The 288,358-nt window shown below is 38.8% G+C and overlaps 1 protein-coding gene and 1 long non-coding RNA gene across 2 annotated transcripts; both read right to left on the bottom strand.

The window, feature by feature from the left end:
• Nucleotides 1–80,879: 80,879 nt before the first annotated feature.
• On the bottom strand, nt 80,880–204,013 carry LOC127452733 (uncharacterized). Its single transcript, XR_007899305.1, has 5 exons — nt 203,897–204,013; nt 202,106–202,297; nt 135,953–136,027; nt 82,521–82,562; nt 80,880–81,653 (listed from the first exon to the last, which is right to left on the bottom strand). It is a non-coding gene; the product is annotated as an uncharacterized LOC127452733 (long non-coding RNA).
• A 4,483-nt stretch (nt 204,014–208,496) lies between these two features.
• LOC127452732 (transcription factor SOX-4-like) lies at nt 208,497–212,015 on the bottom strand. Its single transcript, XM_051718388.1, has one exon. The coding sequence runs from the start codon at nt 211,562–211,564 to the stop codon at nt 210,446–210,448; it is 1,119 nt and encodes a 372-aa protein (XP_051574348.1). The 5' UTR covers nt 211,565–212,015; the 3' UTR covers nt 208,497–210,445.
• Nucleotides 212,016–288,358: the final 76,343 nt, after the last annotated feature.

The raw sequence follows: 288,358 nt of genomic DNA, 5'->3' as shown, positions 1-288,358 counted from the left end.
CCTGGTTCCTGTGCATGCCACCAGTGGCTCCACTCACACACACATGCACAAGGCCTGGGCTCTCTCCAGATGGTAGTCTGTGATCATTTATTAATGAGGAAGTTCAGAGAGTTACTGCCAGCTGCTGCTCTATGGGCCACCCACCACACACACACATGCACTCTCACATCCAGGTTCATGCCCCCATGGTATGGACATATAGAGAATTTGCAAGTAATTTGTCGAAAAAATGAAATAGCTAAATACTTTCTACATAAATATATTGCACAGTCACAAGAGGTCATCTGTCATTGCTTGTTTTTGAGCTTTGTTATTTAAAAGGGCAGGATATTCTATAAAGATATCCCTTTTGTGTTCCACAGAGAAAAGAAAGTCATACAGGTTTGGAATGACATGAAAATGAGTAGTTGATGACAGAATTAACATTTTTGGGTGAACGATTCTTTTAATCTTACTCAGGGACTATCTGTGAAAATGTCTGCTCTGTCCACATGTGGCCACAATCTTAGAGTCAAACTTGAGCTCTTTATAACTTGGGATGACATCATCTTAGAAAGAGCTTTATGTGACAGCACTGTGAAGTTGTCTGTAAGCATATCAAAACACCAATTGCCTCTCTCTCTAGTTGCTATAAAGAAGTGGCCTGCATTACAGCAGTGAATGTAGACTCCACCAAAATTAGACCGGGCAGAAGGTTATACAAGTAATTTTGCAAGAGAGGAATTTGTATAATTGTTCAACATTCTGTTCAAAATACATTAAAAAATGACTTGTTTGACAGTTTGATGTTGTCCAAAATAAGAGAAAGAACAGAATAACTTTCATTATTACAGGGGTCTCTGGAATACTCAAGTCTGATTGGTCAGTGGTGTCATCTATCGGTCTGATATTTCAGAGTAACAACCACTCATCTGGGGATTAAGACATATCAGACTGGTCATGGAGATTGCACAGTGATCTGAGAAGCAGGAGAGATGGCTTGCAGAACCCGGATGAGCGGTCTGATACGTCTAAATCCCCAGATGTGCGGTTGTTACAGAGCAATATCTGACTGCTGGGTGGAGCCATTGACCAATCAGAATTGAGTATTCCAGAGAGCTGTGTAATAATGAAAAACAAACCCCTTCAGGATGATACAAGACCCCACTTTGAGTCAGGGTCCTGATATCTCTGTTAGGGTTTATTTTGTGATAACAACCGCAAAAGATTGTCTTAGAGCTTTCAAGCTACATCCACCAAACTTTGCACAGACCTTCAGACTGTTCTTACTCGGGTTGGTATGACTTTTCTAACTGATCAGAATTACAGTTTTTCGCCCAGTGGACAATCAAAATTCCCCAAAATCCTATAGATTAAAATTTGGAATGTTCAAACAACGCACTTTTCTATTCAAACTCTAACTGTCTAAAAATTGTGCAGTTTACTTTTACGATGGAAAGAGCATAAGGTTTTATGTACCTTTTGTTACAAAAACATTTAATAAAAGCTGCTTGTTTTTCCTGTAAATTTTAATTGCGCAGTCATATCCTTTGGGTGGAAAATGTGCGGCTGATATTTTTTGCACTTCATTGAGAAAGTTTTATGATTTTCTGAATTATAGCTTCTAAATTTTAAAAAGTGAAAACATGCAGTTGTAACGCTGAGGATCTGTTTCTTCCTTATCTGACCCTTAAAATCACTGTCAATGGTGTAACCTAATGCAGGTTGATGCAGTCATATTAAATAATCCTAATTTAGATTTTACCACAATTTGTGTAAGGTTCCATTGCAAAACATGTTTTTGACAGCTTATTCAGTATTAGCAAACATGGATTTTACGTGTATTATATATTCATAATTTTATTGTACAATATTTAGCAATCAGTGAAGGTCTTTCATGGCTTAGTTCTGCTTCTTGAACTTGAATAAAACCAGTTACCACATGAAGCACATTTTAGGTTACCTGACAAAACATTTGTACAGTTTAAGAAAGTGACAATAGATCTTTTCACTCAGGGCCTAACAGGGCACATACCTATCAAAAAAGTGCCACTTGAAAAAGCAATGTGTGTGTGTGTGAGAGAGAGAGAGAGAGAGAGAGAGAGAGAGAGAGAGATGTGTGTGTCCTGTGTTTTGCCAGATGTGGTGCAATGAAATGTTCCCTTTTGGGAGGGGATTAATATACAGTTTCCATGGCTGGTTCAGTAATCCTGTGTGTTCTGTTTTCCTGCACTTTGTGTAATACCCAGGTTCCCTGACCCCTTGTGACCTTTGCAAGGATTGTCATAACTGAACATACTGGCACATAAATATGTCTGACAAACTGCATGTTTTATGTAACAGTGTTTGGATGAACATCATATAACCATTTACACAGAAGAAGAAGAAGAAGAAGAAGAAGAAGAAGAAGAAAGAAGAAAAAGAAAGCTTCATAAATTGTGTCCTTTAGCTTTTAAAATTGAAAGTCTGGATAAAACGGAAGTTCAGGATGGTAAAAGCACCAAAGCCGCTCCTTATTCCATCCCAACTCTGGCTATATAAAATAAACATGCCATAAGATTTTAACAAGCTAGTGGCAGAGGATACACTCATAAACACCTGGGGGAGGCCCATTAATCTGAGCACAGTTTCACATGAGTGTCTAAACCACTTCAAATGCTTGCCTGTGTTTACTTCTGTGGGCAGAGCTTTCTCTCACCATGTCTGGCATGGTAGTGAAGCCCACCGTGATTTAACTAGTACTGAAGAGTAAATTATGGTATGAGACATCTAAGTCAATTTGAAATCTTTGTAGGTCATTAAAAGTGTACATCATCATAGTGTCATATCAGACACGCTTTTTTGGGAGTAAATATTATTTACTCACCTTCTTATCATTTCAAACCTGTATGTTTTTCTTTCTTTTGTTAAACTCAAAAGTTAAACATTTGAAGAATGTTCTGAAGAATACAGCCACTATTTTCTATGTAATGAAAGTGAATGGTGTCTGGGCCTATCAGACTCCAAAGATGACAAAAAGGCAACATTAAAGTTTCTAAAAGTAATGTGTCATACTCATAAGTCATATATTTTAGCTTTTTGTGAGGAACAAATCAAAATCCATTTAATTCATTCCTTCAAAAGGCATTATACACTGAGTGGTAACATCTAAATGAACTGGTTTTATTCAAGTCAACAATATGATTAAATATCACTGAATCAACCTGAATTCATTAGGGTAGACTCACAAAACTAATTTCAAGAGTAAGATAAGGTAGAAATAGCTCCTTAGGTAACAATTGTAGGTTAACAATTGGTATTTTGATAGATATATTTGTATATATACAGTAATTATATGCAGTAATCGTGTAGTTGCAGTTTAGAATATGTTAAGATGTAGATTTGTCTTCACTGGAATTAACGGGCATGTGACACATGACCCAGTAAGGACTTTTTCCGCCTTTGTCAGGCAAAAATACAAAATGGTGCCAGCATGCACTCTTGATGTGATGCTGATGGTATTTAGATGGTTTTCTCCTAAGAACTGAGTAACTATGAGAGAAAGAGACATGCAGGTAGGGACTCATATGAAAAGCCTGCACTCAGTGTGACTCAAACTAGATGTGTGGGTATCTTTTCACACACAAGAACAACCTGCAAAAACATGATACGACTGTATTTTGTCTTGTGGAATGACTTCATTTCCAATACACAATGTAATATGTACTAGATTCTTCAAAAAAGCAACTTGAAAAAGAACTGAACATAAGGTTAATGGCTGCCTTGTCCTAATTGATAAGATTATTATTTTTATTATTATTTCTAGCAGACATGTAGTGAGCTAATTGTTAATAAATTGCATTGTGCTGTCTCAAACTAAATTAATATCTTTTTATAAGTCTATATGTTGGTATATATTCATGCCTGTAGAAAGGTTACAGGGTTGATTGTAACAGGGTTGACAGTTTATGTTTACATTACAAGCCATTGTTGTAAAACTACAAGCTGCTTTTTAGATAATTTAATTCTATTTAATAATATTCTCTAAGCTGCTTAGAGACTTTTTAATGAAATTTTGTCAACTGAAATGAAAAAAAGTGGAGAGATAATAAAGACCAATGAATGAAGAATGAAAATGGTAGCTGTTATCTCCATTTATTTATTTATTTTCAAAATATTTACTCATAAACACAGGGGTGATAACAAGCCAAATATATATATATATATATATATATATATATATATATATATATATATATATATATATATATATATATTATCCTTATGTTGAAAAAAGGAAAAATGTCTATATTAAATACAAATAATAGTTGGTATCAGCTTTTCATTGTTAAAGTAATGAAACAAACAAATGATGCTAGTCCTTTACACAGAACTAACTTCACTTTTTTGCATTGCTTGATATTTTTTGTAATGCAAAGACATTCATGTATTTTTAAGTGTATCTTAAGTGTCTAGTTTTTGGGGCCACTGTTTGTATATAAGGGACATTTTATAAATTGACCTTCAAACTGCACTTGCAGGTACAGGGATCATTACACCCAAGTAACACCAATTAAATAGGTAAATGTGAACTTTAATTTAAAATGGGAAATCTAAGTTCACCAACATGCCTGCATTTTTATGAGGAAATAAAACAGGTTGAGGGAACATGGAGAAACACCCGGAGGTTCAAAGTAAGATCTGCTAAAACACTTCTTGTCTGGAGTTTCCCCCTCTAGCATGTTCATAAAACATCATTATAGTCGGCCTCAATCACAGGAATATGTTTCTTTGAAGCCCAGACGAGCTAACTAACCAGATATGCATGCTTGTAAGAACTGCCAGCTTGTTTGATAAGCACCTTTTCAGGATCATTCTGATACTGTTTAAACCTTCTAAAAGCGAATAACTGACATGGGATTTTCTGCCGACAATTTAAAAAGTGTGAAGTTATTTATTAGGGTCAGTATTGGGGAGTTATTTTTCAGCATAATTCAGCAGTTTTAAATACAGTGTAGCTTTTTCATTAAAAAGGTACTTTTTTTCAATCAGTAGTGGTGTAGCATGACAAAATGCTACATAGCTGCTTATTTATATACACCGATCAGCCACAACATTTAAACCACCTGCCTAATATTGTGTAGGTCCCCCTCGTGCCGCCAAAGCAGCGTATAATTGTGTAGCATTCTGAATAGCATTCTGAGATTATATTCTTCTCACCACAATTGTACAGAGCGGTTATCTGAGTTACCGTAGACTTTGTCAGGTCGAACCAGTCTGGCCATTCTCTGCTGACCTCTCTCATCAACAAGGCATTTCCGTCCATAGAACTGCCGCTCACTGGATTTTTGTTTTGTTTTGGCACCATTCTGAGTAAATTCTAGAGACTGTTGTGTGTTAAAATCCCCGGAGATCAGCAGTTACAGAATTATTCAAACCAGCCCGTCAGGCACCAACAATCATCCATTCGATATCTAATCAGCCAATTGTGTGGCAGCAGTGCAGTGCATAAAATCATGCAGATACTGGTCAAGAGCTTCAGTTAATGTTCACATCAACCATCAGAATGGGGAAAAAATGTGATCTCAATGATTTGGACCATGGCATGATTGTTGGTGCCAGATGGGCTGGTTTGAGTATTTCTGTAGCTGCTGATCTCCTGGGATTTTCACACACAACAGTCTCTAGAATTTACTCAGAATGGTGCCAAAAACAAAAAACATCCAGCGAGGGGCAGTTCTGCAGATGGAAATGCCTTGTTGATGAGAGAGGTCAACAGAGAAAGGCCAGACTGGTTCGAACTGACAAAGTCTACGGTAACTCAGATAACCGCTCTGTACAATTGTGGTGAAAAGAATATAATCTCAGAATGCTATTCTGAGATGCGGGTTGGCGCTGTTTTGGCAGCTCGAGGGGGACCTACACAATATTAGGCAGGTGGTTTTAATGTTGTGGCTGATCGGATATATATATATATCTACACAGTATATAGGTGTTTTTTAAACTTTAGGCAATTTTATGTCTCAGGGGTTGATTTTTATTAAAACTTTTAAATTTTTTTATAAATTGTGTTTGTTTCTTCTGAGGCAGTCATTTTAAAACCCCACTAATTAAAAGAGGAATTCAAGGCCTATAACTTATTTTCACTGCAAAGGACAATTTAAATCATGGCAATTCAGCATGGAAATGAATTATGTGAACACAGTTAACAACCAGAATATTTTTTTAAGATTCCAAACACAGTTTGCTTTTTAAAAAAATAAAGAAAATGTTTAGGCCAGTGATTCTGAACATTCACTTTCAAGTTTAAAGGTGATGTGTGTAATTTCTATGTTAAAATACTCTCTAATATTCCAGCTTTACATACTGACACATCCATAATTTAGACATTTGTAGTTTGAATAGCCTAAAAAGACGTAAACGCTTTGGCTCTGTAATAATATTCTGGCTCTCAATAATATTGTTCTGTTTGTTTGAGCATCCTGACCAGCCCAACATCGCGACATTGGCTCAACCAATAGCATGAGTTTGGGGTGGGACTATCAGTTTGGAAGCTGAGGAGAGAATTCGTGAAAATAAAAAAACTCCATATTTTTGTAGTTTTGTTTGGTGACTCTAGTGCCAATCTAGTGATTTAAAAATCCCAGCTATCATAAATACACTCAGCACAGATATACAGTAATATGTTTAGTTGTTGTCCAAAAAAGAAAAAAAGAAAAAACCCTGAGTATCAGTTTACATTCATTTAAACTCAGATTAACTTAGATTCAAGTTTACAAGGTTGTCTTTCAAGGGTAAGGTAAATGCTTAACTGAAAGCAGTAAACACTCATAAATGTTCTTTAAGTTTATGCATCATTTCATAATTTCATAATTTCATCTGATCACAGCATTTGAAGGACATTTGCCGTGCATGTAGGTCTGCACTGAAAGCCTCTTTTCCTTTGACGGTATTCCCACTGAATCAAGCCAGTGTTTACTAATTCTCCTAGCATTGTTTCAGAGCCCATGGAGGGCAGCAGATAGAGTCATTGCGGGTGTTGGTAAGCTAAGACTAGGGGGAGTACAAATCCCTCAAAGAACTTAAGGCTGGCTGTAGTCCTCCGCTAGGCTGTGGTGGGAACCGAATCAAAGGAAAAGGTGTCTGTAAGGCAGATCAGCCTAGAGCTCAAATTGATTTACACACAGAAAAACACACACATCCAAGAGTAAGTGAGAAAGAGAGAGAGAGAGAGAGAAAAAAAAAGGATTTGGGGCAGTAAAATGGTGATGTACAGAAGTGAACATTTAGCATTGTTCATTAAAATGATAATTAGAGGAAGTGAAGTGTTTTCTGACTGAATGGAAAATGTTTATGTTTAGCCTAAGCACTGTTTAAAACATTCCAGCATTGCATATTTTGTGTTTTGGATGCTGGTCTCCAAAATGAGATGCTTGTGTGCTGCTGTCCCCTCTAGGCTACTTATAAAGATAGCTCACCCAAAAATGAAAATACTGCCCCCCAACACCACTTTCACCAGTTACGTTTTACCAGGTAGACCAGCACCAAACCAGTACTAATCAGCATGAAAATTCATGCTGATCTAAGCTGGTCTTTTCATCAAGGGTTTTAAAATAATTCTTAATCCTCTGGGTCTTCCTGGCTTTGAAAGTTTCCAGAGATACTCATTGTTTTTTAGATACTGGACCTTATCACCTAAAACTCTTAATCAATACAAGAAAAAAAAAAAAAAAGAAAAGAAAAAAAAGAAAGAAAACAAAGTACATTCTCTACAAACTATTTGAATAAACGATTTGGACATTTATATAAAAATAAAAAAAAGACAAACCAAACTACACTTTAGCCAACATCTGTATTGTTAGCTGTGGACTTCTCGATGTCTAAAGCCAAATTTCTTGACTTCCATCTTTGCATTGTGTCTTTGCTCTCTGCACACACTGAGAAATCGCCCCAGACCATGTTCCACATCAAAGAAAACAGCAGAAGAAGAGCGCTTCACCTGCTCCCCTCTCTGCACGTCGAGATTCACAGCGAATCGCTGAGCCACAAGAGGGATCAGAGATCACCTTTGAAAATAAGGCCAGGGGTCAGAGTTCACCTTGGCTCAACACCCTGTGGCAACTGGAATTGTAATAGAGTTGCTGGGTTTCAGCCCTGGCTGGTGCAAAGACTTCCTGTGTGGAGAGGGCTATTGTTTATGGGCCTCTAGGGTTGGACAGGAGCGGAGAGGCAATGAGACTCCTCTGGCTTCTCTTTGCTGATGCTGGAGTTCTTTGGCTCCTCTTCAGGAGTTCAGTTTTCATTTCGGTGTGAACTTTGGCTGTTTGCAGTTTCTCGCTGTGTCCTGCCCACCAATGATGAATGTTCATTGTGAGCCAAGCGCCAAAAAGCAGTTTCTGAGGGAAGAAAACAAAGTGGAAAATCGGATGAATTCATTTGCAATACATCTTACAGAACTCATAGAAAATAAAAAAAAAAACTGGAAATGAAAAAAGATACACATTAAAAACTCGGGCTGTCAATTGAAATATATATTTTTTCAAATGAATTACATAATTAATGAATCAAATTAATCCCAATTAAATAAAGATGATTAAACACATAATAATCAAAATAATTATAAATATAATTAATATGACAATTTAGATCATCCAAATACATTACATTATTGTGGCAGACAAGTAATGCATTGCGTAGACAATACAAATGCAATCCATTTTACAATTGATTTAATCAGTCTGATCAAGGTAGACTTAAAAGATGTTCTCACAGGACAGTTCTTGTATTCGGTCTGTACACATGTGTCAGACGGATGCTTTTGGAGTATCTTACTATGGCAGCACCATGTTTCACTCGTTTTTGGCGTCTCTAGCCAGCTTTTAGGAAGCTGTGTCAATTTACATGTAGTTTTAAACTTTAAAACAATGCTTCTTGATACCCCTGCACTCTGCTCTGCCCAGCTGTCTTTGAACAGCTGTCGGGTTGTTGTCTGTACAGCTGCACATTGCCCGTACAGCTGTAGTTGTGCTTACTGCTGACAGAGACTCGCAAAAACATGGAGGTGGTACTTCAAGCTTAAATTGCTCTGTTGGAAGGAAAATTCCTTATTATGGTGGCATGCATGGTGCAAATTACGGGGGGTCTAAGGGGGTCTCAAAATCATGCGATAAATTAAATACGTTGTTATTAACAAAGTTTATATAACATAGTTTTTAAAACAAAGATATTTTTTAATGGTATAGTAAGCAAATTCACATATTTAATTTGAAATCATAATGTTTCATTCTGTTAAGTGCAATCTTCTAAAAATGTATTGGCATCAGAGCTGAACAGAGCTGCAGCGCTGCTCCCTGCCTCACCCTTGGTCTCTCTCGCTCTCTCTCTCTCTCTCTCTCTCTCTCTCTCTCTGAGTGCATGCTGGGAGCGAGTGGGTGGAGTTGTCATGTGAGTACTGCGGTATGAGTGAGTTTTTCATCCTGTACATCTTCAAGCTGTGTTTACTGTAAGTATTTGGACTTAAGTTTTTCTTAGAGCTATATTACTTGGGTAAAAGAAGACTTAGAAGTGAGTCTTTAAATTAAGTGACGCAGACAGCCAGTGGTTGGCAAATGAGTTTCGAGGGACTTTCACATAGGCACGGTATTAAGATCGCACCTGTAATGAAATGCTCGGTAGAGGAATGTAGTTTGGCAGTTGGAAAGTCTGTCGGATATGACAGCATAATATCAGCTTCTATAATGTACAGTGCTGTTGTGATCTTTCTAGACAGTATAGAAAAAGTAAACAGTGTTGTGGAAAGTGGAGTAGTAATTCAAAAACATTCACTCCGGTAATGCCCTTGGTTCAACCGGCCAGAAAGATCACATTGTAAAACATTCCACCTTTCATTAAAGTTGCCCTGTTGATTAGATGGCTCAATCTGGCTTAATGTCAATTATCTTTAATCTTTCATTAAAGATGCCCTGTTGATTTGATGGCTCAAGATGGCGCCGAGTATGGCTGGTGCGCTGCGAGCACCGACCCAGTGTTGCAGTTTTTTGTTTGTTTTGTCAACAATTCTTATGTTTTTCATCTTGGATGTTGTCTGCCTTATTGTCTACAATAGACAAACACTTTTGGGAATTGGTTCTTCAATCACACACTGAAAACCGAACTTTAAATTCCTCAATGCCAACCCACTGTTTTCAAACACGACAGCGGAGCCCTTTGTCTGGGCTGCCTGGCCGCGTAAGCATAGCCGGAAAAGGGGAAGGATAGCTGCCGTTCTCGTCAGACTAAGACGTAGTGCAAATCGACCCCCACTACCCAGCATTCTACTAGCAAATGTTCAGTCTCTGGACAACAAGCTCTGTGAGCTGAGAGCACGGATCTCTTTCCAACAAGAAACGAGGGACTGCTGCATTAACTGCCTTACAGATACTTGGATGTCTGTGGAGGTTTTAGGCTCAGCCATCGAACCATGGGGTTCTCAGTGCACCGAGCGGACAGAGAGAAAGACCTCTCAGGTAAAAGCAGAGGAGGTGGTGTATGTTTTATGATCAACAAATCCTGGTGTGATCAGAGGAACGTACATACTATCAAGTCTTTCTGCTCTCCTGATCTGGAATTTCTCATGTTTCTGTGTCAGCCATTCTGGCTACCGAGGGAATTCACAGCGGTCATTATCACAGCTGTGCACATCCCCCACAAGCTGACACAGACCGGGCACTCAAGGAACTGTATGGGAGTATAAGTATGCAGGAAACCTAAGGCCACATTCATTGTGACCGGGGACTTTAACAAAGCCAACTTCAAGTCAGTCACACTAAAATACTTCCAACACATCAGATGCTACACAAGAGGGGACCGGGTTTTAGACCATTGCTACTCTCCCTTCCGGGATGGCTACAAATCCCTCCCCCGCCCACCATTTGGCAAATCAGACCACTCTTCCGTTCTGCTTCTGCCTGCTTGCAGGCAGAAATTGAAACAGGAAGCACTCACCCTCAGAACGATCCAGTGTTGGTCGGACCAATCAGATTCTATGCTACAAGACTTTTGTAGCATAGAATGATCACGTGGACTGGGAGATGTTCCAGTCCGCCTCTGATGATGACATCGAGGTCCACGCAGATACTGTAACGTGCTTCATCAGGAAGTGCATAGATGATGTATTGCCGACCAAAACAATACGGATCTACCCTAACCAAAAACCACAGATTAATAGTGATGTTCATGCGGCACTTAATGCGCGGACCTCCGCTTTTAATTCCGGGAATGCGGAGGAGCATAAACAAGCCAGTTATGCCCTATGCAAAACTATCAGAGCAGCCAAATGGCAGTACAGGGACAAAATTGAAGGACAGCTCAACACCACTGACTCAAGAAGTATGTGGCATGGAATTAATATCATCACGGACTTCAAAGGGAATAAAAACTCCACTGTGAACACCGCTGCCTCTCACCTGGATGAGCTTAATACATTTTATGCTCATTTCAAGGGAAATCAGAATCAGAATCAGCTTTATTGCCAAGTATGCTTACACATACAAGGAATTTGTCTTGGTGACAGGAGCTTCCAGTGTACAACAATACAAAAACAATACAAAAACAGCAGCAAGACATAGATAATAATAAAAAATAAAACTAATTATACACATACGTACAGGCACACAGATACACACATACACATGGGTAGTGCAAATCTAATACAATCTGTTATGTACAGTGCAAATACAAATCTGTTATGTACAGTGCAAATGTTTTTTTTTTTTTTTCAGAGGAATGAAATGGCAGAAGAGGTTGGATGTGTTGGATAAATATAAAAAAGACTAAACTGTGTATTGCACATAGTTATTGCTCAATGGGGCAGTTTAACTGTTCATGAGATGGATAGCCTGAGGGAAAAAAACTGTTCCTGTGCCTGATGGTTCTGGTGCTCAGAGCTCTGAAGTGTTGGCCAGAAGGCAACAGTTCAAAAAGGTAGTGGGCAGGGTGAGTGGGGTCCAGAGTGATTTTTCCAGCCTTTTTCCTCACTCTGGATGTGTATAGTTCTTGAAGGGGGGGGGGGGGGGGCAACCAATAATCCTCTCAGCAGTCCGAACTGTCCTTTGTAGTCTTCTGATGTCTGATTTCGTAGCTGAACCAAACCAGACAGTTACTGAAGTACAGAGGACAGACTCAATGACTGCTGAGTAAAACTGTATCAGCAGCGCCTGTGGCAGGTTGAATTTCCTCAACTGGTGAAGGAAGTACAACCTCTGCTGGGCCTTTTTCACAATGGAGTCAATGTGGGTCTCCCACTTCAGGTCCTGTGAGATGGTAGTGCCCAGGAACCTGAATGACTCCACTGCTGCCACAGTGCTGTTTGGAATGGTGAGGGGGGGTCAGTGTTGGGGTGTTTCTCCTAAAGTCCACAATGATCTCCTTCATTTTGAGTGTGTTCAGCTCAAGGTTGTTTTGACTGCACCAGACAGCCAGCTGTTTAACCTCCCTTCTGTATGCAGACTCATCGTCATCTCGGATGAGGTCGATGACAGTGGTGTCGTCTGCAAACTTCAGGAGCTTGACAGAGGGGTCCTTGGCGATGCAGTCATTGGTGTAGAGGGAGAAGAGTAGTGGGGAGAGCACACATCCCTGGGGGGCACCAGTGCTGATTGTACAGGTGCTAGAAGTGAGTTTCCCCTGTCTCACAAGCTGCTGCCTTTCCGTCAGAAAGCTGGTAATCCACTGACAGATAGACATGGGAACACAGACTTGGTGTCATTTATTCTGGAGTATAGCTGGGATGATGGTGTTGAAAGCTGAACTGAAGTCAACCAAAAAGGATTCTTGCATATGTCCCTGATCTGTCCAAATGTTGTAGGATATGATGCAATCCCATGTTGACTGCATCATCCACATACCTGTTTGCTCGATAAGCAAATTGAAGGGGATCTAGAAAGGGTCCAGTGACGTTCTTCAGGTGGGCCAACACCAGTCTCTCAAATGACTTCATGACCACAGACATCAGGGCGACAGGTCTGTAGTCATTAAGTCCTGTGATTTTTGGTTTCTTTGGGACAGGAATAATGATTGAGCATTTGAAGCAGCATGGGACTTCAGACTGCTCCAGTTATCTATTGAAGATCTGTGTGAAGATGGGGGCAAGCTGGTTAGCACAGGATCGAAGACACGCTGGTGAGATGCCATCTGGGCCTGAAGCCTTCCTTGTCTTTTGTTTCCAAACGGCACGGCTCACATCATCTTCACAGATCTTAAGTGCAGGTTGAGTAGCAGGAGGGGGGAGGAGGGGGGTTGCAGGAGGTGTTGGTGTTTGTGTGAAGTGAAGGTCATAAATGAAGGAAATAACACAGCCCTCGTGGTGAGAGCTCTCACGGCCAAAGCTACAAAGGTTAGTTCACTCTCTGTCTCTGTAGCGAACATAACCCGATCCTTCCGACGGGTGAATATCCATAAAGTCATAGGTCCAGATGTCATCAGAGCGTGCGTGAACCAAAGGGAAAATGGAAAATGGAAAATGTTTTTACAGACATTTTCAAGCTTTGTCTGTGGTCCCCACATGTTTCAAAACGTCCACCATTGTGCCTGTACCGAAGCAATCCAAAATCACTTGCTTAAATGACTGGCTTCCTGTTGCTCTGACCCCCATCATCAGCAAATGCTTTGAGAGGCTAATCAGAGATTACATCTGCTCTGTGCTGCCTGCCTCACTGGACCCACTGCAGTTTGCTTACCGCAGAAACCGCTCCACTGATAATGCCATTGCATTTACACTACACACTGCTCTCTCCCACCTGGAAAAAAGGAACACATGTGAGAATGCTGTTCGTAGACTACAGCTCAGCATTCAACACCATAGTGCCCTCCAAGCTTGATGTGAAACTCCATGCTCTGGGCTTAAACAGCTCGCTGTGCAGCTGGATCCTGGACTTCCTGTCAGGCAGATGCCAGGTGGTCGGAATGGGCAGCAACATCTCATCATTGACCCTCATCACTGGATCCCCTCCTGTACTCCCTCTACACACATGACTGTGTGGTAAAACACAGCTCCAATGCCATCATCAAGTTCGCTGATGATACGACGGTGGTAGGCCTGATCACTTCTTCATGTTGTGCTCTCACTGCTACCAGTAGGCAGGCGGTATCACAGCATCAGAACCTGTACCAGCCGACTTCATTACAGCTTCTTCCCACAAACAATCAGACTTTTGGACTCTCACATTTTATAGTTCTCATAATAACACACTGGCAACTGACTATCAACCGACAGCCGAATGTCAACACAACACTTGTATATTTATTTCCAACTGATTACATGATTTGATCAATTACTGAATTGTCCAGGCATAGGAAAATAGCGTCGAAAATGAAAAAGTTCCCATTGAAACACAAGTCACCATTACTCAACCATGTTGATTGTTTTAGAAGACAAATTCAAATGATAAGGACGAATTGAATGTGGCTTTCAAATTTAGAATTGATGGCTTTGATTATGTGGTTTTTGCAACTTCTGAAACAATGAAGTGCTTTGGGTGTGGACAGGAGGGGCACATCAGACGTTCCTGCCCCGAGATGTTTCCGATGCTGAGCTGATGGAAAGTGAACGAGCGTGTGATAGTGATGCAGCAGGGGTTAATGGCAGTGATTTAGTGGCAGATGTACAGGAACAGACTGAGGATGGTAGCAGTACAGACCAGGTTGAAGGTGTGGGGGAGAGTGTACAGGAAAACGTTAGTTATGCAGAGCAGAGGAGTGCAGAAAGTGAGAAAGACAAAAAGGAGTCTAATGAAGCTGCCGCTGTGGCACAGTCTATTCTGGAAGATGAGGGGATGGAGTCTGAGCATGTGAATGATGAAATGCTTTTTTAAAATGGCCTCTATTAACAGGAAATTATCTTAGAAAACTACAGAGAAAGTGATAGCTGTCTGGGTGACAGAAACAACAGAAAAAGTAAAACGTAAACTACACTGAACACAGTGCAGCTGTCGACTCTGATAGTAGTGTAACAGACTCTAGAAGCAGATGAAATCGATGGAGTGCATATACTGTACTTTTGAGAAAATCAGATTGTTCTTGCAAAAATATGAAAAATGTGCAGGTTGAGGATTATTTTCCTGATCACCGAAGGTTTATTGATTCAGTTGTAGCGTTTAGGAGAGAGGGGGAGGAACAGTTCACAGCTCAAGAAACATACAGATTAAAGAAGCTTGTTACTAAATTGAAGCTTGAATTAAAAACTGAAAATGGATTTGAAACCACATAATTTCTTTTTTTCTTGCTATTGTTCACTGTTTGTCAGCTCATAAAATATACCTTTATGGGTGTGGTGAGAGTGGGCTAAATTTGTATGGAGCATGTGAAATACATAAGAGAGCTTTGTTGTTTGAATTCATTAAACAGAAGAACACTGGTGTAATGTTTGTTCAAGAAACACACAGTGACTATTTTAATGAAATAGAATGAAAGAAGGAATGGGAGCTGATGCTCAGTCACATGAGTTATACTAGAGGTGGGGTGGCAGTCCTCTTTTCTAAAAGGATAGAGGATAAGGTGTTGTCGGGCAGCTTTTATGAAGGTCTGCCGAATGTCTCAGAGGATTTAAAGGCAGAGCTGGAGAGGCCTCTGTCTGAGCAGGAGCTTCTCACTGCTTTGCAGGGCATGGAGGTTGGAAAAGCACCTGGTATCCACCTGTGTAGTTTTACAGAGCTTTTTGGGCAGTGCTGGGCAAGGACCTGTTGGTCATTCTCAATGAGAGTTTGGCTCATGGTTCGTTTCCCCTAAGTTGCAGGAGAGCTGTGATTACCTTACGGCCAAAAAAGTTGATTTGCAGGACATTAAGAACTGGCGACCTGTGTGCTTGTTATGTTCTGACCTCAAGATCCTCTCTAAGACTCTGGCCAACAGACTGAGAAAGGTGATGGGGCAAGTCACTCATTGGATCAGACTTATTGTGTGCCTGGCAGGTCTATTTTAGTTAATGTGAGTCTTATACAGGATATTTAAGATGTTTCTGGTCTTATCTCCATTGATCAAGAAAAACACCAGTATCTGTGGAATACTCTTGAAGCTTTTGGGTTTGGTTAAGATTTTATTAATATGATAAAAGTTATGTATCGAGATATTGAAAGTGTATTGAAAATCAATGGTGGTTTGAGCACCCCTTTTAAAGTTTATAGAGGAATTAGACAAGGCTGTGCCCTTTCTGGAATGTTATATTCTGTAGCCATTGAACCTATGCTTAATAATTTATGCTCCAAAAATTGAAGGGTTGACATTGCACCATAATGACATACAACACCAAGTGTCAGCCTATGCAGATGATGTCATGATTCTAATCAGTGGGCAATGAGATATTAATAGCTTGGTATCTGTTGTAAAAGACTTTGGATTTATATCAGCTGCAAAAGTGAACTGGCAAAAGAGTGATGCTCTTGCTGTGGGAAAATGGCAGGAAGGCCTACCCACATTACCTGGTGGGATGTCCTGGAAAAGAGGAGGACTCAAATACTTGGGGATCCATCTTGGCGATGCAGCTGCACAACAGAAAAACAGGGAAGGCATATGGTCAGTAGACTGTAGACTGGCTAAATGGAAATGATTCACTCGCAATTGTCATTCAGAGGGCGTGTTTTAATAATAAATAACTTGGTAGCATCAACACTTTGGCATAGACTGTCTTGTGTGGATCCACCTGTTGGACTGCTGACCGACTGCAAGCCATTTTGGTGGACTCTTTCTGGGACAGTTTTCACTGGGTTCCTCAAAGTGGGCTCTTTCTGCCTAAAGAGGAAGGTGGTCAAGGCTTAATTCATCTGCCAAGTAGACTGGCAACATTTCGTCTACAGTTTATTAAAAAGTTTTTAACTGGGACTGAAGGTGAGGTATGGAGGAGTGTGGCTAAAGCCATTTTGCAGAGAGTGGATGGACTCAGACTAAATACTGCTTTATTCCTTATGGACTGTATGAAACTACGTCTAAATGGATTGGCTATTTTTCATCGTGGGCTTTTCAATCTTAGTAGGAAAGAGAAATCTGAGTCTTTGTTCTGGCTACTGGAAGACCCCAAATCAAAGGAGCTCGTCTAGACATCACAGCTGATGTGCCAGGCCTTACTCAGATGCTGTGTGATACAAAGACTGTAAAATTAAAGCACATAGTTGATGTGTGGCTGGGCCTGAGCTGAGTAACATATCAGCATTTTCCACATTGCTGGGTCTAAGGTCATCTCGTCATACTAGGACAATAGTGGAAAAGTGGAAGGAAAAATTGGCAGAGGAGGATTTGATATTATTAATAGAGTATGTGAATGGACTTGTGGTTCCAAATACAAGGGATTCCTTTCCAAAGCTGTGGATTATTCAAGATTTGAAGGGCATGTCAGGTCCTTTGTTGGATTGTAATGAACTGCCGGACCTGGACACAGCAGAAGGAAAAATAATGTATATATGTTTTGTTAAAGTGTTGAACAAAACTTCATTAAACGGTAGGGTTGACACTGTGTGGAGAGATAAGCTAGGATTGGGAAATGAGATAAAACCAGTATGGAGAGTGTTTTACAAACCACCATTGAAAAAGCAATCTGGTGACCTTCAATGGAGAATTTTACATGGGGCTGTGGCTGTAAATGCATTTGTGTCTGTTATTAATCTAAACTCTGATGACAAGTGTGTAATCTGTGGACTCAATTTTTCATTGTTTTTTGTTGTTGTTTTTTGTTTTTTTGTTTTGTTTTGTTTTTTTCAGAATGCGCAAGGCTTAAATCACTCTTTGTTCTATTGTGTCAATTGTTTTTGAATTTTGGTGAAAAGTGTGCATTAAATTATTTTATTTTGGGGGAAGGGCACAATCAGAAACAAAGGATTAAATGGCTGTTAATTAATTTTACTGTTGGTCAAGCAAAACTTACACTTCAAGAAAGAATAGAATAGAGAACAGGCATGGTCAAGACCTAATACCTGTTTAAATCATATATTAAATAAATAATTGTTGTTGAATTTAGATATTACAAAGCAATGCATGATCTGGAAACATTAAATTTGCAGGGGTGCTATAACAATGTTTTTTGTACTGTTGTGGATGGATTTATTTTTGCTTTTTTGTGGGTTTGAGGTTGATTTAATTGAATATTGTTTTGAGGAAGTAATCTGATATACAGTATTTGTTATGCTGATTTTATTGAATGAAGCATGTTTTTAAAATAAAAAAAAATCTCTCTCTCTTGTTCACTCACGTGCGCACATGTGCAAGTAACGGGAAATGTAAAGTAATTCGCAAACTGGTTGGTCTTCTGCAATCTGTAGCATCTACAGTTTAGACATAAGTTACTTTGGCTGTAAAATGGTAGCGCAGACAGATGCAGCGGCTACTCCGGTTCCAAAAAACAGTGTTTCTATGTCTTTTAGTCTCTTCCCTTCATCATCAAACTGCTTTCCTTCAGTGCTCAAATATCAGTAAACCACTTTACAACATGTCTACGGTCGCCAGTGCCTTCTAGAAATCGTTAGTGCATGTAATTATAACCCTTCGTCGGTGACTACAGAGAAGCTACGGAGCTTTGCCAACTGTGGAAGCCAGACCCTGAGACAGCGGCCTTGCCCACTGGTGCTGCCCGCACAAGGAGGCATCGCAAGCGGTGTGAGAGAGGATGGAAACGCAGCAACCATGGAGGTATACAAGCTAAGCTAAAGGCTAACCCCACCAGACCGGCTCTTCCATCACTCCTGCTCTCAAATGTATGCTCACTGGACAATAAACTGGACGATATTCGACTCCGTTGATCAACACTATGTGAGATGAGGGATTGCTGTGTGTTCATTTTCACCAAAACGTGGCTAAACAACAACATCCCGACTCTGTCATTCAGCTGCACAGGCTAACCTGCTACTGAGCAGACAGGGACACAACGCTGTCTGGTAAGACTCATGGAGGTGGCCTGTGTGTAATGGTGTAACAATGCTGTGGTAGTCTCCAAACACTGTACATCGCTGGTGGTGTTCATGTTTGTGAAGTGTCGCCCCTTCTATCTACCGAGGGAGTTCACAGCCATTATTATTGTGGCTGTGTATATTCCCCCTTGTGTCAATGCCTGGGATGCTCTTTGCAAACTGTACAGCTCTATCAGTGAGCAACAAACAAACAACCCTGATGGCTTTTTCATTGTATCTGCTGACTTCAACCATGCACATTTAAAGACAGTCTTGTCGAAGTTCTACCAACATGTGAACTTTGCAACAAGGGAAAACAACACACTGGACTTGGTTTACACAACTGGAAAAAATGCATACAAGGCTGTCCCCCGCCCCCACCTCGGGCACTCAGATCATATCTCTGTTTTGCTAATCCCAGCATACAGACCACTTCTGAAACTCACCAAACCAGTTCAAAAACGGATCACAGTATGGCCAGAGGATGCTACCTCAACACTCCAGGACTGCTTCCAGGACACAGACTGGAACATGTTCAGATGGCAGCCACCTACAATTATCACACAGACCTGCAAGAGTACACTGAAACAGTGACTGCCTACATCAGAAAGTGCATTTATGATGTGACAATCACCAAGACCATCACCACACGTGCCAACCAGAAGCCATGGCTGACAGCAGAGGTCCGTGGGCTGCTAAAGACCCGGAATGATGCATTCAGATCAGGAGATAAAGCAGCCCTCAGTACAGTGAGAGCCAATCTAACCCGTGGCATCAAGAAGGCAAAACAGTTGCATGCACAAAAAATCTACAACCACTTCACAGACAGCAGAGACACACGGAGCCTCTGGCAAGCCTTTCAGACCATCACTGACTACAAGCCCCTGCCACAGGCCTATGATGACGCATCCCTCCCCAAAGCACTCAACCACTTCTATGCATGGTTTGAAATGCAGAATGGCACACCTGCACAGAAAATACTCACACCTCCCAATGACCAGGTGCTTTGCCTCTCTGCAGCCGACGTGAGGAAAACCCTATCTAGGATTAACCCACGCAAGGCCGCGAGTCCCGACAACATACCTGGCCGTGTACTGAGAAATTGTGCTGAACAGCTGACAGATGTCCTAACAGACATCTTTAACACCTCGCTGATCCAGGCAGTCATCCCCACGTGTCTCAAGTCCACCACCATCATACCGGTACTGAAAAAGTCATCTGTGACCTGCCTGAATGACTACCGCCCCATTGCACTGACACCAATCATGATGAAGTGCTTTGAGAGGTTAGTCATGCATCACATTAGGTCCAGTATCCCTAACACACTCGACCCATTCCAGTTTGCATACTATCCAAAATGCTCTACAGACGATGCAATATCCTTCTCCCTCCACTTGGCCCTGAATTACCTAGAACACAAAGACTCATATGTAAGAATTCTGTTTATTGACTTCAGCTTGGCATTCAGTATAATAATCCCACAACAGCAATAAGCTGAACTTGCTGGGCCTCAACACCTCCCTCTGTAATTGGATCCTGGACTTTTTAACAAAAAGATCTCAGTCATTCCGGGTCGGCCGCAACACCTCCAGCACTACCACACTGAGCACAGGTGCCCCCCAAGGCTGTGTGCTCAGTCCGCTGCTCTTCACGCTGCTGACACATACTGCACTGCCAAGTTCAGCTCAAACCACATCATCAAGTTTGCGGATGACACAACTGTGGTAGGCCTCATCAGCAACAATGATGAAACACTCTACAGAGAGGAAGTGGCACAACTACTTGAATGGTGTGGTGCTAACAACCTGTCCCTCCATGTGGGGAAGACAAAGGAGGTTGTGATGGACATTAGGAGAAACTCTGTTGACCACCTCCCACTGACCATCAATGGTGCGACCGTGGAGAGAGTCAGCAGCACTAAATTCCTGGGGGTACACATCACAGAGGATCTCTCCTGGACCACCAACACAATATCAGTATCCCAGAGCACCCAGCAGCGCCTCCACTTCCTGCGCCATCTGAAAAAAGTGAGTCTCCCTCCACCCATCCTCATCACATTCTACAGGGGCACCATTGAGAGTGTGTTGACCAACTGCATCACTGTCTGGTATGGGAACTGCAGCACCGCAGACCGCAAAACACTACAGCGAACCGTAAATACAGCCGCAAAGATCACCGGTGTCCCTCTCCACTCTATCATGGACATTTTCCTTGCACGGTGTTTCAGCAAAGCCACCAGTATTGTGAAGGACACCACCCATCCCTCCCACAGTCTCTTCCAGCTCCTACCATCAGGAAGACGGTACCAGAGCATTCGAGCCCGCTCTACCAGACTGCTCAATAGCTTCTTCCCCCAGGCTGTGAGAACCCTCAACCCCAAACGCCCCTTCCCCCTCTGACCCCCCCACCACCTCCTGAATCAGAAACATTTCAACACCCCCCCTCCCACCTAAATAGACACGTAACCTCTTGCTGCTATTCTACAATGTCTGTTCCTTTAAGAACTGTTTACAATTCTTATGTGCAATACTGTGAGGGTGTTCTCTTCTCTCTCTCTCAGTTTTATACACACTGGTCTGATTAACATCTTCGCTGCTACCCAGACTCACCAGGGAAACACTTATGTTTACACCTATATACATTTCCTGTGTATATTAGTATTAACGTCCTCATGCCCTTAATGTCTTGTACTGTTTGCCCTGAATGTTTTCTTTGCACTGTTGCACTATGTGTGTTAATTGTCTGTAAAGTATATGTTGAAAGTATATGTAAAGTATATGTATAGTATATAAGCTAGATGGGTCTATGTGTAATGTCTATATATGTAGCACCGTGGTCCTGCAAGGCACGATATTTCATCCCCTTGTACGTCTCTACATATAGAGGAATGACAATAAAGCTCACTGGACTTGACTTGACTTGAAGTCAGTTGCACATTTGTGTATGCACAAGACAAACTGTGTGTCCCAAAATTTATAAAAATTCCTTTTTTATCAAAATGTCTCGAATGTAAATGTGCCTTTAATGTGAAAGTTTGCAAACACTACAGAGGTGTAAGTGCAAAACAGTAGAAAAACAAGTAGTTTTAATGTTTTAGGTGCTATCATAAAGGGGAGAACAAGATGACAGAGGTCTTTCCTGACATCTTTTTTCTCCCCCTAGCATTGTTTGTACTTCATTCACAAGTTGTGCCTATGGAAAATACTTGAAAAATATATTACATATTTACATGTAGGTAATGTATAATGACTAATACATTTATAATAATATATAATTATAAATATATTGTTGCCTGTGTTTCCAACATCAGCAATCACCCCTGAAATTCAATATGTAACTCCAATGTGTGGCTCCATACATGTGTGTGTGTGTCCATGTTTGTTTATGTTGTTTTAAGTTGAGTTTTACATTAAACCTTTATGTTGACTTTTCATCCAGTTCCCACCTCCTCCTTGCCCATCCTTTAACTGTTACAGTGGTCCTGAAACCCAGAAGGGAGGAGGGATGTGCTGTCATGGAGTCCTCACCACTGCCATCCACCAGAGGAGAAGGCCATCTGCCTGGGGACGGAGGGGTCGCTGCCGTCTGCCGAGAGCCAGAGGAACCACTGCCGTCCGCCAAGAAGGGGAGGAGCAGTTCCATCCGCCAGGGGTCGGAGGGCTCACTGCCGTCTTCCAGGGGAGGCACGAGCTGTTGTCCGCCAGAGGGCGGAGGAGCGGTTGAGGACCGGGCAACAGCGTGCATGGGGACTGGTGAGCAAGGTTTTCTCTCTCTCTCCTCTCTCTCTCTCTCTCTCTCTCTCTGAGTGTCTCCCGTTCGCCCTTTCCCTCTCCCCATGCCTCCCCTTGTCTCTCCCCCAGGTTCCAGGCTGACAGAATGGCCAGAAGGGCAGTGTCTCCCCTCCATAGATGGGGTGGCGGGGGGGGGGGGGGGGGGGGTGGAGTAAGTCAGTCCGGTGGCACCCCAGCCTGAATCGGGCAGAACCCATACTTCCAAAAATATGTGCATGCACATTCTTGAGTAAACAGACAGCCAATGTATATATCCAGAAGGTGATAGGTTCTTTTAACTGTAAGGTGGGATGTTTAGCATCACGATTTTTCCCATTCATAGGCATATGAGTGACCCATCTCACCCTGTACTGTCTCTGACTGCAACCAGAAGTAATACAGTATCAGCCAGAAATTGTCATATCTACTTTGACTCATTATTTAATTGTGCTCTTAAATGAAGCCTTTTTTTTTTTTTTTACAAAAAATTTGATTAAGATAGCAGAACAACCATTGTTTTATTTCCAAGATGATAACTGGATGCCACTTGCTGAATTAAATGAGCAAAATGATGAGGTCATGTGACAAGTGTACTACTGTTTGAATTGTTTATCATTCCATAATGCATTCGATTTATACAGCAGTACACAGTATATATTGCACAGCATTTAGTAAGTAGTAAGCTAGTATGCTTCCAAACATAGCCTCACTCTTTGCAAATTGGCTTGCAATCCTTATGCATAAACAACAACGTTTTAGAGTTCCACAAACTGTGGTGTCATTACTTTGTGGTCTAGCGAACCTTTGTGAGTTTGACACATGTATAAGCTCAGAAAACCAATGGTTACATCATCACAATTAGCTGGCCACAACAAGGGGGCATGTGACTCTGTGTTCCACACAGTCACCATGTTCTCAGAGCAACCAGTGCCAAAATTTAATCTAAACCACCTCATTGTGGTGCCACATATGTACACAATAAATTACAGTGTGCTGTAATAATTGCTCAAGTCTGCATGAGTAAAGGTGGAGATAGGGTCTTTCAGTGTGGGAGCACTCAGCAGAGACAAGCCAAATTAGTCACTTGGTACTGCAGTGTATAGACTGAGAGGAGACTGTGGTTAAATCGCTGGGGGTCTGTTTCACTTCAATGGATTTGGTAGGACTCTCCCATTATGTTTTACTATCAAACAGACTTCTGCTGTTCCCTCCACAGAGGATGCCTAGGGGAGAACCATCACGCAAAAATAAATTGTCACTTCCCTGACAGGTGCAAGGCCCTAAACATGGGCACAAACCATTTGTGACTTATATTGTAAAATTAACTATAAATAAAAGATGAAATCCAAGATGTACCCTTTATCATATTCTAAACTCCTTATTAGGCATTCAAGCCAAGTCTCATTTCCTCTCCAAATGCAATTAAGTGTGAGCCTTTAACCCTCAGGGGTCGACGGACACGCCAGCATATCCTGCTGGATTTTTCCTCATAACAGCGGAAACAACTTAAAATACTCAGTCATTTTTGGGCATACAGATAAGTGTAAGACATCATTAGAAACCATAAAGGGTCTACTTTTATTTGTGTACACTCACAATAACAACCTTGTGCTTTTGTAAAATAAAGAAAATAAACAGGGTGCGCTTTCAGCTGTCTCTGTCTCCGAGAGCATCTTTCTGAAACACGTTACAAAAATGAACTGAAACTCAGCGAATACTTATCAGACAAACATGAAACATATGTCTAAAGAAAGCTTAAATTCTCATGCAATGTAATCTGTATGAAACAAAGAGATGTACAGTTTCTCCTGGCTCAGCTAATTATCGCTAATGTGATCACACCCACGTGCAGAGGGCACTATTCATATGGTAATGTATTGAGGCGATCAATGCAAATGGTAAACGCCCCCAACAATGCCTTAAAAAACATGAAGTTCATAATCAGATTCATTCACTTTCCTGCGCCTTTGGAAGATGGCACACTACACAGGTGAGGAAGCTCTACAGATGGTCCTGGATAGTGATGAAGAGTTCACATTTTCCTCAGAAGAAGAGCGGGACTCCGACAATGAACGTTTGCATTTTGAAGAGTGACTTGATCCAGCCGAGGATACAATTTCAGATGAGTAAGTCTTTACATACATTAGTTGACATGCTATTTTATATAAACATGTGCATAATTTACTAGTTAGACTATTTCCAGACTTGCCAGCCAGTATTCAGGGTACTGAAATTTGAAATATGTCCTAATAGGCAAGTTTTAGTTACATTTAAATGTTGTTTCAGCTAAAGCAGGTATTATAAATATGATATAAATATGATATGTAATATGATATAAAAATAATATGAATGTTTAGATTATATTTTAACTAGTGTTTATGCTGCCTCATTATCATCAACGAAGCTTGTTCTTGCAAATATCTGTTCGGGTGTAAATGTGTAAAATGTGCTGTAAATATGCCCATATTAGAAAATCAGCATATTAGAATGATTTCTGAAGGATCATGTGAGACTGAAGACTGCAGTAATGATATCGAAAATTCAGCTTTGATCACAGGAATAAATAGCATTTTACAATATATTCAAATAGAAAATAGTTATTTTAAATTGTAAAAATATTTCACAATATCACTGTTTTTGCTGTATTTTGGATCAAATAAATGCAGCCTTGGTGAGCAGAAGAGACTTCTTTTAAAAACATGAAAAAATCTTACCGATCTAAAACTTTTAAACGGTAGTGTAGGTCTAAAGTTTTTAAGTAAAGTCTTTATGTAAAGAAAATGTATAGTAAGATTAATTCTTTTAACTTAAACTTGATTTTGTGAATAAGCTACAAACAATACATTCAATCATTAAGTCTCCTCACATTCATTCTCTCTCAGTCACATTTCTCATTGATAGGCCCAGGGGAGGGGTCTTTGTCTCCTCATGTGTGAATCACATCAATATTCATGATCACCCACACCTCCTCGCATATGGCCTTTCTAACACTAAAAGTGTCTTACAAAAGTTAAATGACTATATTGTTTTGTATGAATGAGTGATCAGGATCAAAACTCTAGGCTACAAGATCCAGTTCTCAAAAGTCTTGTGAACAAATGTTTAGTATGTGTTATATGGCCTTATTTCAGTGACATAAATGTTATTTTCTCAAAGATACAAACATGTACATACATGTTGCTCACATATTATTGTAGCCCAGTTTGTGCTGAATACAGTGTTATCAGACTTTAGCCATTAATATGTTTTTAAGCAACTGAAAAAAGCACAAATGTCAAGGCATGTCAAAACTTCTCCAGGGCCCAAAACACCCTCAGACCCCAGAGGGTTAAGGATAAAGTAAGCTTGTTAATAAGTTCACAGAGTAATGAAAAACAGCCTTTTCTTTATTGCTGAAGTGAGAATATAGAATCTAATAACAGGGCTGCGAAACATCAGCGCCTCTGAGCTGTGCACTTGCCAACTTCTTGGGGTTAAATATGGAGCTGTTTGTTTTTCTCATTACCCATGCAAACTTCAGCTCCAACATCTGGGATCTCAACGATAGATCTCAAACAGACATGATTAAATATCATAGCAATGTTGACTTATAATGGCTGTTCATGCACAGTTTAAGCACTGGAGAAGGTTAGAGGAATGTCCTTGCATTGAGAAGGAAGATAAAAAGTTGTTCCAGAAATTTCAAGTTGTCAAGTCGTTTTGCAGATGCAAGTCAAAGATGGGTGTGGATCATAACAACATTTTGACGTATATCTTAGGAACACAATGTCCAAATTTAATTAAACTTGGTGAACATGGAAACAAAGACAATCTGAGGATGCACACCAAATTTGAAATAATTACACCCCTTGTTCACTAATCACCTGCAAATCCAGTTCATCCAGGTCCTAAATGCACTGAAATAGCGCTACAGAGTGAGTAAATTAAGTCAATTGTCATTATTTTCCATGCAAACACCCACTGATGCATATTATAATTTGTACCTTATTCACAAAACTCAGAGCTATTTGCAAGTAACATTGCACTATTATAACTGTAAAAAGAATTAGAAATGTGTGTACATATTCTATCCATTAACTTAAGGAAACCAGTTTTATCCAGATTATAGGGTAGCTGAGCACACTTTTGGCATTTACAGTAAAAGAGCCAATTCAGGTAACTGGATCACAGTGGTGGAGTGATGAAGTATGCTATAGTACATCCTCCACAACTTAGCACTCATAACTGGCCTCCAAGATGGGGGAAATGTGCCACACAAAATGTGTTCAGTACAGATTTTTAAGGCATGTTTTTGCCATTACCTTCTTTGTATAATTCCTTCAGTGAATTGGCCGCTAAATCAATGCGGACAGCAAGTGCAAATAAACAATGCTATCAGTGAGTGCAATTAATTCTTGGTGAATACTCCCTAAAGTATGTAAATCCCCTAAAAATAAATAAATAAATAAACTGCATTCACATGCTATACATGTGGCATATGTAACACACAACATTAATAAAGATTACGCTTGCAGTGTTGCTTTGGGAACTCATGGGTGAGGAAGAAAATGGTGGACACAACATGAAAATGGCAGTGGAAACAATTTCCTCAGCCATGCCTCAGGCCAGTGATGAAAAAGTGTCAATTATAAATGTCAGTCTCACTTACAGTGAGGAGTGTTTATGCATGAGGCTATCAGGGAGATTGAGTGGACAGCACTGGATCATTTCAACATTGCCAACAGCCTTTGCTCTCTGCCACTGTCCACCACTGGATATGACCAGATGTGACAGCCGACACATAATGAACTGTATTTGCCAAAAACAACAGCTAGATTCAATAGCCTTATTTATTTACCTTGCAGCTTACACTAAACCTGTGCCAACCATCCCTTTGGCAAAATCACAGGAAATATGTCTGTACACTCTACTGAAAATACCAGTTTCAAAAGACCAGCATGAATTTTCAGGTTTTACCTGGTTTATGCCAGTTAGTGCTGGTTTGGTGTCGGTCTAGCCTGAACCAGCACAGCCAGGTTGTTTACCAGCAAAAATTGCTGGTCAGCTAGCATGGTCTTTCTGATGAAGCTAGTTGACCAAGGCTCACTGGTTAAGCTAGTAATGAAGCCTGGTAGGGACAGCATTCAATGCTGTTCTTTTCAACAGCGTAACCTGACAATTTCCAAATGTGCTCAGCTTTTGAATAAATGCTGCTGAAAAGAGTATTTTAGACCAACATTAACTTCCATGCTAGTCCAAGCTGGTTTATGCTGGTTATTACTGGTCTACCTGTTGGACTAGCACAGCCAGGTTGTTCACCTGCAAAAAATGCTGGTTAACCAGCATGGTCTTTCTGATAAAGGTGGTTGACCAAGGGAGACTCATTGGTTAATCTAATTAAGAAGTCTGGTAGGGACACTAGCAAACCAGCATCCAACACCAGCAAAACACAACTTATGCTGGTGAACAGGGCAACCTGACAGTTTCCACATTTGTTCAGCTTTTTCTTTTGATGAAGTAAAATGTCTTATTTGTTGAGTTTGTGTTAAAACTTTGACAAAATGCTCAACTTTGACTTCAAGGGTTTTTGTTTATGGTTGGACGGGGACCATTTTCATCAAATCCATATGCATAAAGTGGGCTTATTTTGCAACTGACATGTTGCTTTGAATATCTGGCCCCCCCATGAATCCAGATGTCAGTAGAAAAGAATGCATGCACCCTGTGAAGGTCTTCTATCTCTGTCCCAGAAAACCTGAGAGGGAAGAGAATCCCCGCTGAGCAGAGGCATGGATCATGGTAATTGCTAGCGGTACCTTGGGGCCAGAGCGATGAGCTCATTATTTTTCCCAAAACCCTTAAGTCTCGCAAAACAACAGCCGGCCGACCGTGGCTCTTGGTTGCGAGGTGGGAGTCGTGGGCGTGTGTTTGTTTGTGTGTCTGTGTTGTCTTACAGTCATCCACTTTTATAAAGTGTCTGGCAGATATTATTGTTTTCATGATAACAAGAAATTCAAATATAGCTTGTTACAAAATAAAAAATAAAAAAACATTTCTCACTCTGCCTCACTTCCCCTCACTTGAAAAGCAATGCATTCTCTTTGAATATCTTATTTCATTTAAATTGCATGCCTCTGTAAAGGAAAACAGACTTACTTCCACCGTATGTATGTATGTCTCTATCTATCTATCAATCTAATCTGTCTGTCTGTCTGTCCGTCCATCCGTCTGTCCGTCCATCCATATTCTCAGAAAAGATGAACTGCATTAATACCAGGTTATCATTAAAAGTCGGTTGTCATAAACTGTATGCAGAGGAGCTATGTCCAGAGAGATGTATGATTCACCAGCTGACATTAATAGGCACACTGAATGAGTGAAGTGACAGTGGGTCTGTGCTGCAGTAATTATAGCAGTTGACAGCATGGCAGAGTTGCCCTGGAGGTCCCTGTCCAGTGCTGAGTGGTCAGCAGGAATAAAGGACCATAGCTGGCATCTGTCAGTGCCGCTTCTCCCTGATACTCACCTGCAGCATCAAGCAGAGCTAATGCCACTGTGCCAAACAGAGCTGACACAGTTTGGGGATATAAACGAACAGAGGGCATAGAGGCCTCTTTGAAACCAATGCAGCTTAACATATTCTGAGCAGGTTAATTACCAACATAGTCTCATGACAACAATCATTTGTACGAGATGGCAAAATCATATGACTTAGCTACTTTTACCTATCAACAAACTGAATTTCAAATTGTTTCAATCTTCAAACTCTAGCAAGCCTTCTATATGAGACAAATTTGGTTACTCGTTCAATATTAATTTATGCAATACAAATCACTGATGTATGTGAATAATCTGTAATATGCTTCCCTCATCTCATTATAAACCCACATTTTTCTTTCTTTGATTGTACAAAAGTTATTTTCCTATTAAAATCATGGTTAGGTCTAGGTTTTGAGTAAGGGGTTAGACTTTATGGTTAGGTTTAGCTCTGGGTTAGGCAGCCTGATCTCATGAAATTTATGTGACCATGGCAACATTTTTGCAAAACGAAATTATGTTTCATTACACATTTCGCTGCAGTTTACCTATGAAATGTCCAGTGAGGGGCACCAAAATGGAGTGAATTGTTGTAGTAATCAGATGAGATTAGATCGAGGGTTTTAATGAGAAAACATACCTCTCTAACCTAAAACTTTAACCTAAACCTAACCAATAGTGTCCTGAATGCAAATGAGAGGTGAACAAAACCAGTGGCGGGCCGTGCATTTACAGTCTAGGCCTTCAGTATGATTCATGCCATTAAGAAAACACAGTTTCACAATGAATAAGACACCCTATGCCTTTGGGCATCATACATTATGTCGCAGCTAACTAGTAATACCAACTGACATTTTAAAAACACGTCCACGCACGAAAGCCAGAACTTGAAATGACACTTAATGCTCAAGCAAGCCTAATTTTAACTGCAGCATGACTGTCTTCCAAACAGACATTCAAAAATCATAATTTTTCATATGAATCTACCAAGGAGGTCTATAATACCTGGAAAAATCAATCTAAAAATATTTTAGATTTAAATGTTGCTTGCAATAAATTTTGTTTCGTCAGGGTACACGGTTATGCTGCGTTCCATTCAGGTTGGATGTGGGATATTCCTGTTTGATATCTCCTACCATCAGTGCATTCCATTCCCCGTTATTTGGAAGATGACGTTTAAAGAAACAAAACTGCAATGCACCCGTTAGCTTAGCAGTGGTTTGACTCTCATTAGAGATGTCTCCTACCAACCCAACTGATAAACAATGCTGCAGCGCTAACATTTGTGCTTCATGTTTACGATTATCAAAAGAGATTATAACATTTTTACACCTGTTTATGCAGGCATTTGTTAAACAAGCTTTAATATCATGTAATGTGGAAACGAACTTATTTATCGATATCACTTACTTTGTATATCTCCCTGAGTGTCGACATGTTTGTGTGACATCATGCCCCTGCATCGCGGCGAAATCGGAGTTGAGAATTTCTGCATGAGCCTACAAGTTGTAATTCTGACTTTAAGATGCATTCCATTGCACTTTTCCTAGTAGGAATTTGTAAAATCCAACTTTCCGAGTTGAATGGAACACAGCACTACTTTTCAAAACTTGATCCGACACTGAATGCTCCAGCAGCCTAATTTCCACTTAGAAAACGCCTGATGTTGCTATAACAATGCCAAAAGCACTTACCAATTTACTTGAAGTGAAAATCAGCCCTCCTTTCCTGTTTAATAAATTAAGCAATCACACGGTCATGCAGAACATCTCGTGTTTTTAAATCCATAAGGATCTCTTTCTCAGTGGTGATGAGGCAGTGATGACAGCCGACTAGTCAGACAGCTTGATCTTAAGCTTTTCGCTCTTGAATTACGTACATTACTTAAAGTGTGATTGCATCACTCAAGGCCAGCTAGAAGGCCTCAACCGGGACATATCCTAAAGATCACACCCACCAAGAACAAATAAATCAATCTGATTGGCTGATGAATCTGATAATCTGACTTTAGTTGCTCATTCATTTGCACTGTTGAGGGATTCTGCAGAAATTCTGAAGGCCTGACGGGGTGGAGCTCAGACTCATGCGCTGCTTCGGGCATGCGATTTGTGAAACAGTTGTCACACTTTGCTTGTAAGCCTCAAGGAATAAATTATGACTGGATAAACTTTTTGTTTTTCTCTATTTGTTTGTAGATTAATTAAGATTGGAAAGCGATTAAAAATACATAGGAAAAAGGTGATTGAGGATGAAAGGATGAAAAATATTTATTTATTTGGCATGTTAGGCCAGCAGAGAAGGCTTTGCTGGCCCTGAGAAATCGCCACTGAACAAAACAGGCATCCTTACCCTAAACTAACACCTAAATGCAAAATGAAATAGCATAATTTCATGTGGCTTCTATGACACTTTCGTCTCAAATGTCAGCTTGTGTGCTTGGCTGGTCTTGAACTGCTGTCTTCTGAATTCAAAGTCCAACACTCTATCAGGTGAGCAACCATGCAAACTAATCACATTGGAAGAAGTGTGTAGATGTTGGAGAGTCTGTAATACAAGCATTAAAATTGATAGTTTTTCAAATGATGCATTTGAGTAAAAGTGTTTTAATATCACAGCATTTCAGCGTGAGTAATAGTATGGAAAATAAGTGTTTGTACAGTCAAAATCAGCCGTTGTACCTGTGATTTGTGTAAAAGTAAATAAAACACAGTTGCTGTAGTGCCACTAGTGTTAATTTCACCATGAAACTGCGGCGACTCGTAAATCGTGGTACATAAAACTTTTAAAATTTTAATTTGATTATAAATCACTCATTCTATATGACTAGGTGGGGGTTAGGAGTTAAACTTATGAAAAAAATAATATTGTTTGTTGGTTTGTTAATTTGATTCTATGGTAGTAAAAGTTGTAGTTTTTTGTCTGAGCCACATCAAACAATTTCTTACGATATCGCCATCTCATTCGTATTATTAAGACGTCATGAGACTGGGTTAGTTTGCCTAGATCCCTCCACTGAGGAGAAGTGTATCTGTTTTAGTCTTTTCTGTCCTTTTTGGAACTTGACAGATGTGATCTCAATGAACTGTCATTGTATAGAAAGAGCTGTTTACATTTTTTTATTTTTTATTTTTTTTTTTATCATTTCTTGTCTCTTGTAAAAAATAAAAGCATATGAGTTTGGAATAAAAAGAAGGTTAACAAATAATGACAGTATTTTCATTTTTGAGTGAACCATGTCTTTAAGATTTTTGATTTCTTTCTTGTTCACATGCATGTTTAGTTTGATCTACTTTCTGTAATTCCCCACAGCCCTTTTAATTTCCTTTTTCCTCAAACCCCCAGCACACACACACCCTGTTTCTCTCTCTCACTCTCTTTGCTTCCCATGCCCTGCCAACCCCAAAACAGCTGTTTTGGATCCATTCAACAGATCAAGCATTTCAGTGAGCAGAATTTTGTTCCTGTATGTAGGAAAGTTTAGGACGTGATCACATGGATATAGGATATGTGATGCATATGTCAAGTCAAACCCATGTCCCTTTTATTCAGGTAGAGGATTATATTTGAGATAACTAAGAATAGTTTGTGGCCATCACTCATGAGGAACTAGTCACATTTACCTAGACCATAGTGGTCTGGGCATCTGTTGTTGTCCTATTTGCTATAAAGAGGACAATTAGAGGCCTACTTCAGTCCAATATAATACAAAAAACAGGATTTAATCCCTAAGATTGACAAAGGACTGAATTTTGTATAACCTGGTCTTTCCTTCACTATCAAATCTAAATTAAATTGCAGATTTCAAGTACTGTCCTTTGTTTGGGAGAATTTCTTTTTGCTTCATGTCTTCAATATTAAATGCTTTTTGTAAGTGCAGAACCATCATGGTGTGTTTCTATATTTCCCCCAAAATGGATCGACAAAAGGTGTACTTACCGTACATCTCCATTAATCCACTCAAAGATAAATGCATGCCAAGTACTTTTTCCTGATATTAGAGGAGTCTTTGTATCTCTGCAACTGCATTTTGCACATTTGCAAAACAGGCAGATGAGTCAGTGGCTTACAATTTGTCTGACAATAACTGTATGTAATCAAACTCTGGTTTTGGATATTTTGGATATATTTTATTTATTTTTGCTTTAGCAGAAAACTTTGCTGGTCTGCTTAATTTGTCAGATAAAAATCTATCACAGAAATGCTGCATACTTCTGCAACAGCATTACCATGACCATGATCAGAAGTAATACTTCTTTGACAAAAATTACACTAGCAATAGAAACATACTGTAAATGTATCATTGACTCGGAAATGGAACACGTAAAATAGGACATTTTATTAATCAAATATTCATTTATTAATCAACCATATATCCATATTGCATTTTCTTTTTTTTAAATCTAGCCTTCTATTAAAATAGACAGTTTTGAACAGAGTCCTGTTGACATAGTTATATGGTGTCTAAAATGACTAAATCAACATAATTCTGCCTGTTTTTAAACAGTTTTTTCTTGGTTAGGTGTTCTTTAGATTAATGTAAGCCTTGTTGTAGAATTCACCACATTTCAACTTTCATATCGTGCCGCACTGCTCAGCTTGTTTCCCCAGGTGGGACATTTGGAATTCAGCAACCTAATCTGACTTAAATGAACTACCTACTTTTTTTTTTACATGACTTCTACAGGACTGTCAGAGTACTTGGCAAGAAGCCCCAAAATGCATGAATTCACAGACTGCCCAGATCAGAACCACCAAACTCAAACTTTATGAAAACTCCTGGTATTCATTTCTATAGTGAGTGCACACTAGCATACCCAGAAAACAACAATCTTCCTCTTTTGGCTTGCTCTACTGTTGGCTATGATGTTGTAGGTGTAACACTAATACAGTAGAATCAGAAAATCTACAGATTTAGGTGATGCTTTGCAGATAATTGTAGCTACACAAACCTCTAAGGCAGAAAGAGGTTTGGGAGTCCAAAGTTTAAAACCACCTAAACTTTAGACCACCCACCGAAATCAGTTTGCTAGCTTATAAAATTACTATCATATCAGATTCAAACCCCCATTACATTCTCCAGTCCTTGGCGGGGATCTGCATTAGCCCCAGCATACATCTGAAACAAATACAGTAGGCAGCTCTTCAGTCTTAAAAAGGTCAGCTGCAATCACATATCTTTGACAAGGGTGCCAGAGCAAAGTTCATAATATATATAAGCTGAGAACTTTTCTTAGGAAAGAAATATTAGAAATTAGATCTCAATTGTTTCTCCTAGACAGCCCGGAGACCCCAGTAATCTCATGTATGTCACCTCAAGAGTTTCTGAAGAGATCTGAAAAATGTCTCAAACTATGGTCAGATTTGCCAAGATTGCAAATTCTGCATTCAAAAGTTTGTCAATATGAACACTGAACTCATCAAATTTTTCCAAACCAAATAATTGGAGCTATGCTATACACATAAAATTCCATAGCTCTATACTCTTACTTTATATCAATAATTGTCTGTTTTGTGTGTATTTTTAATACTCAGGAGAAAATTTAGGAAAAACATTAGGGACAAAGTTGACATTTAAAACTGAAACGTGTAATTTCTGTCCTTCAAGTGGCATCAAATGGAATTGCAAAAATAATTACGTGTCAAACAGGTTTCCCAAACACAACATATCTTCCATTGGTTGGACAAACAGATATCCCACCCCAAACTCAAGGCATTGATTAAGTCAATGTTCCTGTGTCAGGCTGGTCAGGATGCACTGCATATTGGACTAAAAATCGTTCAGTCTATTTATAAAATTAATGCATTTCAGTTGTGATAAATTTTTAATCTCTTGAATTTTAAAGTAATCTACATTATTATATGTTAATCATAAATGTAAAGTATTTAAGTTTACTTACGTATTCACAATATGCTTAATTCATAATACAGTATGTACATATTGTTAAAGATTACTCAATTCAGTTGAATTCGGTTTGAAAATGTGTAAATCTTAAAATAGACACTGTTGTTTTTTGAGTGATAAGCTGGCATAGGAGAAAGAATTAAATAAAAATAAAAATAAAAAAGAAATAAAAAAATCAAGTTTCATCTTTTAACTAAAAATGTATAAGAACTTCAGACTGCTGAGCTATGAAAAAGCAATCCCCGAGAAATAATTCCTCTGGGTTTTGACAGCCATATGCAGGTTCCTCAATGAGAAAACGTCTGCCGCACCATACCCAGAACGCTGGTTATGAAATAAATAATTTCAATAATTACAGGATGGTAAATCTGCAGGATTGTGCCATGTGTGATATTTTAACCTACTGAATGAGATCCATAGTAATTATCTTCTGTTTTCAATGTCAATGACAGGAAAAGAGATCAGTGCAGTGGCTATAATTAATTGTGTGGAGATTAAGGCAGCAGAGCTCTATTTAAAGGCCTTGGTGTGGGGAGAGAGTGAGTGAAAGTCATACAGGGAAATTTAGCAGCATGACACAACGGCCAGCGCTGGGGTGGAGGACGAAAGGGAGATGTCATCAGCTGGAAGCAGCAGAAGCTAGGGCCTAATTCCCGCCGCCTGCTTCCTGCTTCCTGCTCGCACATGAAAGACCGGGGGTCCGAGGCTGCTGCTACCCTGGACAGTGGGTGTTCAGAGAGGTTACTGGGGTTAGGTCTGGCCGAGAGATTGAGGGAGATAGAAAGAGAGAGGCAGGGGTTTGGGGACCTTTCTCAGTACCTTCCTACTCTTATGCTGAGTATATTTGAGTATATCAGGGCCGTTTTTGAGCATATGGGGGCCATAAATGAAATCCAACTTGGGGCCCCCCCACAATACAACCAGGATCATTACATTTTCCCTTCCCTATCGGGCCACAAGGGGGCCCCCTAAACCTGTCTAATTGAGCCATAACGGAAGCCTGAGTCTTACTCTTAGCTTTAAGTATATACTGTATGTGTGTGTGTGTGTATATATATATATATATATATATATATATATATATATATATATATATATATATATATATATATAGGACTGTGCAAAAGTCTTAGGCACATAAGATGCTTCACAAATCATTTGTCTTAAGATGGTTATTTATATTTTCAGCTTTAGTTTGTCAATAGGAAATATACATTTTAGACTCCCAAACATTTCTTTGCAACTTGAATAGAATAGAATAGAATAGAAGAACAGGGAGCCCTGCAACAGATGGCATGGTCCCCACAGAGCCCCCCACTGAATATTGAGTCAGTCTGGGATTACAAGAAGAGACAGAAGCAATTGAGACAGCCGAAATAGATAGAAGAACTGTGGCAAATTCTCCAAGAAGCTTGAACCATCCTATCTGCCAACAACCAAGAAAAACTGTATCCAGGTGTTCCTAGGAGAACTGGTGCTGTTTTGAAGGCAAAGGTAGTCACACCGAATATTGATTTAGCTTTTTTATGTTTACTGGACTTTGTATGACATTAACTGATAAATGAAAACTATTTATGTCATTAATGCCTAAAACTTTTGCACAGTACTGATATATATATATATATATATATATATATATATATATATATATATATATATATATATATATATATATATAGATAGATAGATAGATAGATAGATAGATAGATACACACACACACACACACACACACACATATGCTGGCAGCCAAAAGTTTGGAATAATGTACAGATTTTGCTGTTTCGGAAGGAAATTGGTACTTTAATTCACCAAACTGGCATTCAGCTGATCACAAAGTATAGTCAGGACATTACTGATATAAAAAACAGCACCATCACTATTATCAAATCTAGACAGGTCCCATTTCCAGCAGCCATCACTCCAGCACCTTATCCTTGAGTAATCATGCTAAATTGCTAATTTGGTACTAGAAAATCACTTGCCATTATATCAGACACAGTTGAAAGCTATTTGATTTGTTAAATGAAGCTTAACATTGTCTTTGTGTTTATTTTTGAGTTACCACAGTATGCAATAGACTGGCATGTCTTAAGGTCAATATTAGGTCAAAAATGGCAAAAAAAGAAACAGCTTTCTCTAGAAACTCATCAGTCAATCATTGTTTTGAGGAATGAAGGCTACTCAATGCTTGAAATTGCCAACAAACTGAAGATTTCATACAAAGGTTTACACTACAGTCTTCAAAGACAAAGGACAACTGGCTCTAACAAGGACAGAAAGAGATGTGGAAGGTCAGATGTACAACTAAACAAGAGGATAAGTACATCAGAGTCTCTAGTTTGAGAAATAGACGCCTCACATGTCCTCAGCTGACAGCTTCATTGAATTCTACCCGCTCAACACCAGTTTCATGTACAACAGTAAAGAGAAGACTCAGGGGTGCAGGCCTTATGGGAAGAATTGCAAATAAAAAGCCACTTTTGAAACAGAAAAACAAAAAGAAAATGTTAGAGTGGGCAAAGAAACACAGACATTGGACAACATAATTAGAAAAGAGTGTTATGGATCTTAACCCCATTGAGCTTTTGTGTGATCAGCTAGACTGTAAGGCACGTGAGAAGTGCCTGACAAGACAGCCACATCTATGGCAAGTGCTACAGGAAGCGTGGGGTGAAATGTCACCTGAGTATCTGGACAAACTGACAGCTAGAATGCCAAGGATCTGCAAAGCTGTCATTGCTGCACATGGAGTATTTTTTTATGAGAACTCTTTGAAGTAGTTTAAGAAGTTCTGATTTTTTTATTTATTTATTTTTTTTTTTAAATTGTAATAGTAATTTTTCATGTTATTAATGTCCTGACTATACATTGTGATTAGTTGAATGCCACTTTGGTGAATAAAAGTACCAATTTCTTTCCATAAGAGCAAAATCTGTACATTATTCCAAACTTTTGGCTGCCAGTGTGTGTATATATATATATATATATATATATATATATATGTATATAAACACCTTGCTTTGTGGGGCCCCCTGGTGGCTCGGGTCCCTAAACGGCTGCTTATATCACTTATCAATAGATACGGCCCTGGAGTGTATTGTTTGTCAATTTAAATTCTAATGCTGGCAATAAACATTCTGTCATCATAATAGTAATTATTATTTACCCTCATGCCGTTTCAAAGCCTAATGCTTTTACTTTCCATGGGATATAAGAGTAAACATTTTCGAAGAATCTTTACATAGCTCTTAGTTCTTAGTGATCATGTCTTTCAAGATCCAACAATTACACCCAAAAAGCACCATAAAAGTAGCAGAAAAGTAGTTAAACAATTAAAACAAACTATATCTAAAATCTAAACCTAAAATCTAAATCTAAGAAGCACAAAAAAAACAACAAAAAAAAAACATAATTTTCAGAACTGCAACCCATTCTCATAACAATGTCATAATAATAGTACTAGATGGCGAAATTATAAGAAATCATATGGGTCTTACAAAACTTTGAGCTCCCATAGAAAAAAAAAAAAAGAAAAAAAAATGAACCTACAAACTATTTTATTATGATTTTTAACTTCTAACCCAATGAAGTTTAACCCCTTTCCAAAACCCTAAACTTAACCATGATTTTAAAAGAAAAATCAGTTACTGACATACATCATTCGTTCAGACTGTATAAATAAATATGGAATGAGTTATCAAATTTGGTTCCACTTTATATTAGGTGTCTTTAACTATTATGTACTCAACCATTTGATACAAGGTACTTATAATGTACATGCGTGTTGTTGCATTGAACTTACATTTAAAGTACCTGCATTTCATTAAATTTGTAGTTACACTGTTAACCTTACCCCTAACCCTAACCCCAACCCTACCCTTCGCTTAAAACCTACCAGTACCTCAATCACAGTAGCAGCAAATGTGAATCTTTTGAGAATTTTGGAGAACAAAGTTACACAATAAATACACTGCATTGTATGTATTTGTATTTTTTAATTTATTTTCTCCCCTTTTCTCCCCAATTTGGAATGCCCAATTCCCAATGCGCTTTAAGTCCTCGTGGTGGCATAGTGACTCGCCTCAATATGGGTGGCAGAGGACGAATCTCAGTTGCCTCTGAGTCTGAGACCGTCAATCCGCCCATCTTATCACATTGTTGAGCACGTTACTGCGGAGACTTAGCGCGTGTGGAGGCTTCACGCTATTCTCCGCGGCATCCACGCACAACTCATCATGCGCCCCACCGAGAGCGAGAACCACATTATGGCGACCACGAGGAGGTTAACCCAGCATGACTCTACCCACCCTAGAAACTGGGCCAGTTGGTTGCTTAGGAAGCCTGACTGGAGTCATTCAGCACGTCCTGGATTCGAACTTGCGATTCCAGATGTGGTAGTCAGTGTCTTTACTTGCTGAGCTACCCAGGCCCCCTGCATTGTATATATTTTAATGTTAGTACATTGCAGTTAATGACAACTAATATACAGTCTGACCCCAATTTTTGTTTACAGACTTTTTTTTTCCTTCTTAAAATAGTGTTAAAAAAACTAACAGCATATGGATTTGGCACAACATGAACTATTCCTTTAAAATGGATTTTTGCATGATGTAAAACTGTTAGTCAAAGCCACAAAGATGCGCTGTTCCTTTATGCAGCAGACTATGCAGATGGGCAACACAGCCAATGGGAGGGTTTTAATCCTTTAGTGTGTTGGGTTAGACAAGACAGGCACAGTCTGAGATGCGTCAGCATCTGCAGCACCTCCGCTCCGTGCCAGCGATTTCCTGCTTGCTTGTGTTTACCCACAAATCATAATAATGATTGTTTGGCTGTTTACATTCCAAGAGCACAGAAGCGTCAGTATTTTTCCTCCCCGCGATAGAGCAGATAAGGGGAGCAGGAACTGACATCTCCAGCAAATAGAATTTTTTTAGAAAGTGCTCTCTGCCATGGGGAGGAGACACATGGGAAGGGCGAGTTGATGTTTGAGTGGTCACATGACCAAACAGGAGCCAATGGTGTGAAGGGAATTCAGGTTCATTTCAAAGTTTACTGGGTCAAGCCAAGCTGTGGACAGAGGCAATCAACGAGACTGAGCTCAGCACAGCTAGAATGTACGATACACAGCAGAACTCCAGACAGTGTGCATGTGTTAGTCTTGAGTGAAACGAGGCGCATGAAAGAGAGAGAAAATGATGTAGAAAACAGCAATGATAGTGGTATGAGTATGTGAGTGATGCAAAGATTCAGTTAGAGAAACATTTCGGAAAATTAAATCAAGACACTCTTTAAGCTCAATCAACTGCATTTGTGGCATAGTGGTGATAACCACAAAAAATAATTTTGACTTGTCCCTCCTTTTTTTTTTTTTTAAAGAAAAAATTTGGGCAACAATGAGGCACTTACAATGGAAGTCAATGGGGCCAATCTGTAAACGTTAAAATACTCACTGTTTCAAAAGTATAGCTAAAATAAATAAATAAAAAAAAAATGGCTTGCTTACCTTTACTGTGTAAAGTTATGTTGAATTTTACAACTTTGCCATGATGAATGCTGTAAACCTTAAACCCCTAAAATAACTGTAAAAATAACGATAGAACTTTATATCTCAAATAATACACACATTTTAACAGAATAATTAATGTAAGTGCTTTTATAAAATTATAAGCTTCACATTTCTGCCTTTAAACCCACAAAATTGTCCCCATTCACTTCCATTGCAAGTGCCTCAATGTAACCCAAATTTTTGCTTTTTGTTTAAAGGTATTTTTTTATTTTTTTATTTTTTTTGTAATCAACATAATGCCACAAATGCTGTTGATTAAGCTTAACTTGACTTAAAACCTGGAATATTTATTTAAAAATTAATGAATATTTGCTATTAATAACAAAATATCAAACCAAATGGCATTTATTTATCATGACAAAAAAATTTAACCAAAAGAAGTTTGATAGGTTTCAAATGATGTACAAAAGATACATTGTTAAAAATTTTAACAAAAATATATATACACTTTCTGGTTGTAAAATGTAGGTAATTAACGTGTCCATAGTTAACTCTGCTTGGAAACCTGTGTAAACATGAGGAAAAAATTATTTCATAAACTAAAAATAATCTCATTGGTTAAAAATAACTGCAAAAAGTGCTTAGAAAAGTGACCATAGATAAAAAAAAAAAAAAAATGTTCTAGCATCATTTGTTAGCAGATGCCACTTGATCTGATATTGTATCTAATGTAATGGCATGCAGAGCGATCTAGGTATCCAAAAGTGTCCAAATACCTTTTTGGGTCCCTGCATGTGTACTTATTTTAGCATACATTTAATACAATCCACATAAATAAATAATAAATATATATATTTATTTATTTATTTTTTTATTTTTTTTTTAAACGTTAAGTTGGGACAGTATGAAAAATGCTAATTTAAAAAAATAAATAAATAAATAAATTGTGATTTGTTAATTATATTCACCCTTTGCTATACAGTTACAGCACACAGTTTACCCTGTGAATTTCATTTTTTATTTTATTTTTTTAATGTACAGTAATTTCAAATCAGATGACTGCAACACACTCCAAAAAAGTTGAGACGGTCGAGTGTTTACCACTGTGAAACATCATAATTTCTTCTAATATCACTTAAGCATTTGGGCACTGAAGACACAAGTTTGTTAAGTTTAGAAAGTGGAATTTTCCCCCATTCATCCATTATGGAGGTCTTTAGCTGCACAATTGTATGGGGTATTCATTGCCATATGGTATGCTTCATAATACATCACACATTCTCAATTGAAGACAGGTCAGGACTTCAGGCAGGCCATTCTAGCACCCACACTCTCTGCTTACACAGCCATGCACTTGAAATCCGGGCAGTATGTGATTTGAAGTTGTCCTGCTGGAAAATGCAGGAACGTTCCTGAAAAAGAGGGTGCTGCATGGCAGTATATGTTGCTCCAAAATTTTTACATATCTGTCTGCATTCATGGTGTTCTCACAGAGTTACCCATGCCATGGCACTGACACACCCCTGGCCCATACAGACACTGGCTTTTGGACCTGATGCTGATAACAGCTTGGATGGCCCTTTTCCTCTTTGGCCCAGATAACATGACGGCCTTGTTCTAAGATGAGACCAAGACCAGAGAAGTCGGCAGCGCTTCTGGACAGTGTTGAAATAGGGCTTCTGCTTTGCATAGTAAAGTTTTAACTTGCATCTGTGGATGCAGCGGCGAATGGTGTTGACTAACAAAGGTGTACTAAAGTAATCGCAAGCCCATGTTCATGATACCCATTACAGATGAATGACGCTTTTTAAGACAGTGATGTCTGAGGGATCAGAGATCACGCGCATTCAGAAGTGGTTTTCGTCTTGCCCTTTACGCACCGAGATTTGACCATATTCCTTGAATCTTTTAACTATATTGTGCACTGTAGAGGGTGAAATGCCCAAAATCCTTTCAATTTGTTTTGGGGAACATTGTTCTCAAAGTGCTGGATTATCTGCTGAAGCATCTGTTGGCAAATTGACAAGTCTTGAATGATCCTTGCTCTTGAAGGACTAGGCTGTTTTTGGAGGCTCCTTAAACAGTATTATGACACGATTGCCTCACCTGTTTAACATCTGTTTCACATTGCCTTATTTCAACTCGTCAAATTGTTATTAGTCTTAAATTGCCCCTGTCTCAATGTTTTTGGAGTGTGTTGCAATCATCTGATTTGAAATTACTGTACATTTAAAAAAACAAATGAAGTTCACATGGTAAAACATCATATAATGTGTAGTTGTTGTGCTTTCAATATAGCAAAGGGTGATTATAATTTACAAATCACTACTTTTTGTTTTTGTTCGCATTTTTCAAAAGCTCAGACAAACAGAAACATGACATTATTTTCTGACAACAATCCCTATAATTTCCATTGATATCAGATAATTAATGCAATCATCCAAAAACCTTGTTTCCCCACCCTTGCAATGGATGGAAATCTTAGCTGTATAAAAGCTCAGTTCGATAGAAAACGACCTATCACAACATACAGGAAGCAGACATAGTGCAATCCAAATCTTACTACAAATCTTTTATTATGAAGGTGAATTATTCACACTTTTTGTTATGAAACATCAGGGATTCAGACACTGAATGGAGTTAAATGTAAAATAAATATATATAAAAAAGCATGAATAATATATTCTGTTTATACAATAGAGGGGTTATTTCATTTCATTCTCAGAATGAATGCAAACACAGGATTGTTTTTTTTTCTTTTTTTTTTTTTCTCTTCTCAACAACAGTAGTGGAATATGAGAGTAGTACAGCAGGTGTCAGAGTTCTACAACAGATCTGTGGCCACAAGGTGTTACACACACATACACACACACACACACACACACACACACACACACACACAGAGAGAGAGAGAGAGAGAGCGCTTATATAGTGAAGAGAAGTGTTGTCAAATAAGGGTGAAGGGTACTGCATATTAAGGGCAGTTTGAGTCAATTGTGTCTTTTCTGAGAACAAAATAATTAAATGAATAAATTAATTAATTAATCGTTGTGATATACTATCTAATAAAATGATTATACTGGAAATACCTTATAAAAATACATGTTTGTACTGACTAAATCAGCACTGGTCATCATGGGAGTGTAACATCAACAATTTATTACACTTATCCTAACTGTCTAATACCAACATGCTAACACAGTAAATCGACATGCAGCATGCTTCCAAATGTTCATGTACCCTGAAATTGACTTGATTCTGCCGAATTACAAGCACCATCACCATCAGATGTTTTTGTATCAATTCAAAAAATGTATTTACCTTTCCATGTGACACAGCCTCAGAGAAACAAGTTCAGGTTCCTTGGGAAACCATAGTAATTGCATTCATTTATAAATGGCGAGTGCGATTCTGAGGTTGCATTTTAACTTTAAAATGAAAGTTTTACCCCACTGATGGTTAGGTTTAGGGTTGGGGTTAGGGTGTAGAGTTAATAAAATATGCATTCTTGTCAACTCTATTACATTGTTTACAACTTTATATACAACTCGGTTTTGGCGCCCCCTGTGGACATTTCACCTCAACAACACATCCAGCTTCTGCCATAGGGGGCAGTAGTTCAGTAAGCACAGATCGATTTGACCAGTGTTGATTTCACAGTGTGATCAGTCTGCTGATGCATATTGCACACAAAACTAGAAAGTACATTCTCGATTAGGCAAGCTCTAATCTAATTGGTGGAATTTGTACAACTTCTGAGAGTAAGGAAACATAGGGTCTATATATACACTGTGTATATATATAGGCCTATACTGTATAAGTCTGTCTGGAAAAGAAAGTTGTGTTTATGAGGTTTACCGTGTAGATATAACGAGTGAATTTAGTCTGATATGCTTAAACTAGAACTTTATATTCTCCTTTGTTTTCTAATTTATATCTAATTTATTTCTGAGTTATATCTAATTACTTAGTAATTACTTTTGGATGGGCAGATAGTTAAACGCATTTACACAATTTTTCTGCTGTTTCCTTGTTTACTGTGGTTGGTCACTTTGCATGTCAGTCAGAAAGACTCTTCCTGTCTATATACAGCATAACGTCCACTTTGTCTATTTAAACTGCACCTATTACTTAGATAGAGAATGGCACCATTAATTGTATATGTAGGGGTTTTAGTAATTACAAATACCATTTAAAATGTGACCCAATTCAGGATAGGAGATATCCATTTGCAACACAGCACCATTCCTCCTAAAATCATTACATAGTTCGTCACACAGAGACCTATAAACCCCCTCAGGTCCAAGAAATGTCCGACACACCATGAATTTTTGAAATTAATCTTCTTTTTTGGCTGCTGCTTTTAAGACGGGAATGATCTCTGGAGATTGTTATGAGGAAAGACATGTTTGGTACTTGTGGCCGCATTAGCCTTCAGTTCAGAGGACAACAGCACCAGAGGCTGTGCAGACAGCGAGAGAGAAACACTCCTTACAAGCCTTCAAATGTCAAAGTGGCTTCCTGCTGAGTGGCAAATCAATGCTGACCTGTGACCCTGCCACTATGCGGCAGCATTTACGTTCGGTTGTTCAGAGGTCAGATGTCACAAAATTAGCCAGAGGATGAGAGAAAGAAAGAGCAGGAAAGAGAGTGAGAGGGACAAACTGAGGAAGAAGCTATACTTAGATTAATTAAAATGATTTAATTAAAATGAGAGAAAATGGGGACTTTAGAAGACAATTTAGAGTTCCAAACTCTGAATGCTTCTTTTGACAGTTTAGGCAAGCTTGAATTTCCATGCTGGTCCAGTATTGTTATATCTGGTTAATGGCTGGTCTGGTAGTTGGAGAAGTCATATGGTTCACCAGCAAAACATATACCGTTTAAAAGTTTGGAAACACTGTTAATTTTGTTTGCTTGTGAAAGAAAATGACAATTTTATTCTCCAAAGATGCTTTAAATGGATTTAATTAAAGAATATAAAGTAATAGATAATTATTTATAATGTTATAAATGACTATTTCTATTTAAATAAATGATATATTCTTGACCGTTCATCCAAGAATCCTCTGCTTACAGCAATGGCACCTTAGGTATTTTAACTGTCGGTTTATTCTAGATCTTCAGGTAAAGTTTCATCTCATGCTTTCTGCAGCACTTCCCACCAATTTTCCAACCAATTTAACAGTCCATAATACTCATTTCTAATAATTTATTATTCAACCTTTTATCATTTAAGTTATTTTATCCATTCTACAATTTGCTTCTTATTTTCCAGTTTCAGATGTGGCTTTTTCTTTGAAATGTTGTCTTCTCTTCACTGTGCAGATGAAACTGGTGTACTGGTCATTGAAGCTGCCAGTTTAGGACCTGTGATGAGTTTGTTTCTCAAACTAGAGAATCTGGTGTTTTTGTGTTCTTGTTGTTTTGCATCTGAGCCGATCAATTCCATCTCTATCCTGGCTATATCCAGTTTGATTTCCTCTTTCCAGACAGCAGTGCATGTAATAACCCTAATCTCTCAAAAAACAATAGACTAACGAATCTCTAGAGAGATTTGTTTCTTTTTGGCCATTTTTAAAACAAATTTTGACTTGCAAGGGTAAAGTGACTTGTAAAAAATGCAAATGTACTCAATACTTCTGAAGCAAAAATAAAAACAAAAAACGGTATTGTGATGTTCCACTTTTACAACCATTTTCAACTGTTCTAACAATAATAAATGTTTCTTTAATATCAAATTATCACATTAGAATAATTTCTTAAGGAGAATAAGAAACAATTTTCTTAGTAGACTGGAATAATGACTGCTGGAAATGGGACTTTGACATGACAGGTAAAAAATTGACGGGTAAAAATAGTTTGCAGCGTTACCAATATATAAGGTAGCACTTTTAATCAATTTAATTCATCCGAGGTCAAGAGAAGCATCTATCTTTGTGTTTCCACACTTTTGAACGGCAGTGTACATTTACATTACATTTATTCATTTAGCAGACACTGTTTTCCAAAGTGACTTACAAATAGAGGAGAAACACAAGCAATTTATCATAAAAGGAACAAACAATATTAGCAGTGCTGAAACACTGAATTTCAGTAGTAAACTAAAATAGTACCCAACTAGGGAAGTGAAATTGCAGAACAGAAAAGGAAAGAGACAAAAAAGTGTTTTGTTATAGCTGGTGAAGCTGGTAAAAAAACATGGTATTTCTTTTCAAGCTGGTTGACAAATGACTGCTGGTTAGGAATCCTAGTGGGGAAATCATAACAGCATACCACCAAAAAAAAAAAAAAAGGGTCTAAGGTGGTTTGCTGGTCAAGCTGATCAACCAAACTGGTCAGGTTGGTTTTCAGCCCAAGCTGGTATACATTAGCTGATCGGTCAGCCTGACCAGCTGACAAGGATCCAAAACCACTGTAAATCTAGCAAGAGAGACGAACAACCAGCTTGGCAAGGCTTGGATACCAGTTAACCATGCTGAGGCCCAGACCCAAAATGCAACAAACTGGCGATTAGCAACACTAGTTACTGCTGAATTTATTCCATAACATTTCCTTCTAATATCAAAGAAAACAAATTATATAAATAATTGGAATGCAAAGATGATCACCAAATATTTATGAATGTACACTGTACATCAGGCTCTCAGAAAGTGTTCAAAACTAGAACCCAATGCATATAATTGTTGTATTGGAAATTAAATCGAGGTGCATGTTTACCTTGCTCTAATTCACACAGATTTGCCCGGAAAAAGATAGCAGAGTATGAGTCATCAACCTCTGTTTAGGGTTGTGAGTGCTGACCACTACCACTGAGTTACGTAATGACCGTCTCTCTGGCTCGTAAATTCATTCTGGACATCTGGGAGGCCCTGCAGGACTCCGAGGCTAAATCTAATTCCGACATCCAGCAAAGTCCACGGGGGAGTCTTGTGTTGTACAGCAGTGCTGCCTGAATGCACACATTCTGCACGGATGGATGCTGCAGAGCTTTCTGTGAATTGCATCAGCCAGGGTGGTCTATTTTTATTGTTTATTTGAAAGGTGTTCTTTTTTTCCACAAACATGTGGGAAGCTTTTAAGCAGAAAATGTATGGGAAATGAGGGCGTATTGATCCTTGGAGGCTTGGTTTAGAATTTTAGTTGGTTGACTTAGTGTCAAGACCAAAACATTGATTGTTTTCTATCATAAATCAAACAAACAAAGCCATTTAAACTAAATACTCCAAACTATCACTCAAAAACTATTTTCGGGCAATCTGAAAATGGTAGACAATGGTACTGTCAATCAATTAAACATTTTATTTGAAGTAATTACATTCTATGCCAAATAAATAATCAAATTAATCACATATATCAACATTTACTAAGACTTCTGTATGGTGGCCCAGAGGTGCAAAACACAACGAAATTTACAAAGCAAACAAAAGTTAACAACACAAAGAAATCAAGCTACAACACAAAGAAATTCAGCCACAACACAATACAATTAACTCACAACACAACAAAGTTAACTCACAACACAAATAAATTAAGCCCCAACACAAATAAATTAAGCCACAACACAAATAAATAAAGCACAACACAAATAAATAAATTAAACCACAACACAAATAAATAAAGCCACAACACAACTAAATTAAGCCACAACACAACAAAATTAAGCCACAACACAACTAAATTAAGCCACAACACAACAAAATTAAGCCCCAACACAAATAAATTAAGCCACAACACAAATAAATTAAGCCACAACACAAATAAATAAATTAAAGCACAACACAAATAAATAAATTAAACCACAACACAAATAAATAAAGCCACAACACAACAAAATTAAGCCACGACACAACTAAATTAAGCCACAACACAACAAAATTAAGCCACAACACAACTAAATTAAGCCACAACACAACAAAATTAAGCCCCAACACAAATAAATTAAGCCACAGCACAAATAAATTAAGCCACAACACAAATAAATAAATTAAAGCACAACACAAATAAATAAATTAAACCACAACACAAATAAATAAAGCCACAACACAACAAAATTAAGCCACAACACAACTAAATTAAGCCACAACACAACTAAATTAAGCCACAACACAAATAAATTAAGCCACAACACAAATAAATTAAGCCACAGCACAAATAAATTAAGCCACAACACAAATAAATAAATTAAAGCACAACACAAATAAATAAATTAAACCACAACACAAATAAATAAAGCCACAACACAACTAAATTAAGCCACAACACAAATAAATTAAGCCACAACACAAATAAATAAAGCCACAACACAACTGAATTAAGCCACAACACAAATGAATTATGCCACAACACAAATAAATAAAGCCACAACACAAATAAATTAAACCACAACACAGCTAAATTAAGCCACAACACAACTAAATTAAGCCACAACACAAATGAATTAAGCCAAAACACAAATAAATAAAGCAACAACACAAATAAATTAAACCACAACACAACGAAATTAAGCCACAACACAAATAAATTAAGCCACAAATTTTTTTTTTTTTTTTTGGCAGTATTACATGCTGACATGAGGAGGACAAGACACAATAAGACATTCCCAATGTGAGTAAAGTAGATTAATGTTTTGATTAGGTTATGATTTTAATTTAACTAAATATATTTTGGCAAAGACATTTGTGCATGTGAAGCTGTGTATTGTAATTACTGTAACTCTGTATGGTATGGTGTTGCAACATAACAAACTTTGGCTTGCTGTGTCAAATAAATAAATAAATAAACATCCCAATCATGATTTCTTTCTTAATCTTTGTGTTGTAGCTTAATTTGTTTGTGTTGTGGCTTGATTTCTTTGTGTTGTGTACTTTTGTTTGCTTTTCAAATAATGTTGTGTTGTGCACTTCTGGGCCACTGTACTTTTAAAATACTTTATTGTGGCATGCGAGTAAATCATTAAATTACAAAAAGATGCTTTAGAAGTCAATAGTATGCTATTAGTGCATATCATTGAACATAGTTTTATCACTGGCCTACCAAAAAAGTTTTTTTATGTATTTATTTATTCAATGTGTCCAAGGAAGAGTCAGGGGCTGTTCACACAGGGTATGTTTTCGCATTCCATCTGTGCTATTTTGCAATTTGTTGTTCTATGTACACATGCGTCAGACTTGCATATTTTGGCCATTGCCAACTGTCCTGTATTTGCTGGGACGTTCTGTATTTTGGGTGAAATGAAGACATCCTGTATTGGACACTTATTGTCCCATATTTAAGCGCAAAATGGATGGACAGATGGCGAAACACTCACTGGACGGCAAAACGTCCCGTATTAAGCCAGCAAAATATTTAAGGGTCCTGAAATGACTTGCCACAAAGTTGCCAACCCTACTTGAAACTCCTGCATGAATTGCTCTGATAGTAGGAAAATTTATTATTATGAAATTAACATTCAGTTCAGGGGTCTTAATTAATTGTGTTATTTTTTTCAGGCTTATATATATATATATATATATATATATATATATATATATATATATATATATATATATATATATATATATATATATAATTTATCACCCTAAATTAACACGTTAAAATGACAGCCCTAGAAGAAATATAATTTTCCCACTCAGTGGCTTGAATAGCTAAAGATAATCACAAAAAGTGACATGAACCAGACTCAGACACGGTTATAAAGATCACGGACACCTGCGTTATATTAATGAAGCCATGTTGACTCTTCAGGTGTCTTTTTATGGTCTGCAGACAGTCAGCAACATACCGGTGAGTTTCTGAAGCACATCTCCTCCACAGGCCTCTTCTCCTCAAACTACACCTGTTGCTGGCACATTGGCCCCAATGATACAAGACTTTGAAGTGCCGTACAGGATTTACTTTCCTTTGTGATGCCTGTTAATGAAAGGCATGCTTCAAAAGGCAAACGTAAGTGGCACCTCGCAGGGAGAGACGAGAATGTGGCGCAGACTGTCAGGCCGCCGATGAACTTTCACACCTCTTTTTGCAATGCCAGAATTTATGCACTCCAGATACAAGGAGGCAGAGTGTGTCTTCATGTCATTGTCTTGAAAAGACAATAAATGCCATAAACAGACATATCAGTGTGAACAATTATCAGAGAGTAATATATCAGTTTGGACTGAAGGTGGTACCAGGTAGTGTAAATCTTTCATCACTTGCAGTCAGTAGTGCAAAGAAGGAATGAAAGCCTGTCTCAGATTACAGATGCACTGAAATTCTGAAAATATTCATAGGCTTTGTTCAGACAGACAGACAAACTCTAAACATCAAACTCAGATCTGTTTAGTTGTTTCTAAGGCTGCCGATTTTAAGCGTTAATTTAGTGCAATACATTTTATGAAAAATATAGTGTACAAAAAATGTACACATTTAATCATGCCCTCAACCAAAACGTATAATGTAATAAGGAATGTTTCTACCATCAGAGCAATTCAAGCTTGATGAATCCCCTTATATTTTTTGCAAATCTGTGGATGTAGGGGGCAGTCAGGGCACCTCCAGCTGTACAGACAACATACCTCGTCAAACCAAGGAGATCAGGCAGCAGAGCCCTCCACAGATGATGCGCTTGAAGATCAAACACAACTGAATGCAGGGATCTCAAAAAGTGTTTTTTTAAAGTTTCAAACTATGTTTAACTTGACGCAGCATCGTAAAACATCGCATTTATGACTAGAGATGCTGAAAACTAGTGAGACACAACACAACCAATGTGAGACGCTCCAAAAGCGTCCATCTGACAAACAAGTATATAATCAAAAATAGTGCAAATGAAAGTAGGCCAATAATAGTGTTATGTACAGTGATATGAAAATAAAACAAACAATATTTTGGCTCCTAAAGCCACTTTTAGTATTTTGTAAATGCTTTACTTGTCTGCTGTCACAATATATGATGTAATGTGTTTGAATTATAAGAATTATATTATAAATGATTGTAACAAAAGGTTCGTTGTTGGGCAGACAAAGGAGAAAGCGGGAGATGGTTTCCACGTTCCAAGTGAGTCAGCTTTTATTAAAATAAACAGCAGTTGCTTTCCAGCGCAAATTGAAACAAGGTTCAGCTTTTCAGCAATAACAACACAAAATACTGCTTTTCAGCCAGCATAAAACAACATTCTGTTAGTAGCCACGCAGTCTCAGTGTGTGTGCATCAGCCTCTCTTCCTGTGGACTGACCGTCTTTTATCTCCCCTGACTCTCACCATGAACATAGTGATGGTAATTAGTCACAATTCATCTTGGGTGGATGTCCTTACCGCTTTCTCTCTCCCCAGACGGCCGTTCGACCACGCCCTCACCTCCACAATGATATATATTTTTTTATTAGTATATACTAAATTAACTTTTTTAAGGACCTTTCTCAGTAGGCCTAAATCTGATATACTGTATGCGATTTATTGTGATTAATTTGATTATTTAATTGGCACATCATTTAATTAATTCCATAAAAAATTTTAATCGATTGACAGCCCTAGCTGATTCTAGTTTGAACAGCTGTCTCAACAAACAGATCTGACTTCATCGCTTGCATTACTGTGCAACCAGTCAAGTCAAAATCGAATTCGAAAAACAAACCAGTATTGTGTGCAGTGTGAAGAAAGCCTCGGTCACTTGAATGTGAAGTGTGTAATTTCTGGACCATTAGCGACACCAAAAGGAATTGTAAATATAACAGGTTTCCCCAAACACTTCTTCAGTCTGCCAATGGTTGAACAGATAGTCCCGTCCCAAAACACTATTGGTTGAGCCAATGTTGCTATGTAGAGCTGGTCTGTGGCCTGTACCATGAAGCTCGTTGAATAAACTCAGGGTTACAGGATTGGTTTCGAGTTGACGAAACCAAACCAATCCAATCAGGCTTAATTGGTACCATGATGCTGCTTTGATCCTGAGTTTAAGATTAATTCACGTGATTTACACAGCACAAGGGATCACTGTTCAACTATGAAAAAATTAAAGACATTTACATAACAAAAAGAAACATCCCAGCTGTTGCGAGTGCTCAAGAGGACAGCTGGAAACAAATTCTGAATGTGATAAAAATATAAATCAGCTGATATATCAATGCATATGTGAATTCAGATAGGTCCACAATAAGAACACACATGCTTATTAATTTTGAAAGTTTAAAAACTATATTTAAAATATAAAAGCTTTTATATTCATTTAAATTAAAAGCTTAATATTATTTAATACTATTACAAATTAATATAGGCTATTGAATAATAATAAAAACTGTATGCAATAATTAGTATGCGATACTATAAAATACAGTCCTTGTTTTGTTTTTTTGTTTTTTTAAGTATTTTTTTTACAGCTTATATTGAATTTCATATGAAATACTGTTCATGAATAAATGTTCATCTATTCCATTAAACAAAAGAGTTTGGGATGCATTCATCCCTTTTGATAGCCATCTTGAAGAGTGATTAAGCTTTAAATATTTTAAAATCGATCATAATTGGCTGGCATTATATTAATCCATCTTACTAGCTCTTTTATAGAAAGCCTAGTATTATCTATATTTATATTTCCATATCAATTTTCCTGGTGAGTAGGTAAATGAAAAACCATTATAGTGTATTTAAATAAATTAAAAGACTGCTGTAAATCCATATTTAGACTCTAAAATAAATAATTTATTTTGAATTTGATGATTTTATTTTTGTTTTGTTTTTTCTGCAAAGTGCGCTTTAAAGGAATAGAAATGGTTTCAATATTAGACAGACTAGATTTTCAGCCATTTTGAATTTTCAGAAAAACCTACTTTTTTAAACTCGTCCTAGGCCGTATGTCTGATTTTGCATGAGAATTGCTGTGCGTCATCTGGAGACACTCAGGACAAAAATTTATTAAAAAATGATAGACCAAACCGTTTTTGAATGGCGCTTCAACAAATTCAATGAAGAACGCATTAAATTGGATCTGAGGCTTTATCTCCAGAATGCTTTGACGGATTGTGACGAAACTCGGTATATGTCATAGCCATGATGCCTTGAGGTTACCTGAGCAATTTCGGCACAGCGCCCCCTACTAGTTATGAGATGTAAAACAACTGTGATTTTTACTTATAACTTCTGAATGGTTTGTCTTAAAATCACAAATCTGGACTCTTTAGGTTCTGTGGGGCATACCATGTCAAATGATTCCAATTTTCCCTATGTCGGCCATTTTGGTGTATTTTACAAATACATTGGTGTATCATTACGAAACTCAGCATGTGTCATCGACACAATGCCCTGAAGGTGCTCAACAAGTTTCAGGACAGCGCCACCTTGTGGTAAAAAAAATATAACAAAATATATAAATATTATAATAACCTTTTGATCATTTTAGCCAATTGTTATTACACTGTTCCTGATAGATTCCTTGGGTCAAGCCGAGTTCAGTGATACCACATTTGTCACGGTCAGCCAAACTTCCTGTCGGCCATTATTAATTAAATTGAAAACCTACTTTTATGAAACTCCTCCTACAGCGATAATCGAATTTTCACCAAATTTTGCTCAGATCATCTTCAGACCATGCTAATCATGCTAATCATTTTTGTGAGCTTGCAGTCTAAACTGAATGTAACAACACCCAAAAAAACATGTACCACCAAATAATACCAAAAACATTTAATTCTTGTTGTAATTTTTACTCTATTGCATCAAGTCTTTAAATGATTCACTCTTACTCACAAACATGCATGTTGATTCAGTCTGATAAATCGTTCAACTGAAAGAATGGAATCACTCAGGGCTGTGTTAACCAAAAGCATTGTTAGCCTATGTTGCTCGTAAAGACCATTAGTGCCTACGATCAACATACACTAACGGTGCTTTTGGGAAACACAGCCCAGAACAGTTAATAAATGAACATCTGACTTACTGCACTGCATTTCTTTACTCTTCATCTCTGACTTCAAAATAACGTCATGTTTACTTGTGTAACCTCCATTCCCTGATGGAGGTAATGAGACATTGTGTCGATGTAGTGACACTAGGGGTCACTCTTAGGAGCCCGAGACACCTCTGGTCTTTGATAAAAGGCCAATTAAAATTGGCGAGTGGTATTTGCAGGCCACTCCCCCGGACACACGGGTATAAAAGGAGCTGGTATGCAACCACTCATTCATGTTTTATGCTGAGGAGCCGATATAAGCTCCGGCCATTTCAGCAGGTAGTTCAGCATTGTGGCAGGAGGGACACAAAGTCTCGTTCCCTCCATCAGGGAACGGAGGTTACACAAGTATTCATGACGTTCCCTATCTGTCTCTCCTCGACGTTGTGTCGATGTAGTGACACTAGGGGTCCCTATACGAAACGCCACAACTGGCTGAACTGTGTTACGTGAACTGGCGGTGTGTGGTGGGCAGACTACTGTGTGCCTCATAGCCAGCACACCAGGTCAACACGTGACCTCCCCCAACATATTTATGAGTGTCAAATGGCCCTTTTTGGGGACAAGTCGACTACCCAAAAGATAGAGACAGGCTTAACCCAGTCGTGGCCTCTTTTCCCCTTCTTTTTTTCCACTCTCTAAAAAAGAAGGGGGATTATCCGACTGGGCCACCATGTCTAGTCGAGGGGTGTCCCTCCCAAGGGGAAGACACCATGGAGACCACACCTCGCCCAAAGATAGGGGGTGATATTTAAGTGGAAAAATACGTCACATGGTCTTTCCAACCATGTGGGGAGTCTTCAAGGTAGATCCTGCCCAATGGGGGAGGAGTTACTACAAACATGGAGACTGGGGCAGAGGGGCTCTGCCCAAGGAAGATGCAGTTTGCCAACAGGGAAACGAATTAGCGGAAGATATAGATCGCATGGGGTTAGCCTTACAGGGAACTGCCACATGTGGAGCACCTACCCCAGAACAGGGCTCTTAGTTAGCGCGTGTACTGGGCCGGCAGCGAGTCTCTCCGAAAACTCGACTGCCACAGGGCTCGAAGGAAGTCAACCAGAAAACAAAGTTTGTGAACACTACTGGGAATTAAATGGCGCACGTCTTCAGCTCCAAGGGAGGTGGAAAGCGCTATGTGCAAGCGATACACCCAGCCAGCTATCCTGGGCTTATCCGCTTGTGTTGCGTGCCACTACCTGGGACGAAACTGGTTCCACCCGGAGGTTGTAGAACCTTGCACAGGTGTTGGGTGTTGCCCAGCCCGCAGCTCTGCAAATGTCTGTTAGAGAGGCACCCCTGGCCAGGGCCCAGGGAGCCACTACACCCCTGGTAGAATGAGCTTGTAGTCCTACCGGGGGTGGCATTTCCTAGGTGACATATGCCATAGTTATGGCGTCAATGAGCCAGTGAGTGATCCTCTGCTTGGAGACAGCGCTTTCTTTCCGCTGTGCACCAAAGCAGACAAAGAGCTGCTCAGAGATTCTAAAGCTCTGCATGTGATCCAAATAGATGCGTAAGGGCCGCAACCCAGGGCCGCAACGAGCATGCTGGGGAATGGGAGGTCCGCGGGGGGATACCCGGCGGAGGCGGTCCCACTGGGGTCCCCAAATCGCCCCCAGTGCTAGCCGCGCTGGCCTCATACCCGTGGGTAAAAGGACCGAGGCGGGGAGCCTCTGGGGTTGCTTGCTTTCTTACGAAGGCGAGCCGCGACCGCAACGTTGCCATGGACATATCCTCACAATGAGAACATGACCATCCATGAACGCTGTCTCCACGTGAGCAGTGCCCAGACACGAAAGACAGTGATCGTGACCGTCAGGAGGCGAGAGATAACGAGCGCAACCAGGAATAACACACAATCGGAAAAGCATCTTTAGAAAGACGCGTCTTTAAAAAGACGTTCCGTGTGTGCTGCTCTTTTAGAGAAATATACTCTTTTAGAGAAATATACTCTTTTATTTCTGCCGAAGTGCCCAGGGGCATTCTCTGCAGTGCACCAGTGCAGATGGGGGAGAAGCCACTGAAATGCGCCATCAGATCCAGCAGAGGTGAATGAACAGTAGTATTCAGCTCAGTAAGCATGGCCGTTCGGCTCCGAAGAGAAGATCTGAATGAGTGGTTGCATACCAGCTCCTTTAATACCCGTATGTCCGGGGGAGTGGCATGCAAATACCACTTGCCAATTTTCATTGGCCTTTTATCAAAGACCAGAGGTGTCTCGGGCTCCCAAGAGTGACCCCTAGTGTCACTACATCGACACAACGTCGAGTGAGTGACAGATAGGGAACAAATGTTTGGTATTCTATCCCCTTAACTGGCACTGGCACCTTTTTTTAGCATTTACCAGAAAATTATATTTCAACTTTAAATGGTTGTTACTTCTGAATGCTTGGGACTAGAGACATAATTTTGGTAAAGTAAAATAAGCTATAAAATGCCAAATTACTAAGAATGATTGTAGATGCATACCAAATGTGGCCACAAGATGACATCAAAGCAGTGACATACTCAGATTTAAATGCCTGTCATTCTGAAATGCCTGGGTCTACAGACCTAATTATGAACTCTTTTTAATGAAGACACATGGGAGGGGCCTGGGTAGCTCAGCGAGTAAAGAAGCTGACTACAACACCTGGAGTCACAAGTTCGGATCCAGGGCATGCTGAGTGACTCCAGTCAGGCTTCCTAAGCAACCAATTGGCCCGGTTACTAGGATGGGTAGAATCACACTGTGTTAACCTCCTCGTGGATGCTATAATGCGGTTCTCGCTCTCGGTGGGGCGCATGGTGAGTTATATGTGGAAGCCACGGAGAATAGCTTGAAGCCTCCACGTGCGCTATGTCTCCGTGGTAATGTGCTCAACAACCCATGTGATAAGATGCATGGATTGACTGTCTCAGACACGGAGGCAACTGAAATTCATCCTCCGCCACCCGGATTGAGGCGAGTCACTACGCCATCACGAGGACCTAGAGTGCATTGGGAATTGGGCATTCCAAATTGGGGAGAAAGGGGGATTAAAAAAAAGAAGACACTTGGGAGATTATTGTGCAAGTGAAATCAGTTAAGTTATTTTTATAAAAATGTATAGAAGTTTAAGTTTATTGAAATTAAAATGCAATGAAATAAACTTTTATTTCATTTATTAAGAATATATAAAAATATATGTTGCACCCAATAAAATTACAGAAAATTAAAGCCATACATCAAGTATTCAAGTAAATAAATTATAGAATATTATTATCAAACATTTACTAGGCTCAGTACCAAAAGTGGCCACAGGATGAATTGGTGCAAGAGTGAATAAAAGTAATTTCTGTAATTTTTTGAAAAACTAATTTCAGAAACACCACTCAAACCACATATGAGGACACACTATTTTATTGCAAAACATTATATAAAATTAATTACAGATTATAATGATTATAATTATATTTATAATGCATGGTTACAGTGTAAGTACTGCAAGGCCAACCTTTGTAACCATAGAAACGTCATACCAATGGCTACATAACCTTTCAATCAAACCTTGACTAGCAATATATTGGCTGGATCTATTCACTGAAACAGCCAATGTGCATTTTGGAGAGGCCATGGAACCTTTGATCTGGTTTGATTGACAGCTCTGCCTGTGAATCACAGAGAGACTCGTGGGTGGGCTCAAACAATGTGGAAGTTTCACCAGAATAGCAGAGACCTCAAGACCTCAATGCTGATTCATAAAATAAGTTTTATAATCAATATTTTATTGATAATAGACATTTTAATTTATGTGATGACACAAGCAAATATGATCAGTCGTTTTTTCCCAAAATTTTCGCTGTTTTGGATAAAATGGTAAAGTCTACTTTCAATCATTGACATTTTCCATGGATTGTATGCTTGAATTTCCTGTCATCGTCCGATCAGATCAAAACCAGAAGATATAAAAGATAAGTAAAACCACTCACATGTTGCATGTTTTAAGATCCACTCTTTCAGTATTTTAATGCATTACTGTAATAACATCATTCAGATCACAAAACATGCATATTTTGAAGCTAGAAACTTGTAGCTTTCAAACGATATAAGGTTTGTCAAGATTAAAGTCAGATATGAAGATAATATTGTCCAATAAACATAAAAAATGCTACAAAAGCATATATGGGATGATGCCAGTTAACAGGCTAAACTAGCTCTTCAGTATACTTACTGTCTGATTGTTCAAATGACAAATAAAGAAGAAAACATTTGCAACATTTTGTAAGGAATTTATTTCAATTTTAATTAATTGTATTTAAATGTTTTATTAATTTTATTATAAAATGAAAAATGTAATGACATACATAATGATGTTTCTAAAAATGCTAATAACGTTTGATAATTTTAGTCTATTGTCTTTGATAGACTCCTTGGCTGATGCCAAGAACAATTTAAATTACATTACAAGTGATTCTATTAACTGCTTTTCGAGCAGTTTGCCTAAAATCTTCACAAAAATGCTGTTTTCACTCATTTGAGCTCTGATAATTGCTGCTTGCAGCTATATTTATTATTATTATTATTATTATTATTATTAGGGCCCAAGCACTGAAAGTACGGAGACCCATTGTTCTTCTAAGGATTATTACTATTATTATTACTATTAGGGCCCAAGCACTGAAAGTGCAGTGACCCATTGTTCTTCTAAGGATTATTATTGTTATTATTAGGGCCCAAGCACTGAAAGTGTGGAGGCCCTATTGTTCTTCTAAGGATTATTATTAGGGCCCAAGCACTGAAAGTGCAGAGGCCCTATTGTTCTTCTAAGGATTATTAGGGCCCAAGCACTGAAAGTACAGAGGTCCTATTGTTCTTCTAAGGATTATTATTAGGGCCCAAGCACTGAAAGTGCGGAGGGGGGGCTCTGTAGCACCACCTAGAAGATGGGCATGTTCGGGGGACTCTGTAGTAGAGGTGTAAATCGGATGTTTCATCACAATAAGATCTTATATAGCGATTCTCTTGACCTAAGATCCGATATTTGCAGATAATTCAAATATCCGATATTTGCAGATAAGTCTGCCTTGATACAATTTTGATTTGATTCGATTCAGGGCCCTGCAATCGATATTCCGATATTATGTGCCTTTTTAACACAATCAATTAAAAAATGTTTGCCCTCAAATGCAACCAAAATATAATTTGAATATTTTATTGAGCTCTCTGAAAAGTGCAAATTTGGTATCCACATTGGGACATCCACAACAAAATAAGGGACTTCAGATGTTGAAAAAAATTATACAGATAATAATATAAAAATAACGTCACACACAAGTGATAATCAATTGTTTGATTACAGCTTATTTTTCAGTTTAATTAAATTGAAAATACTTACATACCCATTACTTGTTTCCATCTATCCCTGCTATCCACTGTTTTCTAGGCTACAACTTCCACAGTTGTAATGACAAATTCTGTTATGGATAAATGTTAGTAAAGTGTTGATGTATAGATGTGTAAAGTCTTATAAATGATGCTAGTGCTGGGCAGGTGATTTCTCTTTCTCTCATTAGCACTGTTCAGAATGACGGCATTGTCAAGACGTTTCACGTGATGGTTGAACTGCTACATGGTACTTTAAAATAGCAAATTCTCATGTAAAATTCAAATGGGTCGCATGCGCAATGATATCGATGGAAGCCTGAATTAATCGTGCATGTGAGCCACTCTGTGTTTGTCATGAGAGCTCACATTTTAAGGAGCGCCCGGTTGACATGCTCACACTGATCCTGTCACTGGAGCTCACATTTGCGGGAAGCCTGTTTGACACGCGCGCATGGATAGCAGAGCGCAATTTGGCTTCAAAGACCCCACGCACATCCTTGTCCCACATGAAAAGCGTATTTAGCACTCATAGAGTGAAATTAATGTAATAAGGTTGCTTCATCGCCTGACAGAAATGTGTACGGACGTGGCTGACATAAGAGTAATAAAATAAAGGTACATCTTAAAAAAAAAATTGATAGCGATATTTACACATTGTATTGATAACATTGGATTGTTGGTTATTGGATCGATGCATCGATCCAGATCGAGGAATCTTTACACCCTTACTCTGTAGCACATCCCTTTTGAGCTAACATCACCAAACTTTGTACACATATAGATCTCATCAAGCCAGACAACTTTTGCGCTAACAATCATAAACTCTGCCCAACAGGAAGTTGGCCATTTTGGATTGTTTGAAAAATGCATGCTCTGGAATTTGAAATACTCCCCCTAGGGATTTCATGTTACAGGTATCAATTATGGGCGACATCAAGGTTCAAACATGGGTGTGTAGGGGGGGCTCTGTAGCGCCTCCCTTAAAATGTCCATATAAGACGGCCTATGTAGCACTCCCATTTTCAACTACAGTCACCAAAGTTGGTACTTATATAGTTCTCATCAAGCTGGACAACTTTCATAATTATAGTTTTTAGCTCTGCCCAACAGGAAGTTGGCCATTTTGGATTTTTTGAATATTGCAGTATGTAACACTTCTCAGTGGAAGGAAGAGGCGAGAAGCAGCTTTCCTGGTTCAGGTAAGCATTTTTTATTTTCCTCAGTGCAGCACAAACACACTCTCAGGGCTTTACGTTGTTGGCAAACAGTCTAAAAACATCCACAAACTAGCTTACAAAATAAACTTTCAAATTTGTAATCATCAAAACTTCTGGCTTCATAGTCCGTGCCCAGGCTCTCTCTCTCCTCTAACTGCTGTGTGGCTCTATTTATGCCGCTCTCCCCATGCTCACTGAAATTAGAGACAGGTGTTAGACATAATTTAACTCAGGTGTAAGCGCCCTTACTGCTTTCTCTCTCTCCGGAGAGATGCTTGACCACGCCCCCGCTGCCACACAGTAACTTTTAAAATACTTTAAAATACTCCTCCTAGGGGATTCATGAGACTGTCACCACATCTAGACAATATTATGCCAAGACACTGAAGATGCTACATTATCTAACGGTGTTGCCATGGCGAGGCATTAAATTAATGGTAAAAAATGGGAAACAGGAAGTGTCTTATATCTTCTGTGTGATAGCATTTAGATCAAAATAGAGATGTATGTTTAGTCTTGGGGGCTAATCACATGGATGTGACTATTTTGGGTCATGGTCATAGAGCCAACACCTGGCAGCAGGAAGTGTGGCTCTTACAACAGATTTTAAGTCCTCTTATATTTACCCAAATTGCTTCAAAATTGTTTTGAATAATGTCAAATGCCAAATGCATGTGTCCACCATGCATTGTTTTCCGAAAGCCACCGGCTGAAAATGGACCCATGGTGCTTGGACCCGTCATCGCTGCTTGCAGCTATATTTTCTCTTTAGATTTCAAAGTGCAACCTCTTGAACAGATACGATACCCACACAAAGCCCATGCTGTTTCAGTTTAGCAGCAGATTTCTCAACCACAGCAGGCAGAGTAAACATCTTAATTTACTGAACAAAGTCTTCTGCAGGTGACTAACAGAGCGCTACATCTCTGATTTCAAACATCCTGTCTGAGCAGATCTTTGTGCCACCCAGTCAGGGCTCCCTCTTCCTCAGGAAGAGGCGCAGTTATCTGTGCCGGTGATCAGCTCAGCTGCTGGTCTGAAGTCAGTTTCATGCTTTTTTGAGTGGTTGTGGAATAAGAATTGAGGTCTGAAGAGGTTGGTCTTGGATCAGTGTTGTAAAGTTAGACACAGAGCGTGGGCTGTAAGCTAACTGTCACCAGATCACAACACAACAGCAAAGCGCTTCTGTTTCTCTTGATTAGCCATATGTACTAAAACATACAAGAGGCCTGAAAACAACTTTAACCGCTGGCCTGAGATGTTTCCTGTCTGAAAAAAGATATGGCAAATTCTAATAATAATCAATGTGTTTTAGACTGAGAGATTATTTAATCTTGACATCTAAACATTAAAGCAGCACATTAATTAGCTTCTGTTAGTGCAGTATGTCTGCAATACTCTCAATTTAAAATTTTGGCAAAATAGTGACTATAAAATGTTTAGATTTTCTACCATATCACAACTTGTTAAAAATACCATAACATGCTACCTGTAGACTTATCACATTGCAGCTGGCCTGCCAGGTGCTATCAGTGTAAACAAGCATTTCGCTAAATTTGCATACTATCCATCTTAGATACAGTATAATATGTAAGATTAGACATAGTTCATTCCAACTCATAGTACATAAAAGTAAGCCAAAAGTAAGCCAAAGTAAGCTAAAGGTTTTCTGAAGGTCTATATATATATATATATATATATATATATATATATATATATATATATATATATATATATATATAGTACTGTGCAAAAGTTTGAAAAACTTTCAAAGTGAGGATTTCTTAAAAAAAAAAAAGAAAAAAAGAAAAAAAACAAACAAACAAAAAAAAAAACATTAATCAATTAACATCATACAAAGTCCAGTAAACAGAAAAAGAGCTAAATCAATATTTGGTGTGAACACTTTTGCCTTCAAAACCAATTAGCCTACTTACACCTGGACACAGTTTTTCTTGGTTGTTGGCAGATAGGATGTTCCAAGCTTCTTGGAGAATTCGCCACAGTTCTTTTATTTATTTAGGCTGTCTCAATTACTTCTGTTTCTTCGTGTAATCCCAGACTGACCCGATGTTCAGTGGGGGGCTCTGTGAAGGCCATGCCATCTGTTGCAGGGCTCCCTGTTCTTCTATTCTATTCTAATCTATTTGCAAAAGGAATGTTTGGGAGTATAAAATGTATATTTCCTATTGACACACTAAAGTAACAGATATAAATAACCATCTTAAGACAAATGTTTTTGTGAAATATCTTTTGATGTTGACTTTTGAACAGTACTGTATATATATATATACAGTGCATCTGGAAAGTATTCACAGCACTTCACTTTTTCCACATTTTGTTATGTTACAGCCTTATTCCAAAATGGATTAAATTCATTATTTTCCTCAAAATTCTACAAACAATACCCCATAATGACAACGTGAAAGAAGTTTGTTTGAAATCTTTGCAAATTTATTAAAAATAAAAAAATAAATCACATGTACATAAGTATTCATAGCCTTTGCTCAATACTTTGTTGAAGCACCTTTGGCACCAATTACAGCCTCAAGTCTTTTTGAGTATGATGCTACAAGCGTGGCACACCTATTTTTGGGCAGTTTCTCCCATTCTTCTTTCAGGACCTCTCAAGCTCCATCAGGTTGGATGGGGAGCGTTGGTGCACAGCCATTTTCAGATCTTTCCAGAGATGTTCAATCGGGTTCAAGTCTGGGCTCTGGCTGGGCCACTCAAGGACATTCACAGAGTTGTCCCGGAGCCACTCCTTTGTTATCTTGGCTGTGTGCTTAGGGTCATTGTCCTGTTGGAAGATGAACCTTCGCCCCAGTCTGAGGTCCAGAGCGCTGTGGAGCAGGTTTTCATCAAGGATGTCTCTGTACATTGCTGCATTCATCTCTCCCTCAATCCTGACTAGTCTCCCAGTTCCTGTGCTGAAAAACATCCCCACAGCATGATGCTGCCACCACCATGCTTCACTGTAGGGATGGTATTGGCCAGGTGATGAGCAGTGCCTGGTTTCCTCCAGATATGACGCTTGCCATTCAGGCCATCTCCCCCGATTGCTCAGTTTGGCCAGGCGGCCAGCTCTAGGAAGAGTCCTAGTGGTTCCAAACTTCTTCCATTTATGGATGTTGGAGGCCACTGTGCTCATTGGGACCTTCAATGCTGCAGAAATTTTTCTGTACCCTTCCCCAGATCTGTGCCTCAATACAATCCTGTCTCGGAGGTCTACAGACAATTCCTTGGACTTCATGGCTTGGTTTGTGCTCTGATATGCACTGTTAACTGTGGGACCTTATATAGACAGGTGTGTGCCTTTCCAAATCATGTCCAATCAACTGAATTTACCACAGGTGGACTCCAATCAAGTTGTAGAAACATCTCAAGGATGATCAGCGGAAACAGGATGCACCTGAGCTCAATTTTGAGTGTCATGGCAAAGGCTTTGAATACTTATGTACATGTGATTTTTTTTCATTTTCTATTTTTAATAAATTTGCAAAGATTTCAAACAAACTTCTTTCAAGTTGTCATTATGGGGTATTGTTTGTAGAATTTTGAGGAAAATAATGAATTTAATCAATTTTGGAATAAGGCTGTAACATAACAAAATGTGGAAAAAGTGAAGCGCTGTGAATACTTTCCGGATGCACTGTATATATATATATATACACACACCCTACACTGTGGTGCAGTTTGTCTTTATGTCTGTGTATCCACCAGACTATTGGATATATATGTGTATATGTTTTTAACCACTCCACAGATTTCATATTGGTGAACTATAGTTCTGGCAAATCATTTAGGACAGTGGTTCCCAACCCTGTTCCTGGAAGCCCCCCAACACTACACATCTCCCTAATCAAACACACCTGATTCAACTCATCCGCTCGTTAGTGGAGACTCCAAGACCTGAAATGGGTGTGTGAGATAAGGGAGATATACAAAATGTGCAGTGTTGGGGGGCCTCCAGGAACAGGGTTGGGAACCACTGGTTTAGGACATGTCATTTTTCCAACAATTGTTTACAGACAGATTGTTTCACTTTTAATTGACTATATCACAATTCCGGTGGGTCAGAAGTTTACATACACCAAGTTACCTGTGCCTTTAAGCAGCTTGGAAAATTCCAGAAAATGATGGCAAGCCTTTAGGCAATTAGCCAATTAGATTCTTGTAGGCTAATTGGCTAATTGGAGTAAATTGGAGGTGTACCTGTGGATGTATTTTAAGGCCTACCTTCAAACCCAGTGCCTCTTTGCTCGACATCATGGGAAAATCAAAAGAAATCAGCAAAGACCTCAGAAAAAAATTGTTGACCTCCACAATTCTGGTTCATCCTTGGGAGCAATTTCCAAATGCCTGAAGGTACCTTGTTCATCTGTACAAACATTAGTATGCAAGTATAAACACCATGAGACCAAGCAGCCTAAGGAAGGAGACGCATTCTGTCTTCTAGAGATGAATGTCGTTTGGTTCGAAAAGTGCAAATGTATCCCAGACCAACAGCAAAGAACCTTGTGAAGATGCTGGAGGAAACAGGTAGACAATTATCTATATCCACAGTAAAAACAAGTCCTATATCGACATAACCTGAAAGGCTGCTCAGCAAGGAAGTACCACTGCTCGAAAACTGCCATAAAAAAGCCAGACTACAGTTTGCAAGTGCACATGGGGACAAAGATCTTACTTTTTGGAGAAATTTCTTCTGGTCTGATGAAACAAAAAATTGAACTGTTTGGCCATAATGACCATTGTTGTGTTTGGAGGGTGAGGCTTACAAGCTGAAGAACACCATCTTAACCGTGAAGCATGGGAGTGGCAGCATCATGTTGTGGGGGTGCTTTGCTGCAGGAGGTACTGGTGTACTTCAAAAAATACATGGCATCATGAGGAAGGAAAATTATGTGGTTATATTAAAGCAACATCTCAAGACATCAGCCAGGAAGTTAAAGCTCGGTCGCAAATGGGACTTCCAAATGGACAATGACCCCAGGTGAAGGGCTTTACTGGTTGTTTAGATCAGTGTTACTATCAGAAATAATTAATAATTATTTCTTTAGTTATTAATTAATATTTAAATTAATTAATTGAATCTAACTCATTAAAACCTCATATGGGCTCCAGTAAATGTAGTGCGCTACGTTTAGGAGTGGATTTGGTTATTAGCAATAATTAATAATTATCAAAGATAATTATTAATTATTAAAATCAATAGAACATTGATGAGAATCAATGTTATCTTTTTTAATCCTTTAAATCAACAATTATCAAAGATAATCACCAATCATTAACATCTATGATACATTAATTAAAATTAACACTAGCTTGTTGATCCTTCAAAATCAACAATTGTCAAAGGTAATTATAAATGATCAAAAATCAATAGAATATTAATAAGGATTAACATTGACGGGGCACCACCCTGGAATCAGGGACTAATAGCCAGATAGTATAACAGTCTCAACATTAGATTGTTTTCTTAAGAAAATCGACATCTGAAGAATATCGATTTTCGGGAAAAAAACAATGAATGAAGGCTTGAATCTGAGCACTGAGATCCCGTCAGCATGACACAGGTGTATGCAAAACAAACCAAAACACTTCTCTTTGTAATATAACAAAGTTTATTTATGCAGTAATGTCAATTAATAATCAATACAATGCAGTCAATAAACTTCCGACTTTCAACTACAAACTAAACAGTGATATGATTAGATATGGAAATCAAAATAATCCTATAACACATGAGGGTGTGTGTGTGTGTGTGTGTGTGTGTGTGTGTGTGTGTGTGTGTGTGTGTGTGTTAGTACGAGAGAGAGAGAGAATTAAGTGATGGCCCCAAAGCCGATTTCGCGATCGTGGGAGAGAAAGCAGCTGTTAGTTTATCACTCAGAGACGCGGTGGACGGCTCGTAAACCGTCCCGCGGTCTTTGATTCTTTAATGGATAAACTCAGTTTGCCGGTCTCACCCGCGATGGTCCAATGTGGTTGGACTACAATACAGCAAATCAAATTCGTGATAATTAATACCCTGAGTATTAATAATGAGCGGACATGGTGGTCCATAAACTGTACAAGCAATAACCTTGATACACAAGAATAACACACTATAATATTCTATCTCTGCCCAGACGTAAACCTCTTACTTGAATCGCATGAGGATGCAGAATGTGTGTTCATCCGTCCTTTAACTCCGACTCGGTTCCTCGAGGCTCGAGTGATGACGGGAGGCCGCTTCCTCGCTCTGTTGGTGGGCGGTACGGCTGCTGATTCTCGGCGGGCTGGCGGAGAAATCAGCGACGTTGACTTGATTGAAGATGGAAGAGAAATCTTTTCTCGCTTCACTTCTGCAGACAAATGGATGAAGATGCAGATTGTTCGCCGGTCTCCTTCGGATCCGTTAAAGAGTGTTCAACTCGTCCAGCGAGATGGAGATTGTATGGCCACAGTTTCAAGTCAGACGTTACTTCTTTGTGCCACAAGGCTGCACCTGAGAGCAGCGATGAGCTGCGTCTACGCACGGCGAGCAAAGTTGCTGGAAGCAAATTTCAGAGGTAGTTCTCTGCATTTCAGAGGTATTTCTACTCCTGATGATGTCATGGTTGAGGTGCGTTCTGTCGTGTGCCTCATCCAATAGGAGTTGAGAGTTCGCTCCTTTAGTGAGCAAGGCTTCATGGGATTTGTAGTCTGTTTTGGACTCCCTTTGTTTGATTTTGGCATGGTTTTTATCAGAAAGATTTATGACTTATGTGGGGGCCTGAGTTAGGTTTTACGACTGTGTTAGGCCTGCCTTTGTCTTCTATCTGAATACATGAGGCCCAACACAAGTATACCTCCAAAGATGTGGTAAAATGGCTTAAGGACAACAAAGTCAAGGTATTGGAGTGGCCATCATAAAGCCGTGACCTCAATCCAATAGAAAATTTGTGGGCAAAAAGCATGTGTGAGCAAGGAGGTCTACAAACCTGACTCAGTTACACCAGTTCTGTCTGGAGGAATGGGCCAAAATTCCAGTAATTTATTGTGAGAAGCTTGTGGAAGGCTACCCAAAACGTTTGACTTATGTTAAACAATTTAAAGGCAATGCTACAAAATACTAACCAAGTGCATGTAAACTTCTGACCCACTGGGAATGTGATGAAAGAAATAAAAGCTGAAATAAATCATTCTTTCTACTATTATTCTGATATTTCACATTCTTAAAATAAAGTAGTGATCCTAACTGACCTAAGACAGGGAATGTTTTCTACGATTAAATGTCAGGAATTGTGAAAAACTCAGTGTAAAAGTATCTGGCTAAGGTGTATGTAAATTTCTAACTTCAACTGTATATATACAGTTGTGCTCAAAAGTTTGCTTACCCTGGCAGAAATTGTGAAATTTTGGCATTGATTTTGAAAATATGACTGATCATCTTTTATTTAAGGATAGTGATCATATGAAGCCATTTATTATTACATAGTTGTCTGGCTCCTTTTTAAATCATAATGATAACAGAAATCACCCAAATGGCCCTGATCAAAAGTTTACATACATAGTCAATGAGTTTGTTTGCTCTCACGTGGATGCACTGAGCAGGCTAGATACTGAGCCATGGGGAGCAGAAAAGAACTGTCAAAAGACCTGTGTAACAAGGTAATGGAACTTTATAAAGATGGAAAAGGATATAAAAAGATATCCAAAGCCTGGAAAATGCCAGTCAGTACTGTTCAATCACTTATTAAGACGTGGAGAATTCGGGGATCTCTTGATACCAAGCCAAGGTCAGGTAGACAAAGAAAGATTTCAGCCACAACTGCCAGAAGAATTGTTCAGGATACAAAGAAAAAACCACAGGTAAACTCAGGAGAAATACAGGCTGCTCTGGAAAAAGACGGTGTGGTTGTTTCAAGGAGCACAATACGACGAACAAAAATGAGCTGCATGGTCAAGTTGCTAGAAAGAAGCATTTACTGTGCCAATGCCACAAAAAATCCCGGTTACAATATGCCCGACAACACCTTGACAAGCCTCAAAGCATCTGGCACACTGTAATTTGGAGTGACGAGACCAAAATAGAGCTTTATGGTCACAACCATAAGCGCTATGTTTGGAGAGGAATCAACAAGGCCTATAGTGAAAAGAATACCATCCCAACTGTGAAGCATGGTGGTGGCTCACTGATGTTTTGGGGGTGTGTGAGCTCTAAAGGCACGGGGAATCTTGTGAAAATTGATGGCAAGATGAATGCAGCATGTTATCAGAAAATACTGGTAGACAATTTGCATTCTTCTGCACGAAAGTTGAGCATAGGACACTCTCGGACTTTCCAGCATGATAATGACCCTAAGCACAAGGCCAAGTTGACCCTCCAGTGGTTACAGCAGAAAAAGGTGAAGGTTCTGGAGTGGCCATCACAGTCTCCTGCCCTTAATATCATCGAGCAATTCTGGGGAGATCTCAAACGTGCGGTTCATGCAAGACGACCAAAGATTTTGCATGACCTGGAGGCATTTTGCCAATACGAATGGGCAACTTTACCACCTGCAAGAATTTGGGGCCTCATAGACAACTATTACAAAAGACTACACGCTGTCATTGATGCTAAAGGGGGCAATACACAGTATTAAGAACTAAGGGTATGCAGACTTTTGAACAGGGGTTATTTCATTTTTTTCTTTGTTGCCATGTTTTGTTTTATGATTGTGCCATTCTCTTATATTCTACAGTTGAATATGAATCCCATAAGAAATAAAAGAAATGTGTTTTGCCTGCTCACTCTTGTTTACTTTAAAAATGGTACATATATTACCAATTCTCCAAGGGTATGCAAAATTTGAGCACAACTGTATGTATATGTATATATATATATATATATATATATATATATATATATATATATATATATATATATATATATATACACTACCGGTCAAAAGTTTTGAAATACTTGACTGAAATGTTTCTCGTGATCTTAAAAAACTTTGATCTGAAGGCATATGCTTAAATGTTTGAAATTAGTTTTGTAGACAAAAATATAATTGTGCCACCATATAAATCTATTTCATTATAAAATGAAAGTTTTATTAAAAAAAAAAAAAGGTTTTGAAATTGATGACTTGGACCAAATAATAAAGAAAAGCAGCCAATAAGTGCCCAACATAGATGGGAACTCCTTCAATACTGTTTAAAAATCATCCCAGGGTAATACCTCAAGAAGTTGGTTGAGAAAATGTCAAGAGTACATGTCTGCAAATTCTAGGCAAAGGGTGACTACTTTGAAGATGCTAAAATATAACACAGTTTTGATTTATTTTGGAGTTTGTTTAGTCACAACATAATTCCCATAGTTCCATTTACTGTATGTTATTCCATAGTTTTGATGACTTTACTATTATTCTAAAATGTGAGAAAAAAAAAAAAAAAAAAAAAAAAAAAAATATATATATATATATATATATATATATATATATATATATATATATATATATATATATATATATATAATAAAGAATGAGTGTGTTTAAAAACTTTTGACCGGTAGTGTGTGTGTGTGTATATATATCACCTTCGCTTACGCTGCTGGATTTTACGGTGCATATCAGCAGTCACCCTCGCACGGTCCAGTGTTGTGCTTGGGTACAGTCTATGGGTGCTAAAAGAGTATATTCAAAAAAGTACATTTCCTTCTAAAAGAGCTCACGCAAACGCTTGCCATTTTTTTAAAGATGTCCTTCCGCATTTGCGCTGCTGGATGTGGCCATTATCTCTCCCCTCCAGACAGCCATGAAATCTGTCTCGAGTGCTTGGGGCGCCAGCACGCCAAGGCAGCCTTTGTGGAAGGGTCATGTTCTCATTGGTTTCTGGCCTCGAAGCGTTACTCACGGCCGTGCCCCACCCTGGTGCCTTTCTTCACGGAAGTGTACGAGGAGCTAACGAAGTCGTGGAAGGCACTGAAAGATCTGCACGAGGGTAGGACTGACCCGGGGATGATGCAGGAACTGCGTACTGCGACCGACCTTGCCTTACATGCGACGAAGGTCACGCCGCGTGCCCTGGGCCGGACGATGTCCACTATTGTGGCCCAAGAGCGGCACCTGTGGCTCAACCTTGCAGAGATGCGTTACGGCGAGAAAGTCCGCTTTCTCGACGCGCCCATCTCCCAAGGGGGGCTTTTTGGTGATATCGTCGAGGATTTCACCCAACAATCCTCGACGGTGAGGAAGCAGACTGAGGCGATTAAGCACATCCTGCCACGGCACGACTCGGCCTCCTTCAGGCCTCCGAAGTCCTGCACCCCGTCTGCTTCTCGCCAGAGCTGTTCCTCTGCGGTGCCGGCCCCGGCTCCTATACCATCAGAGCCCGTAAGCCGGCTTCAGAGAAAGAGATCCTCCCACGGGAAGTCGGCTCCACCTGCCCGTCAGCCGGCCTCCAAGAACCCCAGATGGGCTTCGAGGCAGTCCTGATACGGGCAGCCCAGGGATGAGGCAACAACTTTTGACCAGTCTGGCCCTCCTGGTGGCACTCACTTCCATCAATCTCTGTCACCAGCGAATGCCTGGAGTTCAGGCCGGCACACTCTCACATGATCTTGAGACCCCGGCCCGGTTACATGCCCAAAGTCCCCACCACTCCCTTTTGGGACCAGGTGGTGAAACTGCAAGTGCTCCCTTCAGAGGACCTGGCCTTATCATTGCTGTGTCCAGTTTCTATCTGGACCGCATGCAGAGCTTTAGATGCTCGGAGCAGCTCTTTGTTAGAGGCTGGCCCATTGGATTGTGGATGCCATTTTCCTCACATACCAATCACAGGACTTGCCGTGCCCCTTGGGAGTCCGGGCACACTCCACTAGAGGTGTTGCATCCTCCTGGGCACTGGCAAGGAGGGCCTCTCTAGCAGACATATGCAGAGCTGCGGGTTGGGCTACACCCAATACCTTCACAAGGTTTTACAACCTACGCATAGAGCCGGTTTCTACCCGAGTGTTATGCTGTAATAGCAGGTAGTCCAGACGGCCGGTTGGGTGCACCGCTTGCATTGCGCCTTTCCTCTTTTTCAAAGGTGATAATGTGCGCCTTTTGTCCACAACAGTTCTTCATATCAGGTGAACCCCCGGACACCTCTTTAATTCTTAAACACTGTTCGGTGACGAACTCAGTGGAGGAGTTATGGCACCAGGCCCAGTACTCGTGGTTTGCCCCTTTTCAGGTGAGCCCATGTGCTCAGGCTCAGTGCTCCATACGTGGTGATTCCCCTTGGTAATCCCGTATGATGAGTTTCCACTGTTCGGTTTCCCCGTAGGTGAACCCTGTGTTTCCCTTTGCCAGAGCTTTCTCTGCCTCGGCCACTGTTGCTGCATACCCTCTCTGTAGATTGGGTCCTCCGTTGGTATCATTCCATATGTGAACTTCCCCGTTGGTAAGTCCATGTGAGGTATTCTCCACATGTTAACCTCCCTCCAGTAGGATGTTGTCTCCGTAGTGCCCTCCCTCCTGGAGAGGGAAGAGCACTTCCCAGCGCTATTCTAGAAAGCACTCGGCAGAAATTGCTTAACAGCAATCAGGTAAGGCTCCGCCAGTAGCCTCCTTGGGTAATTGCCTCCTCTCCCCTTAACGGGACTAGGGAGATGCCTTACCTAACTCGCTGGAAGGTCACAACGTGGTTGAGCGCTCGCTGCGAGGCACACAGCAGCTTGCCCGTGTCCACTCTTCCATACCTTGTTACATGGTTCAGCGCCTGCACCGTTTCCTAGAGGAAGCCCTAGTGTCACTACATCGACACAACATTGAGTGAGTGACAGACAGGGAACGTCTTGGTTACTGATGTAACCTCTGTTCCCTGATGGAGGGAACGAGGCGTTGTGTCCCTCCTGCTGTGGTGCTGAACCGGCCGCTGACATGGCCAGGACTCTCTATGTCCGGGGCCGAGAGTGGCATGCAAATTCCACTCACCAGTTCTCACTGGCCTTTTCTATTTTAAGCAAAGGTGATTGGGGCTCTCAAGATTGAAACCCTAGTGTCACTACATCGACACAATGTCTCGTTCCCTCCATCAGGGAACAGAGGTTACATCAGTAACCAAGACGATTTTGCTCTTATGGAAAGAAATTGGTACTTTTATTCACCAAAGTGGCATTCAGCTGATCACAATGTATAGTCAGGACATTAATAATGTGCAAAATTACTATAGCAATTTGAAAAAAATATTCAGAATTTCTTAAACTATTTCAAAGAGTTCTCATCAAAAAATCCTCCACATGCAGCAATGAGAGCTTTGCAGATCCTTGGCATTCTAGCTGTCAGTTTGTCCAGATACTCAGGTGACATTTCACCCCACGCTTCCTGTAGCACGTGCCATAGGTGTGGCTGTCTTGTTGGGCACTTCTCACGCACCATACAGTCTAGCTATTCCCACAAAAGCTCTATGAGGTTAAGATCCATAACACTCTTTTCAAATTATCTGTTGTCCAATGTCTGTGTTTCTTTGCCCACTCTAATCTTTTCTTTTTGTTTTTCTGTTTCAAAAGTGGCTTTTTCTTTGCAATTCTTCCCATAAGGCCTGCACCCCTGAGTCTTCTCTTTACTGTTGTACATGAAACTGGTGTTGAGCAGGTAGAATTCAATGAATCTGTCAGCTGAGGACATGTGAGGCGTCTATTTCTCAAACTAGAGACTCTGATGTACTTATCCTCTTGTTTAGTTGTACATCTGGCCTTCCACATTTCTTTCTGTCCTTGTTAGAGCCAGTTGTCCTTTGTCTTTGAAGACTGTAGTATACACTTTTGTATGAAATCTTCAGTTTTTTGGCAATTTCAAGCATTGTATAGCCTTAATTCCTCAAAACAATGATTGTCTGAAGAGTTTCTAGAGAAAGCTGTTTCTTCTTTTTTTTTACCTAATATTGACCTTAAGGCATGCCAATCTATTGCATACTGTGGCAAGTCAAAAACAAACATAAAGACAATGTAAAGCTTAATTTAACGAACCAAATAGCTTTCAAATGTGTTTGATATAATGGCAAGTGATTTTCTAGTACCAAATTAGCAATTTAGCATGATTACTCAAGGATAAGGTGTTGAAGTGATGGCTGCTGGAAATGGGGACTGTCTAGATTTGATCAAAAATAACTTTTTTTCAAATAGTGATGGTGCTGTTTTTTACTTCAGTAATGTCCTGACTATACTTTGTGATCAGCTGAATGACACTTTGGTGAATTAAAGTACCAATTTCCTCCTGAAACAGCAAAATCTATACATTATTCCAAATTTCTGGCCGCCAGTGTGTGTGTGTGTGTGTGTATATATATATATATATATATATATATATATATATATATATATATATATATATATATATATATATATATATTAAAGGTTGATTGCCCCACAGTGATTTGGTCATGGTGAAGTTTGGGGAGTTGAGAGAAAGGTCTGATCCAGGTAAAATTAACTGTAATATTGTAGTAACCATGTTTTTTTTGATGAAAGCCATTGTTGTAATGCAATTAACCATGGTGTTACTATAGTAATATGGTGTTAATACTTAAACATGTTTTAATTTTGTGGTTACTATGATTTTGCTACAAAATACCATGGTGATACTATGGTTACTCTAATAAAACCATGGTTATTTTTTGTAAGGGACAGTTAGGGTTAGGTTTAGGGATAGGAGTTGGTTTAGGGTGTCTGTTGGACTATAGATAAACACAATAAACAGTAAAGACACTGCTATTTAATTTGTAGTGCAAATAGTATCTGCCACTATTTGCACCTAGAAGATGCTTTTTGTTGCTATTTACACTTAGTTGTCTAATTATAATGTGTGTGTGTGGGGGGGTTGGGGCAATGGAACATTTTTAGGCAGAGGCTATTTACACTAAGTGCAAATAGCAACAAAAGCATCTTCTTTGCACAAAGTACAAATAGTGTTAGATGCTATTTGTACCCATAATTAAACACTAACATTACTGCAGCATGTTTATTGTGTTTATTTATAGTCCCACAGACACCTTACACCAATCCCTACCCCTAAAACTATCCCTAACCTTACCTTACAAAACAACCATGGTTTTACTACAGTTACCATAGTATCACCATAATATTTTTTAATAAAATCATAGGAACCACAAAATTAAACATGGTTTCTATATTAACACCATAGTAACCACATGGTTGACTGCATTTTGGTCTTTCACCAAAAACATGGTTACTACAATGTTACTATAGTAAAACCATGGATCGTACATTGATCCCCGCACATTAAAAGATGCTGGCTAATGCATGTTTTAACTGAGCTTGTTGAGAGAACAAACTCCATGAGAGTGTACTGCCATGCAGAACAAGACAAACTGACCCATTCGTTGGGAGAGCATTAGAGGTAAACCAGAGAGGATGTTGATACTTAGTCCAGGTCAAAGGTCAGCTTCTTTAACATAGTCTTGACTTTATTTATTTAAAAGAAACAGCAAAATCCATTCATGAAACTAAAGTGCAGTTTGTGTTCCATTAATACCAACACATTAACAACAGTGAGTCAGTATCCCTCGAAATATTTAAAAGTTCTGCTTGGTCATACATCTGAGACAGTAAATCGAATTACAATGACCTTTATGAAAGCAGATAAAATAAATCACACACATGTGGCTGTTTTATAACCCCTACAACCAAACAACAAACAAAAGTCCATTGTGTGTTTCCTGGTAAGAAGACTATAGACATGAACTGAACCACACTGTACTACACTGTGTTTAATCAACTATAGATTCTCATTGTCTACACAAGCGTAGACAGACAGAGGCCTAATAGAGAGATCCAGGTTTGTTAATAAGGAAGAGCAGGGTTGGTGAATGATATTTAACAGGCTTTGTGTAGAGGGGAGCATCTCCGTGCTGTTCCACTTCCTGTCCTGGCACAGCTTGGATGTGGGTCTGTGAGGTCTCAGCCACACACACACACACACACACACACACACACACACACACACACACACACACACGCATACACGCACACACATACACACACATACACCTTGTCAACACCCAGCACGCTACCCGATGCACACCTCCTCAATCCCCGACCTTCACACACAACTATGGAGTCTCCAACAACTAAGAACCCCAATGACCTGACAGACTGGACCTGCTGGCTATGTATTCCTGCACACAAAACACACACACACACACACACACACACTAAATTTTTCAGTAGTGTGACAGTAGCTCCGGTATTTTCACACATAGTGTGACTTTTCCAGTTACAAGCTACTTTTTCCAACAAGTAGTGGTCTAGAGTCACGAAACAATATATTTGTCACGAGCAGTGAAAGAGCTGAGGGAGTGATCAAACACTCATACCTAAACTGTCCTCTCTTGTAGCATAGGGAAGTCCAAATCATTTAAGTGAATTGGTTCATTCAGAGAGTTCATGTAAATTAATTGGTTAAAAAATGATCCACAAATTCACTTATAAGCAGCATTGTGAAAATTTTTTTAGTGAATCAATTCGTTCAGACGGTTCATGTAAATGAACTAGTTTAAATAAATGATTCCCCGATTCACTTGAGCCTATGCACAGAAGTCATTTTGTTCTTTTTTAAGCAAAATTTTCATTTAATTGCTGAATTTTATCACTGTGCAGTCGTCTCAGTTATATAAAATAATGTGGTTTCAAGTTTTTTTTTTGTGTTAAGTTTTAATTAAAATGTCCAATTTAATGTTGTCACCCTAATTGAGATATACCTTGTTTTTGTACCACACGATACTGTTCTGAATCTCAAGAGTATATATTTGATATAAAAGCAAAAATTATTTTTTAAATATATAAGCATATCAAATATTATATTATTAATATAAATGTCACAAGTTCAGCCATGAAACTCTATGTGGCACAAGCAGATGTTTTGAGTTCTTGAGCTTATCACTTAGCCAATCGGCTCGCATGGTGTAAGCTGATTGGTCCTTTGACATGTAATCGGGTAGCCAATCCTCTTGTGCCTATCTCTTGTGAAAGACTTAAATGGCTCAGTTTTGCAGACAAGCCTGTTTCACTGCAGTGCACAGCAGACTTTTTTTTCTTCTCTGAATCCCACCTCCACCCCAGCTCCACTGTCTAGATCTGCTACATTGGACTGTTTGTCATGTCTATTTGTGCAGCAGCATGTTCATAAATGCTCGATGCAGCATGTCTTGCATTTTGTCTACATGTGCAGCAACAGCAGCATGTCCACATGCTAACTCAGTATGACTGCGTATTTTCTATCAGTAGCAAGACCTACTTGCTTTGCAGCAGCAGCAGCAACAAAGAAGATCTTGTCCGCTAAGACCGATATCCTATCAATATGTCACACCCACATTAACATGCTAAATCCTTCTGAAAGTTGTCATGACTGAACAATATTTATAAGCCCTCTACTTGCATAAACGGCAAAATGTTGTGCTATGCAACTAAAATATGTCTGTTATTAGGCACTGGCTACTATTAAATATTAAGATTTTACTCGTTCCGTGTATTCTGTGTCCAAAGACAAGATCCACGCACCCCACTTTCAGTTCATGTCTCTTTTAATATAATTTCTGTTATTTACAGTCAGCTGGTGATCTAAAAATAAACATGAATTCTAATAACACACTTCAAGGATGAGGTAAAAACAACTTCATATTCTATCTTGTTAATGCACGATGCGCTCATTCAACGCGGAGCAGCCGTTCACTTAAAGAGACAGTACCATTTTAGTGCTTGTTAAACACATCAATGTAAACTCAATGTAAATCGCACAAGTGCATATAAAAACATTCAACAAAATGTAGTAATGTAGTAAGTGTAATAAATGTGTAAATACATGAATAAAGACACAACTTCAGAAAACACTGTAAATATTAAAGAAACTAAAGTGTCTCATCCAACCTGGTCTCATGAAATTTACATGAACATGACAAAAAATTTAGCAATTCAAAATTTACGTGCTGTATATCACATTTGGCTGCAGGTTTCCAGTGAAATTCAGAAGAATTCAGAAACCAATATTTGGTGGAAAAACCCTGATTTTCAATCACAGCTTTCGTGCGTCTTGGCATGCTCTCCACCAGTCTTTCACATTGCTATTGGGTGACTTTATGCCACTCCTGGTGCAAAAATTCAAGCAGCTCGGTTTTGATTGTGTCAGAGTTCTTTGCTTTAATGTTATATTTTGGCCACTAGAGGCCCTCATTGTGTTTCATTTCAGTTTCCCGCCATTTTATCATGTGTTATTGTTTTCACCTGTGCCTCGTTCTGGGCTGTGTATTTAAGTTGATCACTTCCTTTTGTTTCTTTGCTTGGTTATTGATGTTCCTAGCCAGTTGCTGCCGTAAGTCTGCTCTAGTTCTAAGTACTAAACTTTGAAAGCCTTTTGGATTGTTTTTTACCCTGTGTTTATTTTTGCTGTTTTTTGGGTGTCTTTTTCCTGAGTTCTTTGGAGATTATTTTTTCCTCCTTTTGGATCCTTTTTTGACTAAAGATTTTTCTGTTTTGTGGTTGTCAATAAGAAATTGCTTTTTGTACCCTTTTCCCTATTTTTGTTAAACTCTTCGGAGTTCATTTAAGATTGTGTCTGACTATTGGGTTCAACTCCCTTCTGTGGCTCAGTGGTTGAAATTAAGACTCTTGCACCAGAGACCCAAGTTCAAATCCTGGCTCTGACAGTTTGATGGCTTGTGGCCATCCATCTTCCTCTTGATCACATTCCAGAGGTTTTCAATGGGGTTCAGGTCTGGAGATTGGGCTGGCCATGACAGGGACTTGATCTGGTGGTCCTCCATCCACACCTTGATTGATCTGGCTGTGTGGCATGGAGCATTGTCCTGCTGGAAAAACCAATCCTCAGAGTTGGGGAACATTATCAGATCAGAAGGAAGCAAGTTTTCTTCCAGGATAACCTTGTACGTGGCTTGATGCATTTCCTTCACAAAGACGAATCTGCCAAATTCCAGCCTTGCTGAAGCACCCCCATATCATCACCGATCCTCCACCGAATTTCAGAGTGGGTGCGAGACACTGTGGCTTGAAGGACTCTCCAGGTCTCCTAACCATTAGATGACCATTTGGAGGATCGGTGATGACCAGTTGTCATTTTCTGCAAATAAATGCTCTAAATGACAACGTTTACTTGGAATTTGGGAGAAATGTTGTTAGTACTTAATAGAATAAAACAAATGTTCATTTTACTCAAACACATACCTATAAATAGTAAATCCAGAGAAACTGATAATTTTGCAGTTGTCTCATTTCTTTTTCCAGAGCTGTATAAATATACAGGTGCATCTCAATAAATTAGAATGTCGTGGAAAAGTTCATTTTTTCAGTAATTCAACTCAAATTGTGAAACTCGTGTATTAAATAAATTCAGTGCACACAGACTGAAGTAGTTTAAGTCTTTGGTTCTTTTAATTGTGATGATTTTGGCTCACATTTAACAAAAACCCACCAATTCACTATCTCAAAAAATTAGAATACATCATAAGACCAATAAAAAAAACATTTTTAGTGAATTGTTGGCCTTCTGGAAAGTATGTTCATTTACTGTATATGTACTCAATACTTGGTAGGGGCTCCTTTTGCTTTAATTACTGCCTCAATTCGGCGTGGCATGGAGGTGATCAGTTTGTGGCACTGCTGAGGTGGTATGGAAGCCCAGGTTTCTTTGACAGTGGCCTTCAGCTCATCTGCATTTTTTGGTCTCTCGTTTCTCATTTTCCTCTTGACAATACCCCATAGATTCTCTATGGGGTTCAGGTCTGGTGAGTTTGCTGGCCAGTCAAGCACACCAACACCATGGTCATTTAACCAACTTTTGGTGCTTTTGGCAGTGTGGGCAGGTGCCAAATCCTGCTGGAAAATGAAATCAGCATCTTTAAAAAGCTGGTCAGCAGAAGGAAGCATGAAGTGCTCCAAAAATTCTTGGTAAATGGGTGCAGTGACTTTGGTTTTCAAAAAACACAATGGACCAACACCAGCAGATGACATTGCACCCCAAATCATCACAGACTGTGGAAACTTAACAGTGGACTTCAAGCAACTTGGGCTATGAGCTTCTCCACCCTTCCTCCAGACTCTAGGACCTTGGTTTCCAAATGAAATACAAAACTTGCTCTCATCTGAAAAGAGGACTTTGGACCACTGGGCAACAGTCCAGTTCTTCTTCTCCTTAGCCCAGGTAAGACGCCTCTGACGTTGTCTGTGGTTCAGGAGTGGCTTAACAAGAGGAATACGACAACTGTAGCCAAATTCCTTGACACATCTGTGTGTGGTGGCTCTTGATGCCTTGACCCCAGCCTCAGTCCATTCCTTGTGAAGTTCACCCAAATTCTTGAATCGATTTTGCTTGACAATCCTCATAAGGCTGCGGTTCCCTCGGTTGGTTGTGCATCTTTTTCTTCCACAATTTTCCTTCCACTCAACTTTCTGTTAACATGCTTGGATACAGCACTCTGTGAACAGCCAGCTTCTTTGGCAATGAATGTTTGTGGCTTACCCTCCTTGTGAAGTGTGTCAATGATTGTCTTCTGGACAACTGTCAGATCAGCAGTCTTCCCCATGATTGTGTAGCCTAGTGAACCAAACTGAGAGACCATTTTGAAGGCTCAGGAAACCTTTGCAGGTGTTTTGAGTTGATTAGCTGATTGGCATGTCACCATATTCTAATTTTTTGAGATAGTGAATTAGTGGGTTTTTGTTAAATGTGAGCCAAAATCATCACAATTAAAAGAACCAAAGACTTAAACTACTTCAGTCTGTGTGCACTGAATTTATTTAATACATGAGTTTCACAATTTGAGTTGAATTACTGAAATAAATGAACTTTTCCACGACATTCTAATTTATTGAGATGCACCTGTATATGAATACTATAGATATGTGAAGATGCCCCCTTCTCGATTTTCTTAATATTTTAAGTATTCAGTTTCATTATGCTTGCATGTTGTCAAAAGTCTGGCGAGTAAAAACAAAAATGTACTAGCCAATGGCGATTCTCTCTACAACGTGTCCATAGAGAGTTGTTTATACTTCATATAACTATATATTTACATGGACTAAATAACATTATTTAATTCCAACTGCTTTTATTTTCAGCAGACTTAACATGTGTAAATATTTGTATGAACATAAGTTTCAACAGCTAAGACATAAACTGAAGTTTCACAGACATGTGACTAACAGAAATGGAATAATGAGTCACTGAACAAAGTGGGGGTCAAAATCAAAAGTAACAGTCAGTATCTGGTGTGGCCACCAGCTGCATTAAGTACTGCAGTGCATCTCCTCATCGACTGCACCAGATTTGCCAGTTCTTGCTGTGAGATCCAGTGAAGAGCACTTTCTGCCAGTCCTGTCTGGTCCAGCGAAGGTGGGTTTGTGCCCATAGGTAGTGTTGTTGCCGATGATGTCTGGTAAGGACCTGCCTTACAACAGGCCTACAAGCCCTCAGTCCAGCCTCTCTCAGCCCATTGCAGACAGTCTGAACACTGATGGAGGGATTGTGCGTCCCTGGTGTAACTCGGGCAGTTGTTGTTGCCATCCTGTACCTGTCCAGCAGGTGTGATATTCGGATGTACCAATCCTGTGCAGGTGTTGTAGAACTGGGGCTGTTTTAAAGGCAAAGGTGGTCACACCGAATATTAATTTAGCTTTTTAATGTTTACTGGACTTTGTATGACATTAAGTGATAAATGAAAACTATTTATGTAATTATTTTTGAAGACATCCTCACTATGCAACTAAAACTTCTGCACAGTACTGTATATTATTTGATTCTGAATGAGGACTCCATTTTAGCATTGTTATCTTTTCCATTTTTCCATGCCTCACTTTGAAATCTTATAAAATACATAGCTCATATTATTTATGATTAAATCATAATCCTTGCAGCATTGCACCACATCTTATAAACTGAAATTAGAGATATGCTTAACCCAGCCCTGCATTACTAAGTTTGGTCTTACATAAGCTTGAGACCAAAGATTTGGAAATCCTAAATTTAGACAGACAAGACTATAATTAAGAATCCAAGCAGAGATGTCAAAGCAAACTGTACACACTAACAGCTGCCTCTCTAACTTCCTGTTTTCTGCTTCTTAAAGGGATGATTCACCGAAAAAAATTAAAATTAATTCATCATTGACTCAACCTCATGTGGTTCCAAACCCGAATAATTTCTGTCTCCGTGGAACATATATAGAGATGTTAGGCAGAAAGTTGGCCGCAGTAACCATTTATTATCATTGCATTTTATTTTTCATTAATTAAACTAAATGGTGACTGAGGCTGTCGGTCCCTAACTTTCTGTCTAACTTTAGTGCCCCACAAAAGAAGGAAGTCATAAGGGTCTGGAATGACAAGGGGGGGTCAATAAATGACAACTAAATTTTCAGTTTTTGGTAAACTATCTCTTTTATGTCATAAGACGTTAGTCACACTGTACAATCAGACAGGAAGTGAATGAGGACACTTACCAACCTAGTCCTCTCATCAGCACTGCAGCGGGCCATTCCAATCTGAAAGAAAATTATTGTGACACATTTAGCAATGGCCTAAACGATGCTGTCTTTCTGTGAAATTACATGTATTACAACCGACTGCTAAATTGCTCAGACAAGATGAAAACTGCACATGGGGGTACTAGCAGGTTTTGAGTTAGTGTATTTAGTTATTTTTTATTACTGTGCATTTTCCCAGTACCCAAACTATTGTAAGAAGGTATGATAAAAAAACATATGAGATAGGTCTCAATAAATCTATAAACGACTAAGCAGGTCCTCACTGGTCATGTCTACCTACCTATTAGTAGGGATGCACCGATACCACTTTTTCTCTCCCGATCCGATACAGTGTTGTTGTTTTTTTTTGCATAATCAGTTTAGAATATCTTTACATTATTGTGTGGAACTAATTGGGTGTGCTCTTTAATATGTAAAGAAACACAATCCTCTAACTACACATTATTTCAATATAAATGTATAGCTTATTAAGAAAAACTTTATTATTAACTAGTATACTGGATAATGTAGCAGCAAAATTAACAGTAATTCCAGTATAAGGCATTTTTTTTTTTTTTTTTTTTCAACTTGCATCTGGACTTTAAAGGATTCAGATCTCTTTTTTGTTCAATTTAGTTGTAAGACATCAGTCCACTTTTCATTCACACAGTTATTTTTTGGAACCCATTCAACTTAAATACTGTTATCATTTGTAAACAAATAATAATAATATATTATAATAGTAGTATATAGTAATATATCTCAATCGTGCACCTTTAACTTTTAAACCCTCACACTTTTATTTTGACATTCTGAACTCTCCAGGAAGTCCTGTATGTACCTGTTTGTAGGCAAGTTCACAGTAGTTTAATTCGCTTCTTATTCAAATTCTGGTAAAAAAAATAAAAATAAATAAAAAAGCACCTCGAGTGCTGTTCTAAATGCATATTATAAGTGAACCGAACTATAGAGCATCTACATCTGAGATGTTGTTTGTGAGTAGCGCTCAAATGTTGCACAACGCTTGAAGACTAAAAATAGCCGCGAGTGTGTGTGTAAACAGAGCAGCGCCATTCAATAATGCGCTGGAGCTGTGTGTGCATTTTATATATTTACTTATTAAAAACAGCCTTTGGTGATTCACAGAGCTATCGCACGTCTTCAAGTGGCTTTGAGTAAAATGCACGAGTCATATGAACTGCTTTAATGGTGTTTTTATGGTTCTTTTATGTCATTTTTTGAGCTTGAGAGTAACGAACATGACTAACACACAGTATCGGATTTGGATCGGGCTCATCAGACTGATACTTGATCCGTCTAAAAGCTTCAGTATCGGAGCCGATACCGATCCAGGTATCGGATTGGTGCATCTCTACCTATTAGTATTTGAAATGGGAATTTGAAGGATTTGGACATGGTACTGAACATCAGTAGGGCTCTGTGTCGGAACTGCAGGGTTCCATTAATTATTGTTCTCAAACTATTTTTTTTTTGTGAACAAAATGTGCATTTAACAAAACGTTAACAGCAAAACTTTAATAATAATATAATTGTATTATTTTTATTATTATTACTACATTATTATTATTTAATTCTTTTTACTTTTATTATTTGTATTAAGTATTAATTAAATTATAACTTTCAAACACTATTCATTTAGCTAAAATAGTAAAGCCTGGCACTAGCATTGCCAAAGCCATGGGTTTAATTCCCAGAGAACATTGTGAGAATGTATACAGAGCCTTAAATTGGTAACACTTTACAATAAGGTTCTATTTATTAGCATTAGTTTACTTCATTTGTTAACAATGTAGTTGGATGACAATGAAAAATATTTAACATTTATTAATCTTGGATGATGTTAACTTCAACATTTACTAATATATTTTTTAAAGTAAAAGATATGTCAACATTAGTTAATGCAATTTAAACTAACACGAACTAACAAAGAACAATTGTGTTTTTATCAATTAACATTAACCAAGATTAATAAATGCTGTTTAAAATTATTGTTCATTGATAGTTCTTGATTCCTAATGCATTAATGTTAATAAATGGAAACTTATTGTAAAGTGTTATGCTTAAATTCATGTAAGTTGCTTTAGATACAAATATCTGCCTAATTCATTAATGTGAATAGGGTTCCATGATGATTCAAAGCAGAGTTTTGGGAAACCCATGCTCCTCAGACTCCCATGAGCCTCTGCCAGTGGGAAACAGCACATTAAAACATGTTTCAGAGGAGCAAGCCAAGATCGGAGAACCTCACATCTGGATTTGCATCTTGTTTGTCTCAAAAATCCTCTAAGCTCTTGGGTTAGAATTAGCCTGGACACTGAAGAGTGCCAATCAAACAAAGATCCTATTTTGACAGACAGCATATTGGGCTGGATTGTGGGTGTTCTGTTTGCCTGCCCTCTTCTTTTGGGTTTTTGGGGGGGTTGGCCAGGACATAGAGACTGATCGCTGGTCTTTGAATTGGAGGGTGTGTTTCCATGTAACAGTCAATAGCAATGAACCATTTCAAATGAGCAGTGAGAAAGTTCTGCAGCGGGAAACAACTGAAACCAGCTGCAGGGTAATTAAGCTAAGTAGAAGACTTCAAATGACTTAAAAACAATATTTCAGCTCTTGCATTGAAAACTCTGTCTTCAGCTACAGCAGTAAGCACAAGGGTAACTCGAGGTTTTGAACTTCTTCAAAATATCGTAAATTGCCTGAACAAGATTTCCAAGAGTGAACGTTCTCCTTTACAAACAATTTCTCACTGGAATGAGAGAGTATGGAATTCATTAGCATTAGCATACAGACCTACATGTGTTTATAGCAAGCAGTCAAAGTTGCCCCTGCTTGCAGATTCTGCAACTACACCATTCTGGGGGCAAAAAACATATCTTTCTCCATTGATGTCTATTCAAAAGTAGCTGTGTGTTCTGATTAAAATTGATGTCTATTAAAAAGTAGCTGTGTATTCTGATAAAGAAAAAAATATATCTGCATAACATACATTTCCCATGACTATAAATGTTGGAATTTAAGTTGCATACTTGTGTGGTGGGTGCTTTGCCAGCAGAGCAACTGCCATTTAGATGAACAGGAATGTGAACGCCTACTTTCTCCAGGTATTATAGACCTCCTTGGTTTATGCCGATGAATCACAGGAATAAAACCATGTTTTAAAGTTTAAATCACTAAATGTTGCCAACATCTAATTGCATTTCAGGCAATCATTAGTTTGACTTTCAATGCACCAGGCAGCATTCACAAACAATCACTGATGATGCTCATTCTTTGTAGTTTTCCCTTGAGATTTGACTTGTTGCGTGGGCCCCATCAGCTCTGTCCTGAACTATGTCAGTCCATGACTCCTGACTCAGCAGTGACAGAAGGTCAAACATGGGTAATGTCAATATTTCCAATAGCAGAGAAAAAGACATCATGACTGTTTGTTCTTCGCCTCTTTCCCAGGCCTCCCTGCTGTCAAGCAGATCTGTCATTAGTCTAACACTCAGCATTGGAAAATATTTACCACAAACTTTTTTTCACACAGGCTCCAGCACTCATGAAATTTCAAGTGACTCATTCCAGTGAAGCACCACAAGCCATCTACAGTAACTAACTACAGATTCTAAAAAACACGACTCATATAATTTGTCAAGGACATGCATTGTCCGTAACTGCTAAGTCTTGCTTTGAAAGCATAACTGAGCAGTCATACTTTAGCAACTGTTGCCATTTGCCATACTATCAGACAAGTATTGTTGCTGAGGTACATAATGTATAATAGTGGCACAAGGTATACCAGGAAAGGATACACTCAGTATTTTCCCCTTTTTCATATCTAAAACTAAATCTATAGAAGTGCAAGCTGTGGACTGAATTGGCCTGACATCTTTCCTTTTTTGTAAAACATCAGTAAGGACACCATTGTTTGCTCTGAGGTAAAACATTTATGTTAATATTTTAACCTCAATTCATTCAAATCAAATCAAATCCCTTTATTGTCACTCAACCATATACACAAGTGCAACAGTGGATGAAAGTCTTGAGTGCAGTTCCGAGCAACATAGCAGTCATGACAGTGATAAGACATATACCAATTTACAATAAACATCAGATTTACACAACACAATTTACATATCTAATATACACATAAATACACAACACAATAAAAAAATAACAATATACAATGTACAGTATACAATACACACAATATAAAACACACATACACAATACAAATAGAACAGTATATATACAATAAAAATAGTATATATAAAATATAAAGTAGGTTGTATTGTGCTGTATTGACATTCAGGCTGTCGGCTGATAGTCAGTTGCCACTGTGTTGTTAAGAGAGAATATCATTTATGACAGTCCAGTGTAAGATTAATAAAGTGCAGTGTTGATGTATTTCGATCGTGAGAGATCAAGTGTTCAAGAATCTGATTGCTTGGGAGAAGAAGCTGTCATGGAGTCGGCTGGTGCGGGTCCTGATGCTGCGATACCACCTGCCTGATAGTAGCAGTGAGAGCAGCCCATGGCTCGGGTGGCTGGAGTCTCTGATGATCCTCCGAGCTTTTTTGCACACACCGCCTGGTATATATGTCCTGGAGGGAAGGAAGCTCACCTCCAATGATGTGTCTGGCAGTTCGCACCACCCTTTGCAGGGCTTTGCGGTTGAGGGCAGTGCTGTTGCCGTACCAGGCAGTGATGTAGCCAGACAGGATGCACTCTACAGTGCTGGTGTAGAACTGTGTGAGATTGTGGTGGTTCATTCCAAACTTCCTCAGCTGTCTCAGGAAGAAGAGGCGCTGGTGAGCCTTCTTCACAACGGCTTCAGTGTAGATGGACCATGTGAGTTCCTCAGTGATGTGGACACAGAGGAACTTGAAGCTGCTGACTCTCTCCACCGGTGCATTGATGGTGATGGGACTGTGTTATCTGTCTTTTCTCCTGAAGTCCACCACAAGATCCTTTGTCTTACTGACGCTGAGGGAGAGTTTGTGCTCCTGACACCAGCGTGTCAGAGTGTGCACCTCCTCTCTGTAGGCTGTTTCATCATTGTCAGTGATCAGACCTACCACCGTCGTATCATCAGCAAACTTAATGATGGAGCTATGTGTTGCCACACAGTAATGTGTGTACAGGGAATACAGGAGTGGGCTGAGAACACAGCCCTGCGGGGCTCCAGTGTTGAGGGTCAGTGATGAGGAGATGTTGCTGCCCATTCTAACCACCTGGCGTCTGCTTGACAGGAAGTCCAGGATCCAGCTGCACAGTGAGCTGATTAAGCCCAGAGCCCAGAATTTCTCATCAAGCTTGGAGGGCACTATGGTGTTGAATGCTGAGCTGTAGTCTACAAACAGCATTTTCACATATGTGCTCCTTTTTTCCAGGTGGGAGAGAGTAGTGTGTAGTGTAAGTGCAATGGCATCATCAGTGGAGCGATTGTTGCGATATGCAAACTGCAGTGAGTCCAGTGAGGTGGGCAGCACAAAGCAGATGTAATCTCTTATTTGTCTCTCAAAGCATTTGCTGATGATGGGGGTCAGAGCAACAGGATGCCAGTCATATAAGCAAGTGATTTTGGATTGCTTTGGTACAGGCACAATGGTGGACGTTTTAAATCATGTGGGGACCACAGACAAAGAGAGGGAAAGGTTGAAAATATCCGTAAAAACACCAGCCAGTTGGTTCGCGCACGCTGTGATGACACAGCCTGGAATGCTGTCTGGACACGCGTCTTTACGGATATTCATCCGTCGGAAGGATCGGGTTACATCTGCTACAGAGACGGAGAGTTAACTAACCTCTGTAGCTTCGGCCACGAGAGCTCTCTCCACGAGGGTGGTGTTATTTCCCTCGAAACTAGCATAAAACATATTTAGCTCATCTGGGAGAGAGGCAGCGGTGTTCACGGCAGAGTTTTTATTCCCTTTGATTCAGGTCATAGTAGAGGTTATAATAACTGGATATAATTTTGGGAACATTTCTGGTCATGTACAATAAGGTTATCAGTAATTATTGCTATCTAGTAAGGCTTTTCTCTTTTCAGTTGACTGCAATAAGTATAAAGTGTGACTCAACAATACATTTAAAGACAACAGCAGATATAATATGTTTTGCAATGTCACACTTAATTCCAGCCAATATCACTGAACACTTAATTGCAATAAATCTAATTTCAAATATACCACTTCATGAGCATTGTTGGGTAGTAAAAGATTACATGTAATCTGGATTATGTAATCAGATAAAAAAAATCTAGATTTTAAATGATGTGTAATAACAATCACATTACATTTACGGATTACATGATTACATTTTTTATTACATTACCAATCAGCCAATGGCAATAACTAGTGGCTTTATTGGTACTTAATACATTTCAAATGAATTATTAGATTTACTCAAATATGCAAAGTGTAATCCAAAAATAAACAGATTAGATTACCTAAAAGTGTCATCTAAAAGATAATGTTTCTGATTAAAATTTTAGAAATGTAATTTGTATTGGATTTCAGAAGTAATCTACCCAACACCGTTCATGAGTGCATTTCCCTGAAAATCGCGTTGTTTACAGAATCTCCAGTTAATTCCTATGGCTAATTCCAATTTAATTTAGTCCTAAAACCTTTTTTCACGAACGGAAATGCTTTAAAGCAAGGGTGTGTGAAAACAAAACCTCCCTTTGACAGGGCAACGTGAGAGCTGTGTGACATCACGGACAGAATGCATGTTGCTGGCTACCTCAAGGCACACGTTGCTTCACAGACAGTGAAGGTACAGTATTTAGCATTTGCCATTGGAAGGCCGAATTTAGTATCCCTCCCCTCCTGCTTTAAAGGAGGCAGACAGTGAAACCCCTTTAAATATGCTAATTTACAATGAGAAAGAAAAAAGACTAATAATGTACGAACTGACTCAAAAACATATGACCAACACTGGTAATGAAGAGAGAAAAGAAGTATGATTTGACTCACTGACTCAGAGAAGTCCAGTGGACATTGAGAGCTTCTGAACAATCAAGCTCTTACAAATGCATTTTGTTCAGGGAGATTGCCATGATATTTGAGCCATGCTGGAATTCAGGAAGTTCATCAAGGCACGTCCTGTCATGTGAAGTGGGTCAGTGTGTCTTGCAAAGCCAGCAACAGCACCTCACAGTGCTTAAAAGAATGGTTCACCCAAAGAGGACAACACTGTCATTGCTTACAGACCCCTTTTATCATTCCAAACCATATGACTTTATTCTGTGGAACATAAGAATATCCTGCCCAATCTTTGCATATAGTGAAAGTGAATGCAGATTATGGTTGTCAAGCTCCAAAATGAAAAATAAGCATATTAAAAGTATTACAAAAAAATCTCCATGTGACTTGTGTGTTATATTCCAAGTCTTCTGAAGTGATTTGATAGTTTTATGCAAGTTTTATGAAAATTAAGTTGTTATTCACAAAAAATCTTGATATTCACTGTAGCTGTCCTTGATGCATTCATGAGAAAAGTAGCCATGTCAGATTCATGAATGAATCATTCGTTTGAGTCAGACCTTTTCAATGAATTGGACTGATCCGTTTCTCGAGTTAATGATCCAGCCGCAGTGGTTAACAGCTCACTGGAGGGAAAGATGATCAGTGAATAATGGCATAAATTTTGGCCTTTTCTGACACAAAGTTATTGTATTGGTTCTGTAGACTCGGAATATAGCTCACAAGCTACAGTATATGGACCACTTTTATAATAAATTTATGTTGCTTTTTTAATCATTTTGGAGCTTGAAAGACCCAGTCATCATTCACTTTCATTATATGGAAAAGAGTGGCTAGGATATTATTCATACATTCACTTTATGTGTTCTGCAGCAGAAAGAAAGTAATGTCGGTTTGAAATGACACTAGAGTGAATAAATGTTGACAAAATGTATATTTGGCAAAACCATCTCTGTAAAACATGCCAGAAGATAAGCTTCCTCTTAAGGTGTGACAGTTGCAATATCAAGTCATTTTCAAGAGTGATGAGTTTCAAGAGCACACTAAATTAGTTTTATATTCAAATACAGGATAGCACTGAAAAAGATCAGAACATATTTCCTTTTGAGACATATCCCTTAACACATTATCCTGTAGGTGGGGAAAAGTGCATGTCAAGTAAAAAGCTAAATCGCCTCGTTTTGTAGTGAAAATGCTAGCATGCCTCGTCTCACCTCTTGAGAACATTTTCCAAGGACCAATTTGCACAGGTGAAAGGATGAGTGTCTAGCATTATTGAGAAGATTTGGTTGGTGCTGGGGAAAGACTGACAAAACCGAAGATGTGCAAGGTAAGCACACTAAGGGGAAATAGGGACTTGTTATAAACTAATCCAGCTAGATAACCATGTCCTAAAGGGACTTGTTTGGGCAGCAACAGCTTAAACTTATAATCAACTTCTGTCCAGCAGCTGTGCAAGAGTTTTTAAAATGATTGCAATGAGGCACACCATGACTTAAGGGAAGCACTTTGAGTCTCTTTCTAAACTCTGATCATTTAGTGCATTCGTCTTTGTTAAGCAGCAGACAGAATTGGCAGAAACAAGTCATATTTTTCTTGCTACAGACTTAAGCTCTGTTCCAAAACCTTATGAGCTGCCAGCGGAGGCAGCTTTTTAAGACATAATAGGTGTGCTCCCAATGCAAAGGCTGTTCCAAAAGGTAGGCAACTTAGTTATGCTGCCTTTTAAGATCATCTTTTTTTCACTGATTTCCAAGGCAGCATCATATGTATAACTGGCATTATACATTGAGAAGCGAATCCCAAAATGCATTACTTTGCACTGAATTTGGCAACTGTAGGTCAAAAGTTCTGCTGCTAAAATCAGCCTGCCTCAATTTTAAAAGTTGATTGAACTATCTAATTTCGAAAAAAGTGGTTTACTTACAACTATCAATTAAGTCAACTTTTATGCCATTTAAGTCAGAGCAACTTACATTTTTAAACAGTGAGCACATACAATATCATGTTTGGTGGTGAATGCAGAATATACAGGCTTTTGAGCATGCTCAGTTTGATCACTGACCCTCCAACACCCCCCTATTTGAAACTTTGTGCACCTCTGTGAAATGGAAGTTTAAATTTCTATGTTATAAGCCTATAAAGCCAGGCTCTACCACAGAAAATCAGGAAATATGTGGGATTTTAAATCTATGATTTCGACTCATATCTTTAATGATGTTATCCGTTTGTTAAAGTCATGGAAAGGTCTTGAAAATTCATGGGTCAAAATCTGGGGAACCTTGTAAGGCTGAGCACTATGAACTTCACATTGTTGCGTCTGCTACTGAGCATGCCCACTGGAGAAGCATTGTGGCTGAAGACACTACACACAATCCCCTGCTCTTGAATTTATTTAAGTGTGTTTGGTCAAAGTGTGCCAACATATAATTTTTGTTTTAATAATCTGATTTTAATTAATATATGTTTTAGCTCTTTATATGTTTTTAATTAGTTTTATTTAAAGTCACCATCAGGGTAATTAGTGTTCGCTTTGATTAAGTATCTTTATTTATGAAGTTGATTCAATTTCTAAAAGTTTGAAGTACTTGTAACCTACACCACCATTTAAGTTAGACCAACTTTTTGGTCTCTTGGTGGGGCTGATACATGATCTTATGTTAAAATATATATCTACTTAAAAAAAAATATTATATTATTTTTAAAAATATTGAAAATTATGGACAGCTATACTTAAAAATTCAAGTTTGTTGAACTTAATGATCATTCATATTTTTGAGTTTGCTGAACTTACTGTATTAAGTTCATGGAACTTAAGATCCAACTTGAACTGTTAAGTTGGTAAAACTAATTTGCCTGAAGTTGAGTAAACTCAAAAATGCTTTGCAGCTGGTTGCCTTATTTTTTAAGTTTACTCAACTTTTTATTTTTTACAGTGTGTGCTTCCTGAAATTTTAATAACTGCCCCCAGTGGTTGAAGCTGGAAGTGTTGTTGAACGTATGGGCATGTGTGAGCTCCAGTTTCTATGTGAAATGTCCTAACCCAAACCCTAAACCTAACTGTCAGTGGTGTTAAAATGTAATTTTAGAGTAAAAATGCAAGCTCCAGATTAAGCTCACTATAGTTTATGTGAATGCAATTACTTCCTGTTTCACATGGGACCAGAACCCTCATCTCAGAGATTGACAACACTAGTTATAACTATATTTATATTTCATTCAATACTGAAACGTATCTCTAAAAATAATGAAGTGTAATTAAAAATTCAAAAATTCACCCAATGTGAGTAAGCTATGAATTTGTATGCTTATTAGAGTACTATGTTATTAGCTTGTCACTTAAATGTCACTTAAAGTGCACCTATTATGATTTTTAAACATGCCTAATTTTGTTTTAAAGGTCTCATACAATAGATTTACATGCATCCAAGCTCAAAAAACACTTTAATTTGCTCATAATTTAAATTGCAGCATTACTTTTTTTTTCCCAGTGTCAAAAACGACTCCTTCAATGATCCGTTCTAGAGGATTTATTCTAAACTCCTTTCAGAGAGCCTATTTTGCTGTTATTGGTCAGATGTCCCAGTCTGTTGTGATTGGTCTACCGCTTACAGCGCGTGTCAGAAAGGAAATGCCCACTACCATATCTGAGTTTCAGCTCCGTCTGAAAAAATATCTGTTTTACCTTACCAATTTGAGCCCGATTCCAATAGTGATACATCGGATGATCAACCCGAACCACCATCGCAAGCACGACGAGAACAGGATGTTTCTCTGTGGTAAGTTTATATGTAGTTTGACAATAACATGAGTTAGCCGGTTAGGAGAGGCTAACAGCTAACAGGCTAACAGCCTGCACTGGCTGTACATGTAAACAGACCAGAGGCGGGTTTTTTGTTACCAAATTACGTAGGCTAGTACAGGAAGTAAGTCTGGAATTACTAACGACTCGTTTTAGGTGTTCAGAATCAGTTCTTTCTTTTGGGTGTCAATAACTCCACATTTCATGCACTTTGATTTTTGAAACTTTGCAGACTTTTTTACATTCACAAACAGCTATATAACACACTACATGAAAGGTAATATTTGAAAAACCATAATAGGTGCTCTTTAAGAGGTTTCACGACAATTTATGCGGCCTACGTGTGGAGTAGGAAATGTCGTAATAACCAGTGCCGAGCACATGAATGACCAAGCAAAGTAAGAAACTCTGAAGTCTAGATGTTACCCAAAATGAATTAATAATTTGTTATAGATATCATGCATTAATTAAGCTAATCATATATGTAGGATAAAAGTAATGCAGGTGTATTCTCTCACTGGCTGAACAGAAAAAAAAAAGCTTTTGCTGTAGTTTATTGTGTATTTTGATTAGTTTGGCTTGTATCATATTTTTTTTTCCAACTTAAATGTGTGGCATGTCAAAATAGTAAATGCCCAACTCAAACGTATAGGCTTCCCAGATCAACTTGAAGGCAGAATTAGATCCTGCTATAAAAGGTATCTGCTCATGTAGGCAGTCACTATGTTCTGGTACAGAGCTTAAATGCTCTAAAGTCTCTAAAGAGAGATCTAAATTCCCAGTTGTTAGCAAGTTGTCTGTTCAAATCCACTTCAGTAGAGACATAATGGGAAGAACAGAAAGGAGAAAATTAGAGTATGGCAGAGACAGAAAAGCCTTGCAAAAACTGAAAAAAATTAAGTCAAAAGGGGTCAATAAGAACTAAAACTCTCGGTTTGTATCTCTCTCACGCTCTCCTTCCTCATCCTTCCTTTCTGGCGGTTACAGTGGCCTGGTTTCCACCTTTGACCACAGACAGGCCCCGGAGTTCCTGTTTACTTGTCCCTGACATGAAAGACTTTAGCCAGCAGGCCAGACACACACACATACAGTTCACACTCCAATTGCCTCTAAGCTAAATCCAAAGATAAACAACTGTGTAATGTGACTTGCAGGATCAACTATTTAATGTAAATATGTGACTCATCATGAGATGCATAAGATGCTCTTGTTTTCATGCAACATCACATCCTGTACAGGAACTACTTCTGAACGCACAGTTTGCTGTTTCGCAATAAACATATTGGCCACCAGTGGGAAAATCTGGGGATCTGTTTACATCTAGTATTAAGAAGCATCTTGGGTGATCCGATCACAAGTAGTCAGGTGAAAAACATCACCTTTACACCTTGTAGTAATGCCTGGTAAATGCATCTTAATAACAAAACAAGGTCTTTGAGAAACCGTGTCAGTGCATAATAAAATGCAGCAGAATCAGCTACTGTATTTCATGTAAACATGAGATTCATCATGAGATGAATACAAGTTTAATGCTCTTGTTTTTTTCATGAAGCATCACATCCTGTACAGGAACTACTTCTGAACACACAGTTCACTGTTTCTAAATAAACAAATTGGCCACCGATGTGAAAATCTCTATGTGTCACATTTAAAATCACATTTATCTACATTGAAGGAGGGACCCAAGCCATTTTAAGGGATCAAAATACCACAGAGACTTGGGGATTGGGCTTTATTGACTTGGGCTAGTAAGCATCAGCCTAGCAACCACACAGAGTACCCTAGCAACTGCATTGCAATGTGCCAAAAACCACTCAGAATACCTTAGCGACCACAAAGCAATGCCCTGGCAACCAACCACAACACCTAAGTATCATGGTGCCAGATTTGTGAAGCACGTCATTGTGTGGTGCTTCTATGAAACTTTGGCTCTCATGTCAACTCGCATGTCGAACATGTGCTACACGGTCAGCTATCGCTGTTGCACAACATCTCCATGTTTACATTTGCATATCCTGCAGCATTTGTTGCGCATGTTCCTGCGAACATTGAAGAGATGGGGAGAAAAGCATGGCGGATGCTGCGACTGGGCCCCCCTGCAGCCATGGGCCTGGGGCTTCAGCCCAGGTAAGCCCTTGCATTAATGCAACCCTGCTTAAAAGTCATGCACTAAAGTAAAATGTTTCAATGTGTGTGGAACAGGGTGAAAAATGTTTATGAACTTTTTTTATGTTTATGACTATATGCCTTTTTACCCATGGTTTAATGGGTTTTGTTAATTTTACCAGGAAACGGTTGTGATATGTACAACAACCCACAAAAAAATTATTTAGCAAAAATTTAGGTATAGTACCATGATTCTTTGAGACCAGGTTGGGCAAAGTTCCTTGACTATCACAAGGCATGGCTGCATGGCCATCTTAACCTGATAGCAGCTTGCAAGGGTCTAGGGCTAATGGTGTTGGTCGAAATGATCTGATCTTAAAGGAATGCGCCCTCTGACCCACATCTAGCTGCCTGTATAAAAGGATGCCAAGTGGTCCGGAGAAGAAAGCCCAGTGTTTAGGACCCCTGCAGCCCGTCCCCCTCCCCTTAAACGGCAAGCTGCCTGCTCTTTACGAACTCTGTGCTGTTCTAGTCCACTCCTGCGTTGTCCCAGTGCATTAACACCCCCTCCAAACCATACAGACTCTCTTTTTCTCTCTCGCTCTCTCATTCCATCCATCTATCCATGCAGCTGCAGAGAGAAAGGCCAGCTTCCTTTATGTAATAACCACGGAGACACATTGCCACTGCATGAGTCTTTTATTCTCCGGCAGCAGAGAGAGCTGCTCCAAATAGTTGCTGTCCTTCATTGAGTGGTCTGCTGTTAGAGTAAGTGTGGATGGAAAACAGACAGTGGAGACCACACTTGAATACTGATGACAGATGAGCAGGTGCACCCTTACACACATGCACACACTAGGATGGGTCAGGGAGTACAAGAAGAGGCTAATACATTTTCAGAGAAAAAACAGAATAGTCACTCAAGGGATATTGCAATTTCATTACCAGTGATTTCATGTTTACTGTTTTTAATGTCCAATAAGTGCAAATTGATTTTTGAAAGCACAATAAACCAATTTCCATGATCTCATGAAAATTATGTGATTGTCTGTGGTGTTACTACAGGCAGTGCAGGGTGTGTGGCCGCACTGGGGCCTGGGGTGAAAGGGGCACCCGCAATGGCAAGAGTTTGAAGAAAATCTGAAGTTAGTTAAAGTTAGTTCAATCATAACAACTCTTTGTGAGATTTAGCATGTTAATGTGGGTGTGACATATTGATAGGATATTGGTCTTGGCATACTAGATCTGCTATGCTGCTGCTGCTGCTGCTGCTGCAGAGCAAGTACTGAGTCTTGCTACTGCTAGAACATACACAGATATACAGTATTGAGTTAAGCATGTTGACATGCTCTTGCTGCTGGACAAAATTTTTAAAACATAAGACATGCTGCTGCACAATATGACATAAATGCAGTCCCCATGTAGTAGCTCTAGACAAGTGAAGCTGGGGTGGAGGTGGGTTTCACAGAAAACTCTCGCATTGCACTGGAGTGAAACCGCCTTACTTGCAAACTGAGCAATTTAAATGTTAGGTAAAGAGAGAGATGCAAGTTGATTGGATACACGATTACATGTCAAAGGACCAAACAGCTTACATCATGTGAGCCGATTGCTTGACATGTCACATGTGAGCGAGCTGATTGGCTAACATAAGTTCAAAGAACATATCAGCTTGCGCCATTCATAGGTTCATGCCTGTAATTAGTCATTTATGCTGTTGACATGATTATAGCTAGCTAGCTCCAGTTTAAACTTCATGAAATGTCACCACTGCTCTGCAGTATGGAATGATTGGAGATTTGGTTGCAAATAAATGTGTATGCTTATATAAATAGATGTACTGCTTGTTTAGGAAATAAGACCTGATGGACAGACCACATATTCTTAACATTTTTGGTATTATTTACAATGTTAACTTTAAACTTAACACTAAATGTAATTGTTGATGTACATTTCGCTCCAAGGGAGGGAACGAGTTATTGCTATTTGCTCTCTATTTAAGCTAGGTCTAGGAAGAACTACGGATACATTTCAAACATCTTTCTGATTCTTATTTTCTGAAAAGAAAGATCTTACATTTTATGTGTTTAAAAAAAAAAATAAAACCATTACTTACTCACATCTCACATCATATTCATGAAAGAATCAAATCTAATGAGCACTGAGGGGTTTTAACTAAGAGAACTCTTTTTGGAAATCATTCATCAAAGAGATGTAGAGAAATCCAGTGACATTTTAAAGCTGCAAATTGGGATGTCTTCCGTAAGAGTCTAATTGCAAGCTTCGTGTTGTCAGGCATTGTAAGGTGACAGCAGGTGAAAGCCAAGTCATGTTTTTGGGGGTCTGGAATTTAAATGTGCCATCCTCCCGTATTCGTTCACATACACACACTCACACACACACACGTGGCAATCAAGCGCCTCTCTGCATGAGTGCAGGCCTGCACTCACGCATTCTCTCTGTCCCTGTCAATCAGCTGTCAGAGTGTCAGGTAGTTATTGTGCCAGGAGTGCAATACCTGATTATTTATTTAAAAACTCATCCATTCCTCAACCCACTAAGGTCATTGTTTCACAAAGCCAGTTCAAGTGCTTCAGTTCAGTTCCAGATGTTGAAAGGCCTCTTAACAGAGCTTGGATTAAAGAAGTCCTCATTGACTGCTTTAAATGCACAAGAATATTTAGATATGAATCAGAATTTGGTCATATTCTGATTATGTAAGCATTAATGCATTAACCAAATTAAACAAATAATCAGGTTTTTAGAATGAACAAGTTGACAAAATTATTGTCCAGCATTGTCCAACAGTGTAATAACATTTATTACACTGTACTGAAATACAGTGTAATAAATGGCATGAGCAAGCATACTCTATGTCCAGAAGAGAATAAAATAAATGGAAGCCTAAGTAATAATTCTCAGAGAGGACTCGTAGTAGCATTACGTCATTCATTCATTCAATTCCAGAATCTCATCCAATCATTATCTAGCCTATGCCATATAAGGTTTCACAGCTGTATCTCATTTGCTCGTATGGCGCATTGCTTCACCCACTGCCACCCCAACACCACCAGTTTAGGTCCCGTCCTGTTGTGGGGGGTAGCACATCTACCCTGCCGTCATTGTTTTACGGCAGGTTCTGATGGTTTGAGTGAGAATCCTGATGCTGAACCGTAGGACGGTGCTTACGCTTAGGAAACTAATTTATAACTAACACATGTGTAGAGCTGAGGAGGGCGGGGCCGGGCTGGAATGAGACACACCCGGTCCCCAATCAGCCTGATGGGGCGCGCGAGGGATAAAGGCGGCCGGGGACGACAGTTCGAGAGAGAGAGAATTACAGACAGCTGTGCTGTGTTTTTAGTTGTGTGTTTTTGGGTGGGTTTTTGGGTTAATAAATTATTATTTAAGTTGTCAAGCCGGTTCTCGCCTCCTCCTTTCCACTAAACCCCCTTACAACATGTTATTCCATAGTATTGAGTTATCTGAGAGAAAAGATATTCCAACAGCTTTGGAGAATGTCAACATCATTTTCAGAATAAAATCTTAACCAGAAAATGGACATTATTTAAGAATATTTCGATATTAATAAGAATTTAAGTTCATAAATTCATGTAAATACATTTTTTCCATTAGCAGAATAAGCCAATTATCTGGTTACTAGAAATCTGAGTAAGACAGGTTTTTATTTACTTTTTCTTGTCTTTTTTTCTGAATAAAATCTTAACCATAATATGGACCTATATAAATCAGAATTTGGTCATATTCCGATTACGTAATTGTCATGTAAATGCATGTTACGCAGTAAGAGAGCTGTAATTTTCTTTAATCAGAATTTCCGGTCATGTAAAAACTTTATTCATAACATCCACCATAACTGAACATTCATTTGCATATGTCCATGTACAAACAAAGGTAATTCTATATTACATAGAGATAACAGTGAAAAAAAAAAAAAAAATTACAAGAAGGAGACTCCATTTTACAAACATTAAAATAAATGGTCCGGCTTTAATTTGCAATTAATTGCACTTGTGTGCTACTGAGAGGGATGTGAATGGAAATAAAAGTTAATTCAATTACTTTCCAAAAAGACTAAAATTCAGCATAATAAATGGAAAGAGTCAGCATCTCCAGTATTTTCAGTGGATAATAACAGGAAAAGAATGAGGGATGCAACTAGGCATCCTGGATCAGTATCAGCTTTGATACTGACATTTTTATACAGATCGAGTATGGGTTCGACGAGCACGATTCAGATCTGATATTGTGTGTTAGTCAGGGTTGTTACTGTCAGTCTACAAAAATGACATAAAAGAACCATAAAAGCACAAGTAAAGTAGTGCATATGACTCATTTTATTCCAAGCCACTTGAAGTTATGCAATAGCTTTGTGAATCACAAAAATCGCTGTGTTTAATAAGTAAATATTTAGTCTGCATGTGTAGCGCCAGCGCTATATGAATAGCGTGGCTCTGATGACACATATGCATAACATACGTGATGCGCCTGAGGCTATTTTTAGCTCTCAGATGTAACAAATCACAGATGTAGATGCTCAATAGTTCTGTTCGCTTATAACATGCATTGTGAACGGCACCAGATTTTTACCAGATTTTGAATAAGAAACTAATTAAACTACTGTGAACTAGCCCACAAACAGACACTTACAGGACTTACAACCGTCAAAAATTGGATCGGGATCGGTATCGACCGATACTGAGATTGTATCGGATCGGAAGAGAAAAAGTGGTATCGTGCATACCTAAAAAGAACTCAAGTCTTAGATTATGCTGGTTACATGTATACAGGAAAATTCCGACAGCTTTGGAGTGTAAGGCCACAACCAGAGACTCACTCATCCCACCACCAGAGGGAGCCCTCTCCTGAATACTGACACCACTCCGTTCTTTCTACAGTTACTTCCTGTTTGTAGGTTTAAAATCCATGTGCTTCCATATGCACATTGCGAAGTATTGCCAGTTCACCTGCCTTACTAAACGTTTAACCAGTGCATTCTCGTTTTGCCTCATGTTATGATCTTCTGCCTGGATTTACGTTCCTGGATTACCCTTTCTGTCTTGTTTACCTGATTGGATTGTTTGCCTGTTATCAACCACTGCCTGTTATACTGACCACGTTTTAGACCTCTGATTTGGATTTGTCTTTTAAACTCTTCTGCATAATGGATTCTAACCCGATCTCCAGTCTGAGTTCATTACAGAATACTTTGCCTGATCTGAACCCAGCGGAAGTATCACAGATTCAAGCAGCCTTTAACTACCAGAGTGAAGTCTTACAAGGATTCCAAACTCAACTCGCCAGTCTGTGTGCTGCTAACAAACATCTGACTCATTACATTCAATCTCTTCCACCTACCAGAACTGAACCGATAAGATTTGCCCTACCAGATAAATTTGATGGTTCAACTGATAAATGCAAGGGGTTTTTGTGCCAGTGTCAGATGTTGCTCCAATCATCCTGAGGTTTTTCATCTGAAAGTGTTCGTTATGATGACTCTACTCACTGGAAAAGCACTGGATTGATCATCGGCTGTCTGGGACATGGACAATCAGGTGTAGACCTTGTTTGATTATTTCTCGAAACAGATTAAAGAAGTATTTGAATATCCTGGGGGGGGGGGGACAGGATGTTTCTGTACAACTGTTACACTTACGCCAGGGAAAACAATCAGCTGCTGAATACGCTGTTCAATTCTGCACACTAGCCGCTCAAAGCGGATGGAATGATATCGCTTTGAAATCAGTCTTCCGTGAGGGGCTTAATCACAATTTACAAGTGGAACTTGCATGCAGAGATGCATGCAAACATACCCTATCTCAATATATCAACATGGCTGTCAAGATGGATAATTTAATTCAAAATAATCCCGATCAAAATTGTCTCAAGCCTCTTCACCACCGATTACATCACTCAATCATTCAATTCCAGAACCAACAGAATCTATGCAAACAGGATATACCAGGTTGTCATCAGAAGAACGCCACTGACGTCGGTGTGAAAGGCTGTGTTTCTACTGTGGATATTCAGGTCACCAATGTGCTGCATGCCCCAATAAAACTAAGACCTCCAGCAAAGAAGTGAATAAGGGAATTTCTCCATTTCCTTTTAGGCAAAGCTTCAAACTACCACTAACAATTGATTTTAATGGAAGTCCTAACTATGTTTCAGCGTTAGTGGATTCTGGGGCAGTAGTAAATCTGATCCATCATGAACTCATCACTGAATTCAATATACCTACCTTACCATGCACACCATCCATCAACATAACATCCGTCGACAATGAACCCATAGGAACAGGCATCACACAACAAACCATACCTCTGACTATATGAATTGGTCTATTCCACACTGAAAGGATTTCATTATATGTAATTTCCTCCCCAAAGAACCAAATCATCCTGGGCCACCCATGGTTAAATGTACATAATCCCAACATATCCTGGGCACAAGGTGAACTCATCAAGTGGTCAAGTTATTGTCAGCAAAACTGCTTCCAGTCTGAAATCACTCTGCCATATCTCTCCACCAGCATAGAAAGCCCCGATTTTCAAGTTCAAACCAAGATTCCAGAAGAATATGCAGAATTTGGTTTTTAACAAAACCAAAGCAACCCAACTTCCCCCTCACCATTCTTGGGATTGCGCCAACGAACTCCTGCCCAATGCAGCTCCTCCTAAAAGCAAGGTGTACCCACTATCACTTCCTGAGACACAGGCTATGGGAAATTATGTCGAGGAGGCATTAACTTCAGGCTTCATATGCCCTTCCATGTCCCCTGCTGCAGCAGGATTCTTCTTTGTGGAGAAAAAGGATGGTGGCCTCAGACCCTGCATTGACTACCATGGCCTCAGTGATGGTCAAGTATAGATATCCACTGCCACTAGTTCCTTCTGCCCTGGAACAACTGTGTGAGGTTCGGATTTTCACCAAATTAGACCTCCGAAGCACATACAACCCCATCCGGATCAGATAATGAGATGAGTGGAAGACAGCCTTTCTCACCACAAGGGGGCACTATGAATATCAAGTTATGCCATATGGCCTTGCCAACTCACCAGCTGTATTCAAGTCCTTCATAAACAACATTTTCCATGACCTTCTAAACCAGTGTTTCATGGCCTACATAGATGACATACTTATTTACTAACAAACCAGAGCACAGCACATTCAACATGTGAAGACAGTACTAACTCGGCTACAAGAGAACCAATTGTATGTTAAAGCTGAGAAATGTGAGTTTCATACCATCAGTACTACTTTCCTAGGATACAATATCAGTCACCAAGGGGTGGAGATGGATATGTCAAAGATCAAGGTAGTAACAGGATGGCCATGTCCCACCACTATCAAAGAACTACAAAGGTTCATAGGCTTTGCAAACATCTACAGACGGTTCACTAGAAACTATAGTATCACCGCAGCCCCGTTGACTTCCCTACAGAAAGGTAAACCCAATAAGTTGCAATGGACTGACTCAGCACAAACAGCATTCGAAATGCTCAAGACCAAGTTCACGACAGCCCCTATTCTCAAACACCCTGACCCTAACCTTCCATTCATTATAGAAGTTGATGCTTCTGACTGTGGAATAGGAGCTGTTTTCTCACAAAGACATGGCACACCAGGCAGAATGTATCCATGTGCTTTCTTTTCCAGGAAGCTGACCACTGCAGAACAGAACTATGATGTGTGCAACAAGGAGCTTCTCTCCATCAAAGCGCCATTAGAAGAGTGGAGACACTGGTAGGAGGGGGTATCACCCATTCCAGGTAATAACAGACCACAAGAATTTAGAATACATTAAGAGTGCAAAATGTCTGAACCCAAGACAAGCACGATGGTCATTATTCTTCACAAGATTTCAGTTCACAGTCACGTACTGACCCAGCAGCAAAAACAGCAAAGCAGACACCCTCTCCAGGAGGTATGACCCTTCACACGCCCCTAGTCACCAAGACTCCATTCTACCATCATCAGTCATTATTGCCCCCATCTGATGGGATATCATGGATGAGATTCAGTGTGAAAAACAAACATATCCAACTCCACCAGCATGTCCTCCTACCAAACAATATGTACCACGTACTCTCAAACAACGAATCACCCAGTGGGTCCATACGTTTCTCAGCACCGGACACCCAGGTATCCAACGAACTATACTGCTAGTACGTAATTCATTCTGGTGGCCAAGTTTAACTCAAGATGTTACTAACTTTGTCAAGTCTTGCTCCATCTGTGCACAGTCAAAAACCCCCAGAGAACTCCCTGCTGGACTACTTGAATCACTCCCCATTCCTCAGAGACCCTGGTCCCATCTATCTGTGGATTTTGTCACAGATCTCCCTAGTTCTAACGGTTTCACTACTGTTTTGGTTATTATAGACAGATTTTCAAAGTCATGTCGTCTGGTTCCCCTTAAAGGTTACAGCCATGGAAACTGCTAATGCCTTGTTTCATCATGTTTTCAGAGTTTACGGAATACCAGAAGACATTGTGTCGGACCGGGTCCCCAGTTTACTTCACGAGTATGGCAGGCATTCTGCAAACAGCTAGACATTAATGTCAGTCTCACCTCAGGCTACCACCCACAGGCTAATGGACAGGTGGAGAGACTCAATCAGGAGATCGGTCGCTATCTCAGATCGTAATGCAGCCGTGAACAGGAAAAATTTAGTGATTTTCTTCCATGGGCCAAGTATGCCCAGAATTCCCTCACCCATTCCTCCACAGGACTCACTCCCTTCCAATGTATTCTGGGCTACCAACCACCCATGCTCCCTTGGTCAGGTGAACCTTCGACGGTACCAGCAGTGGACGACTGGGTCAGGAGAAGTGAGAGGGTGTGGGACAGCGCTCATGTCAGGCTCCAACGTGCCATCTGGGCTCAACAAATTCAAGCCGATCATAGGAGACCTCCCCACCCCAACTACCAGCCAGGCCAGAGGGTCTGGTTGTCTTCAAGGGATCTTCGACTGTGGCTACCCTGCAGGAAGCTCAGCCCCAGGTACGTAGGTCCATTTCGTATCCTGAGACAAATTAGTCCTGTGACTTACAAGCTGGAGCTTCCTGCTAACTACTGTATCTCTCCTTCCTTTCATGTATCATTTTTAAAACCGGTCCACCCTGCTTCTGACCCTGAAACCACGGAAATGGAACCTCCACCACCTTTGGAGATTGATGGAGCTCCAGCATACCTGGTCAGAGAAATCCAAGACTCAAGAAGGAGAGGGGGCCAGATGCAATATTTGGTGAACTGGGAGGGATACGGACCAGAGGAGAGATCGTGGGTAGCCACTAGAGACATCTTAGACCCCTCAATGACCACGAGTTCCATCTAACACACCCCAATCACCCAGCACCTAGACCAAGGGGACGCCCTAGGAGAAGAACACCGGGAGGTGTTCGTAGAGGGTGGGATTCTGTAAGGCCACAACCAGAGACTCACTCATCCCACCACCAGAGGGAGCCCTCTCCCGAATATTGACTCCACTCCGTTCATTCTACAGTTACTTCCTGTTTGTAGGTTTAAAAGCCATGTGCTTCCATATGCACATTGCGAAGTATTGCCAGTTCACCTGCCTTACTAAGCGTTTAACCAGTGTATTCATGTTATGATCTTCTGCCTGTTTATTGGATTTATGTTCCTGGATTACCCTTTCAGTCTTGTTTACCTGATTTAATTGTTTGCCTGTTATCAACCACTGCCTGTAATACTGACCATGTTTTAGACCTCTGATTTGGATTTGTCTGTTAAACTCTTCTGCATAATGGATTCTAACCTGATCTCCAGTCTGAGTTCGTTCCTTTTTTTTTTTTTTCAGAATATAGATCTTATCAAATGATGTGCATGTAAATGTTATCAAAATATGGCATAGCTACTTTAACCCTCTGGGGTCGACTGACACGCCGGCGCGTCCTGCTGGATTTTTTCCGCATAACAGCGGAAACAACTTAAAATACTCCGTAATTTTTGGGCATACAGTTAAGTTTAAGACATCATTAGAAACTATAAAGGGTCTACTTTTATTTGTGCACACACACAATAACAACAAAACCTTGTGCTTTTGTAAAATAAAGAAAATAAACAGGGTGCGCTTTCAGCCGTCTCTGTCTCTGCGAGCATAAATATTTCTGAAACACGTCACAAAAATGAAGTGAAACTCCATGAATACTTATCACACAAACATGAAACATATGTCTAAAGAAAGCTTAAAATGTATTTTTTAAATAAAATCATTCAAATTTAAAACAAATATTCTCCTGCAATGTAATCTGTATGAAAAAAAGCAATGTACAATTTCTCCTGGCTCAGCTCGTTATCGCTAATGTGATCCCACCCACCAACAGAGCACCCTATTCATACGGTAATGTGCTGAGGCAGTCTATGCAAATATGCAAATGGTAAACGCCCCCACAACAATGCCTTAAAAAACATCAAGTTTCATCATCTGATTCATTCACTTTCCTGCGCGTTTGGAAGATGGCATGCTACACAGGTGAGGAAGCTCTACAGATGGTCCTGGACAGTGACGAAGAGTTCACATTTTCCTCAGAAGAAGAGCGGGACTCCGACTATGAATGTTTACATTTTGAAGAGCGATTTGATCCAGCCGAGGTTACAATTCCGGATGAGTAAGTCATTTAGTTTTACTTATATTAGTTGACATGCTATTTTATATAAACATGTACATATTTTACTAGCTGGACTATTTCCAGACTTGCCAGCCAGGATTCAGAGTATTGACATTTTAAATATGTCCTAATAGGCAAGTTTTAGTTACATTTAAATGTTGTTCTGGCTAAAGCAGGTATTTAAATTGTATGCTGTATGATATAAATATGATATGTAATATGATACAAAAATAATATGAATGTTTAGATTATATTTTAACTAGTGTTTCTGCTGCCTCATTATCATCAACATAGCTTGTTCTTGCAAATATCTGTTCGGGTGTAAATGTGTAAAATGTGCTGTAAATATGCCCATATTAGAAAATCAGCATATTAGAATGATTTCTGAAGGATCATGTGACACTGAAGACTGCAGTAATGATGCTGAAAATTCAGCTTTGATCACAGGAATAAATTGCATTTGACAATATATTCAAATAGAAAACAGTTATTTTAAATTGTAAAAATATTTCACAATATCACTGTTTTTACTGTATTTTGGATCAAATAAATGCAGCCTTGGTGAGCAGAAGAGACTTCTTTTAAAAACATTTAAAAAATCTTACAGATCTATAAACTTTTAAACGGTAGTGTAGGTCTAAAGTTTTTAAGTAAAGTCTTTATGTAAAGAAAATGTATAGTCAGATAATACATTCAATCTTTAAGTCTGCTCACATTCATTCTCTCTCAGGGGAGGGGTCTTTGTCTCCTCAGGTGTGAATCACATCAATATTCATGATCATCCACGCCTCCTCGCAAATGGCCTTTCTAACACTAAAAGTGCCTTACAAAAGTTAAATGACTATATTGTTTTGTATGAATGAGTGATCAGGATGGTTTCACATCATTTTTGTATCAAAAACTCTAGGCTACAATATCCAGTTCTCAAAAGTCTTGTGAACAAATGTTTAGTATGTGTTATATGGCCTTATTTCAGTGACTTACAATTTTTGTTTTTTCAAAAACCACACATAAACGTTATCTTCTCAAAAATACAAACATGTACATACATATTATTGTAGCCCAGTTTGTGCTGAATACAGTGTTATCAAACTTTAGTCATTAATATGTTTTTAAGCAACTGAAAAAGCACAAATGTCAAGGCATGTCAAAACTTCTCCAGGGCCCAAAACACCCAAAAAAACTGACTGTATGTACATGTGATTGCATATGATCTATCTGGCACTCGTACAGTGACTTTGTTCTGTTTTATATTTATTATTTTTGTTGTTAATATAAAGTATTTCAAATCCGCATGTCATCTAATGACTAGCTTCAGCTTTCTCTGACTTTTTCAGCTTGCTGGCAACAATTCAAAAGTAATTCTATTCCATAACATTCTCCTTCACAAGGAAATGTATATGATTGCCTAATGGTCTATGCCAACTCTGTCTTTACAATAATTGAAAGAGGGAAAGTGCAGGAAGCAGATGGAATATTGCAATAATAATAAGCATTCATATTGCTCATTTATATGGAAAAATCTATACTCTGGTTCCGTACAATCACACGGTAAAATAAATATATTTTGTGGACATGCATGGCAGGAATGCTCTCATTGGAAATGGAACTGTTCATCACTGGGCTGTTACGTTAAAAGAGAGCATTAGTGGATGGCAAAACCTTTTATCTTAATCTACAGAGATGATGTCAGTTTGTGCCCACGTGCCCAGGATTGAATCAACAAATGTGGCAGTCTCACACTCTCTTGCAACATGAAGTTCTTTGAGCTGAGCTCAAACATGCATCTAAAGAGCAGTGTTCCTGGGCTGCTGTATGCATTTATGCCATTCCCCAGGAGAACTAAAGAATACAACATGTACAAAAGTACAGAATAATGCACTTCTTCTTTTGTTTTTCAACCTGATGACTTAGCAAATCAATGCAGAGGCGTCACGTCTCTAGAACAACCTGAAGGTCTGTCAATCCCTTAATTCAATTCAGAATCTATGTTCGATTCCTTCTAAATCAATCCGTTTCTATCCAATATTCCATTCAATACAGCTTCCGTCACCGGCAAACTGTGTGTGTTCCAGAAATAGAATAAATCTACCGTACAAGAAGAGGGTTTTCTTTGAAACAAATCAAGTCAATCAATCAAATAAAGGCTTCTTAGGAATTTCATCAGCACATTTACTACACTACATCAAAAACTCAGCTCTAAGCCGTGCTCACTGCAAGCCTATGGCAAAAAAAAGCTAGAGCACATCCCACTGAACAGGGTTGCTGAATACTAAAATTGAGTGGGTACTCTGCATAAACATAAAGTGGGGTCCAGAAGTCTGAGACCACACTGAAAATGAGGGATTTTTTCATTTAAACCTGGAAATTAAGAAATATGAGAAATATGTAAAATTCAGTACTATTTCTTAATCACTAATTAAATGAAAACAAATCTGTGACAATGACCATATTAACTCTTTTGAACAACAGTCAGATTTCCTTGTTTCCATTGAGGCACACAAGGTGCTTTTTGGAAAATTCTCAAATCATGCTGGATAACATGGATTATTAGGTTTTGCACAAACTATCCATGTCTATCCATGCCAGCTTGAGTTCTTGCTATCATTAAAGCAAAAAGAACATACCAAATATTAAGAAATACTGTAATTTTTTACTCAAATTGTTATATAGATACTACAATTTTTAATTAACATTTTAGTATTGAATTAGGAAAATGCACAATTGCAGCATTTTCACTATGTAACAAGCATGAATTTAGATCTATTCTTATCAGTGGTTGCAATTACTGTATGTCAATACATAAGTCATGTTTGCAATTCAAAAACATTAGACTGGGAGCGTGGACTGCAAAAGAAGGCAGACACACACTACACTGCTATAAGGGGGAATAACTCCCTGTTTCTAAATGGAAATTAATCCCCCAAAAAACAACCTCATCAGTATTCTGCTCGCACAGCCTCCAAACGTACAGGAGGGAGGTGGGAGAGGGGTAGTTGCTCTGCCAAGTCTTAACTGACTGTACAAGCAATCACAACAGCCAAAAGATTCCTATTTTTCTTTCTTCCCAACTCTATCACTGGGTATTCGTGTTTAGCAGCCCTGTCTTGCAATTACTTCCTCTTTTGGAGGCAGTTTTTACTTTGTGAGACAAACAGGGATGACAGGCAAGGCAGGACCGTGTCCTTGTGTCTGTCAGGCAGGCTTTAAAGATGAGCCGATCCACAAGAATACATTATGTGGACATTATCATAACACATGAAAAAGATCCATCCAATCCAGGATGAATTGCTTCACGCTTTAAGACGCCTCGAATTGCCCATCTGACATTTTTTGGTTTTTTTTTTCTTCTTCCTTTTCTTTTTCTCTATGGACGTGAATATATTATTTCTATCTTACACCTACATTAAAATGGATGGAGGAATAGAAACATGGCTGTGTGTTACTGATACTCTACATGTCAACCAAACATGCTTTTTACACATGATATTTGCTGGCACCTTTTTTTGTAAATCATTCTAAATTGCGGTGGGTGAACACTTTAGGGAGTTGAAGGGTGGGGGGGACAGGTGGGGGTTAATTGTGATTAGATGACTTTGGTTTCTTTTCTGCTTGCTTTCTTTTTTCATTCCTTTTTACGTGTAAAAATGTCCAATTGACAAATCAGATTTTAAAATGAGTTTGTTCTGCACACATCCAAATAATATAATTTCAGCCCAGATTCTGTAAAGATCACTGATCCCAGAGATTAATTCTTGCCATCTGATTGGCCACATTGACAACAAAAGAATTGCTTTCCCACAATCACAGTCAAATGAAAACCAGTATGTCACTTATCTAGGACAAATATGAATTCCATTTGAATAGATATGTATCCATTTTCTGTCTCAAATTAATGCTATAGAAAACACGATTGAACCTTGGGTCTCCTTCCCACTCCCCTTTTTTCACCCAACATTCCTGTCTACACCTTACAGTTCCTATGAATAAGGGGAAAAAAGCCCAATAATAAAATAAATAATGCATTTGAGTCTAACAGATTTCTTCAGGTAACTTCCACCACAAATACCCAAGAACAGGCAATGTGTCAAAATGCGCACAGTGTAACTATCATCTTAAACATGATGCTACTTTCAAAAAATAAGTTAAACTTGACCATGCAAACTAACAGATAAGATGACTTTTAGTGGTGTTTGCTCAAGCAAGCATCACAATAGAGCGCAACAGTTCCAGCCCACTTTTTCAGTTGTTTTGGTTTCGTAAGTATTTTTCCCATTCATACACAGATACACATATATAAATATTCAGGTATATTTGCCGTGGAATGACAAGCCCCTTCCATGAATTAAAGCCACCCCGCCTCTTCTGAGAGCCGTCCTTCAGCCAGGTCCACAACTGGAGTGGGCAGGAGTGAGGAGGGGTGCCATCAGGGGTTACATCGGGATTTCGGAGGTGGGGGAACCCTTAAATCGGGTGATGTCACATACAAAAGTGGAACGCTATATGCGGAGGCGTGTGGTCTTGTGCTGCTCTCATATTCTGTCACTACCAGCGTCCGTAACTGACTAGAGCGCAGCACAATGAATTTGATATATTTTTGAACAAGTGCACTCGCTAAATAGAGACAAAATGTGTCATATGGATCAAACAAAAAACCACATCGGAGAACACAATACATGGAATTGACTGACAAACAAGCATTTTTTGTTTTTGGAATTGAAGGTGCTGGAACGCCGTTCCGGACCGTACCGGCCAGATTTAACTCCTGGGTGTCATAACAGTTCCAGTCTGACGAGTTGTGATAGGTGGCACCTGTAGGTAATGGAGACTCGTCACGGTTACCTTTAAAAACGGTGCGCACCTATCTTCAAGAGACTGGTCTCTAACCTCCCCTGTGCATGCACGCTGGCATCCTCGCAGGCCCAGGAAGGGAGCTGGTAGGGTTCCACCACAAATTAGATGTGACACCAGACCTGCTTTCTTTGTGTGAGAGTTTGCTAGTGTGAAAGCACCCTAAGAATTAAGGGAGACGACTCGATTGCGCCATTCACAGTGCGCCACAGGAGTGGGCAGTCACTACAGAGCTCTTTTGGTAAATTTTGTTTGCCGCAACTCTCTGACTGGTGAATGTTTTCTCTTCATGATCATGGCTAGTGTAGTTCTTTACAAGGAAGTCCACTATTAAACAACCTTTTCTTTTTTCTTTTTAAATGAAGATAAGAATAATGTGAACTGAAAGCTTCAGCAGAGCATATACAATCGATTAACAACCTCTGAGCTCATGGTAAATCTGTATTTACAAGTTGTATTAATAATTAATTTCCCTTTGGAAAAGTGAATAGGATTTCAGGAACTGTTGTGCTCTATTGCTGTACCCCAAATCAAACTGTGTGGCATATTAAGGAGAGGTGTGATAAAAATGTTCTAGAGACCACCCAGAACACCCTAGAAACCACATAGCAACATGTTAACAACCACACAGAACACCTCAGTAATCACAAAGCAACCCCCTAGCAGTCACCCATAACACCCTAGCAATGGTGACAACTTTTGCACATGCAAACAACACTCATGTTTACTTCAGACAATGTAAAATATTGTCTGCTTTTATCCAATTGCTGTTCCACATAGTCAGCATGTAAGATCTGCAATATATATAAATGTAGTCCAGATTAGCTGTCTCCTTAATTGCAGCCACAGACTTTGATTACATTAGATGCAGACACTCCCTGTTCTGGAAGAGTGATTGAGGGAGTATATGGCTGAATGGCCCAGTGTCAAAGGGTGGAGAACTCAACCTCTCTCTCACACACACACACACACACACACACACACACACACACACACACACACAAACACACAAACACACACACAACTTTTAGTTTTATACTGTTCTACAACAAGAATGTAGAGTGCTTTTGAATTCTGCAAAAAAAAAAAAAAAAAAAAAAAAAAATTATCCTCTTGATAAATAATTTACAGTGATCATTTGAGAAACAGTGACACATCATCACTAAGCAACAATCTCTAGCATTGCCCTTTAACTCCCGTCAAGAAAATCTGGAATTCCTGGTCACCAGAGTGCTCATATTGGAGTAATGGTGTATCTCTTGACTAACACCGTGCACATATGCCACTGTCAACTAATGATCCCTTCTCAAGAAAAGGGGGTGACGAATAGTGTAGATCAAACACCAAAGAAGAGGGAGAAAAAAATTGTAAACAGAAATGTGCTGTTAGTGCCACTTTGCCATCATTGCGTCCCGTTTGAATGCTTAGCCAAGAATAACATTCCATAATTCATGAGCTGCCGTCTAGTCCACAGACACAAGTCAACGAAGCATTTATTATTCATTGGCACATACCTCATGTGACGAGTTCACTAACAAATGGATTAGGGGTGCAGACCTTTTGATTGTTTTATTCGGAATATTTATTTATTTAGTTTTGGTTTATATGGTTTGATTGTTTTATTCCTTGCTTTTTGGCATTATTAATAAATGAAAAGGGATGCGCATCATTAATTGGCAGCAATAAACAGTGATTAACTAGTATTAGCATTAATAAGAACAGAGAAGGATTACATAAATGCCCTATAAATATAATTTAAATGTGTGTACTAAGCACTGATTCCTAATGCACTATAAAACAAAATCGGACTTGCATATAAAATTCTAGGAATCCCAACATATGATCATAAACTGAATTTAAACCTGGGCAAATAGCATGTTTACTCTGAATGGTAATGGTCAGGGGTCAGGTTATGAGCAGCCCCCGCAGGGACATCTCTGCAACGGTTTATGAAAATGCATGATCAATCAGGGCAGACCCTTGCCTTTTTTAATGTAAAGTAATTAACAGCTGTAAAGAATGACCTGATTTTATCACTTTTTGTTGTGTGGAGGCATCCAGGGACATATGTTTGTTTAGTTTTAATCAAATTTGAACAAAAATTGCATCTGATTTAGCTATTTATTGCTCCCAGAGCTCCTGATGATATGCATTTATTGGTGACCTACTTTTGTACGAGCTGATTCAGCAGGAGGCGGCTCATGTCAGTCTATCTATTGTGTTCCAGTGTTTGTATGTGTGAGTTTGTGTGGCTCGAGTTGCTGACAATCTGGTAATATGAGGACTCTGATAAAAACATTTCAGGAATTTTTTAATTAAAAAAAAAGAAAAAAAAAAGAAAAAAGAAAGAAAGAAAAACACATTTCCCTTTTTCTTTAAAGTCCACATGAAACAGCAATCACAACCTATTTTGCTTCCATAATGTGACGTATTTCAGAGTGAAGCAGGATATTCAATATGGAAAAAATGTAGGGCAGGACTTAATTTTATCCATTGGGAATTCCTTGGATTGTGAAACATGGAGGACGGGAGGGGTTGAACAATGATAAGCTTGATGATGTCAGTTGAAAAGGAGAGTTGTTTTAGAGTCAGTGCAAGTTATTAAATTTAGCTGAAAGATGATATTGTTTATCTTTGGGATAGGGCTGTCCATTTAAAGTGATAATTTGGTGCTACTGATTTTATAAAAGATAAACATGAAACAAATTAACACAATGAATTAGAGGTCTGTGTGGGACTGTTTTTAACATCCCGCACCAGCCTGCTCCTGCAAGTTTCTATCCCGCACCTGAATGCTCCCGCTGAATTTTACGTGTACACAAAGGATGTTTTATTTTTCTGTTATTATCGGATGACGTGTGACACGATGCCCATCTCACTTGCCTGATGTTGATTTCTTAACAGTAAATTGACCATTTTCTAGTCCCAGTTTCACATTCTTTAATAACACAGTGTCTTCACACTTTGCTCTGCCATTCTTCTAAAGCCCTGTTAACTACCTGCATAGCCTGCTCTAAATATTGGGTAATTGTCTCACATTTTTACGTAGCATATCCGTTTATTTTAATCAAAAATAAATTAGTTGTAAAATAAAATTATACTTGCTTTTTTGAATTAATTCTTTATTTAAAAAAAAAAAAAAAGATATTGGATTTTTCAGGCTATTCTCTGACCACCCGCTCCCATCCACAACTCAAGGATGTACTGCCACAACCACCTTCAACTCAGAAATGTAATCACGTGCTGCAAGACGGGTACCGCGGGTCCTGCAGGGTTCCGTGGGAATGCAGACCTCTATAATGAATCCTGTTCCAGGACCTTCATAAGGAATATCCATAGAATCAGAGCAATTCATGCTTGAATTACCACCTCTTTTCAGCAGAGGGCAGTACGCAAAACGGCAGCTGTTTAGGCAACACACAGCTGTAGAGAGAACAAACCACACTCAGGCTTGCTTGACACTAGTGACAGCACAAGATGAGGACGTGTACTAACGTTCAAACACAGCTGGACGTAGCACAACTCTGAATTTGTCTTGAGACACCTCCGGAGATGGTTTGAGGCGCATTCCATTCATAACTCAGTCAAGTGTAAATGCATCTGGCTCAAGCGACATATGTAAAGTTTACTCTGCCTGAACAGTGCTACGTCAGCATTGGGAAAAACGTGAAGCATAACAGCTGTCACTAAGTATTTGCATAGGTCTTGCATTGCGCAATAAATAATACCAAAATAAGAAACGGTTGCATGTTGTAGGAGACAGTGGCGCCTGCATCTGTACGGCCGTATGCACTGTGCGTACCATGAGCGCTCCGACTGACCTGAGAAATATTTAATCTCAGAATATTTCACCAATCATGAAATGTGTCCCGTATATCTGTTGGCTGTTTAAAAGAACTGGCAATGCCCAATTTGCGAATGAATAATTCTTTTGAGTTGGTTCTTTTCAGTGAATTGGCCAAACGGGCTTGCAAAATGGTCTGAATCGATTCGTGATTCAGTACAATTCGTTCAGACCGCTCTCTCACTGAATCAATTGGAGCAGTTTTTCACACAGTAAAACAGTATCGGGATATTTATGAATACAGTGCTGGATACAGTGTAAATTTATTTACAGTCAACTGAAACAAAAGGTTGTCTTTTTGGGAGATCACTTTGAGAAACTTCAGCTAGTGCTGTGTCATGTGAACAAGGGGCTGTTCAAACTGAACAAGTTTTTGCGTCCACTCACGCTTTTTTTCAGTCAATTTCCATGTAAACATTCCCTAGATGGATGTCTTTTGACAACTGCATCACATTTCACTGTGTTTTTAGCATCTCTCACAGGAGCGCTGCATTTTTAGATGCTGTGCTAAGTTAAAAAGAACTTCAACTGATAAAAACACATCTCTAAACACCTGCGTTCTGCTCTATTCATTGTGGCACATTTAGCTTTTTTAGCGTGAAAACGCGTTTGTCTGAACGCTTACTGGAAGAAATGCTTTAGCCAACAGTTACATGAATGCTACTCATAATCGAGAAAATAAATAAATGCTTATCTCAAAGTCACAAGAATTGAAGGCTTTGGTGCTGTTTTTTGCAACAACAAAAAAATCTCATGGGGGAGCATGCACACGGACCCCCCTATATGTAAGGTTTATTAGGCAGATTTAGAGATCTGCAACCCAACATGGGCCCGACGGGACCCGAGAACCCGACAGGTTTTGGGGCAGGTTCAGGTCTGTAATTAGTGAAAAAATAAACAAGCCTACCTATCTTGCTTCGCGCACATGCTCTCACTCACAGACACATGCGAACAGACGAGTTAGGGGCCGTTCACACCGAATGCGTTTTAGCGCACATCAGTTCTGTTTTCCCATTGTTTAAACAATTGCTGGACGAATGTCTTTGACAATTGCACCACGTCTCACTTTTTCTTCAGCCTCTCGCATAGGACCGGCACTGTTTAAACACCATGTCAAGTTAAAAAGAACTTCACATTTTCAAAAACGCATGTTGAGACACCTCAAATCAATCAAATCAAATCACTTTTATTGTCACACAGCCATTTACACATATATACCAATTTACAATAACATCAAATTAACACAACACAATTTAAAGTCTAATATACACATAATTACACACAACACAATATACAAATAATAACATACACTGTACAGTATACAATACACACAATATAGATACACATTATTCAATAAAAAAAGTATATATAGTATATATAGAATGTACAGTAGGTTGTATTGTACTGTATTGACATTCAGGCTGTCGGCTGATAGTAAGTTGTTAAGAGAGAATATAATATAATAATATATAATTTATGACAGTCTAGTGTGAGATATAAGAGTAAGAGTAATAAAGTGCAGTGCTGATGTATTTTGATCGTGGGAGATCAAGAATTCAAAAGTCTGATTGCTTGGGGGAAGAAGCTATCATGGAGTCAGCTGGTGAGGGTCCTGATGCTGCGATACCGCCTACCTGATGGTAGCAGTGAGAACAGCCCATGGCTCGGGTGGCTGGAGTCTCTGATGATCCTCCAAGCTTTTTTCACACACCGCCTGGTATATATGTCCTGGAGGGAGGGAAGCTCACCTCCGATGATGTGTCTGGCAGTTCGCACCACCCTTTGCAGTGCTTTGTGGTTGTGGGCTGTGCTATTGCCATACCAGGCGGAGATGCAGCCAGTCAGGATGCTCTCTACAGTGCAGGTGTAGAACCGTGTGTGGATGTGGCGGTTCATTCCAAACTTCCTCAGCCGTCTCAGGAAGCAGAGGCGCTGATGAGCCTTCTTCACAATGACTTCAGTGTGGATGGACCATGTGAGTTCCTCAGTGATGTGGACACCCAGGAACTTGAAGCTGCTGACTCTCTCCACTGGTGCTCCATTGATGGTGATGGGACTGTGTTCTCTGTCCTTTCTCCTGAAGTCCACCACAAGCTCCTTTGTCTTAGTGACGTTGAGGGAGAGGTTGTGCTCCTGACACCAGTGTGTCAGAGTGTGCACCTGCTCTCTGTAGGCTGTTTCATCATTGTCAGTGATCAGACCTACCACTGTCGTGTCATCAGCAAACTTAATGATGGCATTGGAGCTATGTGTTGCCACGCAGTCATGTGTGTACAAGGAATACAAGAGCAGGCTGAGAACACAGCCCTGTGGGGCTCCAGTGTTGAGGGTCAGTGATGAGGAGATGTTGCTGCCTATTCTAACCACCTGGTGTCTGCTTGACAGGAAATCCAGGATCCAGCTGCACAGCAAGCTGTTTAAGCCCAGAGCCCGGAGTTTCTCATCTAGCTTGGAGGGCACTATGGTGTTGAATGCTGTGCTGTAGTCTACAAACAACATTCTCACATAAGTGTTCTTTGTTTCCAGGTGGGAGAGAGCAGTGTGTATTGTAGATGCAATGGCATCATCAGTGGAGCGGTTGTTGCGGTAAGCAAACTGCAATGGGTCTAGAAAGAGAGGCAGCACAGAGCAGATGTAATCTCTGATTAGTCTCTCAAAGCATTTGCTGATGATGGGGGTCAGAGCAACAGGACGCCAGTCATTTAAGCAAGTGATTTTTGATTGCTTTGGAACAGGCACAATGGTGGATGTTTTAAAGCATTTGGGGACTACAGACAAAGAGAGGAAAAGGTTGAAAATGTCCGTAAAAACACCAGCCAGCTGGTTTGCGCACGCTCTGATGACCCGGCCCGGAATGCCGTCTGGACCCGCGGCTTTGCGGATATTCACCTGTCGGAAGGATCGGGTTACATCCGCTACAGAGACGGAGAGTGAACTAACCTCTGTAGCTTCGGCCGCGAGAGCTCTCTCCACGAGGGCGGTGTTATTTCCCTCAAAACGAGCATAAAAAGTATTTAGCTCATCCGGGAGAGAGGCAGCAGTGTTCATGGCGGAGTTTTTATTCCCTTTAAAGTCCGTGATGATGTTAATTCCCTGCCACATGCTTCTAGAGTTGGTGGTGTTAAACTGTCCTTCAATCTTGTTCCTGTACTGGCGTTTTGCTGTTCTGGCATAACTGGCTTGTTTGTGCTCCTCCGCGTTCCCGGAATTAAAAGCGGAGGTCCGCACATTAAGTGCTGCGCGAACATCGCTATTTATCCATGGCTTCTGGTTTGGATAGATCCGTGTTGTTCTGGTCGGAACAACGTCCTCTACGCACTTTCTGATGAAACACATTACGCTATCAGCATAAAGCTCGATGTCGTCATCAGAGGCGGACCGGAACTGCGCTCTGTTTCATTCTTTGTGCTGCGTCTAGATTGTTTTTAGCGCAGTTGTCACAAAGATTCAACAATCTGAACAAGTTCAGGCTGCATAGAGGGGACTGTTGCATTGTTTCATATTATTCTAGATTGTTCTGCACCAGGTGAAGTTTCAGCACATAAACAGTAAGGCAATGCTTTTTCCCCCTTCTGCTCTAGTGTACTAAGGGTCTGCCTTGCTTGTTAAAACTGTGTATGTTTACTGTTTCAGTGCTGTTAAGAATGTTGCCTATATGCTTACATAAAATACAGCTATACTAGGAGAAAAATTTGTTAGTAAGCGATTACGGGTTCGGGTTTGGGTCGGGTTTAAAGTCTGACGGTATCGTTCGGGCCGGGTAGGGTCGGGCCACACAGTCTCGGATTCGGGTCGGGTTTGGGTTTCATTTTAAGGCCCGTGCAGACCTCTAGGCAGATTTCTGTGCATACCCTCAGATTAAATCCTGCAGGCACCCATGGTAGGAGAGACAGAACTTTTTTCTTCATTTATTTGATGAAGACCACTGATGAAACTGAAATTAAACACTGACTACGAGCGCAGCTGACACACATGACACATCTTACCTACGACAAGCCCCAAGAGCAAAAACATATTGAACACACATGCGTGGGTCACTTGGAATCAAATAATAAATAAAAATACAAAAATTTGCTGCCCTGCATTAGCATAATAACTGAAGCAAACTCTGTTTTATTTGCATATAGCACGCAAATTGAAGATCAGCATCGAAGTGGCCAATTGTAAATGGAATGTGCTTATTCAATCGGATAGCAATCCGATCAGTAAAAACGCATGAAGTGACCAAGTGTAAATACCCTCTGACAGATTGACGAATTCAATTGCATAATGGATTGCTACGGACTGTAGGCCAATGACAGGCTTACATTCAATAATATGGAAATACATTTATTGCCTTCTAAAGCCACTTTGTGTTTTATCAATGCTTTACTTCTCTGCCACAATAATTTAATGCATTTTCATTATCTGATTTATTATTATTATAATATATATTTATAATTATTTAATTATTACTATTTATAATTATTTGATAATTATATATTGAATTATTGTTATTTGAGGGGCTTTCTCAGCAAATATTTATGTGTGATTAACAGTGATTAATCTGATTAATTAATCAACATATCATGTAATACATTTTATACAAAAATGTACTCGATTGACAGCCCTACTTTGGAATAATGTGTACCAATGAATCATTCACAATCAGACCAGGAATGTGCATTAAAGGTGATGTGAGCTGGACTATCTGTTTGTTCAACCAGTGGCAAAAGAGGAAGTGTTTGGGAAACCTTTCATTTGGAGAGGCTAGCGAAGCAGAAATAACACATTTTACCTTTAAGAAAGTGAGTAAGTTTTGCTTTACATGTTGAAGGTGCATTCAGTATTTATTTATTTATTTATTTATTTATTTACTTTATTTTTAAGTTGTGCTGGTTAATATTGCAGTCATATTGGACTTGACACTGGCACACAGGGGCATGAATGCAGCATAATTTAAGCGCAGTAGTTTTCCATTACCAATGCCATTGTAGAAATTAACTTTTCACAGTAAATCATAATTAATTTAATCCATGAGTGAAACTGTCGGAAAGGGCAGTTACTGAGATTAAGCAAATAGTTTTCAGATGGACATGTGATCCTAAAGTGAGGGGACCCTCTCCTGTAAAATAAAACAGCATTTTTTAAGGTTACTGATATGACTGTAGTCTTCATCTCATATGTGAGTGGTCATGATTTTAAACAGGAGTAAACCATTATTATTATTTAAATATATATTTTAGTGTCATTTTTCTCATGAGCCTCATTGACATAATAAGCTGTTTCTTATTATGCAATAATAATTCCTCCTAATTTAAGGGTTAATGATTCCAGCAACAGCTTATTATGTCAATGAGGCTCATGAGAAAATGGCACTAAAATATATATTTAAATAATAATAATGGTAGGGGGCCTGGGTAGCTCAGTGGTAAAATACGCTGGCTACCACCCCTGGAGTTCGCTAGTTCGAATCCCAGGGCGTGCTGAGTTACTCCAGCCAGGTCTCCTAAGCAACCAAATTGGCCCGGTTGCTAGGGAGGGTAGAGTCACATGGGGTAACCTCCTTGTGGTCACTATAATGTGGTTTGTTCTCGGTGGGGTGCATGGTGAATTGAGCGTGGTTGCCGCGGTGGATGGCGTGAAGCCTCCACACGCGCTATGTCTCCGTGGCAACGCGCTCAACAAGCCACGTGATAAGATGCGCGGGTTGACTGTCTCAGATGTGGAGGCAACTGGGATTCGTCCTCCACCACCCGGACTGAGGCGAATCACTATGCAACCACGAGGACTTAAGAGCGCATTGGGAATTGGGCATTCCAAATTGGGAGAAAAAGAATAATAAAAAAAAATTAAAAATAATAATAATGGTAAAAGCAGGAGTAACTTTTAAAAACTCTGTGAATGAAGAACAAATGTCCAGCACTTTATAGAGCTACCTAGTTTCCATCCACTTTTCGCACTGTTTTGTTATCGACAAAGTAAAAATGGGTAAAAAAAAAGAAAATTGCAAAATTTGCCGTCTTCTGCCTGTTTCCATTCAAATGGCCTTTTATTGATAAAAATGGTGTGCGTGACAACATCATGCTTAAAACAACAGTGTTGCATAAGTTTTGGTTTATCGCAAAATAAATCTGCCCTTAAGCGTTTCCATACAAAAATGTGTGTATATCGCTAATTGTGTACCTTTTGCCTCCCAGATGTCCCTAATCTCCACCGCCCCCACCCCGAAGTTTTGGTAAGGTGTGGAAAATATTGAGACAATTCACTGAAATTAGCCAGCTTACTGTCATTTTAATTTCATGAATAAATGCAATCAGAAGACGAGGAATTGCAATCTAAAGGGAGCTGTTACCCTTCTGATAGGACTGTAATATTGGTGCTGATGTTGCGCCTATTGCAGGTTGCCACCGGTTCCCACCCGAAAGCAAATCGTCATGGCCCTGTTCAAGTTGGCAACCTGCACTAAGTAGTGGGGGAAACTTTCAATCTTAGTTTAAGGACCATCTATCGATGTGTATATGCCGTGTGCACAACTGTTAAAGAAAAATCGATGCAGTGTAAAATCAAGGTTTACATATACGATACAATCCTGATATTCAATAGGCTATTTTTAAAATCATCTAATCTAAAGCATTGCCATCACAACTGCATTATGTCCCGCATATTTGTCCAGCAACTTTTAACAACCAACTGACCTTGATTGTCATCTAAAATTAATTTTGATTGTTTATAGTCTTGAAAAATGTGTAGAACATTCTGAGAATGTCATTCAGCCGACTTTTTCGTCTACAGGATAAAGCTAATTTAAGTTTGTGAAAGAAAAGTATATAAGCCTAACAATATATTTTTTTTTTCATTTGGTATTTTTATTTATTTATTTTTATTTATTTTTTTAATACAGGGAATTTTGCCAGCATTTTTTCAAAGTAAGCTAAACAATAATTGTATAGAATTGAGCTGTATGTTAGTTTTCCAAAAAAACACACTGATGCTTTTCTCCTATTATAATGTAATTATTTTTAATTTAAAACATCTTTGTACACAGAAATAATATGTTTTTTGTATTGTGGGCTAACAGCATGACTGCCGTCTGTTATTTTGAATGGTGTGGAAAAGCAAATTTAATAAATAAACGGATGGCTACCTCGATTAATTTAATGGCAAGGAGTGGCCATTCATTTGTTCTCCGTGCACTTGTCAGTAATAGGTGCATAATACGAGATATTTATGTTGGCACTTCTGGAAGTGTCATGACGCAGATGTGTTTGCAGCAGAGGATCTGTGCAGGTCTGCCGGTAAGACCAATCCATAACAGTGCGAGTAATGCTTCACATACAATAAATTGGCTTTTAAGTATGTATACCTTGTTGTCATGATTAAGACAGGCTAACGATTGGGGTAAATTCTGTCATGTGACACTATATTTTTGCATTAATGCCAATTTTCTTCATAAAAAGTGTTTCCAAACCAGTTTTTTGCAACATCTGAAGTATCGACATAGAGTTTATGCGCTAGAGCTAAATAGAAAAATCTTATGTCGACATTTGTGAAATTTTTGTGATAATTTGCATTTCCATCAGCTATATTTGTAAACTATTTGATGAGCTACAACTTTTGTCACAAAAAAAACCCTTGGATGGAAACATAGTTAATGTGTTCTAGTGAGGAGAAAAAACAATCAAAGAAACCAAGTTCCCAGAGGACAGCTTGCATTTCCTCAGATAAACAGGAGTGAAGCCTGTAACATTTTTTCATATATCAAAGAGATGATACAACAAATTATATAATAAGATTCACCTGACTGTCAAACACATACTGCGCTACAGTACACATTGGCCTATACACTGTCTCAGGTCAAAGCTATATAGATGTATAACTTACCATTCAACTATAGCTATATCATACTGTTCATGTGTTGCATTTGCTATAGTTTCCTTCCACGTTGCTTTTTCGTCAAATAGCAATGTCAAATGTAAATCAAGTCAGTTACTGAAACAACAGTGCAACCTTGAGGAACAAATAGCATGTATGATATGTATGTGTACAGATATATGGGATACTGATAATTCAGCAATTTTGCACAGAAAATCAACATTATTTAATTGTCGTTTCTATGAATAAAAAACGTATGTGTCTTGTAATAAACAAAGAAATATATATATATATATATACTATCATAGAGAACTTAAATACTTATGAAATAATCATAAAAATAAAATGTATTGAAACGCTAATATATATTGTGACAATGTTACTTACAGTATATCGGGTCACTGATGACCTATACGTGAATAATTTGGTAATTATAATTACCAAATTATTTGAGTTGAGAGTTGAGGAATACTAAAGAGGTGGGGGTATAATTCCTCCTAATTTAAGGGTTAATGATTCCAGCAACAGCTTATTATGTCAATGAGGCTCATGAGAAAAATGGCACTAAAATATTTATTTAAATAATAATAATGGTAAGGACAGGTTAAGATATATTAACCATATTAAGGTTTGTTTGCTATGAAATGGAGCTCTGTCACCCCCCGACCCCTGATATTTAGAGCACTGTAGGTAGAACTTGGTTTCAACAGAACCAGTATGATCACTATTGTGAATTATTTAAGAATATTTAGATATGTTTGTGAGAATATGGAATAAAAAAATGTGTCTTCTTTGAAGAAGCTAAAACATAAGATAATCTTTATCTGTTTAACATTTTGGTCACTGCATAATTCCAACGCATCCATTTGTGTTGTTTCATAGTTTTGATGATTTTCCTATTATTCTAAAATTCTGAAAATAGTAATTATAAAGAATGAGTCGGTGTGTCCAAACTTTCTACTGACAATGTACATACAAATCATTTAGAACCAAGTTGAGACAAAAGTGACAACTAGATCATCTCTTCTTTTTTTCTTTTTTTGTCTCTCTGTGTGGCATTAAATGATTCACTTTTATCTGTTTTACGAGCATGAGAGAATCTAAATATCCAGACAGATTCACTGACAGATACAGCAGATTTATTTAATCTACTGTATACTTCTGATCAAATTAAGAGCACATTACACACAACACAATAATTGCACAGACTCCATTTGTATTAAAGGTCTTCTGAATATTTATCATTTCTGGAATGCATTGTATGCCTATAAACATGATGTGCATGCTCAAACATGAGCGGAGGAAGCTGTCACGGCTGATAAAAGACCCAAGATGAGCGACACACACTAACCACATAAGAGTGCCCTGATGACTCAACCTAAAGCACACTTAGCCCTGCTCTTGATTCAGTTAGAGTGCTACAGGCCTTTTATATAATGCTACAGAGCATGCTAGCAGTAAACACTGTCTGCTGTGTCCTTTCCTGCTAGCTGCGGTATTGGATTAGCCACCTCTTGACCTTCTCGGCTACCTACCAGTTGGTCCCTGAAGACAGAGGTCGGAGGTCATCGCCTAGGCCTGGGCCGTTGTCGATCCCCAATGCTATTATGCTAAATATCAAATTGTTTAACTCTTTCGTCAGATCACCCACTGTGGTCACCATACAAGAGCGCTTCTTTAATGGCTACTGGGACAATATTTCGAGAGCAGCCGTGCAAATTCTCACAGTGAGGAGACTGTCGTCTCAAAGGGTTAGGGGAAGGGCTTGATAATATAAATCAGAGTGACCAAAGGGCCCTGGTGGAAATGGGCCATTACACAAAATAATGTGCATGATCTATAAAAATAAGGGTGTTGACCGAACACAAGTGGGTCAGAATCTGCATGTTGGGGCTTGAGGAAGGTGGAGTGTGTTTATCCACAGGAGATGATATAGAATGAAATGAATCCTGACTCATAGAGCTTTGAGAGGCTTTGCGAGCAGGTCAAAGAGAAAGACTGAGAGGGAAAGGTAATTTTTCACACAGCTGTGTCCTCAGAGTGAACTGTGAAATAAATAGCTCTAGACCTTGATAACAGAGACGTGACGTAAACAGTTTTGTCTGACCTCCTCGCTGTACAAAAGAGAACAACTTTGTGTATTGTTCTTCAAAGATGAAGCTGGTAATTAAACTGGATTTTACGTACACAGCAATTAATCATGTTTTACAATCATGGATTGGTTAAAAGCAACATGCACATACATTTTCCAGACTGGTTGAAAAACAACCTGGGGGAACTACTTTGAAAATGTAGTTTCTCAAGGTTCAAACTACACTTAAATAAGTTAAAATACTACAGCCAAGCTACCTTAATTGTCATCTTAATTGTTTTGGGTTGAATGGATCACATGCTGCGACACTTGACAACAAATACGTCATCATTTTCCAACATCTCCGTTTTTCCAGTCCACACTACAATGCAAAGATGCCATTTTCAAATGTATCCATATGGGAGAGTGTTTTAGAAAAGCTCTGTTTTTGCTATCAAAAATGCCGTCTCACTGTGGACGGAAGCCTAAAACGTAGAGAAAATGATGTGTAAAAGATGGACGTAGCCTAAAATACATGGCTACAGGAAAAGCTATGCTGTTTTGAAAACAGCTGAGCTACTGTTATGCTACTGAAAAATTTGGTAAAGTGACCGAGCATGTTTACTATGTGTCTCTAAACATTTTTGGACTATTCTCCATCTTCAGAAGGCCTCAGGGCCTGTATAAGGTCAGACGTGACACTGAGTTTTCAACAGAGTTCTGTTTAGGGACAAAATTACAATGTTTATGTCATCGTTAAATGTACATCAATACTTAAAATGTGCTTTAATAAGAATTTGTGTAGCAAAACAGTTAAATGGTAAATTAACAGTTTAAATTAGTGATATGTAAGAGAAAATCTACAGTCAAGACCCAGCTGCCCCCCTCACTAGACCCATGACGGGACGGTAGTCGTTGAGGCAGGACACTGAAGACTTCTTCGGCATGGGGACGATGGTGGTGGTCTTAAAGCACATTGGAAAGACGGCGCTGCTCAGAGAGATGTTGAAGATGTCGGTAAGAACATCCGCCAGCTGGTCTGCACATCCTCTGAGCACTCTGCCAGGAATGTTGTCTGGTCCAGCAGCCTTCCGTGGGTTGACTCTACGTAGAGTTTTCCTCACATCAGCCGTGGTAAGACATAGCACCTGGTTGTTGGGAGGAGGGGTGGTCTTCCTCGCTGCCATGTCGTTCTGCGCCTCAAACCAAGCATAGAAGTCATTCAGCTCATCTGGAAGGGAGGCATCATTGTCACAGGCAACTGATATTGTCCTGTAGTTGGTGATGGCCTGGATGCCCTACCACATGTGCCACGTGTCGCCGCTGTCCTGGAAGTGACTGTGGATTCTCTGGGCGTGTGCGCGCTTTGCCTCTCCGATGGCCCGGGACAGTTTGGCCCTCGCTGTTCTTAGGGCCGCCTTGTCGCCTGCTCTGAAGGCAGAGTCGCGTGTCCTCAGCAGCGCACGCACCTCCGCAGTCATCCACGGCTTCTGGTTGGAGTGTGTGGTGATGGTCTTGGAGAAAGTGACATCATCAATGCACTTGCTGATGTAGCTGGTCACTGATGCTGTGTATTCCTGGTAGAGTCGCCATATGTTGCAGCCTCCCTGAACATGTGCCAGTCAGTATACTCAAAACAGTCCTGAAGAGCAGAGATGGCTCCTGCTGGCCAGATTTTCACCTGCTTCAGAAGCGGTTTTGTGCACCTGACAAGTGGTCTGTATGCTGGGATTAGCATAACAGAGATGTGGTCTGAGTAGCCGAGGTGGGGGCAGGGCTCCGCCCGGTACGCGCCTGGGATGTTTGTGTAAACAAGATCCAGCGTGTTCGCCCTTCTCATTGCAAGGTCCACATACTGATGGAATTTAGGGAGCACTGTCTTGAGATTTGCATGGTTGAAATCTCCGTCGACAATAAACAGTCCGTCAGGGTGAGCATTCTGCAGTTCGCTAATAGCCCCATACAGTTCACAGAGCGCTTCCTTAGCATTAGCACTGGGGGGAATGTAAACTCCGGTTATAATGACAGTGGTGAATTCCCATGGTAAATAAAAATGTCTGTACCTATCAGTCACAAACTCCACCAGTGATGAGCAGTAGCTAGAGACTAGCATAGAGTTCTAGCACCATTCCGTGTTGATGTAAACACACAAGCCACCACCGTGAGTTTTACCGCACAGAGCTGCATTTCTGTCGGCACAAAACGAGGCGAGCCCGTCTAGCTGAATGGCGGCGTCCGGAACTCTGTCGCTGAGCCACGTCTCCGTGAAAACAAAGACACAGCAGTCTCTAAACTCATGCCGCGTAGTCTGCTGGATGTCAGATGTAGTCCAGTTTATTGTCCAGGGAGCAAACATTTGAGAGCAGGATAGACGGGAGAGCCGGCCGGCTAGGATTTGTTTTTAGCCTAGCATGGACCCCCGCCCTCTTGCCACGCTTCTGCTTCCTCGCACACCACTTACGACGTCCCCTCCCCAGCCACCGGCATCAGGTGACGCCGAGGACTGGGGGCCTGGCCTCTGCAGCAAGCCGAGGTCGCGTAGCTTCTCCTGCAGATCATCATGCAGCTTGGTTGTTGCATGATTCTTGTCTTTGAGCAGTGTCTGGCGATGGTAAACACGAACACCGGTTGCTCCGATGTCCATGTGCCGTAAAAGTCGGGCTAAGAAACAAAAAATAGCACCATTTTGAATCCATAGTGGCCACTGCGTGCTACCGCGCCACCATCTTGAATCACATTTATACACATTTATTAATACCCGGATGACTGGTGAAATATCACTTTATCCCAAAATGTGCCACCATTATTCAGGAATATTTGAATTTTTGGAGCTGGATTGCACGATAAATCAATTAGAATCGAGTATTCCAGAGAGCCATGTAATAAGACACAATGAAGGGGTCTTCACAATTTGTTATTTGCAGCCACAAAAAACGTTTTTCAAAAAGCATTGGCGATTTGATTTAACATGATCCGCCTCCTCATACAGTTGGATACTGAAGTCGAGTAAGAACACTGACTAGCAACCAACATTGCAAGGACTTGGTGACCTTATGCAATTTAATCATTGTCAATGTTAAAGGAATAGTTCACCCAAAAATGAAAATTCTCTCATCATTTACTCACCCTCATGCCATCCCAGATACACTATATTGCCAAAAGTATTCGCTCACCCATCCAAATAATTGAATTCAGGTGTTCCAATCACTTCCATGGCCACAGGTGTATAAAATGAAGCACCTAGGCATGCAGACTGCTTCTACAAACATTTGTGAAAGAATGGGCCGCTCTCGGGAGCTCAGTGAATTCCAGCGTGGTACTGTGATAGGATGCCACCTGTGCAACAAGTCCAGTCGTGAAATTTCCTCGCTACTAAATATTCCACAGTCAACTGTCAGTGGTATTATAACAAAGTGGAAGTGATTGGGAATGACAGCAACTCAGCCACGAAGTGGTAGACCACGTAAAATGACAGAGCGGGGTCAGCGGATGCTGAGGCGCATAGTGTGCAGAGGTCACCAACTTTCTGCAGAGTCAATCGCTACAGACCTCCAAAGTTCATGTGGCCTTCAGATTAGCTCAAGAACAGTGCGTAGAGAGCTTCATGGAATGGGTTTCCATGGCCGAGCAGCTGCATCCAAGCCATACATCACCAAGTGCAATGCAAAGCGTCGAATGCAGTGATGTAAAGCACACCGCCACTGGACTCTAGAGCAGTGGAGACGCGTTCTCTGGAGTGACGAATCACGCTTCTCCATCTGGCAATCTGATGGACGAGTCTGGGTTTGGCGGTTGCCAGGAGAATGGTACTTGTCTGACTGCATTGTGCCAACTGTGAAGTTTGGTGGAGGGGGGATTATGGTGTGGGGTTGTTTTTCAGGAGCTGGGCTTGGCCCCTTAGTTCCAGTGAAATGAACTCTGAATGCTTCAGCATACCAAGAGATTTTGGACAATTCCATGCTCCCAACTTTGTGGGAACAGTTGGGGATGGCCCCTTCCTGTTCCAACATGACTGCACACCAGTGCACAAAGCAAGGTCCATAAAGACATGGATGAGCGAGTTTGGTGTGGAAGAACTTGACTGGCCTGCACAGAGTCCTGACCTCAACCCGATAGAGCACCTTTGGGATGAATTAGAGCGAAGACTGCGAGCCAGGCCTTCTCGTCCAACATCAGTGTCTGACCTCACAAATGCGCTTCTGGAAGAATGGTCAAAAATTCCCATAAACACACTCCTAAACCTTGTGGAAAGCCTTCCCAGAAGAGTTGAAGCTGTTATAGCTGCAAAGGGTGGGCCGACGTCATATTAAACCCTATGGATTAAGAATGGGATGTCACTTAAGTTCATATGCGTCTAAAGGCAGATGAATGAATACTTTTGGCAATATAGTGTATGTATGACTTTCTTCTGCAGAACTCAAATTATGATTTTTAGCTCTGTAGGTCCATACAATGCAAGTGAATGGGAGGCAAAAATGTTACACTTCAAAAATCACATAAAAGCAGCATAAAAGTTATCCATATGACTCCAGTGGTTAAATCCATCTCTTCAGAATTGATATTACAGGTGTGGGTGAGAAACAGATCAATATTTAAATCAATTTGAACTAGAAATTCTTCTCCCTGCCCAGTAGGGGTCGTATACATGAAGAATGTGAATCATCAAAAAACACAAGAAGAAGAATGTTAAAATGATCTGTTTCTCACCCACACTTATCTTCTGGAGACATTGGTTTAACCACTGAAGCCATATGGATTACTTTTATGCTGATTTATGTGATATTTGGAGCTTCAAAATGTTGGCACCCATTCACTTGAATTGTATGGACCAATAGAGCTGAGATATTCTTCTAAAAATCTTCATTTGTGTTCTGCTGAAGAATGAAAGTCATACACATCCGGGATAGCATAAGGATGAGTAAATGATGAGAGAATTTTCATTTTTGGGTGAATTATTCCTTTAAATTACAGTTTATATAAGCATGAAATTAATATTTAGAATATGAAAATATTAAACAACATTTTAAAAGACAGTTATGTATGTCACCATTCACTTTCATTGCATCTTTTTTCCTGTGCAATGAAAATGAATGGTGACAGAGGCTATCAGTCCCTAACATGGTCACACAAACAATTCTGGTGTGGTAGTGGGCTAAAGCTCATAGGTGGTAATCAGAAAGTTGCTGGTTTGATCCCCACAGCCACCACCATTGTGTCCTTGAGCAAGGCACTTAACTCCAGGTTGCTCCAGGTGGATTGTCCTTGTAGTAAGTGCACTGTAAGTTGCTTTGGATGAAAGCATCTGCTAAATGCATAAATGTAAATGTAACATTCTGCTTAACATTTACCTTTCTGTTCCACAGAAAAAAAGAAATGCATAAGGGTTTGGAACAACTCTTTCAACATTTTTAACCTGACAAACTTCATAATCTCTGAATATTTTTCTTTCATTCATTCTTTCTTTTGGTGTGTATTGGTTGACTAACCAAACACTTTGCCACATGTAAACTCTTCTGTTAGGAATGAATAAAGTCTGAAAGACATGCTGCATAGAAAACTATAAATGCTGCACTTGTTTTAAAGCCGGTGTGTCATTCTTGCACATAGTGTAAATAAGACCAAGACACAGCAACAGCAGAACACAAATAGCAGCGCCTGCATCATAGGGCTTGTTCATGTTTCCCTTTTCTAAAGTCTACCACCTCTACTAATTTATTCTTGTCTCTTCTATCGTCTGTTTATTCCCGTGCATGCATCCATCACCCTTGCACAGGTCTGCCTACCCTCAGAATCACAAGACAACACCCAGCAATCTGCAGCTCAAAAGCAGGCTTTTAAAACACCCATTTCAGCTATTAAAACTCCACAGTTACAAAACTTTCCCAAAACTGGAGTCCAATCCAAGTCTGTAGAGCAGTCTATCCCAGAACTGTAGACCCAAGAGGTTTCCAGAGCAAGGTCAGACACCGAAGAGGGTTATTACAAGACAATTAGGCCCCAGCAAAACAGGAGGGAGTGGTTTTTGACTTTATGGGCCTGCAAGTAATATGGGTTTGTGAGCTGATGTTATCACAAAGGGGTGTTTGGAGAGTTAGGACAGTCCCTTAAAGTCTTTGGTGCTTGTTATAATCATGTTTTTAAAGGCTTTCTTAAGTATATCTGAAATGGACAACTCCCTTTGAAGTTCTCATAAAACCAAATAGAACAATAGATGTGAAAGACTACAGGTATCAGCTTGCTTGGTTTCCTGGAAAATATCTCAAAGAAGAAAGTCTAACCTTTCATGTGGGTTGCAATTATGTAAATTACTGACCCTCAAGTTGTTGTTCCAAACAGTATTACTTTTTTTTTTCTGTCGAACACTAAAGCAGATGTTTTAAAGAATGTTCTGGTCACCCTTTTCTATACAATTACAATTAGGGCAGTCGATTTAACACATTAATTCAGTGCGATTATTTATATAAAAATAGCACATAAAAGAAAGAAATAAAAACACACACACAAAAAAAAAATGTTAAGAATTAATGCACATGTCCCCGGACCATAACAAGGAATATTTCATACCATCACAGCAATTCAAGCTTGAAGTACCACCTGTTTTCAGCAGGGGGCAGTAAGTGAAACTGCAGCTGTTTAGGCAACAGACAGCAAACCACTCTTAGGCTCGCTTAACTCTGTAATGGGAGAAAGGTGCCATCCGTTGTTCCTGGCAGACTCCTCTGCTTTACAGGCTCCATTTATCATGATCCTGTCACTCTGTCAGTCTGGCTTTTTGTGTGTAGGGCTTTACTGGTTGTTTAGATCAGTGTTACTATCAGAAATAATTAATAATTATTTCTTTAGTTATTAATTAATATTTAAATTAATTAATTGAATCTAACTCATTAAAACCTCATATGGGGCTCCAGTAAATGTTGTGCGCTACGTTTAGTAGCGGGTTTTGGTATTAGCAATAATTAATAATTATCAAAGACAATTATTAATTATTAAAATCAATAGAACATTGACGAGAATCAATGTTAGCTTTTTCTAATCCTTTAAATCAACAATTATCAAAGATAATCGTTAATTGTTAACATCGATGAAACATTAATTAAATGCACGGAAATGCACAACAGTCCAATGAGGTTGGACCACAATACAGCAAATCAAATTTGTGATAATTAATACCCTGAGTATTAATAATGAGCGGACATGGCAGTCCGTAAACTGCGCAAGCAAAAACCTTGAAACTCAAGAATAACACACTATAATATTCTATCTCTGCCCAGACGTAAACCTCTTACTTGAATCGTATGAGGATGCAGAATGTGTGTTCATCCGTCCTTTAACTCAGACTCGGTTCCTCGAGGCTTGGGTGATGATGAGAGGCCGTTTCCTCGCTCTATCGGCGGGTGGTACGGCTGCTGATTCTCGGCGGGCTGGCGGAGAAATCAGAAACGTCGACTTGATTGAAGATGGAAGAGAAATCTTTAATCTCTTCACTTCTGCAGGCAAACGGATGAAGATGTGGATTGCTCGGTGGTCTCCTTCAGATCCGTTAAGAGTGTTCGGTTGAACACAGAGTAATCTCAACTCGTCCAGCGAGATGGAGATTGTATGGCCACAGTTTCAAGTCAGACGTTACTTCCTTGTACCACGAGGTTGCACCTGAGAGCAGCGATGAGCTGTGTCTACCCACAGCGAGCAAAGTTGCTGGAAGCAAATCCCGGAAGCATTTCAGAGGTATTTCTACTCCTGTTGATGTCATGGTTGAGGTGCGTTCTGTTGTGTGCCTCATCCAATAGGAGTTGAGAGTTTGATCCTTTAGTGAGCAAGGCTTCATGGGATTTGTAGTCTGTTTTGGACTCCCTTTGTTTGATTTTGGCGTGGTTTTTTTCAGTAAGATTTACAACTTGGTATGTGGGGGCTGAGTTAGGTTTTACAACAGTGTTAGGCCTGCCTTTGTCTTCTATCTGAATACATGAGGCCCAACATGTGTGACAGGGTCATGGCATCATTTTTCTGTGTCTGCCTTGTGTTTTGTCTTCTGTCTTTGTGTGAGCGCACGGCTTTGGTTGTGGTTTCCCTGCTGTGTGCTTTTTGGTCGGTCTCGTGTCTCATGTCCGGAGCATGGTGTCTGGATCCTGACTTCCCTGTCTGGTTCGGTTTCGGTTTTGGTGTCGGGATCCGGACACTCATGTTCCATGTCTTGTCTTGTATTGGCGTGAGTGCACTGCGCTTATGTCACCTTGGCGGGATTCACTCACGTCAATAATCTCTGTCTGTCTCTCCCGACCATGCATTGTGCTCACTTTGCACTGCACGCAGGGGTCGCGAGCTGTCTTCATGTTGTGCAGAGTTTTGGTCACTTCGGTCTGAGGTGTCAGGTTTGTGAGTGGCTGAACTCTCGCACAGGTGTCCTGTCTTGTTTTGTTGCCTGTTGTGTGCATCACAGGTGTTTTTCTTCGCGATGTACGCTCAGGCTTTGTCTAGTGGGAGAATGCATGTCATTGCTTTGTTAGTGTTGCAGTGCATTCTCTCGTCTAAATTGTCTTACCTCATACCCTGCCTCCTTGTTTGCTTATTATTAGTCCATTGGTCACACCTGCCCTGCTTGTTAACCTGTTTGATTTCTCTCCCTATTTTAGTCTCTTTGTGTGTGCTGTCCAGTGCGAGTTCGTTTTGTTTCATGTGTATGTCGGTCTAGTTTTTCCTAGTTCCAGTTCGGTCCTGTTCAGTTCCAGTTGGTCCTGGTTACAGTGCCTCTGCCTCTGCTCCAGCCCAGCTTCAAAGGGTGCCTGACTGGATTGTATTTTTCCCATGTGGGGTTGTTTATGTTTGGTTCTGTTTTTGGTTAAATAAATTCCCTTTTTCTCTCTGCATTTGGGTCCTGCCTCTGCTGTTCCTGACACCATTTGGCTAGGATTAGGGTGGGGGTGGGGTTAGGGCATCTGCTACCTGATAGGAACAAACCATGGCAACTTTGTACAATGGGCACTTAACACTGGTGAGAGCACAAGGTGAGAACACATTCTTGCATTCAAACACAGCTGAACAGAGTGCAATTCCAAATGCAGGGATCTCGAGATGTATTTTTCAAAGTTTTAAACTACATTTAATTTGAAACCGTAACCTCAAACTGCTGTTTATGACGTGACACAACCAAAGTAAGACACTCCAAAAAGTGTCCGTCTGATGCATGTATACATTATAAAGACATTATAGTAAATCTGTCTTGGACAGATGAATAAATTCAGTTGCAAAAGGGTTTGCTGTGGACTTTAGGCCAATGATAGGCTTATATTCAATAATATGAAGAAGAAAAAAATTAAAGAAAAAAATATACTGTATATTGCCATTTAAAGCCACTTTTTGTATTGTCTTACCAATGCTTTACACGTCTGCTACAATGATGTAATGCATTTGAATTATCTAAATTATTTTGGATGGCTCAGTGGTTAAGGCTCTGGGTTACTGATCAGAAGATTGGGGGTTCAAGCCCCAGCACTGCCAAGATGCCACTGTTGGGCCCTTGAGCAAGGCCCTTGACCCTGTCTGCTCCAGGGGCACTGTATCATGGCTGACCCTGCACTCTGACCCCAGCTTAGCTGCGATATGTGAAGAAAAAAAAAGAATTTCACTGTATATGTGCAAACATATAATGTGTGATAAATACAATTATTATTAATTATAATTATTATGATCGACATAAAATTTACTGTAATTAATATGACAGCCGATTTGATTGTGTATCGACTGACAGCCCTAATTACAATAAATTGAAGCTCTCAAGCATCCAAAATGGAACAAAAGCACCATAACATTACAGTAAAAGTAATCCATATGACTTGTGAGCTAAATTCCAAGTGTTCTGAAGTCAAACAATAGCTTTTTGTGATGGATAGACCAAAATTTAAGTCACTATGATGACAGAATTTGTATTTTTTGGTGAACAGGAGTGAGATGGAGTCAAAGAACATTTGATTGTGTAACTGCCATTGCATACTACACATATGATCAAGACAAGGTCAAAGATAAAACCTTTAGACCCTATAAACATAGGTTTTGGTCAACGTCAGGATAGTGTGACCCTCTGAGTCGCATAAAGTACACAAAGGAGTCTAGACACATGTCTTCAGTCACTAGGGTCAAAAGAACACAGGGAGCTTTCTTCTGAAACACAGGAAAGGAAATATATTTTGGACCACACAAATGAAAGACTTCCCGCAGGCCAACAAAGGACAAGTTTTCATCATGAAATCATGCCTGAACGTGCCCCTGAGCTGCAAGAGCCTTGAACTCACTGTCTCAGTAAAAAGTGTGACTGCTTTTGAGCTTTGCGTGACCTCTACTTTGTATTCAGACTAATTAGATTACTGAATCCAACAGATTACACTGGCATTCCAGAGACCAAGTGGCAAATCAGCCATCTAAACCAGTTTAATGGGGACCAACATTGAGATTGTTTGGCAGACCAGCTGTGATTGTAACTCTGTGCAACATTTTTCTACGCCTGCCATTTCCGTGATACAGGGATGAGAAAACATATATGAGTGTTTGTTCCCTGCTACGGTTTCTCTAAGCTGCCATATCAACCCTCCTGAGGGTGCCACGTCAGACAAATTGGCCTTTTACTGTGGTTGTTGACTGTGGAATGCACCTCAACAGGGCGACAGTGGTTTAGATCTGAGATCCGAGCCATAGCGAGGTCTGAAAAAGCTGAGTGGTTATAAAACACCACAGTGGCTCAGATTAGAAAGTAAGAAACCCTAAAAATCATTAGCATACCATCGTCTTCACCACCTAATTAGCATTCTGTATCTGTCTCTCCCCCCCCCCCCCCCCCCCGCCAATGATCAGGACAGGCTGTTTATTTTTTTTCTCTCTTAATATGAAGATAAATGCTCTCTGGAAAGTGGTGGAAGAAGTTCCAAGGCCCAAAATTTATTCAAATTCCAGCCTGGGTTTACCTCTCTAATTCAGCATTATCTCAAGGTTAATAGCCTTGACACACAACATCACTTAATAACCCAATAGAACAGCAATACTTCATTAAACCTCCCTAATATCACTCTTACCACCGCTGAGTTGATTATTGGAACCACAACACTGGCTTAGCTGCTTGGGTCATAATCATCTCAGAGACTCTGATTCACAGCTAGAGTTAGCCGATAATTCATGAACCCATATGCTTGCGATTTGGACGGACTCAGAGAGAGCCGAGTGCAATTCAATCAGTGTCAGACTCACCTTCAGTTAATAAGCCATGACGAGATGAGAAACACATGCTCAAAGTTGGAGAATAGGGCATGAAGGAGACACCGTCTGTGGGAAAAGAGGACAGAACATGGGTCACTCTCATAGAAAGAAAAATCACAAATTAGGTCTCTTTAATATCTCACTTGTTTCTCCTAGACAGTAATGAGACTAAATGGAGATGAAATGGACATTTTTGCTTAAAGTGGAAGCAGAATTACAAATAAATAAATAAATAAATGTCTGGTCAAACATGGTTTGAATGTTCTCCTCATCTGCAATTGGTTGACAAAAAAGATAGTCCCATCCCAAAACTCACACCATTGGTTGGTCAATGTTTATTTATGTCAGACTGGTTTTCACAGCGCCACAGTGATTATGATATCACAGCTGATACCACAGTGATTTTGTTGGGAATCAACCTTCAAATGCTCTCTGCAAATAAAAGTATAATTAAACTTGGATAGGAGTAAAGTACTTTACATTTTTTTATTATTATTATTAGTTATAATTACATATTTCACCATGTCTGCTCCTATGATTTTTCTCCTAAAATCACACTAAAAACACTGAACAGGTCAGAGATTTCACTAACACTTTACAACAAGGTTGTTTTTGTTAACATTAGTAAATGCATTAGGTACCATGAACTTGTTCATTGTTCATTTTAGTTAATGTTATTTCATAATGCATTAACTAATGTTAGTAAGTTGTTATTTAATATAATACATTGTACGTGTATATGTATGTATATATACATTAACATTTACCAACATTAATAAATGTGTTACTGAAAAATAAGATTGTCAAAGGTGATAAAATGAGAAATCTGTTTTTTTTTTAAAAAAAACATGCCAAGTTCACATACATGTAATATTTGTGTCTAATTTGATTTCATGATTGTTTGAGAAACATTTATAGCATTTGTTTACACAAAATAATAATAATAATGAAATAAATAAATATAACCTTTAAAATGTCATGTGGTGTATCCATCAAGTAAAAGGTTTTAAAATACTTAAGTTCATGAGAGTCTACACAACTTAATAATTTATTGTGATTAATATTTTTATTGATTCATACAATAAACAAAGAAAAGCAAAACATATATACACAGAATCAACATTTACCACCCCCATGTGTATATACACACAGACTAAAAACAAAATATATATAATAATCACACATTTATAACTATACCTCTCTCTCCACTGTCCCCCGACAGCCCTCCAAGAACACTAAATACTTGCCCCATTTCCCAACAAATGCATCCAAGTTCCCCATTCTTCTAGATGATGCTTCCTTGAAAGCGCCACCCTCCCCATCTCTGTGTACCACTCCTAAAATGGGGGTGCTCCATCCGACTTCCATCCTCTTAAAACGGCTTGTCTGGCGATCGTAACACTGGTTAGAACCCTATTTTTTATGTGTTTATTCCCAGTATTGATCACCACCCCATCGCCTAAAATACAGAATCTGTAGCAAAATGAAATTTGAGTGCCCAATACGTCACAAACAAAACTCTGAACCTTCAACCAAAACCAAGATCTTACCAAAAAACAAAAAAAACATGGGTTGTGTATCCATCTTCTGATTGGCATCACCAGCAGGTGGGTGTGTATTTAAGACCAAGCCTAAACAATCTAGAGGGGATCCAATAGAATTTATGTAAAATCTTGAATTGCATAAGACGCACCCTTGCATCTCTAGATGCAGACTTGACATTTTTTTAGAATCCTAGCCCACACTCCCTCATCAAATACCAAGTTTAAATTAGCAGGGAGTAATACACTGATGCCTCATGACTTTTTCCAAAAGCAGTAATCGCCACTCCCAGAGAATCTCCCACTTTAGGGGGAAGTATGCTACTCCCAAAAATAGTACAGAGCAGGTGGCGCAGCTGTAAATACCTAAAGAACTGAGATCTGGGAATCCCAAAATGTTGAACCAAATTTTCAAAGGATCTCAACACTCCACTCTCATATAGGTCACCGAGTGTATTAACCTCCCTCACAATCCACTCTGACCAGCAGAAAGGGGACTTATTAATACATCATTTTGGGTTCAGCCATATGCTTGAGGCAACATTTAAATAAATGTCCGAATTAAACATAACACAGAGTGCAAATGCGAGATAACTGAGTGTAACTTAACTTCTCTGATTAGTTTGATAGAAAGACTTTGCAATAGGGGCAAGAAACTCCTGTTCAGTACAAAACCAGGGAGGGGCTCTCTCAGGTGGAAGCAACCAATGAGCCAAATGTCTGAGACCGAATGCATAATAATAAAACAAAATCTTGTGTAGGCCTAGCCTACCTTTGTCAATCAGCCTATGCAACTTACTGAAATGTAATCTGGGACGTTTGCCATTCCAAATGAAGGACTTCGCTATGCTATCAAATTGCTTGAAATAAGAGAGAGGGACATCGATATGGAGAGACTGTAGCAGGTAGTTGATTTTTGGAATACAATTCATTTTAATAACATTAACCTTCCCAATCATAGATAAATGTAATGAAGCCCACCTGCCCACATTGCTCGAAAACCTTTTTATGAAAGAGTCAAAATTAACAAAATCACACAAATTTGCTGGGAATAAAAATACCCAATACTTAATGCCCTGTTTGGGCCACTGGAAGGTGCCCAGCTGAGAAGCTGTTACCGGGCAGTACGCTGTCAGAGCCAAAGCTTCGGATTTAGACCAATTAACTCTGTATCCCGAGAACTTAGAAAAGGAATTAATAATTCTGTGGAGGCAGGGCATAGAGTGCTACCGGGTGTCTATAAAGTAACTTAATCCAACCAATAAAAGTATTCCTGAACCTGTACATTTCCCAAATCTTAAAAAGATAATCCCACTCTACCATATCAAATGCCTTTTCGGCATCAAGTGAGACAGCAGGGACCGGAGTCTGATCATTCGCCACTGACCGCATGATATTGACGAAATGCCTAATGTTATCAGAAGAGCTACAGCCCTGAATAAACCCACCTGATCTATATGTATATGAGATGTCATAACTTTACTTAATTGGTTAGCCAAAATTTTTGACAATATTTTAACGTCTAGCTGGATCAGGGAAATTGGACGGTAACTCTTACAATGGTAACTCGCTCGGATCTTTGTCCTTTTTAAGAATCAGTCTGATCCGGGCTTGTGTCATGGTTAGTGGAAGCTTTCCATTCTTTAATGATTCCGTATTAACTTCTAGCAAAAGTGGAGCAAATTCTGTAGCATAAGTTCTAAAAAACACAGCGGCAAAGCCATCTGGCCCTGCAGATCCCTGTAGGCAAGGCCTTAATTACCTAGCCAAGCTCCTCCGAGGTTATCTCAGAATCAAGAGAATTGTTTTGCTCAGCCGTCAGTTTAGGAAGTTTGCAATATCCTCATCAGTAGACGAAGACGTGGAACTATAGAGATCAAGATATAATTCTTTAACAGCATTATTAATATCAATGGCTGAGGTAAATATTTCACCACCAGCAGATTTCACTGAAGGAATGGTAGAAAAAGACTCTCTTTATTTTATATATCTAGCCAGAAATTATCCTTCATTGTCCCCCATCTCAAAGTATGACTGTCTTGCCCTGAATAGCCAAAACTCCACCTTCAGCAACAAAATAGTATTATATCTGTATTTCAATCGGGTCAATTCTCTGAGACCATCAGATGACATTCGCTGCTTCAGCTCTGCCGTGGCACTTTTAATATTCCCTTCCAATTTCACAAGTTCTTGTGCTTTGGATTTTTTGGTGAATGAGACATACTGTATGATCCGGCCCCTAAGAACTGCCTTAAGTGCCTCCCAAGCCACAATGGTGCATAAATATTAGCCAAAATAAGACTTTGCCCCTGAATTTCTGCTAAAACAATAATGACTCTTCCTAATTTATCTTTAAACTGTTTGAGACATTTGAAATGTAAATGCTTACTTATTAGTGTAATGACTCCCCTTCTTACTTGAGCCAGCACTAAAGAAAATATGTCCACCCCATATCTTCTCAAAATTTTCAGCTTCCTGCGGGGAAAGATGTGTTTCTTTTAGAAACACTATATCATATTTCTTATGCTTAAGAAGAGAAATAAACTTCCTTCTTTTTATGGGGTGCCCCAACCCATTCACATTCTACATGGAGAGAGACATTCCACTCATATTAACATTTGACATTTTAACATATTAGAAAAAATAGAATGTGTGTCAAAAACAAAATTATAAAGACCACATTCCAACATAAGTACAAAAATCAAACCCCAAACATCCCCCCGAACCAAACAAACAGAAAAAAGAAAAACGTGCGCATTAATCCCGCGCATGACAGCACCAACTGGCGTCCATCTCCCCCAAACTCAAACAGTCCATGTACGCTTACGAGAGCCCTGATGACAACTTTGCCATCAGATTGCTCAAGTCCGGTGTTTCTATAAAAATTTTGTGAGGAAGAATTACACAACAAATATAATCTATAAAACAAACTCCAGCAAATAGGCGGAATAAACACAAAGAAAGAGTAGATTCATCCACATAACTGTCCCGAAGGTGTGTTCCTCCACAAAACAAACTCCAGCCGCTAGGCGGAACCGGCACAAAAAAGGCGTTCAGATTCCTCAGACAGTCAAATGAATGTTCAGTGAGTCGGTCCACTCGGCTGCAATGTGAGTACCACAAAATAACTTACTCCATTGAAAGGACATCGCTTGCTGGGGCCATCCTTAGCATCTATTCTCAATTTGGCCAGGAACATCAGTGCAAAAGTGACCTTCCGTTGATGTAAGAGTTTCTTGCATTCCTTGAATCGATCACGTTCCTCTCGTCGAATTTGCAAAATCTGGGAACAAGAAAATGCTGTGGTTCTTCCAAGAAAGCCTTCCTTTATTCCTCGCCTCGCATAACACAAGATCTTTATCGGATGATCTCAGAAATTTGGCCTGAATTGATTGGGGCCTGTCTTCCTCAGTGGATCGCCGAGCCGGGACTCTGTGAGCTCGCTCGATTTCAAGCTTATGGCCTGTTATGTTGAGCAGACTCGGAAAGAGCCCATCCAGGAATTTCACCATATCCTGAACCTCTTTGGCCTCAGGAATTCCAACAGTACAGACGTTATTCCACCAGCTACAGTTCTCCAAGTCCTCCAATTTCTCCCAGACATGCTCCAAATCCACTTTGGTCACTAGCGGATTAGCAGATAATTCCCTCTCCGATGACTCCAGATAATCGATCCGTTTCTCAACATCCCCCACTCTTGTAACCACCTCAGTGAATTTCGTCTCCATGACAGTGATCGATCGACGTATTACAGCAAGATCCTCCAAGTCAGCAATGAACTGCATCAGCATTGCCGACATGTTCAACATTTCTCGCAGAATTTCCCACACTTCTCTGACCAAATCGGCTCCCTGGCTCAGGGCCTGCGTGGGGGTGTCAGCTTGAGCATGTAAGTGTCTTTTAATGTCTCCAGACACTGAGGATTTTTAATTCTTTGACATATTGTCCTCCTAGAACACTTATGGAACAGAGTGTATCGAATCTCACCGGTTTATGACATTAGTAGTGTTAAAACTAGCAAAGTGTGCAGAGCTCGCTGTTCACACGTCCGAACCTCGCATGACGTCACGTGACTCCAACTTAATCATTTATTAAAAAAAAAAGATTCAAACATATTATTAAAGGTAAAAAAATTTTTTTAATTATTATTATTTTATTTATTTTTTCTGTGCAAGGAGGTTTCAGTTAAAGGAATATTCCAGGTTCAATACAAAATACGCTCAATCGACAGCATTTGTGGCATAATGATGTTTACCACAAAATATAATTTTGACTTGTCCCTCATTTGCTTTGAAAAAAGCAAAAATCTAGGTTACAGTGAGGCACTTAAAATTTTTGCAGGGTTTAAAAGCAGAAATGTGAAGTTTATAATTTTATAAAAGCACTTACATACATTTTTCTGTTAACATTTGTGTATTATTTGAGCTGTAAACTTGTTTAATTGGTTGTTTTTGCAACAGACTACTAAATTACCAGGAAAATGGCAATACGGCGTCATAGCAACAAAGTTGTACTGTAAATTTGGATATGACATTACTCAGAAAAGGTCAGTAAGTGATTTAATCACACTAAAATCATGTTATCACGCATATTGGTTACGTCTTGTGGCTATACTATTGTGAGTATTTTAATGTTTACAGATTGGCCCCATTCCCTTCCATTGTTAAGAGCCTCACTGTAATACAGATTTACACTTGTACTTGAATGGAACATGGAATATTCCTTAACTAACATTGAACTCTAAAAAAAGATTAATAAATGCTGCAAAAAAATATATATATCGTTCATTGTTTGTTCATTATACCTAATGCTTCAACTAATGTTAACAAATGCAACCTTATTGTAAAGTGTTATCAAGTTTTCTTAGGGTTACATCATATGACCTAAACAAAATGTGCCTTTTCATGAAAATGTCAAAACATCTGAGGTGTATTCAAGTAATTGTTTTGTGTGAACTGCATTATTTATGTACTTTTGCTTAACATAAAAGCACCGTACACTGACCTAAATGCTGTAAAGTATTGTTCATTGTTAGTTCATATTAACTATTAATATAGATAACTAATGTTTATATTATTATTTTATTTATTATATAGCTCTATACTTTTTCTGAATGTCAACAATTGCATCATTTGTTTCTACATTTATTAATTCTACATTTCCTCAGATATTTTAGCAGAAAATCTGGGACTAAATTGAAGATCCATTCACTTCTCTCTCTCACACGGCAATTACATCCATCCAGGATAAGATAAATGATGAAAGGTCTCGAGAAATTGTGTCGATTTTATTTCTTGACATCAGCAGTTTGTTGTTATTGTATACAAGGTATAAATTAGTAGCCTGAAGTTCTGTTTATATTAGTTTTTCGGTATCTCAGCATAAAAAAATATTACTTTATTGTAAGTTGTAATAAACCCCTTTAGGTGCAGAACATCTACAACATAACATCTGTTTATTTAGTGTTAATCAAACCAAAATTAGCATCAACTGTTTGGCTCCAATAACTGGAGTATACAACATGAGGTCAGCAGTTACAAAACATGCTGTCAAAGCAAAAAACATCAAATATTGTATTCACAGTTTATATGAAGAACCTGTCAATGCCTGGGCTCACACGTCATGTCACAAACACCAGTTAAAGCTTGGCTCCACACTTCCCACAACTGGGTTGCTGGGGCCCCTATCACGGGTATGAAGTCAGTTTGCCTGCTGGGTTTCTCTCCCCTAGCGCAACCTTTCCTGTGGAGAGTAAGAGTGGAAAGTCCCTCTGAGCTGGGGCCATAAAAACAGCCTGTAATCTGTGAGGTGTAAAGCCTGGCACCAGAGCGAAGTTCAGACCAGGCCTTGTTACACTGCATGACCTCACTGTGTGTTTACTGCATGAGGGAAGCAGATTTGCAGAGTGTATATACAGTTTACACTGTGTTTGGGTTTCCAGGGAATTAGGAGTTTGTAATGGCTTAGGAGGGCAGATTACTGTGTAACATTGGAGACCGAGTTTAGATTGGACTGATTTATGTTGGGTTTAATCTGATAAAGATTATTCCTTATTGCCTTTGTATTTTTGAGGAAATAGGCAACATCTACTTGAAATCAAACCATGACACTGAACAAGGGTCTTTATAACAAACACACACAGCTGGGGTCCTTTCTGCATACAAGAACAAACAAGAGGAAATATGGATAGATAAAAAATAAATTATGAACACTAATACAAGCTAAATTCCAAATCTTCCTGTCAGTTTATTTTCAAAACCTCTTTTAGCTCTCCACTTCTCTGAAAGAGGTTTCCTTACTTTTTATGGTTTTATTCTTTCATCACCACATTACATATTTACACTGATATTTATTGACGCATGCCTGAGATGGACTGTAACACCAATACCATGGTAGAGTGACTGAGAAATAGAAGTAGAACATGACTGCATGTAAACAATTGTCTGATTTCATGAAAATTATGTGACTGTGGCAACATTTTTGTGAAATAGCAGCAGTTACGAGACAAAATGTCCACTGTGTCGCTGTGTGTCTACTGTATTTAATTGGCTCTGTACCTGTACTCTGCACAATGACAATAAAGTTGAATCTAATCTAATCTAAAAGCAAGTTAAATGTTCTCCCAAACAGATGAGGTTGTTTAAGGTTAATGCTCAGGGTATGAAATTAGCACCCGCCACCCATCAAATGTGGGTTTCCCTTTCAAGGAAACATGAGAACACTGATGTAGTCCCAATTGTGTGATTATGCAATGTCTCGTTCCCTTTCAGAGAACCATGGTTACGTTCATAACTGAGAAGATTTCATGCGCAGTGACGTGTAATTTTTCTCATCTACCTGCCACTGTGGCGGGCAACCTGTTAGATGACTTGGAGTGGCAAATGACAAGAAATGATGTTACACAAAGACGATGTTACACAAAATCCGTCAATGTACATATCTGATTCGCTGTTGGGTTTTTGGCGATTTGGCGCTCACGTGCAATGCTAGCGTGTCTCGCCGAACACGCAAATATGACAAGTTCTCACTATTTCTTCTCTGTCAGTCATCTGGGAACAATTTGGAAAAATAATGTAGTCTATGAGAATGCTGCATATGATCTCAGACCATCTCAGGGTGCACTGACATTGGAACTACAGGTGAATTATCATATGTCTCATAATTCAGTACAACCTCAGAAATAGTTCTTGAACAAGAAGTTTCTCTTCTGTGCTTGTCTACTCTTTGGCTTCCATATGAATGTTGTAAAATTATCATTATGATAACAATAATAGCCTGGTATTATATATTATATTTCATATTTTAAAATAAAATTGTTATATTGTGATGTACATAAATATCAAAGTGGCTGGTAAAAAATTAAAGTGGCTAGTAAAACTGGGCAATGCTCTATTGAGTTTTACATCAACAAAACCTACCTCCCTACCCTAAACCTTAAATTTAAATCTAACCGACAGTGTCATCAAAGCAAATGTGAAATGAACAACACAATTGCTCAAGAAAACGTAATTTTATCATGCTTTTATGACACTTTCAGCTCAAATGTTGACTCACAAGTTCTTCAGGATTCATCCCCGGTCCTTTGCTTTGCAAGTGCAACGCTCTATCAGTTGAGCTCCCGTGCAACTTAATAATGTTCGAATGAGCTTTTAAATATATGTGGACTTAACATGGTTCTATAAGACCAATTTGCAAAATAAAACAAACTGTCGCTGGTCGCTTTACATGTCAGTCATTCTTGTTTAAGTGGCCGAATCTTGGCCAAAATGAGCAGCAAAGTGTACCAGACTTTATGCCAACAGTCAAAAGTCTACACAATGATTTTTTCGTGCTGGTTTTAGCATGGGTACACTGGTCAAGCTGGTCTTTCTGCAGTGATAACCATCTTAGCATCTTGTGAAAGAAACTGTCCAGCTATATCCATCTAAAACCAGTTAAGACTATCTTGGAGTTAAAGCTGGTCCAAACTGGCTTAGGCTGTTTTTTGTTGTTTTCACCAGTATGTGCATGGTCAAAATGGTTCTGTTCAGCCAAAACTTGAGGAATCACACCATCCCATCAGACTCCCCTACTAAAGAAGATGATGTCACAAGCCACAACAAGCCATGTGAAACGTATCTCGCCCCGACACAACTGCAACACGCTACCATCATTCCTGATTGGATATTGGAGTTTGCTTACAGTGTTTCCTGTCTCTGTCTAATGACAGTTAATATTTTAGAGCCATAGCAGGCAGTGTTGCATTACTAGACATATCTAGACAAATGTACCAGTGACTTTGACTATCAGCAACCCAAGACTGGGCTGGAACCAGATGTCCCCCTCCCTCCCGGCTCTGGCCCGACATGGACTGACCTCGCCTGAACCGCTACTGCAGCAGAAACTCCAGCACACAACTGCCAGAGATGGAGTTCATTAGAGCCCTGAAACAACCCCACACCAGAGTCTCTCTCTTTGTGTTCCTTTCCTCTGCTAACTCTGAAAGAAACCCAGTCACCCTGCAGCCTAAAAGGACCTCCGGATAAATAGCAAGCAAGGCTAAGCAAGTCGTGCTCTGTATTTTCAAACATTTAAAGGATGTATGGTGTCTTATGTCGGAGATATGTCTGTGCCACTGACACAGCATCTACGCAGAGCTAAAGGAAGTGTTTATAGAGGAAGGCTTGTTTTTCAACCAAGACACTGAATATACTAGGGATATGCAAAACTTCATTTAAGCCAAGGATACATAGATTTTCAACAAGGTAACTGACAGATATTCAGCAAATATATAGGCTAAATATATATAAGCTTTCATTGCATAAACCTATCACATACATTTTCTTGAAATGTATTTAGCCATACAAAAATCCCTAAAATGGTTCTTCTATGGCATTGCTGCAACAAACTCTTTTTGGAAACTTTATTTTTAAGAGAATCAACCACATACTGCCGAATTACAATGCCATATCCTATTTGAGATTTTGGAATCAATTTCACCGTAATCACCTTTCCCTCTAGTGCTACTGACAGTGCTTTGCACACAAAACATCCTAGACACGGGTACTGGTCCCACGGAAACTAGGACGTAATTGCATTCACAAATGCAATGGTGAGTGTGATTCAGAAGTTGCATTTTCACTCTAAAAATTACATTTTTCTCCACCGACGGTCAGGTTTAGGATTGGGTTTTGGGTTAGGGGGTAGAGTTAATATCTATACATTCCTTTTGACTGTATTACATCATTTACAACTAAAAATACAACTTGATTTTGGTGCCACTCTTTGGACATTTCACTGGGTAATTGGAGCTCACATGTGCCCATACATTCAACAACACTTCCATCTTTAGCCATTGGGGGGCAGCAATTTAAATTTCAGCGTGCACAGACCGATTTCATCAGCAGAACTTTCAACCTACTGTCACCAAATTCACAGTGTGATTAGTCAGAATTTTTGGACACAACTAATTTTCAAAGTTACTGCATTTTGCCTGCAATGCAGTAATTTGTTTACACCAATGCTGCTTTGACAGCTGTTGCTGCAGTACTTTGAAATTAATTAATGAATGAGATGCAACTTCCCAGAACAGGTTTTACTGTACTGAAACTCTGGGAAGTTGCATATCCTAATTCAACCTTTTTATAACCACGCAAAAAGTATCACAAAATAAATTAGTCCAATTATTTGGTGTTGGATGGCTAGTCAATCATCCTACTCAGGCCCAGAAAATAACTCATCAGAAAGGTACAGAGAAATAGAAGGCAACACAGACAGGAAGTCAGATACAGGAGTTCTGGTAAGCAGGGCTGGCCAAGCCATGAGTATCTGATGCCTGGCAGAGACCTGAACACAAGCTATTTAGAAACTTGTCTCCACATAATATGAATTGACATTTCAGTGATCATGAAAAATAGATTAAATGTGTGGGATTAGACAGAAGGAGAGAGGCACAAGAAAGTGGCATACAGACAAACTTAATTCTAAAAAGTGAGAGAATCAGAGAAAGAAGGATATAAAAAATAAGGACATAAAAGAGCTAATCGCCTCATCGTGTCTGACTGAAGTGCAAGGCTTGTCCTTAATAACAGTTTCTGGAGGGTGAGAGGGATGCTCAGCGGCCACTAGGAGATTCTTAAGCTCATCTTTTGATTGCAGCTCCTCAGGGAGAAACTCCTGACAAGCCGTACCGCCACAAGAGGGGCTGAATTCAGCCAAACAGCCCATCAGCTCGAACCACAAAACCAATAATGAACACCATAGAGGACCGCAGCCAATAGGGAGGAGAATAATATCACACATATTATCACACATGCTTTCTACCTTATTTAATTAACATGCTTTTATCTTTCAGAATGATCGCAGAAGATTTTTGTTCACATTTATGAATGTCTGAGCTACCAGCGGCTGGGAATGTTTAAGTCTAAGAGTCAATAGGCTTCCTAAAATGTATTCCTAGTGTTTGCCATGATACATCTACCTTTGTTTGTGTTGAGTTCGACTTCCGGGGTAAATACAAGTCCCCTTCTGCCTCTGTCTTTTGGGGCATGTGCACAACGTTGCGGCCATTTGTGGTCCGATTAACATGTGTACATGCTGGACAGAGTGTGTCCTAACCAAGTGTGATGCAATTTGTCTGTTCACACTGAACGAGAAACCGCTGTATGCATAACGGGCATTAGCGGATATAGTCTTCTTCCACAGCCAGCTTTCTCTTTCAGATCAACTACTGTCATGACAGAACAGCAGTTTGAACAGAATCTTGCTGGGCAAGTTAGCATAAATCTGAAACATACTAAAAGAGAGAGACTCCTACAGACCAGCGCACACAAAACAGTTCCTTTTTTAAAACACAGTACTCTCATTATGATTCTTTTCACTCCAGGGTGTTTCTAGCCTCCCTGAAAACACATATGTTTAAGAAGAAACATTCACCCAGAAAGATAAATAGCATGTCTTTTGCAGGCTTGGCTTAGGTTTGTACTTTGGCATAGAAAAAAAGAGTAACTGAGGGAATATACTTGCTAAGATTCACCACACTGAATTGTAAAATTGTTTTCAAACAGGTTTCCCTAAAGACTTCATCAATCTTCCATAGGCCGGGCCAAACAAATAGGTCTGCCCCAAACTCATGCCATTGGTTGTGCAAATGTTGCACAACCAGAGCATTTTGATAATGCTACAGAGCCACAGTGTTTACCTACAAATTGCTAACTTATGTTTTATCTGCATGTTAAGCATTTAAGTATTTTAAGAATATATTTAAGTACAGTACATTATTATTATTGAAAAATTACACATTTCACATTTAAGTAAGGTGAGATGTCTGTTTCATTGTGTAAGTGAATGAATGTAGGTGTGTGTGTGGATAGTCAATGAATGCGAGTGTGTGTGCCTATCCAGAGCCTCCAGGCAGGGCATCTGCTGAACATTTCAGAAACTCTATCACATAATGGCTCGAGTCTCATATAAGGGGTGAAGGCTCAGTGAAACAGACACCAGCGTCCTGTATCGCTTCCACTGCAGAGTGAGCATGCTCCAGAGACAGCGGTGTGAATGGCCTGTGCAGGAGCAGGGAGCCGATTTAGACACTATCGGGACCAGGCTGGGGCAGCTTCCAAACCATTCATTAAACCGGACACCGAGACCCAAAGCACTACACAACATCTGTCAGGCAAGCCGTGCCAAATCTGTTCTACTCCTGTTACAGCCATGACCAGGAGTGGCCCTGGGCGAGGCCCTGAATTCATTGTTGTCACCCTGACAAGCAGCTAAAGTTTCTTCCATCTGGCCAACATAAATTAGGTTTTTATTTAATATGAAGCAATCATAGCCTAAAATCTTTGTAAATTTTAACATTGGAACACCTAATCTACAATGTGTTAAACAGAACTGAAAGTACTACACTCTTAAGTCTAGTACTACAAGACAGAAGCTTGGCCATTTGGAGATCAACACTGAGTGTGTTTCCATGCACGATTTTACACCGATTATGCTTGACTAGCCCACAACATGTAAGGTCATGTAAGTGCCTTTTCTTTAAGCTTTCCATTATCTGTGTTCCTATCACAAAATTTTATTATATCTATCGCAATATTGTGTATATATCTGTACGGTTTTGTCCATCAGCATCCCTGCTCTCCAAATATCTGCATTGGCCATTGAAAACACCATTTTGGCTAACCAGTGGTTTTAAGTCTGGAGTTATTGTGCGACAAAAAGTCCCATATCATTGCCAATTTCAGGGTCATAGCTACAGTTTGGAAGACATGATTTTGTAATTGACAAAAAACAAGAAACTTTGTTTTTTCATGTGAGCAGGGCATCAAAATTCTGTGTTGTAGTGTGCATGGCCTTGCGAGGTGGTAGCTTCACTAGTTTTTGAATCAAGTAGCTTTTCAGTAGTGAAGCTATTTTATTGATTATTGCATTTTACGGCATTTTACATCAAGCCATGTATCCAGTATGTACTGTACGGTCAGTGGTTTTGAATCAGAACTAAAGATGTCAGATTAAAAAATGAATCGCTCTTTTGAGTCAGTTCTTTACAATCAGTTGGTCACACATCATAATACAATGGTCTGAATTGGTTCGCAATTCAATCAGAATGACACTGAATGCTCATGCATGCACTGAATCGTTCTGAGCGGTTTCTCACTCAACACGCTAATGGAATGCTTTACAACAAAGAGAACAAAGAGAAAGCTGATTGCAGTGGAAATTTATCTACAATCAATGGAAACCAAAGCTGCAAATAATTTTGTTCATGATGAAGAAGGTCTTTATAAGGTTCAACACGTGTGCAGCTGTGAACGACAACTGCAGGTAATTATATTTTCCAACCAAAAGAGTATCAAAACACTTAGCACACTCACAAAAACACATCAAGTAAAAAACGTGCCATGGCTTTACCACATTTTGGGAATGTACCATTGTATTCTTTGAGTTACCTTGAATCACCATGGTATTTGAATATGGTAATCATATATCGAAGTACCATGGACGTACAGTATACTACACTATACTATGCTGTGCCATGGCTTTGCTAAAAGTCTTTTATATGCTTTGACAGTATGCTCTTTGCATCTGAGAAAAAAAAAAAGGAAGTAGCTTAAGTGTAGCAAGCTACGTTTGGCGTGTAGCTTGTAGTGTACCTTGCTATTTTCTGTGAAGTGTAGCCTTTAGCTTAGTTTAAGTAATGTTCCTGTCGAGTAGTTGGTAGATTAGCCAGCAACATTTTTTTAGTAGCTTGCCCAACACTTGTCAAAATATTCAGTGAACACACATGGAAAGGGTCTGGGATGAGTTTTTTATGTGATCATGTGTGCAGTTTCCAGGGAGGTATACTGATGGCAAATAAGAACAAATCTTGAGGTCAAACTCAGAGATCTATATGGGAAAATTGTATAAAATGAGCTATTGTTTCAAAGGATTCTTCGCAAATTCTAAAATTATCAGATCATTCACAGCACTGTGTCACAGATTAAGATAAATGCCTTCTTCAACCTCGGCTAATTAAGATCTGGGTCTACAGTAGGGAGCAAATCATGTCCAATCTAAATGTCAAACCAGACCCAGAGGAACATATTTTACCATTATCAAAGACTCAAGTGACCACTGTCAGGGAGCCGTATCCATGTAGCGTTACTGTATGATCACTCCCCAATAGCAGGGTGTCGTATTCAGAGAGGTAGGCATGTGGAATTAAACACCCAGTTCATTTTAATTAAGCACTCTGAGAGAATAAAGGTCATTTCTGTAGACCTGGAGGTGACTGCCTCTCTCTCCTGTATGCTTTTTATGCCACTTTTTCTCCTTTCCCCTCTACCGCCACCCCTCCTCCTCCCACTACATTTCTTACTTATTGAAAAAAGAGATTTAATGGTCTATCAAATGAGGCATGTAGGAATTTGAGGGCTTAATTAGACCTAATCCAGTGTATTTATAGATGCAGCCTGGCTCGAGACAGAGAGGCCTTTGACCAGTGGCCACACAAAGGAGACCTTTGTAGAAGTTACCTTAACTATCTGATGTGAGATCAATTTGAGAGGTTTCAGTTATGGATAATGTCCTTACAGGGAAAATTGAGATCAGTTTTGTGGTTTTAATAGTAAAGGATTACATTAATTGTGTCATGTGGTTGAAAACAGCAGTTCTGTGAGTTGTACATCTATTCAAACTCAATAAGTGCTTGAGAAAATAAAGTGTTAAGCCCAAAGTATACTTCAGTCAGACGTAAATGCTGAGCATCTACGAACAGGATGCGTGCCGCAAATCTCGTCATCAGCAGGGTGCTCGAGCACTGAAGACGCACAGCCGATTTTTCTAACCGTGCGTGTTTGAACGCGAAGAATGCGCATGCGCCTGGAATTATTTGCACTTATTAGTGGCTCCACAAGGTGGCAACACTCACATTTGAGCCGATACTGTCATATGAAGAAACGCTAGAAGAAGATGTAATCACCGGTAAACAACAGGAGACGAAGGTAAATACAACAACAGTGGATTTGCACATCAAGAGCACGTGTGTGAGGACATCAGGAGATTCCTGCATTTGTACAACTCGAGTCTGAAGGAATATAAAGACATCTTTATGGGTCTAAACTCCTGAAGAGAAATAGTTAGGTGACTTATAGCAGTCATAGCGCACATGCGGCAACCGCCTGTGTATACGCGCACCATCAAATGGAGTATAACCTGACAGGCTTGAGTTCTAGTGTATGCAGATGCTAAGCCTTTGCTTCAAAATCGAAGTATACTTTGGGCTTTATGTGTAGCTCAGTGTGTGTCTGGCAGCCAGTTGCGTATAGTGATATCAGCATGAAAGTAACGAATCCCATTCTATCATTTGTTGCATCATCTCTTTGATGCATGAGAAATAAAACAGCAAAATATAACAAAAGATATTCTATTCTATTATTTCTAATGTTTAAAACTTTTTACACTATTTGGGCATTTTGTAGAGCCACTGAAACACATGCTGAGTCGCTAAAGACCCGATATATGTAATAATGTTTGGTGAAACACCAATGCTTTTAAAGGGATAGTTCACCCAAAAATTTCAATTCTCATAATTTCTCACCCTCATGCCATCCCAGATGTGTATGACTTTCTTTCTTCTGCAAACACAAATTATGATTTTTAGAAGAATATCTTAGCTCTGTAGGTCCATACAATGCAAGTGAATGGGTGCCAAAGTTTTGACGCTCCAAAAAAGTAAAGGCAAATATAATCCACAGGACACCAGTGTTTTAATTCATATCTTCAGAAGTAATATGATAGGTGTGGGTGAGAAACAGATCAATATTTAAGTCATTTTTTACAAGAAATTCTTCTCCCTGTCCAGTAGGGGGCGATATGCACGAAGAATGTGAATCACCAAAAACACAAGAAGAAGAATGTGAAAGTGATCTGTTTCTCACCCACACCTAGCATATCGCTTCTGAAGACATTTATTTAACCACTGGAGTCTTATCGACTACTTTTATGCTGACGTATGTCATTTTTGGACCTTAAAAATTTTGGCACCCATTCACTTGCATTGTGTGGACCAAAAGAGCAGAGAAATTCTTCTAAAAAATCTTCATTTGAGTTAAGCAGATGAAGAAAGTCATACACATCTGGGATGGTATAAGAGTGAGTGATTAATGAGAGAATTTTCATTTTTGGGTGAACTATTCCTTTAAGCGTTCATTTTATAGCTCTAAACTCCAACTGCATCCAAACTATTGTCTTATTAGGATTCCTCTGGTAGGAGGAAACCTATTGTTATTGGTGGTTTTATTTTTATTATTATTATTATTATTATTATTATTATTCTCCTTGCGTCCCAAAATCTCAAAAAGTCACCAGTCAAAAATTTTCTAATTTGGCACATTGATACTACAGGCCACCGGGAACCCTCACACCAAGAATGGCCCACATTCACCCTTAGGCCACGCCCAAAAGTCCCATTTTCAAAGTGATGGCATTTCCACCCCATTTGTCCAATTCTTCTGAAACTTGGTGTACATGCCTCATTTCTCATAGGGAACAAAAAAGCCTCAAGGACCCATAAGGTCCGCCATGATGGATTTTCCTGTACAGTGAAAATTTGGGAAAACCTACAAAAATCTTCTTCTCTTGAACTGTATATCCAATTGACTTGAAATATGGTACCCATGTGTAGAATTGATGTCTTTCAATTTGTTACTTAGCAAAAATGAATACAATACAAAATGGCTGAAAGGGGCGTATTTATGTAAATGTCCACATTGCCTCAATATATATGTGTCAATAAATCAAATGTCATTTTGACTGATGGTTTTTCAAACCTAACATGCTTCAAGATGACATCACTCTGAAGTACCGTGTGAAATTTCACCTTGATATGTCAAAAGATGACTGAATTTCAGCTGTTTGAATTTGGGCCAAATCTGACAATGCTAGCCACTGGTTCTTTTTTTATACAGAAACTGAAAGCAAAAATACTCAGCAATGTGAATAGCTAACGTGGCTAAGATGTTGTGCTGGTTAATGAAAGTTTTTTTTTTAATAAATATCAATATAATGAATAACAATATAAATATTTTAACAAATAAAAGCAACATAACCATAACAGCTACTAAATAGAATTCATAACATTCAATTACATTGCATATGTGGTAAACAAAAGCCCACAATGCACACATTTCATAGATTATAAACCAATTACAAGGACAAAATACACAATTTACAATATATAACAACTGAAATATAACCATAACTAACATTTGCTTATTTTATTTCACAGTTCTCAGTAATGCTTCAGTGTGTGGTACTCAAAACATGGGCTAACACAAAAGGGAGTGTTGTACAGCTCTCATGTACTCGGTGAGTCCCTTACTACTTTACTACTCTGCTTTCTCTTTGGTCATTCTCATCCTATTTGCCCCCCTGTACCACAGGCCCTGTAACATGGCTGGGAGAATGTGAGACTAGTATACCAGTATCCTTCCTCACATAAGGCGGCGATAATATCATTACAGACATAGAGATCCCAAGCCCCTAATAATGGTGAATGTCTGTGGTGGATCTGATATAAATAATCATGTCTTGCAAATACTCAGTGTGCATGTCACACACACACACACACACACACACACACACACAAAAAAAATGTGAAATCGGATTCTTTTTGCAGGTGTAAACTGATGAATTGCTAGCCTGCCCTTCCACTTTGTCACTGATTCTTCCATGGAGAGGAACAAAAACATGCTGGAAGGACTGTTATTCACTTGTAAGTTGTAAATGTCCTGAGTCTGTACGATGTGAAGTACTATGTTACTTGGCTCTGCTTCATAAAGAGGCATAATAAATGACATATTGAATAATGATGAAATGTTAGTTTTGTTAGTTATGGTTAAACAAATGACACAAATTTCATACACCATAGTAATTTTAAGAACTACTTACAAATTTCATAAAAAATAAATAAATAAATAAATATACATATAATAATATTTACGAAGCAGTATGAAATAACATTACATATTAACTATAAAGAACATATAAACAACCTTTTATAGGTTCAATAATGTTTGAGTGTGTGGTAATCCTCAAAGCAAGGGAGTGTTGCACGGCACACATATGTATTTTTTTTAAAGTGCCTCTTCTTTGTCTTCCGTGTGCTGGAGACGGACCTTGCAGTGCCGCCTGGTCCTGCTACCCTGGGAAGTGGTTTGAGGAACTTCAAAGGGGAAATGCCTGGCTGTCCGAGGCAGGACGGCCCCTGAACTGTGCTCCTCAAGCAGCCCTCTCATCAGGCTGATTCTGAATTGCAGGGAATCTGTGGAGTGCTCTATCAATAGTAAGGGGCCAGTAAGGATATGACGACGGACCCAGAGATCCCAAGTCCCTCGTAGTGGTGGATGTCAGTGGTGGATCCAGTGTAACAAGAGGGTACATCACACAAAACTACAATATAAGCTCAATTACATTAATCTCATTTACATTAGTCAAAACCCACTTTGCCAGCTTTCCTTTCACTCCAGGTGGTGTTTTCTCCAGCTGTTCTGCAGAATAGTGGTTTGTTTCCTGATCTCCTCAGCATTAGATCTCTGTGTGAGTTGCACGTGGGGTCTGACTTTGAGGTCCAGGAGGGGTAAAATTGCTGGAAACCTTCCAGCAGGAAGAGCTTACCTCCTCCACCTTCTTTGGTGTGGTGTGTGCAGGCAATGAAGCAGTAGCTGAGACATTTTCAGAATTAAAAAATAAATAAATTTCTCTGATCTCATCTGTTAATTGTTTTCTTTTAAAAGCAGACCTCTTTTTTCTGTGGCAATTGTGTAAATAAAACTGTAAATGCATTTAGCGAAATAATTTTTGTAAAATCTGTGACGAGCGGCAATGCGAATCTGAGGTAAAAGTGACATGCTGTGACACTTGTCACTGGGGGAAAGGGAAGACGACGAAGCATAAAAAAAAAAGAAAAGAAAACGAAAACTATGAAGCATTACTGATGTCAACCCTTTATTTCAGATTCTTAGTTTTTATACAAAACATCTTATTTACATTAAAAATTTGTTATTAGATTCTCAAATATGTCAATTGTGTGTTTACATAACTTTTATAATGATCGTATTATTATTGAGATAAATATAATTATTGATAGGCTGTGACCATGGCGATGTTTGTTTACATTGCAATGCAGACTTCAGTGTCCACAGCATGTCAACATAATATTTGTTTCACGTGAATAAAACATTACGTTTGAAAGGTGATTCCTTTTCTCAGTTATTTTTGCTGCTGTCATATGATTTGCGCTGTAAACTTGTATTCTAATACCTCTGTGTTTTTTAGGATTCCTCCATTGGGAGGGTTTAACCCCAACCCTCTACTGATCAATTTTTAAATGATTTGCCATTTTGAGAAGGAATCCGCATTGCTGCTTGCAGCTATATTTTGTGTCTATTTTTATAAGTAATTTTATGATAAACATCTGAAACAAAGTTAATACTTAAATGAAACATCCTAACACAACTGTGCGTGAAAGAGCAACTTTGGCACAATAAATTGTTGTTTAGGTAGGCTGGTCTTCCAACAGCCTGAAATGTGAACTTCTCTCTGAAACATTACTTAACAGCAGTGAATAAATCAATACATAAATAATGTTGCCCACTCTATGGGACATTTGCAAAGATTGCACAAAACAGTTCATGTTAAACATAATAAACAGCCTTTAAAACTAGATTTACTTGGTTAAGCCTTGGTATAAGTCATGGTTCACATGGAATATCTTTCATTCCATCCTATTTCAAGCTCCATTTATGATTCAGACACCAGATCTGATAGAAACATTTATTCTGTCCTCAGATGGGGACCATTACCTCACCAAACTCTCACACGTCATATGCAAATGAAATATGAGTCCTGTTTGTGATTGCGTTAATTACTATGAGGCTTTATATAGTCTAGAGCAATATGCCTCATCAGCATCCTGTAATCTGTATTCAAGCACAGGATCCTACACCACACTTTTCTATCTTGTGTGTGTGTGTGTGTGTGTGTGTGTGTGTGTATGCAGGTATTTATCACTTTGTGGGGACCAAATGTCCCCATAAGGATAGTAAAACCCAAACTTTTTGACATTGTGGGGACAACTTGTCAGTCCCCATGAGGAAAACAGCTTATAAATCATCCTAAATGATGTTTTACTGAAAAGGTAAAAATGCAGAAAGTGTTTTGTGAGAGTTAGGTTTAGGGGTAGGGTTAGGGGACAGAATCTATAGTTTGTACAGTATAAAAACCATTATGTCTATGGAAAGTCCCCATAAAACATGGAAACCAGTGTGTGTATGTGTGTGTGCATGAGTTATTCACCAGTCACATCATAGCACCAAGAAGCATGACTCATTTTGCTGTGTAGTAAGGGAGGGAGGCAGGCCATCTAATAGCTTGTTAACAGCATTTCCCATCATTCACTGTGTCACAGACATACATACAGAGAGACAAGGAACACTTCAAAGTTTAGGAGAGCAAGCAACCCTTTGCCTCTTCTCTATGCAAGGGGCAAACTTTGAAAGAAAGCAACAGATCTCCCTTAGAAAGTGGCAGGACGTCCGTAGGAAGAAAAAGCAAGTGTTGTTTATGGCATGGGCCGTACAGAGAGGCACAATATGGACACGCACAAATCTGCCTGATATAAGTTTCGGGCTGACAGGAACTTTTGTGTTTTTTCTGATTAAAGGGAGTTAATTTCAATAAAAGTGATATAGTGTCTAGACTATATATACACAGCGACTCAGCTTCAAACTTTCTCTATGCAGATTACACCAGAGTGAGATCACAGGGTTAGTAAAGCCATGCTAAAACTCTTTCACTGTACAAAGACCGGGAGAGTAGAGCATGATGCTAGCAGAGCCAAAGGTCATGGGTTCAGACAGGGAACTCGCATACTTTGTAAATGCAAATGCTAATGCATAAATGCAAATATAACCACATAATATGAAAATAATTGCCTGATCATGCAATAAGAACTGGACAGTCCATAAAAGAGACTTTTGTTTATCGTCAATTACTGTTTAATGCCATTTGAAGACATTGACCATGAGAGAGAGCGAGACAGAGAGTGTGTGATGTTGATCCACAAATCACACCAGAGCAATTTTTCTTCAATTGCTTCAATACAGATTTGCAAAGAGTGAAGATTATGCTGTATACTTACCAAATATCTCTCTTATGATTTTCTACTAATATTTGAAATTTGAAAACTCTGTAGTCTCATTTGTTCTGTTAGTTGAAGGAATAGTTATTTTTTCCACATTTTATGTACTTTGTAGAGCTTGACAGTCCCAATTTTTTTTTAACTCTTCCTTTATATATATATATATAGGTTTTTCCTTGTATGTGCTGTTCTTGGAGCTGTCCGCAATGAATAGTCTGTCCTAAACAATTGCATAGTCTGTTTCCACAAAATTCTGGCCAGATTCAGCAATGTGGCTACAGTTTTGGTTATATGCAAAGGTCCACAGTGACAGCTGAACGTTTAAATGTAACATATTTTTTTTATACATGACCTTTTAAATGTACCTTATTAGACACTGGTCTGAAATGGCGATGTTCCAAACTGATCCTAATGCATAAAACCCCCTACCCTGGCATACTCAACAGAAGTAAAAAGTAAAAAAAAAAAAAGTAAACAAAAAGTGGAGGCAATGCTAGCAAAGTGTGTGTAATGCTATGCTAGTAGTAGGGCCGGCAACAAATGCATGTTGATTAATTACATGCATGAGGAGGTGTCAAAGGTAACATCTTGAACAATGCCATTTTATGGAGTCAAGGTGGCAACCCCAATGGAACAAACTATCAGTGGTAAAGCTGGTTTCTGAAACATGGTGACTTGTCGACCAGCCAGTGACCAGCTTGGACCAACTAATAAACATCTGAAAACCAGCTTGGACCAGCTAATGACCGGCTTGGAGCCGCTAGAAACCAGCTAACATCCAAAACACAGCTACCAACTAAAGCTTGATTTTCCACTAGGGAGTGTATGCATGTGTGATCAGAGCCAAGAAAGTTGTGTGCAAACAAATTTACACTGAATAGATATGTCACTTCACTATTATCGATGTCTAATACCTTGCAAGCACCACTGGCCACTTTCGCTGTTCTTCAGCTGTTCTTCCAGTTCTTGAACTGGAACGGCCAAGTGTTTGAAGTCATGCGATTCAGATCACAAAGAACCACAAGAAACAGACCCCCCAGAAGACGATTGGAGTCTAGGCCAAAACTGCAGTCAGAGCTGAGTCATCGAAATGTGGAAACACAAATTAACTAAGTCACTAGCAAGAGATTACTCTTTAACCTGGTCTGGGTTCTGCTCTTAACTGCACCAAACTGCTTTCATGTATACAATAAGTAGAATATGTTTCCTTTGGATTAGATGATACATAAATAATTTAATACATTAAAAATACAGAAATAATAAAAGCCCTACAAAAAAAATCACTATCCTAATCAGTATTTTTTTTTTCTCCAGTAAAATTATTTTAACATCCTTAAAACAAGACAAATTTACTTAAGAAACAAAAATGTTTCAACTAAAAAGACTTGTTTTATATATATGCTGTATATATAAATCTATTTTACAAATATTATGTTTGCTTGTTTGTATGTTTTAAGCATAAACCTCACTAAAGACAAAATTTTTTACTCAGTTCAATTAATCAATTAATCTCTAAATTCATGTTGTATATCTTCTGTTGTTTTGCTTTTTCATCATCTTTATCTTAAATTATTTAAATTAATATCTTATTTCAAAGATATTTAATTAATTTTATAGATAAACTTGCTAGCTTTGTAGTGTCTGTGGAAAAACTAAAACAAGGCCAAGGCATTTTGTCATGATATATTACTCATCTATAGGTGGCGTCCCACAATCCACTACAGATAAGATTCAGTTACATAGATCATTGGTCAGTGTGTGGCTGTTTCTCAACTCCCGGCACTCTCTGCTTACTCAAACACAACTTCTGACAAGTTTGAAATTTTCTTTCAGTCACTTGGGCAATCTTTCATGGCCATGGCAGGGACCAATGAGCTTCTACCCATACAGAAGTATTGGCGAACCATTTTCCTGATCAGATCTAATCAATGTTTCTTCAACAGCATTAGTAATGCTTCACATTTGATGATTGTTATCCATGGAGATTGTGTAGCCAAGCTTTTTCTGGGGTTCTCCTACACTTAGAGTATGACTAATAATCATCTCTAACTAATAAGATGGAAAAGTCTGTGTTAAATGAATGTTTTTTTTTTTTATTTTTTTTTTTACTTACTATACTTTCTACTGCAATTTCCAGTTACTGTGCATAATCACTAGCTCTCAATTGATCTCTATGAAATCTATATCTGTTGTGCTCCTTCTAGCTGATTTTGAACACAAAATGATTTGACTACTCTCAAATCTGATTGGAGTGTGGTGGGCACGATGCAGCGTAATTACAGTATAGAAGGCTTCTTTAAGATGGCCTAGTCCTCGAGTAGTTTATATAACCCACCAACTAGTCGATTATGAAAATGTAGATGTAAGTGCACTTGACAACTAACTGCACCTTAACCTGTAAATAGTGAAAGCTTAAAATGGAATTCCTCCTGAAAACATGGTAATATTGGTTTAGTAAACAACTCCAGTAATACATTTTTCCAACAATATTGAAAAGTCAAAGAACATGAACAAGGTACGGAGGGATGGGTCTCTGAAATCTGCTCAGCAAGCAGTAATATGTTTCTTGATTGAGAGAATGAGCAGGTACGTCCAGTAAAGCCTTGCTTTGTGCCACTGCCGGCTCTTAAATTACACTTCCAAGCTCCTACAGAAATTTAATAGCTGCCTGTGGCTTAAATTCCAATCTCTACAGGGAGTCCTGATGGAGCGAGTATAACCTCACCCTGTTCACCAGAACCAGGGCCTAATACACACAAACACACACATATTCAGTCATTCCACCACAGCAGGTAAGAGGTAGAGGAGAAAGAGAGCTAGAGAGTGAAGGCAAAAGAAAAAGAAAGACAGATAAAGAAAAATTCCTTAAAGCTTATTCTCATGTAACAGTGGTGGAACTCAAGGATCTTTGTCTTTTGACTGACAGAAGGCCATCACATAGAGTTTACATTATTTTAATGGAGGAAAATGTCAAAATAGGCTCCTTTTTTTTATTTTCTTTGTGCAATAATGTTTTAGTGAGTTTCATGAGGCTAACTTGAAACACATTCACTCACTCACATGCTTACTATGCAAAAACACTGACTTTAAGGCAAAGGAAGTTAATCAACATTTAAAACCTTTATGTGCCTCTATATCACAAGGTAGTTACTATGTTTTTCCATGCAGATGCAAATTAATATATGTTAGCACTTCCGACAACACCCATATACAATGCATCCTCATCGGCTAGACATATGGATATTAAGTCCCATACACACATGCAGCGACTTCCAGCGACAAAGTGACCTCATCTCATTCATTGTCAATGAGAGCTGGCGACTTCCGGCGACACGAGTGACAGCGACCTCTGGCGACTAGATGTGGGTGTGGGAGCAACACGACAAAGTTGAGAAAAGTTTAACTTGATGCAAATGAGGAGTGACTTTCGGGTGCGACAACCAATAGGAGGGAAGAGGGTGTCGGTGGAGATCACGTCATCCGTCTCCTTTGTGGTAATGGAGTCGAGTGCAAACAAGACAGAGGAGAAGTTTCTTTGAGCAATTTCACTGTTCTATATGATTTGTCTGTAACCAACACATATGAATATAATAAAAAAATGATGCATGGAATAAAATAAATTGTCGGCAGTCTGAGTGAGTTTGATTCATACATTAATAGTTTGTTTGTCTTATTTATGTTACGATGCAGTGAGCACTGCTGCAGTTCATATAAAAAACACTCTCCCCTGCAGAATATGCTTTTTTAGGGACAAGAAAACAGATTCCTTGTTAAATTAGAATGAAATCATAGTTTTACTAGCAAAATGACTTATCTGTGATCATATTTTCAAAAGACATGGCCAGATGTGCAGTCGACCAATAACGTTAGAGCAACAGCAGTAGAAACGCCCACTAGCGACTTCACAGTACAGAGACTAGCGACATCAAGTTGAAAGTCACTGCATGTGTGTACGGGGCTTTAGGTTGGAGAGAAAGATACGCTTATTATGTGTAACACAAAGAATTTCAAGCCAAGGCCGTCTGTATGTCCATGCAAATGCAGGACTTTATGGTATTGTCAAAAGAAAATTCACTATTTACAAAAAACTATGCATACATAAATCCTCCCCCAGCTAACAGAGTGAAACAGCCTAAGTCAGTTGGTGGTCCTCTTCTACCCTGAATTAAAATGACATTATTCTTACCAATGGTGGGCATGCTTTGCATTCCCTGACAGTATACATTCTATTTACAAGGGACTGAGCTCATGTATGTTGTCTCCATAAATCTTTGTATTTAGAGAATTTGCCTACAGCACAGCACCCAGTATAACATGATAGTGAGTTAATCACACATTGCAATTCCACGAAAAGAGAGAGAGATTGTCAGTTTCCTCTGGCAGGGCCTCTAAGCACTATACTCGTACTTCTATGATTATATAAAGCATGGTTAGTGTGCCAGAAACCCTTTGGGTCCACCCAGCAGTTAGGGGGCTCAGAATCATAACCCATGCACTAAGCTCTCACAACATCAGATCCAGCCTAAATTCCAACAGATCACAGATTTAACTGGACAGTATCAGAGCTAAATCATTTCAAACCCTCCAAAAAGAGCCATGACTTCACACAGGCTTTCCAAGCTTTGGTCCGACCTCAGGGGTGCAGACAGAGGGTGGGCCATACCAGTGTTAAGGAAGCTACTTTGAAACTGTAGCTCCCAAAGTTACAAGCAACTCATCATTTAAAATTAGTATGATATTTAAGTTAATTAAATTAAAATCAAGCTAGCCTTTTGAAAAAGAAGTTAGTGTAGAAGCTACACTACATGCTAAGAAAAGTAGACAACCACATTCAGAGTTCATACAAGTAAAGCTTAATCGACAGCATTTGTAGCATAATGTTGAGTACCACAAAAAATAATTTCAACTCGTCCCTCCTTTTCTTTAAAAAATACAAATAAGCAAAAATGAAGGTTACAGTGAGGCACATACAATGGAAGTAAATGGGGCCCAATTTTTTGGAGAGGTTAAATGCAGCAATGTGAAGCTTATAATTTTATAAAAGCACTTATATTCATTCTTCTGATAAAACTTGTGTATTATATGAGCTATATGTTGTTTAATTTGTAATGTTTACAGTCCTTTTAGGGTTTTAGGGTTAAAACCCTTGTTATCGTGTTATGTCGTCATGGATATAATTTTTTCAGAAAAGGTTAGTAAGCGATTTTTTCACGCGAAAATTATGTTAACAGGCATAATATTTATTTCACGTTGCTATACTTTTGAAATAGTGAGTATTTTAATGTTTACAGATTGTCCACATTCACTTCAATTGTAAGTGCCTCACATTAACACAGATCTTTTCTTTTTTCTTTCTTTCTTTTTTTTTAAAGAAAAGGTGGGACAAGTCAAAAGTATTTGTTTGTGGTAATCAACATTATGCCACAAATGCTGTTGATTGAGCTTAACTTGTATTGAACCCAGAATATTCCTTTAAAGATATTTAATTTTTATCTTTCACTACAGTACATGGAACAGTACATTTAAATGATGTGCATTTCATAAAACAATTCAGAGCTGATAAAACATTCTACACCGCTACTAGTTGGAAAAAGTAGCTTGTCACTGGAAAAGCTACGCTGTTTTGAAAACAGAACTACTATCACGCTACTAAATACATAGTTAATTTCATAGAGTCTGTACTTTTAGTTAGTTACTCCACAACACTGGGCCAGATTGCAGAGAAGCAGAGACAGACAACCCTGAACAAGAATTCTGGCAAAGAGGGAGAGAGAGAGAGAGAGAGAGAGAGAGAGAGAGAGAGAGACTAGTGGCTGGGAGTAGCAACATCCTGCCTCTCCCAGGGAAAATGCAAATCCGTGCAGCGCTCTGTAAACACAGCAATAAATCAGCAAAATCTTATCAAAACTGTGCTGATGATCAGGGCCGGTTATACACACACAGTTACAGACCCAATTATATTCATCAAAGAAGCGTCATCACTTTAAAGTCACCACACGGTAGCTTTTATGAAAGATTAAGAAGCTTGCTTCTGAAGTGTACTATTGATTTCACAACTTATTTCTTTGAACTTTAATGTTTTTCTGGGATGTGGAATGGAAAGGAATCAAAGCAGATATCAGCTTTCAGATTTATTTCATCCACACCACAGTATGTGAGTGAATCAATAGCGGAACAGGGTGAAGGAAGTGACGGAGCACCCCTAAAAGGTTAAATCAATTAAATGCATGAATCACCATATTAGTGCAAATTGCAAAAAGCAGCACACGTTTAATCTATACTGGTTCTGTTTTCTTCTATTTATTTAGAACTATATTTATAATTTTTTTAAGGAAATGTGAGTGGTCTTTGCACATGAAAAACTCACTGCCTTGATGTTTGAGTGGTTCCAAGGGTGTTGCTAGGTGGTTGCTTTAGTGCTCTTGGTAGTTGCTAGGGCATTGCTAGGGCGTTGCTAGGGTGTTCTGCGTGGTTGTTGCTAGGGCATTGCTGGACACTTGTTATGGTGGTTGGGTGGTTGCTAGGGCATTGCAATGGTGTTCTGAGGGTTTGTTAAGTTGTTCTGTGCTAGGCTGTTTCTATAGGTGGTTGTTAGGGTGTCCTGGATGGCTGCTAGGGTGCACTGAATGTTTGTTATAGTATTGTAAGTTGGTTGCTAGGATTTTCTGTGCTAAGATTTTGCTTAGGGTGTTCTGTGTGGTTGCTATGGTGTTCTGACTGTTTGTTATAGTGTTGTTAGGCAGTTGCTAGGGTGTTCAGTGCAAGAACATTGCTAAGTGATTGTTAGGGTGTTCTAGGTGGTTGCTAGGGCATTGATAGGCACTTGTTATGGTGTTCAGGGTGGTTGCTAGGGTGTTTCTAGGGCATTCTGAGTGCTTGTTGAGGTATTGTTAGGTGGTTGCTAAGGTGTTCTGTGATATGATATTGATAGGTGGTCGTTAGGGTGTTCTGGCTGGTTGCAAAGGTGTTCTGAGTGTTTGTTAGAGCGTTGTTAGGTGGTTGTTAGGGTTTTCTGTGCTAGGACGTTGCTAAGTGGTTGTAGGGTGTTCTGGGTTGTTGCAAGGCATTGATATGGTGTTCTAAGTGTTTGTTAAGGTGTTGTTAGGTGGTTGCTAGGGTGTTCTGTGATGGGACATTGCTAGGCACATGTTATTGTGTTCTGGGTGGTTGCTATGCCATTTCTAGTCTGTTGTGGATGTTGTTAAGGTGTTATTAAATGGTCGTTTAATGGTTGCATGCTGACCTGCATGGAAAACATACATTGAAACCATCAGCGTATATTTTATTGTGGTGGGGTTGTGCCTTATTTCTGCAGGAAAAATGTGCTTTAAGACAGAAATATGCTGGCATAAATATTTGAAGAACATTTTGACAGAGTAGGAAAATCCTTTTTGACCACCCAGTCAGTGTCTAGAGCAATGCAGCTTTATCCATTTACACACACTGTTTTTCTCCAAGAGAAAAATGGCAGTGGGGAAACTTGCATAAAACTGACTTAAAAATATGTCCTCTCAGCATGATTTCATAACTTACAGCAACACCACAAGTTGTCTAAAGTGAAAGCACTTCTGAGTTGAAAGTCACCATTGGCGGCCTGAACAGGGTACTTAGATCTCCACTCCATACGAAATCCAGCCCCAGATCTCTGGGGAGCAGCTCTGTAAATATGCCCTTTATTCAACATGACCAGAACTGACAGCAAAAAAAAACGTCTTAAAAATCCCCATTGCTCTGACCTATGAGAACTTAAACATCAAACGCATGTGTCTGCCAGGAGGATGACATGTGCTCCCATTTGACTTGTGACTGCAGCGTTACACCAAAAAAAGAGCAACTTGATTAAAAGTCCCTATTAAATCAAGACTAAACATTCCCCAAATGATTTCAAGGTACTTTCGACCGGAAATCTACTGGACCACAGCTTTTATTTGGGGGGTGAGAGTAGTTTGTGCCTGCAGCCAGAACACAAGAATAACAGTCATGCTCTTTTACTCTCCAAACCTTCTCACAGACTGACCGATTGGCCACCCAGGAAGACTGTGCTGGAACTGCCAGCAATGTTTATAAGCCAGGATTGGATTATGAGCTCTGTGTGCGTGTGTGTGTGGTAAGGTTCATTCAGCTGTGTCTAATTAACATTTTCCTCTTAATGAAAATGCAGACTTCCATCACAACCTGGTTTTAACAAGAGTTTATTATTAGTACCTAAGGATAGTAAAGTTCAGGTGTGTCGTCCATGAATGGTTCAGTGTGCTAAAGGTTTCAGGTTACCACTCAACATAGCATCGAAATTTAGCATTGAGAGTGTAAAAACTCAAGGTAAAACCCACAGTAGGCCTATATAATGAAGTTCTAAAAAAAAGTTTAGTAACCAATCACAATGCTAGAGTACGTATATATAAACCACTGCTTCCCTTACTCATCTGACAATTCTTCCGGCATCCCTCCTCCTCCCCAACTCCACCTTATGTCTAGTTATAAACATTATAAAATTATAAATGTGTGTGGGGGGGGCGGTTACAATAGAGCTCGGGCTCTCAATAATGGCCTACCAAATCTGTTTACCTTTACCTGTATTCAAGAACTACATTAACATATGAACTCCTGAGCAGTGGAGCCCAATTGGTTGGTTGAGAACTTGTCAACATATTGTCAATGTTTAAAAAAAAAGGAGGGTCAAAGGCAGCAACTGTGTGACCAGTCAAACTCTATGATGGTGCAATTTCATCTGTCACTTGATAAAAGCTAGCCAAATTAGGTACATGGCAACATGAAAAGATTGTCTAGCATGCATTGTTCCTCAACAAATATAAACTAAAACTTTGCAAGGCAAAAAATAAATAAATAAAAATGAAGAAGAAGAAAAATTACCCAGACTTCTTGAAATATGGGTTAAACGTGATTTGTGCCAAACATAATGTGTTTTGTGTGGTGAACTATTGGCTGCTGAGAGCATGAAATCACTGAAATTTGAAAGATATTTAGAAACCAAAATTGTCAATTATCAAATTCAGTCTGTCATGTTAATAATTTTGCATATTGTTGCAGTTCATGGTAATATAAATAAGTTTTGATATTTTATTTTTGTTAACTTTTATATGATAATTTTGAAACTGTTGAGTCACCACTAGACGTCCAATGAAACATCTTGATCCTGAAGCAAAACCAGTTCAGAGCCATTGGTCAAGAGCTGTCTAGAAAAATTCTACCTCACTTCCTACACAACTGAAGCCTCATATTAACACATACATGTATGGATCCCTGAAATTTGGTTTGTGTTTGGTAGTTGATACAAAATAATACAAAGTCCAACTCTCAGTTCTCTCCTGCTGACATGGCTTGAGCCATAGCCAATCATAACGCTGTCCAGAGCCAAGGTATCCACCAGGGGTTTGGTCTAGGCCCACTGCTGATTTCACATGCAAGGTGAACAGGACGCAGGCTTTGATCTTTTGGGGCCATCGGGGGCCTAACCTTGTGCTGAACTGAATACATCCTTTCTGCGGTGGGTTTCGGTTACACCATCAAACTTATCTTTCTTTGCCGGCCTTGTTCCAGTGGCAGAGAGTGCCGAAGCATGCTAACATGTGGTGGGAAGGGTTAGCAAGAGGAAGGAGCTGACTGCTGAGCTTTGCTGAGAATGTATCACCAAATGTTGGCAGTAACCCTCTGGCACTGGCAAAGTCGGAATGAATGACCTTCCAGAGCCCTCGCCAGCATGCCAGCCCTGATCTATTGGGCAAGAAAAACTTGGCTGGGGCTCGTGTGAAGGCGTTCACAAAGACACAGCTACAATGACGCTTTCAACATGGACAGGTCACAACCTCTCTGCACATTATGGTTTAGAACTGCTGACACATGCATGCAAATGGAAAACAGACACACACCAGGAATAGGGTGACATACACTACACGCCACAGTAAGTGGATACCCAAACCTCATACATACAGATTAGGTGCTTGTTGAACCATGGGCATTAAAAGGCAGTTTGTGCTCAGCTTAAACCAGCCTAAGCTGTTTTCTGGTCTTAGCACGTTTAAGAAGGTCTCCAAGCAAGCTGGTCCAGCTGTTCTCTCAGCCGGACCAAGCTGATCTAGCTGGTCTCAAAGCCTGGCCTAGCTGGTGCTCAGCTGGTTTAGCCAGGAGGCCAGCTGGTCTCCAGCTTCACCACCTGAAAAGTACTCAAGATTTATCTGACCAGGCTGGGAGACCATTTTAGACCAGTCAAACAGCTTGGGATGTTTTAGATGTTTGTTTGTTTGTTTGGTTGATTGTTTGTTTGGTTTTTTGGTTTGTTTGTTTGTTTGTTTGTTTGTTTGTTTTTTCAACAGGGATAACAGCTTCCACTCTACTGGAAAGGTTTTTCTACTAAATGGTGGAATATGGCTGTGGAAACTTGCTCTGATTCAGACACAAGAGCATCATTGAGGTCAGGCACTGATGTTGGGCGATAGAGTCTGGCTTACAGTTGGCATTCCAGTTCATCCCAAAGGTGTTCAATGAGACTATACTCAGTAAACCTTTTTTTATGGACCTCACTTTGGGTACAGGGGTATTCTCATGATAGAATGGAAATACTAAAAAAATTTTTTTAAATAAATGAGATTGCATGAATGCTTTATTTTATGCTTCTGTTTGTAAGTGTAGATTAGCCAAAGAAGTATCCAAACCTGTTAAGTAGAAGGGGGAGTCCACATACTTTAGGCCATGTAGTGTACCATGTTCCTGGCCATCATGACTGATTTCACTGTGAATGGTCAACAGTAGGTCAGAAGTTTTTTCAGCTAAACTCAGTCTGTGCTAACCGAAATTCAAACCACTGCAACCAATGGCTGAAGTGGGAGGTGTTTTTGATCATATGGGCATGTATGAGATCCAGTTTCCAGATGAAATGTCCACAATGGGGCTACAAAAGCGAGTTGTACAGCGAGTTGTTTTTAGCTGTAAATGATTTAATACAGACAACAAGAATGTTGTGGAGTAAAAATGTAGAGGGAAGAGGGCAAAATGGAACAAAATTTCCATCTAAATTATAAGTGGGAAAATGAAACCTCAGAATCAGGCTCATCACTGATTATGTGAACATGATTACTTCCTGGTTTCAACAAGGGACATGAACCCATGTCTCTGAGGCTGCTGATGCAACACACTATCAGTAGTGCCACAGAAAAAGGTAAACATGTTGAACTTATTAAAAAATGTCTGATGGGAGATGCCACTTGTCAGTAACTATGCAGAATGTGGTCAATGCCAGGGTACTGAAACATTCGGTAGCAACATGTTGACCTCCCGTGTAATTATGCTGTCCTGAAAGCTTCCAGCTTAACATACAGACTCAAGATCTTCAGTGTTTCTTTCAATGACCTTTTCCTCCACGTGAGGTTGATGATGCATGTAGAAGGCTCATATAAAGATTATACTGTCATGGATTCAGCTTATGGCTACAACATTGGCTACTGCACTGTTCTCTTCACACAAAGGGACTAAACATCAATTCGACATCACTTCATCCAGCAGTATGATCCATTTGTGGTCTGGAATGAAATACATTAAAAGCCTCAAATGAAAGCTTGTGTTACCAAGATCTGTCAGCCGGCCAAGTTCAGCTGCAGGATACACAGTGTGGCCTGTACATGTCTGATTATTCTGTAGGAAAAGGCAAATAGCAGAGGCCTAAAAGATATCAAGTCCTGTAATGGTGCTGCATGCTTTTAAACAGCCAACTGCACAGTACTCTCAGTTCCTCATAATGGCTTATAGCAATTTAGCTTTGGAACCCCAAAGACAACATGGGATGATTCCATTTTTTTAATCATTTATAATCTGACAAAATTGAATATAACATAACAGCCTTTTCATTCGGTTATGTACACTTTGATTTTATTACATTTTTGGTGTATGCTGTGGTTTCATGATTGTCAGCGTACAAGCAATTGTGCAAATGGACATAAACATTTGGCTCACATATTATTTTTAATACATATGATGCTAAATATCGTAATTAAGGCACATTTTGATGATAAGATCTCCTTAAGGGCAGGACATTGTATATATCTTCAATGTAATAATAATTATAAAGATTCAATATTTGCATGTACTGACAGCAGGTCATCACATTGGAACAATAAAAGTATGAACAGGAGGGCAGCAATGGAAATGGAAAGTGATTGAGACCACTGGAGAACATGCCTTTGCCGTTATTGCACTTGCAAGTCCACAGCAGCCAGCACCATGAATTCTACTACGCTGTGTAGCCTACACATTACCCATCATTACCCAGGTTACAGAGAACAAAGTCAGTACTAGGCCCTTCAATTTGTAGCCTAATGGTTGAGGCCTATTAGCTGGTAGCTAAAATATAGGTTTAATCCATATGGTTGGAAAAATTTTGGGTGAATTATTCAATTGGAAGGGAATTAAAAATCCAGACAGCCAGGCTGATGGTAGAATAGACAGGCTTGTGCACAAATTTAGAAGCTTTAAATCCAGATAGGGCAATCTATGAAGAGGACAGCATTTGGGATCTCTTTTCTGTGTACTGATCACAATTTTGCCCTTCAGCATGGCATCTAATCCAATGTTACTACCATTTCTACAATTAGCACACTGTGGGCCCTATTTTAAGACCGCTACATCTTAAGTGCAGTGCTACGCTACACATCATACATGCAAAGTCAGTGGTCATGGCCATTAATTTTTTGTATTTTTGTGCAATTATTCCCTAAGACTTGGGCATCAGTGGGTTGACGAATTAGCACGTGTAAAGTGTAAATGGGTTTGGTCTAGTGCAATTTAATTCTGAGTTTCTTCTTAGGTTCTTCTATGAGTAATGATGGTATTGTCCTTGCCTCAACAAACCAGTTAACAAAACCCAAACATTTAGTCCAAAAGCAGAAAATTGGTCTTCAAATGCTGTTTACCACACTGCCTCAGTTAATACTCTTATGTATCTTTTACTCTCCGTACAAGACCCACTGTGCAAAATATGCAAATTGTTTACCTTCAGTGAGTAATGAAGAAACTGCTTTCCCTAAACCATTTGCATAAACTCTGTACTTGAGTAAATTAACGTGAATTTAATTAAACACAGTGGGTTTCTTTTTGTACCCGGCACCCTGAAGAATGTTCTAAGCATTAAAGTTTAAGTGTGTAATTTGTTTGATGTCAAAATACCTTCTAACTATAAGTAAGCCATTGGCACTATCAAAACATCACTCAGTTTGTTGAAGCATCCCAGCCAGGTGTGCGTTTCCCAAAAGTATCGTTAGCCAACTATGGTCATAATTTCCATTGCTGCCAACATAGTTAAATTTTTTGGTTTTTCCGTTAGATCCAATGAACATATGAAAATAGCAGCGCAAAGTTGAGTGGTTGGAACTTCAGCTCTCACCTGTAGTATATAGTTTCTTGTTAGTTTGCTGTTTGGACATCATTTGACTTTGCTGAGGCTTCTATTTCTGTCATTCTTTCATTCAGCCATTTAAGGCATTAACGACTGTTAAGAGAAAGCGCTTTATCACACACAGTTTCTGTCAGAGAACATGGCTTTCATGTGTTTATGTTAATGCATAAGTGCAGTTTATATGTTTTTGAAGAGTGCGCATGTGCGTATGTGCTCAAGTGCGTACGTGTAAATGAGCTATTATAATTTGATCCGTAGAAGTAATTATTCCACCCCCTGCAAAACGTCTTTAATGACAGCTCTATATTTGTGAACCAATGTGGTTTGAACAATGGATGTGCAACATAGTTACTACGGTTTCAGGAAACTTAGTATAATTTCACCAACGATGCATCATACTATAGTGTTTGAGCAGTGAGTTACATCATTGTCCGGGAAATAAACCTCAGCCTCACACAGCCACATTGGCTCAACCAGCAGTGTGAGTTTGGGACTATCTGTTTGCCAGATAATGGGAGATGCTGGGGGACTGGTAGGGAAACTATTATTTCTATTGCAATTTCAATTTGGTGACACTAGTGTCACATAAACTAAAAAAAAAAATGTAGGTTTTGTTTCTTTTTTGTTACAGAAAAAGAGACAATTCCTACTGACCCCCGTAACATTTTAGAGCGGTTAGGAGTCTGGTCAGGCTTTGTACACTGACCATTTGTTTGATTGTGAGGATAAACAACCCACATTAGTCTTTGTTGATGCAAGTACCCTAAAGAAATGACACACCAAGCTGGAGGTCACTCCAAAAGGCTAAACCCTAGAAGCTCCCTGCAGGATACTCAATTAAATCTGACAGTTGGCGCCGACGCAAGTTTTGATTACAGCCAATGAGACCCCCGCATACATTCTCATACGCTAATGTAGGACTTTTAAAGATTAAATACAGCATTAATCTTTGAACAGTTTTCTTGCCAGCTAGAGTCCAAGAAGTTGAGAAGGCTGAACTATGTTACTGAACATATCATTAAGGAGGAGTTGGTTATGCAAGAGAACTTTTAGATTAAATTAAAAAACAGCTTATGTGAGATGTGACTGGGCTTAAAGATTGTAGGAGACACCTTTGCTCTATAAAGAGCATTGAAACACTGACAGAGCTGATCTCTGTTGGAGGTTATCGTGTCAAAATGCCACATTCACAAAGATTCATTTTTAAAGACCCCATGTTATTGAAATTGGAGTTTTGTGGCTTTTAGACCACGTCTGCTGTCTTTTAAATGATTAGCTAACAAACTGACAACTGTTACGCATTTAAATTTTCAATCTTTCTCTTCTGGGAAAATGGAAAAATATTATAACTCATATTGCACTACATAGATTTTTGTAATCAACATTATACCACAAATTTTGTTGTTAAAGCATAACTTATATTGAACCTCGAACATTCCTATAAAGGAACAGCACACCCAAAAATAAAAGATATGTCATTAATTCAGCCTCATGTTGTTCCAAGCCTGTATGATTTTCTTTCTTCTTTGAAACACAAACGAATGGAGAGTTTTTGGTCTATTATAGACATTATTTTCCATATAATGAAAGTGTGGCAGGGCGGAGAGCGGGGCCGGGTCGTGATTCCGCACACCCGGCCCCTAATTAGGCTGATTAAGCCTGAGAGGTACAAGGCCGACTGGAGACGGTAGAGAGAGAGCGAGAGAGAGAGAGAGTTACGGACAGCTGTCCGACACCTGTGTGTGTGTTTGTCTTTTTGGTTAAGTTTATCATTAAACCTTTATTTATATTGTTAAGCCGGTTCTCGCCTCCTCCTTTCCATTTACCTTGTTACACTGGTGCCGAAACCCAGAGAGGAGGAGGGATGCACTGTAGTAGAGTCCTCGCCACTACCATCCACCCCAACGGAGCAGCCACGGCCATCCGCCGGGGGACGGAGGAGCCCGGCCACCTGAGAGCGGAGGAACGGCTGCCGACCATGAGGGGAGGAGGGGCTCCTAACTGACCGCCTGGAGCGGTCAGGGCCGCTGCCAGGGGCGGAGGAGACCCCTACCAGCCGCTGAAACGTGACGGGGTCTGAGACCGCCGACCGCGAGCGGGGAGGGTCTCCTGGCCGACCACCTGGAGCGGGAGAACTGCTGCCAGGGGCGGGCAAGACCCCTTCCTTCCACCGAAAATGCGATGGGGTGTTCCGTCCGCCAGGGGCCGGAGGACTGCCTCCGATCTGCCCAGGGAGGCGTGGCTGTCGTCCATTAGAGGGTGGAGGAGTGGCCGTGGACCAGGCTACGGCGTATCGGAGAACCAGCGAGTAAGTTTTTTTTTTTTTTTTTTTTATTACCATAAAACTCTTGGCTGATGTCATCTATAGCTTCTGGGAATGTGACGTCAGCAACGCAATGCAGGTTTGGACTTTAGGACATGGAAGCTGTGGTGGATACTGTGTTGTATTGGAAATAGACGGTATAGTTTGTATTATACAGATAAAAATACGTAACAATGGTGAATGCTTGTTGTGTAATTAACTGCCATAATCGCACTCACGACCGGTGTGGAAACCGTATTTCAAATGGAGTGTGATTGGTCTTCATTCGGTCCATTATTGTTTTTTGTTTTTTTTTCTGTTTATTATCGCTGTGTACTAATATCTGATAACTGATGAGTGTGTCCTAAAACATGGCGGCACCTACCCAGAATGCAATGCGTAGTGGCGTAGTTTCCCAAGCTCTATAGCAGAATAAGCTAGTCATGTTCCAGAACTCTGTTGACTAGCTGTAAAACTAAATAAAGCGAAAGACATATTTTGCCTTTTAAGTATTTTCATGGCAGGAAATGTACAATAAATGGACAAGAGGATGTTAAGAGGAATTTTTTGTGTATCATTCAATACCTACATTTTCACCTATTTTGCTCATGAAGTAGCTACTAGATAGCTAACTAGCTAGCATCTGGAGAGCTGTGCATGTGTTGATGCATTTGGCATGTGTTTTTGTGACCGTGAAGTGTGATTGGCTGGAATGCACTGAGGTTGGAGGTGGGAAATTTCAACTCGGATATTCCCACCTCTGACTTCGTCTGGAATGCAGCATAAGTTACAAACAAATATATGCCAAAACACTTTAGAGATTCATTAGACACACAGCCTTTCATGTCAACGAACAAATGAGATGGGAAGAATTTTCTCTTCCCTTTTAAAAGTTGATAAACCTATTTATGTTGCTATTCTAACTATGCACAATTACATGATTAGTTGCAATTTATTATTTTGTTTTTAGCATGTTTTTCCCTGCTTTCCATGACCTTATCTGTTGAGAAGTACTGATACATAGTCTTGTAAGCTTCTAAATGATTACTATATGTACCATGTTATTTACATGGTACTCTAAGATACTTTAAAGATTATCACAGTACTACCATGATATACAGTATGTCCAAAAAACAATGCTAGCACCTTTTTGTTAGTGTATTGAATCATTAAAATTATATTACAAAACACATGACCCCTTAAACTTGGAATTAGGTGAATATTTGTGACAATATGCCATTACATTAGGATGATGTCAGCCTACGGCGTAAATACGTTATGCAAATGTTGCAGTTTTAATCCCAATCAGGGGTGGCAAAGGACATGGAGTGTTCTTGAGATCACAATCTTGCTTTATCACCAGTGTGCCCTTGAGCAAAGCACTCGATTCAGCGCTGCTCCAGGGAGACTGTCCCTTCAATTAGTGTACTCAAAGTCATTTTGGAGAAAAGTGTGCTAAATAGCAAAGCAGCTAAATAACTTTTAATCAAAATGTTCCCTCATATCAATACATCCCATTATCTCTTAAGTTGACAGACACATTTTATAAGTTTAACACAGTTTAAAAAGTAACCTATTGCAACTCTTGTATTATATTGCACAAGTATTGCATTGTATCCAGAACATTAAATTAACTGTGACAAATCTCTTGCTCAATTTATGAAGGAGGAAGCGGGAGCAGGATAAACAATCCACGTAGTCATTTATTCACACACTTTTCACTACACAGACGTCGATCAGCCACATTCACATCACCACATACCCCCATCGACTGACTCAGGCCGGGAAGCCATTCCGCACCTAACCGATCGAGCAGCTCATCAATCCAAGGCATCGGGTACTTTTATATAATCCACACAGAACCAGACGCACCATCGTTCTTAGGAACCAAAACCACCAGGCTGGCCCAATCACTGTGGGATTTTTCTATTACCCCATATACAGCATGGCCTTTAATTCTTCTCGAACCACTTTTTTTTGTGCTTGGGTAATCGGTAGGGACGACTACATACCAGTACCCCTGGGGTCATCTCAATATGGTGCTCTCTGAGATTTGTATAACCGGGAAGAGGCGAGAACACATCAGAGAATTCTCCTTGCAATTTGGCAACCTCCGTGATTTGGGATGGTGAGAGGTGGTCTCCACAAGTGACCGGGGTGACTTGATCGGTGACTTTTAAGTTCACCTCAGGTCCAAGCTCCTCCCTCTCTGGAACCACCGTCGCCAAAGTCACGGGGACCGCCTCTCTCCACGGTTTTATGAGGTTGAGGTGGTAAATCTGACATGCTTACCTCATAATTGATTTCCCCAACTCGCCGTGTGACCTCAAAGGGTCCTTGCCATTTGGTGAGTAATTTAGAGCTCGATGTGGGGAGCAATAATAATAATAATAATAATAATAATAATAATAATACATTTTATTTATTGGCGCCTTTCACGACACTCAAGGTCACCTTACAAACTGAACACAACAAAGTCATCCTTGAAAGCATCAACAATAACAACATTAAGCAAACAATAATATGATATACAATAAAACATTGGAAGATACAAAGTATGAACTCAATGCATACACAGTCATAAAAAAAGGTGAGTTTTAAGATGAGATTTAAAAGTATGAAGACTTTCACTCTTACGAATGTCCAGAGGAAGGGAATTCCATAAGTGAGGGGCAGTATAACTAATGGCTCTAGACCCCATAGTGTGCAGACGAATACGTGATATGACAAGAAGAGTTGATGAGGAAGATCTGAGGGTACGAGTAGGTGTATAGATATGAAAAAGATCGGAGAGGTATGAAGGAGTAAGATTATTTAAGGCCTTGTATGTAAGAAGCAAGATTTTATCTCCCAGTGTAAATTCCCATAGCCGAGTACCCCTATTATACAGCTGGCTTTGACGTTCTAGAGCCTGGAGCAAATTCTCCTGTGTTTGTTGCCCCAGTGTGTGAAGTTTTGCTCTCAGGTCAAGAACGTATTGAATTTTGTTTTTGCTGTTTGAAGGTCCCTCCTCCAAATTTTCCCATAGGATGTTGGGCACGCCGCGCGGTCCATGGCGTACAATAACTCAAATGGAGAGAACCCCGTGGAGGCTTGCAGGACCTCTCGCACTGCAAATAATAGGGGCTTGAGCCATTTGTCCCAGTTTCGAGCATCTTCCTGCACAATCTTACGAATCATATTCTTTAGGGTCTGATTAAATAGTTCAACCAAGCCCTCCGTTTGGGGGTGGTAAATGCTGGTCCGAATCGATTTAATCCCCAATAATTTGAACAGTTTGCATAGTGTACGTGACATAACGTAGTGCCCTGATCACTGAGGATTTGTTTCGGAATCCCCACTCGGGAGATTATTCTGAAGAGTGCCTCCGCAACACTTCGTGCTGAAATTTTGCGCAGAGGCACTGCTTCCGGATATCGTGTTGCGTATTCACCAGAACCAAAACAAAGCGATTCCCACATGCCATCCGCTCTTATGGCCCGACGAGGTCCATATCAATACTTTCGAAGGGGACCTCAATTAATGGAAGGGGGCATAATGGCTCTCTTGGGGTGGCTGGCGGATTCACCAGCTGACATTCATGGCATGTCGCACACCACCTGCGAACACCCCTGTGAATGCCCGTCCAATAGAAACAGGCCATTATAGGTTTAGTGTTTTTCCTTCACTAAGTGACCCGCCATTGGATTATAATGAGCTGTTTGGAATAACATTTCCTGAATGCTCTGTGGTATTAACAATCGGGTTGTATCCTCCTTTGTCTGTGTGTCCTGCATCACTCGATACAACCAATCCTTGATAATTGAAAAATACGGATATGCGAGTGCAATGTCTGGCTGGAGGCGTTGACCATCAATCACTTTCACTTGATCAAAGGTGTGCCAAAGGGTCTCGTCTCACGTTGGCTCCAGAGGGAAATTCCCTGCAGGGAATCCTCTAAGGGCTGGGGAAACCGAGACTTTCCCCTCCCTTACGTCCTCTTGATGTGGAGCAGATGTAGACGGATATGCGAGTGCAATGTCTGGCTGGAGGTGTTGACCATCAATCACTTTCACTTGATCAAAGGTGTGCCAAAGGGTCTCGTCTCGCATCAGCTCCAGAGGGAAATTCCCTGCAGGGAATCCTCTAAGGGCTGGGGAAGCAGAGACTTTCCCCTCCCTTACGTCCTCTTGATGTGGAGCAGATGTAGACGGCCCTGGCACCGCCTCCCCAGCCAGCGAATCACACAACACACACCGATAAGTTTTGTTGCAGGACCCATCCACACAAATTCCCCTTAATAAAGTAGTACATGCCAGCCATCTCAGTGCACACACACCTTACCTTCACTCTCCGGCCTGAATCCAAAGCCTCAGATTGAACTAAGCTTTGGTGAATGGAGGTTTGATTACAACCTGAATCCACCAAGGCTTGGTATGTACCCCCTTAATACTCACAGGTATCTGGTACGCTCCTGCTAGATCGGTGGCCTGTGTTGTGTCAGGGATCCGGACCAATGTCTCCACCTCCATCGCGGGGCATCGGTCCTGGAAGTGCCCAGGCTCCCCTCAGCTCCAAAAGACCGGCCCAGACTTCACACCCACACCTGCGGCAGCGGATTCACTAGCCTATTGGGGAGAGTGGAGAGGGTTAGGGAAAACCGGCAGGTTAAAAGGTCCACGGGACCGGGGAACCGGTTTTGGGGTCAGAATTCCCCGTTTCCGGGGAATAGGAACAGGACGAGGGGAAGGAGAGGGGGAGGGAGGAGAGAGAGAGACGAGAAGAGGGCTCCCTTATGGTAGCCGTGCGATGAACTGCTCCAGTACCACCAGATCGAATATGTCCTCGGTGTCACGATCTTCAGCCAGCATCCACCTTCAGCAGGTGTCACAGAGCTTTCATGCGAATGCGAACAGGCGGCCGAGCTTGCCAAGCATTAGCGAGGGAAGTGTTGGTGTTGTTGCTCTGGGCTTCAGCCGACCCATTGCAGGATGGCTTTCTTCAGATCTTCAACACCAGGAGGTTGGACACAGGTAGTTGATGGACCATGAGTTGGGCTTCCCCGGACAACAGCAGCACGAGGCTTGCCACTCACTGAGTGCTGGGCCAGCTCCATGCTCTGCCGTCCACTCGAAGAGCTCAACGAACACCTCCGGGTCGTCTTGAGGTCCCATCTTCATCAGCATGACATGCGGTTTGGCTGTAGGTGGGTCCGGAGTCACGGCTGAAGACCCCTCCTGGTGTACCAAGCTCTGTAGCACCTGCCAGTCCTCCGCTTGAGCCTGGAAGAGCGTCTGGAACCGCTGCTCCTGTTCCATATGCAGCTCAAGCAGAGACTAATGTTGGCCAGTGGCGAGGACTCCACGACAGCGTTTTCTTCCTATAAATCCTGGGTTTCGGCACCACTGTGACAAATCTCTTGCTCACTTTATGAAGGAAGAAGTGGGAGCCAGATGAACAATCCACGTAGTTGTTTATTCACACACTTTTCAGTATAAACACATAAAGCGCTGCTTTTCAGCAGAACACAAAAACATACATGAACACTGCTGCGTGCACCTCTCTCTCTCCCCTCCAGTGGTCTAAACTGCCCTCTTATCCCTCTCCAGCTCTCACTGTGACACAGAACTGCTGTTAGAAATAATTTCCCACAGGTGTCAATCCTTACCGTTCGTCCTCTCCCGGCCTCGCTCTCCACAGACATCGCTCGGCCATGCCCACATCACCACATTAACATTAAATAAACATTAAATTAAATCTGCCTCCAAGTCTCAAACAAAGACAAGACTGACGTCCACACAACACTTCAGCCAAGGTAAACAACATTGTCACATCTTTTCGGTGCACTGAGCTGTTTATTAAGCAAACCATTTGTCTTCCCTTGTTTAAATGCTTTACTTAATTTGATTGCTTACTTCGCACTTTTTATCTTGTGTTATGAGTCGAGATTGCACAAACAAATTAAGTGACGCACCTAAAATGAGTGAGAGCAATTATTTTCCATAAGCCATGTGAGAGAACTCGACTAATCAGATTTTACAATGCCATCTGATACAAGTGGAATTCCAGTTCTGCAACCATGCAACAGTACACTCTGTGAGAACTGCATATTTTGTTTTCTATCCCATCTTTTGCTTTCAGAGCGGTAATCCGATACAGAGATAAAACAGCCAGTGTTTTAACAGTTAACACTCTGTTGACAAACTAAATCTTGTCATGGTTTTAACGGAAAAAAACACAACAAGATTTTCTTGTCACACCAGTTTCCCCTCTTCACGTCAGCAGTCAATGTTTTGATATGTAGTCATAACTTTGGCTGAGTCCGTTAAGAAATGACTGAGAAATAATTGTGAGCATGACATTACGGATGCAGCACACTTTCACAATACTGGGTGTACAGCATACCATTATAATGTGTCAAGTTGCTGAGCTGGTGCAAACATAACTACATCTAGGCTATACAATCAATTACATAGAGATATTTTCCAAGACAATGTAATGTGATATTTTTAATGTGATTAAGTCTACAAAAGTTAAAAAATAAGAGATGGTAACTGTGCGTATTATGGCCACATATAGTGTGTTAGCATTAGCATAAGCGCCATGAATGCATGTAAACATGACAAATTACACATTACCTACTGCACATTTATTATTTTCAATCATCATCAAGTGCTTGAAACTACTGATCTCATGCTAATTTCATTAATTTAATGAGGCATGTAGTCATTGAAAACATGTTTTAATGTCACGTTAGTTAAGGTTTATATAGTCTTGTGCATCCTCATATTTAAATGCTCCTATAAAAGCCTCCCTCAGCACCGTGGCCGGTGTTTGAAAACTGTACACCGTGGCTCAGCTGTTTCGTCCGTCTTTCTAGCTCTTAGCGAATAATTAAGAAGATTTCCACTGTGAGTGTATTAGAGCATTAAAGGGTTAGTTCACCCAAAAATTAAAATTCTCTCATCATTTACTCACCCTCATGCCATCCCAGATGTGTATGACTTTCTTTCTTCTGCAGAACACAAATTATTATTTTTATAAGAATATTTCAGCTCTGTAGGTCCATACAATGCAAGTGAATGGGTGCCAAAATTTTGATGCTCCAAAAATCACATAAGTCAGAATTAAAGTCTCCAGTGGTTAAATCAATGTCTAATACAAACTCCCTTGAAAGAAATAAAAAGAACAACTAAAATGTTATAAGCAAATAAAAAAAAAAAAAAAGAATATATTGGATTTCTCGGCCTTCAATCCCTTTTTTTGTGACTGAATGAAAGTGAGCTGCATCTTTTCCCATTTGGACTGTATCAACCCTTGTGCGACCTTCGGGAAAAAAAATTGTTCAATCATTTTGGCTGTGTTAATGCCAACGGCATACATTTTGCCAAAGGTGTGTATTTTTGGGGGAGTTTTGACATTTCAACCTCAGTTCCTATAATACATCTATAATACACTGTGTATGCAAAATAGTTACACTCAGGACCTTAAGGACAAAAATGTCCCCATTGAAACCCATTCAAAAGGCAATATTTGATCCCAGTGCCATTAAAGCATAAAATCATGAATTCTATGATATTATGCTTTCATTCCAGAGCCCTGGCTTCAAAATTAAAAAAAAATATATTTTCCACCAGATGGCGCCATTTTTCTCATGTTTAGCATATGGAGCAAATACATGCTTTTTTCCTATTTTCTGTTTGCAGTATTATAGAGTACTGCAGGCCAACTGAATAAAAGATGCAGCTAAAATTGTGTTGGTGTGCTGTATGGTTGTCAGAGTGTGTTTTGTATGTGTGTATTGAGAAATGTGTGTGTGTGTGTGTGTGTGTGTGTGTGTGTGTGTGTGTGTGTGTGTGTGTGTGTATGTAAAAAACAAGAGTGGCATTATGTAAACAAACTGGCATTTAAAGGGTTCAAATCCTGAAAATTAATGAATATTTGGTAGTTATGATCAGGACTGATGTTGGTTAAAAAATTTAAGCCAGTGAAAGTGGAAAAATAATATTAATATCTAATATTATTATGGCAGTATTTTGATGTGGACATTTTTGTCCTCTAAAGACCTCTGAGTAACTTTTTTAAATTGACGCACAAGGGTTAAGATTGAAGCATTTGCAATCACGTATTTGTTGTCGACTAAGGTGCAAGATCTTCTTTATTGGTATTAAGATATAAAAAGAGACAGCCTGAACTGGTTGCACATGGTGACCTTTTGATAAAATATGACCTTGCTTACAAATGTAGTTTACATCAACTAAAAAACATACTTTTATTGTTTATGTTAGCCTGATTGCATTTTCGAGCCTGCTCTACACCTCAAATGCCAGGGATATGGAACATAAATCCCCCTGAGGTGAGCCGCAGAGTCCCGCTGTCAGTTTGCATTGGAGAACAAATCAGAAGTATTTCAAATACAAGAATACAAAAAATACAAGTCTGGCTCTAAATCACTGTCTATTCTCTTCTGGCGAATGTTAGAATCATGACCACATGGCACCATGGGGAGAGTCCACACAACCTCCCTGTAACGAGCAGTCAACGCTCATCTCGCACACTGTGGAAGTAAATTGCTGGGAGCGGGTGAGCTGGTGCTGCAAGGCATGCTGGGATGCATTGACCTTTTCCTCAGATCATTATTAATACATGCAGGGTATTAGGAAAGGTTAATGATTGAGTGGAAGACCATTCACGACGAATGCAAACAAGGGCCACAGAGTCACTGTATATTCGCGGTGTTTGGGACTTAAACATGCAAATGTATGAATGTTAGGTAAAGACCATGATACACTGCAGTAGTATTTTGTAAAAGGTGACTGTGGCAATGTTTTTGCAAATTTAGATAATGTGGCTCCTTACAAATACAGCTGAATACAGGAGTTTACATACACTTAGATTGAAGTTATTAAAACTAATCTTTAACCACTCCACAGATTTCATATTAGCAAACTATAATTTTGGCAAGTTGTTTAGAACATCTACTTTGTGCATGACATGAGTAATTTTTCCAACAATTGTTTACAGACAGATTGTTTCACTTTTAATTGACTATAATCACAATTCCAGTGGGTCAGAAGTTTACATACACTAAGTTAACTGTGCCTTTAAGCAGCTTGGAAAATTCCAGAAATTTATGTCAAGCCTTTAGACAATTAGCCAATTAGCTTCTGATGGTCTAATTGGAGTCAATTGGAGGTGTACCTGTGGATGTATTTTAAGGCCTATGTTCAAACTCAGTGCCTCTTTGCTTGACATCATGGGAAAATCTAAAGAAATCAGCCAAGACCTCAGAAAAAAATTGTGGACCTCCACAAGTATGGTTCATTCTTGGGAGCAATTTCCAAATGCCTGAAGGTACCACGTTCATCTGTACAAACAACAGTACACAAGTATAAACACCATGGGACCACGCAGCCATCATCCAGCCAGGAAGGAGACACCTTCTGTCTCCTAGAGATGAATGTAGTTTGGAGCAAAAAGTGCAAATCAATCCCAGAACAACAGCAAAGGACCTTGTGAAGATGCTGGAGGAAACAGGTAGACAAGTATCTATATTCACAGTAAAACAAGTCCTATATCAACATAACCTGAAAGGCTGCTCAGCAAAGAAGAAGCCACTGCTCCAAAACCACCATAAAAAAGCCAGACTACAGTTTGCAAGTGCACATGGGGACAAAGATCTTACTTTTTGGAGAAATGTCCTTTGGTCTGATGAAACAAAAATTGAACTGTTTGGCCATAATGACCATTGTTATGTTTGGAGGAAAAAGGGTGAGGATTGCAAGCAAAAGAACACCATCCCAACCGTGAAGCATGGGGGTGGCAGCATCATGATGTGGGAGTGCTTTGCTGCAGGAGGTACTGGTGCACTTCACAAAATAGATGGCATCATAAGGAAGGAAAATTATGTGGATATATTGAAGCAACATCTCAAGACATCAGCCAGGAAGTTAAAGCTTGTCGCAAATGGGTCTTCCAAATGGACAATGACCCTAAGCATATCTCCAAAGTTGTGGCAAAATGGCTTAAGGACAAAAAAGTCAAAGTATTGGAGTGGCCATGACAAAGCCCTGACCTCTTATATATGAGTCCGATAGAATATTTAAAAAAGCGTGTGTGAGGCCTACAAACCTGACTCAGTTACACCAGTTCTGTCTGGAGGAATGGGCCAAAATTCCAGCAACTTATTGTGAGAAGCTTGTGGAAGGCTACCCAAAATGTTTAACCCAAGTTAAACAATTTAAAGGCAATGCTACCAAATATTAACAAAGTGCATGTAAACTTCTAACCCACTGGGAATGTGATGAAAGAAATAAAAGCTGAAATAAATAATTCTCTCTACTATTATTCTGACATTTCACATTCTTAAAATAAAGTAGTGATCCTAACTGACCTAAGACAGGGAATGTTTTCTACGATTAAATGTCAGAAATTGTGAAAAACTGAGTTTAAATGTATTTGGCTAAGGTGTATGTAAACTTCTGTCTTCAACTGTATAGCAACAGTTCCAAGGTGAAATGTCCACTAAGTGCCGCTAAAAGCGAGTTAAATGTTCTCCCAAAGAGATGGGAGGTTTTTAAGGTTAATGCTCTATCGAGTTAAAAAAATAAATCAATAAACTTCCCTACTCTAAACATAAACCTAACTAATAGCGTCATAAAAAGCAAATGTCAGATGAAAAACTAAATTGCTGATGCAACCAAGTCATTTTGTGGTGCTTCTATGACACATTCGGCTCATGTGTCGACTCGTGCTTTTCAGGACTCGCATTTGAGCATTACCTCTGTCACCCATCTTGCAAAACAGATACACACCTGCCTTAATATGAAATTTCAGCAGAGATAAACTTTAAAGACCCTTGGTGCTTCTTTTAACTTCCTAGGTCAGCAAGAGTCTTTGTTGATAAGCCATGGAAGTCCATAAAGGCAGAAGAAGAGATTTCGAAAGTTGTCGTGCCATTTGCATTTGAGCAGATTGATGGCAGCCTTTATTTTTATTTTTATTTTTTGGACTGAAGCTCTGAGCCTAAAGTATCGATACTTCCGATACTGATGTTGTATAAAAAATATCGATCCTCACACAAAAATATTGATTCAAATTTTTGTTTTTTAACTAGGGATATTATTATTTAGTTACCATGAACACAAACAATAATCATAAGCTTCAAAGTGAAATAAAAAGGATTAGGCTATATTAGCAAATACTTGTGCAGGAACTATTTCTTCTTCCGCTCATCTTAACATGCATGCTGAAAGACTTGAGCAGACAAGCGCTTGTGCCGTCACAAGGCTCGTTCAAACAAGAGGGATCAGTGCCTTGTAGAAGTAATGATAGGAAATCAGAGAAACAGCTTCTGGACAGTACATTTACATTTATGGATTTGGCAGACACTTTTATCCAAAGCGACTTACAGTGCACTTATTACAGGGACAACTCAACCTGGAGTTAAGTGCCTTGCTCAAGGACACAATGGTGGTGGATTTGGGGATCGAACCAGCAACCATCTGATTACCAGTTATGTGCTTTAGCCCACTTCGCCATCACCACTCAACAGTAGTGTAGTCTAGGGCTCACCAGAAATAAGTGATGATACGTATGGCTGCCAGTCCAATGAGTAGGCTTTTGACCCGGAACTTTTTCAATTTACTAACGTTATGCTGCAGCACCGTTGAGTGAATTGTGTATGTGTATATATATATATATATATATATATATATATATATATATATATATATTTAAAGTGTACAGAGATTCTCTGTAAACACGCAGAGAGCTGTGGGAGGTGGGAGCGTAACTGATGGCACTGGCAAGACAGACAGTCCGACTAAGCTGATCCACCAATCAGAACGTTCATTTCAGATGGGATTGGATATTTGCTAACCAATCATATTTTCTGTTTCAGAAAGGGGCGAAACATTGCCAGCGTCTGATGCACAAGCATCCCTGAAGTAACCATAATTTGCACTGTAAATTTATTTCCCTGCTAAACACACACAGTTGTGCTCAAAAGTTTGCATACCCTGGCAGAAATTGTGAAATTTTGGCATTGATTTTGAAAATAGGACTGATCATGCAAAAAAAAAATTATTTTATTTAATGATAGTGATCATATGAAGCCATTTATTATCACATAGTTGTTTGGCTCCTTTTTAAATCATAATGGTAACAGAAATCACCCAAATGGCCCTGATCAAAAGTTTACATACCCTTGAATGTTTGGCCTTGTTACAGACACACAAGGTGACACACACAGGTTTAAATGGCAATTAAAGGTTAATTTCCCACACCTGTGGCTTTTTAAATTGCAATTAGTGTCTGTGTATAAATAGTCAATGAGTTTGTTAGCTCTCACGTGGATGCACTGAGCAGGCTAGATACTGAGCCATGGGGAGCAGAAAAGAACTGTCAAAAGACCTGCGTAACAAGGTAATGGAACATTATAAAGATGGAAAAGGATATAAAAATATATCCAAAGCCTTGAAAATGTCAGTCAGTACTGTTCAATCACTTATTAAGAAGTGGAAAATTCGGGGATCTCTTGATACCAAGTCAAGGTCAGGTAGACCAAGAAAGATTTCAGCCACAACTGCCAGAAGAATTGTTAGGGATACAAAGAAAAACCCACAGGTAACCTCAGGAGAAATACAGGCTGTTCTGGAAAAAGACGGTGTGGTTGTTTCAAGGAGCACAATACTTAATAAGTAATTTAAAAAAAAATTGTTAACCATGGTTTTACTACAGTAATATTGTAGTAGTAATCATGTTTAATTGTATGGTAACTATGGTTTAACTAAATCCCTGGTTAAACTATAGTTACTGTAGTGAAACTATGGTTAATTTTTGTAAGGGTAAATAAAACAGAAGTCTAAATATTTTCTGTTTAGGCTCACAAATAAAAAAATTATAATAATAATGGCTTGAATTATGACTAAAAATTATATTTTAAATTACCCATTTTATCCCAAGAAATCATAAAAAAATCAACTTAATAGAAGTATCGGTATTGGTATCAGTATCGATGATATTGGACTTGAAATTATCGGTATCGGATCAATAAGAAAATAAGTGGTATCACCCATCCCTACTTTTAACACACAAGGGCCCCACTGATCTGGCAGACCACCAGCTGTGGCGAAGCATGCCTCCACAGGCCAAGAAAGTGCACATTTGGCAAGCGCGGGCCGCCCGCTATGCACCTCACATTTGCAGATGTACACTTGAAAAGCAGACGCCATGTCATCAGACACCCAAAGTCTGGTTGAAGCATCTGATGACAGATCAACCCCTGCCGCGTGCAGGCTGGTATGGCGCTCTGGGATGGGCAGGAGGAGTCAATAACGGCATGCACTTTCTCATTCGCATGCCAGGCAGGGTGCAAACCGCATCAGCATTCCTGAACCCGACACACATTCTGCCACCCGGCATAGCAGGAGAAACAGTGTGGGTGAGAAAGGAGGTGTGTTCATGTGTGTATGTGTGCATGTGTAAGAAATGTGTGTTGAACTGCTTCTATCCATAAAGAGTCAGATGCACTGCGACTCAACAGGAAGTTGTAGCACAGCACGCTGACATGTTGTGGTTGTTTGTGAAGCATGAGAGATTTAGATGCGAAACAGATGTCAAAGTTGCTGAAAAAATAAAGCGTTAACCTGTGATTGCCAAAAGCCCTTCCTTGCTGTTTTTTTTAACAGAGTGTTTACTTCGCATTGTATAACTGTGACAAATCTGGTAAAAAGTCTATTGACACGTGCTGACCACTTTTCCTGCTTATTGTTTTTCAATGATCCGTCTGCTTCACAAGCTTTGTATGGTAGTGATGCGTAAAAACGCAAGGAAGGTTAGTTGTAAGCATTATAAATATTCGATAACTTCTCCAGCCCTAGTCTCAGTGGCCCAATGGCATATGTCCTGAAAATTAAAAGTGTATAATTTTAATATTCATAGTCTGTGTTCACAGGCATCACATCATTACGGTTTCATTATATTTGCTAATGTACGGCCATGTGGGATGGAGAGGTTGTTTTGATTACATTAATTCCTGTTCACTGTGTGCTCTGAATGAAAAGACAAAACCAAAAACAGAATCATCAGAATAAATCAAACCGTCATCTCTCTCAGAGCCATGGCTTAGTGGCTAGTAAAAATCATTTGACACATTTAGGCCATGGTGCTCATATGGGCAAAGAGGTTTGTATCTGGCTTATGATCTGTATCCATTCCTATCCCCTCCATTCTACTCATTCTAATCAATTCCATTCCTTTCTGTCACTACAGTTGCTAACTTGCTAACTGTCAGGACATCTTGTATTTTTGCTGAAATTAAGTCTCTTGTGTGTCTTGTATTTGCCAGAACATGTGAGGGGGACCCTCACCCCCCGTCAGATGGTGAAACGTCCCGTACTGATGGCATCGGACCTTTAAAAGTGCACCCATATTTTTTTGTTTATGACATTGAAAAGATGCACTACAGTCACCTATTATTAATTTTAAAATGTCAAAGTGTCCAATAAAAGATGAAGTTACTGTTTACAAACAAACGCTCGGCTCCAGCACTTCCAGGTTATTTTGGCACTACAGAAAGGAACTGCTGTCAATGGGCACAAACTCAGGATTTGACATTTTTTTATAAGCAAATACAAATAATGGCATACTTTTAAAATTAAGCCATTATGGCTGTAACTTGTTCAATCGAAACCGACTGTTATTAAGTTTGAATATTAAATATTATGATGCTGAAGTCTAATAATATTATTTACTATATGTGGGCCAATAATTTAAGGAGTAAATACACAAATTGCATGTCTCATGTTAGTTTTCATTTTATATTTTATATTATATTTTTCATTTTCATTTTTTATGCCATATTTCTAAGGCTTTAGACGTGTGTTGAGCATGTGAGGATGTGTATTCATAAACCTGTTACATGACTTAATCATACAGGCATATTAAACCTAGTTCAAACTTGTTTTGCTGATAGCTCAGAAAGAACCTACATATATATATTCACTTTATAGATATCTATTTATAATAATGTATTAATCAAAATTATTATTACTTGCCTGTTGTGTGACGTCACAGTAATTTAATCTATAGTTGGATTACTGAAAAAAGTAAATATATTATATATAATATACTTAATATAATAATTTTTCTTTCAGTAATGTGTGTGTGTGTGTGTGTGTGTGTGTGTGTGTGTGTGTATATATATATATATATATGATAGCTACAATAAGGCTACAAAAATTATTGGGAGTCTTCAACTCATGTGAGTGTGCATGATTTTAAACATACTGTATTTCAAAGGTGCTATTCAGTAATTTAGGTGTTTAACTTTTATGATTAGAAAAGAAAATACTAAGAGCACCTTTAATCTATAAACGAGATTAAAATCTTGTCAAATTTTACCCCAAATTTTTATATATATACCCTAATTTAGATCTAAAGAAAAGTCACTGAGCTAATCAAAGTATTTTAGGTAAGGTCATATATTTATTTATTTTTGATGTAGGTGCTTCATATATCTATTCAAGTAAAACAACATTGCTCTCCTCTTGAACTTCAGTGACCTTTTCTGTGTATGAGGTAACCATGCAGGGATTCATGCAACATCTCCTGTGCATGACCGTTATTCACCACCAGGGGCAGAGTAGGCTCACTCATTAGCCTGGCTGGCCAGATAAGTAACCTGGCTCTAAGTGGAAAGTTAAAACCCGTCAAGGGCAAGAGGGTACCATCTTCCTCTCGGTGGAGTGGACCATAACTACAACCCTCCTGTGACATCCCTGCCCTAACCAGGGCTGTAAAAATGTCAGTGGTAATCACTGCTCTCCCAAAGTGCTTCCTCCTTATAACGAGGGCCCCCATCCTTTAACCTGTTAATGCAATATACCTTTAGTGCCACATTCAGCCCACCTGCAGCCTTCTCCTGCCTGTCCTCACATTATAAGTGAGCCGAAGCATCATGCCCATACCCCCCTCAGATTTTTGAGCCAAGTGGATTTTGAATGCACTGAATTACTGTAAGTTGGTAAAAAATGTGGGTTTTGTTTTGTTTTTAGGGCTGCTAATCGATTATAATTTTAAATTGAATTAATTACATGATGTGCCGATTAATTCATCAAATTAATCACAATTAATCATAAATCAATATTTGCTGAGAAATGCCCCCAAATAAAGATAATTTAATATATATAATAATACAAATACTTATATATAAAATATATTGTATAAATGTTAAATAATTCAAATAATTTACATTATTGTGAAAGATAAGTAAAGCATTCATTAGACATTACAAAACGTGGCTTTAGAAGGAAATATATTTTTTGTTTAGTTTCCATATCATTGGACAAGCCTGATCTCATGAACATTACTTGATCGTGGAAATGTTGTTGCAAAACAAAATTGTGTGCTTCATTACACGTTTTGCTGCAGTTTCCTAGTGAAATGTCCAGCAGGGGGCACCAAAAGCGAGTGAAATGGTGTCGTACTCAGACAAGGTTTTAAAGAGTAAAACTTCCCTCCCTAACCTAAAACTTTATTCTAAACCAATCAAATAGTGTCCTAAAAACAAATGAGGGGTGAACAAATAGACAACTTTACCCTTAACCAACACCTAAACCTAACCGATAGTTTCCTAAAAGGAAATGCAGTTGAAAAACACATTTTCTGAAGCAACTACATAATTTTGTGTTGCTCCTATGACACTTTTATCTCATGTGTCAGCTTGCAAGTTTGGCTGGGCTCGAACCGTAGTCTTTCAAATCCAAAGTCCAACACTATCAGGTGAGCTACTGCGCAAGTTCTTCACATTGGAATAAGTGTGTAAATGTAGTTGGGTCTGTGATACAAGCGTTAAAATGTATTGTTTTTCAAATGATGCATTAAAGTAAAAGTGTTTCAAAAAATAAGAGTTTATGAAGATTATAATCAGCTGTTGTACTCGTGGTTTGTGTGAGAGTAAAATGCACATTTGTTGTAGTGCCTGCAGTGCAAATTTCACCAGAAAACTGTGGCAAAACATTGAATGTGGCACGTAAAACAAAATTTTCAAAAATGTAGCCGTAGTAACGTTCATTGTGTTAGACGCAAGCCGGTCATTGGACAACAGTTCATATCAATCAATTTTGCAATAAGTTAGTCAATTTCTCACAGGACGCATTCCATTTGCGCTATTTTTAATTCTTAGTCCATATACACGTGTCAGAAGGATGCTTTTGGAGTGTGGTTGTGTCATTTCTAACTGGTTTTCAAAACAGCACTGCTTGACAGAAGTTAAAAGAAGATTAAAACTATGAAAAAGGGCATGTCAAAAGGGCGTGTCACCCCAAACTGAGGCTGCGCTGACTGCCCACTGCTGACTGTGAAACGCAAAAACATGAAGATGGTACTTTTTGTTCCGATGATAATGACATTACTTATTACAGAATTTAAGTGTGGGTCAGGGCCATTATTAATTGTGTTATTTTATTTTTTTTTTATGTTATTTTTCATATAATTAATTGCATCGAATTAACATGTTAAATTAAAAGCCCTAGCTTTTTTTTCTTTTGTTCTTTGATTATGTCTCACCTTGCCTATGGCACCAAGTGAGCCAGGACCACAACCCCTCAAAAAAAAAAAAAAAAAAAAAAACACACACACACATACACACACAAAAGAAATATGCATACGACACCTCCAATACGTCACCTTTATGTCAGAAATTCCCATTCAGACTCACCCAGCTCATCTGCCGGGTCACCTGAAACAGTTAAAAATGGCATAAGCCTGTGGCGTTTCTGGCTCTCCTCCCTCTGTCGAGCGACACAATGGCTCTCATTGCACCTGTCACTCAGTGCCACTCCTACTCCATGTATAATTTATCGCATTTAATTATTGCGCCACTGCTGACAGCGGCTGCACTTGCTGTGCGCTCCAGCGCTGCCTTCCAGTGCTGGAGGAACAGCTCATTGGTTTTGTTGTCTGATGCATCATTGACTGTTTTTACAGAGAGGCAGACACGGCGCCGGATTAGCCCTCCAGGCATGATGCAAATACATTAGGCGCTCTCTCGGCGGCTTGCCATGCCAGGTCTGTGGAAAGCACAGAGGGAAGCAGCATCCCACTAAGACTGGGGAATGGGGAAATTGGAACAACATCAGATTATTCTAGAAAGTAATGGGATAATTTTTCATAGGAGATTTTGGGACGCAGATGGGATTTTGGGGCATGTAATAGACGGAGAGTAAATTTTAGATCTTTTGTATCCCTTGTCAAAAACATTCTAAAGCAATGTGTCCAAGATTCCTATTGAAGTTTGTCTCATAATTTGGAACCAATGGAATCCTAATGGAATCAAATAAGGGGCGTTCAAGCTGACCTCGTTTTTGCGCTAAAGGAGCTAGATGCCATTCAACGCATATAAAAGATCGTTCAGTGTCTTGAGACGTGCTTTTAAAAGTTGATTTTTTTAAATGACACAGCATCTAAAAAGCATGCCGTTCCTGCAAGAGACAGAATGTGGTGAAAAAACAACTGGATCTGGTACAACGGTCAAAAATGCCCATCTAGCACATGTTTTATTTAGAAAAACAATGGACAAAAAGCACTGAAACAATGTTCGGTGTGAACAGCCCTTAAGACTTTCTTTATTCCTTGGAATACAAAAGGAGATGTTAGACAGAGTGTTAGCCTTAGCCACCATTCACTTTCATTGTATGGAAAAAAGATGCGTTGAAAGTGAACCGTGACTGAGGCTGTCAGTCCTTAAAAGAATAGTTCTCTCATCATTTACTTACACTCATGCCATCCCAGATGTGTATGACTTTCTCTGTAGGTCCATACAATGCAAGTGAATAGTGACCAAAATTTTGAAGCTCCAAAAAGTACATAAAGGCAGCATAAATATAATCCATAAGACTCCAGTGGTTAAATCCATGTCTTCTGAAGTGATCTAATCAGTTTTGGGTGAGAACAGACCAAAATATAACACCTTTTTCACCAAAAAAATCTTGATATCAGCAGTCTCCTTAGCGATCATGATTTCAAGCTTGATTACACTTCCTAGCGTCATCTAGTGCTCTGCATGGGTCAATCACTAGGAAGTGTAATCGAGCTTGAAATCATGATCATGTATAGAGACTGCAATGGCAAGATGTACAGTGAAAAAGGAGTTATATTTTGATCTAAAAGTGGTCTAAAAGTAAACTTTTCTGTTCTCATTAATTTTTATACATCTGATCATTTAATCCAGCTTATATTATTTATCAATAGATTTCAGACCGGTTTGATTAATATGTGTTAGTAAAGTTAAACTATCACCATTTAAATTGCATGTCTACAAATGGATAATCAAACATAATGAATTCTCTTTACAGAGAATACTACAACCCCAATTGGTGATCATATACAGTAGGTGGTGTGTAAAAGCATTCAGACACCATGTCATTCCAAATGTCCTGTGCATTTTGCAATCATGCAAGGACCCTCAAAAAAAAAAAAAAATTAAAAAAAAAAAACAATTCTAAACAGCTCTGGTCATTTATCCTCCAAAAGCTTTCCTTTAAATGGTACCCTCCATAATGGCTTTTTAATTGGGGAAAAATACATTATTTGTAGCCAAAAATCTAAGATTTAGCAATTTACTTTTAAAAACACCTAATTCACTAAATAGATGCTACTGCGTTTGCCACAACAGATTGTCTCTGGCACAGTCAAGTCTGTCAAGTGTGTTAACAAATAGTTTTGGTGTGGTTCGGGCTGTGAAGTCCATAGCTCATTTGGCCCAATGACAAACCCTTAGTCCTTGTGGCAGCTAAGCCCCAGCTGGAGATCTTGATTGAATACTTCAAGCATGGCCTAAAATCCTTTCAAAAAGCCCAATTCCAAAGCCAATTTAAACCTTTCGTTTTTTTACAATAAAGGCTGGCATAGTTATACAGCCCACATCAAGTCTGGCAATCTCTTGAAACTCTAAGCATTCCTAAATTACATATGGGGATTGGACCACATAATACAAGTAGATGGAATGGACATTAATATATGCATTTCACTCCTTCCATGCAAAGCTTCATTCTGATACAGAACAAGCTCAGGATCCTTCGAGGTTCCTGCTTCAGTGAGCTAATAAGGAGCTAAATCTTACGATCTGGCCTTGTCCTTAGGAATTACAAGTGACCTACAAAAACCTAAAAGAAATCTACTTCAGGTTCAGCTAGCTTGGCAGCCTCAACAAAAGCCCAAGAGACAAAATGAGCACTATAATTTCAACCCTTACGTTATGGACACACCTGAACAGGCTAACTAAGGCAGTGTGACAGTGCTGACTAACATCATTACTGTCACAGTGCTTGAAGGCGTATAGTACTGAAATTACCTTAATTTGACAAACGTGAGAACAGACAGACAGACTGAAAAAGAGTAACACATGTGTTTAACGCTCTGGCGGAATAGAATGTCCCAGTAACCTCTGACCCTGTAATGGCCTCAGGCTGAAGCACAGGTTATGACAGCAGCCTTGCACAGCTCAAGCACTGACTGAGTTAATTGTGCATGTGATGAGAGCATTTGGACTTCAAAAACCCTATGCATGGGGAATTTAGTTTTACTGTCCGTGCAGTGGATGCATTGCAGTCCTCTCTCAGAATGGGCCTTACTGGGTAGGTTTAACAACAGAACATAGAAATGAGATGGGTCATTCTGTGTCAGCTCAATCAAAGGTCCCTGACACAAAATGTTCTTATTTTTTCTTTTCTTCTTTTTTTTTTTTACTGGTGAAAGATAAACATAAATGATTATGAAAGAAAAAAATACTATGGGTCAATATTGACTGATCCATTATTTGTAGAGTGGGGTCAAAATGACAATTTTCAGCTATGATTTTGGAGCATAACTGCAGGTCAAAAAAATAATCTTGATTATTTTATTTTTACACACAGATAGATAGGTCTATTACTAAAGTCAAAAAACGAAAATAAAAAAAAAGGTTTGTACAAAAGTTGGAGTGCTTATAACTCTAGAAGTTTAAAAGATATTTTTTATATTCTTTTAGATTCTGGTTTAGAACAAACTTTCCTTTTTGTATCTCCATTTTCAAGGCCCTATATAGTTAAATCCCAGAGATATGGGGCTCTCAATATGTCTCTGTGACAAGGAGGAGGGTGTAGCTGGGCCGTGAGGACGCACGCCCGGCGCTGAATCGTCCTAATCAGTTGGGAGGGGGAAAAGGACGAGCTGAAGACGCCAGTGAGAGAGAGAGAGAGAGAAAGGAGGAAGCGGGGACCGGGTGAACAATCCACATCAGACATTTAAGAAACACTTTCAGTGTATAACAAAACAAAAACACGCACTGCTTTTCAGCCAGCTACGTATAAACATAAAGACAGACACACACACACACAGACACAGACGAGCTTCGTGCATCTCCCTCTCTTGAACTATGAACATAACCCCATCACCTGACTCAGGCCAGGGAGCCATCCTGCCTGATTTACTCACCCTCCCCCCCACCATTTCTGGAGGGGAAATATTGCCCTTTCGGCCCGTTCCAAAAATATCCTATAACTGAGCACTACCAGTTCAAAGTTTGGACACACTAGACTGAACATTTGTTCTCATGATCTTTAAAACCTTTGGATCTTAAGGCTTGTGCTTAAATGGTTGGAATTAGTTTTGTACACAAATACATGTTGTGCCGTTGCATTAGTCTTTACAATGCTTTTTTTTTTTTTATTTTATGGATGAGTGTAACTGGATAGTGAAGGTAGCCAACAAACATCCAGCACACATGGAACTCCTTCAGTGATGTGTAGAAAGCATCTGTAGAAAGCATCTCAGACTGTTCAGAATGTGCAGAACTGTAATATAGACAAAGGGAGACTACTTTGAAGAAGCTCAAATATGAAATTCATTCCCATACTTACATGTCAAGCCATTTTAAATGAGTAATATTTTAAGACATATTTACTTAAAGGGATAATACACCCAAAAATGAAAATTCTCTTATCATTTACTCACCATCATGATATCCCAGGTCTGTATGACTTTCTTTCTTCACCAGAACACATTTGAAGAAAAATAGAAAAATATCTCAGCTCAGTAGGTCCTTAAAATGCAAGCTGATGGTGATCAGACCTTTGAAGCTCCAAAAATCACAGACAGTCAGCATAAACGTCATCGCTACTACACCAGCTCAATTTAATGTCTTCTAAAGCACTGCGATCATTTTTTGTATGATAAAGGTCAATATTTAAGCACTTTTTAACTATAAACAATCACATTCGGTAAGCTTCACGAAAGCGCTGTGTTCACATGGTCTCTGGTGTGACGTATTCGCATTGCCATGTAACGGACGCAATCTCACATTCTTCTCTCGGTTGAGACATCCAGTATAAGCACATAAACGCACAATTGAGAGTAAAGAAACAGATACATACAGATCTAAACCAAAACCAATGAAACTTCTCTACGGTGTTCCTTCTCTCACTTGTAAACAGCGCTGCTCTTCCAGCTGTGTCGCACATGCATCAGTTCTCGCATGTTTCAAGTGCCAATACGATTACATCACATGCGCATACCACTGCTGACCGGAAGCCATTGATTATAGTTAAAAATTATTAAATATTGATCTTTTTTCGCACCAAAAGCGATTGCGTTGCTGGATCATATGGATGATGTTTATGCTGACTGTGATTTTTGTAGCTTCAAAAGAGAAACCTCCATTCAAATTTTAAGGACCTACTGAGCTGAGATATTTTTCTATTTTTCTTCAAATGTGTTCTGCTGAAGAAAGAAAGTCATACACACCTGGGATATCATGAGGGTGAGTAAATAATGAGAGAATTTTCATTTGTGGGTGAACAATCCCTTTAAATACACAAACAAATTACTTTTCCTTACACTATTATAAACAACATTTTTGTAGTTCATTAGACTCTGCACTCATATTAGCTTCAGCTTATTTATTCATATGATTAGAAGAGTTTGATTTAGTATCTAGAACACTATGGGTGCCATTGGAACAATCATATTTAGATTATATTAGATTTTTCATTCTTAAACAGCTCCAACAGGGGCCCAATTCACTGCCCGTTTCCATTCTTCTCAGAAGAACACGGCTATGACATGCCAGCGTACACACACCCTGAGCAGATTCCTTATGCAGCTGTTACAACACAACAGTGTTAGAAAGTCTCCACAGCAAACAGCCAAGACCAGCACAGTGAGGCAGAGAACTTGAACTTCCCAGAGGAGTGTTGTTAGTATAACAGCTGACAGAGAACCGGCTTCCTGACTCACATACCACAGCGGCCGAGTCATTCCTGGGATTTGCCGACCCAAGATGACCGTACAATAAAGCGGATGGATGGATTTGCCTTTGAAAAGTAAATACACAAGGAAGAAAGAAAGAAATAATTATTTTCAATTCTTTAAGGGAAAACAGCAGATAATTATGCTCTGCAATGTCACACTTAATTTCAGCCCAAGCAAAAATCATACCCAATACATTTTTACTATTTTGAGTAAAAATGACTGAAAATGGCGCTGTTCGCAAAAATCACAGATTCTGTAGCGAGCAACAATAACATAGGTGGGCAGAGCTTAGCGAAGTGTCATTTAGACAAAGTTAATCAACCGTTGTCAGCACCTTCTTTAGCCTTATGAATGACATCATTTACTGACCTCATTCACTGGTCGATGTAAAGCAATGCATTCACAATTCGATGAATTTTTATTCCAGTAATCTGTGAGCCTTTACACTCCTCAGCGTTTAATTCTGGCGGAAAGTAAGAATGACTAATCTAAGCTCTCCAGCTGCGTCAGCCTCTGCAGATTCCCGATTCATTACATGTGCAAACAAGGATGAGTGACCGGTGAACCGTTGAGAGAATGGACAATCGTTTCCCACGCACACTTTCCTAAATGTCTCATCCTCTTTTTCTCTGTCTCTCTCTTTGCCACCTTAGCAGAGCTGCCGTGTCCTTATGTGGCTCCTGAACTCCCAGCACACCTAAACCTGTGTGAATGAGTGGCCTGTCTTCCTCCTTGACAGGATAACTTATTGCATGTGCTCTCTGCCTTCAGTTTAGCCAAAGACAGATGAAGGAATGTGAACTCAGCTAGATTCTGACAGTGACCACACAGAGGCACGTAGATGGGGAACAAAATGCAATGTGCAGATGAACAAATTCTCTATTACTCAATTTTCCCTTGCAAAATAGAACTCAAATAGTATCCATGCTTATTGCTGAAAGGTTTGTACTAATTTGCATTACACCAGCAAAAATGGAAGGAATGCAATATTTAAAATTATTTGAATCTAAATCCAGACTGTTCAACTAGGTACTAGACCGCATAGTGTTCAAAATGTATTTCGTCACTTAGGTCACACTTAAAATGTCTGAATTTCATTGCATTGTGAAAATATCAAATCAATTGGCATCTGCAAACTGATTACGCTTAAGATTTTTTATTTATTTATTTATTTTTTAGAACTAACTTTATTTTTCTTAGTGAATGTATGAAGTCAGAACTCCTCAAGTTCACACAGGTTTCCTAGCAGAGTATGGACATGTTCCACTAGTGTTTGATGACCAAGAAGTGTCTAAATAAGTTCCATCTTAATTTTGAACTATTGTTGTATATTGCATTTTTATGTAGGCCTAGTTAAAAAGCTAACTTATATATATATATATATATATATATATATACATACATACATTAGGGGAACAATTTACAATAATGTTGTCTTTGTTGAGGGTATATAAAGGGGTTCATTAATGGCTAATTCATTTACATATGCACTCTAGACCATTGATATGCGGTTATAACAACATGAATAAAAAAGGGTGACTTTCATGCAGTACTAGCCAACTAGTGATAGGCCTATGTTTTACCTAACATTTTATAAATGTTTAATAACACTTATTCAACATTCACAACCTATGAAAATATGCCTTAACGTAAAGTGGATACATATTTATTAAAATGTTCCCAACATTAGAAACCTACAATATGTACATAAAGTTCAGTAGGGTTTAATGGTCATCAGGCTTTATTATATGATATATGCTGTGAATAAGCATGAATAGCTGAAATATGTTTTTGCAGAGGACTTTAGGTAACTAGGACTAGTTAAGTTGGGACAGCACTCGGAGTAGCACTATTCTTTTGACATCAACGTGACAAAGTGACAACACAGGTGAGTCAAGACATTACAGTAATGAATATAAACACAAATTACAAACTTTTAATCTCACTATAATAATCTATTTTTGGTGCATTGTGACAAATCATGAATTAGGGCATTTTATGTTTTTGATTAATATAAGTTTGAATAAGTGTATTTATCAAGCATTTTTAACATGTAAATTAAAACGTGTACTATTGGGCAAGTATTGCATGAAAGTTGCCCTTTTTATTCATGTTGTTATAACCGCATATCAATGACTCAGAATGCATTTGTATGGACTCCATTACATTACCTTAACAAAGGGAACATTAATAGAAAATTTTACCAAATATTGCACTCGAAAAGTGTGTTTGTTCTTTAAAATATATATCACTTGGTTTAATATTTTGTTATGTGATGCGATAACATTCATATAGTTTTAAGTGTGGCTTAAGTGTCAAAATACTTTTTGGGGCCACTGTATGACACCCACAAATTACAGATATGGGAATTAGTCCCCGAAAAAGCTTTTTTTATTATTTATTTTTTGCTCCAAATAATGGCCAGAGTAAAACATTTAGCATCGATCAAGGAGTCCTCGCCACTGACTGAGGATCACGATGCAGAGGGAGTGCTCGATCCGGTGGCGCTGGAGCACTGCGTAAACCGGCAACTGAAAGGGACACCTGAGGGGTCCAGTGCCGCGGACGGATGCAGAACAGCGGGCTGAGGACCGTCTGGCACTGTGTACGGGGACCGCCGCGTTTTTTTTTTCCCCTTCTCTGTCTGTCTCTCCTCTCTCATTCTCTCTCCCTTCTCCCTCCCTCCCATTCTCGCTCTATCTTGTTCTCTCTCTCCCCCTCTCCTCCTCCTCATCCTGTTCCTATTCCTAGGATGCGGGCCATCCAGCAGTGGAACGGGCCGAAAGGGCAATATTTCCCCTCCAGAAATGGTGGGGGGTTGGGGGAGTAAGTCAGGCCGGATGGCTCCCTGGCCTGAGTCAGGTGATGGGGTTATGTTCATAGTTCAAGAGAGAGAGATGCACAAAGCTTGTCTGTGTCTGTGTGTGTGTGTGTCTGTCTTTATGTTTATACGTAGCTGGCTGAAAAGCAGTGCATGTTTTTGTTTTGTTATAAATTGAAAAGTGTTTCTTAAATGTCTGATGTGGATTGTTCACCCAGTCCACACTGAGAACCTGATTTGCCACAATTATAGAAATTTAAAAAAAGCACCAAGGATAAGTGATAAAATAATCACCAAAGCCAAGCATCTAAACAGTGTGTAGTCAAAGAGAAATAGTGTATTCTGGTTGCCATTTCTGGATACGTCTTAGTGCACCGGCAGAACATTCTCACTTATCTCTGGACGACAGGCACTGAGAACTAAAACTAAGCATGATATTCCACTTTATTTCACAGGCTGGCCAGTACAGGCAATGAGAATCAAGGTAGACTGTCAGGACAATTGGTAATTCTAGTCTAAATATGGAGCTTTTCCAAAGCACATTGATATGCAGAAGAGACTGTGAATTGGAACAAAGAAAAAAAGAGAACAAAAGAGAAGAAGAAAAAAAACAGGCGCTGAGAGATCTTTTTACGCCTAGACAGCAGACTGTACAAGCCAGTGCCACAGGAGTGACATCAGACTAAATCTGCTCTCTTCTGGTTATTGAATAATGTGGATGAAAAGGAATAGGTTAGAGAACAGTCACTATCACATCATCTAGACCTACCGTCAGCACCATCTGCTATTCTTTATGTACCGTACTGAGTGAAATCATTGCTGGTGGTGTGTGTGCATTGGAGATGGACACAAAGGCAGTCTTCAAAATGCAGTGGTTCTAAAAATACTTACACTTACAGTATATTAGATTTAAAGATTGAATTAAACTGTTTGCAATTGCACAAAAAAAAAAAAAAATACAAAAATAAATGTTTGCATTATATGTTCATACACTGCAATTAAAAATCAATCACCAAGCTTTGTCTTTATAATCATAAATCCAATGTTCCTTAACCTCACTGAACCCTTAGAACACGTATTAAACCACTTTTTAATGCGCACCTTTATGCAATACACAGATAACACTCTTTTAAGAGTGGTTAAAAATCCATGTCACACCAGTGTACTTCTGTCTGCTTTTCTCTTCATTACTTCACTTTAGAGCTGCGACCTCCAACATGGACAAAACGTGCTGCCGCGCGCATTTGCTCGTATCATTCGCGCTCGCGTTTCATAGGCTGAAAATGACATCATACTGGAGACAAATAACATCATAGTGGAGAGCAGCCGTAAGGCGAGATGCTTGGCTGTCTCCGATGCAGTCTGAGCTCACTCAATCCTCGACTCATCGTAAAGAGTCAGGGGAAGATGATGGGATTACTCATCCCAAACCTTCACTTAATGAATTCACAATGCGGCTGTGAATATTTGGCATTGCTCGTGCACGCCCAGTGCAATGCAGTCAGTCACAGAGACGCTGTCCAGCTTCCAGCGTGCTGAAAAACACATTGTGCCTCTCCATAACGCCATTTAAAACTGGATCAAACCGCTTTTAATGCTAATAAAAACGGCGTGGCTATCAAAATCTGACCCAACGCGTGTGAAATCACGCATTTCAGTCTATACAGTACATGCCAATTAATTGTGATTGACTGACATAGGCTGACATACTGTATGTCCAAAAGTCATACCTAAATAAAGAAATAATGTCCCGCTAAAGTTTCATTCAACCAGCCATAACACAGCCTGACGTACCAATCATTCATCACACAAACGTGTCTGTCTAGATGCTACTTTGAGTATAAAGTGTGTTAACTCTTTATTATAACTTTAATGAATAACGTTAATAAATAGTATTACATTATATACTGCTTAACAGGCCATTCAAATATTATTTTAAATTATAAAAAAAAACCTATCTATCTATAATATATATACATATATATATATATATATATATATATATATATATATATATATATATATATATATATATATATATATATAGTACATGAACTACTGCCACTTTATGCATTATATAATATTTAATAACTTGTTAATGAAAAAAAATATTATCAAGGTGTTGCAAAAGTGTTTAAAACTTACCTTTAGTTTCTTCTTCATGTCAAGATGTAGGAATGAATAATTATCATTATGAATAGCCCAGTAATCCAGGGGGAAAGTAATATTCCACTGCAGAAAAATAATGAAAGTGTCCATGAATCCTAAAAAAGGGTGTCCGTTGAGAATAGAAGCTATCCATTATCCACAATTCCGAAACTGAATGTGCATGTTGGCCTAGAAAAAAAAAAAAAAAAAAAGAAATATAATTTTAGGATCAACACACAGGCAGATTGTTTCAAGTTCTCTCTCTAGCATTAAACAAAGACAAATATTGCAGAACTTGAGCTGGCTAAAGGTATTTGATAAGTCTCAAATCTTTGCAAGTAGGCTCTCTTGTAGTTTGAGGTGAGAATTTATGGAGTTAAAGAAAAAAAAAAACCTTTGGAAATCCAGATTTACTTTCTTATTTCCTTGACCTAGATTTAGCATTTTATTTCTTTCAAAAGACAAGTTAAAACTGGAAGGTCATGCATTTTTATATGAATCTCTAATGTATTTATCTGATATATTGGGGTGCACGAGCAAAAAATAAGGACAAAATGTTTCTGTGAAAGATGAAAAAAGTTTTCAAATGTGAATTGTTCTTGCGTCATCTGAGCTAGAGTAAATTAAATGTATATGATTTACATTGTATTTTAAAGAGTAGAGAGAGAAAGAGAGAGAGAGAGAGAGAGATTGGTATATTTTGAAGAAAAGGACAGGGCATAAAACCTGAAATATAAAGACAAGTCATTTTGGAAAACACTTCCATGGAAAAGCTGAAAAAGTTGTCTTCAATGTCTAGTTTTTTTTTTTTATTAGTTTTTTTTTAATACAAATTCTTGGTTAAAAATCAAATTAAAAACTTACAATAAATAGTTGAACAAGTCAACTTAATCAGGACAGATGGCTCACCAAGTTATCGAAACTATTTTAGATTTTTAAGGTGGTCTTTCTTTTGTTTGAGGGAACTTTTCGAAATAAATGCAGTTCATTGCAATATCAGGTACCTTCCAAATGAAGGTCAAATTCATTTGTCTCCATCATTTGTCTTAAGGTGTTTCATATTCTCTGCTTGGCAGCAGCAGAACAAAGAAACTCCATCATGCCTTTTTAAGTTCTGTAACAAAGGACTGAGACTGACTGCTCATTGAACCTGTTGCTCTTTCACACAATCTGCACATTTAATGGTTAATATGCATCAACCTTGCTCTCAGAAATGCTCACAAATGGCACCAAAATGTATACTGCTTTAACGGTGAATGATTTAATCCAGAAGAAGACATTACAAATACAAGTACGTTGAATTAATCAATAGGTATCCATGCTCAGACAATTCGGTTAAAAGACTTCATTGTCTGAGAGTTTAAAGCCATCAATGCATAATGCTCTTTTTTTTTTTTTTTTCACAAAACTCGCTATTCTTTACATTTGAATTGAGAGATACTTTTCGTGCGTAATTTTCGGCCAACTTCCTTCGCCAATCAACTTTTGACAGCTTTGTCTTCCTGCGTCATCCTTATCGTCCCGCATGAGACAAAGGTGCAAAATAACTCTCACGCTCTTCACCAAAATACATCCTCGCATTTATCTCCACATTTCATCTTCATGTTTAGTTTGTGCATCTACAGTCGCCCTTCAAAGCGCCCCGCTGAACAAAGGATCGCTCCTCTTGCTTTGTGTTCAACTTTGCGAGCTGACGTACAAACTCTTGGAGAACTTTTAATGATAAAATGCATTAACGAAAAACATTTGAGCGCGAAAGAGCGTGATGAGCGCGTGCGATGAACTCACCTGAGCATTTTGCGTGGTGTTGGCGTGAAGTCGCGGCCACGGAAAAACTTTTAGAGTGCATATTTGTGTTGTGTTGATGGGTCCCTTTGTCTACACGTGTGAAGGGGGTTCTTGGCCGCGCCTTGTTCATTTCAGTTCGAGTCCCGCCCTCTACATCCAACTAAATAACAACAAAGGGAGCAACTTTACAGGAGTATTCGTGCGTCCGGTGCCCGACAAATTAGTAAATTAGTAATTTAAATGATTGCTCTCCATACAAACAAGTCATTTAAGGTACAAACTGCAAAGGTCCATAATTGTGTCTTTATTATTGAAACAATTCTTTTCCCTGAAGGTTTATACCATTTTCACAGATCACAGAACTATTTGTAGGCTACCCCAAAGTACATATTTTTCCAAAGGAAGTAAAATGTTAAATTCTGCCCTGCAGTGAATGCCCATTGCATATAGTCAATATAACAATTGAGCTGTAGACGTGTGAGCGACTCCATATGAGTGCACTATATGAGCAGCAGGCTACGAAGACTGCAGTCGATAGACCTTTGGTTAGCATCACTATTTAAGTTATATTGATGTTATTCAATATTTGCTTTAACAACATACATTATGCCAAAAAAGCATTTCAACCCTTAAGACATACTTTAGAATGTTTGTATGTCCTTGCATTATATCAAAGCAAGTGTCAAGTGAAAGATAGCACAAGGACAATTCAAGAAATAAAAAATAAAAAAGTGTGTAAGGAGTGAAAGATCTCCTACTGACCTCAAAGTGGCACACCTTACACTCATAGATTACTGGAACATTTCACAAATCGATATATATATAACCTACTGTTCAAAATCAATCCAAAAATATTTGGACACTTTCTGGTTGTCAAACATGAATGGAACATGTCCATAGTTAATGTGGTGGACTTCAACTTTGGTTTATCTGCTGAGGCACCTGACAACTTGAGGGCAACTGACTTCATACGTCTACTAAAAATTAACTTCACACCAGTTGTTATAATTAGCAAAAACGGCTCAGAAAAGTGAACTTAGTTCTGAACAAAGAGAACCTGCAAACAAATGATCTAACATCATCTAACATCATTTGTTTGCAGATGCCACTTTCAGTGTTGCTTAACTGCCCCAAAATGCGAGGCCAGTTGTCACACTGGGAAGTTTAGAAAGGCTATATCTCAGTAACTCTGTATTACTGAGAGCAACTAAGGTTTTAAGTCAAATGTCTTATTACACAAATGTGTGTTTATTCCAGCAGTGGTTTTTATGGTGCATTTCAACCCCTTTTTAAATTAGAATAATTTTTGTGAATTATATGCTACAAATTATAATGTCAAAATTAGCATATTTTTGTAATCGCTGTTGAGTAAACAAATGAACAATACTACACTACCACATGTTGTCCCATTTCTTTGGGGGCAGGTTGCCACATATGTTTAAATTTATCAATTACAATATTTGTTGACCAAAACAAAGGTTAGATATTTTTGTAAATTACCTTTTCCATTTTTTGCTGTTTCATGAATCATATTGTGCTTCATATTTATTTTACTTTTGAAAAAACCTATATATGGGCTGTTTAATGCATTCGTAGATCCTAAAAGAGGTGTAGATTTTGTTCTTTTAAAGTTTACATAAAAACTACCCAACTAGTTTAATGGCTCCATTGTGACAACTATGGTGTGATATGCCCAGCCATTGGGGCATGTTGTCACAAAAGGTAAACGTGTGTTTAATGAACTGCATCTTTTTTCCTGGGCAATAATGGCAAAATTGTTCTTTTTTTGCAGCCAAGACTTTGTGGCATGTGACTATATAGAAACTGACTTTACAAAATAAACAAAATAAAAAACATTTACTAACGTTAAAAAAAAGAGATGCCATATATCTCTTGGGGAGAGATATATGATATCTCTTCCCAAAGAGACTGCATAAACATAATGATCTGATGTAATGACAAATAAGCCAGATGTTACCCACCTTACTGTTCTCTCATCACATTCCTCCAAGACAGGAAAAAAAAAAAAATACATTTTCAGTTCATTTTAGAAGCCCTCAGTCACCACAATCAACATAATTATAATGAAAATGTATCCAACCTAACAATAAATGCCATTAATTTTGTGTAAAAACACCAAGAAAAAAGACACTGCTTTTTTCATTTTCATGCTCACAATGTTAGCAAATTAACAGTTGATCAAATATACTGTAATTCTTAGTGAATTTGTGCATTATACTGTTAACTACAATATTTGATACTCAATAAGAATTGGTACTTTTAAACACACTAAAATGTGTTATTTATAAATCTACAATCTTAACACTTTCACTGAAACATCTCATACACAATGATGCAAATCTTGAGTTAGATAGAGACACACATATCTTTGCATTCTACTCTATTAATAGGGTAATTAAATAAAAAAAAAAAAACATAGTTATAGAAAAGTTTTGATTGAAGGATGTTATAAAAAGGACACACAGCTAGCGTGCATCACCCTTTACCACTGTAACACACTATGTTTGAGTTCTAGAAATGTATCCAACTTTAAGGTTAAAAAAAGTTGCAAATTTAAACCATATTTCAAAAGGATTGGAATGGAAGGAGGTGGTTGTGGGTTGTTTTACATTTATATGTAAATGTTCATTGTCACAGAGTCCCTTGTTTCAATTAATGCAGATTTGGATCAGGATGCTGCTGTATTTGTATCATTTGAATTGTTTTTCTTTTCCTTTCTGTACTTTAGTATAAGGATATGTACAGTAAATGAGCACTATAAAGACATACCAAACTGTATACAGTAAGGGAGAAATGCATGAAATATAAACGTTTTCACAATATTGGTCATACAAAATTAACAATCCAGTCTCACACTGTTGACAAATAAGCATATTCATTACAAATTTTTAATTGATCATTGTTTTTTCACTGTGATATATAAGTCAGTTAATGTTCAAAAATAGAAGCAATTGTCTGGGTTCAGTACAAGTTAAACTCAATTGACAGCATTTGTAGCGCAATGTAATAAAATATTTTCGACTCCCTCGTTTATTTAAAAATCGCTTTTACAGTAAAGGAATGGGGCCTGTTCATAAATATTAAAATACACACTGTTTCATAGGTAAAGCTACAAGATGTAATCATTAAAAAAATCTCTTTTCTACATGATTTTATTGTGATCAAATTGCTTTTAGGGTCTACCAGGGTTGAATAATCATGGCAATTAAGTTGGAATATTGGATATAACTTAACACAGATAAGGTTAGAAATTGATTTTATCACACTAAAATCATGTTTATATGATTTTTTTTTTTTTTAAACAAGGAACAAGTTGAAAATAATTTTTAGGATAATCAACATTATTCCATAAATGCTGTTGACTGAGCTTAACTTGAATTGAACACAGAAAACTCCTTTAAACTTCAAGATTAATGATCACACACCCACATTTCTCACCCAGCTTGATAGTGCCTGAAACAGATGGGAACAATACCAGTAAAAAAATAATAAAAAAGCACCTCCTCATCTATTAAAAGCAATAACTGATTTGAACATTAGTAAACAGACTCCAAATCTTGTGTTTTTAGGCCTAACTTCTGGATATACAATGAAAGCTACAGGGGGAAAGACCTGTGAAAGACAAGCTCTGCTGTCATTCTGCCAGCAAGTGTTATATGAAAGATAAACCTTTTTCTTTTTATGGAGGATACAATTATATAATGTGCTGCCTAGAAGACATGGATACACCCACACAAAACAGCACCAAGGGTACTTGCAATATCTGTCCCTGCCTCCTTTTTCTTTGCAGCCCTCTGAGATAGGCACGCAGGTTTCCCTCCTCTTCTCATGTGACACCCCTCCCTCTGAACAACAGATCAGGCCGGAGCCCCCTGCTGAGCTGTTCTTTGGGCACTGTGGTAACTCCCACACTCGCAGTGAGAGGAATGTGCACAGATTGTACAATAAAAGATATTCTTTTAAAGAAGCCTAAGCTTCATTTGCAGGTGTTTGGTGCCTTTCGGAATGTTTCTTTGCCATTTTATTAACTCTTGCTTTGTTTATATGTGTTTTTAAGTCTAGTCGTATGTATTACATCATACAGGTAAATCATTTTTAAACCTATCTCATATAGTAGATGAGGAATATAATGGCAGTCTGGGTTGTCCTTGGTGCTGGAGGGCCCTATAGCAGCTCATCCCCCTCTTTAAGAGCCCAGACTGTGATTGGGGAAGGGGGAGGGGAGATGCAGTCTGCCAGACAGCCAGTCACTGAGTGCATGAAGCCGCATGTATCACCTTTCAGTACATTCTGCAGAGGAGCGCTCGTGTGAATTCTGATTCAGGGAGTATTTGAACTGAGTTATCTGGCACATATGGCAATGCCATGGGCTGAGTCTTGCATATTGACCCATAAGTAGCATAAAAAGCCACTTACACAACATTGTTGGGCCTTTGTGTGAGCATAAAAAAAAATAAATAAATAAAAACGTTGAGATATATCATGTGTTTTGCAAGTCCAAACAGACAAGGCAGAGAGGGTTATCTGGAGCACAGAGTGACACGCCCACCTATGCAAATGAGAGAGTGAGTCAACAGAGCAGTGTTTAGGGTTCAGTTCCAGCTGAGTTTATTTCCTTTATGAAAAAAGTTCTGTACAGGAGTATATGAACAATCTGACAGGCAGTGACTTGACACAATAAGCTGGCATGAGACTTCCCCTCAAAAATGTGTTATGGCATGATTAGACAAAAACAATATTTCTACACAGCATATTGCACAGAATGGATGAAAATAAAGTTAATATATTTCAACTGTGTATTTATGTGTGTGTGTGTGTGTGTGTGTGTGTGTGTATACACACACACACACACACACACACACATATATTATATATATATATATATATATAAAATCCTTAACAGCCATCTTGAAATTAAGAAGGTAAGCAAGGATGTATACAGATAGCTGTTCTAGTGCCTGTCGAGATAAAGCGCAACAACATACATAAACACACAATCTTTTTTGCCTATGATACAGCTGTACAAAGATGATTTTTTCCTTCTTTTTTTTTCTTTTCTCACTTCCTTTTTTTAACACAACAGCTAGTATAAACCTGAATAAGAAATACAAATCTATTCACCATGCCTGAAGATACTAAAACAATTAGCTATAGCTATACTTATCTGACAAGTAGAAAAGATTAAATATTCAAATACAATGAGGAACGCAGTACAGAACCGTCGCGAAACTCAACTCGGCCATTTGAATATGTGTAACGACTTTTCCATCCAGTGGTTTCTCGAGATATAAAACGTCAAGAAAAGCGATCCTTTTAAAGCTACAATCAGGTTAATTCGGCACGATCAGAGGAAATGTAGAAACGAAGCGCATGTTGGCTTGAACTGGGCTTTGAAGTGTGTTTGTGTGTCTTTAAGACGCCTGCAGATTGAAACTGTAAACATGAAACAGGAGGTCGATTCAGAGACCCACCTGGCTTTAAAAATGAGGAAATCCAAAAACAGCGATAACACCGATCGACACCCCCCCTTTTATATATATCTGTACAAAAATACACTGAGAAAATAATCAAACGTTTCCTCTCTTTAAGTGTCAAAAGTCTACTTTTAAATATATAAAAAAGAAAAGAAAAAAACGGTTAAAACTCTAGCCCTTCTTCGGAGAAGGAGACAGACAGATGCGAGTGTACTTACGAGAACATAAGAAGACAAAATGTTTGGCCAGTATATAAATACATCCATAGAAAAAATGGCATCTAAATAACACAGGAGGGGGGCGGGCAACAATGACAAATCAACAGTATGTCTCAATGCTTCCGGAAAACGAACAACTTAAAGAGTTTTGGTCCTGAATAGACGAGAGTATATAAAGTTCAGCACAGATCTGATTTTGTGTTTGAATCCTGAAGTTAAGAATGAAAACAGCTGGTGATTTTTTCCCCCGCGAGTAGGAAATCAAACTTAGCGCCATCTATCCATTTAAATAATGCTACAGAAATCTCAACACAAGAGAGGACGAGTAACATGCGTTTCTTTTTTTCGTTTTCTTTTTATGTGTGTATTCTGTCAACCCACCTTGTTTAATAAATCCGTCAGGGTGAAAAACAGCCCATATTTCAGTACCTCTAAAGCAATGGAGTTCACAAGGTGAATAGTTAAAGTTATTAAACGTCTCTTTTTGAGTATAAAAAAAAAAAAAAAAAAGATTAAAAACAGACATACGCCCGCCTTCATGTACGTGCAAATCAATCACAGTTTTCCAGTTCAGATTCGAGTTTTCAGATTTTCTCAGTAGTCACTCCTCGTGAATTTCGTCCTTTTGCCGCACGTGCCAAACGCGGGGAAATGACTAGAGCCGTCTCGCGACGAAATGTTTCGCGGCACTTTTCCATCCTGTCAGCGTTGCAGCTTTTGTTTATATCGGCGCTTCAGGCGGGACTCCTCACATGGTGGCTTATTTTACAAACAAACTTGTCTGCAATCCCTTTTTGTTCAAATATTCTTCCTCACGCGTAGTTCCGCAACTTTTTCTAGTTCAGCACGTGAGCCGTGAACACCAAGTTGGAAATGGTCGACTCTAACCAGTCCCCTGAAATCATTTCACTCACCTCAGGGGTGCAGTAGTCGGGGAACTCGAAGTGAGAAGCCCCGGATTCAAAATGCATGTCAAAGTCTCTGTCCAGCACCGATGAGCCGATGCTTCCCAGAGACATGCTGTCAAAACCCGGGCTCGGATTTACGTCCAGCATGTCGTCGTCGAGTTCCTCGTCTGACGAGGAGGAGAATTGGGATGAGGAGGACGAGTGCGAGGCGGACGGGGTGGGCGAGGAAGCCCGCATGCTGGTGTACCTAGAGGACGAGCTGCTGGGGGAGTCGGCGCCCTCTTTCCCGCTCGTCGCGCCGTCCTCGTACAGGCTCAGCGGGTCGCTGGACTCGACGGAGCTGCTCAGGGTCGGACTGGCGGGTACAGCTGCTGAAGACGCGCTTATGCCGCTGAAAATGTAAACCCGCTTGGTCTTCTTGTCAGGGATCTGCTTGGAGGCCGATGCAGACTTGGATTTGTACAGCGAGTGGTGATCGGCCGGTGCCAGCTCGGGAAATGTTGCCTTCGCGCTCCCCAGAACTATTTTGTGCAGCTTGCTTGTTGCTCTGGAGCTTCCGCTCTTCTTTGACGACGATTTAGAGCCGGCACTCGCGCAGCTGCTCCCGCTAATCTTCTCTCCCTTCTCGCTAGGCTTGGAGCCGCTCGACTTGACCTTTTTTCTCGGCCGGTACTTGTAGTCGGGGTAGTCGGCCATGTGCTTGAGTCTGAGCCGCTCCGCCTCTCGGATGAAGGGGATCTTGTCGCTGTCTTTCAGGAGCTTCCAGCGCTTGCCTAGTCTCTTGGAGATCTCCGCGTTGTGCATGTCCGGCGACTGCTCCATAATTTTGCGCCTTTCGATTTGTGACCACACCATGAAGGCGTTCATGGGTCTCTTGATGTGACCGCTGGGGGTTTTGCACCAGCCGGGGTCGAGCTTGTCGCCACCGGATGCCGTGGACCCCGGGGTCGGGGAGGAAGCCATGTCCAGCTCCAGCGCGCCGGAATCGGACGACTCCCCAGCGAACAGCGCTTCGGGATTCTCCGTGCTGCTCGTTTTCTGGACCATTGCTACAACAGTCCAACGTGTCGCTTGAGAAAAGTCAGCGTGATATTCTCTCTGCGAGAGACTGTAGTCCTGAGGAGTGCCAAGACGGCTGGGAAACCACGGAAAACCCGCTCTCGGCCGTTTTAGTGCTGTGGCTTGGCGTTAAAGTTCTGTGTCGGGGCTTTATCATAGAGTTCAATGAGCTGATACAGTGTCCGATTTCCACAGTGTCCGCGCATCCAGTAATAATGTTGTAATAACAGTCGATGAGCAGTTGAAAGTTTGTATATGCGAGGGCTCAGTGTTTGTGTGCGCGCTGCCGTGCAGCAAAGCTCTGTTCAAGTTTCTGGAGATATCTAACTCCTGCATATCCTTCCCCCGTTCAAACCATGCGGGAAAACCAGGATGCAATGCTAGCACAAGGGTCCGTCTCTTATACGTAGTCGGTAAGTTTCAACAGACTTCTATTGTGCCTCATGCAGCTTTATCCGTTTCCAAAGGTAGAATAGCGACGGCGCTCAACCAATCAACGGCTGTCTCCAGCCTTCCCTGCGCCAGAGACACGCCCACTCGATTTTCATTGGCTGAAAAAGGAATCTAATAATAATCAGCGCGTGCAATGAGGAGCTTTGGGTCTGACCTCATTACAGAATACATGACAAACATAGTTTTAAAGGTACACGCGGGTGTGTGTATGTGTGTGTGTGTGTGTGTGTGTGTGTGTGTGTGTGTGTGTGTGTGTGTGTGTGTGTGTTTCATTTTTGCTAGTAGACCAGGGAGGTGCGATTAAGTCCAATGGTTGTTTCGAGGTTGAAAACCAAGCTGGATATGTTTTCTATCAGACACAAAAATAAAACAAAAATAGTAATGATACATTTGAATCAACAAATACACCATAGTTAGATATTGACTTATATGTGCGCATTGTATAAACATCTGCCATCAAATCAGCCGTTTATCACTCATTTCTAAAGCTCAAGGCTCTATCAGAGTGAACACTGACTGACTGACTGACTGACTGAAGCTCGCAGTGTAACTGAGTCCTCCTGTCTCGAGTCTGTGCACATTAACGCTCTGGATGAATCGGAAGAGGGCGGAGCCGTCGAAAAGACAGGCGGTCCTTTGTCACCGCGCGCACGCCCCTCTACCCCTAAACAGAAGAACCAAGAGCAGCAGTATTCATATTAAAAGTTTAGGCTAAGCTCGACCCCCTGTCTGCTTAGAGGATTTAACAAGTTGAATGGGCTGGAATAAGTTTGCACCCTGTGCCTCCACCCTCTTTCAACCGTGCATGCGCTAGTTGTGTTGTATTATAGACTGGTGCATGTTTTGAGTAGGGCTAGAGGTCTGCAGTCATAAACAAGTATGTTAGGATGTTAACACGTTCGGTTTGCACAGTTGTTATTTAAGAGTCCGGGCAGTGGTCCAAATCTCTGCCTTTGAGGAAACGCACTAAATGTGTTTGACGCTAGATGGCAGAGTGGAGCCAAGGGACGCGGTTTGTTTTCAGTAGAAGACTGCATATTTGTCAAAGAACACATACCGCCCATCCAAAACGTATTTCACAACGGTTTGCATTACATCCTTGATATTGTTTACCCAAAACACGTTTTTCCTTTTTTTCTTCTTTTTTTAAATTTTTTTCTTTTTATGAAATTGCAAGCAGAAAATGTCCCCATTTTAAAGAATAATGTGCTCCACACACCTTACTTGACTAAATCAGTCCAAAAACAGAATTAAACAAATACATTCATAGTAGTTTGTGCTTAATGCTTAAGCTCTCTGATAAACCACCGAATGATACTGCCCAACACATCTTTTCAACCATACAAGAACATTTTCTCACATATGTGACATACAATGCCACTGATTAACATTTAGTACTTTGTTTAGTAATAAAAAATGACTCTATCTAATTGTTTAATATCTTATTAAAATACTACGCGAGGTGTTAAACACATTTGTTGTGTCTTGGCGCAAACGATTGAGCCTTATCAAAACATTATCTTTGATTAAAAATGTGATAAAACACTCATAGAAATAATGTAGGTGCGAGTAAAATAATAATAATAAAAAAGTATTTATACACGTGGGCTGGGGAGAGTGTCCTCGCGCTTACTTTATGGCTCCTGCTGGCACGTGGCACAGATGACCAGCTCGCAAGTGTAAATGTGTGCCGGAGCGCAGCAGCAGGTGCTGGCTGTCTAAAGGCCCAAACATACTCTACGCAAGTACGTGAACGCAGACACACCTTGCTACGCAAGCTCGATTTCACACGTCGTTGCATTGTGAAATGTGTCAGTGCTCAATTCATAACACAACACAAATACACACTGCATTCTCAGCGTTGCTGCAAGGGGCGCTAGAGTGGATTTTCTTCTTTCAATCAACAACTCTCATGGCGGACTCAGGCAGCAATTTGAGTTAAATCTTTTCTAACAATATATACAAGTTTTTGTCCCCAGTAAATTCAAATGAACTTGTTTTTTCTTCATGTCTCTTCCCCACTCCTCAACTATTGACTCATCTACCACATCTGGGCTGCAACCGAAAACGTAGGCAGCTGACTTGCTGCCTAATCAGTTAATGGCTTAATTGACAGCTGTTTTAAATGAATGGAACTCTTAAGGAAACTGGTCTCCGAACAGTTTGAAAAGCACCTTATTTTCATCCTGCCTCCGTATATAGCCTCCGAAGGCAGCAATATCCTGGTTTCGGACGCAGCACCGGTTTCGTGGTCACGCCTAAAAAAATCTATTGCCCTCTTGTGGTCTGAGGTTTGTAACCACCAGAGCAATGCAAGAGTGCACGTAATGTATGTACAACGGGACCACGCATTGGCCATGCACTGGCCAAGCGCTCGTGTCTGCATACTTGTGTGAGTATGTTTCGGCCTTAAAACACTCAAACCAATGAAATAATAAGTATACTGCCAGATTTATTAGCAGTAGTATTGTGTGGATGCCGGAATATACAGTAATTAGCTTTTATTATATTATAAAGCCTATAATTGGGTTACGAGAACTGTTGAGACTCGTGATTAAAATGATGTGCAGTTCAAGTACAACTGGGTACTTAATGCATGCATTCAATTATTAATTGCAACAACAAAAAATACATTAAATTAATAATAATACATGAACATTGCACTGTTGGTATGTGGCTATACAGTTCTTTTTAGTTTTTTTACTTTTATTTTAATCACCTTTTTGTTTTGTGCGGTTTACTTGAATTGTCCTGTGGTGTGACAAAACATATTTTTTAAGCAGCCTTCATTATTCCATGTAGTCTCTCCAATCATTTGAGGTCATAACTGCATGGATAATAATTATACAAGTAGAAAATGTTGTTTAAAATCATTTTAGTTGAAGTATAGCATGTCACACTGCTTGACATTTCATGCCAACTACCCAACTAAACTTCAAAAGCACATGGCTGTGGGGGCATGGGTAGCTCAGCAAGTAAAGATGCTGACTACCACCTCTGGAGTCATGAGTTCGAATCCAGGGTGTGCTGAGTGACTCCAGCCAGGTCTCCTAAGCAACCAAATTGGCCTGGTCGCTATAATGCGGTTCGCTCTCGGTGGGGCATGTGGTGAGTTGTGCGTGGATGCTGCGGAGAATAGCATGATCCTCCACACGCTCTATGTCTCCGCGGTAACGCGCTCAACAAGCCACATGATAAGATGCACGGATTGACGGTCTCAGACGCGGAGGCAACTGGGATTTGTCCTCCGCCACCCAGATTGAGGCGAGTCACTACGCCACCACAAGGACTTAGAGCGCATTGGGAATTGGGCATTCCAAATTGGGGAGAAAAGGGGAGAGAAAAAAATGGCTGTTCTGAGTTATTTCACCACTCTCCTCTTACATCTATAAAGTGCATAATGCTTAAAATCATGATTGATGAATAATTGATCACTTTTTGCATGTTTAAAACACTTCTCAAGTTTGCTCTGAGAAAATACTACATTGAGTTATATGCAGAGTGCGTGTGTGCACAAATAAGATCCATGTTTCCCTTGGATTGACTGAGTAGACATACACACCTTGTGTGTATACAGTATATAGGGCACACATGTATATAAATCTGTGTCATGCACTGACAAGGAACCACACATCTGCTGTGCTATTACAAAGATATTGATTATCATATCATGCAAAGTGTATTTGAACAGCTGCTTCAGACCCATATTATCTTATCAAGTGAGCAGCTGTCTGGTAATGCCCAGTTAATCATTTCTAGACGCAGCTCCCAGCATGCCTATTGACAAGACTTTTGTTGTCAAACTTTGATTTTGGAAGTTCAACAAGGGTAGTGTGAACATCTGTCAGTGTCAGGGTTGGCTGGAAGTGTGAGAGACAGAGATATGCACAGAACGATTAGATTAAAGATTGTCTTTTTATGGGCCTGGGCAGAACAGCTGCCTCTAATATATTTACATATTATTAATGCCATTTTTACACAGGTAGTTACTATGTAAGAGCTTTACATAGCGTTCTATCCCTATGCACTGAACCTTCATAGCCCCTTAGAGGACCTTGAGGGAATTTATTTTCAGAAATCATTTTGTGTTCTCTCGCAATAGTTCTGCATCCATTCGCAGAAAGTTTTGTGTCTCTCGCAATAGTTCTGCGTTCATTCGCAGAAAGTTTTTTGTTCACTCGCAATAGTTTTTGCATTCTTTAACAAAAAGTTATAAGTAATTGCAGTACCTCGCAATTATTTTGGGTTCCCTTACAATAAATTAACCATGGTTTTACTATAGTAATATTGTAGTAACCATTAATGTTTTAATTGTTTTTGTAGCGGCAACCATGGTTTGGATACATTTAGTAGTAACCATGAATGTAGTAACCATAGTTAATCTCGTGGTTATCATGGTTTTACTACAAATACCATAATTCAACTATGGTTACTGAAGTATAACCATGGTTCATTTTCATAGGGGATAACTATGGTTTTACCATAGTAACCAGTTGAACTATGGTATTTGTAATACAACAAGAATAATCACAATATTATGATTTTTATTACCATAGTTTTCAATTTCCTCTATTATTGCCATGGTTTCACAACGAAGTTCATTGTTAAATTATGGTTACTGCAGTAAAACCATGGTCAATTTTATGGTTACGGTTTAACTAAAAACGCCATAGTTGAACTATAGTTACTATAGTAAAACCATGGTAAATTTTTTGGTTATGGTTAAACAACAAATACCATAGTTGAACTATACTAACTATAGTAAAACTATGGTAATTTCGTGGTTACTATGGTTTAACTACAAATACCATAGTTCCACTTTGGTTTACTGTGAGGGACCCAAAATAATTGCGAGGCAATGTAAAACTATCACAAGGGGATGCAAAATATTTTTGTGAGGAAACACAAACTATTTCAGAAAATAAATTCCCTCCCTGTCCTTTAAGGGGCTCCATATGAACCTGACACATTGTTAAGATCCTTCGGAACATGTGATTTCCAAACAAAACTCACATTGTCTCAGTTAGAGGGATGTTTGACGGCCTTCTGGAACAGCCTGCAGTGGATTCCGTGTGTCATGCCCATACATATTAACTTACTTTTATCTGGGGAGCTTTAAAAGAGGGTGACAAAAGTAGGTGGCAGGTTTTCAGCTCATGTTTGGGCTCATGAATGCAAGGTGCATACAGTGAGAGGTGGCGGTGTGTGAGAGACTGTGACAGGGCCGACAGTGGCAAGGGAAACTGCCACCGGCCAGCAGGGTGACATGGGGCAGAGACACACCTGATGCAGTGCACATGATGTTGACACCTGAGGTGACAGGTAGAGATAAAATGCTCAAGTTCCATGACCTGATGGCCACCAGATATGAGAGGGAAAATAGTGGGAGAGCAGAATTGCCTTGGATGGTACAGTGTAAAAAAAAAAAAAAAAAATGTTTGAAAATGTAGTACTATTAAATATGAGAGCAAATGACAAAATACAAAATTTGAAAAGTACTTGAATTCACTGTAGGCCCTCACCAGACTCAGAAAGCAATCTGGAAAAGACATACACAAAAAGGCAGATATGTGAATAGAACTGCTTTTATTCCACTTTCTATGGTGGAATACTGTAATGTACTGTACAGTAAGTGCACAACAGAAAAATTACTGTTCTTATTAACAGCAAAAGCCAAATAAAAAATATGAATAGATTCCTTTTTTCAGTAAAGCAACACCAATTACAGGCAAACGATAAGCTCTTCACAACTGATGGGTACTGGGGGAAAAAAACTGACATGGAGATCAGAGATAAGGTAAAAAAAAAAAAAGTGTGAGTGACGGTGAAGCAAATCATTGAGCAGAGAGAGGCCTTGTGTTCTGTGTGTTACCTTTTCGTTTTGCCTTTGTATTTAATGTGAATGTTATGGGGGGAAAATGCTTGCAAAACACTCCAGCATTGTCTGCCAATCAAGTTTTGTTCATGTGCTTGTAAATCAGAGGAGGATGTATTTGCCATCTATTCAAAAGCAGAAATGAAATTGTGAAGTTGAATTAACTTCACTGATGTTTCATCTTTCTGTCCTTCCTCACCATATGGCAGAAGTTTTCAGACATACATTGCTATTTACACCTGTCTCACCTCCTGCAGGATAGTCATCATGATCATTGTGGCATTAAAAATAATGGGAGATTGTGCCTTTAACAGAACTATTATGAGGGAAGCTATATGTGCAATCTAACCTTCCACTATCAGTCTCAAATGTCTCAGAGATGACGTAATTGCTAGTATTGCTCCATTTATGGCATAGCTGTTTTTAAAAATCAACAGTTGCAGACACATGCTAGTCAGTAATATCCTGTAAGACAAAAAAAGAAAAATAACTGGTCAAATTTGTATTTCCTTCTTAAATGCCTAATGTGATAACAGATTTATATATATATATATATATATATATATATATATATATATATATATATATATATATATATATATATACAAGAAATAAAATGATAATCACAATCCATCTTCAGTGTTCTCAGAATATCTGTCCATATATACATACTGTATATAAATACATTATGATCTGTCCACTAAGATTTATATCAAATACCCAGTATTTATTTTAATTTTTTTCAATTCTGCCTGGATGAGCCATGTTCAAAGCCATTGTAAAGCCACGGTCACACTAGGCTTTGAGAATGCAAAATTATTTTGGACACAACAATGAACAGGATATGACATCGAGGGTTTCTGGTTTTAATAAATATGAAATCACAAATAAGTAATATTACATATCCTGCAATAAAAATATGTATTCTTTGCATTGAGCTATGTGTTGTAGTGTCTTCTTTCAATCTTCTTTTGGTCACACGTCTTCCCTACTTATGGATTGGCAGGTACAAGTTCACCACTATTTTGCGCAGCAGAATGCAAAATTTCTTTGCATGAGCTTGTGTTTCTGGTCTCCTGCGTTCAGTTGCGTTTGAATGGGAGCGCAAAGTGTAGTGTGACTGCACCGTAATGCAGCAAGAACACTTTTACACATAGTAAAATCACTACAACACATGTTTTCTCCAAACCGGTCTTATGACAAGTCATAATTATTTGTATCGAAGTTTTAAAAATATAGTTTTTTACTCCCATAGAGAAATATAAACGAACCAAAGAACGATGTTATCATGATTTTTCCTAAGTTAAACCCCTAACACTAAACCTAACCATAAAGTCTAGCCCCTGACCCAAACCCTAAATCTAATATCACGATTTTAATAGGAAAATAACTTTTGTGTACCAAGGAAGAAAGAAAACATCAGGGTTTGGAACGAGACAAGGGAAGCGTATTACAGGTTATTGAAATCTTGTCATTTGTATTTCATAAATAATTATAGAATGACTAACCAAATTTCATCACAGATGTTTACTTTATTAAATAAAGTGTTAGATAGAAGGCTAGCTAAATTGTGATGCCTGTATTGCTTCGATTTGAAATTCTGTTTGTTGATTGGTCGGTCTGTATGGGACTAAAAGTTGTACCTTTTTGAATAAGCCAAATCTGATGATTTCGCCATTTCATACGAATTATCATGAGACTGTGTTTGTTTACTCATGGCTCATCAGTTTGTATTGGGGTAAAAGATGTTATACAGTTCACTAGTTTATAAATGCAAGACATAAGCAGTTTACAAGTATATTTCACAATTTTGGAAGCAAAGGCAGAAAATCAGTAAGAAACACTTGGCTTTATTTAATAAATTTATTGAGGATGAAACAGAGTGTGCTGTGCAGGTGCTGTTGGCCTGGCTAGGCAGTTTTTGGTCAATTACAGACACATATGGTGCATTAATACCTTCACCTGACCACAGTGCAGGAGAGCTCTTCTGAAGTGACCTCAGAGCACCGAGCAATTACAAGATCTCACACTCACTCTCACAGCACTGGCCTTGACCCTAGAAAGTATGAGGTTTAAAAAAAATCTGGATGGCTGTGAGATTTATGATGATTGCGGGCAATCATGCATGATGTTTTTTAAGCAATGTGCTCCAAATATTTGAGAGAAGATGCCTCCTGTGTTTTAGTCATCAAAGGGCAAGAAAAACAGTTCAACACTGTCTTTTATAGACATATTTAGAACAGAAAGTGGTGAAGGCAGTGTTGTGACATTAGAATTAATGGACAGTCGGTTATCTTAGGGAAACTCACAGTGAAAAAGAAAACATCAGCCTTAACAGAGTTATCATATGTCAAATAGATATGTATCATATGTCAGTTAGCACATCAGAGCTAAAGACACAAGGTTTCAAAAATCAATTAACTTTGTCACTACACCTTATACACAGGTGTAACACTGAGCATGTATACTTGCACAATCTTACCACTATTATGCTAAATAAGCCAGGCCACGTATAAGGTCATGTAAATGCCTTGAACAGGGTAAGGTCATGAACAGTTTAAGCAAAAACCGGCACAAGTAGATTTTTGCCCATTACCCCAATTTAGTGTTGCATGTTGGTGTTCTTACCGGTTTATCCAATATGTGCAAGTGTTGTGCACATGACTGTTTACATTTTGATGTCAAAAGCAGAGAATAATTCAATGATTTCAAGTTTCATGTAAACACATTTTTTAATTGCAAAATGGATGGTTATTTCATTTTAAAGGCGCTCGTAACCGACAAAGTTTAAACTCTTATTTAAACGCAGTGGTTAATTGACAGGTGAGGGGTGGTGCTTCACTGCTGCCGGGATGAATAGAGGATGGATTCCTATTTACACCTCAAATGGAATGCGGTCAGATACATTTTTGACCACATTCGTATGTGGTTTTTGTGATCCGATCATGAAACGTTTTAGACCCCGTTTAGACCTGTATTTAGCGCTGACCACATGTGATTGGATTACCAAAAACGTATCTTAGTACCAGGTGTAAATACGGTCAAATTGTTCAAGAATTGTGTTGCATTAGCTCTTTTTATTTAAGTAAATTGAACAAGCAGAAAAATCCTTTTTTTTTAGTTTTTTTTTTTTAGTGTATACTGTATAAAATGGAATGTGCCTGATACAAGGGCTTATTCGGATTAATTCCCAATCCTCTTACTCTCGTATCTTGACTGGACCTGGTGGTCAGGTGCAATGACTTCGGGATTCCCTGCCCCTTCAAATGTTTCTCTCGTTTCCACCTCCAAACTGGGAGTCCCCTGATCTGGGGAGGACAGTAAGTGATGGCAAAGACTAGGCTTAACTGTGTGTGGTCATTTGGCTGTGGCAGCCCCGGTTCGCACAAGCGTCTCTGGGCAGAGCCGGACTACTCACGTTTCCCTTCTCTCTCCCCTCAGACGCACTGCGGCAGCCACAGCGTACACACACTTCCTACCATATACACACACACTGCACTCACTTCTGTTTTTAGGAGGGAGGGAGTGGGATGGCTCTCTTGTCTTGTCTCTCCCAAACTATTCTTTCTTCAAGTCTCTTCTCGATTGGAAGGCTTTCTTCGTAGATCGCAGTCACATCTGGGAAGTTCGGGAGCCGGATTTTTGAACAACTTTGGATCTATACTCTGGGCTATACCTCGATGAGGAATGTGGTGTTTGCCCTAATATTTGGTGTGCTTGTGGGGGATCCCAAGGGTGCAAGCATCCTTGAAGGAAAGGGAGAGCATTGTCTTACTCCTATGGAGGACCTGGGTGGCACCGGATTATTGGATTATTGCTTCAAATATAAGGCTATGATTACAGGCCTATCCAAGCCGAACCATAGTCCTTCTTGGACATATGCGGCAAGATGAGCCTATAACTGGATAATACATTCCCACAGTCCCGCTTTCAGTGGGTGAATCAGGGTAAAGACTGCCCTAGACAAGCTGACCTAAATCGATCCCAGTACTGTCTGGAAACTGCAAGTGAGAGAGAGAGAGACACACACAGCTGCGTAGCTCTTAACTAGCAGAGATGCTCTCCGCCAGCAGCCATCATGTGGAGAATCAAAGGGATTGCAGACACTCTCTCCCTCTTTCTCTTTCCCTGAGCTGCTAGAGGGAAACTGGCATGCCTTGCCACATCTCTTGGGGATCAGCTCCTTTCCAATTGCTTCTTCCTCTTTTCTCTTTTTCCTTGAGCAGTTATCAATCAGCCAGGCTCTGGCTGCATTTTTATGGAAAATTAGTGGCTACTTTGTGCGGCTCTTATCTGACATTACTGGAGGAGCACATGTACCGGGGCTGGGATGCAATCGACTCAACTACCTTCTCATCCTTCTGCCTGAATGAGCTGTGTGGGGACGGTGTGGGCACGAGAAATGGAGCAACTCGGAAACACTCATTGCCATGTCTCACAGATAATGGCAAGACTGTATCCTTCACATTCTACTTTCTTCGCTCTCCGCCTCCTGTTTTTCCTGTGAGTGTAATACACTTTGCTGTCTCTCTCTCTCACACTTAAACTCATCTATTCTCTTTTGCCCTCGTTCACTATTCTCATCACTGTCTGTTTGAGTAAGGTTGATCTGTGAGCAGTGTGCGCTGTGCAGCTGAGATGATCTTTAAGATCCTGTTTCTGATCATTTGTGCTGTCATCAAGCCCATCCTACAGAACTGGGAGTGCAAATTTCAATGAGATAAACATAACTGTGTAATTGTAAACAAGAATGGTATCAGGAATCATTGGATCACACTTGATTTGTTGATTAGTATTTGATGCATTAAGATGACTTCACTTTCAGTTTTTTATCAGTTTTACCACAAACAACATTGACAACTTATACCTAATAAAGTGTAATGCTTTTATTCGACAAGTGCACAAACTGAACCAGTCAACAGATATTTTATTTTCTGTTCATGTGGATGCACTGAAGTTGAAGATATTGTATAGACGTATCAGAAATATTTGCTTGTTTGTACATCTTGAAAAGTTATAAATCACCCAACAGTTTTACATATTAGCCGTCATTATTGTGTATGGTGTTTGAGGGTAGTTGATGCATAACATGTTCATATTAGGTTAAAGGAAAATTCTGGGTTTAATACAAGTTAAGCTCAATTGACAGCATTTGTGGCATAATATTGATAACCACAAAATTGTATTTTGACTTGCCTTTTCTTATAATAAAAAAAAAAAAAAAAAGCAAAACTCTGGGTTACAGTGAGGCACTTACACTGGAAGTGAATGGGGCCAATCCGTAAACGTTAAAATAAAAAGTATATTAAAAAGTATAGCCACAAGACATAAACAATATAAGTGTTAACATGATTTTAGTGCTTACTAAAATTTCTGTTTAAATGTATATCTATTTGTACAACTTTGTTGCCAAGACGACGTAACGTCGGTGACAAATAGCTAGAAGTTCATCTGCCTTGAACAGTAGTCTGCCGCATAAAAAAAAAATAAATAAAAAAAATAGGATATAAACAACAAGCTCACAGCTCAAATAATACACAAGTTTTAACATAAGAATTACTGTACTGTAAGTGCTTTTATAAAATTATAAGCTTCACAGTACTGCCTTTAAACTCTCCAAAAATTGGCCTCGTTCTCTTCCATTGTAAGTGCCTTTCTGTGACCTTGATTATTTTCTTTTTTTTACTAAAGGGATGAGTCTAAATTATTATAATTTTCATGGCACAAATGCTGTCAGTTAAGCTTAAGATGTATTGAATTCTGAATATTCTTTTAACATTGGATGTATAACGGAAAGTGTTTCTTTGAGGCCTGTAACTGCACGGTCATCTTTTTTTCTTTCTTTTTATTTTTTATTTTTTACATTTTTCATAATTTTCAGTCACCTTCACTAGTTCATTTTAAATAGTCCTGTGGTGTGACAAAACATTTTTAAAAGTACAAATATTCCATGTAGTCTGCATGCTAAAAAATGTAACAGAAGTATTTGCAAAATACTGTTTAAACTAATTTTAGATGGAGTATAGCTTTCACACTGCAGTATATGAGCACTTCCCAAAAGTATTTAATGTCAGTTATCTTTATGTGTCTAAAACTGCCTTTGCCATTTAATTCAAATGGTTATTGTGGTTATAATTGAAACACATAGCTACTCTTAAGCTGACATGATGTTCTGTGATTTCAGTCCGACATGACAAGAAGTTCAAGGAGAAGAGACTGAATGACTGGATCATAAGTGGGATCAGTCTCATACACACACAATCAAACAAAGAGGAACTTAAGACTTGTGTTAAATGACACGCATTAGAAGATGAAACTATGATATGTTTTTCTAGGTCATATGTCCTACAAGTAGAAGGTTTTCCTTTAAAAGACTTTATAATGTGAAATTTCATGATGCTGATTTTCTAAAGGATTATTCCGAGTTCAATGCAAATTAAGCCCAATTAACAGCATTTGTGGAATAATGTTGATTACCACAGAAAATATTTTAGACTTGTTCCTCCTTTATTTATAAAAAATCAAACGTTGAGGTTATAGTTAGGCACTTACAGTGGAAGTGATTGAGGCCAGTCCATAAACAGTAAAATACATATTGTTTCAAAAGTATAGCCACAAGAAGAAAACAATATTTATGTTAACATGATTTGGTGTGATAAAATTATTAACCTTACCTACTAACCTTATCTGCCCTTACAAAAATTGAGATTTCACTACATATTTGCTGCTAACTTGCCGCAAATTCACCACAGATAATTGTCACATGCAAATTAGCTTTGCGGCAAACTTGCGGCAAATTGTCCATTGTTACCAAAGGTTTGCCAGAGGTTCACCACTACAGGTGAAGAGCTGCAAAGTTCAGGCAAAAATTTGTGGCAAATCAAAAGCTCGTTTGCATGTGAAAATAACGAGCAGCAAATTTGCGGTTAGTTTAGATTTCGAAACCCTGTATGAATTTACACATCTAATTTTAGTTAGCGATTTTATCAGACTGAAATGTTTATATACTGTATAATGTCTTGTGGCTATTTTGAAACTTTGTGTATTTTTGCGTTTATGGACAGGCCCTATTCTCTTCCATTTCTGTATGAACGAGGGGCAAGTAGAATATTTTTTTATTTTATTTTTTGGAAATCAACATTATGTCACATATGCTATTGATTATGCTTAACTTGTATTGAATCTGGAACACTCCTTTCAAGGAGTTCATTGTCGAACAATAAACAGTGAATGTAAGGGATGCTATTTGCAGTCTCATAAGTACCTCCTGTTAAAATTTTAAAATGCGATATATATATATATATATATATATATGCAATGCATAGTAGTGTGTTTTTTTTTTTTTTACTTGTATTCAAGAAATGAATGAATCTTTTAGTAAATAATAAAACCAATTAAAAGCAAATTAAGCAATTACATTTATTTATGCGTTTGTTCAATGTTGTGTCAAAGAAAGTAAAAATAATAATAATAATAATAAACATAACCACTTTTCTATTGCTTAGGATTCAAACTCTATTCAAATTCTATTGCTTCACCCCTGAACTGCAACCACACCATGTGTATCAGATAAATCAACTGGTCTGGATAACAACTAAGTATAATAACAATTTAGCATCTAGATCACTGCATCTCTATCACACTCAATGTATAATGCCACTGGCCTTTCTGTTGCCATGTAGCATATTATACTTTTACGAGCTGCAGCTTCCCTGCCACCAGAGGTGGGTAGAGTAGCCAAAAACTGTACTCAAGTAAAAGTACAATTACTTAAAAAAAAAAAAAAGAAAAAAAAAAAGAAAATTATTAATCAAGTAGAAGTAAAACTGCTAACATAAATAATTACTTGAGTAAGAGTAAGAAAGTATCCAATTAAAAGAGTACTCAAGTAGTGAGTTACTCGTTACTTTCACAAATGACATATTAGACGTTTACTCCCCTATATTCCATTACATAATACACATTAAACATGTACTACAGAATTATTATTATTATTAATGGAAATTCTGTCATCATTCACCATCATGTTGTTCCAAACCCGTATGACTTTCTTCCATGCAACACAATAAGGAGATTTTAGGCAGAATGTTTACCATTTATTTTCAGTGAATGTGTTTTTTTTTTTCCTCTATATTTTGAAAGTGAATGGTGACTGAGACTGTCAGTCCCTAACATTCTGTCTAACATCTTTTGGGTTCCAAAGAATACAGAAGGTCACACAGGTTTTGAACAACAAGAGGGTAGGGAAATGATGACGGAATATTAAATTATGGCTGAGCTATCACTTTAAAGGGATAGTTCACCCAAAAATGAAAATTCTCTCATTATTTACTCACCCTCATGCCATCCCAGATGTGTATGACTTCCGTTCTTCTGCAGAACACAAATTAAGATTTTTAGAAGAATATTTCAGCTCTGTAGGTCAGTACAATGCAAGTGAATAGGTGCCAAAAATGTTATCCTCCAAAAAGCAAATGCAGACTCCATTTAAGTCATTTTTTGCTAGAAGTTCTTCTCCCAACCCAGCAGGGGGCAATATGCAGAGAAGAATTTGAATCACCAAAAAACACAAGAAGAAGAATGTGAAAGTGATCTGTTTCTCTGTTTCTCATCCAACATATCATATCGCTTCTGAAGATATTGATTTAACCACTGGAGTCTTATGGATTACTTTTATACTGATTTTTTTTTTTTTTTTTTTTTTTAGCTTTAAAATGTTGGCACCCATTCACTTACATTGTATTGAACCAAAAGAGCTGAGAAATTCTTCTAAAAATCTTAATTTGTGTTCTGCATAATTTTTATTTTTGGGTGAACTATCCCTTTAAGGGCTCTTGTCAGATCTGGATGAATTTGTTAATAAGAAGAGAGGTTTGGAAACCTTTCTATTAATTATTACGGTGAAAACGTGAACAATGTACCACAGGGACATTATATATAATGCTGAAATATAAACCAAAGCAAGATCATGTTTTATTAATACCTACTTTTGCTATTTCATAGCTTTTATTATTTTTTTTAGTTCAGTGTAGTTACAGTTTTCAGTGTCGAAAGAATTTATATCATTAGTTCTGTACAGCAGTACCACCGCTCCCTAAATGCAGAGTACGCAGCCTGCGTAGGGCACCACATGCAGAAATGGTGTCTGATCACACTCCAGTTGTCAATTACACAGAGCAGAGTAAAAGGTATTCACACTTATCGTGAATGTTCACATGGATTTATAGAGTTAATCAGACCGAAATAGCTGCAATAGTTTCCAGTACACCCGCGAGGGCATGGGGTAAATGCATAAATACTGCTCATGACATGTGGGACACGGGACAAAGCGCACTGATATTTTGCTGCAGATTAAAAAATGTACTCTTAAAAACTGATCTCACAAGAGCCCATATTTACAGAATCACCCTGAAAATGACATCACCATGTCACAGAAAAGCTCACGTTATCATTAGAGCCAAAACATACCTCAGCGTGCTGCCTTAAGTTGGAGCTGCAATTTTAATCTTGAAATATCCACTTTTCTTGGTGTTAAATGAACGCATTGCATGATGAAACTATTCTTTTATTACTGTGCAGAGCGAAGAAAGTGTTTCACTTAGTTAGAAGAGCATGATGCTGCAGCACTGATTACTTGAATGACAGTCTGTAACAGCGCACGCAGCTGTGTGAACTTCCGCTGTCGTAAAAGTCCCATTCAATAATCTTTTAATAAATTACAGATTAATTCAAATTAAACCCTGTAATGTAACAACAGGAACGCAGCCCATTGTAACGAAGTAAAAGTAAAAAAATTTCATCCGAAATTTACTTGAGTGAGAGTAAACAGTACCCACTTTTAAACCTACTCTAAACGGTTTTTTTTTTTTTTTTAAAGTTACTCAAGTAAATGTAATGGAGTAAATGTAGCATGTTACTACCCACCTCTGCCTGCCACATCAGATCATTTTGTGTTTCCGACTCTAAATCACCTGATGGCAGGCACTATGTTTAGCCCACTAAATATTGTAAATGCCAAACTGAATTTTTTTTTATTGTGTTAATGAGTTGAGATGTTCTGAAGTGGGGGTCGTGAGTGTGGTAATATTAGGAACAATGAGATCTTATCATGAATTAAATGGGAAATCATTTCAGCTAGCAGGGCCTTCCTTCCCATTTTCAAATTATTCAGTTATTTTAAGCTGAAGTATGTACATTAGTTTTTCTCAAAAACAAGGTTTTATGACAGCCATCATTTAAATCATTATATCTCACCTAATGGGATAGAAACATAAAATAATATCATTACAAAGCTGAGAAAACTTCCTTCTTACTTTAATGCATAAAACTCATGTGAACTCAATGTAATTCTGGGTCAGTGCGACTCAGAATGATGGAGCAGAATTTTCTTCCAGTGGCAAATGTCATGTATAATGCTATATGTTAGTGTATGTACATACTAGCACTATTCAAGTCTCTAAGTCCCTGTTGTTAGATTAATATAAATTCTTTGACATTTCAATAAAATGTCCTTACATCATGCCAGCACATAATGAGTGCCCATTACATTCCATACAATGAATGGATTATTTTATTTTTAAAAAACAGAAACAGCTTCAACAGTGGAAATGGTTTGCGTGACATTTAAAGAACACAAACATAATTCTAATGTTGAATGCCATGTTTCTGGTCTGAGACACAGGGTGGAATTGGATCAATATGTGAATGGTGAATAAACAAGCCTCTGGTTTCATAATTCTGTGCTTTCTGCTTTATGTTTTCAACACTTTTGGGAACAGCAAAACGGTTGTTATGCTCTTGTGAAATATGGCAGGGAAGACGTGGTAGACAGTAGCATGATTTCAGACTGATGATTAATCCGATTTTCTTGTTCGCATCACTCATGTTCAAACGTAACGACTCCTGTCTGTCAGCCTTGAAGAGTGTGAAAATTAGCGTCAGTGTTTGGCAGTGAATCATAGCGCTTGGCTCATACTCTTGTGGACATAATGCCCGTTCATCATTCCGTACCATCTGAAAATTATGTTCTGTCAAAGCATCAGAGCTTTCACTTCAACAGCTGTAGCAGAGCTGTGACAGGTTCTCCCTAACTCACAATAATTACATGGCAGTGAGTTGCCTACTCAAGCATTGGAAATGCCAAAGAGAATTGATTTTATTGTGTTAATTTCTTAAGATGTTTTGGGAAATGGTGTTGGCATGAATGTGATTGAAGCGAATGAGGTGTGTCTTTCCATTTTCAAATAGCTGTAAATTGCTTTAACATAAAAAGCATGTAAGTATTAAACACCAAAATTCAAATATTCAAATATACAAAATTAAAAAACTCAAATATCAAAATTAATGTTAAGTATCAATGAAATGCATTTATTTGTTTTAACATAACCTAATTCAGTTCTTTAAAATATTGATATGGTGCAAATTGGTTGATGTTAAAATTTTTCTCCTAATATTCCCTTGAATGTACAAAGACAACTGTAAGAAAGTAAGTTACCTGTTAGATAATTAAGGTATCTACAGCCTCATGAAAATGATGTGACTGTGGCGGCATGTTTTGCAAAATGATATTACGTGGTTTATTAAAAGTATCGTGGCAGTTCCGAGGTGAAATGTCCACTATGTGGTGCTAAAACCCAGTTAAATGTTCTCACAAACAAATGAGATTTTTTAAGGTTAATGCTCTATCAAGTCTAAAATTAAGAAAACCTACCTTAAACCTGAACCCTAACCGCTAGTGTCATCATTAGTAAATTTGAGGTGAAAATCACAATCGCTGAAACAACAACATAATTTTGTGGTGCAAACTTTAAAATGTATCACATCATAAGTCATATGCTTTAGTAAAAGTGTTTTGCATGGTGGTCCAGAGGTGCACAACACAACTAAATTAGCAAAGCAAATAAAAGCTAAAAACACAACTAAATTATGCCAAAACAAAATTAAGCCACAACACAATGAAATTAATCCGCAACACTTAAGAAATTATCAGAAAAGAAAAGGCTTGATTTCATTGTGCTGTGGCTTCTCAGTTGTGTTGTGGATTAATTTAATTGGTTTTGTGTCTTTGTGAAAATGAAGAAAAGTCATTGTTGTTGTAGCACCTCTAGTATTCATTTCACCATGAAACTGATGCGATGCGTACAAGACACGTAAAAATCATTTTACAAAAATTTAGCTATTGTAACATGATTCTATGAGACCAGGTTGGATATCTAAGCAAGTGAGACTACCTGTTTGAACAATGGCAGATGGAGGGTGTACTTGGGATACAATCATTATTTTTGCAATTCTGTTTGGTGCTACTTGTGGCACAGAATTGACACACTTCACCTTTAACTTTGTGAATTTAAATTTCAGTGTATTGAAGTTTCACTTCACACTCAGCATTACAAAACACTTATGTTACAAAATACATAATATTTTCCATTTTTCCTTTATCACAAATAATAGCCTATTCTGTTATATTTCTCACAAAAAGCACAATGGTGTTACACTTGTTTATTTGTTTATTTTCAGACATGGTCTGTGATAACCTAATGTTTCTGACATGTGTAATTGTGACGAGGTGGAGTGCATGGCCTGGCCGTGATGATGCACACCTGGCGCTGAGTTGTCTAATCAGCGGGAGAGAAATAAGGAGGGCTGGGACGCCAGTTCGAGAGAGAGAGAGAGAGAGAGATGCACGTGTTGTGTGTGTGCGTCTTTGTTTTGCTTGCTGCAAAGCACTTTTATGTCATGTTTGATTTATGTTCTGTCAATAAAGTTTACGTTGCTGTTCAGCAGGTTCCCGCCTCCACCTTGCCCATGCTGTGAAACTCGTTAAAGTAGTAAAACCATGATATTTTTTAAAGTACCTTGGAGTAATATGACAGTATCATGAAATATGAACATGATCAATCATTCATTACCCTGGTAATAACGTATAACATGCAAGGAAGGGCAGCCGGTGGAGTTTCTGGTGCCCCTCCAGGGTATGAAAGGTGTCCCCCTAGGGAGTTGGTGCCCTACGCAGACTGCGTAATATGCATATCGGGAGCAGCGGTACTGTGGTCGCCTAATGGTATTTTCCTGAAAGTGATTAGTCTAATGGCTTATTAGTTTCAAAAAAGCCAAACTGGCTTTAGCTGAACCAGACAGCTCCTTCAGTTTATGTCAATATTCTATAAAACACAAATTGAATGTCTATCACCGAAAGTGACGCAACCGTTTATAATCCCATTATAATTAATAAATCTGTCTACACTGCAGGTGCGTGATGTCGGAAATGTGGAAGCAATCGAGAATTATTCTTTTGATGAACTTACAACACAATACATGGAGTGGACTTTTTATCTGACCTGTTACTCTTCTAAGGTAACGGCACTTTGATGTTCCGGGGCAAATTCAGAACTGCATTTTTTTGCTTCCTTGAAGGGCACTGCAGGAGGGGATGTCACTCGAAATCTCATTCAAAATGAAAGTGAAAAAATCTTTTCTCAGAGGGCCCCTTCACAAGACTGTGTTTCCTTCATGTTTCCTTCAGAGTATCCACTTTAAGAGCTCTGCATTTCGGAGTGAGTATAGGGCACAGGGAGGATCACTTGCCCCAATTTGTGTGCTCTTAAAGGCACCTCCGCTTATTTTTCTTTAATACGCCCGCGATTTACAAAGAAATCTCATAATAATATAATAAATTATTATGAGATATTAATTTTGTTTTATTTAACTATTTTAATGTAATTATTAAAATTTCTCCCCTTTTTTTGGACTACCAAAAGGGCACCTTTAGATCTGTGAACGAAAGGGTTGCGCCCCTGCTGCCCCCGTTCTGTGCACGTCACAGTGCGGAAGTACTGATAAAATGTCTCGGTTATGTACGTAACCTCGGTTCCCTGAGAAGAAGGGAACGAGACATTGCATCCTTGCTCTCGCATATGGGGAATGTCCTTCTAAACGACATAGTTGAAACCCTTCTACTATAACGCCAATATTCTAATATTGGCTATGGTGTTTGAGCCCCGCCCTTTTAGGCATGAAGCTGTCCACTACAAAAGCAGACGCGCAAACACCATTCCTCAGAATTTTCTGACTAAGGAACAAAGAGTGCATCACTTGCACCTCAAAGAACTCTGAGTCTTTTAGTGCGGCCAGCATTCGCAGTGTCTAGTTCCCTTCATCTCAGGGAACCGAGGTTGCGTACATAAGCGAGACGTTCCCTTACGACTCAGTACACTTGACGTTGTGAGGAACAGAGACCCATCACGGCGCACTACACAACATAACATTCCCAGAGAGGAAACATGATGCCGCAGTCTCGTGGGACGGCGACCAACATGAGTATGCAGCAAGCGAATGTTCAGCCAGGAGGGGAACACTCAGAATATATATATGAACTATGGACATATAGTATGGATTAACCCTTTCATGAACCCAGTCTGAAAGGAAGTTTATTTATAATGAAGTGCCTGTAACTTTGGGAACACAATGGTCCGAATGCAGGCAGTTGTGTAAAGTGACAGGGAGCCTGTATTTAAAAAGACGGGCATAAGTATATATTTGGCCAATAAAATAGCAAGCACTCTAGACAGAGAGGACTTGTTTTGAGAGAGACGTTGTGTCTATGTTGGAAAACCTTGCAAATGTGTTTTGAGAAGACCATCCTGCTGAAAAACATGTGTCTTGTAAGGATGGACACTGTTCATCCATGCCCATGAATAGGCCACGCCTCTAGTTGAGTGTACTTTAACTCCAATTGGGCAATTCGCACCCTGTGACTCGTAAGCCAGGGTGACCATATCAATGATCCAGTGAGAAAGTCTTTGCTTGGAGATGGACGATCCTTTAGTGCATCCTCCACAAAAAGAGTTGGTCAGACAGTCTGAACTAGCGTGTGCGCTCAACGTATGTGTGTAGCGCTCGCAAAGGGCATAACAAATGCAAGGATTGTTCTTCATCAGAATTAAATGGAGGAGGGAAAAAGTCTTGAAGGTTAACCATCTGTCTGAAGGGTGTGGTTATAACCTTAGGCACACAGCCTTTTCTGGGTTTGACAGTGGTTTTGAAAGACCCAGACCAATGAGTTGACAACTGACATGAATTGTCAACTGACAGTGCTTGAAAATCACCAACCCGTATTACTGAGGCCAAAGCCAGCAGTGATGCGGTCTTAAGAGAAAGCACATGCAATTCAACATAGTCCAGAGGCTCGAAGGGAGGCCCCGCGAGCACTTTTAGGACCAAGTTAGGTCCCAAGTCGGGGCTGTAGCCGGGCGAGGGGGATTTAGCTGCCCCGCCCCCTAGGAATTATGATTAAATAATGTTTTCCTATAGAGGTGCCAGTTTCGGGTGCGTGATATGAAGATATAATTGGCACATAAACTTTGAGCATAGACGGAGTGAGCCCTGTGTCCGATCACTCTTAAGAAATGTACGTATTTCAGGTATGGGGCAGTTCACTGGGTCTTTGCCGTGTGAAAAGCACCAGCTAGTGAACATATTCCATTTCAGTGCGTAAAGGCGTCTCGTGGACGGTGCACTAGCCTGTAATATGGTGTTCATAACCAAAACAATTCCGGCTCATCCGCTGTGTTCGTTCAGAGGCCACACGTGTAGGCTTTGCAGCTCTGGCTGGGGATGCCAAACCGTGCCTTGTGTTTGGGAGAGAAGATCTTTCTTCAGTGGTATTTCTCATGGAAGCCTGTCCAGTATTTCTACCATCTCCAGAAACCAGGACTGATTGGGCCATTTTGACTCAATTAACAGAACTGTTTCCATGTCCATTCAGACTTTGCTGATGACAGAATGATGGAGGCGCACCGGGGGAAACGCATACTTGTGTTGGGAAAGCTATTTATTGAAAAAGTGTGAGCGTCTTGTGCATGCGCAACGAGCGCTGTACTCTTTTGCAATCTTTATCTGTTCATTACAAGATATAATGTGCCGCTCATCATTGGGAAGTGGTTGTGTGAAATGTGTGTGCTTTGAAGTCAGAAAGCCCTTTATTGAAAAAGTGTAAGTGTCTTGTGCGAACAATGTACTCTTTTTGCAATCTTTGTATGTTCATACATGACATAATGCACCGCTCACCATTGGGAAGCGGTTGTGCATAATGTGTGGGCTTTGAAGGGGGAAAGCTCTTTATTGAAATAGTGTGAGTGTCTCCTGCGGGTGCTGTACTCTTTTTGCAAAATTTGTATGTTCATACATGATATAATGCGCTGCTCACCATTGGGAAGTGGTTGTGCATAATGGGCAAACTTTATTGCATGTGATTAATGTGAGACACAGAAAACAACATATTGAACAACATTTTGGACAACAATATTCCTTTCTCCACAAACAGCAGTGGGGAAGAGGGGAACACTATTGTGTGTCGGGAGAACTTTTGCTGCACGTGGTGTTTTTCCCATCGGCGCTGGCTTGCACTGAGGCGACTGCCTTCATTTGGGCCACGGCTTGCGTGGCTTTACCAGTGGCTTGGCGGTGACCTTTGGCGGTACTGAGGCAGCTGGTTTGGGGTTTTTAGCCAGGCGCTGGCCCGACACAGAGCGGGAGCGAGCCGGTTGTGATTAAGTACTGCTCATTTTTGGCATAAAATGTCTCATTGCCTGTGAGTGTTGCTGAGTCTTGACACAGCGCTCAGCAAATCTATCCACAGAGCCTCCGAAAAGGCCGACTGGAGACACCGGAGCATCAAATAGAGCGACTTTTCCCACTTTACGCATTTCCATGAGGGTCAGCCAGATGTGACGATCCAAAACCACTAGGTTGCTCATTGGCTTGCCAATGATCTGTGCAGTGAATTTCATGGCTCGCAGCACTAAGTCCGTAGCGGTGCAGAGCTCTTTGAATGTCTTTGAACGTGAGGCTGAATCGTCCCTCAGAACAAGGGCGACACTCATGCCCTCACAGTGAGAGCAGTCTGTCTCTATGAGAGCTGTCTCTGCGTGGGCACGGCCCAGACAGTGAATGCAGCTGTCATGCTGATCTGATGGTGGGATGTGTCCCTCGCATAAGAAAACACTTACGGAACGACATCTTTAATAAGACATGAGCACGTAAGCGGATCTTTTATGCTGCATCAATGTTATCGAAAAAGAAACATCTGAAATAGAATAGCTGCATGAGGTGAAGCTGAAGAGTAAATGAACTCCAGTAAACTGAAGCCCCTTCTATGACACATCCTATGAGATTAATCAGATATCCTAGATACACATCATAAACGTAACATTACAACTTGTATCTGCACAAAAGGATGCAAATGCAGTTACATGCTATAGCCAGAGAGTGTAAATCTAAAGCTAAAGAAAAAAAGTTTAACAAGTTTAACCAAACGACTGCTAATGGTAAATAAAACAGACAGAATGATTTATTCAAAACAAAAACATCCTGTATATTAACCACGACTGATGAAACTTAAACATAGGCGTGCTGTCGGTCTGCGTGCACAGGTGAGAGGCGTGTGCAGAGTTTATTCACAATTAGGCCGGCGGTGGAAAAAAACGTGCTCCGCTGGAACAGATGTCGCAGGAACAGCTAAGTACCACTGGGCAAGGATGGAGGATCCTGGTTTATGGAGATGCATGGATCACTGAAGTAGCTTTCGATTTCGGTGTCACGCGAACAAAAATCACTCGCGCCGTAATCCTCACCAAAAAGAGTGTCGAGCGCCGTAATTGCTGCTCGACCAGGCTGAGAGTCACTTTGTATGGGTGTGACAGAATTTTTAACTGTGTCGTAAAGGTGTTTCAGATTCTCCTTTACCCTCTCTCGAAGCTCTGTCTCAAGAAACTTCAGATGTTTGTGTCTTGGATCCAATGTTGCCGCAATCAGAGGTAGAGCCACTTTCTCAGCATCCTCGGCAACAGTGAATATGCACCGTTTCAGAGATTCTGCCATGGCTGTCTTGAACTCCAACACTCTTGGAGACTCACCGATCTGTGTGTTTAGGTGTTTAGTGATGAGGCTATGTGTGACCGGATAGACCATCGAAACGCAAACATGCGTCTCAATGCACATTGTTGTTGTGGCGCACTTCAGAGACTGGAGAACGGATATCAGTTCTTCTACAATCTGCCAGTGCTCATCTTTCAAGTCAAGTATCTTTGCATCTGCAAATTTTGTAATATTGCGATCTGACAGAACAGCGCACACAGTCCATCTCTGTTCCAAAAGACGTTCGAACATATCGTACACAGAATTCCACCGTGTGCCACAGTACTGGATAAGTTTGTGTTCGGGTATTTTCTGCTGTTGTTGTTTCTAGCGAAGTGCCGCTGTAGCCACTGTGCTGTGGTGAAAATGTGCCACCAACCGGCTGCTGGCAGCTATCATGCTTTTTACAGAAGCAACGCTGAAGCCTTCGTTGATGGCTAGCTGCAGGGTGTGTGCAAAGCAGGGCACTGATTCCCAAAGACCTCGATTCGCCAAAACCATGTTACTAGCATTATAACGAACACACGCAATTACTTTCTCCGAACGTGTCAACCACTGTTCTGTTGCATCTTTTAGGTAGTTGGCTATGTGCATGTCTCTAACACTGAACTATGTATTTCCCATTCAGCAATGTAATGGCAAGTTAGTGTTATATAGGATTCAGTGGTCAGCGATGTCCATGAGTCCGTAGTGATAGCCATCTTCGCTGTCTTTGACAGACTGTCTTTCAGTGAAGAAGCAGTCTTTTCATATAGAGCATCTATAACGTAATGCATCAAATCTTTAAACCCTTCTCCTTCGATGAAACTAATGGGCAGCAAATCTTTCACTACCATTTCGGTGATTAGCTGTGTTATCTTATCAGCTCTGGCTGCGTTGCATTTCTGTCTGACGGTAATAAATGCTATGCTCGTCTGAGTTGCCTCTTTGGTATCGCAAGACATTTTATGTACAAATACTAGATGATAACGCATTGTACTTGTGGTAGATTTGTGTGACAGCTTGGCGCTGCACATCTTGCATTGAACTGTGTTTTCATTTATTTTGTCGAAGTGAAGCCAGACATCACTACTCAACTTTGAAGTCATGTTTCTCTCTGTTCTTCGGTCTGGACTTTGGACTGCATGCTCTGGCAACGCTAACCAATCAGAAAAAAAGAAAAATATTTCTTTTTTTAAACTCACATGATCATTGTTTTTATGATCGATCGTCGAGTACTCGTGCCCATCCCTAATATATATATATATATATATATATATATATATTTACACCGATCCGCCACAACATTAAAACCACCTGCCTAATATTGTGTAGGTCCCCCTCGTGCCGCCAAAACAGTGCCAATCCGCATCTCAGAAAATTCTTCTCACCACAATTGTACAAAGCAGTTTTCTGAGTTACCGTAGACTTTTGTCAGTTCGAACCAGTCTGGCTATTCTCTGTTGACCTCTCTCATCAACAAGGCGTTTCCATCCGCAGAACTGCCGTTCACTGGATGTTTTTCGTTTTTTGCACCATTCTGAGTAAATTCTAGAGACTGTTTAGCATGAAAATCCCAGGAGATCAGCAGTTAAAGAAATACTCAAACCAGCCCGTCTGGCACCAACAATCATCCATATGATTATCTAATCAGCCAATCGTGTGGCAGCAGTGCATAAAATCATGCAGATACGGGTCAGGAGCTTCAGTTAATGTTCACATCAACCATCAGAATGGGGAAAAATGTGATCTCAGTGATTTGGACCATGGCATGATTGTTGGTGCCAGACAGGTTGGTTTGAGTATTTCTGTAACTGCTGATCTCCTGGGATTTTCACGCACAACAGTCTCTAGAATTTACACAGAATTTTGCCAGAAACAAAAACATCCAATGAGCAGGGGTTCTGTGGACGGAAATGCCTTGTTGATGAGAGAGGCCAACAGAGAATGTCTACGATAACTCAGATAACTGCTCTGTACAATTGTGGTGAGAAGAATGGCATCTCAAAATGATATTCTGAGATTCAGGTTGGTGATGTTTTGGCAGCACGAGGGGGACCTACACAATATTAAGCAGGTGGTTTTAATGTTGTGGCTGATCTGGTATATATATACACACACACATACATATACACAATAACACAATAGCTTATAAGGATACAAAACTCCTGCCGAAGCGCTGCGGGGAATCAGGAAGCTGAAGAAGCCCATTCACCAGCGAAGCTTCAAGGCAGAGTAAATGTTTGCCGGAACACTGCAGGGGAGCGGAGAGTCTTCGCGTTGCCATGAAGATCCTGCCCTCTGACTCGTGTATGTCAACGGCAAAGTAGTAGAGGGCTTCTAGATGAGAGATGAATCGTGTTGTGAAAGAAGAAAATTCTGAGGAATGGTGTTTACATGCCTGCTTTTATAGAGGACAGCTTCACGCCTAAAAGGCAAGGGCTCAAACACCATAGCCAATATTAGAATATTGGCGAAATTGTAGAAAAGTTTCAACTTGGTCATTTAGAAGGACACTCCCCATATGCGTCAGCAAGGACTGGGCCTGCACATATTAAAGGGCTCGACCCTTTATTTTGAAAAAGCCAATACCCTACAATTTATGTCATAACTGTCAACCATAATTTGCTACTTGCTATTGCTAGTCAGAGGCAGGCAGTGTTAGGGGAAGGGACATTCTCAATCTAGAGACTATTTTGTTATTGAAAAATTGGACGCACTCATAACTGCATGATGAGGTGGTCTCTTCGGCCGGCCAAGCAGGTGTTCAGCTGATATAGCTGATAGGCCTGCTGGTCACCCACAACCTCTAAAATCAGCCAACTGACATTCTTAAACAGCATTGCACAGATGTGTGATTGGAACTTCAGCTCTTCAACTGAATTTAGATGCATAGTTTCTTGTTAGTTTGCTGTTTGGATATCATTTCACTTTGCTGAGGCATCTAAATCTTTCATTACATATACTGTATATCTTTCATTCTGTAAAAACTTTGATCACGTTTACATGTATTTAAGAAAACGGTTTATTCCAAGGTTTTGCAGAAAGCGGCATTCTGAAATGTCATGCAAACACAAATGCTATACAAATAAAAATGACTTGACTTGACTTGGGAGATCAGCAAGACCAGCAGACTGTATGACAATGACATGATGCTCATGTATACACTACCGGTCAAAACTTTTGAAACACTTGGCTGAAATGATCTTAAAAATCTTTTGATCTGAAGGCGTATGCTTAAATGTTTGAAATTAGTTTTGTAGACAGAAATATAATTGTGCCACCATATTTATTTCATTATAAAACTAAAATGTAATTTAAAAAAAAGTTTTTGAAATTGAGAACTCCTTCAATCCTGTTTAAAAGCATCCCAGGGTGATACCTCAAGAAGTTGGTTGAGAAAATGTCAAGAGTACATGTCTGCAAATTCTATATCTATATATATATACAAAAATTGCATTTCCACGAAACTGACACTTGTTTTAAACTTGGGGGGGGGGGGGGGGGGCAACCTTATTTGTCAATGACCCATATCTACAGAATTGCTTCTGTCAACTTTAGAGTACACCAGCATATAGAAGTCCAAAAGCTAAGAGATTGATCTCACAGTGAAATCAGAAACAGTAGGTTGACTTTTTTTTTTTTTTTTGCTAAAATTGGTCTGTGCTTACTGAAATTCAAAACCCGGCCCCCAGTGGCCAAAGCATTAAGTGTTGTTGGCTGTATGGACACGTGTGAGCTCAATTTTCCAGGTTTAATTGACCCTATTCATGCTAGCACCATCTTTGATTTTTAATGGGAATGCCTCACAGCCTCATTGCCATTCGCATTAAAAATCAAAGATGGCGCTGTTGTGAATAAGGTCTATGCCCACAGAGGGGCGCCAAAAGCAAGTTGTGAAGTGAGTTGTTATTCAGCAGTATAGGCTGTAATTTAGTGAAGGGGAATGCTTATTTTATAGGGCTGTCAATTTAATGTGTTAATTCGGTGCAATTAAGTAAATAAAAAAATAAAATGTCAAACAAATTAACACATTTAATCATGTCCCCAGACCGTAATATGGAATATTCACACCATCACAGCAATTCAATCTTGAAGTACCACCTGTTTTCAGCAGGGTGCAGTAAGCGAAATTCCAGCTGTATTGGCAACACACAGCTGTAGAGAGAACAAATCCACACTCAGGCTTGCTTGACTCTAGCTGTGTCTCGTTTTGAAGGCTGCATGCTAGCTAGGATGCGTCCTTTGAAGGCAGCGGTATACTGAGCATCCTCCTTTAAACAAGCCTCATTTAAACGAGATGGCCTTCGTAGGACAAACGGAAACAGAATTTATCATGGTTGGTTGCTATGACAGCACGCCACTCTTTAACAAGTCTGAGCACTTTGAATAAGAAGGGAACAAAGTCCCTTTGGAAGGGAGTGTATGAGTTAAATTTTAGGAGAGTTATAATGATGTAGAGAGAAAAGAAATTAGATTCTGCAGGTGTACTTTTAGTCTATAATACTTTATTTAAAATATATATTACTATAATTATACATATTATATACTCTGCACCCGTCTACTGAGGTACTTCAACTTGGGAAACTTCGGAAAAATTTGCTAAAATTTGCAAAGTTACTTTTAGTTTTATCAATGCTTTACCTGCCTGCCACAATAATGTAATATATTTAAATTATCGGAATTATTATTTTTATAATATATATATTATATTTATAATTATTGAAATATAACTATTTATAATTATTAGACCGTTATATATTGAATTGTTGTTATTTGAGGGGCTTTCTCAGCAAATATTTATATATGCGTTTATTTGCGATTAATTTGATTAATCACCATATCATGTAATTAATTAAATTACTAATTTTAATCGATTGACAGCCCTAATATTTTATAAACTGAACCCCCCAACCCAAACCCAAAACCTAAACCTAAACCTAACCATCAGCGGTTACAAATGTAATGTTAGGGGTAAAAATGCAACCTCCGAATTGCGCTTGTCACTTATTATGCGAACGTGATTACTTCCTGGTTTCATTGTGGTATCTGAACCTGGGTCTCCCACGCTGCTGACGGAACGTGCTTTCGCTCACACCACAAGGGAAGGCAAACACACTGAAGCTTATGCAAAAATGTCTGATGGGGTGCCACTTTTAAGTGAGCCAGCATAATGTGGCCGATCCTAAGGTACCGGAACTCTTGGAAACAACATGCCAACTTCCTGTGTGATCATTCTGAAGCTAAAAGCCAGGACAGAAAGCCACAAAACTCCAGTATAATTGCAACAAGTGCAGAGTTTCTTTGCTGTTTTCTACTGTCTAAGCTGTACTGGTCTGACTTGCAGCATGTATAGAGGACTTCAGGTAGATTGTGAAATCATCTCCATGGGAAATTTGATTTGATGTCATGTGCTTCCATCAATCCAACGGCAAACATTTCCACCCAGGTAGTCTGTCAAAGCAGTCCTTATTTAAGCACCAACAAGGTTTCAGATAAAGATGATGGACTTGTTTGATATGCAGGGGTGTCAAGATGTCCCTGCAGAGCATCCAGGCTGGTTTGTATGCAGGCCTGGGCATAATTGGAAGGGAAGGATCTGATCATGGGCAGACACACACCTCCAATGAGCTCAGTGGGTAGGTAGGCAGGTTAGAGTCCCTGGTGGCCTCTCCAACGTACCTGAGATGTGGAAGAGGAGGGATGTCATGGAGGGAGTGATGTGCTGTTGCATGTGTGGCAGCTTAAAGCGTAAATTAGCAGGAGGTGAAATGGAGAGAGACGAGCTCACCCCAGCAAGCAGATGGACTCATTATTGGAGATGATGAGGAATGTGGAGACATTAGGCAACCATCAGAGCGTCGTCTAATCAGACAACACGCAGCCTGACTTTGCTATCATGATCTCACTTATATCACATTCTGCAATCACCCACACACTCAAACACACGTATCTGATATCTTCTTATCTGACTGATGTGTCAATCATCAGCAGAAATAGAGGTTTCGTCGAAGACCAGGAAATAGCGCCCAAAAAAATCTAACATTTTTAAATTTGCTGCACAAACAGCAGTTTGTTATTATTGCTGTTTTAGACAGTAACCTTTATAAATCAATGGCCACAAATAGTATTAGACTAAAACCAGAATCAAAAATGTATGAATGTCATTGCATTAGATGACAAAATATCAAAATAAGTTTGGTTTCAAATGATAAAACAATAGATCAGTTGTTCAAAATTAAGACAAAATGTATTTAAGTACTTCATATATCTACTGAATTGACTGGATTTCTTCAACACATCTTAAAGCGTTGTTTATGGTAAAACCGAATGTCCGAAATCTTAGTTTAGGGATTTCTGTATATAAAAAAGTATTTGTCAAGCCAACATAAAAATAATAATAATAATTGATAATAATAATATTTCTTAATTAAACATCTTCCTTCAACAACTGATTTTACTGAAGAAGGTTGAGAACCAGTGGATTAATAGATTATATATGCTACCATATACTATATATGCATGAAATGGCCTGTGCTTTTAAGAGTCATGCATCTAAAAAGTGTAATTCCACTTGGCCTTCAAGCTTTCAGACACTAAATATATTCTTACCCATGGTCAAACCTTAGTAGATTTCTGTTCTTTGTGTGTTAGCAGGTGTCTTAAATAAGATTAAGGCTGTTTTAACTGTGGCTTGGCACACTTGCTCCAGGCAGCAGGTGTATATTCAGGTTGGAGGGAATTCCCTAAAGCAAACCCTCTTCCTGTGAACTCCCACTGACCTTTTTTACTTTCTCAAATGTGAGTTGAACTGGAGTGGATCCACTGCAGGGGCCCTGGTGGATTTGGAGAGTTAAAAACTCAAAGCTTACAGGAGGAACAGAGAGAGAAGTGGCCTGCTGGAAATTGGATTGCAGCTGCCCGTGTCCCCCGAGTCGCTGACTTTTAATTGGACGGCTGCTTAATGTACAGATATCAGCATTGGTAATGTGTCTTACTCTAGGCTCATGACAACCTCCCTGACTTCTCAAGGTGACAGGGACTTAAGAATCTTTCATCAAACCAGAACTTCTCTCACTGGCTATGTTGGGAAAAGCATACTAATATACTATTCTTACTATAGTGCAGTTCAGATTTCAGTTTAAAACTTAGAAGAGAATTCGCTTTTTCAAGCCATGGGTTCCCTCAGGAATTTCTAATGGGATTTTAGATTAGCAGTTTTTGATTTAAGACTAAAATAATGTCTGTGTTTAACACTACTTGAAGAGACTTTCACGTTTTGTTTTACAACATAAAAAACACACAGTAAAGCATGACTTTTACATACTGATCTCACTGTGTTCTTCAGCTGAAATCTGTCTGTGCTTACCGCAATTCTTATCACTGCCCCAGTGGTCGAAGCTCGAAGTGTTGTTGAATGTATAGGCATGTGTGAGCTCCAATTTCTGGGTGAAATGTGCACTGAGTGGCTCCAAAAATCAAATTGTATTTTTTTGTTGTAAATGATGTAATACAGTCTACAGGAATGCATATTTTATTAACTCTGATCCATCTCACTAAATAGTCTCTATTATGATGGACTTTTAAGCTGTTGAGTGCTGAGTTGCTGAGGGTCTTCAATGATTGTGCTTGTTCATCAAGCACGTAAACTCACATCCTTGTTATAGTTGTAATCCTTATGTAGCAACATGTTAGCAACTTACATTTATGGTTTCAAGATTCACATTTGAAGTATGACTGTTTGTCATTTCTGTTAGAACAAAATGGAACCCATTTCAGCGAAGTAGCTTTCCATGTTGGCCTTCAAATTGATATATAGCATTTATCAGAGGTGTTGCCTTTCTCTCTTCAGTTGCCATGTTGGGCTAAAGCCCTCTCTGTTCTTTCCTCCCATCAGAGTTCAATATGAATGTTGAGTAGGGCTGGGAGGAACTGAAAAAAGGAACACCCTCTTTCAACACCTTGAGCTTCACTCCAATCCTCAACGCCGCTTAAGTCTCATTAAACTCCCACAGCGAGTCCATGAAAGAGGCTCAGGGTAGTTAAAATTAATAACTTTCACTCTTGCTCACCTGGCAGTGATTAATATTTCCTCATAAATAGCTTTTCATAATGAAGTGAAACCAAAGAAAAGTAATTATTACTGAAAGACCAGTTTCAACCATTTATACTGTTTAAAGTAAAGGCATGGTAAACTTTCAAATCCCATCAGTAAATTAGGAATAATTCTGTCTTTAAGGTCTGAATATGGTGTGTGTACGCTGTGAAAATATCAAGAATTATAGTTTGCTTTTCAAGAACATTTTAGTGGTTGCTTTAAGACCTATTCTGTACCATTAAGAAACCTGATACGACATCTAAATTCCAAGCTATATAAAATGTATTCAGATATACTACATCCAATATGAATTCATGGCCTTGGGATGTAATAAGATATGAATGGTGTTCTGTTCTCTTTTAGTGAAGCTTCATATAAAGTTATCATGATTCCCTTATCTGAATGAATTAAGTAAATAAAAATAAAATAATATTTTCTTGCATAATATTATATGCACATTCAAAAAAGACTCTCAATGAAAACTGAGCTAAAAGCAAAAGCAATCCAATTTATTATAAAGTAGCAAACTGATATATGAAATAAATCCATTACACAATGCATAAAATATGTTATCTAGTTTGCAACTCTAGAATAAAGTTCTTCGATAATACTTTACATTAATGTTCCCTTTCTTAAGGGCTTACAAATGTATTATAAATAATTTATATGCAATTAATACAACATGCATAAAAATAATTACTTTCATGCAATACCTGCCAAGTAGTGAGATATTTTATCTTACATGTTATAAATACTTAAAACACTTATTTAACATTACAAACTTACTAAAATGTACCTTTATGTAAAGTGGACACATACAAAGGATTTATTATATGTTGCCAATATTAGAAACCTATGTGCATAAAATTCAGTATGGTTTAATGGTAAAGGCTTTATTATATAATATATGCTGTGAATGAGAATGAATGATTTGTTAGTCATTAACGAACCCCTTTATAAACCCTTAACAAATGTAACATTCATGTAAAGTGTTACAAGTTCTTCTTCAATATAACCACAGTTAACCAGCATTTAAGTTGTAAAAAGGAATGTTTGTGATTCCTAAGAAATAGATTAAAGCCTTCTCTGTGGTATCTACAAGAAATGGCCTCTACATCAAGAAAGGAACAACAAGAGAGCTTTTTATATCGACCAGAATAGTCAGATTCCAGTAGATCTCATGACGAAACCTTGAGGCTGGAGTATTTATGTTAGTGTGTGAGTGTAAATACACAAATACGCACACTTTGATGTGCTGATCAATATTGTATGTTCAGCCTTTCCCCGAATTACTCTTTACATAACCTCATCAACTGCTGGTTTTATAGAGATGAGGCAATATGCCAACAATTGGATCAAGGTTCCTGTAAAACCTTTACAATATCCCTGATGCACTCACTCAGCCATACTGTTCATATAGGGTGCATAAATTTACTGTGCCCAAGGGGGCCGAGAGAACAACAGAAAGGGAGAGAGAAGGTGAGAGCAAGACACAAAGTGCAGAATATATGTAGAAATTAATAGAAAGATTGTGGTTCTTTCACTAAGAGTGTACGAGAAAGCGTGTTCAAGACCATTTAAAGGGGTATTTATGCTGAGTGTTTCCTCTGTTTTCAATGTGATCTTCAAAACAGCCTTGTCCAAGGTTATTCTTAAAGGTCTCTTTTGTAAGAAGGAAATCTTCTCTGGCCTAATAGCTTGTTTTCCAATTGAAGGTGGTGAAATAGAAAAGCTCATATAGGCCATCAATTACTAACTCTTATCGAGTGAGTTTCTATGCAGTACATCTTCACAAAAGCAAATGCAAACATAAGAATAAACATTAAAATAATAGTGAAGAATGAAGGTGTGTGGTGATCAAACCTTGTGAATAAATGATTGTACAGACAGTATGCAAATGTTCTTACCATGTCTTTCTCAGAAAAATAAACATTGGCTACTTATTAGATTCAGATACACTGGCAGCCAAAGGTTTGGAATATCGTACAGATTTAGTAGTTTCAGAAGGAAATTGGTACTTTAATTCACCAAAGTGGCATTCAACTGATCACAAAGTATAGCCATTTTTTTATAAAATCTATACAGGCCCCATTTCCAGCAGCCATCACTCCAACACCTTATCCTTGAGTAATCATGCTAAATTGCTAATTTGGTACTAGAAAATCACTTGCCATTATATCAAACACAGTTGAAAGCTATTTGGTTTGTTACAGTTGCCACAGTATGCAACAGACTGGCATGTCTCAGCTTTCTCTAGAAACTCGTCAGTCAATCATTGTTTTGAGGAATGAAGGCTATACAATACTTGAAATTGCTGAAAAACCAAAGATTTCATACAAAGGTGTACACTACAGTCTTCAAAGACAAAGGACATCTGGCTCTAACAAGGACAGAAAGAGATGTGGAAGGCCAGATGTACAACTAAACAAGAGGATAAGTACATCAGAGTCTCTAGTTTGAGAAACAGACACCTCACATGTCCTCAGCTGACAGCTTCATTGAACTAATAAAATAGCCTACAAAACGATTATATAACTGATATTTTAGACAAACCCCTGACTCTAACCTTTAGTGTGAACATTTTCACACACCGTTTGTGCTACGGAAATGTGCAAACAACAGCTCAGAACATCTTAGCAACAGCATAGCAATGCTCTAGCAACCACCCAGAACACCTTAGTAACTGCAAAGAAATGTGTTAAAATGACTCAGTAGCCAACACCTCCACAACTGCACAGCAACTTCCAAACAACCACCCAGAATATGCTGGCATGTCCAATGAAATATGCTAAAATCGACATGGAGCACATTAGTAACCATATATCAATGCCCTTGCAACCACGCAGAAAACCTTAGCAACTGCATGTAAATGTGACGACCCAGAACACAGTAGCAACCACATAGCAACGCCCTAGCAAACACCCAGAACACCTTAGTAACTGCAAATAAATATTTTTAAAACGACTCAGATCACCTCGGCAGCCACATTACAATGCCCAAGCAACCTCTGAGAACGCCCTTACATCTCCATAGAAATGTGCTAAAAATTACTCAGAATACCTTAGCAACCACACAACAACGTCCTAGCAACCACCCAGAATATCCTAGCATCTGCAAAGAAATGTGCTAAAAACAACTCTGAACACCTTAGCAACCACCAAGTACACCCTAGCAACTGAATAGAATTGTTCTTAAAACAACTCAGAACACCTTAGCAACTGCATAGCAATGTCCTAACGACTACTTAGAACACCCTGAATAGCATCTGAATAAAAATGACTCGGAACACCTTAGCAACCTCATAGTAATGCCCTAGCAACCACCAAGAACACCCTAGAAACTGAATAGAAATGTACTTAAAACAACTCAGAACACCCAGATCTGCATAGAAATGTGCTAAAATAACTCAGAACACCTTAGCAATTACATAGTAACGCCCTAGCAACCACCAAGAACACCCAAGCAACTGAATAGAAATGTTCTTAAAGCAACTCAGAACACCCCAGCAACTGCATAGCAATGTTCTAAAGACTACTCAGAACACCCTGAATAGTATTTAAATAAAAATGACTCAGAAAACCTTAGCAACCTCACAGTAATGCCCTAGCAACCACCCAGAACTGCATAGAAATGTGCTAAAATGACTCAGAACACCTTATCAACAGCATAGCAATGCCTTAGCAACCACCAAGAACACCCTAGCAACTGAACAGAAATGTTCTTAAAACAACTCGGAACACCTTAGCAACTGCATAGTAATGTCCTAATGACTACTCAGAACATCCTGAATAGCATCTGAATAAAAATGACTCAGAACACCTTCGCAAACTCATAGTAACACCCTAGTAACCACCCAGAACTGCACAGAAATGTGCTAAAATAACTCAGAACACCTTAGCAACCATATAGTAACACCCTAGCAATCACGCAGAACACCCAGAACTGCATAGAAATGTGCTAAAATGACTCAGAACACCTTAACAATCACATATTAACACCCTAGCAACCACCAAGAACTGCATAGAAATGTTCTAAAATGACTTAATACCCTTAGCAAAAGCATGGAAACCACCCACAAAACCCATCATCGTGGCACTTTGCACAAGCAAGCATCACTCAGATTTTCTTCAGAAAATGCAAAATTCTAGTTATCCTTTTGCTGTTTAACACAGGTTAACACAGTGTTCCAGAAGATAAAAACATTTCTTTTCCAGAGAGAGGCAGAAGGCTTCCACTTATAGTTTTCTGCACTGCATATTCAGGTTGATTACAACATTTGGTTACATTCTTTTTGTGTTACTTGCTGGTATGTAAACTACTTCATCATTTTTATTTACTCTTGCCAGGTATAAAATGATAACACATCTGAATGAGGAGCTTCTAAGATTATGATCACTAAATGTGATGTATTAAAAACCATCAGTGATTTTATGGCAGCCTGCTCACAGTTACAGGACATAATTTGAGTGAAAGGGTGACGTAAAGGAAAAGATAAACAAGAAAGATTAATTTTTTTCACAGTAAATGAAACACATACCCGCACACACACATCCGCACACACACAAAGCCCCCATGTCCCATTCAATTTCACATGTCAAGAGAGGTTTCCTGCTAGGCAGTATTATTAAGCTTGCACATTATTTATGCAGAGGAGATTGCTGTAGCCTGATTTCGCTCATAAAATTTTAATGTATTCATGAGGAAATTGTACTCTTTTAATCTCAGGATGAGACACTTATCAGGGAGTACCACTTTATTCTGCGCATTGCTTGTATTTTTGCCTGCAAACATAAAGCCGGCATTTCAAATGCTGATTCTCATTATGCTGTAACGTCCTTGCATCATGTACGGTGAATGTGCTCTACTGAGTTTAACTGGTAGCTCCTGATCAGTCACACTTCTGAACTGCTTTTATTGTCTTTTAAGAGAAAAAAATGTGAACCCACCGGCCTAGCTCATCAATAAGAAATCACAAATGTGTGATATTCAGTACTTAGCCAAATTCAGAGTCCTAGTTCAACTTATTTTCAAAGATTATACTCTCAAAGGCCTTTGCTTGGAGATGTTACAGGATGAAGGCAGCAGACATTAAGGATTCCTTTAGCTGTTTTCAGAGACGAGCAGCCACATTTCAAGTGATTGAGCCGTAAGAAACAGGGGGTGGTCAAATACCCCCCGCTAGTATAAGGCCAGCTAATCAAGACGACATATTAATGTAGTTACATTTTTGCCATGGAGACAGGCCTCAATTTTTCATCCGAAATGAACACAAGGAAGCAGAGCGATCTAATTATAAACTGAACACCTAATATGATTTTAATAATCAGATAATTATTCTATGTTATGTTTTCTATGTCAAAATCACAGGCTTTACAGGTAATCCAAAAATACTCCAAAAGAAACCATAGTCTGGATGTATTAAATTAAAAAGAAACCCCTTGCTAGCTGAAAATTACCTTTCTGACGGTTGCTATGCAACCGCTGCACTGGTATAAACCCTTGTCATTTGCACAGCCAAACCAATATCTTAAAATAAGCCAACACACACCAGACTGCGCCGGAACTGTACCCCGCGTGATTACATCTTCTCTCTGAGAGGCAGAGATACCGCTCTTCAGCCAGCCAAAATGCGGGAAGAGGTGGAACATTAACAGAGCCTTTCAAGCAATCCCACTTTCACTCTCTCTCTCTCTGTTCTCATCAGACAGAGCACTGACACGGAGACATGGCATAGATTTAGAAGCAGAAATAAGCAAAACATATTTGGACAGTATTACTAAATAACCTGACTGTAAATTCAAACAATGTAAAATATTTATAAGCGAGCCATTTGTAGGTTGATTCCCACAAAAAGTGGAAACACTGTGGCCCTATCAGAACATTGTTCTCTTTGTTTAAACATCCCAACCGGTCGAACATAGCACCACTGGCTCAACCAATAATGTGAGTTTGGGGCGGGGCTATGGTTTTTGACCATTGGCAGACACAGGGAGTGTTGCGGAAAACCAGTTTGAAAACAATATATGCATCCCCATTTTGGAATAAACGTTTAACCAGGATAATTACCTTAATCGGTGATGTGGACATAAATGTGGTCAAAGCTACGTGACAGACAGACAGGCTCTGTAATGAAATCATCACTCCGTAGCACTCAGGTAAGGTTAATGAATGCATGCATAAGAATTCTTAAGGCCAGTTCACACTGCCCCAACAAATGCCAATAGACACTAACACTTCCCACATTCTAAAGTTGGCAGTTGTATTTAGATTGTTGAGAAACAAAACTGTTGTGCTCACACTGATCCAACAAACTTGCGTCTTTGCGTCCTGTTGTTTTCCTTTGAAGACGACTGACAAGGAGGAGGTTGCAAATTAAGTCAAACATGTGCAATTTAATATATAAATATTATGTGCAATTGATAAAACATGTTCAGCATGAAGAGACATTAAGCCATAAGCTATTAAACACAACTATATTTTAAAAAGTTTTGTGTTTGCTGGGAATTTATACATTCCGAGAGTTCCGTTGGAGAACGGCAATCCAGCAGCAAACCCCCCCCCCCCAAAAAAAACATTTTACACATGAGGTTTGTCCAAAATATGTGGGGAAATTTAATATTTTATATTATTGCAGTTCTTCAGAAATGTGATTATTCGTGATTGTGTTTCTCCAGCTCTATCAATTCAGGTGCTGTCGTGCACATTCATTTTCTGTGAGTTGACAGGGACGCTTCCCTCATTGTCATGGCAACGGTTCGTGATGAAGTCAGATTACGTCAGAGTTTGTTGTTGTTTGTTGGAAAATCATACCACACTGCTCAAACATTCCAAGACCCTACAAATGCCGATAAACATGTTGAATCGGTGAAAACAGACGCCAACGAATGCCAACAGGGTGTTCACACTGATCCGACAAAACCCAATAAGTGTTGGATGTTGGTGTTTGTTGCCATTTGTTGCTGTTTGTTGGAGCAGTGTGAATTGGCCTTTACGAGTGAATTGTGGAGGGAGTTGTCTTTGAAGAATTTGATGTTTATTGATATTTCCAAGAACAATTGTAAGTACAATGCATGTTTGTTTTCGTTCATACAGTAGTTCTTCCATTTGAGTTCTACACTCACATTTGCAAAGTGCTGTCTTCACAGAAGTTTTGGTAGTTGCCATATTCACCACAATTATTGTTGTTTTATCAGGCCAGCATTGCTGCCAGGTAGTCCCGTTTGTTCTGCTACGTATGACAAGCAGCGACCATTGGATGCATGAAGTGTCCAAAATTCCACACTTTGTTTTTCTGTTGGAGAATACATCATCTGTGTACATCATTTACTCAATTAAACTTGTTTTTGTTGCATTTTTCAGTGTAAACACACTACTTACAATGCTTACAATTAGGGCTGCTAATTGATTAAATGTTTTAAACTAATTAATCACACATTTTTCTGTGATTAATCACGATTAAATTATGGTACACAACAAAAATGTAAAAAATCATCATAAATATATTTACTTTATACTTTGTCTCAAAGAACTTGCAGGAAATTGGTTTATTATTTAAATATGTACATGTTAAAATGTACTTTTTTGTGGATAAAGTTAATTAGACACATTTTTACAGGTATGAATCAATATAATATACGAGTAATGTCATAAAATCTGTAGAAATGTTGTAATTACAATTTGGGCAAAATCTTCTGCCATTTACCATTTTAAATGGAAATAATTATTGGAAATATTTTTTTTAATAATAGGATCAAATAGGTAGATTCAATTCATATCAAACTTTATTGGCAAGAGAAACTTGCCAGTGCATTATTAGACACTATACATCCAGGTATAAAACATATTGCTCAAGTGCTCAATTTTAATTGGCTGAAGTTTATAATCTCAAACCTATTATTTTCTCTGGCTGCCGTTCAGTCTCTACAAGCATACCTGGCAGTAGCTTGCTAAACAGCCATGTCCTTCAGTCTCTATCCTACACACGATGGGCCTTTCTCGGGTGGTTTCGCTTTTGAAACTGGTTCAGTTGAAAGTGAGGGAGTGTTTTCGGGTGATGCGAAGAGATACAGTTCTCCGTACAGTAAATCTGGTCCCATGTTTATTATGCAATGAATAAGTATGCACTGCTCCACACAATCAGTTTCTGTATGAGGATGTGCAATTGAGTCAAGCGTGTACCTCCTGAAAATGTATATATGCCAATGTTAGCCACAGAAAGTGGGGGAAAACATTGGTGAAGTTTCGCCCATTGTACAAAAGTGCCTGGGTTTGTTCCTGGCAGGGAGCAGATGCCCAAAACTCGCCCCCACCCTAATCAGAGCCTGTAAGCCTGAGTAGTCTGCCAGGAACCACTCGGGACACCTTTCTCCTATTGTGTGAAGTTTCAGGAAGTTAAAAAACAAAAACGGTTACTGCATTAATTGTGATTTAAAAAAAATTAAAAATGAAGCGTTAAACAAAAAATATTAATCAAAGCTGTCTACACTGGACACTTTGACACAAATGTTCTAAACCATTTATTTGTGTTGTTGGCAGTAGTAGCACCAGCATGTATAGTGCAAAATAGAACAGGACACCTGTTTACTGTTGGCATGACATGCCACAACGGACACTTCCAATGTAGGCAGCATCATTGATTATAATGGGTTCTATTGCTTTTGACATGATGCGCCACTCGCGTTCGGTGTAGACAGGGGCAGTCCTCCGCTTTTTCAAGCACAGAATCTTTGCAAACCTCAAAAAAGTCATTTGGAACACAGTCTGATAAGGTTCTTCAAATGCATATTTGTTCAACCACATCAATAGAAATCATGTATTCCAATGACAGATAAATTCCCCTGGTACACTACAGACTGAGCTGCACAGTTGATCCCAAGGACGGACTGCATTAAAAAGAAAGATCAGATTTTGTTGGAAGTTGATAGTGTGGGACTGAAATGAGGGAGTCTATCCTCGGAGCGTGATAAAGCACTTAAGCCATCAACATGTGTAATGAACGGCAGAGCCAGAGGACCTGCTTAGAATACTACGCCAGCATTTCAGACTGATAAGGTGCAAAACACCTCTAGTAGACTTCAAAAGCTCCGCTCAGCTTGACAGATTTGTACAGACCTGCAATGCTAAATGCCCTCTGATGATGTGCTGATCCCATTTTATTGCAGAACCAACCTCCAAGAAGAGAGGATGGTTTAGGAATTACTGGACATGAGATTTTCGGTTACATATTGCCCATTTCCCTCTATCTGCAGTTGAAACAGGTGACCAGAGGGGAACGGTTGTCCTTTGATGGTGCCACTTCACTCTACTAAATATGGAATTAGGTATTGTATGTTTGATTAATGTTGGAAAAGAGTGTAGGCTCTCATATTAAAACCAAATGCCATCACCGCATAGGGGAGAATGGGGCTAGTTGCAACACTTGTTTAACTCGAGTGGATATTTGTTAGGGTAGGTTTATTTTTTTATGTCACTATCTGTGTACGTATATTAAAGTCTTGGCTACAAAAACATTTAAACCATTATTGCCCAGAAAAACAAAATCAGTTCATTGAATGTGTAGATCTTTTGTGACAACAAGCCCCAATAGCAATTACATAGACTATTACAGGCTTTAAAACTGTAAAAAAAAGTTAAATATGAAACACAAAACAATTCCTGATACAGCAATAATTTTAAAATGTAACATAAAAATAACTAAACTGTTTTGTTTTTTTAACTGCAATTACCGGTATATGCATTTATGACCATTAAAAAAACATGTGACAGCTTTGCCCAATAAAAATGTAACAACTTGTTTCACAAGCCCTTTCTACATTAAATCACATGCAGGATATGAATTATAGATATCTACAATTAAATGATCACTAGCTAAAGTGTTAATTCTTGATTTCAGCAATGGAATTACAACTAGTGAAAACTAGCGATCTTTAATAAAATATAATTAAAAAACCCTAAATATTTTAAGTTTTATTCATTTAAATGGTTAAACATTACACAATTCAATTTGATGGAATTTTTTATATGAAATTGAAATGCGTAAATCTCAAAAATGGGCTAAAGCATATTTTCTGGAGTGTTTGAATTAGTAAAAATGTTAATACTTGATATTTCAAAAATTGAATTTTAACTAGAAAAAAAAAACTTGAATAAATGCCAAAAGGGCTGACATATCATTGTGAAATTTTACTAGTAAATAAATATCAAACAGATATCAAAATGTTTTGTTTTTTTACTAGTTGAAATTCCATTTCTAATATCAAGAATGTGTATTTCTGCAAGTAATTATGTAATTTTAAATGTAACAATTTTTTTTTTAACTAATGCAAACCTTATTACTGATATAAAAAAATTGGCACTTTCACAAGTAATAATGTTACTCCAATCCTGATATCAAGAATAAGCATTTCAGCTAGTGAGAATGGAATTGCTGATATCTATAATTCATATCCTACATCGCCTTGCCATGCAAATTGCCCTGACATTAATTACACTTGTCCTAAGAACACAGTTCAATCTTATGGTTAAAATCTACTTTCATTATATAATTGACCCTTGCCTGAATGTATACCATTATGGTTTTACTGTGTTCAGTTGTTTACCAAAGAGCTATAGCAAACATATAATGATGGTTTAATTATAGTTTGAATTTGCAAATATTATTCTAAATTAAAATGGTTTTGAATTAGGTTTCAAACCAACACAAATTCATTGCTCCAGAGATACAGCCTCTTTGACAACTCCCCCATGTGACAGCTAGCCCCAGTCTCCCCAATACTAGTAAGCTTGTGTTTAAAATGGTCTACACTGATTGAAGTTAATTGAACTACTCAGTATTTGGCATCAAGCTTCTTTTGTTGCTCATAACCTTCAATCCCCCACAACTTTTCCCAATCCCCTTTCACTGTGCTAATGGCCTTTTCGCCTTCTAAAGCGACAACAGCATTGTGTAAAGTGCACTCTGACATACACTGACATATTAAAAATGGACATGTGCCATTTGAAAGCCGTGTTCTGTTCTCTCCCTGCGTTCACTTTTCCTACTGTGAGGCAGGCGAGAGGAAGAGTGGGGCGGCACATGTAAAGATGTGAATGTACTTCTGCTGGCTTCCTGTAGCCTATATTTATAGTCATGAGTGTTTTCAGTACGCAGCAAGTCCAGGAAGTGAACCTGTAGAGACAAGAGTAGCTGCTCAGGCCCAACTGTGGTGATAATGACGCTGCGTGAGACGAGCAAAGACTAGACAGTTGTATGGATGTGGGTTGTTCAAAGTGATTGCATTATTATTTATACTATTTATATTTATACTTTTAACACTCATATTCTGTTGAGACTGACTACTGTTGACTAATGTTTGGAGTCCCAGAGACCCTAACGATGTCCATGTTAAAATAATGATAAACATTTTCATTAAAATTCTTTCAATATGTTCCTCTGATTTAAAGGGATAGTTCACCCAGATATTTAAATTCTCACATCATTTACTCACCCTCATGTCATCCCAAATGTGTATGACTTTCTTTCTTCTGCAGAACACAAACAAAGATTTTTAGAAGAATATCTCAGCTCTGTTGGTCCATACAATGCAAGTGAATGGTGATCAGACCTTTGTAGCTCCAAAAATCACATAAAGGAAACATAGAAGTAATCCATAAAACTCCAGTGTTTAAATCCAAATATTCAGAAGCAATATAATAGGTGTGGAGAGAAACTAAACAGGCAACACATGTGACTTTCAGATGTAAAGTGAAAGTGGAGATTTAGAGTAAAAAAAAAGTATTTAAATATTGTTCTGTTTCTCACTCACACCTATTATATTGCTTCTGAAGACATTCATTTAACCAATGTAGTCATATGGATTACTTTTATGTTTTCTTTATGTGCTTTTTGGACCTTCAAAGTTCTGGCCACCATTCACTTGCATTGTATGGACCTACAGAGTTGAGATATTCTTCTAAAAATCTTTGTTAGTGTTCTGCAGAAGACAGAAAGTCATACACATCTGGGATGGCATGAGGGTGAGTAAATGATGAGAGAATTTTCATTTTTGGGTGAAAAATCCCTTTAATCAAAACCCAGTACACAGATCATTTTGCAGCTTTAAGGCTCATGGTATCAAAAAGTAGACATAGACTAATCAGAAATAGGACTGTTAACCAACATAGTAACAATACTTTTGTCTGGAGTCAGTTAGATGCCAGCAAAAATCACGTTGTAGAAAAATACAAAAAACTAATCCAAATAGACAATGAAGACTTTACATTTTGGCAGGAATGTACTGCTACAGTGTGTTTAAAAATCTTATTTGAAATTTTGTTGCATTTATTCAAGCTTTATATCAGGTCTTTGCAAAACAAGAACATTAGTTAAGTATCACTAGTTGTGCTTGCTTTAGCAAGGTGCCATTTTAACTATTGCTCTGACCTTCATTTCAGACTGATCTCACAGTGAAATCGGAAACAGAATGTTGACCTTTTCTTCAGCTAAAATCGGTCAGTGCTTCCCGAAATTGGAAACACTGCCCCCAGTGGCCAAAGCATTAAGTGTTGTTGGGCGTATGGACAAGCCTAAACCTAACTCTACCATGCTGTTGTAGCACTTTCAGTTGCACCACAAGGGAAGGTAAACATGCTTGAGTCAATGGGACTGGAGTCTGTTGCGCTCTTTTAGGGTGAGGGACATTTTAATTCAAAAGAGCATTTGATTGGACAAAAGTCTGTTTATTGTAAGGTGAATCATTACTAGATAATTCAGCTAAATCAAGGGATCAAAACAAAATTGTAATTTCATTTCAATATTTTTCTTCTGATGTAAAATATGAAACAATGACGTTTCAGTTTCAGTTCGTATATTTAAGCATTGTGATGGCCATTCTCAAACAAACACAGACACGCACGCACGCACACACACACACTAACACACACACACCCACTTCCTTCTCCTTTCTGACAGTTGACAGAGTGTGTCGATTCACAGCAAAGACGGCTACACTCCACGGACTGTTTTTCTGCAGATAATGTGATGCATGTCTGTCTGTTTAGTAATAAATGATTCCTCTGGCACAGAAAAAAAGCAGATAGAACTCTGAAACTGGAGAGCGGAGAGACACAGAAAGAGGATAAGGACTCATCCATCCCCCATTGTGTATCATCACACTTGCATCGTGCTGTAATTGATTTTCCTTTTGCCTTTGACGGGGGAGAATTGCCCTGCATAAATTGTCACTGCCAAGCACCACTACACACACACACACACACACATCACTTGTCACTGATTGTAATGAACATGACTTCTAAGGCTGTCTATAGTAGCATTGAAGCACAGAGTGCAACTGTCGGTACATCAGTGTTTAGTTGAATGTAAAAGGTGCACACGTTCACTGATTTGAATACCAGTTTGTAATCGTCCTTTACAGAGCTGATCGGTATGCAGAAACACTGCCAAGTGCATGCTGATAGAACATTGTGCATTTTGGTGCTATTAGAATATTGCTCTGCTTGTTTGAGCATCCCGCCTAGCTTGATGTAGCAACATTGGGTCAAACAATGACATAAGTTTGGGGCAGGTCTTATGGTTTTGTCTAACCAATGGAAGACCGGGGATTATTATTTTTGCAATTCTATTTGTTGCTGCTATTCACACAGAAATTACACACGTTGTTTCATCTGTAAAGAACAAAGAAAAACAAATCAAGAAAACTAAATCTAAAAACATAAGATGCATTACTTTTGACCAGTTAAAGAACTCATGTTTTGTTCGATCAAAAGCACGCCAGGTCTTATTGTGAAGGACTACATATTAAGCTTCATTGTTAACATTTCATAGAGATGGTTGAATGCTTGTAATTGCATTTCCGAGCAGTGTGTGAATTGCACTAAAGTGAAATCTGATTATTTAATCAGATGCGGCGCTGCAGCACACGGCACAGTCAGAGGGGGGCGCAGGTCTCGGCAGGGCACTGAACAAATTGGCGGGTGAGAAATTTTATTTTGGTGAGGCTTTTTTTTATATTCTTTTCATCATAAAAATGCCGAAACCCCAACATTCACTGCAAATGAAGTTCTCTCTGTGTTAACAGTGTAAATTAAGTATTCATGAATTCCATTTGCAAGTGGAGAGTCCTGCGGTTAATTATCTTGCAGAACAAAATAAATGCTGCCTCATTTCTGTTTTGCATTACATGATAGCTTTTATCTTTAATTTTTAAATATTCGCTCTGAATGTTGCCGTTTTGGATATGTGGATGACTTTTACTACATTATGGAATTAAAATGTTCAGAGGCCATTATAGAAGTTCTTTTTGCAAGCCAATGTTATTTATTGGGCAGGGGCAGTTCAAGACCATTTTGATGGGGGGGCCGGGTGTGCTTGTAAGGAACTGTATTATACCTTAAATGTCCCTTGTCCACATATAAAACATAATTTGCTGTTTTAATACAGTATTTGCAGACATGCAATTTTTTAAAGACAACCAAAGATTCACCAAATTTGAGTAAAAATATAATTTATTTTTATTTTTAATGTTCTTTAGAAGTAAAATTCTCGGGTAAAATGAATGATAGGCTACATCAAGATTTTAGGTTAGAATTTAATCAGCATGTACACGTCTTGTAAATGGACACCATTTCCTTTAAGATTCTTTAAATAATTTTTAAACACATTTTTTTTAATTCACTAGTTCATTTTAAATCAGGGGTAATCAATTAAAGTTCCAAGAGGTCCGGTCTCTACATTTCCTTCCCAGCAAATGTCCGGATAATAATATGTAGCTTACATAGTGTCATATGATTATGAAATTGAATAATATATATTTTTGAATAGTTTTTATAACTTGCCACATTGGCAGCAATAGTATGATGTAAAACATAAATACAGAATAAATCCTAAACAGTCCAAATAGTCTATTCAAAACTCTCAGAATAGGATCAACAGTTTGTTTTGAAACTGAACGACAGCAGTCTAGTTTTTGTGTTTAAATATTTTTACATTCAGAATATATGTATATATTTGTAATATTAATTTTGCACGTTATTAATGTCCTGACTATACATTGTGATCAGTTGAATGCCACTTTGGTGAATAAAAGTACCAATTTCTTTCAATAATTTTTTCCAAAATCTGTACATTATTCCAAACTTTTGGCCACCAGTGTATATGTATGGGACATAGCATAGGAAGCCTTTTGATAGATAAAAAATACTTTATGGGGGTTCAAGGGTGTCCCCTGAGAGAAAGTCTGAATGGACCATTTTTATATTTTCCTTCAAGTGATAATCTACTAATAAACAAACAAACAAACAATTTACATAATAACAGTGAAGAATAAAAATATTGTTTGCTTAATTTAAGTGTAGTGTAAATAGGCTTTTCTTGCCACTAATGCCATGATGTCATCTCTGATTAATTTTCACAAAATTAGAACAAAAATCTGTTTATTATGAAAGGCTAACATGCTGATTAATGAAGCTAAACTTAGACAGAAAAAACTTTATAGTCTATAGGCGGCATGTTAACTTGTCCTGATACAAACCTGGCTTAGCTGAACCATCTGAATCACACATTTTTGTTTTCTGCAGTGTGTGTTCAAGCGAAAGATGCCAGTATCCGTAGCGGTGTCTCCTCTACTGTTGTTAAAAAAACTGTGCCTTCAACTGCGTACAGTTCAGGCTTTATGTGGCACCTCATGTCTATAGCGGGGAGAGAGGCAACGCGTGCTGACCGGGAATAAGTGCGTAGTGCTGGACGTACTAGAGATAAATATTTCTCTCTAGTGCTGAGTGCACTTTATTATTATTATTATTTATTCTATATATTTGAATTGTCCTTTGGTCCGGATCCGGACCGGAGTCTGCCTATTGAGTACCCCTGTTTTAAACGGTCCAGTGTAACAAGTGAATTTTTAAATGCATATCTATCTCAGTTAGGCCCTACTATGAGTTTAAAAAAGTTGCATGCTTCCTAACTATAAGTGACCAATAAGATGGCTTTAATGTGTGTGTTTTTTTTTTTTTGTAATCATCATTATGTCTGTCAGTGTCTATGCACATTTCTTATTGAGAGCGCTTGGTGTGCGCCTCTTATTAGAGAATGCAGTTGCTAATATTAAGCTCAGATCTCCGTTATTGGCACGTGTGCCTCTCCCTTGTGATTGGTGCGCCGCGCGTTAAGCATTTCATTGATAAATTGTGTTCATTAAGAGGACATTGTGTTTGTTATCTTCCCTGTAAACTATTTAGTGCTTCTCTTGCATTTCATTTGCAAGAGAAGCAGCAGGATCAACCATGAAGCTTTGTTCTCTCTCCCGGTTTAAGTTGCACATTTGCTTTTTATTCTTGCCCTTGTACCCAACAGTACCAATATTAATATGTATATATTATTAGGTTGAAAAGCATTGATGTGGTGAGCTTAGTGTATGGTAAGATCCTTTCTCACTGAAGGTAAGGCATTTATTTGGGCTTTATAGTGGGGTGGTTTATAAGGGTTCCAATTTTATGTTTTTAACTGTATTCATAATAAATTTGCAATTGCAGGTGCGGTGTGGCCCTGTATAACGCTAGTTGCTGTTTCTTCATACCTGTTTCTTTACATCTGTTCCAGCTTGCCGTTTCATCGTACTCGTTTGTTTTGCCAAAATGTTTTGCACTACATTTGTCTTTTTTCTGCATTGTACATTGCAAAACATTAAATAAAAGACGGTGGAAAAAAATACCTCATTATAAATAACATAAGTGTGTACTGTATGTTGTTCCAGAAATGAAAACCCGACAGATACACATACAAAAAATATTTTATAACGAATGCTTGCCAAATAAGAGTGATCTCTAACGGGTTGGGCTCAGGTGCATTCAATAAGACAGAAACTCAGATCCAGGGCTGCGCTTCCCAAAAGCATCGTTAGCATAAGTAGATCATAGAAACAATTGCCACCAATGGTCTCTACAATCAACTTAAGGTTGCAATGCTTTTGGGAAATGCAGCCCAGGTCAGGTTCCATGATGATAACGTGGGAAATTGCACTGTAAAAGTAACTTAACTTACACTTACATTTACACCAGCATGTATAATCCACATTAAGTAGAACTGAAACTGGAGCTGGCAGGTCCAAAGATGTGAAACTAATGCTGAACTTCTACCTTATCTCTAGAAGTTGTTGGCTCATTATTTATTTAACATTTATCATTTCTCCTGCCCACGCTCTCTGTAGTCGACAATTTTATAATTATGTCATTAGCATAATTAGGTAAAACAATATATGACTATATCATACAGGCATGAAATATTGAATTCGATCAACAACGATCAACACTTGTTGTAGCTGGAGAATTATGCCTAAAAATGCTTTGCTGGACTTTCATTAACTAGTGCTTGAAAGGGACCATCTGAAAATTCCACCCACAGCACTAAAAAGTTGGAGTTGTCCAAGTATTCATTAATTAATTAATTCAATTAAAGTGTAAGTTATGCGTACAATTTACAATCTTTAGAATGTGTAAATTTTTTTTAATAAGTGTTTAAGACAGAACATGCATGGCAGTTGCATTGAACACTTGGACACCAGTGACGTTTTAGCACTGTGTGTGGACATTTCAGATGATCTCTCATGAACCATAAGCGAATATTTAATAAATATTGAACTTAAATAAAACTTTACCCCACTAAATAATATTATTATGCAGTCATAATGCATTGATGTTTTATTTAAATATAATTTGTTTGGTCTATTTATTATGATGTGGGGTCACTGCTCTCAGTGGAATGGAAAATGAGAATAACACTCTTACCATTCTATCACTCCAATTTAGGGGGGCCACTGGGGGGGGGGGGGGTGTCAGGCCTATTGACACAGGAGCTAACCTGACCCCCCAACCACCCCTGTTATTGGGATAATTTTCATGTATAAATTTATAAAAAATGAACCAAATGTAGATGACTTGTTCAGACATGTTTTTTATTAACCATGGTCATACTGGCCATTAAAAAAAGTGAGTCTATTACTGCTTCTAAAAGAGAACCACCTCTAGTTGACTAAACCATACTGGATTGAGAATAACTGTATTACACATGTAATAAAGCAGTTGTATGTCTAATGAATGGAACTGATGATATGAGTGTCATGATTATGGCTCCTACTGTGTGTGTGTGTGTGAGAGAGAGAGAGAGAGAGAGAGAGAGAGAGAGAGAGAGAGAGAGAGAGAGAGACATTCATGAGTAAAAGGCCTTAAAGAATTCTGGTGCACTTAGAAATACTGTATATAAAAATATGACAATATAGGTATAAGCTTTGTGTCGAGATCGTCTTCACCCTGTCATGGTTTATTTTGCAAGAATGACCAGCTGATTCTTCCGTATCCTATTTATTATGCTGAGACTTTACAAATAAATAAATGGCCATGAAATATTAATTTGAATGATACTCAGATTAAAAAATTTCACAGCTATGTACATTGTCTGGGACAAAGGTAAATTATTTGGCAGTCCTTATAAGAAGATAGTTTGACCACAATGTGCCGATTCACCAATTAGATCCATGTATTCTAGAGAGCTGTGTAATGAATGTCAAAATATGGGTGTTTCTCATATTTTGGATCATCATTTCATGTCCCAAGTGTTGATTTTTATCAAAAACGAACAGATTTCAAATTTTTAGTTTTGTTCTATTAAGTTTTCATTAAAACTGAATTGGACTATTTTAACTAGTCCTTGACCATTTACTTTAGGTACTTTTCAAATGTCTTTTATGTATGGACGATAAAGGTTTTTGCATGCAATGCGAAATCTGGGTTACCAGCTTATCCAGTGTACATGTTGTGCCCATGCCTCTTCAAGGTTTCACATCAAAAGCAGAGAATAACTAGATTATTTCAAATCTCATGTAAATCCATTTTTCTTGTTTAGCCAAGTGAAGAAATGTCATGACATTTAACTCTAGTAATTAATTATATGTTGCCCCTTTAAGACTGGAGTTTTGCGACACCTGCTTTCCGGCACTCTCTCGTGTTAGAGACGTGAAAGCATACGTTGGGCAAGAGTGCTCCCGGTTTTGTTCATCTATTGATAATTCTTTGGGTAAATATAAAATTCTACACAAAATGTTGTTAAATTGCATTAAATGTGTGTTCACAAGAGTCATAAGTTAAAATTGAGGGTTTGTTTAAGATCATTTTTGAAGGATACATATGGATTGCATTTATATATATATATATATTCACACACACACTCATACAGCTCCATCGACTGCTGTTTTTTTGTTTTGTTTTCAACAGCCATCAGAATAAAACCCCAAAAAGATATTTATGTATCCTGTGTTGTTTCTTTACAACCCACCGGCTACACTTGCTTTGTCTGATTTGTCTGAGTTATCAGCACATTGGTGTGCATGTAAACAGGGTTATTGATGAGTTTATGATCAAATAACTGAATTCATGTGGGATGAAAGCTAGAAGCTCAATATGGCACAATGTATCATAAAATATGACACAATAGTCCCTTTCACACATGCTACCTGGTAAATTACAGTAAAAATGTTGGATTGTCTTTTCTGGTAAATGTACCACATCTGCAATTCACATACTGTATGCAACGGTTTCTGTCTTTTTTCCGTTCTGTAACCGTTTACATATCAGCACCAAAATGCCGTTAAACTCTGAGATATTTTATTAGTCAACAAATTTCTTTGTGCTTTAAGGCTGGATTAAACCACAACATTTCTAAAATCTGAACAGAATCTAAAAACAATAGGTATCACACACTTACCGATTATGTAAAAAGTACAGACAAAAATTGGGAATTGCACACTAAACAGCTGAGGATCACTCCGGATGTCAAGTCGATCCAATCACAAATTTGCGTGGAAACACGCATGACAGATGTAAACAATCATGGATGTATGGGAGTCCTGCTATCTACTTCGTGGTCCAGTGTTGTGTCCGCACACGGCCGATTTTCATTGGCAGCCCACCGTTTGACTTTGAGTCGTGGAGCATCATACACTACGAGATTTCCTCTACAGTCCAAATCAAATATTTTTATATCCTCTGACTAAATGGAATAATTTCACTATCTGTCCTATTTGATTACATTTTTTGTTTTACTTTAGGTCATTTTTATGTCACATGGAAATAATAATATAACTTCAGCATATCTAAAGGGTAAGGGATAATCCACGGCTAGGTGTGTGTTAAGCGATTTTAATGCACATTTTGGAGGCAAAGGAGGGTGGTTGCCTTCCGCGAAGTGCATTCAATTCGTTTAAAACACACCTAGTTGTGGATTTGCCTGCTTATACCATGGTCACTTGCCAGCATTGATTACTTACAGCTGTTTTGGTCTGAATATACCTGAACACTAATGACTGAATGCGAACAGGTGTGAGGAGGGAATCACAAAGAGAGGTAGAGATACTTGAAGGGCCAGACACGAATATCTATATTACCACATTAAGAACATGTAATATTTACTTTCTATTCTTTGTTATTTTTCCAATAATGAGGAAAAACATGAGAACAGTAAAAGTGCCATTTACATGTTGAGAGAAAACCATCTAAAACACTCTGAAACCTGCAGACTTTGACCTCTGAGACATCGTTATGGCATTAAGTCTGCACGAGTGACTGAATTAAGTATAAAATCGAGATATGACCTTGCACGAAACCATAAAAGGCTGCGTTTTATAAAACAGTCTTCATTCAGTGTTTAAGTAGAAATGTGATGTGTAGTGTGTGTGCTGAGCACTTCGAGATTTCCTCTACAGTCTTAAAACTTTGTTCACACATAGCATCAAAACGGAACTTTTCAGGTAGTTACAGCCTCTCATTTAGGGAAATAGTCAGTGCAAAATTTACCAGTAGATTTGAATGGGGGGTGTTCACACATGACCTCTAAACTAAAAATTGCAGGTAGTTTTCTGGAATAGGCAGTATGTGTGAAAGCGACTAGTGATAAAAGTAAACTAGATTGTTTTCAAGAAAGCCAAAACATTTGTCATGCTAAACCAGTCTAATTTAAAAAGTGCTTCTGACTGGTTATTTTGATGGGTTGAACTGCTAAAGTAAATTCACAATAACACAAACATGCAATTATAAATGGCAAAAATACAATCCAGTTTCCCTGTATATATTGGGGTACACTGTGGTTATACATATTGTTAATATTTACAGGCGCTGAGTATGAACACAATGTTAAAGCGAAAAGTTTACTTGACTGTTTACAGCCTTATAATGCATTTTAGAGTTTTTAATGAGTCTTGCTTTTGGCAATTTTTTTCCTTCGCAATGACACAAGGGCAGCCAACCACAAAGTGGTATAAGCCAAATTTTATTTTGGCAACTTAAATTATCGTCATGCATCTTAGAGCTAATTCATTAGCATGCCTGTTCAACAGTGGTATGAATAATTCTGTTATTTATTTAATGATTTATTTGAACCCTGGCAAGTGTTTGGTCTTGGTAATTGTGGTCTCTAATCATGGTATGTGCCTTTCTTTTTCGAAAATGCTAATAACCTTAAAGTAAAACAAATCTTTGGATCAAAATGGACCTTTAAAGTTCCAGGACATCACACACACTAACAACTATTGTTTCAAAACAAACGGTTCATAATTAAGGGAGATCCTTAAAAATAAATAAATAAATAAATAAATATAACAGGTCAACATCTCTAGAGGAGTTAAATGTTTTAGTTTCAGGCTTTGCGATTTAAGCTGCTTGACGTTCAAACTTTTATCAGTGAAGAGTGACGTTCCACAGAGTCCAGACTGCAGCTCAAAGTCTTTCTTTCAAACGCAGATATTGTCAGGACCTTTTGAGATGAGATAATCCAAGAGCCTGGCTTTAACCACATTTTATTGGCTCCTAATTTTTAAATTAAAGACTTCATTTGCCTGTGCATATTTATCAAAGCAGCAGGAGGCCTCGGCTGGCAGATCCACGTAGGTGGAACTGTTTTTCCATCATAATCACACAGCCGTCATAGCGTGGAAAAACCTGCCAAAGTAGCTCCGGAAGGTGTCATTACCATAGATCACAAAACTGCTATTAGTTTCTTGGCGCTTTTTACCAGAACCTGGCCTTGTTTGTCAATTTAGGCTTTGAATTCAGTTTATTTTTCATTGAGCTTTTTTTAGCCTAGTGATATCTGCATAGTATAAGCTCTGGAATACTCTGTTCTGATTGGTCAATAGCAGCATTTTGTCATTAGATTGTTTTTTATGATGACCGCTAAACTGTATAGTCCGAATTTGCTATGGCAGCAGTATGGCATCCATTAAGGCTGCACGATTGATTGAATTAAAAATAAAATCAAGATATGAACTTTCGCAAAACCTTCTTCATTCAGTGTTTCAGTAAATATGTGATTAAGCGCCACACTCTAGTGCATGTGCTGAGCAGCTAAGCAATATTTGATGATGTTTATCATAGTATAATTAAAATAGTCTTGCCAGACAGCAAGAGACACCTTTGATAGGTGCTGGATTTCCCCTCCATGCAAAACATAGCTGAATGTCAAAACATTACTTTGCTTACAAGCCCTATAGGTGAAAGGGGAAAATGAAGGTGCATTCCTGGTGCCTCCTCTATGTTTTTTTGTTTGTTTATTTGTTTGTTTTTTCCCCTGTAGTGCTTCACAGTTGATTTAAAGATGGCATTGCATGGCATGATGACGTTGTGTTTTGTGATGCGATGGTTAATCTCGGTTCTGAGACTCATCATACTTGATACATTGCAATCACGTCCAGAGGTAGTTTGAACAGAGGCATAAAACTCTCGCAATGTCTCATTACAGAGGAAAGCAGACTAGGCACATTAATCTAGAATGTTGATTAAAACTGACTGGAACTACCTGTGCATTAAAAGCACACATTCCAACCAATCAGAATAGAGTATTCTAATAGACCATGGTATGAAAACAATTAAAATGGAATTAAAATGCTATATTTCCAGGATGCATCTACAGCAAATCCAGAGTAAAATTTGCATTTAGAGTTAAATAAAAGTATATTTCACTCAGTGGGTACAAATGCAATTCTTTAAGCATGGATTTATGCAACATTTGTCTATTGATACTGCTCTTAAATAGATCAGAACAGAAGACGGTACCCTCCTAATACCTGAACGAATTTGTTAATTTTTCCATTTGCACTTATGCACATGTAGAAATTCTGTAAAATGTTCCACCATGCAATACTTGAGCAGTCACTCGCCACCTGTGGCTATCTCACCTGGACCATTTGCAGTGATTATTTCCAAGACAACCACCCTTGTCATCACTCCTGTCTCTGACACTCGCACAACAGTTGACAGTGGGCTCCAGGCTGAGCAGCCAGCCATCATTTTCCCATCAAGGCATGTCCCTGACGGTGAGCCTGCAAATTACATTTTTAAGGATGACTGTAAGTGTGAGATGATACAGTATGATGGAGCACTGGTTCCATCCTTTTCTGTCACGCGTAGACTCTATCTGCTTAAGCAGAGGAGATAAAATAAAACACCACAGTGGCCATTCACATCTTACGCTGCTATTTGCATTTTGTCTGTTTTGGTGTTTAAAGGCTATCTGCTAATTTACATATGATCTGCAGAATTTGTTAAAGGGTCAGTACACCCAAAAATAAAAATTCTGCCATCATATTGTTGAAAAACCATATGACTTTCTTACGTGGAACGCAAAAGGAATGGCTTTAGTCACCATTCACTTTCATTGTATGGAAAGAAAGACAAAAGATGCAATGAAAGTGCATGGTGACTGAGACTGTCAATTCCTAACATTCAGCCTATCATCTCCTTTTATGTTCGACTGTCTCTTGTGACATTAAGATGTCACTCATTAAAAGTGACAGCGGTGTCTTGACCAGACTGTGTTCTGTGTCAGCTCTGATATTTCATTATTCCAGTGCACGAAATGTCTGAACCGCCGGCTTGCCAGGTAATAAGAGAAGCATTCATTTTTCCTTTTTGTCCATAACTTTCTTGGTCTTATGATTATATGCTAGTAAAGTTCAACAGTGTCATATGTGTTGAAAAATGCCACTCATCATGAAGATCACAAACTGCTGTGCCAATTTTTCTTTCACTCAAACAGGCATATTATTCAAACAGATATTAGTGAATAAAGACAAATAGATCTCAGACAATAAGACAAAGCTTATTGCACATGCTCTCAATAAATTCAATCTCATGTGGTGTGTACACATATTGTGTTTATGGTTCTATAACAAACCCACTTAGGTAATACTTATCATGAAGCCTACAGTTACAATGCATTTTTAAATGTATTCATTAAGCCTTATAATACACATTTCAATCCATTATGTCTTTTCATAGACAAAAGTTATAATATGCTATAATACTTACCCTGTTAATGGTTACACCTTTCCATTTATAATGCATTATTATGTTTTTGTAATGCATTAAAAAGATTTGATATAACATTAAAAATTGGCGTTGATCATGCATTTTAATGCAAGATATGTTTTAAAGGTAACTGATCTGATCCTTGGGCGTATTATAAGGCGTTATTACACAGCAGTCTGGAATACTTAATTCTGATTGGCCAATCGTGGCATTCTGCGGTCAAAATTTTTTTGTATAATGATAAATAAACTTTATAATTGACCAAAGTCCCAGGTAAATAATTTCCTTCCTGCTGTCTCAATTTTCTCACATAATTAAAACTATGGCAATTATATGTTATAAGCACATTTTGGGTAACACTCTGAATGCAGCCTGTATGTGTGTGTGTGTATGTATGTATATATATATATATATATATATATTCAGCTCCATGTAAGTTCTAAACACTGGCTGGAATACAGTAGAACCTTTGCGATGTGTCCGGGGACATTAGACTGACGTACACACAACAAACACACACACACACACACACACACACACATTTAATCCTGCCTAATTATTATGTCCATTTTTGAAGCCATATAAGAGAGACTGATGCAAACTCTTCCAATGAAAATATCAAGGTCATAAGAACAATTGTTCATATACTGTATGTCCAAATAAGTCTTATTAGATTTATTGTGCACTATAACAAAAACAAACAAAAATGTGAATGCTTTGTCAGTCTGTCTTTGGAATGGCTATTGTGACAGAGCTCTGCTTTACTGCAAGAGGTCCTGTGAACGTGTTTCTGGAGTTGCACGTTCAGGTTTGACTAGGATTGGGGTCATGGGGGTAATGAGCTTTGCTGTCTCCCCATGGCAACTAAGTGGTGCATCAGAGAGCTGGCAAGCGTCTGCCCGTTCCCCGTGTTGTTGCTGATATAGGGGGACAGCATTGTCTTACCTCCTGGCATCTTGCCACAGCACGTACCAGCCTAGCCCGCCTCAGAATCAGCAGGCATTACCTCTACCGCTTCTGACTGACATGAATGAATAAATGAATGGCTGAGAATAAAATAGAGGGAGGAATTCACATGCATGTTTATATGTTACAAAACATTTGTGCACTGTGTTGCGTTGATGTCCAACATGTTGTGTTTACATTTCTAGCACATATATATATATATATATATATATATATATATATATATATATATATATATATATCGTACTATTTTTCTTAAATTGCAAATTATATATTCTGCGTAAGTTTAAATTGAAATATTAACATGAAATTCAGATTTTCTTAGTATTTGGTATGTCATCTTTTGCTTTATTGACAGCATGCACTCAAGCTGGAATGGACTCCAGGTTTTTGGAATGGCAAAACCTGATGATCCATGTTATCCCAGTATGATTTGAAATGATCCAAAAAGCATTTTCAGTATTTCATTGGAAGCAAGGAAATTTGACCATCTGAACAAAAGCATAAACATGGTCAATGTCACACTTTTAAGTAACACTTTACTTTCAAGTTCCCTTTGTTGTAAGTTTATAACAAGCCAAAAAACACTTATTCAACATTAGTTCCCTATGAACATAAAACATCATAAATTAAGTAGTTTTATGTTTTAGATTAAGCATAAATAAATGTAAAAACAAATAAATTGTAACATGCACGCAAGTAAAAATGCTCACTGTTTGGCAAGAATTCCATGAAAGTCACCATTTTTATTCATGTTGTTATAACTGCATATTACTGATTTATAATATATTTGTAAATGACTTTTAATCATTATAGAACCACTTATTAAACCCATAACAAAGGAAGATTCGGCTACAATTATACCCAAATTTGCTTAATTGATTAACGACAGATCAGAATCTCTAATATTTCTATTGAATTTTACATTATATGTTTATTTATTTTATTTTTATTTTTGTTGTTATTATTCTCTACAAATTAATATTTTGGCTTGTTTGCTGGCTTAAACTGGATTTTGAATCCCAGAGCATGGTTACTGACTTTTGGGCATTTGCACATTTGCATTGATGACCAAAAATGTGGTGTTTACATTTCTAGTACAAGTGTAACTTAAAGTCACATCCAATAAACTAGACTGTATGAAGTTGTAAACATGGTAACACTTTAAAATAGTGCCATTTGTTAACATGAATTAATGCATTAGGTATCATGACTAATAATGAACAATATATTTATTACAGCATTAACGTTGTTACTGTTAGATAATACAATGCAATTGTTCATTGATAGTTGATGTTGGTTCATATTGCATTAACGTTAACAAATACAACTTTAGATTTTAAAGTGTATTAGTTAATGTTGTAATTAACAAACATTAATGAATGCTGTAAAAGTATTGTTCATTGTTAATTCATGTTAAGTTATTAACTACTTTTAACAAATGGCACTTTTTTTGTAAAGTGTTACTGTAAACGTACATGTTTTAGTGTGTTACCAAATGCTTAAAGACAGTACTGTGCAGTGTATATCAGAAAGTGCAGTTGGCATTTAGTGGCAGTCCAAGGCTTTGGTCTCCTGGTCCACATACACGCATCCAAACACACATACACATACACAAACACACACACACACACACACCCATTATCTGCATGTGCAAAGGACGTGAAGTAATGTTCATTATGTATATTATGCTAATAAGCTCAAACTGCTGTGGATGAAAACACATTTGCATTATGTTGATGCTGAGATCACTACAGACTAAATGGTACCCAAACCAGGAATCTGGATAGATTCAATCTGAAAGGCTCATTATTTCTGGGGATTTACTTGCAGTTCAGTTTTTATCAACACATAAACATGTAATGACTAAAAATATTTAGGAAAAGCACAAGAATGTTGGATACACAACCAGAACTAATCTTTTACATTAAAACAAATGAAATTATTGCAGGCGAGGCTATTCCAGAACAATTTAAGAAAATGACACTTGATTGCTGAAACATTGTTGCTACTTTAGAAGCTTGTTTATTTTTACATTAAAGCTATTAGATTAAATCAGATTTTTTTTTCTTTTTTCTGTACTAACGTTATAGTCCAGTTGTTCAATATTGCAACAGATTGTTTTTGAATACCATTAGCAAGATTACGTGACTTAAACGCAATGTGACTTGATAAAATGTTTATTTTGAGGCACTGGAAAATTGATCGGTTCACCGTTGTGGCACACAGTACAACTCTCTTCGAAAGCAGGCCTTCATTGAGTGAGTAATTATTGCTTATTAAATATAAACAAATTATATGAATTCATTATCCACTATTTTACTTTAACTTGATTCCAGGTATAATCTGAAAATTCCTGGTGATGGGAGTGTAATTTTTCAACATATGGTGCGCATTCCACTGCAGGCCAGCATATGGCGACTCGAGTTTTTATTTTAATAAAAAATGTACACAAAATGACTACAGTACATCTGTTTAGTCTCAGTAACACAGTAGCAAGTTTATAAAAGCACATAGGCTAAAGTAGTGGGCCCACTGACATTTAGGGAAACTCATGATTTCATTGATTGAGGGGTACTAGAATGAGGAGAGGCCATTTTAATGTTATGACTGAGTAGAATTGTAAAGTCAGTTTTTAGATGTGTTCATTGAATATTTTCTGTAGGGAATCAGGCCTTGCTGGGCTAAATGTTGTCAAAATGTGATCAGGGACCTCATTAGCAGCAACTGTTGATCAAATGGCCTTCAGCCAAAACAGTAAAATAAACAATATCATGTAAGTAGTTTTCTGTATATTCTGTTGTAGTTTTTACTAACTTTAGCATAGTATTTAGTATAAGTACAATGGTGAGTTGTATTGAGCAGTCAACATTATATTCACAGTCAGTGGCGGTCCTCCCTATAGGCAAACTAAGCAAGTTACTTAGGGCCCCTGATAAACCAGGGGGCTCCCACACTGTCAAAGACATTATAAGTAGTGTTACGTACATACTGACAAGGGCCCCCACACAAATATTTGCTTACGGCCCCAAAAAGGCTAGGACCGGCACTGTTCACAGTGAGATATGTCGTTAGCATCAGTTTAGCATTAGGATTAATTTTCCAGACAATGCTTAAAAGACAGTTATTTACATGGGACATCTGTGATTTCATGTACTGATTCGGATGGGATGGGGATCTCTGTAGTTTTTACAAAGATGGGATTGTCTATTTTGTGTATGTGGCCGTTACGGTAGGTCATGTCCTCTGGATTTGTGCATCACGAAACCCACTGAAACAAATATGACTTATAAATGTGAAATTATAACATAATGTATATAATAAAGGGGATACATTTAGGTGAGGTTCATACCTGATGCTGCTAGAGTGGCAGTTCTGAGGACTGTTCTGATGTTTTTGTAATCAGACACCCTTTATTGATTCAACTTTGTTTTTATGTAGGCTGGGATGCCGGTGTTCTGAAAATGCAGGCTGTACTTGAACCACCAACTGTTATTTTGCCAAAAAGTTGGCTAAAAGGTCTAAATCCATAATTCATTTTCACCTGGCTGCACCACAATATATTTAAATTTAGTTATGGTATTCAACAAAGGTCAAAATATAGGAGAAGTGTTGTTAAAAAACTAATAGACCGCAGTCACAGACATTCTTATTAGAATGGGATTAAATAGCTTAGAGGTCCCCTGAAAAATAAAAAAATACTGTAGGTAATTTGTTTCAATACTTCTTACTGAGGTTGTGTGAGAAAAATACAGACGTGTTAAAATTACAATGTACGTTTACAAAACAGTTTTTCCTAACATCCTCAAAAAAAAAAAAAAATAATAGTCCCGTCCAAAAAGTGCTTTTGGCAGTGCTGGGTAGCAATGGACTAAATCTAATCTGGATTACGTAATCAGATTTCTAAAATCAAGTACTTGTAATTGGATTACATTACATTTTAAATTGCTAAATTGCTATTTGTTTTCATGCTTACTAATATTTAATGAAAGGAGTGAAAACTTAAAATTGGATTTATCAAAACATGCAATAAGTAATCCAAAATTAAACTGGTTAGATTACTTACAAAAGGAAATCTAAAATATTATGTTACAATTTATGTTTTGTCATGATTATATTAAGACCATTGTTTACTAGATTACTTCTGAAATTTAATTTGGTGCTGATTACAAATAACACAACTAAAACTGTAATCAGTACCAGATTACATTTCAGAAGTAGTCTAGCCAGCAATGGTCTTTGGGATATACATTCAGTATATCCTGTCTTAAAACTTTGCAAACTGGTTTTATTTTCTATACATTTTATTTTTTATGTTTACAAAAAAAGCCAAAACATACTCAAAATTTGACTGTGTTATCTGTGTTCTAAGATTGGTTAAAAAAAAAATACTATATACAGTATAAATATATGTAATACAATTATATACAGTATATAGTACAACACTCCAATATACAAGGACATAAACACTGTCTAAGAGCACGTTAAATGTGGACTTGATATTTAATCATTATATGGTCTATGGGTCAGGAATTCAAAATATAATTGTAAATATATTTGTAGCTTTTAGAAATGCTCAAGCAAGTGTATTAATGGGCCTAGCAGTAAACTTGCAAACCTGATTTGATGGGTCATAAAAAAATTAAAAAAAACCCTGGACAATAGCAGCATAATCACACCTAAACAGTGGAATAATGTCATTTGAAATCCAGATGGACCAGCATTACATGGATTATCTATGTGATCTTATACAGTATTTGACCTGTGATTGGAGGGTTCGGCTTTTGCATTTGGCTATTGTAAGCACCCACTGATGCATAGTGGATTTCTTAAAATCCTATTGAAGACACCAATTAAATTTGAAAAATGGCAGGAGTATGGTGCATTACACAATGTAGTTTGCATTAAAATGGAAAATTTCATTAATGCCTTGCAGAAGGACAAAACATATATTAACATAATTGTGACACTCTATGGTCAGTTAAGAGGGAAAATAAGGAAGCAGGAACCAGCTTACACACTTCAGGGTGATTTAATTAGTTGCTTTTCAGCTGGCACAAAAAAAAAAGAAAAAAAAAAACCTCATGAGCTTTCAACATAAAGTCCTTTTTCAAAGATTCAACATAAAGTCACGCTGCCCTCTGCAGCGTCGTAAGCTTCAAGTCTCCTCTCTCTTCACTGTGGCTCTTCTGCTCTTTTATCTCCCTCCAGTTTTCACTGTTAACACAAAACAGCTGTCGGAGATAATTTCCCCCAGGTGTCAATCCTTACCGTTCTCTCTTCTCCTGGCCTCACTCTCTACAGACGTCGCTCAGCCACACATATTTCTCCACGATAATATTATGTACATTTCATGGGTTAAGTAGTATCATTTTTTGGGAAGAAAAAAAAAAAGCACAACATAAGACTTCCTAAACTTGCTGCTTTGTTTAACTATATAATGCATGTTTAATGTTGAAGTCATGTAAAAAATAAAAAAACATATTATATTTAATGAGATGACAGCCCTCGGCTCTCTTACATTCAAACATGAATTTCTAAAACTCAACAACTACTCGAAGCACATCAAACAAACATGTCATGTGTCACCCAGTTGGGATGAGCACTCTGAGTTTGGGACTTCATGCATAGGGATGAAAACACAAGTAAATGTTCTCGCATAGGAATTAGTTTGTTAGAAGTACAGCATAAGAGAGGAGTTTCAACCCTAGCCAATAGCACAAAAAAAAAAAAAAAAACTTCTGAAAACTTCAGAAGCCTTAACTCACATATTGGAGGTTTGATTGGAGAACTGGAGTAGACGCGAGCACACATGTGCACACACGTAAGTGTATACACACAAACACTGGGGAGGAGAAGCAAAGGATCTGGGCTAATGGGGGATGATGGAATCCGTCATTTGTCAGAAGGATTGGCTTCCTCCCCCGCCCTGGTGGCCACGGTGCCAACGGATCTGAAAGGTCTCGCACATAAACGGGATTAATGCAGAACCCCATCGGCAATCATTACGCATTCTCTTTAAAGCACGCACCACAACTCCAAATAAGCATTCGGCCTGCTGTTTGTAAATTATTTAAAGCATAAAATTGAAAGTAAAATCCAAAGGGAGTGGATTTGCGGGAAAGAGGAAGGGAAGGGGTGTGGAGTTCAACAGAAATAGATAAATTGGAATCTTAGGCAAAAGGGTTCCATAAAAGGATTGTCTCAAAGTAGAGGGATATGAGTGTAATGGGTTTCATGTCAGTTTGTCTATGCTTTTTTTATATACACCCCCCAAAAGTATGAAATCCAGCCTTGTCAAGTTGTAATAACTGTTTACCACATGCTGGGTGTAATTAATCAGAGCTTTAAGGCATAAGTAGTTCTAATAGCTAACTCAATTCAAGTTACATTCAAATTCAGCAATGGAGTTGGTTTCCACAGATCTAAGGCTCAAATTGATCTTCTTCAGAAATGCCTCGAGAGGGATTTGATGAGATTTTGATGAGCTTTGATGAAATATAGTTCAAGGAGAGAGGCTGTGTTTTTACCCACACCATGCCTTTGTCATTTATTAGTAATGGAACATAGGGAGCTTCATAAATAAGCAAGCATTCTGTCCATTCTTCACTAGTGAAATATTACACTCACACAGCGTAATAAATGTTATTACCCAGGTAAACGCAGTGATAGAGGTGTGTGACTGTGCGTGTGTGTGTGGAGTTGTGTATTTTCACGGTTCCACGGTTTATGGCAAACCAACTTTCCTTGGGGTGCGATGCCTTGAGCAGAAAGCAATCCTACGTATTACGACAAAGCCAAATAATATGCCTTCAGTAAATCTCTATCAGTAAGAAACAGGTATTTGTAAATGAGAAAACTGTCAATCTGAAGTATTAAAAAGTGGTGGTGCAGTCAGCAATCCTTAGAAGAAAAAAATAACAGAACACAAAATGAGAAATTTTCAAGACATTTTTACATAACTCTTCAATACAAGTACAGTTTATAGTGACGGTTTAGCCCAATATGAATCACTTGGTCCAGGTGTGGAAAAGTAAGTCCTGCCTTACAAGTAAAAGAGCTAATCACCTTTTAGATATAGTCGAGAATGTGCATGCGCATAAGCTGGAACACCACGGAAAATAGTTTTTTTTTTTTTTTTTTTTTATTGATCTGAGCTAAAGTACAATTTATGATACAATTGTTGTCAGATTTGGCATGGTAATTTGATATATTTGATTTGATCGTAATCTTGATCAACCATAACTGTTCCAGAACCGGGGTGTTTCCAAGATGGTCAGCAAGTGGACTGACTTGCTTTGAAAGGGACTTTGATATTACACAGAGAAAAAAGGAAGAAGAAAAAAAGGAAAACATGAAAGCAACATAAAAGCAGTCCATATGAATTTTGTGCTATAACCCAAGTCTTTTAAAGCCATATAATTGATTTATGTGAGGAACAATCAGCCATTTAATATATATATATATATATATATATATAGTAACTACTGGAAAATGTAAGGTTTAATTGAATTTGATAACTGATAATCTTCCCCTCCACCAAAGCTCTGAAATCTAATCATGTTCGCATTCAGATTAAAAAATGCAACATTGAAGTGTCACACCAGGTTTAAAATCATTAATGCCAAATGCCATTGTTTTGGGTTTTTTTCTTCCTGGTTGAACTAGCCACATATTATACTTGCAAAATGGACAATGAGATTTCAGACCTTCAGTGGAGGGGAAGATTTTCAGTAAATAACAACTTAAATTTCACCCTGTTCCTCACACAAAGCTATCATATTTCTTCAGAATACTTGGAATATAGTGTATGAGTTGTATGGACTGCTTTTATTGTCTTTTTATCCTTTTTGGAATTTGACACATGGTCACTTTAAACAGATATTTTTAAGCCTATTTTTAAGATTTAGCATTTTAATTTCATAAAACAAAATTCCTTCAAATTAAATAGCGTAATCTTCAAAATGCAATTAATAAAATTGTAATATTTTTTTATCAATTTAATTTTGTTAAAGATTTTCCAATTCAATTTGGTGGGATTTTGTAATGAAATCGAAATGCATAAATCTTAAATATAGGCTAAAATATTTTTTTTAGTGTGTGAAGATTCTTTAAAATTTCTCATTTTATGTTCCATAGAGAGAAAAAAAAAAAAAAACAGCATACAGGTTTGTAACTACATGAGGATGCATAAATAATGATAGAATTTTCATTTTCAGGTGAACTATTCCATTAATATCTCTCTCTTCTTGTCAAACAAATGCTGTCTGATACAAACATGAAACACACTGCAAACATCGCCAGCTACACTTTGCTTTTAAAACCAATAGCCTTATTAATCACTAAAACACACATTCACTCCACATAAACTAGGATAATCCATTTAGCAAAATCAAACAAATGCCACGGCATTTTCCTTGCCCTGTGCACTCATGTTTGGCCATACACAAACCATTGTCAATATCACAACGACCCACAGTCATTATAGCCTCTTTATATCCATTTATATGGACTCTTGCAGAAAACCAAGCTTATTTATAACAATAAAACAATACAATATATGTGCAGTATGCAAATTGGCTTGAAATAATTAAACCGTTTTAAACACATGCAAATTGCTGGATGAGTGGTGGGCTTTATTAGTGGAGGGGAGTGTGGAAGTAATGTGCCAAGCGGGATTAACTACAGCCGAAGAGAGATTGAGAGAGAAATAAAGAGAAAGAGGGAGATTAAAGTGGGCATATGATATGGCCTGAGAACAAAGAGAGAGAGAGTTATAAAAGACAAAATGGTCCTGACATTACAGCATTCTGCCTCTTTCACCCTCAGATTGCCTGGCATTCATCTTGGTGCTAATACTCTAGACTAGCCCTGTCACAAACAGCCAAGATGAATTTAGCTCTGAAGCCACTGCAAAGCAATTATATAAGCTCCTCCAACAGCGGGGCCCTTGATGGCACTCATTAAACACAATGATATGGCTTTGGCTGCGTTGAGTTCAGGTCACTGTCTAGTTAGAAAAACTTTCATAATTATGCCGACTGCTGCTATTTTCCCACTGGTGCTTGCACCGTTGAAGGTTATGGCACTTAGCCTCACAGACTGCCAGAAATAGAATGACCAACAAAGGAGAAGTAGGGTGAAGTGATGGGTTTTTGGCTGTTTTTGACAAAATGGCAAGACTGGAGAGATCTGGTCGAGATCAGATGTGAGAGAAGACACAAGAACATACTAAGAAAATCAATCAACCAACCGACCTGATATTTAACATTAACCCCATTTAAAGTTGTTTAATAAATGTATTTATTACATTGTGTACTGTTTTGTCTTTGTATAATGACCTCTCAACTGTATAACTGACCATTGTCCAATATTCTGGACCCCTAGATGGGGTGTAAATGTAATACCCTTACTAAGACATTATTGGTTCTCTTTTAGCTATAGTACTACATTGGTAGCCTGTGGTTTTGTGGTAAATATCTTGTAGCTGGACATAAGACCTTCTAGACCACCAGAGGCTTAACCTTTTCATGAGTATGGTCTAAATTCCTCTGCAGGGCCACCCAGAGTGAGTTATTTCTACACGTGACACTGCATAGCCGATAGAGGGGGGCAGAGTGTAGACAAATATTTTTATTTTATTTTAATTTTTGATTTCTTGTCATTTAAAAAATACTGTATATACTATAACAAACATATGAACAAATGGGTTATGTCTGCTGTGCTGTATTTCTTTTATTTATTTCATTTATATATAGCTATACTATAAAATAAACAAACAAATAATAACAGCAGTACGGTTTGCTCATGCACTTTTTGACATCCTAGACACTGTGTGTGTGTGTGTGTGTATGTGTGTGTGTCAAGCGCTAATGTAAACAGATGTGGCTGCGTGCATCGGATAATCGTGCTCAGTCAGCATGTGTTCACTGTGTATACACAGTTTTAAACTGTTATTGTGGTGCTTTTGTGATAGTTTGGCTGTCTGTTTCAGAAAACAAATGTATTATATGCCTGAAAAGAGTTGTTGTTTGTGTGAATGAAAAGTGCATCTGCACCCAATAATAAGCAGATGTGGCTGCATGCATGGGAAGATCGCGTTTAGATGTGATGGCTCTGCATATATAAGCTGTGAATTGTTATTGTGGTACTTTGGTGACAACTTGGCTGTTTACATTAAATAAATGTATCATGTGCTTGAAAAGACTCTCTGAGTGGATGTTTGTGTGACGAATGACAACCACTACTAATGTAAACAAACATGGTAGCATGCATCGGAGGAAGATCGTGTTTGATGTATTGACTGTGCGTATAAGAGCTGTAAACTTTGATGATGAGTTGGATGTATGTGTATAAAATAAACTTATTCTGTGCTTCAAAAGACTGTATGAGTAACAGTTTACAGACTACAGACGCTTGACCAGTGCAGCCTGTGTCATCGCGAATGCAGATTTCAATCTGGCAGTTTGTAATGTAACTGGCTGTTGCAGAAACACATATGTGTGATGCTACTCAACAGGGCCCAGTTATTAACCATCACATATGTGTGACCGTACGTATGAAAGGGTTAAATCATGACAGAAGCTTGTTGGTCTCTCTTTGTTTCCTCTCATTCATGCTCATGAGGTCATAAGTGGGCATTTCAGTTTTGTGCATTAACCCGATCCAGTTCAAGGTCAACACCAGAATCATGTGCAGGACACAGGGAGGACACAGTGCTTTAACCAAACTCAATTCTGTCTGAGCTGGACTGAGGGAACACTCTGAGGAATGTGGTATAAATTGATAAATATTATCAAGACATCATACACTGACCAGAGAGTGTGTTACCTTCAGCTAAACCAGATTTCAAACCGTTAAGCAATGTTTTCAAAAGAAAATGAAAACACAGATTCCTCAAGAGTATATTTGGTTTCTAGGAAAGAATATTCTCTCTCATCTGCTTGTGATCTAAAACACTGATGACTGATGATGACTGAAGAACAAACAAAAATAAGATTCTCTAGTTCTTCACAATGATCAGGAATGATCGCAAAGAAAGAGAAATAGAGTTCATTAGAAAAAATATAAATAAACAGGAAATAATAGTATCTAAATTCTGAATATATATTTATAATTGTACAAGTATTTAGTATTTATATCCAAATATATAGTCATTAATCCTTAATTTTTTTTTTAATCCCCTTTTTCTCCCAATTTGGAATGCCCAATTCCAACTACTTACTAGGTCCTCGTGGTGGCACAGTTACTCACCTCAATCCAGGTGGCGGAGGACAAGTCTCAGTTGCCTCCGCTTCTGAGATAGTCAATCTGCGCATCTTATCACGTGGCTCGTCGTGCATGACACCGCAGAGAATCACAGCATGGGAGGCTCATGCTACTCTCCGTGATTCACACACAACTTACTACGCACCTCATTGAGAGCGAGATCCCCTAATTGTGACCACGAGGAGGTTACCCCTTGTGACTCTACCCTCCCTAGCAACTGGGCCAATTTGGTTGCTTAGGAGACCTGGCTGGAGTCACTCAGCACGCCCTGGATTCGAACGCGCCACTCCAGGGGTGGTAGTCAGCGTCAATATACACTGAGCTACCCAGGCCCCCTACTAGTTATTAATCCTTAATAAATTATTGTAAGTCTGAATATATTTTTTAAATCTGTATATTTGGATAATACTTATAAATCCAAAACTATAATTATAAATCTGAACATAGCTATAAGACTTGAATATAAAGTTATAAATCCAAACATATGTTGTTATAAATCTGAATAAGTACTTGTACATTTTAATATTCAGTTATAAACCTGAATATTAAGTTATTACTCTGATTATTTAGTTGTAAATCTGAATTGTAAATCTAAATATACACTTATAAATGCAAAATTATATATTAAACATGTACATTTGGATTTGCAATTACAATTACGGATTATACATTTATAATTTACATTCAGAATTTACATATTGTATATATACACTGATCAGCCACAACATTAAAACCACCTGCCTAATATTGTGTAAGTCCCCCTCATGCCACCAGAACAGCTCTGACCAGTCGAGGCATGGACTCCTCAAGACCTATGAAGGTGTCCTGTGGTATCTAGCACCAAGACGTTAGCAGCAGAAACTTTAAATCCTGTAAATTGCGAGGCGGGGCCATTGGCGCCTGCAGGATTTAATCTGAGGGTATGCACAGAAATCTGCATAGAGGTCTGCACTGGCCTTAAAATGAAACCTGAACCCAACACCGTGTGGCCCAACCCTACCCGGCCTGAATGATACCGTCAGATTTTAAGCCCGACCCGAACCCGCTTACTATCTAATTTCTTCCCCTAGTTTAGCTGTATTTTATGTAAGCATATAGGCAACATTCGTAACAGTACTAAAACAGTAAACATACACAGTTTTAACAAGGCACAGAAGCCCCTTAGTACATTAGAGCAGAAGGGGGGGGTACATTGCCTTACCATTTATTTGCTGAAACTTCACTTGGTGCAGAACAATCTGGAATAATATGAAACAATGCAACAGTCCCCTCTATGCAGCCTGAACTTGTTCGAATTGTTGAATCTTTGTGACAACTGCACTAAAAAAAATCTAGATGCTGTACAAATAATGAAAAATTTAAGTTCTTTTTAACTTGACATTTACATTTATGCATTTGGCAGACGCTTTTATCCAAAGTGACTTACAGTGCCCTTATTACAGGGACAATCCTCCCGGAGCAACCTGGAGTTAAGTGCCTTGCTCAAGGACACAATGGTGGTGGCTGTGGGGATTGAACCAACAACATTCTGCTTACCAGTTCAGTGCTTTAGTCCACTACGCCACCACCACTCCATGGTGTTTAAATAGTGCCAGTCCTGCGTGAGATGCTTAAGAAAAAGCAAGATGCGGTGCAAATGTCAAAGCCATTAGTCCAGCAAGTGTTTAAACAATGGGAAAACAGAACAGATGTGCGCAAAAACACATTTGGTGTGAACGGCCCCTAACTTGTCCGTTCGCGCGTGTCTGTGAGTGAGAGCATGAAGCAAGATCGGTAGGCCTGTTTATTTTTTCAATAATTACAAACCTGAACCCGACCCGAAACCTGTCCCGTCGGGCCTGGGTCAGGTTGCAGACCTCTAAATCTGCCTAATAAACCTTATATCTAGGGGGGTCTGGGGGCATGCTCCCCTGTGAGAATCGATTCAGACCATTTTGCAAGCCCGTTTAGCCAATTCACTGAAAAGAATCGACTCAAAAGAATTATTCATTCAAAAATTGGGCATTGCTAGTTCTTTTAAACAGCCAACAGAAATATGGGACACATTTTATGATTGGTGAAATATTTTGAGAGTAAATATTTCCCAGGTCAGTCGGAGCACTCATGGTACACACAGTGCGTACAGCTGTACAGCTGCAGGCACCACTGGCGGAGCCTCCATGGATCGGACTTGTTAGTACAGAACAACCCATGGATGCTCAATCAGCTTGAGATCTGGGGAATTTGGAGGCCTAGTCAACACCTTGAACTCTTTGTCATGTTCCTCATTCCATTCCTGAACAATTTTTGCAGTGTGGCAGGACACATTATCCTGCTGAAAGAGGCCACTGCCATCAGGGAATACTGTTGCCATGAAGGGGTGTATGTGGTCTGCAACAATCTTTAGGTACTAGGTGGTACATGTCAAAGTAACATCCACATGAATGCCAGGACCCAAGGTTTCCCAGCAGAACATTGCCCAGAGCATCGCATTGCCTCCGCCGACCTGCCTTCTTCCCACGATGCCTCCTGCTGCCATCTCTTTCCCAGGTAAATGACACACATTCACCAGGCCGTCCACATGATCTAAAAGAAAACGTGATTCATCAGACCAGGCCACCTTCTTCCATTGCTCCATAGTCCAGTTCTGATGCTCACATGCCCATTGTAGGCACTTTCGGCAGTAGACAGGGGTCAGCATGGGCACTCTGACCGGTCTGTGGCTATGCAGCCCCATACGAAGCAAGCTGCAATGCACTGTGTGTTCTGACACCTTTCAGTCATGGCCAGCATTACGTTTTTTCAGCAATTTGTGCTACAGTAGGTCTTCTGTGAGATCGGACCAGATGGGCTAGTCTTCGCTCCCCATGTGCATCAATGAAACTTGGGCACCCATGACCCTGTCGCTGGTTCAATGGTTGTCCTTCCTTGTACCACTTTTGGTAGGTACTAACCTCTGCATACCAGGAACACCCCACAAGACCTGCGGTTTTGGAGATGCTCTGACCCAGTCATCTAGTCATCACAATTTGGCCCTTGTCATTTTATTTTGCAATAAAATTTCTCAAATGTTGTGTAGATCTATTTTTATATTAATGGTTTATAGTTTGTTAATGAAAGTTATTTGTGTTACAGATAAAACATTATTATATTATGGGGCCCCTGGTTTGGAGTCTGGGTGTGGGGTCCATGGTTTGGAAAAGGTTGACAACACCTGATTTATGAGTAGATACACAATAGAAAAAGCCTGCATAAAGCATATATATCTTCCTGTATAAAGAGGGAAAGAGGTCCTCTTTGAGAGGTTGAGAAGACCCAAAATCCTTTGGATATATAGCTTAAGATTTTAGGCTATAATGATCACATAAAAACTGATCGCTTGGCCAGCCAAGAGGATTTACAGAGTGTATAAGAGCAGGTGGGGGAGAGAGAGAGAGAGAGAGAGAAGTAATCCTAAATTGAGTGGAAAAAGGTTATTCTTGGGGTCAACGTCAGCATTATTGCAAATGTCACCAATATGAGATGGACACTTTCGTTTCACTGACACTGAGCAAACGCACAGGCCATATGTGGCCTTAAAGTCACATTTAATTGGAGAATTCCCCCAAGTAAATAAAAACGGTGACATTTTGCCTGCTGTCCAGGTCCAGAATGCTAAACTGACTACTGGTCTGAAATGTCAAAATGGAATAATTTGAGCTGATATTCACATCTTATAGTTTCCCTCTGCCCTGAGAAAATCACAAAGGTCAAGCTCGCATTTGAGTCACGTCATGTCAACAATTCACACAGAGCAAACAGCGTACACAGTGATCAATGAAAGGTAGCTGGTCAAGGGCACAAATACTTGGATGTAAAAAAAAAAAAAAAAAAAAGAGTTTGTAAGTACAGTACACTATTTGCCATTTTACTGTATCAAACTGAAGGGCTTTTAACTAGCACAGGGGACATTAAGAAACAAGCACAGGATGACAGCTAGGGACCTTTTTGTTACTTTGATATATGGATCATTTGGTTTTAAAAGAATATACATATCACAATTATTATAAGAAGTTCTATGTAAGTAAAGAACACCACTGGTTATTTAGAGAGGCTCAGAGTTAGCAGGCTTTAAATGGAAAATGCAGGCCCATATGAAGATAATCACTGCTGACTATTGCTTCCCTCAAGTAATGTTGGAACAATCATATTTCACATATATCACATATACTGTATTATAGCATGACATCACAAACAGACGATGCCAGACATGAACTGAACTACAATGGTGTAATAGGAAATTTAGGAGTCCCAGCTTTCTCTGGGTTATGAACTCATCAATTAAAGAGTCATGGTTGAAGCTGACTGATGTTCATAGTAGTAATTATGAAATCTGATGCTACAGTTTAGTTTGGAAACATGTGGTATGCCGGTGATGATGAATAGCTATAAGACTTACCACAAATGCTACTCATGCCAACGATTTATGTGGCGATTGGCTATTGCAGTAAAACTACATTTCCCATTCCTCTCTGTGGCGGCACAAGAATGAGCGTTTGCATGCACGTTCTTACACCGATTTTGTGTAGCCAACAATGTGTGTGGTCATATGTGTGATATTAAACGTGTTTCTTTATCAGTGTAAGGCCATAAACGGCTTAAGAATGAACTGACCAACACGAGCAGAGTTTTGCAGATTTTGCATTGCATTCAGTGGCACCTGCTGCTATATGACCATACACACTGTGCGTACAATGAGCGCTCTAACTGACCTGAGAAACATTTACTCTCAGAATATTTAATCAATCATGAAATGTGTCCCTGTGTTTCTGTTGGCTGTTTAAAAGAACTAGTGATGCCCAATTTGCGAATGAATAATTCTTTTGAGTTGGTCCTTTTCAGTGAATTGGCCAAACGAGCTTGCAAAACGGTCTGAATCGATTCATGATTCAGTACAATTTGTTCACAGTGCTCTCTCACTGGATCATTTGGAGTGGTTTCTCACACACAGTAAAATAGTATTGGGATATTTACGAACACAGAACAAATAGTGCTGGATAAAGTGGAAATGTATAAAAGAACGAAAGTCTTTTTGAGAGGTAACTTTGAGAAACTTTAGCTACTGCTGTATCATGTGAACAAGGGGCTGTTCAAACCGAATGTGTTTTTGCATCCACTCGTGCTGTTTTTCAATTGTTATCCATATAACCATTTGATAGATGGATGTCTTTTGACAACTGCATCACGTTTCACTGTGTTTTTAGCATCTCTTACGGGAGCGCTGCATTTTTAGACTCCGTGTCCAGGGAAAAAGAACTAATTCAACTGATAAAAACACATCTCGAGACACCTGCGTTCTGCATTATTTGTTGTGGTGCATTTAGCTTTTTTAGCCTGAGTACGCAGTTGATCTGAACGGTTACTGGATGAAATGCTTTAGCCGATAGATTCATGAACACTACTCATACTCGAGAAAACACAAAAAATGCTTCCTCTCAAAGTCATCAGAATTGAATGCTTTGGTGTTGTTTTTGCAAAAACATTCTCCCGGGGGAGCATGCATACACCCAGATCCCCCTAGCTAGGTTATATTAGACAGTTTTATGTGCGTACCCTCAGATGAAATCCTGCAGGCGCCTATGGTTGCATATAAACACCTTTACCGGCATTCTTATCGGCTTTCTTATCCAATGTTCGCAAGTGTTGTGCGCATGCCTCTTCACGGTTTGACGTCAAAAGCAGATAACTTGATTTTTTTCAAATCTCATGTAAACATGGTTTTGTTGCTTTGTCTGATTAAAAACAAAATAAACAAACAAACAAACAAACAAAAACCAGTCTTGTGCAGTTATCAGCACATTGGTGTGCATGCAAATGTGTTTATTTATAAAATACACATATATAACATCAATTACAAACCTAATGCACAACATTTGAAAAAAGCTTTACGTCTTGTCAAAAACTGAAACAGAGACAAAGAAATATGAAATTGCCCACATTCCATTTTATTTCAACCAGAATCAATTAAACATCATAATTGTGATTTTCAAACTCTTAAGTAGGAACTTTTCACAAGGACTTGAAAGCAGCATGTCCGCATTTAACTGCAATGTAAATGCATTCCAGCTAAAGAGCATCCAGATACTAACAGATATGAAACGCATTGTGATGTCAGGTGTAAATGGGGCCTTATCCTCTATGATTTTAATCACAAAATCTCATAATTCAAATTTACTTGAACTTCCTTTGGAAAGATGTGAACTAAAACACATAAAGCCACTGTCCTAATTTCAGAAGTAACTAATTAAACTAATTGACTGCGAAACATTACCTGTCAAAACATGACAGAAATTCGCTGTATAAATTCTCCGACATCAAATCTGAATATAACATGCAGCGGAATTTCTTTATCCCCCACACACAATCCAATTAGACAGATCTTACACAGTCAAACACGCTCTAAATAAGAGATACTGGTGGTCTATTAGCTTTATTCCAATTAAAAAACAAGCTTGATTAACACACACACACATACTTAATATCTTTGATCGTTTAATGATCAGTTGCATTAGGGATAATTAGCCGTAAGATTGCCTTCCTCAAAGAAAACTGTTAGAGCCACACAACTTTCACTGACTCAATGAGTGTAATTACTCATTGGGATAGATGAGGCCGTTCGAACAGGATAGGACTGGAGCAGTCAGATCATAAGGTCATCTAAAGTCTCTAAAGCGCTGTGGTATTTGATTGAGTAATTGCATAGATGAGAATCAAATCTGTTATTTGATGCTCTTGATTACGGAGATCTGAAGATCTAATAGACTGTATATGAGAATGAGAGAGCATTTTAATGAGGTGAATGAGCTCCTAAACGAGCTAATTCGTTCTTAACGATATATTTAACGAGGAAAATGAAACAATAGCGCCTACTCCAGAACTCCAAAAAGAAGCTGTTTTACTCATTGTGCGAGAGCCTCTTTGCATAGGAATTCTTTGGTGACTATCGTGGCAAGTTATCCTTCTTTCTAGAGTAATTTTAATCAGTAAGGAATTTTTCCCCCTCCTGGAGATAAATTATATTCATAATACAGTCAGTGTAATGATGTTTAAAAAGACCTGTGCTATAGGATCCTCTTCTTATATTGATTCTGAAATCATTTAGACCCAGACGTAGGAATTTGAGGGCTTAAATGTGCTGTAGTCCACAATACAGATGCTGTGAAACACAAAAGAGGTGTATAAACTAGAAGATTCCAATCGGGGTGCTCTGCTGTTCCTAAAAAAAAAAAAAAAAAAAAAAAAACAGCCTTTCAAAGCAGTTATTCCTCAGCTGTCCAAGTTCTCCCTCGAGGATGGCTGTAATTTCCACACAGGCATGGTAGATTTATCACTGCTATCTGAAAAAAAATATACCACAACAAATCTTTTGTTTGATTCCTGTAGAAAACAACAGTTGGATCTGGTGGAAGTGGGGCAAAGTTCTGGGCTGATTTTTCCTGCTTTATACAGACAATGAACAAGGTCTATATGTTCGTGAACATAAACCATTCAGCATCAATGCTTCATTTAACCTTTAAAGCGCTAAATAGTGGGGAATTCAGACTGGGAAGGGGATGCTACAAATAGAGCCATTCCAAATGAAAGTGAGAAACCATCAGTAAAGTTATAAGTTTGATGGTGACTTCAAAGAATTAATTTTACCATTTATAATCATGGGTGCTAAGTCCTTACGACTTATTTTGAAACCTGAGTTAGTTTAAGCTTGTACCTTGGAATTAATACAGTTGCTCTAATGCACGAGTCATTGACAAATGATATATATATATATTTATATATACACACACACACACACACACACACACACACACACACAGGCGGCCAAAAGTTTGGAATAATGAACAGATTTTGTTCTTATGGAAAGAAATTG

Source organism: Myxocyprinus asiaticus, chromosome 15 (genome assembly GCF_019703515.2).
Source record: "Myxocyprinus asiaticus isolate MX2 ecotype Aquarium Trade chromosome 15, UBuf_Myxa_2, whole genome shotgun sequence".
Classification (NCBI taxonomy): Eukaryota; Metazoa; Chordata; class Actinopteri; order Cypriniformes; family Catostomidae; genus Myxocyprinus; species Myxocyprinus asiaticus.
Note: the sequence above shows the minus strand (reverse complement) of the source record. Positions and strands in the feature narration are given on the sequence as shown.

Excerpts from the sequence above, each read along its gene's own strand:
- LOC127452732 (XM_051718388.1), bottom strand. The coding sequence starts at position 211,564 with ATGGTCCAGAAAACGAGCAGCACGGAGAATCCCGAAGCGCTGTTCGCT.